The sequence below is a fragment of the Hemitrygon akajei genome, chromosome 18, assembly GCF_048418815.1.
Source record: "Hemitrygon akajei chromosome 18, sHemAka1.3, whole genome shotgun sequence".
Lineage (NCBI taxonomy): Eukaryota > Metazoa > Chordata > Chondrichthyes > Myliobatiformes > Dasyatidae > Hemitrygon > Hemitrygon akajei.
The window spans coordinates 2703369-2991726 of NC_133141.1; the positions used below are offsets into that span (position 1 = coordinate 2703369).

General features: G+C 40.9%; 1 protein-coding gene across 11 annotated transcripts; it reads left to right on the top strand.

The window, feature by feature from the left end:
- The first annotated feature begins 59913 nt into the window (after window positions 1-59913).
- Window positions 59914-185590, top strand: gpatch8 (G patch domain containing 8). 11 transcript variants are annotated; one of them, XM_073070656.1, is made up of 10 exons: window positions 60006-60040; window positions 77653-77727; window positions 82569-82586; window positions 85356-85428; window positions 94671-100043; window positions 101826-101893; window positions 109574-109660; window positions 169208-169351; window positions 176942-177072; window positions 179260-185590. In XM_073070656.1, the coding sequence occupies exons 6-10, from the start codon at window positions 101867-101869 to the stop codon at window positions 183116-183118; spliced, it is 4248 nt and encodes a 1415-aa protein (XP_072926757.1). In that variant the 5' UTR covers window positions 60006-60040; window positions 77653-77727; window positions 82569-82586; window positions 85356-85428; window positions 94671-100043; window positions 101826-101866; the 3' UTR covers window positions 183119-185590. The 11 variants fall into 11 exon arrangements, with proteins under 11 accessions (XP_072926749.1, XP_072926752.1, XP_072926753.1 ...); XM_073070658.1 differs by having other exon boundaries at window positions 99999-100043; XM_073070659.1 differs by lacking the exon at window positions 94671-100043.
- The last annotated feature ends 102768 nt before the right edge of the window (window positions 185591-288358 follow it).

The following is a 288358-nucleotide window of genomic DNA, read 5'->3' on the forward strand; positions in this document are numbered from 1 at the left end:
TGATGGTAGAGGCAAATACATTAGAGACATTGAAGAGTCCCTTAGGTATAAATACGGATGAAAGAAAAATGGAGGGCTATGTGAGATGGACGGATTAGATTGATCTTGGAGTAGGTTAAAAGGTCAACACAACATCGTGGGGTGAAGGGTCTGTACTGTGCTATAATGTTCTATATTCTATGAGTTGAATTGCAATATTGAAGAGGATCTACAATAGAATCCAAAAATAAAATACTGCAGATGCTGGATTTTTGAAATATAAACAGAAAATCCAGAGTTCCAAAATTATATGTCTGTTCCTCGCTCCAGGGAAGACCATAAGATATAATAACAGAAGTAGGCCATTCGGCCCATCAAGTCTGCTCCACCATTCAATCACGGGCTGATCCAATTCTTCCAGTCATCCCCACTCCCCTGCCTTCTCCCCATACCCTTTGATGCCCTGGCTAATCAAGAACCTATCTATCTCTGCCTTAAATGCACCCAATGACTTGGCCTCCACAGCTATTCATGGCAACAAATCCTAGAAGCTGTGTGACTTGCAAAGAATTTCAAGCATTTCCTGTTTGTACAGTATATCAGAACTTCAACGTGGAAACTTCTATTTGTGGATAAATTCATGGGGTTGGACTTCACCCTATACAAGTTAGTGACAAGTACATCAGGAGGGGGGAAGGTAAAGGCATGTACTTTAAAACTGTTAACTGCTGCCTGATAGATCTATACATAGACATAAGATCAATGCCAGCAAGATCATGTATCCGTCCAAAGTATTTCTAAAACCGAGGAAGCATAATATTCTTTTGTAAATATTTATTCCATGGTAACCAATGTAAAATCCAAACCCTGCTCTGTAATGTGAGAGGGGAATACTGTTGGCACATTAACCAAGGTGTATTTGTTCGTCTTGTGCATCTTTTAATTTATGCTCACAAGTCACTGCCGGCTACTAAGAATAAATAGTGCAGGACATTCTTATTGTGATCGCAAGACCCTCTTGAACATTGGTAATGTCTGGTTCACTGGTTCCTTGGTGAGACCAGCAATGGGGGGATTATGTTACCTCGGTTGTGGCAAGGACTAGCTTCTTGGATCACAGCTGCCCAGGGAAGAAGATGCCAGAGAACTAAAACCATTGTGCCTCAAGGCCTGAGATTGATAAACCACTTCCAGCCTCCTCGTTACATCGAAATAACCAATTGATTTCCTGGGAATGGGTTGATTCGCAGCTTGGATCCCATTTCCTTTAAATCCAAACTCTTGGAGACAGCTTAGGTTAAGGGTGAGAGTTTTATTTCATTTGTATCTCACCCAACCCATTTCTGAGTTCAAAATTAGCCTTTGAATGTCAAACATGTCATCCAAATTCAGTGTCAAGAGAGGGAATCATTGCTACTCTGGAGAAATGGATTACATCGGATGAAGCTTTCATTCGCACAAAGAATAGATTGACTTTGGTGGGCTGAGAGGCATAGTTATGTTCCATTTAAGAAAATGCACCCTTCCCTTGAAATCTGTAAAGGAAGGAAGGAAGGATGCTGCCCTACAATATTGATGGATTTCTAGCACTTCTTGTAGCCAAGTGTAGATAAGTATTTGGTTGTATTTCATTGTGGGAAATGAGTTCTGAAATGAAAGATGTATCTGTGATTCTGTAAATTAAAAATATGTGCTAACTTCTTCTCCAAAGAATATATCAGTGGTGCAAAGTGAAGTTTTCGGGAAGATAAGATGATAGCACTTTCCAATAGGTCACATTATTCCCATTCCAGATCTCACAACGCACAAACAATATTCTCTTCTGGTATCTATTTTATGAGGAAAGATATGTTTCTCAGGTGCAAAAGCATGGCATAGTACAAAAGAAGCGATTTAGGGTTGCTAATTCGATTAATAATTGAGCACAACAGAATTGCACTGTTACTCAGATGTTCAGTCTACAGGATGAAGTCTTCAATGGAGAAAATATTAACAGCTTATGGGTTTACCACATGGTCAAAAACCAGACAGGATAAGGTCCACGTTTCCACTATTTGTCTTTGGATTATTAGGATATTTAATCACTTTGCTCTGTTTTCAAATCTTATCGAACCCCTATCATTTACAGTGTATTTATTGTGCAGATACTTTCGATTGCCTCCTTAAAATTCACAAGTGAATTTTGTTAATATTTGGATATAAATGACCGAACTATTTTTTTGTTATCTAGAGGAGACACAAGTGAAAAATACTTACAACATTTTTTCTTCTCTAGACTGTTTCCTTGTCACATTTAAACTTTCCTGAGCAGGGTCTCCCCATGTAATGAACGGCCTGGCTTAAGAAAATTAGACTCTAAGTAAATTCTCCCAGACAATTTTAAAGTACTTTTCCAGACAGTAATAATAATATGCACATTCAAATGTACACTCGAACATACACTACCTAGGACGGAAGGAGGAGGAGGAATAACAGACATAAAAGAATTACACAACAGTCGGATAAAATTTCTAAAGATATATTTTCATCAACGACAACAGGATTCAGCACTCCAGGCGAGCATATGCAATTCTGATAAGAAGTACACACCACTAAACTTAAACGAAAGCAAAACCCAGAAAAATGAAGAAACTATCACTATTGAAGAAAAAGTTAACCAGTGGAAGATCATGACCCTCCATGGAAGACATCCCCACAAACTGAGCAGACTGAATATCAACAAAGAAGCGTGAACACCTGGCTCAAGATTGAAGATCTCTTCACAGAAACAGAGGAATCAGAATCAGTCAGAATTAGGTTTATCATCAGCGGCATGTGACATGAAATTTGTTAACACAGCAGCAGCAGTTCAATGCAATACATAATATAGAAAAGAGAAAAAATAATAATAAATAAAATAAAAATAATAATAGTAAATAAACAAGTAAATCAATTACAGTATTCGTATATTGAATAGATTTTAAAAACGTGAAAAAAACAGAAACACTGCATATCAAAAAAAGTGAGGTAGTGTCCAAAGCTTCAAAGTCCATTAGGAATCAGATGGCAGAGGGGAAGAAGCTGGTCCTGAATCACTGAGTGTGTGCCTTCAGGCTTCTGTACCTCCTCCCTGATGGTAACAGTGAGAAAAGGATATGCCCTGGGTGCTGGAGGTCCTTAATAATGGATGCTGCCTTTCTGAGACACCGCTCCCTGAAGATGTCCTGGGTACTTTGTAGGCTAGTACCCAAGATGGAGCTGACTAGATTTACAACCTTCTGCAGCTTCTTTTGGTCCTGTGCAGTAGCCCCTTCATACCAGACAGTGATGCAGCCTGTCAGAATGCTCTCCACGGTACAACTACAGAAGTTTTTGAGTGTATTTGTTGACATGCCAAATCTCTTCAAACTCCTAATAAAGTATAGCCACTGTCTTGCCTTCTTTATAACTGCATCGATATATTGGGATCAGGTTAGATCCTCAGAGATCTTGACACCCAAGAACTTGAAGCTGCTCACTCTCTCTACTTCTGATCACTGTGTGAGGATTGGTATGTGTTCCTTCATCTTACCCTTCCTGAAGTCCACAATCAATTCTATCATCTTACTAACGAGTGCTAGGTTGTTGCTGTGGCACCATTCCACTAGTAAGCATATCTCACTCCTGTATGCCCTCTCATCACCACCTGAGATTCTGCCAGCAATGATTGTATCATCAGCATATTTATAGATGGTATTTGAGCTATGCCTAGCCACACAGTCGTGTGTATACAGAGAGTAGAGCAGTGGGCTAAGCATACACCCCTGAGGTGCACCAGTGTTGATCGTCAGCGAGGAGGATATGTTATCATCAATCCACACAGATTGTGGTCTTCTGGTTAGGAAGTCGAGGATCCAATTGCAGAGGGAGGTACAGAGGCCCAGGTTCTGCAACTTCCTAATCAGGATTGTAGGAATGATGGTATTAAATGCTGAGCTATAGTCAATGAACAGCATCCTGACGTAGGTGTTTGTGTTGTCCAGGTGGTCTAAAGCCGTGTGAAGAGCTATCGAGGATGCATCTCCCATTGACCAATTGTGGTGATAGGCAAATTGCAATGGGTCCAGGTCCTTGCTGAGGCAGGAGTTCAATCTAGTCATGACCAACCTCTCAATGTCAAGCAGCATCTATGGAGGCAAGCAGATGGTCACTGTTTTGGGTTAAGACCCTATATCAAGAGTTGGCCTCTATTCATTTCCATTAGAATGGTAATGGGAGATAGGGAAATTATCTGCTTTAATGGAAAGATCTGTTCCAAGGAACCTCATTGCAAAATTACCCCGGCAACACTTGGATAAAAATCAGGAAACATTTTGTCATGCCGAAATGAATGTAAATAAAAACTTTCCGCAAGAGACAAAAGAATATTCAAAACTGAGAAGGATGTTTTGTAAGAAAATGGCTTGATGGACAAATGGAGTGAAGACATGTAAATGAACTGCAGATCAACTATTACATAGTTGAATGGTAATGCTTGATGGCCAGAATATTCTGCTCCTTTTCAGAGCTCCTTCCTGATCATATCATTGCTAGAGTATGTACTTTGGTAACTTGCTTTGGAATAGCTGACAGTGTGTGGAGTTTGTGGGTTTGAGTGATTTGAACATCTGCAAAAGTCTAATTCTGTGACACTTTGGGCAAAGAGAATAGCAGAGACAAACAAAATATTTAAGTTCTTTCTTTCTAACTGTAGGAGTCTGTATTCAAAGATCTCCAGGGAAGCCATTCACAGTGGAGATCATGAACTTTGTTATGTCTCTATAAAGTTACTCAGTGTACATCAGCTATGCAAATTGTGGAAAAACACAGCTGCTCCTTCCATCTGAGATATCGCAGGGAAGACAGTGGGGACTGGGAAAACAAATGACCTGGGGTAATGTAAGGATGCCATTCCTGAGAACTGTCTGTCAGCTGATTTCTCCTGAAGTCATAAATGTATATTTTTTATAGCTACCTGTATTGTTTGATCTACATTCAGTTGCTATAATTCTTCCATTCATTCTAATATTACCTATAATTCAACTAATGGAATTTGATTATGCAGTCATTAATACTGCAAAATATTTATTAGTATTATTATTATTTTTCTCAGCTCAAGCTGGTAAAACCCAAGATAAGGGCATAGCTAAGCACGCTCATTTCTCAATTGCTGGGAACTTTCAGACTATTCTGGTGGTGTTTAGTATTGTGGCTTTCTGAAGATTTACATAGATATTGCTGAGTAGCCTAAATTGTTTGACACTACGGTGTAATGCCTTGGATGATACCAGTTGTAGATATTACTGTTGGGACAATGGTCATGTTCCATAGTCTTTCAATTTCCTCTTTTAATTCAGCATATTTCTGGTGTTTTTCACTTACTGATTTCTGTAAGTAATGTTGTTTGCAATAACTATATCAATGAAGTAAGTTGTTTTTGCTCATTTATTCTGTAATATTATATCTTGACGGCTATTATAACCATATAACCATATAACAATCACAGCACGGAAACAGGCCATTCCGGCCCTCCTAGTCCGTGCCGAACTCTTAATCTCACCTAGTCCCACCTACCCGCACTCAGCCCATAACCCTCCACTCCTTTCCTGTCCATATACCTATCCAATTTTACCTTAAATGACACAACTGAACTGGCCTCTACTACTTCTACAGGAAGCTCATTCCACACAGCTATCACTCTCTGAGTAAAGAAATACCCCCTCGTGTTTCCCTTAAACTTTTGCCCCCTAACTCTCAAATCATGTCCTCTCGTTTGAATCTCCCCTACTCTCAATGGAAACAGCCTATTCACGTCAACTCTATCTATCCCTCTCAACATTTTAAATACCTCGATCAAATCCCCCCTCAACCTTCTACGCTCCAATGAATAGAGACCTAACTTGTTCAACCTTTCTCTGTAACTTAAGTGCTGAAACCCAGGTAACATCCTAGTAAATCGTCTCTGCACTCTCTCTAATTTATTGATATCTTTCCTATAATTCGGTGACCAGAACTGTACACAATATTCCAAATTTGGCCTTACCAATGCCTTGTACAATTTTAACATTACATCCCAACTTCTGTACTCAATGCTCTGATTTATAAAGGCCAGCGTTCCAAAAGCCTTCTTCACCACCCTATCTACATGAGACTCCACCTTCAGGGAACTATGCACTGTTATTCCTAGATCTCTCTGTTCCACTGCATTCCTCAATGCCCTACCATTTACCCTGTATGTTCTATTTGGATTATTCCTGCCAAAATGTAGAACCTCACACTTCTCAGCATTAAACTCCATCTGCCAACGTTCAGCCCATTCTTCTAACCGGCATAAATCTCCCTGCAAGCTTTGAAAACCCACCTCATTATCCACAACACCTCCTACCTTAGTATCATCAGCATACTTACTAATCCAATTTACCACCCCATCATCCAGATCATTTATGTATATTACAAACAACATTGGGCCCAAAACAGATCCCTGAGGCACCCCGCTAGTCACCGGCCTCCATCCCGATAAACAATTATCCACCACTACTCTCTGGCATCTCCCATCTAGCCACTGTTGAATCCATTTTATTACTCCAGCATTAATACCTAACGACTGAACCTTCTTAACTAACCTTCCATGTGGAACTTTGTCAAAGGCCTTGCTGAAGTCCATATAGACTACATCCACTGCCTTACCCTCGTCAACATTCCTCGTAACTACTTCAAAAAATTCAATAAGGTTTGTCAAACATGACCTTCCACGCACAAATCCATGCTGGCTACTCCTAATCAGATCCTGTCTATTCAGATAATTATAAATACTATCTCTAAGAATACTTTCCATTAATTTACCCACCACTGATGTCAAACTGACAGGTCTATAATTGCCAGGCTTACTTCTAGAACCCTTTTTAAACAATGGAACCACATGAGCAATACGCCAATCCTCCGGCACAATCCCCGTTTCTAATGACATCTGAAAGATCTCCGTCAGAGCTCCTGCTATCTCTACACAAACTTCCCTCAAGGTCCTGGGGAATATCCGGTCAGGATCCGGAGATTTATCCACTTTTAAATTTCTTAAAAGCGCCAGTACTTCCACCTCTTTAATTGTCATAGGTTCCATAACTTCCTTACTTGTTTCCCACACCTTACACCATTCAATATCCTTCTCCTTAGTGAATTCCGAAGAGAAGAAATCGTTCAAAATCTCTCCCATCTCCCTCGGCTCCACACATAGCTGACCACCCTGATTCTCTAAGGGACCAATTTTATCCCTCACTATCCTCTTGCTTTTAATATAACTGTAGAAGCCTTTCGGATTTACTTCCACCTTATTTGCCAAACCAAACTCGTAACTTCTTTTAGCTTTTCTAATCTCTTTCTTAAGTTTCCTTTTACATTCTTTATATTCCTCGAGCAATTCCTTTACTCCATGCTGCCTATATCTATTGTAGACATCCCTCTTTTTTCGAACCAAGTTTCTAATATCCCTTGAAAACCATGGCGCTTTCAAACCTTTAACCTTTCCTTTCAACCGAACAGGAACATAAAGATTCTGTACCCTCATAATTTCACCCTTAAATGACCTCCATTTCTCTATTACATCCTTCCCATAAAACAACTTGACCCAATCCACTCTCTCTAAATCCCTGCGCATCTCCTCAAAGTTAGCCTTTCTCCAATCAAAAATCTCAACTCTAGGTCCAGTCCTGTCCTTCTCCATAATTATATTGAAGCTAATGCTATTGTGATCACTGGACCCGAAGTGCTCCCCAACACATACATCTGTCAGCTGACCTATCGCATTCCCTAACAGGAGATCCAACACTGCCCCTTCTCTAGTCGGTACTCCTATGTATTGTTGCAAAAAGCTATCCTGCACACATTTCACAAACTCTAAACCATCCAGCCCTTTTACAGAATGAGCTTCCCAATCTATGTGTGGAAAACTAAAATCTCCCACAATCACCACCTTGTGTTTACTACAAATATCTGCTATCTCCTTACACATTTGCTCTTCCAACTCACGCTCCCCATTAGGTGGCCTATAATACACTCCTATCAGTGTTACTACACCTTTCCCATTCCTCAATTCCACCCAAATAGCCTCCCTAGAGGAGCTCTGTAATCTATCCTTCCAAAGCACCGCCATAAGATTTTCTCGGACAAGCAATGCAACACCTCCTCCTCTGGCCCCTCCTACTCTATCACACCTGAAGCAACTAAATCCAGGAATATTTAGTTGCCAATCACACCCTTCCTGCAACCATGTTTCACTAATAGCTACAACATCATAATTCCAGGTATCAATCCACGCTTTAAGCTCATCCACCTTTCTTACAATGCTCCTAGCATTAAAATAGATACATTTAAGATACTCTCCACCTCCTCCTCTCTTTTCATCCCTAGCAATGCATTCAAATTTATTATCCTTTTCTTTCTTCTCCCCTACAACTTCGGGCTGAGCGCATCCCTTCTCCATCACCTGCCTTTCCTCCCTCACACACTGTCTACTTACTTGCTCTACTGGTGAACTAACCTCCTCTCCCATAGTTTCCTCAAATTGATTTCCACCCCCCCATCTTACTAGTTTAAAGTCTGCCCCGTAGCCCTAGCAAACCTCCCCGCTAGGATATTGGTCCCCCCAGGATTCAAGTGTAACCCGTCCTTCTTGAACAGGTCACGCCTGCCCCAGAAGAGGTCCCAATGATCCAGAAACTTGAATCCCTGCCCCCTGCTCCAATCCCTCAACCACGCATTCATCCTCCACCTAATTCCATTCCTACTCTCACTGTTGCGTGGCACAGGCAATAATCCCGAGATTACTGCCTTTGCGGTCCTTCTTCTTAACTGCCTTCCTAACTCCCTATACTCTCGTTTCAGGACCTCTTCCCCTTTCCTACCTATGTCATTGGTACCTACATGTACCACGACCTCTGGCTCCTCACCCTCCCACTTCAGGATATCTTGGACGCGATCAGAAACGTCCCGGACCCTGGCACCAGGGAGGCAAACTACCATCCGGGACTCCCGATCACCTCCACAGAACCTCCTGTCTGAACCCCTGACTATCGAGTCCCCTATTACTATGGTCCTCTTTCTTCTATCCCTACCCTTCTGAGCTACAGGGCCGTCCTCTGTGCCGGAGGCCCGGCCACTGTCACTTCCTCCAGGTAGGCTGTCCCCCCCAACAGTACTCAAACATGAGTACTTATTGTCAAGGGGTACAGCCACTGGGGTACTCTCTAGTACCTGCCCCTTCCCCTTCCTGACCGTGACCCACCTATCTGCCTCCCGTGGCCCCGGAGTGACCACCTGCCTGTAACTCCTCTCTATCACCTCCTCACTCTCCCTGACCAGGCGAAGGTCATCGAGCTGCAGCTCCAGTTCCCTAACTCGATCCCTCAGGAGCTGTAGTTCGACACACCTGGCGCAGATGTGGACGTCCGGGAGGCTCGGAGACTCCAGGACCTCCCACATCCGACACCGAGAACAACAAGCTGCCCTCACACTCATACTTCCCGAATAACTGAAAATAACAAGAACTAAAAGATAAGCCTACTGTGCCCTCTTCCGCCTAAGCCCTCTGAGCCCAAGCCCTACACTCTGCTCCCGGCTCACTCCGCTGCCCGCAAACGAAGCTGCCCGCTGCTTAAGGTTATCACATGATTATGCATTGTCCTATCTGCAATAATGGATCAGTTGTAGTATAATTTGTAGTGGTAATCTAAAACTGGATCAGGCTTGTATTGATATTAAGGTGTGATTTCATTTATGAGTTTGTATTTTAAAGTAAGATATTTGTGAATGATGGTTGCCATTTGATGTGCCTGTGTCAGTAATCAGATTGAGTTAAATTGCTGCAGGATCCTGTAATGTGGTTTCTCTTGGCATATTCTGCATTTATCATCTTGAATTTGTTGGACTTTTATTACAGTATGTATTTTTGATATTCTTTGTGTTAACCACCTGGTTCTGTATTGCCACTTGACCAGGGCGCCTAGGCATGACTCAAGTAGCAGCAGTACACTTAATGGATACGATTAAATATTCCCGTTTCAGCCTGATACAGCCAAAAAGCACAACTGCTTCCAAGGTCAGTACAGTCAACAAAGATGTCTTAATGCATTTAAACAAACTAGCGCTGCTTAAAACCGATGGAAACAACACCGATTGTGGTTGGAAGCACCCACGTAGGACACCTCGGAGGAAGCGTGGGTGTAGAGCAGGGAAGGGGAAAAGAAGGGATGGAAAATCCAGAAAACATTGGGATCAGATATGAAATTAATGCAGAGAATGGTGTTGAAATCCATTCAGTCCACAGTGTCAGGGTGAAGGAATAATGGAATAGAGAAATGGAATCTCCAGGCACCACTATACAGTGACAGAATTCTCCCCCGTTGGGGTAGAGAAACATGAGCAGATGAGTTAATAAATTAAAATAAACCAACTGAGTAAAAACAATTTGGAATTCTATTATTTTAATCAAAGTTAGAAGCAAACAAACAAAAGGACCAGTTTCTCATATATTTTATCATTTACTGAGGCTTATTCTTAAATATTATGTATTTAACAGCAGTGAAGCATTACATCTAGCAATCTCAATAATTATTTCATTATACTGTAGTGTTCATATCATAGCAGAAGATCAGAATCAGATTTCATATCACCAGCATGTCATGAAACTTGTTAACTTTGCAGCAGCAGTACAATACAATACATAATAATATTGTATAAATAAATAAGTAAATCATATGTATTTTAAGTAGTTAAATTAAAAATAGAGTCATGCAAAGGAGGAAATAAAAATATTCGAAAAGCTAATCATAATACCATAAAACCATAAGACATAGGAGCAGAATTAGGCCTTTCAGCCCATCTAGCCTGCTCCGTTATTCCATCATGGCTGAATTAATGTCCATCTCAAACCCATTCTCCTGCCTTCTCCCAATAACATTTGACACCCTGACTAATCAAGAAACTATCAATCTCTACTTTAAATGTACTCAATGATTTGGCCTCCACAACTTTAACAATGAATTCCACAGATTCACCAATCTCTGGCTAAAGAAATTCTTCCTTGCCTCTGTTCTAAATGGACGTCCCTCCATTTTAAGGCATTCCCTCTGGTCCTAGAGTCACCCACAATAGGAAACATCCTCTCCACATCCAATCTATCTATGGCTTTGAATATTCAATAGGATTCAATGAGATTTCCCCCCCCCCCCCCAATTTTTCTAAACACCAGCGAATACAGGCCCAAAGCCATCACATGCCCCTCGTATGTTCACCCTTTCATTTCCAGAATCATTCTTATGAATCTCCTCTGGACCCTCTCCAATGCTAGCACATTTTTTCTTCAATAAAGAGCCCAGTACTGCTCACAATACTCCAAGTGACATCTAACCAATGTCCTTTAAAGCCTCAGCATCACATCCTTGCTCTTATGTTATAGTCCTCCTGAAATGAATGCTAGCATTCCATTTGCCTTCATCACCACCAACTCAACCTGCAAGTTAACCTTTAGGGAATCCTGCACAAGGACTTCCAAGTCCCTTTACATCTCAGATTTTTTGAATTTTGCCCTCCCTATTTAGAAAATAATCCTTGCCTTTATTCTTTCTACCAAAGTGCATGACCAAACACTTCCTGACACTGTATTCTATCTGCCACTTCTTTGCCCATTCTCCTAATTTGTCCAGGTCCTTCTGCAGACTCCTTGCTTCCTGAACACTACCTACCTCTCCATCTATCTTCATATCATCTGCAAACAAGGCCACAAAGCCATTAATTCCTTCAACCAAATCATTGATATATAACGTAAAAAGAATCAGTCCCAACACAGACCCCTGTGGAACACCACTAGTCACCAGCAGCCTACACAAAAAAGTCCCTTTATTCCCTCTCTTTGCCTCCTGCTAGTCAACCAATGTTCTATGCATACTAGTTGGTGTTATTATTATTGTTCCTTTCCACGCCTTGTGGCACACTTGGTGGCAACCTTGCCATTTCTTTAGCATTTTGTATGTTTTTTTACAATGCCAAGTTGCTAGGCCGACACTCAGCCCAGCACAGATGGAAAGCGTACAAGGCACCAGCAGGACTCAAACCCGGGACCACACGCCTCAAAGTCCAGTGCAAATGACAAAGTCATGCTACTATCTTTCCTGCAATACCATAAACTCTTACCTTCTAAGCAGCATCATGTGTGGCATCTTCTTAAAGGCATTCTGAAAATCCAAGTACACATCAATTGATTCTCCTTTGTTATTTCTTCAAAGAATTCCAACAAGTTTATCAGGCAAGATTTCCCCTTAAGAAAACCATCTGACTCTGACCTATTTTATCATGTGCCTCCAAGTACCCCAAACCCTAAGCCTTAATAATGGACTCCAACATGTTCCCAACCATTGAAATCAGACTAACTCGCCTATAACTTCTTTTCTTCTGCCTACTTCCCTTCTTGAAGAGCGGAATGACATTTACAATTTTCCAGTCTTTCGGAACCTTTTCAAAATAGAGTGTTTCTTGAAAGATCATTACTAATACCTCCACAACCTCTTCAGTTACCTCTTTCAGAACCCTGGGATGTAGTTCATCTGGTCCAGATGACTTATCCACCTTCAGACCTTTCAGTTTCCCAAGCACCTTCTCCTTAGTAATAGCAACTACACTCACTTTTACTCCCTGACACTCTTGCATTTCTGGCATTGTGATGATGTCCTCCACAGCAAAAACCAACACAGAATAATTTCTAGGTTTGTCCACGATTTCTTTGTCCCACATTACCACCTCTCCAGTGTCATTTTTCAACAGTCCACCTCTTTGTTACTCTTTATACATCTGAAAAAAACTATTGGCATCCTCTTTAATATTACTGGCTTGCCCACCTTCATATTTCATCTTCCTCCACCCCCCCCCCCCCCATGGCTTTTTATTTAGTTGCTATCTGTTGGTTTTAAAAGCTTCCCAATCCTCTACCTTCCCACTAAATTTCGCTATAGTATATGCCCTCTCTTTTCCTTTAGTACTGTCTTTGACTTCCCTTGTCAGCCACGGCTGCCTCATCCTCCCTTTAGAGTAATTCTTCGTCTTTGGGATGCATATTTCCTGCGCTTTCTGAACGTCCCCCAGAAACTCCAGCCATTGCTGTTCTGTCGTCATCCCTGTTAGTGTCCCCTTCCAATCAACATTGGCCTGTTCCTGTCTCATGCTCCTGTAATTCCCCTTACTCCACTGTAATAGAGATACATCTGACTTTAGCTTCTCTCTCTCTCTCCCCAATTGCAGGGTGAGTTCTTTCATATTATGATCACTGGCTCCTAAGGGTTCCTTTACTTTCATAAACAAGTCTGATTTATCACACAACACCCAATCCAGAATTTCCTTTCCCTGAGTGAGCTCAACCAGAAGCTGCTCTAAAAATCGATCTCATAGGTATTCTACAAATTTCATCTCTTGGGATTTAGCACCAACCAGATTTTCCCAATCTACCTGCGTATTGATTATCATAATATCATCCTTTATACATGCCTTTTCTATCTGCCATTGTAGCTTGTATCCCACATCCTGGCTACTGTTCAGAGGCCTGTATACAACTCCCATCAGGGTATTTTTACCCTTACAGTTTCTTAACTCTACCCACAAGGATTCTGCATCTTCCAGTGCTATGTCGCCTTTTCTAAGGATTAGATTTCATTTTTTTTAATCAACAGAGCCATGCCAACCCCTCTATCTACCTGCCTGTCCTTTCAATACAATCTGTATCCTTGGATGTAAAGCTTCCAACCATAATCTTCTTTCAACCATGACTCGGAGATGCCCATAACATCATGACTGTCAATCTGTAACTGCGCTACAAGATCACCTACAATGTCTGATTCCGTATACTGCGTGCATTCAAATATAACACCTTCAGTACTGTATTCATCACCCTTTTTGAATTTGCCCCCATGTTGCACTTCAACCCATCCCACTGACTGCAATTTTGCCCGATCTTCTGCCTGTCCTTCCGCAGTCTCACTACACAGTGCATCTACTTGTATACCAGCTGCCCCATCCTCAGCCCCAGCACTTCAGTTCCCATCCCCCAGTCAAATTAGTTTAAAGACTCCCCAACAGCTCTAGCAAAGCTACCCTCAAAGATATTGGTTTCCCCCCAATCAGGTGTAATCTATCCCTTTTGTACATGTCATACCTTCCCCAGAAAAGATCCCAATGACCTAGCGATCTGAAACCCTGCCCCCTGCCCCCATTGCTCAGGAAAGTGAGCTTGGAGCGCAGAGTAAACTTCCGCAAAGTGCTTCTGAAGCAAACCGAAGCTGAAATAGAGTAAATACTGTCTTGGTGAAGAGAGGGGGTAGGGGATATGCTGTGTATCCCCTCAGCAGGTGGCTAGGACTTTCCACTGGTGAATTGGTTTCTTGATTTAGATAGACTGACCCTATCATAGAGTACAGCACAGGAACAGGCCCTTCAACCCATCTAGTCCATGCTGAACCATTTCAACTGCCTAGTCCCATCGACCTGCATCTAAACCATACTGCGCCCCCCCACATACCTTCCCCAGAAGAGATCCCAGTGATCCAGAAATCTTAACCCCTGCCCCCTGCACCAGTTCCTCAGCCACATATTCACCTGCCAAATCATCCTATTCCTACCCTCGTTGTCACGTGGCACAGGCAGCAATCCAGAGATTTCTACCCTGGGGGTCCTGCTTTTCAGCTTTCTGCCCAACTCCCTAAAATCTCTCTTCAGGACCTTCTCCACTATGTCTTTGTTACCAGTGTGTACCATGACCTCTAGCTGATCAACCACCCCCTCAAGAATGCTGTGGACCCAACCTGAGACATCCCTGATCTCAGCACTAGGGAGGGAACGTATCATCCGGGTGTCTCCTTCATGCCCACAGAATCTTCTGCCTGCTTCTCTAACTGTCGAATCCTCTGTCACTACTGCAGTCCTCTTCTCTACCTTCCCTTCTGAACCACGGAGCCAGATTTGGTGCCAGAGAACCTGTCCTTGCGGCTTCCTCTGGTAGGTCATTTCCCCACCCCCTACCAACAGTACCCAATGTGCTATGCTTATTATTGAGGGGAATGGCCACAGGGGTACTCTACACTGGCTGCCTATTCCCTTTCCCTCTCCTGACAGTCACTCAGGTACCTGCCTCCTGCATCTTAGGCATGACTACCTCCCTGTCTCCTGATGGGCTACATGACCTAATTCCGCTCCTATATCTTCTTCAGGAGATTGAAGGGATACAGCGAGAAAGCAGGAGATTGGGGCTGAGGGGGAAGTGGATCAGCCATGATGAAATGGTGGAGCAGACTCGATGGGCCAAATGGTTTCCTTCTGCTCCTCTATCTTATGGTCTTATGGTCTATAGCTCCTGTCTGTCACCTCCTCATTCTCCCAAATGAGCCGAAGATCATCAAGCTGCAGCTCCAGTTCCTTAACATGGTCTCCGAGGAGCTGCAACTGTATGCACTTAGTGCAGATGTAGTACACAAAGAACAAAGAACTCTGGACCCTCTCTCAGCACATATTTTAGTGTGAACAAAATCATAGTTAATAAATAAAGATAAACCAGCCAATGAAAGTGTGGTAAATAAGTGAAAACAATTTGGAATTCTATTATTTTAATCAAAGTTAGAAGCAAACAAACAAAAGTCCAGTTTTCCCATAGATTTTATCCTCATTTACTGATGCTTATTTTTCTAAACAGTAGTGAAGCATTACATCCAGCAAACTCAATAATTCTTTCATTATAGTGTTCATATCATAACAGAAGATTCATGCAGAGAAAAAAATAAAAACATTGGAAAAGTTAATCAAGAGGAGAGATCCCTAAATGTGTGAATTACATTATTCAGAAAATGATACAATAGGGAATAGAGGAGGATTATGCTGTCCTTAATACAAGGAATACTTTGTCTCACCACTATGTAACTGCATCACACCACTGCAACAGGCTAGTTCTGATTCCAACATCCCTGCCCATCTGTGGTCCATTAGGTAATAAAGTGCTTCAGTCATGTTTAAATTGCAATTGCCGGCCGAGCAATTTGATGACAAGCAAACTGATTACTGAACCCAGTTCCTGGGTTTTAAATGGCTAATTATTGCATGATTTAGAGTGTGCCAGTCATGGGCAAAGGATAATAATATTCATACTTGCCATGACCTTGAAACTGACAATAGAGCCTTACATTAACTTAAATAACAGAAATTATCAGTAAAGCAGCAACAGAAAGTTGCTTTTTAAATATAGCAATCAAAAAATACTTTGTACTAATAAACACGAATTGACAAAGACACAAAAGGAGATATGAAGGCAGATTGGAAGATTAATCAAAGAGCTTGGTTTTACTAAAAAGCTGCCTTAAGGGAGGAAAGAGAAACAAAGGCTTATAGGTTTGGTGACAAGATTCTAGAGCTAAAAACCTCAACAGTCAAGGAAAGACTGCAAATCTATTTATTTTTTATTTCAAGAAACAGTGCAGAACAGGCCCTTCGAGCCACACCACCAACAACCCCAATTTAATCCTAGCCTAATCAGGGGACTATTTACGTTGGTCAATTAACCTACTAAACGGTACATCTTTGGACTGTGAAAAGAAACTGGAGCACCCAGAGGAAACCCACACATTTATGGGAAGAATGTACAAACTTGCTTACAGACGGCACCAAAGTTGAAAGTCAAACTCCAACAACCCAAGCTATAATAGCATCGCACTAGCCGCCATGCTATCGTGGTGCTCAAAAATGATTTAGAATTGTCAGATATGTTCAAGAGCATATAAGTATGAATCAGCTTTCAACGAAGTGAAACAGTGAGATCAATAGCAGAGTTAACTAATACCACTTAACCATCTATTTATTGGCACACACTGTGTTCCTATTTTGTGATTTCATTTATCTGGGCTACATCATAGAGACAATTCAGAATCAGATTATCTTGGACCTTTTCTAATATACTGTGACAATATTAATTAGTCATCTATTGGAAAGGATCTTTTCAGAAAAGATTTATTAGGATATTACCAGGACTTGAGGACCTGGGTTATAGGGAGAAGTTGGCCAGGGTTTGGGGGGTTCAATGTGCTTGATCCATTTTGTTTGTTTTTTTGTGCGGGGAGGGAGATTTGGCTGTTGATGTGCCTGACACATTTTGTTCATTTTTTTGTGCAGGAGGATCGATTTGAGAGCTGATGTGTTTGCTCCTTTTTGTTCATATTTTGTGCTGGAGAAGGGAATTGGGGGGTTCGATGTGCCTGATCTGTTTAGTTTGTAGTTTTGTGTGGGGAGGGGGGATTTGGGGGTTGATGTGTCTGATCCATTTTGAAAATCATAGAAACGTAGAAAACCTAGAGCACAATACAGGCCCTTCGGCCCACAATGCTGTGCTGAACATGTACTTACTTAGAAATTACCTAAGGTTACCCATAGCCCTCTATTATTCTATGCTCCATGTACCCATCCAGGAGTCTCTAAAAAGACCCTATCGTATCCACCTCCACCACTGTCACCAGCAACCCATTCCACGCACTCACCACTCTGTGTGTAAAAACTTACCCCTGACATTTCCTCTGTACCTACTTCCAAGCACCTTAAAACTGCTCCCTCTCTTGATAGCCATTTCAGCCCTGGGAAAAAGCCTCTGACTATCCACACGATCAATGTCTCTCATTATCTTGTACACCTCTATCAGGTCGCCTCTCATCCTCCGTCACTCCAAGGAGAAAAGGCCGAGTTCACTCAAGCTATTCTCATAAGGTCAAGTCAAGTCAAGCCAAGTCGCTTTTTATTGTCATTCAACCATAACTGCTGGTACTACAACTACTATGTCAACTCAGGCCTAGGGGGCTGGTGTCAAACCAGCAGTCGGGCAAGACTGCTGGTACAGTACATAGTAAAAACAAAACAACGTTCCTCCAGGACCATGGTGCCACATGAAACAACACAAAACTACACTAGACTACGTGAAATAACACAAAACGGCATTAGACTTCAGACCTACACGGGACTACATAAGGTGCACAAAACAGCGCAAGACAGTAAAATAATTAATAAACAAGACAACAGACACAGTAAAGAGCAAATTACAATATAATAATAAATTCTGTAAATGTAAACAATGTAAACAATGTTTTAGCAGGAACTGAGAAAGAAATGAGCAAAAATTGCAAAGGGAGTGGAGTGGTGTGTCTGTGTGTAGGCATGCTCCCCAATCCAGGCAACATCCTTGTAAGTCTCTTCGGTACACTTTCTATAGTTTCCACATCCTTCCTGCAATGAGGTGACCAGAACTGAGCACAGTACTCCAAGTGGGGTCTGACCAAGGACCCATATAGCTGTAACATTACCTCTCGGCTCTTGAACTCAATCCCATAGTTGATGAAGGCCAATGGACAGTATGTCTTCTTAACCACAGAGACAAACTGAGCAGTAGCATTGAGTGTCCTATGGACTTGGACCCCAAGATCCCTCTGATCCTACACACTACCAAGAGTCTTACCATTAATACTATATTCTGCCATCATATTTGATCTCCCAGAATGAATCACCTCACATTTATCTGGGTTGAACTCCATCTGCCCCTTCTCAGCCCACTTTTGCATCCTATCAATGTTCCACTGTAATCTCTGACAGCCCTCCACAATTTCCACAACACCCCCAACCTTTGTGTCATCAGCAAATTTACAAATCCATCCCTCCACTTCCTCATCTAGGTCATTTATAAAAATCAGGAAGAAAAGGGGTCCCAGAACAGATCCCTGCGGCACACCACTTGTCACCGACCTCCATGACCTGTCTACAATCACTATTTGCCTTCTGTGAGCAAGCCAATTCTAGATCCACAAAGCAAGGTCCCCTCGGATCCCATGCCTCCTTACTTTCTCAATAAACATTTGCATGGAGTATCTTATCAAATGCCTTGCTGAAATCCATGTACACTACATCTACTGCTCTTCCTTCATCAATGTGTTTAGTCACATCCTCAAAAAATTCAAACAGGCTCGTAAGGCACAACCTGCCTTTGACAAAGCCATGCTGACTACTCCTCATCATATTATGCCTCGCTAAATGTTCATAAATCCTGCCTCTCAGGATCTTTTTCATCAGCTTACCAACCACTGAAGTAAGACTCACTGGTCTATAATTTCGTGGGCTATCTCCACTCCCTTTCTTGAATAAAGGAACAATATCTGCAACCCTCCAATCCTTGGGAACCTCTCCCGTCCCCATTGATGATGCAAAGATCATCGCCAGAGGCTCAGCAATCTCATCCCTTGCCTCCCACAGTAGCTTGGGGTACATCTCATCCAGTCCTGGTGACTTATCCAACTTGATGCTTTCCAAAAGTTCCAACACATCCTCTTTCTTAATATCTACATGCTCAAGCTTTTCAATCCCCTGAAAGTCATCTCTACAATCACCAAGGTCCTTTTCTGTAGTGAATACTGAAGCAAAGTATTCATTAAGTACATCTGATATCTCCTCCGGTTCCATACACACTTTTCCACTGCCACACTTGATTGGTCCTATACTCTCATGTCTTATCCTCTTGCTCTTCACATACCTGTAGAATGCCTTGGGGTTTTCCTTAATCCTGCCTGCCAAGGCCTTCTCATGGCCCCTTCTGGCTCTCCTAATTTCATTCTTAAGCTCCTTCCTGCTATCCTTATAATCTTCTCAATCTCTATCATTACCTTGTTTTTTGAACCTTTCTGTAAGCTTTTCTTTACTTCTTGACTAGATTTTCAACAGCCTTTGTACACCACGGTTCCTGTACCCTACCATTTTTTCCCTGTCTCATTGGAATGTACCTATGCAGAACTCCATGCAAATATCCCCTGAACATTTGCCACATTTCTGCCGTATATTTCCCTGAGAACATCTGTTCCCAACTTATGTTTCCAAGTTCCTGCCTGATAGCCTCATATTTCCCCTTACTCCAATTAAACGCTTTCCTGACTTGTCTGTTCCTATCCCTCTCCAATGCTATGGTAAAGGAGATAGAATTGTGATCACAATCTCTAAAATGTTCTCCCACAGAGAGATCTGACACCTGACCAGGTTCATTTCCCAATACCAGATCAAGTACAGCCTCTCCTCTTGTAGGCTTATCAACATATTGTATCAAGAAACCTTCCTGAACACACCTAACAAACTCCACCCCATCTAAACCCCTTGGTCTAGGGAGATGCCAATCAATATTTGTGAAATTAAAATCTCCCACCACAACAACCCTGTTATTATTACATCTTTCCAGGATCTGTCTCCCTATCTGCTCCTCGATGGCCATGTTACTATTGGGTGGTCTATAAAAATACACCCAGTTGTTATTGACCCCGTCCTGTTTCTAACTTCCACCCACAGAGACTCCATAGACAATCCCTCCATGTCTTCCTCCTTTTCTCCAGCCGTGACACTATCTCTGATCAGCAATGCCACAACCCCACCTCATCTGCCTTCCTCCCTGTCCTTTCTGAAACATCTAAAGCCTGGCACACTAAGTAACCATTCCTGCTCCTGAGCCATCCAAGTCTCTGTAATGGCCACACCATCATAGCTCCAAGTACTGATCCACACTGTAAGCTCATCCGCTTTGTTCGTAATACCCTTTGCATTAAAATGAACACATCTCAAACCATCGGTCTGAGTGCATCCATTCTCTATCAGCTGCCTATCCTCCCTCTCGCACTGTCTACAAGCTTTCTCTATTTGTGAGCCAACCACCCCTTCTGCCGTCTCTTCAGTTCAGTTCCCAACCCCCAGCAATTCTAGTTTAAACTATCCCCAACAGCCTTAGCAAACCTCCCTGCCAGGATATTGGTCCCCCCTCGGATTCAAGTACAACCCATCCTTTTTGTACTGATCACGCCTGCCCCAAAAGAGGTCCCAATGATCCAGAAATCTGAATCCCTGCCCCCTGCTCCAATCCCTCAGCCACGCATTTATCCTCCACTTCATTCTATTCCTATTCTCACTGTCATGTGGCACAGGCAGTAATCCCAAGATTACTACCTTTGAGGTCCTGCTTTTCAACTTCCTTCCTTACTCCCTGTAGTCTGTTTTCAGGACCTCCTCCCTTTTCCTACCTATGTCATTGGTGCCAATATGTACCACGACCTCTGGCTGTTCACCTTCCCACTTCAGGATATCGTGGATGCGATCAGAAACATCCTGGACCCTGGCACCTGGGAGGCAAACTACCATCCGTGTTTCTTTCCTGTGTCCACAGAATTGCCTGTCTGACCCCTTAATTATAGAGTCCCCTATTACTGCTGCCATCCTCTTCCTTTCCCTACCCTTCTGAGCCACAGGGCCAGACTCTGTGCCAGAGGCATGGCCACTGTTGCTTCCCCCAGGTTAACCGTACCCCCCAACAGTACTCAAACAGGAGTACTTATTGGTAAGGGGGACAGCCACAGGGGTACTCTCCTGTATCTTCCTTTTGCCCTCCCCTCTTCTGACTGTTACCCACCTCTCTAACCCCCGAGGCCCCGGTGTGACTACCCACCTATAGCTCCTCTCTATCACCTCCTCGGTCTCCCTGACCAGATGAAGGTCATCAAGCTGCATCTCCAGTTCCCTAACATGGTCCCTAAGGAGCTGCTTCTCGACGCACCTGGCACAGATGTGGCCGTCTAGGAGGCTGGAAGTCTCCAGGACCTCCCAGATCTGACACCCAGTACAGAACACCGGCCTCACAGACATATTTCCTGTTTCTATTCTTCACAGGCAACCTACCTTGCCTCGACCCGTTATCGCCGAAGCCCTGTTGAGCCAAAGCCCTCCTACTCTGTCTACCTCTACCCTGTCACCTGCTCTATAAAACTGTCTCCTTTTAAACTCTTTGTGTTGATCTAACTCACTGACATTCACAGTTGTCTCTCGATTAAAGATGTCTATTTGTTCATTTGTGGTGGGAATGTGGGATTTGGGGCTGGATGATCGTGCTGCCTTTCTTTTCTTTCTTGGTTTCATGGCTACCTGGAGGATTGAAGAATTTCCAAGTTGGATACTTTGATAATAAATAAGTGACCTTTGAAACTTTGAGGCTTGGAGGGATATGGACCAAATGCAGAAAATTGGGGCCAACAGTGGACCACATGATCGGCATGGATTGATTTGGCTGAAGGATGTGTTTCCACGCTGTATGATCTATGACTCTATGATCCTCGGAGGGTGGGGTCAGGTGAGGTGTGGTGGTTGTAGAATGATTACAATATGATCGGTTTAGATATGGCAAACAAGGAAACTCTGTTCCCATTAACAGACCAGACAACAGCTAGGGCCAGGGGACACAGATGTAAGGTTTTAGGTAAGATATTCAGCAGATTGTAAAGTAGTATTTTTTTTAATTAAGGATGTGGTTTGACCAGAAATTTACTGGAACCAAAAACACTCAAAGCATTTCAGAGAATTAAGGTGTAGGGTAATGGGAAAAGAACTGAGTGGATTGCTCTCCAGATTGGTCAAGTGACCTCCTTGTGTGCTGTAATATCTACATTTACTCTATATAGTAGAATTTTCTATGTAGTTTCAGTTGGAAATGGGGTTTTAATTTTAAATAAATCCAATTAATAGGTATGGTAGTTTGATTCTTGTGAGAATGGAAGATTCCAAAGTAAATAAACAGGGGAGTTCATTTAACCTAATATGTTGAAAATCCCAACTAATGTACATTCTATTAAAAATTATAAACTCTATGAGAAAAGTGATCTATTCACTGTTATCTATCAAGGTGCAGAATGCTATTGGATTAGAAGAGGCTTCTAATTTTACCAAGTAGTGAGTCCATAGAATGTTAGCAGCATGAGCAAATGGCCAAATCACTGGTAAAGAAAATGCAGGGGAAATTAGGAAGAAGTTTAACAATATTGATCGGAAGAGCTTTTACAATCTTAGAAATGTGAGTTCCATGGAAATAATACCAGGAGAAATGATATGATTTCCTCCTAAGCACATTGTTTCTGTGCTGTATGGCTCTCTGTCTTCCTAACTCTAATTAAAACCAAACAAATCCCCTCCATCTGATAGTTTGCATTGCTAAATTTTGAAAGGGTTGTCAGCAGAGCTAAAGATATCCCACAGATTCTGGATTACTTCAAACTGACAAAAATATAGATAACTTAGCTTCTGTTAAAAGATTAAGGAAGAAGCAAGTTAGAGAAATTGGGAAACATCATCCAATCAAACCAATATGTTTTCAGCAAAAATGCATTAACCTGTCATTATGGATGTAGCAACAGGGCTTTTAGCAAATTGTGATTAAACAGAGTCAACATAGCATAATAAATGCAAACCAGTATAGATAATGTGGAACTAATGGATAGAGTATATCTGTAGCAACACTTAAAAAGAAATTACCCAAAGTAAGAAGTGCAGATGTCAGTGTAAGCATAAATGAAAGATTAGTTACAGGAGAATGAGAGATGCAGAAGTAAACAGTTCGTTATTAGATCAGCAGGTTCTCATTGCTGAGATGTCACATGAACCACTCCTGAGCTCTCAGGTCTTTTACAGGCTGTAAAGAATCTAGGTTTGATAATGACACAAAATTTGCTGGTTAAAAATGAACTGTGATGAGGATGTGGTGTCTTCTTATATTTTCATATTTTTAAGCTTAAAGTTGTTCTCAAAATAAATTTGCAGGAACCTAGCTTCTCTTCTATCTATTTTCCTCATTAGCAAACGCCAATCAGTTTGGATTGACAACATCTCTTCCACAATCCCCAAAGCACAGGTGCACCACAGGGCTCTGTGCTTAGCCCCCTGCTCTACTCGCTTTACATATATAACTGTGAGGCTAAGCACAGCTCCAATGCCCATATTCAGGTTCGCTGATGACACCACTGTTGTGGGTCGTATCAAAGGGGGTTATAAATCAACAAATAGGAGGGAGAATGAAAATCTGGCATAGTGATGCCACAACAACAACCTCTTACTCAATGTCAGCAAGACCAAGGAGCTGATTATTGACTTCAGGAGGAGGAAACTAGAGGCCCAAGAGCCAGTCCTCATCAGAGGATCAGAGGTGGAGGGGGTCAGCAACTTTAAATTCCTCGGTGTTATCATTTTGGAGGACCTATCCTGGGTCCAGCATGTACCTGAGTGCAATTACAAATAAACCATGGTAGCACCTCTACTTCCTTAGGAGTTTGCAAAGATACGGATTTAAATCTTTGAGAGACGTCTATAGATGTGTGGTGGAGAGTACATTAACTGGTTGTATCACAGCCTGGTATGGAAACACCAATGCCCTTGAATGGAAATTCCTACAAAAAAAGTAGTGGATATATCCCAGTCCATCACAGGTAAAGCCCTCCCTTCTACTGAGCACATCTACACGGAGCGCTGTCACAGAAAAGCACCATCCATCATTGGGGATCCCCACCACACAGGCCATGCTCTCTTCTCACTGCTGCTATCGGAAAGAAGGTACAGGAGCCTCAGGACTCACACCACCAGGTTCAGGAACAGTTATTACCCCTCAACTATCAGGCTCTTGAACCAGAGGGGATAACTTCACCCAACTTCTCTCACCCCATCACTGAACTGTTCCCATAACCTATGGACTCACTTTCAAGGACTCTTTCATCTCATGTTTTCAATATTTATTGCTTATTTATTTATTATTATCATTTCTTTCCTTTGTGTTTGCACAGTTTGTTGTCTTTTGCACAATGATTGAACACCCAAGTTGGTGCAGTCTTACAATGATTCTATTATGGTTATGATTCTATTATGGATTTATTGAGTATGCTCGCAAGAAAATGAATCTCAGGGTTGTACATGGGGAGCAGCTGAGGTGGTGCCAAAAGGCAACTTATTCAAGCTCTTCTGCAAAGCAGCTTATGTTCTTCTCTTTAATGCCACTTTTTCTCCTTTCAAGGTGCCTGACGTCCTGTCGGAATCCATGATCTACAGCTGCACTCAAACTCTGGTTCCACGTAGTGATGGGTTTCCGCTTCCAGGGTTTGCTGAGCAGCCTAACATTTTGATTATCTCCAGGAGTGGCCTAGAAGAAGTGTGCCTTTGGAGTTGCAGTCTTGGGGGGCCCCTGTGGATGAACTGATTCCTCGCTGGTGTCGTCAAAAACAACTGGAACTTCGTGGAGATCAGAAAATCAAAACAGCAAATTGTCGGTCTCCCTCTGGCTATGGAAAGCGTGACACCTCTCTGTCCTTGTTAGTGAGAGAGACAGCCTGTGCCATGTTGAAGTGCTGGGTTATAGACTGTCGTTTATTGTTGGACTGCAGATTATGGGCTCTTTAGGGGTTTGCTATTGCTTGCTGGTAGGTGGTGGGTGCTGATGCTTCCTGCCAAAACAAGTGGGGGCAGGCTTGATGCTTTGCTGCTTGTGCTTAGGAGGGCTACTATAAGGCTAATAGGAAGGAGCTTAAGAAGGAAATTAGGAGAGCCAGAAGGGGCCATGAGAAGGCCTTGGCGGGCAGGATTAAGGAAAACCTCAAGGCATTCTACAAGTATGTGAAGAGCAAGAGGATAAGACGTTAAAGAATAGGACCTATCAAGTGTGACAGTGGAAAAGTGTATGGAACTGGAGGAGATGGCAGAGGTATTAAATGAATACATTGTTTCAGTATTCACTACGGAAGAGGATCTTGGCGATTGTAGGGCTGACTTGCAGCAGACTGAAAAGCTTGAGCATGTAGATATTAAGAAAGAGGATGTGCTGGAGCTTTGGGAAAGCATCAAGTTGGATAAGTCTCTGGGACCGGATGAGGTGTACCCCAGGCTACTGTGGGAGGCGAGGGAGGAGATTGCTGAGCCTCTGATGATGATGCTTGCATCATCAATGGGGACAGGAGAGGTTCCGGAGGATTAGAGGGTTGCAGATGTTGTTCACGAAAGGGAGTAGAGAGAGCCCAGGAAATCATACACCAGTGAGTCTTACCTCAGCGGTTGGTAAGTTGATGGAAAAGATCCTGAAAGGCAGTATTTATGAACATTTGGAGAGGCATAATAAAATTAGGAATAGTCAGCATGGCTTTGTCAAAGGCAGGTCATGCCTTACGAGTATGATTGAATTTTTTGAGGATGAAACTATTCACATTGGTGAAGATAGAGCAGTAGATGTAGTGTACATGGATGTCAGCAAGTCATTTGATAAGGTACCCCATGCAAGGCTTATTGAGAAAGTAAGGAGGCATGGGATACAAGGGGACCTTGCTTTGTGGATCTAGAACTGGCTTGCCCACAGAAGGCAAAGAGTGGTTGTAGACAGGTCATATACTGCATGGAGGTCGGTGACCAGTGGTGTGCTTCAGGGATCTGTTCTGGGACCTCTTCTCTTCGTGATTTTTATAAATGACCTGGATGAGGAAGTGGAGGGATGGGTTAGTAAATTTGCTAATGACACAAAGGTTGGGGGTGTTGTGGATAGCGTGGAGGGCTGTCAGAGGTTACAGCGGGACATTAATAGGATGCAAAAGTGGGCTGAGAAGGGGTAGATGGAGTTCAACCCAGCTAAATGTGAGGTGATTCATTTTGGGAGATCAAATATGATGGCAGAATGGTAAGACTCTTGGCAGAGTGGAGGATCAGAGGGATCTTGGGATTCAAGTCCATAGGACACTCAATGCTGCTGTGCAGTTTGACTCTGTGGTTAAGAAGGAATACGGTTCATTGGCCTTCATCAACCATGGGATTGAGTTAAAAGAGCCGAGAGGTAATGTTACAGCTATATAGGACCCTGGTCAGACCTCACTTGGAGTACTGTGCTCAGTTCTGGTCACCTCATTGCAGGAAGGATGTGGAAACCATAGAAAGGGTACAGAGGAGATTTACAAGGATGTTGCCTGGATTAGGGAGCATACCTTATGAGAATAGGTTGAGTGAACTCGGTCTTTTCTCCTTGGAGTGGCAGAGGATGAGAGGTGACCTGATAGAGGTGTATAAGATGATGAGAGGCATTGATTGTGTGGATAGTCAGAGGCTTTTTTCAGGGCTGAAATGGTTGTCACAAGAGGACACAGGTTTAAGGTGCTTGGGGAGTAGGTACAGAGGAGATGTCGGGGGTAAGTTTTTTACTCAGAGAGTGGTGAGTGCATGGAATGGGCTGCCGGCAACGGTGGTGGAGGTGGATACGATAGGGTCTTTTAAAAGACTCTTGGATAGGTACATGGAGCTTAGTAAAGTAGAGGGCTATGAGTAAGCCTAGTAATTTCTAAGGTAGAGACATGTTCGGCACAACTTTGTGGGCCAAAGGGCCTGTATTGTGTTGTAAGTTTTCTATGTTTCTATGTGGGGGTGGGGAGTTTTGGGGGCTCTAACATTTTTCTGTCATTCATTCTTTGGGGTTTTCTTCTGTTTCGTGGATGTCCATGAAGAGTTAGAATTTCAGGTTGTATACTATGTACGTTCTCTCTTATTAAATGGAACCATTGAAAAATTGGACTTGACCTTTAAAATTTAGAGCTAAGACCCTCCATGAAGCACGCTTTTTGTAATAGGCTTGTGTAATGAGTTGGTAATGGTAAGGTGGTGGGACTTGCTAAGTTCAAGTTTTGAGGTATTGGATATCACCAATAATTTGGCTTTGTCAAGCCACATGAATGCTATGGCCAAGAAAGCACAGCGATGCATCTACTTCCTCAGACTGCTAAGGTAGTTAAGCATGTTCCTGGTGACATTTTAGTGATTGTTACAGCTGCACCAGAGAGAGCATCCTGTCCGAATACATTACAGCTTGGTATGGCAACTGCTCTGCCTGAGACCACAAGGAACCACAGAGAGTTGCAAATGCAGCCCAGTCTTTCACACAATGACCCTATTTATACTTCCTGCTGCCTCAGGAAAGCAGCCAACATAATTAAGGACACATGCCTCTCCAGTCATTCTCTCTTCTACCCACTTCCTGTCAGGCAGAAGATACAAATGCTTGGGCACATGTACCATGCTCGAGGAGACCTTCTGTCCCACATTATCAGACTTTTGAACTAACCCTTCATGCACTAAAAGTAAACTCTTAATTTCTGAATCTACTTCAATGTTGCCCTTGTTTAACTGCATTGAACATTCTCTGTCACTGTAACGCCATATTCTGCATTCTGTTTCACATTTTACAACCTCAACATAATAACATCTGCAAACAACAATAATGAAACAATTCCAATTCCAACTTGTGCATGTAAGATAAAGTAGGAAAGAAAATGGAAAATGCTGGAAAAAGTAAGCTGCTCAAGCAAAGATTCACCATATCACTGACTCTCCCTTCATTCTACACATTTGTTCCCTACCTTTCCCACAAATGAAAACCTACACACACACACCTCAATCTTTCCCAATAATGACAGAAGATTGCAGATCTGAAATATTGACCATCTCTCTCTCTCCACGGATGCTAGCTGACTTAATGAATCTACCAGGATTTTTTGTTGATGGAAATTATTCCCTGCTGATAATGATCTGTGTAAAATGGGTGTGGCTTTGCATTTTGCTTATATAGACATGTGGTATAGCTATAAACTCTCTCTGTCTGCAAATGTTTCTTAATAGGAAGCATGCAAGTTTCAGCCTGATTTAAAATTGTTTCCCAATACATTTCTGTACTTTTCTTTGTTTATCAATACTTGTAGGAGTTCTTCATCATCCAGTTTGGACTGGAGGAGGAACTGAATCTAAATTACTTCTTCAAATCTTGATTTCCACCTATTCTCTAAAATGTCCAAATGCACCTACAATGGAAGGTAGAATTATCTGCTAATGTCTGCAGAGCATTTTATACAGAAGCTATAAATGTCTGAGACAAACAAAAAACAGAAAATGCTTAGAATAATCAGCAGTCAAGCAGCTTTTGTGGAAAAAAGAAACAATGTTCTAAAAAAGGGTAATTGCCCAGAAATATTAGCTCTATTTCTCCCTTCATAATGGCTAGATAATTTGCAAAGTATTTCCACCATTTTCTGTTTTTATTCTAAGCAGTTGGGGTACCTGCAGTATTTTTGTTTGATATACAGTACTGTGCACTTGGGCACCATCTTGGGCACCCTAGATTTTTTAATATAATTTTGTTTTGAAAGTTCAATCTTAAATAAATTTTATTGTTGCCTTATTTAGTGAAACACTGCTAATTTGTAAATTTTATAGAAATAACAAATGTTTTATTGAAGAAAGATTTTAAAACAAGAACCCTAGAATTCCCCGAGCACTCCAAGGGTGTACAAGTGGATGTTGTAATGCGTCTTCACTTTGTTCAATGCCCACTTTCCCCACCTTTGGCCCCACCCACACTTGCTCTACAAACTTCAGTCGGCACAGAGGAACAGGAATTTCATAAAGGTACCATTCCTATCATTGGTCCCATAGCCAGATGCAGGGCTCGGGATGGCAAGCAGTTGTACTCCCAGTGGGGTTTACCTTGTAGCCAGTGGCCTGAGGAGTTTTCAAATAAAATTTAAATATTTTGCTGTTGCTAGATATATTTTCTATCTTCTATCTATCTTCATTATAGTTTTATACAGCAACAACATATCATTCAAATGATCAATGCATTGCTTTGGGAGGACAGTGCACATTGTTCCCAAGTCAAGTTGACATATCACTGGTTTCTTTTTATCTAACCACAGAATTGACGTCATTTGTTATGGAATGCATTATATTCAGCTGGTTCTTTGAATCTGATTCTGCATTTGTCTCTGTCTTAGTCTGACTTATTTTATCAACTCCATAGATCTTTGATGTTCTCTTTATTGCACAACACTTGTGTGAGTGATTTGCGAATCCACATTACGCACACGGTTTCCTGTATTCAGGGAATTTCTGTTCAGTCCCATATGTTGCCATCCGCAATACTTCCAGCATCTGTGTCACTTTCCCTGTTCTGTCTTCTGTCTCATGAACTTTCTGCTGGAGCCATTGCAATACTTTCATCCCCTTCATATCATAGATAGCATTCAGATAAACATGTTTAACCTCAGAAATGAATGGATAATGCATCAATAAGGGACAAAATGGGCATATTGTGAAAATCATGCATCAAACTTTAGGAAATCAACTTCAGTGGTGAAGACACGTCCAAAAACAATATGTACCAAATTCTACAATCCTCAGTTTTGGTTAGATAATAGCATATTTATTTTGCATTGAAACTGTTAGAACATAAGAACTAGAAGCTTGCATAAGCCATGGACCTATAGTGCACACTTCAATTCTTATGTTCAATAAAATCATGACAATCATTTACCTGAACCATGTCCTGCAGTATGCCTTCATTGCCTTGACATTCAAAAGTCCAAAAATGCCTCATGCTCCAAATGAATAAAGTATAAAAAGTAAAATTGTAGTTCCTCCAGCGACATTGCATTTGCTCTGACGATGAGATGTTCTGTACTGGTGCTACATAATAGTTCACCATTATAGATCAGTAAGATACTGAATCATAGATGAATCTCCTGATTTTTTTAGTCTTGACCAGCGTACTGCAGAGATGCGTGCCTGGCAGACACTGATATCAGCCATATATGGTTGATTGAGACCATTTGGAAATGAAAAGAAGGTTAAAATCTAACAAACAACAAATGGAAATTTTTTAAATGTTATAAAATTACATGAGCTAAATGCTTCATTAATAGCAATGTTTTATATGATAAAAAATGTACAATGCGGCAACCAAGCTGCATTTATACAACAGCTACTCTGATATTGATAATTACAGAGAAAAAAGCATAGCTGAAAATTCAGATGCAAACTGTCGGCTGGATTGAACTCAAACTCCTAGAAAGAAGATGTACTTCTTATAACATCAAAAATAAGGTACTAATTCTATAAGGCATCCAGGAGATGCAATTAATAGCTTCACTAAACACTAGTCTTCTCACATGTTGTCACATATATGCTAATATTCTTGGTAGTTTACACCACTTGTTTTTTAATTCATTCTGAAATTAAATTGAGGCCAAAATTGGTTATCCATGCTATTGCACTGACACAACCACCTCATATCAGTGAAAATTTAGACAATAATTTAGTATTTTAAGAATATTTTGAAGGTGACAGTTCAGATTTATTCAACTCAATTTTTTCATATTTTCTTCTGCAAGTTTTGTAAGTCTTTTCTCTACATATTCCCAAATATTAGTATAAGTTTAATTTAGGCAATTATATTTCAAGGTGTATTTTGTGGTCAAGACCAGTTTACGTACATACATACTGTACATTAAGTATCTGTGCTAGTTCAAATGACTGTTACATATGCCTCGTTCTCCTAGCAGACTTGCAGTTTAGAATTCCCATTTTATTAATGGGAAGGATTCAGCCAAAATAAATCATAATCAAACAACATATCATGGGAGCATCAACACGTACAAACAAGCTGGAGGAACTCAGCAGATCAGGCAGCATCCGTGGAAACGAACAGTCAACGTTTCGGGCCGAGACCCTTCATTAGGACTGAAGAAGGAGGAGGCAGGGGCCCCATAAAGAAGGTGGGGGGAGGGTGGGAAGGAGAAGGCTGGTAGGTGCCAGGTGAAAAACCAGGAAGAGGAAAGATCAAGGGGTGGGGGAGGGGATAGGCAGGAAAGGCGAAGAAGGAATGTAAGGGGAAGGCACTATGGGTAGTAGAAGAAGACAGAATCATGAGAGAGGTGATAGGCAGCTAGAAGAGGAGGCAGAGTGAAAGTGGGATGGGGGAAGGGAGGGGGAGGGAATTACTGGAAGTTGGAGAATTCGATGTTCATACCAAGGGGCTGGAAACTACCCAGACGGTATGAGGTGTTGCTCTTCCAACCTGAGTTTGGCTTCATCACGGCAGTAGAGGAGGCCATGTATGGACATATCCGAATGGGAATGTGAAGGAGAGTTGAAGTGGGTGGCAACCGGGAGATCCTGTCTGTTGTGTCGGACCGAGTGGAGGTGCTCAACGAAGCAGTCCCCCAATCTGTGTCAGGTCTCGCCGATGTAGAGGAGGCCGCACCGGGAGCACCGGATGCAATAGATTATCCCAACAGACTCACAGGTGAAGTGTTCCCTCACCTGGAAGGACTGTTTGGGGCCCTGAATGAGCACATTGATATTCTTAATTTTTTAATTATCTTAAGAATTTTTAGGTGAGAAATAGTGTTGCTTATTATCTGAGGTTAGTATATTACTTTTGAAAAGATCTGTTGAAAAATTCTACAAAGGTTGTTCAGTTAACTTATTTTATACCTTTCTAAAGAGCTGTTCTACCATAATTGAGGTTTAAAGTCAGGTGGGTGGGGGAGGGAGGATGACTTAAGAAGTTGGGAAGTGACAGGTGGAAAAGGTAAAGGACTGGAGGAAAAGGAATCTCAGAGGAGAGGAGAGTGGACTATATGAGAAAGGGAAGGAGGAAGGGCACCAGAGGGAAGTGATAGGCGGGTGAGGTGCTGCTCCTCCAATCTGAGAGTTACCTCATCATGGCAGAAGAGGGGCCATGGAATGGGATTGGGGATTGGAATTAAAATGGTTGGTCACTAGGAAATCATGCCTTTTGCAGATGGAGCAAAGGTGTTCGACGACGCGGTCTCCCCCACCCCGTCTTCGTTGGGTTTCATCAATGTAGAGGAAGCCACATCAGGAGCACTGGATATAGTAGATGACCCCGGTGGACTTGCAGGTGAAGTGTTGCCTCACCTGGAAGGACTGTTTGGGGCCCTGAATAGACGTGAGGGAGCAGGTGAATGGGCAGGTGCAGAAAATTAGTATGGAGGGACGACTGGACAAGGGAATCACGAGGGAGCACTCCCTGTGGAAAGCGGAGAGCTGGGGGAGGTAAAGATGTCTTTGGTGGTGGGATCCTGTTGATGGCAGAAGTTTCAGAAAATGATGTGTTGGATGTGGAGGCTCATGGGGTGGTAGTTGAGGATGAGTGGAACTCTATCCCTGCTAAGGCGCAGGAAGATGGAGTGAAGATGGATGTTCGGAAAATGGAGGTGATGCAGATGAGGGCAGCATCAATGATAGAGAAAGGGAAACCCCCTCTTTGAAGGAGGACACCTCTGATGTGCTGGAAAGGAAAGCCTCTTGCTGGGTACAGATGCAGCAGAGACTAAGGAGCAGTCCTGTTGGGGTCGTCTATTGTATCCAGTGCTCCTGATGCAGCCTCCTCTACACTGGTGAGACCCATGATCAATGTAAGAAAACCCTCACCTGGTTCAGAAATGGTAATCTATTGCCCAGCGCCCCTTCCACTATATTCTATGAGGATCTATTATTTAATTATTAACTGTCTTCTGAAATAGCCTGGAGAGATAAATTAAAAGTGTGAATTCAATAAATGCCAATCCTGCAGGCAATGGTTGCAGCAATGAATATGTATTTAAACAAAGGCAAATGCAACAACTTCAATGTGCAACATACAAAATGCTGGAGGAATTCAGCAAATCAATGGAGAGAAATAAACAGTCGATGTTTCAGGCTGAGATCCTTCCTCAAGACTCAATGTGCATTATTTTGTAGGGCACTTTCTTCCTTTTTATTAAGAACTTGCATATTGACATACAGTGTCATCTACTATAAAACTGTTTTAAAGGATCTGTATTTCATGATGGTTTTAATAAATTACATTAAGTAGAGTTGATCTGTCAGCTCTTCTGAATTTACTTTTTATGTCTCCAGAGAAGAGTATTTTACCCTATTTATTATGTTTCTATGACAGGGCTATCAAAGTCACTAAAAATTTACTTTAAGTGTGACAGAAACCTTGTGCATGTATGTGAAACTGTGAAATATGTACAAATAGTTTTGAGCATAAATCTAAAATATTGCATGTTTCAGTAAAATTCTTCTGTTTGTCAGGGGTTGGGGGTCTCTATGAGCTCAATGGTCATGCAAAAATAAATATTCTTTTTCGATTCACCTCATTTGTCTTCTCTGATGCCAGCAGTCAGCTACAGCTATAAAAATTGCCTGGAAAAACCCAAATATTGATGTATGTGCTTAATTGTTGTTGCAACCAGTTACTGGTGATCAGTTCAACTGTGATCCCTTGTTATTAATCCACTGAACAGGGGTTGCAGGAATAAATCCACATTTAGGTGGCAAGGGAAGGAGAGAGGACTGGAAGGCCATCTGGATACTCCAGTATATGGGGTAGGGATTGCCTGGACAAATCAGGATCTGGGTTCAAATGTAGAAGGTGTGGGGGGCGGATCTATGGTCACTGAATGGATTCTATTGTCAGACAGAGTCTCCACCTTTTGGGGAGGTGATGATGGGAATTGGACAGGCCTGACAGGTTTGGAAGATCTAGAGGGATTGAGGAGTGGAGGCTTTGGGGACTGAGGATTAGCGAATCAGAGGGTTAACAGAGTAGGTGTTCAGGACTCTAGGTCTTGGGAGCAAGATTGGTATGGTGGAGGATGAAGGTGGGATATTGGGATAGTGAAGCTGAGGTTAGATGAATTCCTGAGTCCCAATCCAATTGTGCACAACAAAAGCATATTTGAGCCAGAAGTGCCCAACAATTCTAACTCCTAAACAACATAGTTCTGATTAAATGAAAGCAATCTGAAACATCTGCTCAGTTTCTCTCTCCACAGATGCTGCCTGGACTACTGAGTATCTCCAGCATTTTCAGTTTGTATTTTAAATTACCAACATCTGCAGTACTTTGCTTTCAACTTAGTCTGTTCCTGCAACAGTCAATGCAATGCTCCACAATATGTTCAGTTCATGTGTAACCAACACAGATCTAACCTTACAGCACAAAGATGACTCATGGCCAGAAGTGCTTGATCAAATATCTGGATTGATGCAAAATAACCTGGAAGTGTCATTATCACCTTTCTTTCCGAAAATAATCTATTTTCAACTGCATAACATTGGATAAAACAACACTACATGATTGAATTTCTAAAGAAATTGTATTCTTGCAGTAGTAAACACAAATAAAACCAGTACAGATACACTGTAATGAAAAATTCATATATTTTCTGTGTCATGGGCTAATCGATTTTCTGCACAGTTCTTTGTCAGTGGATTAGTAAGAAAAATCATCAATTTCGCCACCAAAGAAGTAACTCTCAAATAAAGTTCAAAGTCCTTCAAAACTAAGATAAGTTTAAAGAACCAGAGATAACTTTGAGTTCTTTAAACAGTCTGGAATTCAATTCAAGATAATAGAGAGCATTTTTTTTTGCTGTAGTTGGCAAAATAGTAACACGAATTTCTGGCCACTTTCTGTAAGCTACAACAATGTCAATCAGGTCATATCATTGGCCCAACATCAGACTCCTGAAACTAACACCTAATTCCGTGGTCTATTATGGAAAGTCATTACCAGGTAACAGAGGCAATGAGTCAAAGATTTGATCAAAGTTTCCTTGTAGAAATACAATATCCACACGGACACCTAAGAATCTCCGACACATGGATTCTCATAGTGGAGAATTAAAATCTGAAGTGGCATTGGGAATATCAAAAGCATACAAAGGCTCTGCATAGGTGGTTGGAAGGATAGACCACATCAGAAGTTTTGGGCTCCATATCTAAGAAAGGATGTGCTGGCATTCGAGAGGGTCCAGAAGAGGTTTACAAGAATGATCCTGGGAATAAAAGGATTATCGTATGAGGAGCATTTGATGGGTCTGGGACTGTACTCAAAGGAGTTTAAAGGATTGAGAGGGGATCTCATTGAAACCTATTGAATATTTTAGGACCTAGATAGAGTCATAGAAAAGTACAGCACAGTAACAGGCTCTTTGGCCCATTTAGTGTGTGCTGAACCATTTAAACTACCTATTCCCATTGACCTGCACCGGGACCATAGCCCTCTATGCCCTTACCATCCATGTGCCTATCCAAACTTCTGTTAAGTGTTGGAATTAAGCTCACATGCATCACTTGCATCATGGGGAGGATGTTTTCAATATTCACAGAGTCTAGGACCAGAAGGCACAGCATCAGAATAGGACATCCATTTAGAACAGAGGAGGAACTTATTTAGGCAGAAAGTGGTGAAACTGTGGAATTCATTGCCACAGATGGCCGTGGAGGCCAAGTCATTACGCATATTTAAAGCAGAGACTGATAAGTTCTTAATTAGCAAGAAGTCAAAGGTTACAGGGAGAAGGCTGGAGAATGGGGTTGAGAGGGATAATTAATCAGCCATGATCAGATAGTGAAACAAACTTGATGGGCTGAATGGTCTAATTCTGTTCACCTGTCTTATGGTTATTCTTTCACCCACACTGTTGGCCATTATCTGCCCAGCTATGCAGGAGATTCCCACATTGACCTTGTTAGACATCAAAACCCAAATGGAACAAAGTTATCCTTGGTCTCAAGGGACTACCCAATTAGGGAAAGAAGATAAACAAATAAATAACATCAATAATGAATCTATGTAAGTTGCTAGGTGTTCTTTCTCTCCCCTATCTGAACATCATGGTTACAATGAGTATCATTTAAAACAAGCACTACAATACGTAATTCACTTCTCAAACCCACAATCTCTACCAATAGAGGGACAAATGCTTCGGGTGCATGGAAACACTGTAACCTGCAAGGTCCCTCCAAGGCACACACCAACTTGACTTGAAAATATATTACCATTCCTTCATCAGCTTTAAGTCTAGATCCCGGCAGTCCATCCCCAACAGAATTCTGTGAGCATCTTCTCCAGAAGGATTGCAAAAATTTATGAAACTGGATCACTGCCACATTTTCAAGGGCACTTAGCAGTGATAACTACATCCTGAATAATGAATACATTTTTTAAAGTCTCTGTCTTTATTGATCGGAATTAGTACAGTGGAAAGCTGATGGGCATAATTACCGAGGGTGAGCATGGGTGGAGAATCTTTTTGAGAGCCAGTTCCCCTCCACCACCGTACTCCTCTGTCTGGTAAACTGGTCCTTACCCTCAAAAATTTCTCTTTCGGCTTCTCCCACTTTCTCCAAACTTACGGTGTAGCCATGGGCACCAACATGAGTCCCAGCCATACCTGCCTTTTTGATGGCTATGTGGAGCAGTCTATGCTCCAAGTCTTCCCTAGTAATGTTGCCAACTCTTCCTGCATTACATTGACGATTGCATTGGTGCTGCTGCACGTACCCATGCTGAGCTCGTCAATTTCATCAACTCTGCCTCTAACTTCCACCCTGCCTTTAAATTCACTTGGTCCATTTCTGACACCTCTCTCCACTTCCTCAATTTCTCTGTCTCCATCTTTGGAGACAAACTGTCTACCAATATCTTTGAAAACCTACCAATTTCCACATCTATCTTGACTACCTCCTCCCATTGTCTCCTATAACAGTGCTAGTCCTTTTTCTCAGTTCCTTTGTCCTTGTTCTATCAGTTCCCAAGATGAGGCTTTTCTTTTCAGAACACCAGAGATATCTTCCTTCTTCAAAGAACGGGGTATCGCTTCCTCCACCATTGATGTTACTCTCACCCACATCTCTTCCATTTCACAGACATATGAGGTCATCCCAGTGCCTTAACAGGGATAGAGTTCCTCTTGTTCTCACCTACAATCCCAAAAACCTCTGTATCAAAAATATCATTCTCCGCAACTTCCACTATCTTCAACAGGAGCCAACCACCAAACACATCCTTACCACCCGCACTCTCCACTTCTGTAGGGATTGGTCCATCAAGATCTCCTTGTCCATTCATCCCTCATCCCTCCATACTAATCTCCCTCCAGGCACTTATCCCTGAAAGCGGCAGGAGTGTGATACCTGCCCATTCACCTCTTCCCCCATGTCCATTCAAGACCCCAAACAGTCCTTCCAGGAGAATTTCCTAAAAAAATTTCTTACATTCCATGGTAATTTTGAGCAGAGATCATCACTGATTGATGAATTAATAACAATGATTAGGGACATTTTTAAGGGGAAAGGATGAGTCTTGTTGCTTACTTGCATCAATCCATTATTTTACTATTAAAAGTATAACAGAGACAGATTGAAATAAATTAACTATTTTAGAAAACCTGTTCAAAAGTTAATCTTTTAAAAATAACTTCATTTCTAAAGAGTATTGATATTGTAACTGTTTACTATCTAAACTGGGCACCAGTTCTGTAAGGATTCTAAATGTATCATCCAACGTCACTCACAGTCTTACTCACATGCCTTATGTTCCTTTCTAGTTCACCTGTCCATTCTTAAGCTCGTTCCTGAGTACCTTGTAATTCTCTAGTGCCCTTTCTGATCTTTGCTCCCTAAACCTTAAATATGCTTTCTTCTTCCTCTTGACTAGATGTTCCATTTCTCTTGCTAACCACAGTTTCTTCACCCTACCATCCTTTCCCTGCCTCAATGGGACAAACCTATCCAGCATCCTATGCAAGTGCTGCCTAAACAACCTCTACATTTCCACTGTGCATTTCCCCACATACATCTGTTCATAATTTATGCTACCAAGTTGCTGCCTAATAGCATCAGAATTCCCATTCCCCCAATTAAATACTTTCCCATACGTTCTGCTCTTATTCCTGTCCAAAGCTGTGGTAAAGGTCAGGGAGTTGTGGTCACTGTCTTCAAAATGTGAGGTCTGCAACTTGACCAGGTTCATTACCAGATGTGTGCACATCTTTCGAATATATTCTAGATGGAAATGGGCCAGAGCCTGATGAATTGTGTGGTGTGGGGTCACAATTAAAACACTTTTACTTTGGCATCTGTGGTTTGCTGTATTTTGCAAAATTAGTGCATTTAAATAAATTCCCAAATGTGCAGCTTTAACAGTTACAAATCTGATTAAGTGTGTGGGGGGGGAGAGAGGTGGGGCAATAGGTTGGAACCTATTGGGTAATGCCTACAGTTTAATAGCAAACTTCCTGCATATATCCTAGAAAACGTAATCCAGTTTGGAACTCTCACACAAATGTAGGAGAGCTGATCTACAGGACATTTCTCAGCTATATTCTAATGTTGAATTCTTCACGGAGTTTAAGTGAGGAACAATAGTCAGCTGCATGCTTAGGAATGGAAGCTCATTCTATCGGCTGCACTAAGCATGTGATATAGTAAGGTACCTCTTCTGAACTCCATTCTGAAATTCTGTTACTCAGTGTGATAACATTTCAGAAGCCGAACTCAACACACATATTATACAAAAATTCGAAGAACTGCAGATTCTGGAAATGTGAGATAAACTCAGAAGATACTTGAAATGAGCATCAGACCAGGCAGGAAAGAGAAACAGAGTTACCAAAGCAGGGCTGGGATTCTTCATTAGAAATGGTAAAGAAAGAAATATATTAGCATATGAAGCCCCTCAGACCCCATCTCCTCCCCACTTTACCTGTTTTTAATTTAATTTAATCTTTAAATGTAATGTGTAAACAAGTGACACGTTATGCATTTATGTTAACTCCTGACTTGGAATCCTATGATGTCTATTGGTATTTTCACAACAAAATTAATTATGCTCACAACTGTTTGAGCTGCTTTCTACACTGTGACACATGATATCATCAGACCAATTATTCAGCATCCAGTGTCCTCAAAGAGATAATCCATAACCATGAGTCTGATTTACTCAATACTGTTGTGGGAAAACAACATTCAGAAAGAGGCAGGCACTGCTAGTGCACTGATAACCATTAGAGTAGGTCATCAAAACAAATGGAAGGCATTCTGCCCTCAAGACAGAAGATGCTCGCACAGACACTGATTAAGAAGTAGGGCCATATTAAGTGGACTTGAGACTGAGTGAGGACACATTAAGTGGAATTGGAATTATGCTAGCAGAGACTGAGGAAAGGATTCCTGTAGAGATCTGCACTCTTATTGGCACTTACCTCAATAAAGGACATTCAATAGACCGCCGAAAAAAACAATGATAATTAAAAAGAAATCAATGAAACACTGAAAGTGGTCGTCAAACAAAAGCTGTACAATCAGAACTCTTGCTTCCCAACTGATCTTTTTCAAGACCCAGGCTGCCTTCCACTCTATGACTGTTAATTGAATGCTTCAGACACTTGCCTGTTGATAGTCCTGACTTCAGTATTGTACGGATTTCATTAGCAGTGTGGGTGTCAAGAGCCACGGTGGAGTAGGCAATTTCCATATCAACAAAGGAACCAACTGTCAATTGTCTCCACTCTAACATAAGAAGAAGCTGAATGAGCCTCTTCATTTTACTAATGTGAATAATCCTTAAACACAGTTAATTTACAATCAGAATGATTTAATGCTGGTGGCAGATCTTTTGCTAGTTGGTATAGATAATTCACGGGTCACATCGAGGTTTCATTCTTGAGAACTGTCCATAACCTAATTTTTCCAGAAATGAACAACTTCAGCCAAAACCAAGATAAGACTCATTGCCTAAAATAATCAAACCTCCCCTTCCACCTTATTTTCTCTCAACAATACATCACACTGCTGTCTATCTATGATTATGAGAAGTATAGATATGGTAAATGTAAGCAGGCTTTTTCCACTGAGGTTGGGTAGGATTACATCCAGAGGTCATGGGTTAAGGGTGAAAGGTTTGAAGTTTAAGGGGAACATGAGAGAAAACTTCTTCACTCAGAGGGTCATGAGAGTGTGGAATGAGCTGCCAGCACATGTGGTAGGTACATGCAAGCTCAATGTCAATGTTTAAGAGAAGTTTGGATAGATACACAGATAGTTAGGATATGGAGGGCTATGGTCCTAATGCAGGTCATTGGGAGTCGACAGTTTAAATGGTTTTGGCATGGTCTAGATGAGCCAAAGGGCCTGTTTCCGTGCTGTACTTCACTATGACTGGATCTTCTTCTGCTACCCATATCATGTCACTCTGCATTCCTGTAATTAAATTTCCTCAAAAATTCTCCCTCACACTACCTGCAATTAAGTTATTGAAATATATATTGTATGTATCCACTTGTTAATGAATACCACCACTGTAAATATATTAGTTTTAAATGCTAGGCCAACAGAACCTTCATGATGAATTTTGGCCGAAATCATAAGCAATCATAATATAATTGTGTTCAATAAATGAGGTAGAGTAAATAAATGATGAAATAAAGGGAGAGCTGAGGAAGTGAAAGGCTGTGGAGATGTGGAAGGCGCATGCTGCTCAGTCTTTCTTACAATATACTAGTTTGCACTTCTGTAACTAACTTTCCTAAATTGACAAACTCTTTGAAAAAAATTATAGGAGAATTTATGCATATCTGTAAGTCAGGTTTTCTGAAACTAGGGGAATTGCTGTAGTTTTTTCAAACAGCTGTGTGTTCCACAAGTGTTTGAACAGTCATTTGAGTCAACCAGCATCATAACATTCTCCAGAAATGCCAATTGTACTGATTTTAATATCATCACCAATCAAATTAATGTATCCATGATATGAATAAGGTGGCAATAGACAGCAGACCAAATGATCTATGCTAATTCTCTTTGATTAGATGAAATATATCTACAGGTAAACAACATCTTTATCATAATTAAATAGTTATGATACTGATACTTGTAGTTCAATTTGTTGGCGGCCTTATTTGTAAGTCATATGCTCCATTGACATTGGTATGACATCAAGGGATTTTTATACACCATGAATTATCTGTTACCTGTGATAGTTGTTGACTTTTCTCCTTTGGTCAAAGATTTCACTAGTTCTCGTCCAGTATTACTGGCCTTTATCTTTGAATTTCTCCAGCAAACTGAAACTTGGTGTTATCTTTTTTTTGGTTTGTTTTGAGATCAATACAGCTAATTTGCTCATTACAGATTTTTTTTGCCTTGGTTTTTGCTAATTATTGTTAACACTTCTGATTGTCATAGTTTGAGTGTCATTTACAAGAGGTGAACTGGAAGACAAGCTTGAGTAAATTATTTTAATTTGCACTCCTTTCATCCGGGAGATGATCACTTCATTACTTCGAACAGGGAGAAGAATCAGGAGCCTGAAAACCCGTATTCAATGCTTGCCCTCAGCCATTAGATTTCTGAGTTATCCATGAGCAGTACCTCATTATCCATTTTCATTTGTATTATTTATTTATTTTGTGATTTATGTCTTTGTACTATATTGCTGCAGCAGAACAAGTTTCACATCATATAAGATAGAGATAATAAACTTGATTCAAAGTTCAAAGTAAATTTATTAACAAAGTACATATATGTCAGCATATACAACCTTGAGATTCATTTTCCTGTGGGCATTCACAGTAAATACAAGAAACACAATAGGTTTCAATAGGTACATTTAATGTCAGAGAAATGTATAAAATATACATCCTGAAATTCTTTTTCTTTGCAAACATCCACGAAAACAGAGGAGTGCCCCAAAGAATGAATGATAGTTAAACGTTAGAACCCCAGCTCCCCCCGCCACACATAAGCAGCAGCAAAGCAACACCCCCCACCCTCCAGCAAAAAAGCATTGGTGCCCCCCACCAAACACTCAAAGCGTACAGCAAAGCATCAATAAAGACACAGACTTGCAGTACCCCAAAGACTTCTCGTTCACCTGGTATTCGACATATCACAGGCTCTCTCCCTCCCTAATAAGGGAAAAAGGGGTGTCCCCATTTCACAGCGAGAGGAGAGCAATAACAAACAACTTGCTGCTTTATGGTATTAAAAGTCTGTTGGATCTGCTTTTGCCAAGCTCTGTGCCCAAAGAACTCAGGTCTCTGAGCACAGCCAGCAGGAAGCCCACTGTTTCCAATCCTCTCTGTTCTCCCACAACACCTCAGTCAGGGCACCGACTTTGAATCAGCCCGTCTCCAGAGCCACAAAAATCCGGCACCCTGAAGGCGCACTAGTCTTCTAGGCCGCATCCGTGGGATATCAAAAAGTGACCTGAGAGTGGGTCCCATTTCCACAAAGAACTAAATTTAGCGAGTAACTCCAGGTCAAGGTTTTCAAAAGAACCTTGAAAGGGAAAAAAGATATCAAAGATGGAAATAGAGCTGTTTCCGAAGATACAAGCGAAGGAGTTGCCGTTTAACGCCATCGTGACTATGCTCTGCCTCCCATTACAATAGCATCAATGAAAGACCACACCCAACAGGACGAACAAACAACCAATGTACAAATACAAACAGGGAGAAACAAACAAACAAACAAACAAACAAATAAATAAATAAATAAGCAATAAACATCGAAAAGATGAGATGAAGAGCCCTAGAAAATGGGTCCATAGGTTCTGGAAACAGTTCAGTAATGGGGCAAGTGGAAGTGAAGTTATTTTCTCTGCTTAAAGATGGTTGAGGGGTAGTAACTGTTCCTGAACTTGGTAGTGTGAGACCTGTGACTCCTGTACCTCCTTCCTGATAGCAGCAGTGAGAGGCAAGCATGGCCCAGTTGGTGGGGGTCCTTGATGATGGATGCTACTTTCCTGTTACAGTGCTCCATATAGATGTGCTCTGTCCTGGGGAGGGCATGATGGATGGGCTGTATCCACTACTTTTCCTAGGATTTTCTGTATAAGGGCATTAGTGTTTCCATACCAGGCTGTAATGCAACCAGTCAATATACCCTCAGCACTCATCTATAGAAGTTTGTCAAAGTTTTAGATGACATGCTGAATCTTCACAAACTTCCAAGAAAGTAGAGCCGCTGTAGTGCTTTCTTCATAATCGCATTTACATGTCGGGTCTAGGACAGATCCTCTGAAATGATAACACTGAGGAATTTAAAGTTGCTGACCCTCTCCTCCTCTGATTCCCCTGATGAGGACTGGCTCATGGACCTCTGGTTTCCTCCTCCTGAAGTCAATAGTCAGCTCCTTGGTCTTGCTGACATTGAGCGGGAGGTGATTTTTGTGGCACCACTCAGCCAGATTTTCAATCTCCCTCCTATATGCTGATTCAACACCATCTTTGATTTGGACAATGACAGTGGTGTCGTCAGCAACTTGAATATGGCATTGGAACTGTGTTTAGCTACACAGTCCTAAGTGTAAAGTGAGTAGTGCAGGTCGTAAGCACCCAGCCTTGTGGTGTATCTGTGCTGATGGAGATTGTGGAGAAGATGTTGTTGCCAATCCAAACTGATTCTGATTCTGATACAGCATCAAAGGTTTTTTTTTGCTTCCAATCAGATTTTATAATGTTCTAACAAAGCATAAGAGTAATAGTCACCACATTCATTAACATGCACCAATCTAGAATGGCCGTGTGAAAGTTTGAAAGAATGTACAAAAACCTGACACAGCCAGATTTTGTTCTACATTAGGATGTATGTTTTGCATCCAATACACCTTGTTGTTCCCCAGAAACTTTGGGACCTGACCTTAACATAATATTGAGGTAGGTTCAATGGGTTATAAGCTGAGTGAAACTTTGGCATTTTTCCAGCGAGTTAAACTGATGCCAGTTAAACACACAGCCTGGTAAGATTCAGCAGATGAAAAATGTTAACTGTGGGTAAAAAAGAACAAATGAAACTAGGACAAATTTTCAGTGAGATAAAATTACACTGTTCAATCTGACAGTATTTATATCTACAATCAAAACAGATTTCAAACTGATAGTACTAGAAAATTGAACAACAAATGAAATATTCTATTAGAAGATTCAAGATTCAAAATTAAAGATTATGTCATGTCATTTCCAGTACACAAGTGTAAGTAGAATGAAATAATTATTAATCCTGATCTGATGCAACACAAAAAACACAAAATAAGATAAGGAGCACAATAATAATAATAGAAACACAATTAATATAAATACATAAGATTGTGTATATACATAGATTGATTATATGTCCATAAAGTGAGACACAAGTAAACCAGTAGTTCTAGTAAAGAATTAAGTAAAGTTAGAAAACAACCATGTATGAAGATGCATAGAGGAGGGAGGGATGGAGAGAACAAGGAGATCATTATGGAGATTATTTAAAATCAACAAATTTTCATCAGCTCTCTTTGCTGGCACACCATTATTTCACATGGCTGCTACCATTTCACAGACATTCTAACTTTACCTAGTTCTTTACTAGAATTACTAGTTTACTTGTGCATCACTTTACGGACATACAATCAGTCTATGTATATAAGCTATCTTATGTATTTATATTTATTGTGTTTTTATATTATTATTGTGTTCCTTATCTTGTGTTTTTGCTTGTGCTGCATCTGCAGTTTCTTCCTTATTTAAATATAACTAAAACATACTGGAAGTGCACTCATGACCAGTTTATCATTAAAAAGAGGAAAAGACAAGTGAACGTTGCACCATTAGTACTGTAGTTTATATCTTTGATCAGACTAGACAATGCTTCCTCTGCCTTTATATTGTGTAGATCACATTAGAAAAAAGAGAAGCAAACAGAAATCGGGCCCAAGCAATTGCAGCCAATTCTTCTATCTAACAGGAGACATTGCACACCAAAATCATACAATGAAGTTATTGAAAGTTTTTGGGGCTGTTATGGTCGTTCCCCAGTTATGACAGATTCCTGTTTCTGAGAACTGCTCACAACCCAAAATATCTGCAAATTGGAAATGCAGTTGGCTGACAAAATGTTTAAATAAAAACATTGGCCAAAGGTCTAAATGGCCTATTTCTGCTCCTATATCTTATGTCTTAAGAGCAACATGTAGCTAAACCAGGGCATTTAACTTAACCATTCAGATTTCCCTACAAGATGCAATTCTATTGCCATGAACAGAGTTCCCACAGCAGCCAGCACAAACAATCCCAACAGTCTCCAAAACTCTCATTTGTACGTATAGGACAGTCCTTAAGTATGGACTACTGTAGTCCACTTCGCTGCATAGATGCTGCTCCATCATCTGCAGTCTCTTGTGTCTCCAGTTCATGTGGCTTGCTTTTTATTATTTTTCAGTTACTTGGGAAATGTTTTGCTGTCAGTATCACTTTCACCCACATTTTCCATTATGAGAAATTGCAAAAGATTAATAATTCAAGCTTCAAATATCTTAATTTTCTCTGCTGTACTCATCACTTCTGGCATTGCTCTTTATAACATTGCATTTCTTCTTCATTAGACTTGTATTATTTTTTTACAGGAGAAATCTGACTCATGAGAAAGTTTTTTTGTTTCCCACATACTTCCTCTTCTTTTGCATAAGTGCATTATTTCTGAAGTGTAGTCTTTTGTGCAAAATGAAAAGCAGAATAGGACATACTGAAATCAGGAAAGGAATTACCCAAGTAGCAAGCTTTTCTTTCATCTTTGTCATCCTTTTTGAAATATTCAGGCACCTTTTCTTTTGGGACCAACTGTACTAATATGTTGTACTCAAAACGAGTTCCACCCCTCTCTTTTTACTAATATAAAGTGGTATTGATGCTTTCTATTCTGCAATGTTCACGATGTCATAGGTTTAGAATAATTCATCAACTGCATTGTTTCAATATTGCTTTTATGTAAAGGAATCTATTATTTTTCAAGTTCTTGTCCAACTCTAATGATCCATTTCACTCCCTCTAACTCCTGTTATGTATTCCTGAAACAGCTATGGGAATTAACTCAAATGTAATGGTGTAAACCCAGGCAATAATAAATACAAAAAAAAATGTCCAATGCTCTCTCAGTATTTTTGATTGCAAATGTGGTGTGTGTTTGTGTCATTGAATGACATATTGCATGTAAACCCACAAAATAGTTGGCTGTTGGTCTTCAAAGGAGAGTTACTACATAGTATAAAGCTCTGGTTATCACCAGGAGCTTATTTAATGCAGTATTCACCAGCTCTACAATGGCAGGGCAGGCATCATTTCTGAATTCATTACAATGGTTAGATGGAGAGTTATGAAAAAACTGACATGAATTGAGTTCAGAAGGAAAAGTGGACGTGATTTGAAAAAGCTCTATGGAAAATCTGCCAATGATCAGTGATTTGTAGCACTGAACAGAGAAGCTGCAAACTCCACAATCAAAGAACATAAAAGAGTTATGTTGTCAAAGATCTTGTGGTGCTCTGTGGATGAGTGCATCTTGATTTAATGCTCAGGCAGTGACTACTAAAATATCAGTTGTAGTGAGAGATAGGAAGATGCTGATAACTAGAGAAAGCAGATGAGGATTAAACACAAGAGGACTGAGCGGAATGAAGAGTAGCCCTAATGACAGCTGCAGGAAATAGAACAGAACATTACCTCAGGTGAGACACTCTACATGGGAATGTGCAATCAAGCATGCGAGTCTTTCACAGCCAATGTGGAGAAAATGGAAATGTTTATTACAGTAAATCATAATAATAAAAGTGCACTGGTAAGGAGAGGCTATTCTGATGACAGTGACTGGTTCTGAGGCTTATCACATGCTTGTTGAACAGATAGCCACACAGAAACTAAGAATGTCACATTCTCTTAATTTAATGCAGAAGGTGGAGAATAATTTAAAAGGCAGCACATTGAACTAGTAGACAGTTCCATGTTTAGCAAGAGAAATCAAAGTATTTGTCCAGGCATTGCAACTTCGGTCAATTCTAAAGCCATGTGCTTTGGTGGAATTGTGTATGATTGAAACAAGCAATCAGTCCAATATTTTGAACACAGAGAAACTTAAATTTGAGAAGGCATACAAAACAGAAATCCTGAGTATAAACGTTACTGAAAATTGCCAACGTGTTTTGTTTATCTCGAGGCAAGAATGCAACAATGAAAGATCCATTTCTGGAACGAAGTCTGCATTACAGGGCTGTAGTTCTTGCTACAGATGGGAAGTCATCATTCTGTTCAAGATTCAAGATTCAAAATTCAAAAACTTTATTGTCATTCTAACCGTACATCAGCTCTGCAGGGCAGAATGAGACAGCATTTCCCAGGAGCAGTGCAAACATAACATAACAACGCAACACTAAATAATAAACATAACAATAAATAGTAAAACACAACAGCCACATGTCAGTTAAAAACAAGTTATAAGTGTCCAGTGCAAGTTAAAAGTGTCCAAAGCAGAGTCAGGTAGAGCAGCTATTTAGCAGTCTGACTGCCTGTGGGAGGAAGCTGTTTAGTAGCCTTGTGGTTTTAGTTTTGATGCTCCTGTAACGTTTACCTGATGGCAGAAGAACAAACAGTTCATGGAGAGGGTGTGAGGGGTCTTTAATGATGTACCGTGTCTTCTGGAGGGATCGCCTCGGAAAGAGGTCTTGGACAGAAGGTAGGGAGACCCCAATAACCATCTCTGCTCCCCTAGCCACCCTCTGCAAGGCTTTTTTGTCGGCAGCACTGCAGCTGGAGTACCAGGTTGTGATGCAAAAGGTCAGCACACTCTCAACCTGTAGAATGTAGTTAAGATGTTAGTGGGGAGTGATGCTTGTTTAAGCTTCCTCAAAAAGTGCAATCTCTGCTGGGCTCCTTTAAGATAGCAAAGTGTTATGTATAAAAACAGAAAATGCCAGAAAAATCTCACCATTTTCTGGTTTTATTTCATATTTCCAGCTTGTCTGACTTTTCAAAACCATTATATTTGTAATGTAATGTGATTACAAATCAGAGGAGGGCATATATAGCAGCTGCATGTTCAGGCTGTCCACAGGTTCTGTTTTTACAGATGCCCATGAGGTAATTTTGTCCATAAATCAAAAAATACATGAAAATCACTTGATATGATAACCATATATCTATTGTCTAAAGCTCAACTAGACAGAAAGAACAATTACCAAAAATAGAGAATGTGAAAACTAGATTGGTCACTTGTAGGAACAAACATATGCATGCACTCTAGGCCTTTGAATTTACTATTATTATTGGGGCATATTCATATGTAGGGATATCCATAAATTGGGTGGCCTTAATCTGGGGATGGCCTCTAAATCTACATCTGAAACAAAATAACCAGAGAATTGGCCCTTTCACTCTTCAGTAGGAAAATACAGAGAGGATATCCGTCTAACATTAAAGACAATGGCTTGTGAAGCATCAATGCCATGTGGAAGGTGGCAGGACGCAACTAAGGCAAAGATAAACAACCAGTCAACAGAGGTGAATGTAGATAGAGCAGCAGATTATACTATTATGGACAGAGATATCTAAAACAGGAAATTCAGCAATCTATCTTTAACATAAAGCATAGTATGTTGTAAATCTTAACCAGTGCTACAGTCACTCAAAATACAGATAGGAGAAGAATCAGGGAGACACAAAAAAAGCACATATTGTGGAAATCTGAAGCAATACACAAAAATGATAGAGGAACTCAGTGGGTCAAGCAGCATCTATGGAGGGAAATGGACAGTCAATGTTTCAGTTCGAGACCCTTTATCAGGATAGGAGTCATCCAAGTTTGAGAAGAATGGAATCGTTAGTGGAAACAACATTGTGTACAGACAGCCAAGGCTGTCGACAGCGTTAAACCATGTAATAGTATACGTAACCCTCAAGCAAGCAATCAGTAACATGCACTATCCATCACTGACATCTTAAGGTCTTTAGACAGATTTGGCAGGAGACAATTTCTTCCACAAAGTTAAAACTGCTACAAATGTCAATTAAACGTAGACAAAAAATGAATATAACCACCATAAATGCACACAAGGACCTTTACTCATATACAAAATTGTCCTTTGGAGCTAAACCATTACTGAAAACTTTCTGAACAACAATGGAGAAAATCCTGCAAAACAAAGACCAGTGTCTATATATAGTCTGGGCAACCTTTCCCATTGCTCTCATTTTTTAAATTTACTTATTCTGATACAAGGCAGAGTAGGTTCTTCCTCCCTTTCAAGCTGCCCAACAACCTGATTTAACCCTAGCCTAATTATGAGACAATTTACAATGACCAATTAACCTACCGCCTCTCAAAGTCCAACCCTACGTCCCCATCGTGAGAGGTGGAAACGGGTATTTTAAATTATGAGGGATATAGATAGAGTTGACGTGGATAGGCTTTTTCCATTGAGAGTAGGGGAGATTCAAACAAGAGGACATGAGTTGAGAGCTAGGGGGCAAAAGTTTAGTGGTAACACGAGGGGGAATTTCTTTACTCAGAGAGTGGTAGCTGTGTGGAACAAGCTTCCAGTAGAAGTGGTAGAGGCAGGTTCAATATTGTCATTTAAAGTAAAATTGGATAGGTATATGGACAGGAAAGGAATGGAGGGTTATGGGCTGAGTGCAGGTCGGTGGGACTAGGTGAGAGTAAGCGTTCGGCACGAACTAGAATGGCCGAGATGGCCTGTTTCCGTGCTGTAATTGTTATATGGTTATATGGGTAAGGCCGATCAACAGGGCTCCAGTGGAGTTGTACAGGCCAATCCCCTGTACAGTTGATGCAATGGATTACAAAAACACTGATGAACTCCAACCATACCATCGACTTTGGACGATGCTCCTCTAGGATTTAAGGACCCAAAAAGAAGCAGAAAAATGAACCTACTAACCGAATTGTCACTGGTCTGTGTGAGGAGCACCCAGAGAACACCCACACAGTCATGGGGAGATGATACAAACTCCTTACAGACAGTGGCAGGAACATCAAGGAAGAAAATCTTCATATTTTAGAGCTGGATTTCAAACCATTACATTATGATAATGTGAAACCTAGATGAAGGAAACATGCTTTTTTGAACCTGAAGTTTTCCATCTTGAATTAAAAGGGGATGCTGCTGGCTTAAGATCTGCCAAGTGTAAAGGCAAAAAGACCAGAAAACATACTGACATCAGAATTATTTTGGGTATGGTCCAGGATTATTCAGGATTTTTACCATTCCACCATATGCTCAAACATTTGAAAGCAGAGGATAGGCAGCAAATCCTTATTTTCTGTTATGGTGAGGACATCGAAATCCATGTGTGAAGTCACAAGCCACAGATTGGCGGTTATTATAAGTGGATGAAAGCCTAGACAAGTTGGTAGTGTTGACTGAAGTAAAAATTCATGGATTTATACTCAGCTGGGGATAAAAGTGTTGATTTTGGAATGAAGAAGTCACATCAGTAGGAAGACCTTTCACATATGCCTATTAGCCATCGGAGGTCCATCATTGATTCTAACCACGGCAGAATTTCATTGCAGAGATGGATGATTTTATTATCCTAATATAACTCAACAATTAAGCATTAGTCTTTGAAACAAAAGGCAATTGAGGCTGTCATATCCAGACTACCAAAGATATTGATGTAAATAACTTGAATACAATCCTTGCTTTACAACTAGAAAATGACTTTGCACGCATGCAGCCAAAGGAATGTTGAGACAACACAGACAGATGTTTCTCTTAAACAAGTCAATCAGTGCATTTGGAAAGCTTGGACCATTTCAGAAAAGGATGTGCATCCACTTTACTGAAGAAGGAGTAGACTATCCACTGATCAAGTGGGGAGATCACTCTGATGCCCTAAGATGAATCTTTGATGAATTTCATAACAAAGTCTACTGTGAGAAGTTTCATATACCAGCTAGGTTTTGACATAGGATAAAAAGGTTTATTGTCATAAAATAAAATCTTACAAAAACACAAAATGAGAGCTCCAAAGACACAATTTACAAAAGTGGACATGGCTGATCGTGACCATCTCAGAAATATCACATTGTTTTTTTAAAATCAGAATCAGAATCAGGTTTATTATCAGTGGCATGTGTTGTGAAATCTGTTAACTTAGCAGCAGCAATTCAATGTAATACATAATATAGAAGAAGAAAATAATAATAATAAATAAATCAATTACATTAAACATATATTAAATAGATTAAAAATTGTACAAAAAGCAGAAAATAATATATATTTTAAAAGTGAGGTAGTGATCAAGGGTTCAATGTCTATTTAGGAATTGGATGGCAGAAGGGAAGAAACTGTTCCTGAATCGCTGAGTGTGTGCCTTCAGGCTTCTGTACCTTCTACCTGATGGTAACAGTGAGAAAAGGGCATGTCCTGGGTGCTGGAAGTCCTTAATAATGGACACTGCCTTCTGAGATGCCACCCCTTGAAGATGTCCTGGGTACTTTGTAGGCTAGTACCCAAGATGCAGCCAAAAAGGCAACAATAACTTTCTGATCCTTATTATTGGTCATTCTAAATTGAGCAAAGTGTGACACATGGAGTTATGCCAAACATGTACAAATTAATCAAGTACAATCAATCAGCCAAATTCTAGTCCTGATAAAAGTTTTTACCCAAAATGTGAGTAATTTCTTTCCCTAATTCAGCTGTAACAGTAGAGTTGAATGCTCTAAACACATTCTTATGGAAGCTTTGAAGAGATGAATTTGTTGAGGTGACTCAAGTCCAACTATAAACTATAATCTTCTGTTCAAGTACTCAAAAACATTCTTTTTACAAGATTCACCACAGCAGAACTGATTGTATGTCACAGATGCTGAAGGAGATTGAGGTTACTATGCCTAGCTGGGATGAGACAGCAGAAAGACAACAGTTGAAAGAAAAACAAAATTGGAATTGGAACTTAATCCTGACATGTAAAAAGTTATACATTTTGGAAAGTCAAATAAGCATTGGACTTCCACAGTAAATGGTTGAGTCTGAGAGACCATTGGTGAACAGAGAGACCTTGGGTTACAAGTCCATAGAACCCTGAAAACGGCAGGGTAGGTAGATAGGGGATTGAAGAAGGATAAGAGATACTTCATCTGACAAAATCCTACCTTGGCGCCTCACTGTGGCATAGGAGTGACACTGGCTGAACATCAGCGAAGTACGGTGGAGATTCATCCTCTGGCAGGTCTAACCTAGCCGTGAAGGTGATGTTCCATCCATCGGTATACTACTAGACTAAATCTAGTAGTCAGATCGTGGCTAGCTAAGTCAAGGAGGTAAGCATGCTTTTGCTACTTTGTAGGTTATGCCTCTTCAGGCAAAGGCTGTACTCAGTGAGGACGCCGGCAGCAGGGCGTCTGATGGTGTCTGTGGCAGATGAATCCAAAAGGGTCAATGGTACAGCCACCTTGGTGGCATGCGGAGGAACCAGAGTGCTGATCAACAGATGTCATCACTAGACTAGTTAGTTGTCACTGCTTCCTTATTTGCTAAGTCTGTTACACTCCTGTGTACCACTTAGCATCAGATTTGGAAGCCCAGCGGGACTGTATGGTGGGGGCATGATACCGTCTGTCTTATTACTGTGCAAGATGTGTTGGAGTAGAGTTTCTGGATGGTGTGCCAATGCTTGTCTTGTGGCCCATAAACGTGCCTGCAGAGACTAAACTGTCAGCACAGTCAACATCGAAATCGATGGACAGCCGAAGAAGAAGAAGAGATACTTCATCAACTGTGGCATAGAATAAAAGAACAAGAATGTCATACTACAACTTTATAAAACATTGGTTAGACCGCACTGGAGTATTGTGTGCAGTCCTGGCTGTCCCACTATGGAAAGGATATGATTGCATTGAAGAAGGTGCAGAAGAGATTCACCGGGATGTAGCCTGGACTGGAGCATTTCAGTTATATGAAGAGATTGGGTATGCTTGATTTATTTTATCTGGAGCAGGGTAATTTTAGAAGTGACTGAACTGAGATATACAAAATTATGAGTGAGATAGGGTGAGTAGTCAGAATCTTTTACCCTTGGTGACTGAGATGAGAGTCAAGAACGTTAGAGGGGATTTGAGTGAAAAATTTTCACACAGAGTCATTGGAATCTGGAACCTACTGCCTGTGGAAGTGGTGGAGGCAGGCAATTATTCACAATAATTAAAAAGAATCTAGACAGACACTTGACTGACCAGGCATAGATGGCTACCAAATGCCAATAAACGGGAATGTACAAATAACTGTAACAGTCGGCATGGACGTGGTGGGCTGATAAGTCTGTTTCTGTGCTGTGGTGCTCATTGGGAAAGGTGAAGAGAAGCAATTCAAGCAGTGTGAGAAAGGGAGAGTACTAATACTGACAAAGAAGTGCAACATGCAGAAGCAGGGGATTTGACAAAAACAGTACAAGTCTGCACAAGGAAACGATATTTTATTTAAATTGGAGGAAAGTTCAGATGTTTCCATATTGACCAAATGATTGAAGTTAAGAGATATTCTGGAAAATATGGGTTGTAAAGTGCTGCAGCCTGAGGAAGTACTGCTTCATAGCTTTACTGACTAGTATTCAGTCCTGACCTCCAGTGATCCTTAGCCCTCTGTATGTTTTAATGCCTGTTAAATTACCAGAAAGATAGCACCAACACCGTCTTTACTAACATCTTCCAAATCCACTGGAAAGATAACAGAACAAGTATCAATGTGCTCTCTAAAGCCACCATCACCAGCAGTGATGCCCTAATTATATTCAATCAGCTCCTGGGCATTCTCTCTTCTCCGCTCTCCCAATTGGCAGAAGATACAAAAGCCTAAAACATGTATCACCAAGCTCAAGGACAGCTTCTACCCCCTGTTATCAGACTATTGAATAGTTCCTTGGTATGATAAAATGGACTCTTGACATCATAAACTACCTTGCACCTTATTGTTTACCTGCTCTACACTTTCAATGTAACTATTACATATTATTCTGCATTCTGTATTGCTTTCCTTTGTTCTACCTCCATGCACTCAATGAAGCTCTGGTAGTCTGGAGGATAATTAAAGATGTACATCAACCCCTGTTTTATTTGTCATATTCACAGCCTGAAAATATATGAAAAAAACTTTAATGTTGCCCCAGTTATAATTAGAGAACTTATTATTTTACATCACCCCATCTTGACTAATTGGTAACTTGCTGAACTATTTGTTTAGGTATATTATTGGGTTTTAAAGTTGTTAATCTTCTTTGATTTCAATTGCTTGGTTATCTCCTCATTTATAATTGCTTCTGTAACAGTGACATACTAGTTCATACATGCTGAATGTTCTTAACTTTGAAATTTACTGTGCCTGACACAGAAGTATTTACTTGATTTGGGAAGCTGTTGAAACAGATCACATTTGCACATTGCTGAATCTGTTACTGTCATGGCTGTTTAAACTGTTGTGTTCTTTATATTAATACGTACTGTGGATTTCTAATAATGAACCATATTCTGGAAGAAATAGAACTTTTATTTAACAACAACAATCACACGTGTTTTACAATGCCATGCTTCCAGATCTTTCTATCATTTCTGCGCATGCTCAGAACTCTCTCCAATCACGTTCTTACACGTGATATCACCACATCTTCCTTTCCTTAAAAAGAAAAACAATTAGCAACATTGACCAGAGCAAATGCATAATTTAGCACGTCTCTATCAGTCTTTTTGGGGGTTTATGAACACGAGTAGACCTTCTCAGTGGTTCACACAGTTCTTGTGTTTCGTTGTTATTTCCATGTTTTGTCTGGTCTGCATTAGTTAACTGAAACTTTGAAGTTGGCTCTTTCTAGAGGCCTTTGCGATTTCTTCTTAACCTTAAAGTTGTGCACCTTTAACACTCCTTTTACCAGATACTGTTTTCTTCGGCTTCCGTTTGGAATTGCATCAGCTCCTGAAGTGTACCATAAAACCATTCACATGCTATATGAACACACTGAGGGTGTGGATACATTCATGGATGATATTATTGTTTGGGGATCATCTAAACAAGAGCATGATGCCAGGCTCAGACAAGTCTTTGAGGCAACACGCAAAGCAAACCTGAAGTTGAATAAAGACAAATGTCAGCTAGGAGTGACTGAACTTACATTTGTGGGTGATGTCCTCAGCAAAGAGGCTGTGCGTCCTGATCCATTGAAGGTTTCTGCTATTGAGAACATGCCAAGACCGCAATGTAAAAAGGATGTTCAAAGGTTCATGGGAATGGTCAACTACATGGGAAAATTCATACCCAATCTTTTGGAACAGCTTGCTCCATTGAGGCAGTTAACAGAAAAGAAAAACAAATGGAGCTGGAATCATGAACAGGAGAAGGCATGGCAAAATCTCAAGAAAGTGCTCACTAAAGAATCTGTTTTGAAATTCTATGATGCTGAGACACCCATCAAAATCTCATGTGATGCATCTCAAGCAGGCTTAGGGGCAATATTACTCAAAAACATGATCAGGAGTGGCTACCAGTGGCATATGCATCTCGTTCTTTAGCTGATCCAGAAACAAGGTATGCCCAAATTGAAAAAGAATTGCTCAGTATTCTGTTTGCTTGTGAGAGATTTCATCAGTTTGTGTCAGGGCAATCTATTGATGTTGAAACTGATCATAAGCCTCTGATTGCATTGTTTAACAAACTTAAAGTGACTGTCCTTTGCAAATTCAGCGAATGATGATCAAATTGCAAAGATATGCGTTGAATGTGTTATACACACCTGGAAGATTCATGTACACGGTTGACACACTTTCCAGAGCTGTGGATCCAACAACAAAAGACAGTCACAGGGACGCTGTTGATGTTCAGGCATTTGTTGATGTGATCATAGAGACTGTACCTGTTGCTCCAGAAAAGTTGGAACTGCTGCGTCTTGAGACAGAGAAGGACAAATTCTCAGTCAGGTTATACAAGTGGTGATGGATGGATGGCCAGATAATAAGCATGACTGTACCTCAGAAGTACAAGAATATTGGAACCACAGATCAGAACTGTCTGTTGTGGATGGGATATTGTACAAAGGTAGCAGAATTGTGATTCCTAAAAGTCTCTGAAAAGAAATGCTTGGGAAAATTCATGAAGGCCACGTAGGTATTGAAAAATGTAAGAGAAGGGAGCGGGAAGTGATGTTTTGGCCCAGGATGAATCAAGAAATTGCAGAATTGGTGTCTTCTTGTCAAATATGCTTTAAATACCAACCTAGCAACCCTAAGGAGCCACTGCATCCACATCCTGGACCTCAGAGACCTTATTGGAAGGTAGGCGTTGATCTGTTTGTAACTGACAACAAAGATTATCTATTAATAACATATTACTACTCATTGTATCCTGAAGCGTGTGGTCTGAGCAGAACAACTGCAGAGAATGTAATTACATGCATGAAATCAGTTTTTTCCAGACATGGTGTTCCTGATGAAGTTTTCAGACAGTGGTCCACAATTCAATGGTGAATGCATGGGACAGTTTGCTCATGAATGGGGCTTTGTTCATACAGCATTAGTCCATTTTTCCCTCAGTCCAATGGATTGGTTGAGAAGTCAGTAGGAATTATCAAGAAGCTGATGCACAAAGCAAAAGATAGTGGAGGTGATTTTTATAAAGCTTTGTTAGCCTATGACAGTACTCCACTTGAATGTGGATTTTCGCCTGCTCAGCTCTTGATGGGATACTGTTTCAAATCCAATCTGTCAATAGATGAGAGCCTTCTGAGAACAGAGGGAGGTGAACAAGTGAAAAGATGGAAAGATGAACACAAAGCAAAGCAGAAAACATACTTTGACAGATGTTCTCATCCATTACCTGAACTGTACCAAGGAGATGAAGTGAGGATACAAGACAAAATGAACACATGGAAAAAGAAAGCTACAGTACTTGAGGAAGTACAACCCAGATCGTACATGGTCCAAACAGAAGAAGGAGCAATGTTAAGAAGAAATTGCAAAGACCTCAAGAAAGAGCCAACTTCAGAGTTTCAGTTAACTGATGCGGACCAGACAAAACATGGAAATAACAACGAAACACAAGAACTGTGTGAACCACTGAGAAGGTCTACTCGTGTTTGTAAACCCCCAGAAAGACTGATAGAGACGTGTTAAATTATGCATTTGCTCTGGTCAATGTTGCTAATTGTTTTTCTTTTTAAGGAAAGGAAGATGTGGTGATATCACGTGTAAGAACGTGATTGGAGAGAGAAATAGAACTTTTATTTAACTACAACCACACCTGTCTTGCAGCGCCATGCTTCCAGATCTTTCTATCATTTCTGCGCATGCTCAGAACTCTCTCCAATCACGTTCTTACACCTGATATCACCACATGAACAACTCGGGGTGCCAGTATCACATTTATGACTTGCATATGCCTTGAAGAACATTTCCATAGGATAAAGATTTGCAATCTTTACTTATAGAGCACAAAAATCCATTGAATATACTTTTTTTAATGACACAAAATGAGAAAAAGGAAGAGCAGGCAACTCTTTTAGAAACATAGAAAACATGCAGCACAACACAGGCCCTTCAGCCCACAAAGTTGTGCTGAACATGTCCCTACCTTAGAAATTAATAGGTTTACCCAGAGCCCTTTATTTTTCTAAGCTCCATGTACCTATCCAAAGGTCTCTAAAAAGACCCTATTGTTTCCGCCTCCACCACCATTGCTGGCAACCCATTTCCATGCACTCACACTCCCTGCGTAAAAACTTGCCCCTGACACCTCCTCTGTATCTACTCCCCAGCACCTTAAACCTGTGTCCTCTTGTGTGCTTTTTCACAAACAGATCTTACATGACAATATAACTTGAATTGAAGGACACTACAAGAACAGCTCGGCTCATTTCCAAATCAAAATGATGTGTGATCTATTAAACAGGCAACTCCAACCTTTGTTTAAAAACTTGTTGAAAATAAAAACCTTAATACAAAATTAAAATGTGTGCACGATAGAAATCTGAATAGTTTGTTTAAGTATGAACATATGAATTAGGAGCAGGAGAAAACCTCTCAGCCCCTCAATCCTGCTCAGGCATTCAATAAAATGGCTGATCTTATTGTAATTTCAAATCTGAATTCCTTACTACCCTTTCAATATTTTGTTCATGAAGTTCTACTCTATTTCTTTTTGAGAAAGAAGAAAAAAAAATCACCGATAGATTAATCAAAGCACTGAGTCCTTTTAAGAGTGAAGTTAAGAAAGATTCAACATCATGGAAAATTAGTACATGATGTGTAATGGCAATTGACAATGGAACATTTTTAAAATTTAATTTGCACTTGAAAGATAAAAGGTTTTGGAGCCAGTAATAGCAGAAATGCTTAAAGAGCCTACTCTTACTCCTACATTTCATCATGCCTGAAGGGAGTGGAGAGATGGTGCTCAAATTCATTCAAAAAGATTATTGTTAATCACATGGCTAATGTACTTCAGGTACAATAGGAAGCAAAATATAGTGGACTTGAATAGGAAATGATGGATGAGAAGACCACAAGGCTTGAGGCCAGTGCTCCATTTAAAACTTTAGAACAACGAGTCACAATAACAAAAAAGGTTGGGCTATGTTTGGGATTTCTAGGCCCCAACGACCCATTTATAGAGATGTATATTAAGCTTGCATATTGCAAAATGTTATATCTTACTCTAAACGTTGCCAGTTTCTCTATTTTAAGACAAATGCTATACATGCAATCTCATGTGCATTATACTGCATGCACAATAAAAACACAGGGGACTGCAGATGCAGGAATCTGGAGCAATAAATTGCTGGAAAACCCCAGCAGGTTGGGAAGAAAGAATGTTGAGGCAAGGCCTATAGAAACAAAAAGTGATTAGGCAGATGAAACCATATAGGAAAAAGGGTTAGGTGAATGGAGGGAAGAGAAATCCAGGTGGATATGTGTGTGGGTAACAAGTCTGGGAAGGGCAGACAAGGTAGATTGGGGGAGGGGAGAAAGAGAATGGGGAGGATGATGGCTGAAAGAAACTCGGGGGATCTGGATTACAGTATCTGAAATTCGATATTCATATAATTGGCTTGCGGGCTATTCAAGTAATAAAGAAAACGTTCTGATACTGAATTAACTATATTAAGCTTAGATCAGTTCAATTCTGAAATTAATGATACTATAGTTGGGCTGCAAATCGCACTCACAGCTTGCCTACATCACAAATAGTGAAATGACACAATTCTATAAATAGACGTAACATCAAAAGACACAGGACTCAATTATAGACCCTTCATTTCGAATAACTATCACTATCCATAATGCTCAAAGATGCCCGCCGTGAACCTGAGACTGAGTAAACACTACAATGCATACTAATGACTTGCAACATTGTAAACTACGTACTACATTTTATAGCTCAGCATACTGCCGATTAGTGGACTACATGCTCCAGAATGCAGCACGTAGGGCGTACCCCTACACTGTCACAGCCTACATCAATTTGTACCTTGAATGGCTAGTCGACCTATCAGTCATACTGCCACATGATCGCCTCCCTATCGCCGATCGATTCCTCGGTACCGGAAGCGTGCGTTAATCAGGTGAAGTTGGTGGATCACGTGTGTGTGACGGAAGGGGTGGGGTCTGGAGCGAGGGTGAGCAGTGAACGAGCGAAAAAAATTGATCGCCAGGAAAAACAAGTGTCGGCAAAATGGCTGACAAATTCGCTCGGTTCAACGAGGACCGGGATTTCCAGGTAAAGGGAACACAGAGTGGCCGCAGTCCGGGCAGGCGCGGCGCACTCACGGTTGAAGGCTGAATGGCTCGGCGATGAGCTCAGGAGCTGTCGGCTGGTATTCGGCGCTGATGGCTTTGGGCCGGGCTGCGCGCTGCTCAGTGCTTCCCCCGCCCCCCACAGGCACCCTGTCTGCAGTGCAGAGGCCTCGGCCGCCTGCGGCTCTTCCTCTCCCCTGCGGCTCCGAGCCCTCCTTCCACCTCCGCCCCTCTCCCCTTTCCCGCCGTTCTTTTCTACCTCTCCCCTCATTTTCCCTTCTGTTGACACCATGTACCCCGCTACTTCCCCTTTTTTCCCACACCTCTGTTCGTCAACTTTCATTATTGTATAAATTTTGTATGATTGTATAAATTAGTATGATTCCAGTGATTTTTGTTGCTTGTTTCTTATTACTATTCATAGTGCAATATTGAGAAGGGAACCGTTTCCATCAACGGATCTGGGGTGACTTTTACTGGTAGATTTAATTTGGCGATTTTATTTTATAAATAGGATTGTGTGAAAGGGAGCAACACATAAAATGCTGGAGGAGCTCAGTAAATCAGACAGCATATATGGAAATGAATAAACATTGATGTTTTGGGCCGAGGCCAAAAGTCGACTGTTTATTCCTCTCCGTAGATGCTGCCTAACTTGCTGAGTTTCTCGCGCATTTTATGTGTGTTGCTCAAGATATCCAGCATTGGTAGAATCTCTTGTGGTTTTGTAAAAATGAGCTAGGTGTATATTGCAATATTAATTTTGTAGGATGGCACATCTTATTTAATTATAAAGTCAGCCACTCCCAGCCTTTTTGGTTCTGCTGATGTAATTCTGTGACGAGTAGGGATATTCCCTATGGATCTCCTTTAGTCTGCCTGCTCTGTTTATAGGAAGATGGGTGAAGGTTAGAACTCCTTAAAATCGAACAGATTTGGGTTCTGCGTAAACAAAAACTGAGTTGCTTTTTTAAAAACTCTAATCGAAGAGGTGTGGACATATAAGCTGTTTGTGAGCACTTTTATGATTGTTATGTGTTTGATATGTGGCTGCAGCAGGCTTGGAGTGGTTGGGGAGGGCAGAGAAACCAAAATAATCTGAATATTCCAAGTTGATTTCCAATATTTCTGACTAGCTTCTGTTATTTTGAGATTTTAAAATATAAATCCAAATACTAACTTTTTTTGGTCCTTTGTATAAACAATCTCAAAGATATTTTACATGTTAAGTATTATTGTAATTTTGTTCAAACCCTTTTGGATTTGTTTTATTACCATGGTTCAATACCAAAGTGTATTGGAAATAAATGTTTTACATTTGAATGAAACTACTTGACTCACTGTAATGTACACTATGGTACTCTCAATGTAGTTTTCAAATAAACTTAGTGCTTTGGGAAGGGTGTAAAATGTTTAAAATTGTAAAAGCATTTATTTGTACTTAGCACAAATAACTTGAAAAAAATGAACTTGTGGATTTATTTCAGATGATACTGAAATTTCGAGAACATTAAAATAACATGTAATTTGCCTATCTTTGCATGTTCACTAAGGATGAATAATGTTTGGAAAAACATCTATTGTTTGCCCTTGATCCAAGGCGTTTGCTGTGCTTAATTCAGGCCAATTTATTTTATGCCATTTAACATCACTTTTTGTAACAGAGAAAATAAGGGTCTTTTTGTGTAAAGAGCATCAATTGTTTCAGTTGATATAACAATAGAAGTATTTAAAAGTAATTGCTGGGGGAAAATGTGATGTATTGTTTAGGGATTCAAGGCAGTATTGTATTTGTGCTCAGTTGTACAATACAATGATGTTATCAAATATTCCAATCTATGGAGAAGGCTTCCAACAGTTGCTTTCCCATTGGTTAGTATTCATACACAGCTGAGTGGGATGGTTCTCCAAATCCTGTGGCCATGTAGGCGAAACATTGTCATGACCTTCCTCAGGCCAATATCTGCATTCAGATTGTATTCCATGCAATCACTGCGCACAGCCACAGCACGATTTTTCCTGGAGGACAGAGAAGATGCTTCAAGGGCATTCTCAAAATCTCACTTTTTTGGGGGGATGGATGGGCAACGGTGCATTACTCTCACCATCTCAATCAGAATATGTATTTAATTCTTGACTGCTCTAAATTGGAGAAAAAGCATGTGAGAAGGCATTGAGCTCCTTGGGACACCGAAAGGTATACTCTGCAGATTATGCACTCCCATTAAAGTAAACATCATCCCAGCATTTAGCCTCTTTTGTTTCTTATGTATCACATCTTGATAAGCCCCTTGAATTCTTCTAAACTCTAGTGAATTGGAGTCCCAATCCATTTAATCTTCCCTGCTAAGGCAATTACTCTGTACCTGGGATCATCTGAGTGAATGTTCCCTGAATTATTAACAATAAAATAATCTTAAATCTATAGCTATATATAGTCTCACTAGTGCCTTTTGTATTTGAAGTTTCATACTCTAATCCCTTTGAAATAAAGGCTAATTTTGTGTTAGTCTTCCTTATTACCTTCAGAACTCATGCCAACTTCCTTTGTTTAGTCTGCAGGGACCCCCAAATCTTCTGGTACTGTAGCCTTCTGTAGTTCCCTCTCTCCTCCCCCAAATTTGGATCCTTGTTCCAAAATGAACAGTGTAATTTTTCAAACTATGCTTTGTTTCAAAGTTATTAATGTATGTTGTAATAGTAAAGCAATGTCAGTTGTGCTTGATTACCTAATGATTTTTCAATATTATTATTTTTCTAACACTTTCTCCTACATTAAATGTTGTGCTTAAAATCTTATTATTGCCTTTTTACTTCACTTTTTTTGAACATGGATGCCAAATAGACAGTTTTCTAATCTTCTGCTAAATCCCGTGATCAACATTGAGGTCACTATAGATATGATACCCAGTTGCACAGTTCATGTAACCACCTAAAAATTTAAGGCATCCAGCAGCCTTCGAGTCACCACCTAACAGCAAAACCTTTCTACCATTAACAAGGCAAGTCAGGAACAGAACATGATGGAGGAAACTCAAATTCTCTGTACAAATAGCTCGAGCTCAACCCATCCAGGAAAAAGCAGTCATGTTGGCTGGCATCCCATCAGCCACTCTGAATGTTTATTCCTACCATTACAAGCCCACAGTGGCTGTAGTGTGTACCGTGAACAAAATGCAATTCAGTTACTTGCTCAAGTTACTCCTGAGAGCACCTCCCAGACTTGTCTTCTAGTGCTTGCAGGGCAAGGTCAATAGGTGCACTGCCAACTGGCAAGTTGCTAATTAAGTCACAGCATCTTGAGTTGGAAATATATTGCCAACCCCTCATTATCCCTGAGTAATGGCCATGCTAACATGTTGCAGAAGTACCTTCACTAGAAGGATTGCAGCTGGTCAAGAAGGCGGGCTCACCACCATCTTAAGTCCAATTAGATGGGAAGTAAATAACTTGCCTGTGATATCTAGGACTCAAAGTGAATATTTAAAAAAGCACCCAAATTTTTCTCCTTGCCATCTCTTGAGCCTACTACTACGGTTGTATTTATATGTTCTAGTGCTGTCTGGTCCATCTCTTTCATGTGCCAAGGCTTTCAAAGCATTTCTGCCCTTCTAACCTTTACAAAGTCATGTACACTATAAGTTTTGGATTTAATCAGACACCATCTAAATGTTAATTATTTATGTCATTTCCTTTTGTTTACAATTCTGTTGTTGACTTGCCCCCCTTCTACATTTATAACCTCCTATAGTCCTTTGAGAATGTTGCATTGAATTCAACTAGTTTGAATTGTTTTTGTTAGAATAGTGAAGTTAACATGCTTTCGAGCTCTCATGATCTTTTTGAGTATTATATGGTATAATAAACACTAAATTGTTAATACAAAATAATAGAGAATGAGTTAGTTTTTGATTCAGTTGTCAAATGTGCTTCACTGCTCATAGTGTTATTGGGCTCTTTGATTATACCATCATTCTGTACCTTGTTCCAAGATATAATTTGCCTTTCCCTACTATTACATGGAGTCAATTACGTTGCACTATGTTTAGTGGATAACTTTGATGTACTTGGTGTATTGTGTTCTATGTTTGACTTAGTGTATCTTATGTTCTATTTCTTTGGATTATTATTAAACACATGAATGATGTCTCTCAGCCTGGAACTGAGGTCGTTTCAGCTTGACTTTAACAGCCCAATTGGGTCACTTTCTCACCAGGTTTTCTGCCACTAGTTCGATTTGCTGACCTCATTTTTGCTGTTTGTGTCTGGATTAAATTGAACAATTGTCTCAAGGTATTGTAAGACAGTAGACTTGAAGGAACCTTGCACTGCTTTTCTCAATTCAATTTGGATGTGAAGAAGAAATGTCTTAACATTTTGCTCAATTCATTTGGGGTTCTTCATAGTATATACTTTGACTCAGAGTGAACTTCTGAATGAGGTTTGATATATGAAGATGGGTGAAGCAGGTTGGGCCTATATTCATGGAAGTTCAGAAAAATAAGTGATTTTATTGTGACAAGATTCTGTTGAGATTGTGAGTGTGGATGCTGAGAGGATGTTTACCCCGGATTATGTAGAACTAGGGGACAAGGGGTCATCCATTTAAGACAGAGCTGAAGAGGATTTCTTCTCTTGTAAGGTAGTCATAAATCTTTGGAAATCTGCTTGTTTCGCTCTAGATACAGTCAGATTGTTTCCACTGGGGTGGGGGTGGGGTAGAAGAGAAAACGTATTCAATAAATCAAAGCAGTGTTAAATGTGATGGACTTCATTGAAGTTCAGTTGGTTTCCTGGCAACCTGGTTAAAGAATGGGAAAATATAAATGGATTTTCATACCCTAATCTCTGATTTGGCAAATGTTACTCAGCTTTGCAGCTAGTTGCATTGAATGGCATGGCAATCATATTTTAAGCTGCTTTGCTGACTCCCAGAATTAGTATATTAATGTAGTATAAGAGGTAAAGTAATTGGCAGCAGTTGCATATTTGAAATATTTAAAGAAATTTATCAAAATTAGAAAATTGATCTGCACTAAAGATGCTGCATCTACAAAGCACAAATTACAGCATGCGATGGTTGTATTATTAGAGTAGGGCTCATATGCCTGAAATTCTTAATATTCCTAATTACCAACTACGCTACAATTGTAAATAGATACGATTTTGAATAAAATTGTAAATAGATACTATTCTGAATAAAAAGCATTGATGATAGTTCAAGGATATAGTCTTAAGTGGCTTGGGTTATTGAACAAAGGAGTAGTAGTTACAATAGTGATTCTTTTTTAAATGAGTTCTTAAAATCTAGAACAAGGTAGGTAAACATCTGCAAATTTTGAAGGATAGCAACAAAAAATATAAGAAGTATCCTTCATATATGAGAAATGATACCAACTATGGGAAAGGAACGGAACGGAACTGAAGAGGGTGGCAGCAGTAATAGGGGATTGTATAGTAAGGGGATAGATAAGCGATTCTGTGGATGCAAAAAGGAAACATGGATGGTAGTTTGCCTCTGAGGTGCCAAGATCCACGATGTTTCTGGATGCATCCACAATATCCTGAAAAGAGATGAGCAGCCAGAAGTCATGATACATATTGATAACATTGGTTATAGGTAGAAAAAGGGAGAAGGTCTTGAAAGAATAACAGGAATTAGGAAGGAAGCTGAGGAGCAGGACCTCAAGGGTAGTAATGTTGGGATTGCTTCCTGTGCCATGAGACAGTGAGGATAGCAATAAATGCATGGCTGAAGAATTGGAGCGGGGGAAGGGATTCAAATTTCTGGATAATTGGGACCTTTTCTGGGGCAGGTGGGAACTGTACAATAGGTCGGGTTGCGCTTGCATCCGAGTGAGACCAATATTCTTGTGGGAAGATTTACTAGAGCTGTTGGGAGTAGTTTAAATTAATATGGTGGGGTGGGGGGGGGAGGGAACCGGTATGATCAAGCTGAGGTTGAGCCAGCAGGTTTACAAGTAGATGATGGATGTAACATGAATGTAAGGAAGGACAAGCTGATGATTGGGTAGAAATGCAGACAAAGCAACAAGTTAAATTGTACCATAGAGGCAAAATTCAAAAGGGCGAAGAATGCAGGATTGAAGGTGCTCTATTTAAATGTAAGTAGCATTCAGAATAAGGTGGATGAACACATGGCTCAATTAGAGATTGGTTGGTATGACATTGTGGGCATCACTGAGTCGTGGGTGAAAGAAGATCATAGTTCTGAGTTTAACGTCAAAGGATATACTTTATATCACAAGGACAGGCGGGAAGGCATAGGCGGTGGTGTGACTGTTGGTAAGAGATGGAATTACATCTTTAGAAAGAGGTGACATAGAATGTTGAATTATTGCATTTGGAGTTAAGAAACTGCAAGGGTGAAAAAGACCATTATGGGAATCGTATATAGGCCACCAAATAGTAGCCAAGATGTGGGGTTGAGATTCCAAAGGGGGCTGGAAAAGGCATCTAACAAAATAATGCAAACACGAGGAAATCTGTAGATGCTGGAAATTAAAAACAACACACACAAAATAATGACACAATTGTAATGGGGAACTTCATTATGGGATTGGGAAAATCAGGTTGGTGTTGGATCACATGAGAGGGAATTTGCTGAATGCCTACGAGGTGGCTTTTTAGTGCAGCTTGTGCTTCAACCAACTTGGGGAAAGGGTGTTGTGTAATAACCCAGATCTTATTAGGGAGCTTAATGTAGAGGAACCCTTAGGCAGTGATCATAATATGATTGAATTCATACTGCAGTTTGAGAGGGAAAAACATAAATCACATTTATGAATATTGCAATGGAATAAAGGGAATTACAGAGACATGAGAGAGGAGCTTGCCTAAGTCGATTGGGAGAGGATACTGGTGGAGATGATGGCACCGGAGGTGGCTGAAGTCTCTGAGAATAGCTCACAAAGCACAGGATAGATATGTTCCACAGAAGAAGTTGTTTTCAAAGGGCAGGGGTAAGCAATCGTGGCTGACAAAGGACAATAAGGACTGCATAAAAGCCAAGGAAAGGGCATATAAAGTAGTAAAAGTGAGTGGGAAGTTATGATTGGGAAGCTTTTAAAATCCAACAATAGGCAACTAAGAACAGCTATAAGAAGGGAAAGGATGCAGTATGAGGGCAAACTAGCCAAAAATATAAAGCAGGATACCAGAAGTTTTTTCAGTTATATAAACTGTAAAAGAGAGGTGAGAGTTGATATTGGACCACTGGAAAATGATTCTGGTGGAGGACGTAACAGGGGACAAAGAAATGGCAAATGAACTTAATGAGTACTTTTCTTCAGTCTTCACTGTGGAAGGAAGACATTAGCGGAGTGCCCAAGGTCTGTAAGTGTCAGGGAACATTGTTATTAAAAGTGAAAAGTGCGGGGCAAACTCAAAGGTCTTGAGGTGGACAAGTCACCTGGACCAGATGGATTACATTGCAGAGTCCTGAAGGAGGTTGCTGAAGAGATAGTGGATGCATTGGTTATGATCTTTCAAGAATCACTTGATTCTGGCATGGTCCCAGAGGACTGGAAGATTTGAAATGTCATTCCACTCTTTAAGAAGGGAGAAAGGTAAAATAAAGGAAATTATAGGCCAGTTAGCCTAACCTCAGTGGTTGGGAAATTGTTGGAGTCTATTATTAAGGATGAGGTTTCGGGTTAGTTGGAGACTAATGATAAATTAAGTCAAAGTCTGCATGGGTTCTGTAAAAGGAAATCTTGTCTGACAAATCTGTTAGAGTTCTTCGAGGAAGAAATGAGCAGGGTGGACAATTGGATGTCATTTACTTGGATTTTCAGAAGGCATTTGATAAGGTGCCACACGAGGCTGCTTACTCGAGGAATGACTGACAGGCAGGAGGCACTGAATGGGAATAAAAGGGGCCTTTTCTGGTTGGTTGTTTGCCAGTGACTAGTGGTTTTCCTCGGGGGTCAGTATTGGGACCATTACTTTTCACATTGTTTGTCAATGGATATGGAATCGATGGCTTTGTGGCAACGTTTTCAGATGATATGAAGAAAGGTGGAGGGGTAGGTAGTGCTGAGGAAGCAATGCAATTGCAGCAGGACTTAGACAAATTGGAAGAATGGGCAAAAAAGTGGCAGATGGAATACAGTGCTGAGAAATGTGTGATAATGCATTTTGGTAAAAGGAACAATAGTGCTGAATATTATCTAAATTTGCAGAAGGTTCAAACTTCAGAGGTGCAGAGGGACTTAGGAGTCCTCGTGCAAGACTCCCAGAAGGATATTTTAAAGGTTGACTCAGTGGTAAAGAAGACAATTGCAATGTTTGCACTTATTTCAAGGGGAATAGAATATAAAAGCAAGGAGATAATGCTGAGACTTTATAAGACACTACTCAGGCTACACTTGGGAATATTGTCGACAGTTTTGGGCCCCATATCTCAGAAAGTATGTGTTGTCATTGAAGAGAGTCCAGAGAAAGTTCCGAGAATGAAGGGGTTAACATATGAGGAACGTTTGGCAGCTTTGGGCCTGTACTCACTGGAATTTAGAAGAATGCAGGGGATCTCATTGAAACCTAATGAATGTTGAAAGGACTACATAAGGTGGATGTGGAGAGGATATTTCCTATGGTGGGGTATCCAGAACTACAGGGCACAGCCTCAAAATTGAGGGGCAACCTCTTAGAATGGAGGTAAGGAGGAATTTTTCTCCAGAGTAGTGAATCTGTGGAATGCTCCGTCACAGTCTCCGGTGGAGCCCAAGTCAGTGGGTGTATTTAAGACGTAAGTTGATTGCTTCCTGATAGGTCAGGGCATCAAAGGATACACGGTGAAAAGGCAGGTATATGGAGTTGAGTGGGATCCGGGATCAGCCATGATGAAATGGCGGAACAGACTTGATGGGCTAAATTCTGCTCCTATGTCTTATGGTCCGAGACCTGACAAAGGACAGTAAAAACTGCTGAGAAGATCTCCTGGGTCTCCCACCCCTTATTTCTGACATCTACTGGGAATGCTGCAGACAAAGGGCCCAAATCATTGTTGAGGATCCTTACCCGCCTCTCCCACAATCCCTGACCTACTTTTGGGGGCAAAAGTTTAAGGGTAACAGGAGGGGGAATTTCTTTACTCAGTGGTAGCTGTGTGGAACGAGCTTCCAGTAGAAGTGGTAGAGGCAGGTTCGGTATTGTCATTTAAAGTAAAATTGGATAGGTATATGGACAGGAAAGGAATGGAGGGTTATGGGCTGAGTGCGGGCCAGTGGGACTAGGTGAAAGTAAGCGTTCGGCACGGACTAGAAGGGCCAAGATGGCCTGTTTCTGTGCTGTAATTGTTATATGGTTATATATCATTAGGAGGAGGTATAAGGGACATCAGGACTAGGACTGCCTTGGGTGTGAGAATATTGAATGATACCCTGCCTCCACTGAGGTCTCGTCACTAGTTTAGTGAGCTGTTTATTATTTATTTGTGCTTCACACTATGTGCATTTTGAATTGTATTTTATTAACATATGGTAATGTGATATGTTTTGTGGCTGCATTGTGGTCCAGAGGAGCTTTGTTTTGTTTGGGTTGTATATATGTATAGTCAAATGACAATGGACTTGAACGGCAAAATGTCAGAAGAATCAACTAGTAATCAGGAAGGTAATGGAAGAGGGACTGAAAGATAATTTTGTAGCCAAAGAAAATTTATGGAAAAAGACTGAGGCAACATTAAAGTGATATCTACATATTAGCTACAGGTTAGACATCATACTTGGGGGAAAAATGGCCTGTTTTCTTGAGTAATATTGAATTTTTACGCAGAGGGAGGATGTAGTTAAATTATTAAATGTGTACTTTTCATTTGTATATGCTGTTCCACTAAAGAGGGAGCACACATAAAGTAGGTAAGTTACCTGGACTTGTAATTTGAAATGTGTTTCGGGTTACTGAAATGAGCAGCAATAGATATTGTAGTGAGATTGGCCGTCTAACTTTATTTGGAAAATAAAGAGTTGGGAAAAGGGATAAATCAGCAGAGTCAGTTGAACATTAATGGTTAAGAAGTTACTGTACAGTCGGCCCTCCTTATCCGCATATTCCGCATGCATTAATTCAACCAACCGCGAATCGAGAAAACCCGAAAGTGCTCTTCCATCACTTGTTGTTCGAGCATGTGCAGACTTTTTTTTCTTGTCATTATTTCCTAAACAATGCAGTATAACAACTATTTTACATAGCATTTACATTGTATTAGGTATTATAAGTAACCTAGAGATGATTTAAAGTATACGGCAGGACGTGCGTGGGTTATTGTGGATTGGGATCGAAAAAAATCGAAAGTTGTCTTACTAAGTAAGTCGGAACAGTAACATCTGGTATTACTTAGCGTCAGTTAGTCAAACGTTGGTCTTAGTATGTAGTATATATTTTACCTTTCTGTGCATATAAAACACTTAAAGAATGTATGTTTCAGCACCGGGCTCGGGAAGTTCCAGAGTTCGATCCAGTGACAGTCCGCTCCTGAGTGCGCTCTCCATTCATGCCAGGTTGATGTGGAGGATCAAAAACTCAAAACCCCAAAACCCAATAATTAAATCACTGCATTGCTTGGTAATAATTGTAGCTTTCATCAGGGCAGGGCCTTTCTCACTTTATCCTTTAAAATTGTTCTGATCGTTGACTGACGTAGCCTAACGCTTTTACAATGACCGATGTCGTTTCACCTCTTTCCGATCGCTGCTTTATTTCCATTTTATTTTCAATCGTGATCATGATTATTTTTGTGAACAGAAACACTGCGGATTCAGAGCTCCACCGCCGAGTCTTAATGTCCACTGCAGTGAGACGTGTTAAATAAGGTCTGGGGTTCCGCTGAGTCCTAAGATCCATCGTATTGAGACAGGCTGAATAAGGGACTTGAGCATCCGTGTTTTTTGGTATCCACGAGCGGTCTCGGAACCAATCCCTCGCGGATAAGGAGGGCAGACTATTGTATTCTGTTTAGAGTGATTAAGACAGAGATGGTTAGACAGTGGGCATTTATTAAAGATGGAGTATCTAAAGTTAATTGAGGTCATGGAGTACACCTACCTAGTGGCCACGTTAATGCAAATATCTAATCAGCCAGTTACGGGGCAGCAGCTCAGTGCATAAAAGCATGCAGACATGGTCATGAAGTTCAGTTGTTGTCCAGACCAAACAACAGAACGGAGGAAATATGCAGCAGCAGAAGACCACACCAGGTTCCACTCCTGTACCAAATAAAGTGGTCGCTGAGTGTTTCTGGATGTTAAATGAAGTCTCATTAAAGGTTTAAGGTGGAGCAAATTTGGATGAAACAAGTCCATGCATATCAAACGTTTGGTGACAAAAAGAGTGCTGTCATCGAAGAATGTTCTTCAGTCAGGAAATGAGTTGACGGTTTTTCCACATGTTCCATTACTCTTTTTAAGATCTTACAGTTTCATAGTTTTCAGATGGTATGTGTGTATGTTACTGTGCAAAAGTATTAGGCACCTTAGTTTTTTATATAAATTCTTATAGATACTTTTTGTCTTCTGCATTAGTTTGGCAGTAGACAAAGCAAATTATAGATTTCCAAATGTTCATTTTCCAAAAAATTAAGTCTTACAGGAATTCCTGTATTTTGTTCAAATAACTTATTAAGTAATAGGCCACTTTTCAAATAAAAACTTGATTACTTTGTAGGTATATAGCCCAGTACATGATTAGACAAAAATAACAAACAGGATGCGAATGATCAAGGACATGAGTTGAATGAACTAAACTGATTAACTGAAACAAGTGGGTGTAGAAGGAATCAAACTGGTGAAGTATAACCAAACTAAAAGGTGAGGGTGTGGCAGATCTGACAGTTTAATGGCAAGAGTGAGCAGAACAACAGGACACAAGGTGGTCACCCTGCAAGCAGAAATTTTGCAGCAGACAGGAGCTTCAAGATGTGCTGTCCAAGCTCTTCTGAAGAAGCATAAAGAAATGGGTACGGTTGAGGACCAGAAACACAGTGGTCAGCTATGGAATCTGAGTGCAGCAGATGAGATTTGGCTGAGTGGTGTAATAACAATTTCTCATTCAATGTCAACAAGATCAAGGAACTGATTGTAGACTTCAGGTGAGGGAAACCGGAGGTCATGAGCCAGTAATCATTGGAGGATCAGAGGTGGAGAGGGTCAGTAACTTTAAATTCTTGGGTGTCATTACTTCAGAGGACCTGTCCTGGACACACATAATTGTGAAGAAAGCACGACAGCACCTGTTCCACAAGAGTCTGCAGAGATGCAGCATGTCATCAGAAACCCTGGCAAACTTTTATAGATGCGTGGTGGAAAGTGTACTGACTGGCTGCATTATGGCATGGTATGGGAACTCCAATGCATTTGTGAAGAAAATCCTATAAAAGGTAATAGATTCGGCCCAGTACAGCATGGGTAAAACCCTAAAACCATTCTACGTAAATGAAATGTTGCCATAGAAAAGCAGCATCCATCATCAGATTCCCACCAACCAGGCCATGCTCTTTTCTCACTGCTGCCATCAGGTAGAAGGTACAGGTGTCTCAGGACTCGCACCACCAGGTTTAAGAACAGTTACTACCCCTCAACTGTTAGGATCTTGAACAAAAGGGAATAGCTGCACTTGTTCTATTTCTGGCGTTCCCACAACCGATGATCTCACTTTAAGGACTCTAACTTGTTATTTCATGTTCTCATTATTTATTGCTATTTATTTATATTTGCATTTGCACAGTGTTGTTCACTGATTCTGTTTACAGTTATAGTTCTATATATTTGCTAAGTACAGTTATAGTTCTATATATTTGCTAAGTATGCCTGCAGGAAAAAGAATCTCAGCGTTGTATGTGGTGACATATATGTACTCTGATAATAAATTTTACTTTGAACTTTGAGATACATCAAATTGACATCCCTTTTAAATTGGAAGAAGTTCAGCACTGCTATCAGCTCTGAATTCACAGAAACCACTGGAACCCAAGTACAGCCCTCTACAGTATGGAGAAGTCTTGTCAGAAGTGGTATTCATTGGAAGAATTGCTGCCAAAAAGCCATTCCTTCAAAGTGGAAACAAAGCCAAGAGATGTACCAATGCACAAAAACACAAGGACTGGGCGCTGAATAACGGCAGCAAGTACTCTGGACTGAAAAGTCAAAGTTTGAAATTTTTGCCTCGACCAGGAGGCAGTTTGTAGAAGAGCTGAAGAGCACTACATGGATGAGTGTCTGCAGTCAACAGTGAAGCACGGCAGTGGTTCCCTGCAGGTTTGGGGCTGCTTTTCTGAAAACAGAGTTGGTGATATAGTCAGAATTAATGGAATCCTCAATGCTAAGAAGTACAAGCAGATTCTCATCCATCACATAATGCCATCACAGAAGCATCCCGACTTCATTCTGCAGCAGGATAATGACCCCAGACACACCCCAAGGTCATAAAGAACTATCTTCAGCAAAAAGAACAAGGAGTTCTTCAACAGATGGTATGGTCACCACAGAAATCTGATCTCAACATCATTGAGGCTGTCTGGGATTACCTGTAAAGACAGAAGGAAGCAAGACAGCCAAAGTCTGCACAAGAACTGTAGCAAGTTCTCCAAAATGCTTGGAATAACCGATCAGCTGATTTTTAAATAAAACTGCACAATGATGTATCTAAGAGAATTGATGCAATTTTAAGGGCAAAGGATGATCACAGCAAACATTGATATGATTTGGCTTTTTACTGCTCTTAGTAATTTTTCTGATATTTAGAAACTTTTTTATTTTTGAAAGCATCTTTGCTTCACAGAATTTTTATGTTCCTAAGACTTTTGCACAGTACTGTAGTTCAAATTTATTATCAAAGTATACATACATACCATATACAACCTTGAGATTCATCTTCTTGCAGACAATGACATAACAAAAACACAATAGAATCCATGAAAAAAACAACACACAACAAAGACTGACAAACATCCAATGTGCAAATGGTAAAAAAAAAAGTGAACAATTACTTGAGCTGCATTTTCTCCGAAAGTGAATCCATGGACTGCGGAGTCCATTCGGTACTGAGACGGTCCAGGAGCCTGATGGCTGCAGGGGCAACAACTGCTCTTGAATCTAGTGTTGTGGGACCCAAGACTCCTGCACCTCCTGCCTGATGGTAGTAACAAAAGGGAGGCAGGTCAAACACAGGCAGATGTTGCCGAACACTAGTACATTTTCTGCTCTCGAGGCCTCAACACTTCAATCTGGCTTGTTGCTTTATTCTGTATAGCGTAATGAAGCTGAACATGGGTTTGATTTCCTCTTTTGGGATTTGACACAGTATCTGGCCCAAACATTGACTGTTCCTGCATTCTCAAGAGTCAAGTTCGTCAAATTCTTCAGAGATTGTACAATCGTTATTTGTTTAGACCATTCAAAAGTATATTTCTTAAAGGGAAATTACAAGCTGCAGAGTGCAGTGATCATAATTCAGAAATGGTTGCAAGAAAAATTTTGTAAATCCTTTTCAGTTACGTGGTTTTTTGCATTTTTGGGTCATAAAATGCGTTCTGATCTTAATCTAAGTCAGAATAATAGACAAACATAGTCTGCCTAAACTAACACCACTCAAACAATTGTACTTTTCATGTCTTTATTGAACACATTGTTGCATTCATTGTCCAGGCTAGAAAAAGTATGTGAACCCTTGTATTTAATAACTAATCTGGTATATAACTTGGTGATTAACATATCCCTACTCTTCAGTTACCATCATTCTGTGGTCCAATAAGGAGTTTCACAAAATGGGTAAACTGGTGAAGACAAAGCATGGGTCTATGTAGATGCTGAAGAGTGAAGTCAGCATGTTTGTAGGCAGTTAACAATTCTACAACCAGTGAATCAGGTCTAAGCATGTTCACATCAGGGTGATGGATGGTTAAACAAAGGGACTCCAAGAACATTTAATGACAACCAACATCAGGCAAAGGAGCTAAGTATATTCATTTCAACAGTTTTAATAGTTCCATTTAATGTCAGAGAATGTATACAATATACAACCTGAAATTCCTGTTCTTCGCAGACATCCACGAAGTGTCCCAAAGGATGAGTGACGGTTAAAACGTTAGAACCGCAAAGCCCCCCCTCCCTCCACACAGAAGCAGCAGCAAAGCAATGACCCTCTCCCCCACCCCACCCATTTCCACAAAAAGCATCAGCACCCTCCACTCACCAAGCAATAGCATAGACCCCAAGAAAGACCATGATCTGCAGTACAACAACAACTAATCGCTCACCCGGCAATTCAACATACCACAGGCTCTCTCTCACTTTAAAAAAAAGGGAAGTGGAGGTGTCTCCCTTTCACAGTGAGAAGGGAGACATAACAAAACAACTTGCTAGTTTGCACTGATAGTGTCTTTGCCTCCCCCCCCCCCCCCCCCAAAAAGTTCTCTGACTTGAGAATCGGCAACAAACTCTTCCCCCACCACAGAGCGAGAGATTCGCCAAGTATAGAGCCTCCAACAGCTGATCCGCTGCGCCCAATGTTCTGTTTCCTTCCACGGCACTTCAGTCAGAGGCACTGGCATAGAAACCTTGCCCACAGGGCTGCGAAACCTCGGAATCCCAAAGATGCACTGGTTTTCTATGCCGTGTCCTTGGGATTTCAAAAAGCAGCTGGTCGTGAGATCCTGATAGCCAGTCCCACCACCGCAAAAAAACAGTTTGAGTGTAACTCCAGGTCAGAGTCTTCAAAAGAACCTCTTCAGCCTGAAAAGGAAAAAGAGAGTCATCGGAGGTGGAAACTAAGCTGTTACCGCAAATGAGCTTGAATGAGTTGCTGTTAAGTGCCATCTTAGCTCCTCTCTCCCCCCCCCCCCCCCAAAAGCTCCTTCAGACTGTTTTTGTTAGAGCCAGCATTCAATCAGTTCAGTTTATTCTAAATGATCAGAAGTCTAAAACATGGCAAAGGCTTTGGGACTTGCTTAAGTGACCTACTTTTAACTCTTCAAATGAAACATCTAGTTTTCTTGCAGGTACAATTTGTTTTGCTGATTACATAAAGTCCAGCAACATTTGTAATCTGCTTAAAGTGTGTGATACACTTTACAAAGGTAGAGCATTCCTATGAAACCTTTCTTAAGCCGAAATGGCGTAAAGCGAAGAACCATTAATTTATATGGGAAAAATTTTCGTAAAAGCAAAAATCCTCTTTGTAATGCGAAAACAGGTTACTAATGTAGGTCTTTTGTAAAAGCGAAATGGCGTAAAGCGAACATTCATAAATGAAGAACAGGGATAAATTGCAGCAGCTGTACGTTGATCTGAGTGCCCATAGAGATGAAACAGAAGCATAGAACTAGCGCTGTTGTTTTTACATCATGAAGGGATATTGTTAGTCCCTATAGACCACTTGCAAGTTTCTTTGTATGCTGTACCTTTCTATTCTAACAGATTTAGATACAGAAAAAACATTTGATCTACTTGGTACAGTAATAAAAAGCAGTTCTTCAACATGTTGATCAGTGATTCTGTTCAGTTTTGTAACAATTGCAACATATCACATGACAAGTATCTGAAATAGTCTGCTTGATTTTTATGACTGTTTCTGTTCAATCTTGGTCACGTACAACATAAAATCCTATTCTACCCACAACACCGACGTAATATATTAGAGGATCGTGGAACTTGTCTGTCCCTAAAAATGATTGGTAGTCAATAGTTATGGAGTTATTTTCATACTTTCCAGGTAATCACTTCTGTTATAGTTGCTTCAAAAATCGTTCCATGGCAGAACTATATTGGTTGGAACCAAAGTAACAGCAGATGTTTTTATTAATTAGTAATCTGTATTTACATAGCTATGAACTAGCCATGGATTAAATGGATAAAGGATTATTGATGAATTGTGAATGTATTGTGATAGATTGTGCCGTCCATCTGGCTTGTCATAAAGCTAATAATTCATATTTGCCTACTTCTTTCATTATCTGTGTAATTAATCAATACTCCCTTTTCTCCCCACAAAATGTTGAGATTTGTTGTCATTTCATAGCTGCTTTTATTCTCATATTTAAGTGTCGTATTATTGTACTTTCTCTTGAGAGAAAATTTAGAAGGAATTTAAAATATGCCAGTGAATTAGGATTATCAAATCCTTTGGCATAGGTGAAACTAAAATGAAATATTTAAGTTTTTCTGAAATAAACATTTATATATCACCTTTTTTAAAACAATAAAATATTGAGTAATTAAAATTTGAGATGCAAATGAAGTTTTGTCAGAGTTGAGCACTTTTGGGTAGTGTAGGTGATGTTCATCCTTGTGAATTCAGCTCTGCTTTATTGAATATTCAATGTTCAAATCAGATTTCAGATGGAACTGTAAATATGTAGAGTTTAAATGTTCACTTGTTCAGTAAGTGTGCTTTTTAATATTTGAACTCTGAGGAATGAAAATTAGGCACAGTGCACAGTATTCAGCACCTCTGATTTCAGTATTGATTGCACTTTTCTTCATGAATTGTTTCAAAGCAATCTTACATAGAGAGATCAGATAGTGATAATTTTTTTCACAGTATCTCCTTACTATATTCTATTGACTTTTTTCCCCCCAGGGGAATCACTTCGATCAATATGAAGAAGGACACCTGGAGATTGAACAGGCATCCTTGGACAAGCCCATAGAATCGGTAAGGACTTTAATTTTGATTTGAGAGCTAATTTGGTATAAACGAGAATGATGATTGGGTGCCCTAAAGGTGGTGTGACAATATCAGTTTTGAATAAGTAGTCCATACAGTGTCTAACAGTGAAAATTGCATAATTGGCCCGAACTACTAAATTGTGTTTAGTGTACACCTTTTTATTTTAATTTTAAGCTTTTCAGGATTTTGTAATATATTTATTAATGCTCTGCTGCTACTATATATACAGGACATGAAAAATGCATCTTAAGGTAAATCAACATTTTGTACTTCATGGATAAATAGTACACATGCTTCATTGCTACTTTAAAACGCTTAGTAAATAATCCCACCATATAGAAGTCTCCTTTTTAATTGTTAAACTTTTATGTAGTTCTAATTCAGTTTTACATTACATGAGTTAATCCAGTGCTTTGGTATTTCAGCATTTTGCTTTTGTGTGTAGTAATTGTCATTGCACTCACATGGTAAAGGTTGGAACTTCATATGCAATGTAAGATGAGTGGCATGATTAAATTTATAAAAGGACTGGAAATATGTGATGATCTCCTTTACCTACTGGATATTTTGTACACATTTTATTGGTTACATTGACCTGTTATGCAGGAAGTTTGTTTTACTGCAGTGCAATTGCCATCTGGTATTAGCATTGTTTGAAATTGACCTACCACTAAGGGCAAGCTAACAATGGAAATGCATTTCCTTTTCCAATGGAAGCAAACTATAAGCAAGCTAAGGAATCATGAAGCAAGCTGGATTATGCACTGCCATATTTCTTTTTTCTTTAATCTGCAATTTTCTATGATGATCGGAACTCTACTAGGTACAACTATTTTTGAGGTAATTGAGGCCAGTGTGATTTTTTTTTTGAGAGACTGTCCAGTCACAAGATTGATTTCTTTTTAATGTTGTTAATGCTGCAGCTTCAACATTAAACTGGTACTTAGTGGAAGTTCATCTCATAACAAACAGGTTAGATCAAAAGTTTACATTCTGGAGCCTTATCCATTCTTGAATGACTGGATTAATGAAAGGTGGTTCCATAAATGTCCTTTTCCTCATGGAGGAGCCCAGCATATGAGTGGCAAAATTGAGGTGCTGAACTATCTTCAGTTATAAAGTGCTGAGTTGGTGATCCATCTTGGCTTCCTCTTGAAATTCCTACCATTGCAGAAGTTTTCTTCAATCGGTTTGATTTGTTGACAGGAAGTGGTTAAAGAGTAAATATGTAGAGGTAATTTCCCACTATTTGAAGATACAAGGTAGGAGTGATAGTGTCTAATCTCCATTTACTTCGATGTATTCAGTTACAACAAACTTGAGAATCTCAATGCTGTGTAGGATAAAGCAACTTGATTGATCCGTTTTTTGCATTGTGGCTGTGGTATCTTGACATCCACAAAATATACAGCAGTAATCGGGGTTTTTTCAATAACTCGTCCCAAATCTGGAACTACTCTAACAAAGGCAATAGCAATGGGAAGCCACTTCCAATTTCACCTTCAGTTGCACCTCATCAGTACATCCTGATGAAGGGTCTCAGCCTGAAATGTCGATTGTTTATTCCTCTCCATAGATGCTGCCTGACATGAGTTTCTCCAGCATTTTGTGTGTTTTACTCAATGCAATTCACTGCCTATATGAGTCTCTTCATCATACTGATTGTAGCAGTTCAGGTTAGTTTGACACTACACTCTTCAATTGGAGATGAACAAAAAATGCTGAGCTTGCTGGCAATGACATATTTCAGGAATAAATTACAGGTGTTGTTAATCAGAAGTTACCAGCATGAGTAAATGGTTAAGGGTCAAGGGTTACGTGCCAAATGGGTTACCAGTTAACAATTATCAAGTTAACTTGTTTCCTTACGAAGACAAAGTATGGAAAGTGGGAAAAAGTGTTTGAGCTGGTTTGCTATGTTTAAAATGTGTGCAAATTCCCATCCATTATATGATTAAAGTGTAAGAAATTTAGGAGATCATTATGTATTTCTGTTCTCATTCAAGATGTACCCAGGTTTCCGTGTAACAAATTTTGCACACAACTTCGGGTGTCCACCATTTCTCTTCTGCAGCAGTTGGGCCATAATTGCTAAGCAACCATGAACTGGTTTGTATTGCACGCTCTGTTATTTTTTTTTAGGGGTTTCTTGGTTCCTTTTCCTGTCCTTCCAATACAGCGAATAGCTACTGTGAGACTTTGCTGGCATGATGTTTGTTTATGGAATGGCAGTAGCTGATGATGCATGTTGATAATACTGCAGGATGAGTTTTCAATAAGTGATCTAATAACATTTAATTCCATCATACTTAACTTTAAATTTGTTTTTCTCCTTAAAAATGAAATAACTGAAAACTTTGCCACCTTCAAACTTTATTTTTAGTTTTTGCATGTAATTTTTTTTGTTTGTGTAAATTTGAATCACTTACATTTTGTTGGTCAGAGTAATAGCTGGCCAAAACCACCTTCAAATTAAACAATACACCAAAGCAAATTTCCTTCAAAAAATTTAGTTTGGTATCAAATGAATTGGCATTTCAGTGTCTTGAGTTGCACAAAATTAAATGAGAATGTGTATAAAATGCAAGCATTTACTTCCAAATTCTAATTCCTGTAGACCTGTTTAATGTTATTGGAGCATATATTTTGTCAGTTTAATGAATTGATCACTAATTGATGACTTAACTTTTCAAAAACTATTTTAAAAAAATTAAATTAAAATTAAAAATAAGGAAAAGGAAGGTAGCTTCATTAATTTAAACCGCTGATTATAAAGCTCCAACTAAATTTTTTTTTCTCTTGACTACCAGTTAGTTTTTGGCCCCATTTTAGCTGCTTTGCCTTCTCTTGCTTCCCTTAGTGGAAGAGTGGAAATTCACTATTGTTCCAAACGCTCAATTCCATGCCATTGGTTTGGCATGGAACTACCTGCATTTATCAATAAGGTTTGGTCCATTAATAAACAGGTAACTAAATTGCCCCTATTAATAATATTCCTATGAATTTAAAACCAATACTTTTGGTTGCACATTTTTCTGTAGCACATCAAATTCTCTGTTAGCTTTTTAAAAGCTGCATAGAATTTTAACTTGGTGGTGAACAGCGAATTGGTAATTGTGTACAGATAGAGGTATCTTTCCATCTAAAATTTCAAAACAAAGAAGCAGAGAATTATTTTTAATAGTTAGAAAATGGCTTCCATAGATTCTAAATTAAGTGTCCTGCAGCATTGTCTCTTGAGATGTGCTAAATGCTATGCTACAGTGTTCAGTCAGTGCAAACAGCAAGCTTGGCTACGATGTAGAGTCCACCGATTTTGAGATGATTCACTGCAGTTAATTATTACTCAACAGCTGTGATGCATCAAGGATAACTCAAGTACAATGAGATTGGGTCATTGTCCACCTGCAACAAATGGACACGGTGTAAGAAATGATGTGGAAATTTGTTTCCTCATCAGTCTGTTTGCATTTCCCAATATTAGCACTTATTAAATTTGCTCAATCCAGACTTCCCTAGGTAAAGATGATTTATTAACTTCAATAAATATAATGAACGTTTAAAACTGAATATTAAACCGTTACAATGTAGAAGCTATTAAACATTGAAGGAAACTGGAAAATTTAATAATGCTTAGCAGATCAGGTGGCAACTGTGAAGTGGGAAGTAGTTAATTTTTTTTGTCAGTGATCTTCCATGAGAACTGATTTTCATTAATTTTCTATTCATATTTCAGATTGCAAGTATACAGTTTTTATTTTAAAAGTTATTTGTTTTTAAATTGTTTTGGGTTTATTCAAATCTTAATATATTCTCGCTCTAAGTGGACATCTCATTTTGTGTATAGCAGTATTTTTTGGTGGTGGTATCATTAGGATTGTATACATGTAACTTAGGAAATCCAACTTGGAAAGCTGAAGATTGTACTTCAGCTCTAAATTTTAATTAAACTCAAACCTTCAATTCTGCAGAAACAATGCACATGGATTACTTAAAATAAAATTTGTTTAATTGAAAGCAATTAGTTTTCTTAACTAGAAACAACTAGCATTTAAAATGTTCCCACTATTTCAAATTTTCTTTTTCCATTTTGATATGTTCTGGACATGCTGAATGTGTAAACCTTAAGGATTTTAGAGATTTATGCAGGTTTCATTGTTAATCTTTTAATTTGTCAATTATCCAATATTAAGATAAATGGTCAGTTTCAAGGGTTGTTTAATTGGCTTGAATTTATTTACTTGTTTAATTTGATACAGCAGTATGCATATTTACAATAATCAAATCATACTGTCATTTTTCACATGCACAAGATCTGTGGACTCTTAAACAAAGGTTATGTTAATATGGCTGCTGATTTGACATTTAACAGTAGCCGCATGTTCCCTGCACTATAAATATTTCATATCTTGTAGCTGTATGGTGTAGCATTACCATTTGGCTGTCCTATCCATCATCATGTGTCATCTATAGTTAAGCATAATGTTTGTTTTGGGATCATTTTAAAATGTTCTTGCATGTAACAGTGAAGTAGTATCCACCTTTCTATCACGCTTTCCTTGTGTGTGTGTGTGTATATACATATATATATCTTCACACATAATATATATTTATATACATAGAAATATATATTTGTTTTTCTCCATTGTGTCATCATGGCACGCTGCACTGACTTACGGCTAGCTGGTCTTGAATCGTGGATTTACATTGTGCTTCACTATTACCTAATGTAGACATTACTTGCAAGCAGTGAATTGAACAGAAGCAGACCATTAGTGTTTGGACAGTTTCTTACTTTGTGTTACATTTAACTGTTCTTTTGACAGCCCAGTTTTTAAAGTCAGGTTCGTATGGAAATGCTTTCACTCCACTTGCACTGCTTTGAAATAGCCTACTGCTTCATCTGTCTGTTTATTATTTTAATGCATTAATTAATATTGCAGTCAGGGTAATGTCTCACTTCCTTCATTTAAAATCTAAAGTAGCATTAGTATTTAATTGAAAGTTTCGAGATTAGACTTGAGGTTATATTTTATTTTCATTTTAGAAAGCGAATTAATTTGTCACTAAAAGATGTGGGTGAATGAGAATAAACCCTGTTTCAAGATATTTATAGAGAAAAAGGTTAACTGTTTAAATTGCTCATTATCACTCGAGCAAATTTCTTTGTTTTACATTGACCCCTGCCTCGCATTGACTTTTTTGAATTTTATGTTTGAATTAACAAATGCTCATTCTATGACCATTATGCATTATTACAATATTTTTGTGGCATTTATGTCTTTACTGGATTCATTTTTGTAGCACTGGACTCTGATTTTAAATTTACACATTTAAATATTTTTTTCTTGGGGGAGAAATAATTTTTTTAAGGAAGTCTCTTGATGAACAATAAGTTTAATGCTATACAATTTGTGTGAATTAAAAATTCCCGACTGTTTGAAATTTCACATGATAACAAGGAGCTCTTTGGATCTCCAGAATTAATATTGCCATAGGTCACAAATCATAGTCAAGTATGTTGAAAATTTAAATCCATGTAATATGGGTTTTGAAACTAGTTACTTCCATGTGCTCCCATTCTTTGTGGTAATACAGACTGAAGATGTTTTTTAACTCTGACCTGACACTGCAATAAAGCACACTGAACTATGTGTATTTCTTCCTTTGATAAATTAGCTTCCAAATATATTCCTAGCACTACAAAACAGCAAGGTATATGGAGTGTTATAGTTTGGGATTTTAATAGAATTTTTTTATTTGATTTGCAGTTAACTGTAAAGTATGTACAGCTTGTGTGTTTAGCCCTCAAGTCCTGAAAAGGATGAAATGTTGCAATGTAAATATCAAAACAATGTGTTGTGCTTACAATCATATCCCTGCTGTCCGTGTGTGGAGTTTAAACCTGCTCTCAAGTTACAGGAAATATATTTTTGTGGGCTTGGCAGATAGCTTTTTCCTTCATTTGATGCCAGTAACACACATTCTTACAATTGATGGATTTACATATGTTAACTACACATACTGTATTAGAAGAGTTAAATCTAAGCTACAAAGGCAGATTTAATTAAAGAAAAACAAACTTTAAACATAGTCTAATCTATTGTTTTCCTCTCCCAACACTTCCCACATCGTCATTTTTAATTTAAGCTTTACATTTTTCCCATTTTAGTTTTTTTTACAAGAAACAGTTGCCTTTGAAACATTCCATATATTACTTTTCTTTTGTAAAAAGCTTGATCCTGCCTTTACCTGATATCCACATTTTTTTTTCAATAGAATTGGTCAGGTAATAGAGCCCCCAGTTTTAAAATAACGTTTTCCCTAAGAAGCACTTAAAACAATGTATAGTGCTCATTGCAGCCTTCACTTGAAGTGCAAATTCTGGACAAACTTCTTGTGGTTTGCTACCACTTAGCGCTTAGACTATCATACACTGTCTGCAATATAAGCCCTGAATGCTATACTAAACATGGCCCCCAAAATATCTCCAAAGGTCAGTTTGCAGTGAAGTAACTTCTGTTAAAAAGCCATTTTTTTGCATTACTGTATGGAAACTTCCTCATGTTGCTCAAACAGGATAGCACAGTAAGTAACTATAGGCAGACCTTTGCTAAATTTGGCTTTTTGTAAAAACTTTGCAACCTACTTATTTGTAGGATGTTACTAAAAATTTGTTTCAAATGAGACTTCAGTAATATTTTTCCTATATTTAACCTGAGGTTAAAGTTGAGAACGAATGTTGGCTTGCAGCGTAAAGAAATGCTGACACTGGCAAAGATTATTTGAATTAGCAAAGCTACAACTAGCACTTGGGGTTAAAATTTCCTATTGATTGACAAATGTAGTAAGATTTCTTTCAAAATTTGGAATAAAGTTCTCAAAATTCTGCAGTTTGTCATTGTGAGTGAAGCAATCATTGATTAGGAAGATGAGACATTACACTGCTGCTCCCCCAACCCCCACATGCACTAATGGTTCTTGCTATAATTAAACCTGTTGCGAGCCCTGTTTCATTCTAATTTTCAGCGTTTTTGTTACCCTAAATATGAAGTGCATCACAATCTGTGCTTGTGCTCATTTTTGTAAATTACTAACTTCACTGTTTCATTTGATGTTAATAATGGCTGCATGCTGGTTATAAACCCAATCAAGTCTAGGCTGGATTTTGCTCTGATCGTGTTTGGTTTCTAGTGGTGGGGCAGATTTTGCACTTACAGTAATTTGCAGACATGAAGTCTGGCACGCAACATAACCAAATTAAAAGAAAAAAAAGTTTAGTTGTCTGTTGCAAATTGATGCTGTTAAGGTGACGGATATGGTTTTAAAAAAAAGCATTGTTTTGTCAGTTTTCTGTTTTCATTTTGTTTTACATTCCTTTTATCTTGCTTTTTTATTATTTAATTATTATGCACTGAAGATGCACACCATCAAAGTAATTCCAAATTGTGTGAGCAATTTATGATATTGTGTTCCTTAGGGTTTCCATCTACCCCATTCCCATTAGCAACTTCTTGCATGTTTATCCATCGTACACCCAATATAAAATGTTGTTTGAAAGGGAGTTTATATTATTGGAGTATTTTTGGTCTATTCTCTGTTCTGTTCATCAGGACAACATTGGGCATCGTTTGCTTCAGAAGCATGGGTGGAAGCTTGGACAAGGTCTGGGAAAGTCTCTTCAGGGTAAGTTTAAGAATATCACACAATCAAATGCCTTTCAGTTTATCAAATGTTTAAAAAAAGTGCCCATGTGTATTAAAAGTACTGACTTTTATGATTGGCTTCCCTTTAAAATTTAGTATAGAAAATCTGAATATTTGGTATATTGCTTAAAGGTAGAAACCTTTCAATATTAATACTTGTATTTCTATTCTCCCCCCCCCCCCCCCCCCCCGGCCTGTCTTTAGGTAATGGTGCAATGAATTTGGCTCTAAAACTGCAATTGGGGAATTGGAGACCCATGAATTTCTTTTACTTTATTCTTGAGTATACACTCATTCATGATTTGTACTTTTGCATATAGTGTATTGAATGTTTTAAGAGAAATAGCATTTCCCAAAGGGAAACATTTAACTTTCTGACTGCGATCTCTTGACTTTCTCCCCCTTTTTCTATTGCCTCTATATCCACAACCTGGTTGTATATATTATAGGCTGATACTGACCTTGAAAGATTGGGGCTATCATCTTGATGTTAGGGCGATATACTCAGTGCTTAACATAATGTGGCTTGCAGCTCTTTCCTATTTTGATTGAGTTCAGTTTTTGGTCACTAATTTGAGTTATTGTTTTTCTCAGAGAAAATTCCTGGAGTTGCTCCACAATGTCATTTGCTTATTTGCCCTATTGCCCTTTGTATTTAAGATTTATGGCATTTAGCTGATCCCGAATCTTTGAAATGATTATTAATAGTTTGCAACAAATTGCTGAGGACTCAAAATACACAGCCTGTGAAGTGTGATAGAAGAATAAACAAGGGCAAAGGTGGAAGCATGGACTAGAAATGAAGTGCACAAGTTAGTTTTTGTGGTGATTCTCCAGAATTTGGTTATGCTTGTCCAACTGTTCTGTCCAAAACTTGAAACTTGGTTGCATTTTGTCTGCTGGGTTCACTGCTCCGATACTGTATATCTTGCTCAAACAAAACCAGAAGAGCTAGTGCCATATCAGATACAGATAAATTGAATCTTGGGTAACAGTTCTATTATAAAGTAATATCCTTTATTAATCACGCTAGATAGTGGAACTGTGCTCCGGGGGTGGATCATTATTCATTAAGAGTCTACTCAAAATGATCCAAGCAATCCTGTTTTATTAAATAACAATTATATTTTGACAAGTGAATACTAATGCTTGGGAGTGGAATAAATGGATGTTTTCACCTTGTATTTGGCAGAAAGTACACTTTCTTTCCCATGAGTTAGAATTCACTATGAAGTCTACTATGGACGTCCAATGAGCCAACCAGATCATTGAACTTTAATTGCTTTATTCTGGTCTCTTGACCAAAATAAGTATGACACTAGAAATTGGAATTTGACCCTGACCAATTTTTGAACCCAATAGTTTGTGTAGTGTTTGTCTTCCATACCAAGAGCACTAACCCATTCTGCTTCTAACCTTTTGCAGATTTAAAGACAAAATTTGCATTTATAGTAAACCATTTATGACTTGGACATCCTAAGTCAGGCTCTTGTGATCGCAAGATCACTTTGATTTTTCTTTATTCTTGGATATATTATATTCCATTTTGTTAATTAAAATGGATGTGACATTTGATTAAGTAGCTTGGAGAATAAATTTTATAAACAGTTTTCTCATAAAAATATTTTCAAAAGAAAAGCTGCATGTCTGGAAGGTGCAATTAGAACTCTGGGAGTAGAGTTTGAAGTCAGATTAAATGTAAATTGGACGCTTCTATTCTGTTTTGAAAATTATATGAAATGTTTCCACGAGTGCTAGTTTTCCTTGTGAGAGCAGTCCCACAGCTCTACTTGTCAGGAACTAGCAATACACTGGGGAAGCAGAAATGTGAAATGAGTTTCTTTTAAACTTACTAATGTTTGCTGCCTTCATTGGACAGCTGAAATGGAAAAATATTTCAGTGTTGGCAAAGGCATTGCGCACTTCTACATGTTTACTATATAAGAAGAAGTGATCTAAGATTTTCTTTTTGTGAAATATCCCTATGTGTTAGTGAAATGAAAGCTCTTAAAAGTGAGGTACTAAAAACTTGTTTATTTGTGTAGTCAGGACGAGTACTCTGGATACAAATTTTTTTCCGTGTACCCTCTATGATATACAAATGTTTATGTGAGATTGAACACCATGTGGCATTCTGTCTATTCATGCCAGTCTCATTCACTGGCTGCGTGCTCTAAATGTTGCCAATGTTCTTGCTATAGTTTTCCTCATCTGATTTTTATCCTGATATTTGTTATCTTTGTGCTGTGAGATTTTGGGTTCTGTAATTCGTTTTTTCTAGCATGTATTATATAAATGCATGCAGGAATAGCTGATACCACAACACTTTCTGAGCCTAACATCCAAAGTGCCAATGTTGTAATCACATCTTGTCTCAGCATCCAATTCAATGTTTCAGGCTTGGGGTTAGTGGACTAAATGATTGATGCACATATAAGATTACATATAAAATTTCTTCCATCTTTTATCTTTCTGTGGACAGCAATGAATTACGCTTTTTAAAATTTTGTTTAATCTGATATCTTTGTTCAAGTAGCCATGTATCATGTGAGAGAACCTACAGCATAATGCAGCTCAGCGCTGGACCTGATCCAGTTCTCTGTCCATATATATGCTTACTTTTGGTTCTATGAAGTCACTACAAGGTTAAGCCATTTGACAATGCCTAATTGCTGTCTTGTCTAATCATTTGTTAAAAGTAAGACCATTTAGAGTAAATTGAATTGAAAATTAAAGTGAAAATCACTTCACTGTTGCAGCCAGAGGAATCCCTGTAATCAAAGCACTGCACCAAAGGTAGATGCAACTTTGTCTTTGGAATGTTTTGGTTTCTTTCTAGTGAGAATTTAGTCCCTCTCTTCCCCCCAGGCCTCCTCCCTGATTGTTCTAATTTGTTGGACCAGATTAGTTAATTTTGTGGATATGGTGTATGCAACCAAATGTGATAAGTTGGGATTTGGTTTCAGGTATATCCTTTACCTAACTGACCTTACTGCAAAAAGCAAGGACCTGGCGATCTTAACTGCAGGAGCTACTATAGCACTGGTAAAAGTTGTGATGTTGGTATTAATAGAGGGAATAAAAGATGTGGGTGGCTGAAGGGACTAAATGATAAATGGATAATGGCAAAAGGTATAGTGTAAAGATGAATTTAGAGGGGCTGAAAATGGCAACAGCAAAACTGTTAACAAATGTTTACAGGCTGGAAGTCTAAAGATAACAAAATAGAATGTCTGTATCCTGCACATAGCTCAGTAGCAAGGCAAAATTTTTGCAAGTAAATTATGTTTAAGATTAAGGCAGCACAGTAGGGTAGTGGTTACCATAATGCTATTACAGTGCCAGTGACCCAGGTTCAGTTCCCACCGCTGACTGTAAGGAGTATCTGTTCTCCCCGTGACTCAGTGGGTTTTCTCCAAGTCCAGTTTCCTTCCACATTCCAAAGAGGTACAGGTGAGAAGGTTAATTGGTCCATTGGGTGTAATTGGACGGTGCGGCTCAAAGGGCCGGAAGAACCTGTCACTGTGCCATATCTCGAAATTAATAAAAATAAAATAAAGTGTTCGTTGCACTTAGTTTTTCTAAAACCTCACACCAGGCCCTTCATAGACCAAGGAAGTCCTCCTAATATTCCCTTTTGAAAATCAAAATTTTTATTTGCAAAAAAAACTGGGTAGAGTGCTTGTAATCTGAAATGGTTCAACCTACTATTAAAGCAATGCATTATTAATAGATGAGGTGTCCTTTGAACTTTGTAGGACTTCAAAAGGAATTAGGGTTTTAGGGATGAAAGAAGGGATAAAAATGGCAGATGACCAAAAGCTTGGCAGTAATCTTACCGGTTGGTAAAAGGTATTCACCAAAGTATTCACCAATCTCCATTTGACTCCCCAGTTTAGAAGCGATAGCCTTGATGAATACAGTCTATGTAGTTGAAAGATCTGTGTAAGGTACTATAAAGTCTCATCTGCTTGGAATATTAGCCCTGTTTCTCTTCCATAAATGATCCTGGCATGAATATTTGTAGAATTATTTTTCTTCATATTTCTAGCCTTCAAATGATTTTGCTTTTGAACAGACTCACATGGAATATTTGGTCCTTTGTATCTTAATGTGCAATTGAATAAAAGTTTCTATCAGTATATTTTTTTTAAACTGAGTGGCTAAGGTTAGTGAGTGTCATCTAAAAATGAGGTTGGGAAATTGATGTTAGGAAACAAGGACATAGTGTTATTATTCATCTTTGATTTTGTATGCACTGGTCTTCACTTTGAAGGACACTGCAAATATCCCAATGGTAATAGATGTGTTAGTTTCAAATAGCATGGAAGATCTTGTCTCTCATATTGCCTACAATAGAATTTAAACTAGCGGAGATATAGTTTCATAACCTCTGTCTTCCTTCTTCAACATGGGAGTCTCATTTGCTATTTGTCTATTGGTATCAATACCTGATGACTTGTTTCAAATGAATTTGGTGCAGGGATAGTGACCACATTTAAAACTTAATGAATTCCAGGATGATACCAATATAAGGAGGTGAAACTTAGAAAAGAGGAGGTTTTGCTGCAATTGTATGAGGTGTTTGCCACCGCGCTTAAGTTAGGATCATTGGAGGCAGTCCAAAAGTGATTCACCTGGCTAATTGCCTGGGATAGGAGGATTGTCTCATGAAGAGAGGCTAAGCAGGTTGGCTCTTTATTCTTTAGAGATTAGAAGACTGAGGGGTGATCTTATTGAAATACAAGATCATAAGAGGGAATGCCAGTGTAGATTGAAACCTTTTCATCAATGGGAGAGTTTTGAATGAGTTGGAATAGTTTCAGGATAACGGGACAATCCTTGAAAACTTATAGAGGCTAGTGGATCTCTACAATTGTCTCCACAAATCTGTAGCATAGTTTATTAGAGTAATTTAAAATGGAGGTATATAAATTTTGAAAAGATTGGGGATGTTGGGATCAGGCACAAAGGAGTTGAAGCCTAGGGTAGATCTATTGTGATTATAATTGAGTGACATGGCAATATTGAGCAGCCAAGTAGCACACTCCTGCATCTATCTTCAAGTGTTTTTGTACATTAAAGTTATAGGAACTTAGGATGAGAAGAAAGGAGCACAAAGATCTTGTAAACTTTGGATTCAAGCTTGGTATATTCCTGTATATTGTTTCTTTGAGGTTTGGCCACATATTTTGTTTAATACTACTTTTTGGTGTTTAACAAAAAATCTAAAATCTGGGCAATTGAGTTGTCAATTAACAATGATTTGCTGCTTGTTTTTATCAAAACTGATGTACATTGAAGCAAATTATAAACGATCCTTAAATCAATTTTGGAAGCTCTCAGCAGATCAGGCTGCATATATGAAGAGAGAAGCTGAGTTAATATTTAATATGGTTCACTTTTTATCTATCCAAATTCCTTCTCCTGACAAAGGGTCTCGGCCCGAAACGTCGCCAGTACTTCTTCCTATAGATGCTGCCTGGCCTGCTGCGATCCACCAGCATTTTGTGTGTGTTCCTTCTTTTTCTCTCATGTACTGATCTGCTTACTGTAACTGTCACTTCGAAAGCAAATTCCAGAATATGTAGCTGGCATCTTGATGTTCTGTTGTTGAGATCTAACAAGTTAATGGTTGAATAGGGGAGTTTAAGCTCTTGGATCATTTGGTTGGTGATATGGAAGCATCTCTATAACACTTTAATTTCAGTTTCTGGAACATGGGGGATAAACTGCCTTGTGGCACCCATTGTTTTCAGACATAAAGAAGGATTTGTCTCAATGAGTAGATTTGGAAGATTTAGCATTACATATATAGTACTTTGGTCGCAATGTTTCATTGTTGAAGGTTTGTAAATGCTAGTTTGCCCAACACAACTTCAGATCTCTGGACAGCATGAACTTTTAACTGGAAGCTTAAAGGGATTTTTGCTTTGATTGAAAAGCCGAGTGCTTTGACCCCATTAATTTACTTGAATAAACCAGAAGAAATGACTGAAAGAATGCACATTGATATTGGTGCAAAACAAGCCAGAAATTGAGCTCACCTAGGATTTCGTAAATGCACAGTGGGTTCATTAATCAAATTATCAGGTGGATAATACCTAGAAAAATTGAACTAGTGCATTGAATATTTAGTATTTTCCACATCTCACCTTCACCAACATTGCATGTCGGCCATTGATAGAGCTTCAGGTATATTTCCTCTGATGAAGCCAAGTCTTGAGACTGCACTCAATAGTTAGACATGAGCTCATCAGTTTAAACTTGTGTTTTGGACATTACATTAGTACCAATAAGTCTAACCATGTATTCTGCACAGATGCCATTCTCCTTTTTCTGCCCACCCCCTCCACCCTTCCTTTCCACGGTAACTGTTTCTTTCTGCTATTCTCGTTCAGCAGAACTTTAGTACTGCTGCATGTCTTGGAGATGGCAAGAGGCAGTGATGAATAGGAGCGTTTTAACCCTTGCCATGTTCCACAGTTTGAGAAACACTTTGTGTTACATTGGTATGAACTTCTGCTTTTCCAACACCTACCTTAATATATCAGAAATTTACACTAGAGCTGGGTCATTCTCTAAGGCCAATATTAAAATTCATATAGATGTTTCAAATGTAAAATCTTCATGAAATACAATTTATAATTCAAGTTTCATCTTGAGCATTATTTAAAAATGTATATACCGGTTTTATTGTGTTGAAACAGACTACTTACTGAAGTTGTATTTTGGCTGTAAAGAATGACCTGATGAAAATGGCCTTTTTTTTTTGAAAGATTTAGAACATAATACCAATGCTCTTATCCCATTCTATTTTAGCCAAAAGGGAAAGAGTCAAACCGCAAACCCAGAGATTAATGATTTTTGCTTTTTTATCTTTTTGAATCTTGAAAGAGAATTGCACCAATTGTACCTATACTGGTAAGTGCTTTGCGGTGATTAAGATGCAACTTTGTTGTGCACCTTGTTGTTTAAGAATCAGGTAAGTGCCTATTTTTATTGATTTAATCAGTTTTTGTTTGTAATCAGGACATTCAAAAACTGCTTAAGCAATGAGACCCTACACTTTAACATTGGCTTGTGTGCATGTAGCTGTGGGTGCACTGTAGTTTTGAGCAAAACAATCACGATTAACATATACGTAAGAATTTCACAACTTCTGCTTCAGGGTCATTTTTATTTGTGCATTGAGCAGAACCTAAAGTTCTGTTAAATAATAGCAAAAATGCTCAGGTAAGGTATGAAGGTATTTTCATTATTAATTTTTGCATTGCATCTCACGAGTAACCTTCGTAAATTGCATGCTGTTATGCTCCTGCTGATTCGGTTAAAATTCTTATGTATAAATTATTTAGCGTCCTTTCCTGTTGCTTGTGGTGTTTGCTCTTCCACTTGATTCAATCATTTTTTTCCTGTCAGATTAACTCTATTTTGTGTGGAGGTGGGAGAGTGGGATCCATTGTGCATTAAAGGGCCTGAACCTGACTTGGGCAACCTTGAATTTCCCGATATGAATGTTATATTGAATTTCATTATATTACATTGGATGAGTTTGAATTCTGATTGTGTCATTCGTTTAGTCGATATTTAGCATCAACGAAATGGAATTAATTTTATACATGCTTATCTCCAAAAATTGCTTCTGGCTAAGTTAAAACCATTTTCTAATAAAATTAAACATATGCCAGATATAATATGAATAAAGGTGATGCTCATCTTGTGGGGTGAGAGTATTTATAGATGTTCTTGAATTTTTTGTAATATTCAGTGGATTTGACAATTTAGTGCCACGTTTTGTAGAGGTCCATGCCAAAATGATTGAATAAATCATTCTCTCGACTACCTAATTTCTGCAAAACAAAGTCTGGCAGGGTAGATCTGAATTATGTAACAAATGATGTTCCCCTCTTTCTGGTCCCCACTTTACAGTGCTGCTTCTCCTCATGTCCCACTACCTTTCTCTTGCCCTCTTCATTTGCTGCCACATTTTCTTTAGCCACTCTTCGGCTATCCCTCTGCCCTCTTACCTTACTCATCCATTTTTCCAGACCCTTGCTGATCTTACAGTTTATATGTTTAACTATTGACAGTTCTGTGTAGTGGACTTGAGCAATCAATTTATAATGAGCTTTTAGTATTTATTTAGAGTTACAGTGCGGAATAAACCCTTCCGGCCCTTTGAGCTGCACCGCCTGGCAACCCCCAACAACTCTGATTTAACCCTAACCTAATCACAATGACCAATTAACCTCCCTGGTACGTCTTTTGACTGGAAACTGGAGGACCTGGAAAAAACTCACACATTCCACGGGAAGGACGTGCAGAGACTCCTTACAAAGGACATCGGAATTGAACTCCAAACTCCGACGCCACGAGCTGTAATAGATAGCATCACATAACTGCTACACTACTGTGGTGCCCAAGAAAGTTGGCTGACTTCATCTTGGATGTATTTGCATGAAATCAAATGATGGTATAAGTAATTAGCTTAATGTAGCTTAGCAACACAACCTGTTGCAGAGTTCCTGAAGTCGTGTAACTGATCATAGCAATATGCTTCAAATGATGTGGTTATGGATTTGTGTCCACTGGTGAATTTGGGGTTTCTGTTAGACAATAGATCAAATTAATTAGTGGTGAGGTACCTTCCATAGTCAGAAACATTTCAGACTTGGGCAAGGAAAGACACATGCACATGTGCCAATATTGGTATCCATTTATTGTCATGATTGTGTAGGATAGCTGGAGGGAAGGTTAAGTGGAATTGCGTTGCATCTGCAGTCTTTCTTGTGTCTCCGTAGTTGACTTGTCTGTTTGGCATATCTTGTCTCATGTATGCACAAGTTGATTGAATGGCACTTGGTTTGTGCCATTACCAATTGGAGTGATTCTAACTCAGCTTGTAAAGATGACTTAACAAGCAATTCAGTAAAACTAATAGATTATTTAAATTAATGGAGTGCCTAAAAGCCTCTAAGTTGTTTCACAATTTAATTAAAACATAGGAATTTCACTTTCAAAGCCTATATTTGATTACAAAAGTATTTTTATAAATAATTTATGACTCAAATACGAATATTTTAGTGGAAAGGTGAATTTTGACCCTTGGTTTCGTTTTACTTGAAGGCAAAAATCTTTCCTATGTGCTCAAATATAATATGTTATTTGGTTCATTTAAAAATATACTAATTTTTCATATTATTTCTCATCGTTTATTAGGCATGCCATTCCGCATTTAATTGGAACTGCACACTGGATGGTACATTCTCATCATCCTGCTGTTGAACTAAATAATCTGGATGAGAAATAATCTATCCAATGAAAATAATAGACTCCATTTTAACTCTGCAATTGATGGTATTATTGTAAAAATTAATTAAATTCTATACTTAATGAGGACTCTCTCACCAACAGCTAGGCAAGGGTTTGTTTCCAGTGAATTTTCTTTTACAGCTACAGGTTGATAGCAATTCTGCTATCTGTACAAAAGCAGTCAACTTTCATGAAGATTGAATTATACTCCTGTGTGATCCTGATTATAACAGGGTACAGTTCTGTAGTTAGTGATAATTCTTGATTAATGCTCAAAAATCGAGGATTAGCAGAGAATTTGTTCAGGATCAGTAGCCACATCCAAGGTTTGTAAATCCTAATTTTTTCTATTTCTTCTGAATGACAAGCAAAAATTGGTAGTCCCATACTTAACACCTCATTAACAATTGGTAATGTAATTATTGGGCATGCCTTCACTAAATATGATTCTAGTGTGTAGGGGTATTGCATTTTTTCTGGAATACCCACCAATGCTGGTTATACATCCTTGCTCAAGCCAGCTGGATTAGATCAGGACATAGAAAACCCACAGCACAATACAGGCCCTTCGGCCCACTAAGTTGTGCTGAATATGTCCCTACTTTAGAAATTACTAGGTTTATCCATAGCCCTCTATTTTTCTAAGCTCCATGTACCAAGCAATAAAGAAGTTTAGTATTGTATTGCATTTGCCATCTTAGCTGTTCGGAGTTGAAGGTACTAGAAATTTTTTAGTTGAACTTAGTTGGATTTATTTTTTAGTTTATCTGGTGGGAATTAAGCCACATCAGTCTAATATCCTGTAATATTGACACTATCACATTCAGGAGAATTGGCATCAATAACCTATTTACAGCTGAAGTTGTTCTGTTTATTTGCCAAATGTTTTATGATGTGAGTCATCTGTTCTAGAGTAAGGGTAGAAACTTTATATTTATAATGGCAGTTATTTATGATTTATGTTCATGTATTGATGCTAATTGATTATATTAAATATTTTTCTGTGTTATCTAGGCCATGTCTGGGCATTTTCATATGCATAGCATTTTCTTACAGTGGATCACTGTTCAAAACTAATGTCGATGCACATGCCTTTTTATGGTCTAAAATTAATACTTGCATACTGCTTTTGCTTGATTCATTCATGTGTACCTACATGTGTATGTATTCTCATGGTCTGTGCTACTCAAAAAAAACATTGAGGCACAAGAATTTACAAGATCTTGCCATGTACTAGAAGAACTGTTTCAAGCACAAGAGTGAAGATGCTTATTATTTCTTGTAACTTGCAAACATGATCAAAAATAAATTAGGAAATTTACCTAAGTGATTGTTGTTACATTGCTCAAGTCGGATGTTTCAAGTGCACCTGTTGATCTTCAGTTCCACTAAGTACCTTTTCACTCTTGAGTATTGGCCAGTTAAGAGAACAAAATAATTGTGAACCATGCATTTTTTCCATTCCCCATATCCTTCACCCCAAATCTTGCTTGCAGAAGTAGTTATATTTCTAAAACCCATACTATTTTTGTGGGTAACATTTTAATACTTCTAATGCACATACAAATTATATACTTAATATGCATTTGATGATAAGTGAAATCTGGATGCAAGTGTTCTGATTTTTCACTAAATCACTTAATGCTTCCAAGCCTAAAGCGGTATTTTAAAATAAACTTTCCTTAAAAGCATCAAATGATGCTCAATCTGAAATCTTAACTGGGCTTGTTATGCATTTGAATTCCCATGCTGCTGTTAATGTGATTCTTCCAGAGAGAATGGTGGTAATACAGCCTTGTACCCAACAAGTATGATTGTTTTTGGAGAATGTAGCAATTTTGACACACTGGCCATGAAGTCTAAAGGCACTATTGATTCATATGAAGCAAGACAATGCAAGATGTATTAATATGACATTCCAAAGTGGTTAAGTGCATCTTAAGTGAGAGTAGTTTGGCAATTTTTGCAGAAAGATTTAACAGGTACGTGAAGTGTATTTTCACAAATTGATTTGCCTTTTACTGGATGCAGTTTTTCAATACAAGATTAAAACATTGCGTATTTTATCTTTGATCTGAATAATAACTTCACTTGAATGCTATGTACCATGTGATTTGATACAATGTAAAACTGAAGACTAAGGCGGAATTTTGGGTTGATGTGGCACTGCCACTTAGCAAATGCAAGAGTAATTCTTGCATTAGCACTAAAAGTTCAAAAGTGGCATGTGTGTTGCATCGTCCGTAGTCAAACCGGTAGGCTTGTGTTTAACTGAGTTATGTATTGTAACCTTCACTAATAAAATTAACCCTTGTTACCTGAATCAGACATTTCTCCTTTCTAATTTATTGCCAGTCTTTTGATGTTAAGAATTCCTGTTTTTTGCACACAATAAAAGATAATTGATTTGAGTTGACTGCATAGTTGTTCCACATGATAAAAATATTTTTTCTATTCAATTAATAAAGTGAAAACTTGAGATGTTTTTTTTAAAAACACTTAAAGTGAAAGGTTTAGCTTTCTTGAATCACAGTAAATAACTTTTAAGCAACGCATAAATGTAGCATGATAATTCAGATATCTTTCATTTCCTGAAAGAGGCAAAGAAAGCATTGAATTACAAATCAAATGTTTTGTCCATCTTAACTATTCCCATCAATATTATGATGCTTAAATTGGAAGATTCAAATTAGACTCATTTTCTGTCCATCCAAGTGATTCTTTCAGAAATACAAAGTTTCTTAAGGTTGATAATATACTTGTGATGGGTTCTATCAAATGATTCCATCACCATCCGTTCAAAATTGTTTTAACCCATTTTATTCTTTAATGTCTGCTAGCAAAAATGCAAATAGTAATTTAAAAATGTACATTTGCAGTGAATAAATAATGTTTGATATTTCTATAATCCACATCTTTTGATATTGAATGACTATTGCCTTTCCTTCCTGTCAGATGTGTTGCTGCAGGGCTTGTTTTTCTATCGTGCTGCATTCAGGATCCTTCCTTAGGACTTCGTTTTTGTAATTGTGTGTGTTTTGTGAACTTCTAGATCTTTGTAATGCTAACAAGCTAAAATTTTGATTGTATTTGTACAACACCTATAATTTGGCTGTTTAAGTATATGATGTAAGTGAAATAATTTTTTTAATGCATCTGCATTGTAAAATAACAGCCCATGTTAATGAAGCTACTCAGACTAAGATGCAAACATTTTTTTCCAAGCTTCTGTGAGGATATACCATTGTGATTCTGCTACTTATGTTCATGAAGGTGCTTCCAACTTCTGCATAGGAGCCAACATTTGTGCTGTTTCAAAGCTGTTGTTTCCTTCCAGAGGTTTGAGCTGTACATGTTATTTGGTATTCTTGTTGATTAAATTCAATCCTCATCCTGAAAGAATAGTAAATTGCCATTAAGTTTGCTTTCCTTAGACAAGAGTTTGAACAATGCCAAACCTTTTCAGTGTGCAATTAATATAATAGGTTGCAAGTGGAGGAACTCAGTAGGTCCTGGGGAGATGTTAGAGAGAATTTGTGTGAAATTTGCACATTAACTTGGAGGTCAGCATTAAACTTGGGGTGCGGGTTTACTAGTTGTACCAATGTGTCACCAGAAGTTGGCCAGTATTAAATTCACAGCAGTTCTAGGGACTTTTTTGTTTAAGGCTGTAAGCAAAATGGGCTTTAGAGGAATGTGTGTGTTGCTTGAATTCCCAGCATCTGCAGATTTCCTCGTGTTTGCTTTAGAGGAATGCGATTATCCACGGCAATATTAGAATATAAACATCTGCCTTCACTAACAGGCAAATCCTGAAGCCACTACCCATTTTATGGAAAGAATAGTACAGCTATCATAGTTAATTCCAGGCTATAGGTGCAGAGTTAGCTGGATATCTAACTGTTCGCAGGCTATTCTCATCACCTTTAAATTGAAAAATAAAGTTGTGCAAATGATGGAACTGCAAGATCAAGTGGAGGTCTGGGGATATGGTAAATGTCAGCACTAGCTATAGTCCAGCAGCTTGCCAAAAGTAAAGTCTTAACAGCACAGAACGAGGTCCTTTGGCCTACTACATCTATGCTGAGCATCAAAAATTAATTTTACTCATTCCAACATTCCAAACAACCTCCCCCTGATCTTCTACAACTTTACTGTCCAATTAACACCAACCCAGAATGTGGGGAGGAAGCCAGAGCACTCTGGAAAATGCAATATATGTATGTACAAAGTGCACATAAGTAACACTGGCAAATCTGCTAGATGTGCCAGATGAAATCAGTCAGGAAGGGAATGGAATAGATTTATGGAAACAAAAACATTATGTGGCACTTCGCACAGTTAGATAATTAGATAATGTGATTCAAGCTAAGCTTCCGTCTTCTTCCATTTTGCATTTTTTTAAAAAAGCTCACCCAGACTTCTGCCCATATGCTAACTTTCACCAAATCCCCTTTTCTGCCATCATGACTTAAACTAGCTCCTGGTGACCAACACTTAAATTTTAAAATTCTCAACCTTGTTTTCAAGTTGTTCAATGCCTCATCTCCCTAACTGTGTCCAATCCCAGAATCTTACACATCCTATTTTAATGAATGCCCTCCAGCCAGTTCTGTCTTTGTTTCTGAAGACCTCAAACTCAGGAATTTCATCGCTAAACTCTGCCTTTCTTTCAAGATGCAGCATAAAACTTAACCTCTTTCATCAGCCTTAATCTCTTTATGTGGCACAATGTCAAATTCTGTTTGAAAACATTTTTCAATATTAAAATTGTTATTTAAATTCGAGTTGTTAGACCATACTGGGGTAATATAAAAACAATCCTTGTTTCTTAAGTGAGCACCCGTCAGATTGGGAGTCTTACTTCAGCGGTCACAAATAGATTCAAATACTATTTCATCAAAGCATATGAAGTAATTGTTGAAGAAGAGCATGGTGACACATTTCTGTCTAGATTTAGAGTGCAGGCTTAAGAGTATATTTTGTGCTGAGAATTGTTCAAAAAGCCAATATGGAGTGAAAGTGTACTTAGGTGAAAAGAAGCCACATTACCTACCTAAATATTGGCAAAATTAAACCATGTGGCCAGGAAATGATTGCTCAAAATGAACCATGACCCTGCTCTCAGCAAAGCACAACTGTTCCTGTTCTCAGTAGTATCTTATGCTGTCCTCATTTGCTAAACACTTGTTTCTTCACTGTTCCCACCTAACAAGTGGTATTTCTTTTTTACAGCATTTTGATCGTGGAGATGTTGTGGTGATGGTAAACTTAGCAGTGGTAATTTTATTTCAGACTGAATTACTTTCCCTCTGTCATCAGTGCACCAATATGAAAGGCTTATTTTCCTTCTCTGTTTAGCGTTCATTCTGCTGCTTGATATTCATTACCTTTTTTTCTTATAAAATTATTTAAATACATCTGTCCTAAGTGTTAATTGTTGTCCATTAGGGATTAAGTGGTGCAAAGTGATTTTGTAATATGTGCTACTTAAATAATCAAATCTCCTCTATCAATGTGTAGTATTGTGCAAAAGTTGATTTTACCCATTTGCCGGGCACTTGTGCAAGCTACTGCAAATCAATATTTAAATTAAATTAAAAAACACTAGTATTACTAATAATTGTAAAATTTTCTTAATCTGTACAGCAACCTGATCAGAGTCCCTTCACAATGCACCCAAATAAGTTATAAAAGTTGATGACTTCTATAACACCGTTTTTGGTATTTCTCTTGTACAGATTAAGTCAGAGCCCAAAGGCTAATAAATATGCTATTTTATGAATTGGCTTGCTCCCAAAAAAAATAAGTGAGTGGTTATTTTTAATTTAAAATACACTACTTTTCTGTGGAGAAACCAATTTGTATTTCACCAAATTTGTTGAACATTAAAGGTAAGTAGATTGTTCCATTCCCCTCAGCAGGCAGCTGCTGATGTCCTGATTTAGATTATGTGGTAGTAAAGTGCTAGGCTGTCCCATTTGCTTTGTTTGGCTGGTTGAGTGGATTAAAAAAATTCTGATTCTTAAACATAGTTCAATTAGTACAGTTGAAAGTTTAATTTTCTTTGCATAAGTCCTTTTCACAGCTTAGACTCCTGCATCAGCATGTTTGCTGTAAACCTCATAGTAATGGATAAATGCCTCAATTGCAAAGTTCATGAATTGTCTGTTATGGCTTATATACAATTATAAATGTGTAGCTTGAAATTTAATTTTAATGTAACAAAGACCAAGGTTGGAAGCAGTGTACTTAAAAGGCATATTTGATCTTAAGTCTTAATGCAGGAAGAGTAATTACTTTCCAAACCAAATTAAGAAGTAGTTCAGTGCAGCTGGTGTTGAATTGCTAAGAGCAAAGTACATTGAATCACTTGCACTCAAATTGTTTTCAAGGTTCTTAATCAGGCAGTCAACACCTTTTGATTTTATATATGAAAACATACTTTTCAGCTTATTGCAAATAGTCTTGGTTGAATTGTTCCTTGTTTTCCCAATCTCTGTTTATATGAAATCTTGTAATATGTTCAATTTCACTTTTAATTTTTTTGTCTTCCTTTTCCTGTCCCCTTCCACTGCCAACTCAAAAAATAATTAAAAATGTTGTAAGTTAGAAACAAGTATCTCTCTGGTTCAATAAAAGAAACTAAATAAAGCCTTGGCCAAATGTCACCTAAATCTGTAGAATTTTTAAATAAGTTCAAATCTTTTATTCCTTCTTTGTAGGAAGTCAGGCTCTATAAATACCTCCCTCAGAATTTCATAAGAATTAAATTTGCAACTTTGATTTAAAGCATGATAAATGCTATGAGCATTAAATTCTTCAAATTCTTTAATTGATGATTAGTGTGCAGACTTTCACGAGTGTGTTATCTAATCTTCACTGTTCTAGAAAACCTACAATGAGTGCTGTTAAAACTAAGCTGTGAGAATGGCTTCTGTTTGGATCACTGTAGCTTTCTGGCCTCTGCACTCTAAGGCAAGATCTTTACCCACCAGTCCCAAGCACGTAATTATAGCTGAATGTGGCTACCCTTGCTACAAATGTATTCTTCTATTTTAGGAAGGACAGATCCTATTCCGATTATCGTCAAATATGATGTCATGGGTATGGGCCGGATGGAAATGGAGGTAAGGCTGCTGAGTTGGATAATGTGATTGTGACAGCAAATTTAACTCTATAAACTGTTTGATATACCCTGCAGCAAATTGTCTCTGAAGTTTATACAAATTGTAAAGCTCCTGAGGAATTAATAAAAGAATAGACCCTTCATGGCTTCTCCAAAGAGCGCTGGCCTTAATAGAAAACAAAATTGCTGGAATCATTCCTCATATAAATTTGCATTTACGGAAATAATGTACAAGTTAATGGTTGTCTGACTCCTTTGCTGTATTCCTTTCAATGGAACATCACAAATGTATGCTGATCTTGGAGCTTCTATCCATTACCATTTTTATCAGATTTCCTTCATCTGCAGTTTTCGACGTTCTTACTGTGAAGTTTCTGTAGCTCTTGGATGTGTAAATGAATAGCAGTGGGAAATGTGCCATTTAATCAATTACGATTTTAGATGAGAGTTGCAGGGGGCTGGGAACCGGAGTGCTAGTACAGATAGTATTGAGCTTCTAGAGACAGATGTTAACCTTAGACAACATCAGGAATCTAAAAAAGGTTGAGCATGGTGTGACTAGTGTCCTGATCTGTGTGTATTTCAATGCAAGAAGTATCATAGGAAAGGCAGATGAGCACTGGACATGGATCAACACCTGGAATTCTATCTTAGCTATTAATGAGACTTGATTGCAGGAGGGGCAGGACTGGCAGCTCAATATTCCAGTGTTCTGTTGTTTTAGAGCGGGAGGGATTATTGAAGAGGGAGGGGTGGCATTACTATTCAAGGAAAATGTCATAGCAGTGCTCAGTCAGGACAGACTGAAATTACATAGGTGTTATGGGTGGAGTTGTGTAACAAGAAAGGTATGACCATGCTACTGGGACTATATTTTACAGACCACAGTCTGAGGGATTTAGAGGAACAAATTTGTAGAGAGATCGCAGACTGTTGCAAGAAACATGGTTGTTACAGTTGGTGATTTTAACTTGCCAAATATTGACTGGGATTCTTATACTGTAAAAGGACTAGATGGGATGGAGTTTGTCAAATGTGTTCAGGAAAGTCAAGAGGATGTTTCCTATGGTGGGACAGTCTTAAGACCAGAGGAAACAGCCTCAGAATAGAGGGGCGTCCTTTTAGAGCAGAGATGAGGAAATTTTTTTAGCCAGAATGGTGAATCTGGAATTCATTGCCACAGGCAGCTGTGGAGGAGAAGTCTGCATGTATATTTAAGGCAAAGGTTGATAGATCCTTGATTGGTCAGGGCATGAAGGGATATGGGGTGAAGGCAAGAGATTGGAGCTGAGAGGGAGATGGTTCAGCCATTATGAAATTTCAGAGCAGTCCCAATGGGCCAGGTGGCCTAATTCTGTTCCTATATCTTATGGTCTCTTGTGGTCTTAATCAGTACATAGAAGTCCCAACGAGAGAGTGTGCAGTACTTGATCTGCAATGAGACAGGGCAGGTGACAGAAGCTTGTGTAGGGGGGCATTTTGCATCTAGTGATCACAATGCCATTAGTTTCAAAGTAAATATGCAAAGAGATGGGTCTGGTCTGCGGGTTGCGATTATAGTTGAAGAAAAGCCAATCTTGATGGTATCAGAAATTATCAGGCTGTTTTCTGGCAAAGGTGTACTTGGTAAGTGGGAGGAAGGCCTTCAGAAGTAACATTTTGAGAACACAAAGCTTGTATGTGCCTGCTAGGATTGAAGGTAAAAATAACAGGTGTAGGGAACCTTGCTTTTTCATGAGATATTGAGAAATATCTCAAGGTTCTGGTTAAGCAAAAGAGGTGCACTGAGGTATAGGCAGGTATGAACAAAAGAGCTGCTATGGAGTACTGGTTTCCCCCGCTATCCGAAAGTAGAGCATTCCTATGAAACCTTTTGTAAGCCGAAATGGCGTAAAGCGAAGAAGCACTTACCATATGGGAAAAATTTTGGGCATTCCCAGAATCAAAAAATTAACCTACCAAATCATACCAAATAACACACAAAACCTAAAATAACACTAACATATAGTAAAAGCAGGAATGATCTGATAAATACACAGCCTATATAATAGAAATAATGTATGTACAGTGTAGTTTTACTTACCAGAATCGGGAAGACAGCGAGCACACTGGAAGGTTCACACATTTTTCTATCATATAGTTCTTTGTAAGCACTCAAAGCACCCTGCATACGTGCCCTTTCAAAATTAACGTCATACTTTTCTGCAATCATTGCAGCACTGTCAGTCGTAGCGAAAATCTCACGCAGTTCAAAGCTATGGTGGCTTGATGCTGAGTGTTATTTTGCTGAGAGCAAAACAAACACTGAACATTGTTTTTGCTTTTCACCACTCTCACTGCTCGCAAACGGCTCGCTGCAAAACAAACACTGAACACTATTTTCCCTTTTCACCACTCTCGCTGCTCGGGGTGCGCGCTACCTATATAATGGCTCGCTGCAAAACAAATGGTGTACACTATTTTCCCTTTTCGCCACTCTCGCTGTTTGGGGTGCACGTTGCCTCTGTGACAGCTCGCTGCAAAAGAAGCGCTGAACGCTATTTTTGCTTTTTGCCACTCTTGCTGCTCGGGGTGCGCGCTGCCTATATAATGGCTCGCTGCAAAACAAGCGCTGAACGCTATTTTCGCTTTTCGCCTTTATTTGTAAAAGCGAAAATTCTCTTCTGATTACTTTCAGTTAGCGAAAACGGATACTAATGTAAGTCTTTCGTAAAAGTGGAAGTGGCATAAAGCGAACTTTCGTAAAGTGGGAGATACCTGTATAAGCAATCCAAAAGAACAGTTACGGTCACATTAGCAGACAAGGTGAAGAATAATCCTACGAGACTCTACAGATACGTTGAGAGCAAAACAATTGCAAAGAACTAAATTGGTCCTCTGGAAGATCAGATTGTAATCCATGCATGGAGACAAAAGAGATGAGGAGATCTTAAATGGGATTTTTTGTATCTGTATTTAGGCAGGAATTGGACAGTCTATAGAAGGTAAAATGACATCAACTTAATGGACTCTATACAGGTTATAGAGGAGTAGGTTTTTGCTGTTGTGAGACAAATTAGGGTGGATGAAGTGTTCCCTCGGACCCTGCTGGAGTTAAGTGTAGAAATTGCAGGGATACTTAAATCATCTTTAGTGACAGATGAGGTGCCGGAGAATTGGAGGATAGCTAATGTTGTTTAAGAAAAAAAAAACCAGGAAATTATAGGCCAATGAGCCTGACATCAGTGGGGAAAATTATTGTAAGGTATTCTAAGGGACTGGATTAATGATTATTTGGATAGACATGGACTGATTAAGGATAGTCAGCATGGGTTTCTGGATGGTAGGTTATGTCTAATTAATCTTGAAGTTCTTGGAGGAAGTTACAAAGAAAGTGGATGAAGGCAAAGTGGTAGATGTTGTCTATGTGGACTTCAGCAAGGCATTTGACAAGTTCTGCATGGGAGGTTGGTCAAGAAGGTTCTGTCACTCGGCTTTCAAAATGAGGTGGTAAATTAGAGTAGACGTTAGCTTTATGGGTAAAGTAGATGGTTCCCTCTCTGACTGGAGGCCTGCAACTAATGGAGTGCCACAGGGAATGGTGCTGAGTTGTTTATCATCTATATCAATGATCTGGATGAGAATGTGATTAATTGGAACGGCAGATTTGCGGATGATACTGATATCGGGAGTGTAGTGGACAGCGAGGAAGACTATCATGGCTTGCAGCGGGTTTTAACCAACTGGAATAATGGGCTGAAAAATGGTAACTGGAATTTAATGCAGATAAGCCCGAGGTGTTGTCCTAGGTGTAGGAAAAACCAGGATAATTCTTGCCTAGTGAATGGTAGGGCATTAAGGAGTGCGGTAGAACAAAGGATCTAGGAATACAGGTCCATAATTCAATGGCGTGGCATCACAGATAGGGTCATTAAAAAGCTTTTGGCACATTGACCTTCATAAATCAATGTATTGAGTACAGGAGATGTGATGTTGTGTTGAAGTTGTAAAAGACATTGGTAAGATCTAATTTGGAGTATTGTGTACAATTATGTTGCCTACCTGCAGAAAAGATGTAAATAAGGTTGAAAGAGTACAGAGAAAACTTATAAGGATGTTGCCTGGTCTGGAGGACCTGAGTTATAAGGAATGATTGAATAGCTTAGGACTTCATTCCTTGGAATGTAGAAGATAGAGAGGAGATTTGATAGAGGTATACAAAATTGAGGGGTACGGATAGGGTAAATGCAAGCAGACTTTTTCCAGTGAGGTTGGGTGAGACTACAACTAGAGGTCATGGGTTAAGGGTGAAAGGTGAAAAGTTTAAGGAGAACATGAGGGGAAACTACTCCACTCAGAGGGATGAGTGTGGGACGAGTTGCCAGCGCAAGTGGTGCATGTGAGCTTGATTTCAATGTTTAAGAGAAGTTTGGATAGGTACTGTGTGGAACGAGCTTCCAGTAGAAGTGGTAGAGGCAGGTTTCAGTATTGTCATTTAAAGTAAAATTGTATAGGTATATGGACAGGAAAGGAATGGAGGGTTATGGGCTGAGTGCAGATCCGTGGGACTAGGTGCGAGTAAGCGTTCGGCACGGACTAGAAGGGCCGAAATGGCCTGTTTCCATGCTGTAATTGTTATATGGTTATACATAGATGGTAGGGGTGTGGGGGGCTATGGTCCTGCTGCAGCTCAATGGGAGTAGGCAGTTTAAATGGTTCAGCACAGACTCGATGGGTCAAAGGGCCTGTTTCTGTGCTGTACTTTTCTATGACTATTTGGATCTGAGTTTATTGTGTGTAATCCAGACTATACAACAAAACGGGCTTTGTACTATATGAAATGTATCCCTTCATTAGTTACCTTCAAGCTTCTGAGCTTTATTTCCTGAATCACTGATGGCAGCAATGATATTTGAAAGTAACTCTCCATAGATCATGCTGAAACTTTGGGCTGATACAAGCAGAAGTTTCAGGAAGATTACTGTTTTCATTTACATTTTCTTTGCAATATATGTATTCAGATGTAAGCTGTTTACAAGAATGGTTTTAGTCTACACTTAGTCATTTAAAAATTATTCTAAAATCTCAGAACAGCAAGGCCATCTGTGTTCATATTTGTAATTCCTTGTTAACCCTAACAAAACATCAAATCACAAAGGAGATGGGGTACATACGGCTTCTGAGATCTGATCAAAATAGGTTTAAGCAAAAATTGAGATAGATTTTAGTCATTAAGCAGCCTTCTAAGCACAGTTTTAGCCTTTGTCTCCTTATTTATGAGTCAACTTTGGAGAATATTCAGCTATTGAGTGAAAGGTGACAAAGTAACATCTGTGCCTTAGAGCTAGGCAAAGATCATAATCAAAACTCCTCCACTGTAGAGTGTGAATTTAACTAGACCAGCTACATAAATACAATGAGCAAATTCAAAGGCTGAGTATTCTACTCTCCTGACCCCCCCCCCGCCAAAATATTTCTTCCATGTGCAAAGCACAAATTGAAATTGGAATGGAATAGTTTTAACTTGTTTGAATGATGCTACTCTAGTGATTATTTTTTTTAAAAGCTTGAACCCCATCCAAGGTAAAGCAGCCTGCTTGAATAGCACCCCATCAACCATCTTAAATGTTCATTCCCACCACCACTGGTGCACAGTGTTTGCATTGTATATCATTTATCAAATGGAGTTTAGTTATTCACCTCTGCTGCTCTGATGGCACCTCCCAAGCCCACAGCTTTCAAGACCATGGACAAGGCAGTAGGTACATGTAACACCACTAATCTCCAGGTTCCCCTCTCTCTCACCATCCTATCTCAAAATTTATTAGTCCTTCATTGTTGCTGAGTTTATATCCTTGAACTCCCTCCCCAATAGCCGAGGAAATGATTACCTTGGTTAAAAGCACAGCAGAGGTTGAAGAAGATGGCTTATCACCACTTAAAGGCAGCCAGGGAAAAGCAGTAAATATTGATCCCATCGCTGACTGCAGATTCTGAAAATCAAGTTAATAAAAATGGCAAATTTGAAACATTGTTTCAATCTTACTAAATTACTTAAGCAATTGACAGTATTTGGTGATTACTTTTGTAAAACGTGTTTTCAGACTGATTTATTGGTTATTGCATTAATAACATGTTCAGGCTTTAAGAAATTGATGGTTTTATCATCATTTCTACTTGATGATCAAGATTTGAAATGACTACTAAAATTATAAATATTTCATTTCCTGAGAATTAAAAAAAAATTAATGTTATATGGGGCATTTAATGTCATTGATACAGAATAAAACATCAGTTTGTCTCAATATTATGTTTGCTATTGCAGTAGTTTTATATCACTCCATTGGTTGCCATTTAAGAATTTTTCAGGCTTCTCACAGCATGCTACTCCATCTAGTGGTTTGACTAGAAATTGAACACTTCTGGCAAAGAGGCATCATTGCCCTTGCATTCAGGAAGTGTTGGGGCTGGTTATGAACACTACTGCACATTTGAACCCACGATAAAACTAAATTTGAATTTGTTTATTGCAGATTTCTGTCATGCTAGAAAGCCAAGTCATAGTTCTTCCAGAAAAATATAAATCAGAATATGGCTAGGGCTGTGCTTCCAATTTAAAGGACAAGTAAAAATCCATTTAGTTATTTGGCTAAGAATGTTAAACAATTTGCATCCTTGGCTTTCAGATGCCTATTTTCTTGCACCTTGAAGATCTCACGAATTTTTTTAAACCAACTTTTTTTCTTTGAAATGTATCCCCTAAATTTTAGTTTCCTTTTAATTATCTATGCCTCTGTAAAATGATAATGCTTCCTTTTGAAGTAAGGCTTTTTTTTTGACATTATTATATGCATCTGGAGCAAAATCAATAATAGAATTGTCTTAGAATCCTTATACTGCTGCATCACTTGAAGAAATTTAGCCCATTAAATTTACAATATTTGCAAGCAAGCTTTGAGAAATCAACCTACATGAGCTATTATCTCTGGTATGATCTGTATCTTTTTTTAAACACATGAGATTGAGATGAGTTGTCGCTTAAAAAAAAATACAGGTTTTCACTTCTTTAGACAGTTTGTTGCATGATGAATGGATAACAACCTCAAGTTCCAGATTAGACATTTTTTGAATTTGTCTTTGACTTTCTATATTGCTTTCCTTGATTTCTTCACCCATCTTGCTCTGAGAATTGGATAGTAAAGTTCTCATGTTTTCCCTCTATGAGAAATGCCTGCAAAATACTTAAAGCTGCAGTGGGGAAAGAACAGGATGATTTGTACTTGTGTAAAATTGGTTCTAATTGAAAACTCAAATAAAATTACTTCTACAGTAAAATAATTATCTCCATCTTCTGAACAGCATGACTAAATAGGTATCATCTATAGATTATGCTAACACTTGCTCAGCTGACTTTGATATACCTTCCAGACTCTTGACCTGAAGGTCAAGACTGGTAGGCATAATTGTCACTGGAATTTGCTCCCTAGCAGCATGAATGGCTATCTACATCAGATTAGGATCAATGCAGAATGCTAGTTAACTTTTGTCAGTGATGACCCGATCCCACAAACAATAAGAGAACTTAACACAAAGGAACGTCTTCCATATTTAAAATGAGTCAAAGAAAGTGTTAATATTTGTTTATATATATCTGACCCACGAAGAATATCCATTTTGTGAAAACATTTTTTCTTCATTGTAGCTTGATTATGCAGATGATGCAACAGAACGACGTCGTGTTATGGAAGTGGAGAAACAGGATACTGAAGAACTTCGGCAAAAGTATAAGGTAATAACACAAAGTACACTGCAGATGCTGTGGTCAAATCAACACATACAAACAAGCTGGATGAACTCAGCAGGTCGGGCAGCATCCGTTGAAATGAACAGTCAATGTTTTGGGCCCAGACCCTTTGTCAGGACTGAAGGAGGAGGAGGCAGGGGCCCCATAAAGAAGGTGGGGGGAGAGAGGGTGGAAAAGACAGACAGACATACTTTATTGATCCCGAGGGAAATTGGGTTTCGTTACAGTCGCACCAACCAAGAATAGTGTAGAAATATAGTAATATAAAACCATAAATAATTAAATAATAATAGGTAAATTATGCCAAGTGGAAATAAGTCCAGGACCAGCCTATTGGCTCAGGGTGTCTGACATTCCGAGGGAGGAGTTGTAAAGTTTGATGGCCACAGGCAGGAATGACTTCCTATGACGCTCAGTGTTACATCTCGGTGGAATGAGTCTCTGGCTGAATGTACTCCTGTGCCTAACCAGTACATTATGGAGTGGATGGGAGTCATTGTCCAAGATGGCATGCAACTTGGACAGCATCCTCTTTTCAGACACCCAGACAGAGAGTCCAGTTCCACCCCCACAGCATCACTGGCCTTACGAATTAGTTTGTTGGTTCTGTTGGTGTCTGCTACCCTCAGCCTGCTGCCCCAGCACACAACAGCAAACAATCAGACCAACCATAGCGGTAGAGGAGGCCAAACTCAGGTTGGAGGAACAACACCTCATCTACCGTCTGGGTAATCTCCAGCCCCTTGGTATGAACATCGAATTCTCCAACTTCCAGTAATTCCCTCCCTCTCCCTTCCCCCATCCCACTTTCACTCTGTCTCCTCTTCTAGCTGCCTATCACCTCTCTCATGATTCTGCCTCTTTTTCTACCCATAGTGCTTTCCCCTAAGATTTCTTCTTCACCGCTCCTGCCTTTCCCCTCCCCCACCCCTTGATCTTTCCTCTGATTGGTTTTCCACCCTCCACCCACCTTCTTTATGGGGCCCCTGCCCCCTCCTCCTCCAGACCTGACGAAGGATCTGGGCCTGAAGCGACTGCTTCTTTCAGTGGATGCTGCCCGACCTGTTGAGTTCATCCAGCTTGTTTGTACATGTTGATAAGGTAATAACAAATCTTTAAGGATACTCTGATGTGTGAATGCTGTATCTTACCATTAATCTTAGTTTAAAATCAATTGTTGTAACAATTGGTATAACTCGGTATATCAAACAGATGTTTGATGCAGTAAGTCCCAAATTGTATGACTGAGAGTTTGTCCTTTCCACGTGTTCTCAATGTTATAACTAACTTACCATGAATGTTGCTCTCATCTTGTATTCTGGATTTAATTTAATATATCATTATCAACTGGAAATGCTACAAATTAATTTTCCAAGATTAGACATATTAGACTAGCTGGAATCAGCTAATATCATTGTTATTGTCTTGGGTTTATACTCATAAAGAATTTTAAGCCTGTGACAAACAAAATTATAAAAGTTGAAAAGTAGCACTATACATTCTGTTTTTTGGACTGAGCAACTGGGGACAATAGGAATTCATAATGTTGAACTTAATGCCTTTCAATAACCAATTTAGAAGTTTTTGGAAAAGTATTTTATAGTCCAGAGGCATTGTTTGTAATTCATTGTTGGGCCGTGGGTTTCAATGGCAAAACTAGCGTTTAATTCTTATTCCTGCTTGTCATGAACAATTGCTGCAAGGTTTAGAAATCTAGGAGTATCTCATGTTGATGGAGGAATGTCAATGATCTGCCTGTAGGGTTGGTGTACAACCTGAGTGGGTGTCATGAGGTGGCAGTAGAACTTCATGCCTACTCCTATTGTCTTAATTATTGCAAATTGTGGATTTTGGAATCATTTCTTTCTTCCTGTAGAGCAAACTTCAAGCTTTCTGAACTCATTTGAGGTATTATAGGATTGCTTTAATTGGTTTCCATGCCTCTGGATTTTGGAGAGAAAAATAAACCAAGGATTCTAATCTTGATTTTGTCCAGCCGGAATTGATCATGCAAATTGTTTAATGACGAATGACTCCTGGACCTCTGGTTTCTTCTTCCTGTAGTCAATAATCCTGTAGTCAGCTCTTTGGTTATGCTGACATTGAGTGAGATGTGGTTGTTCTGGCACAATTCAGCAAGAATTTCAGTCTCCCTTCTATGCGCTGATTCGTCACTACCTTTGAGTTGGCCAACAACAGTGGTGTCATCAGCAAACTTAAACATGGTTTTGGAACAGTACTTAGGATCTCAATCTTCAGTGTAAAGCAAGTAGAGCAAGGGCCAAGCAACAGCCTTGTGGTGCACCTGTGCTGATAGAGATTGTGGAGGAGGTGTTGCCAATTTGAACTGACTAGGGTCTGCATCTGAGTAAATCATGGATCCAATTGCGCAAGGAGGTATTGCGGCCTTGATCTTGGGACTTACTGATTAGTTTTGAGGGGATGGTGGTATTGAATGCAGAGCTATAGTCAATGAAGAACATTCTGATTTGTGCATCTTCATTGTCTGGATGTTCCAAGGTTGAGTGAAGAGCCAATGAAATGGCATCTACTTTGACCTGTTGTGACTCTTGGCAAATTGAAGTGGATCCAAGTCGCTCTTCAGGCAGGAGTTAATGTGTTTCTTCACTAACCTCTCAAAGTCCTTCATAGTGGATGTAAGTGGTGCTAGATGATAGTCATTGAGGCAGATTACCATGTTCTTCTTGGGCGCCCATATAATTGAGCCTTCCAAAAGCGGGTGAGTATCTCAGGCTGCCAAAGCTAGAGGTTAAAGATATCAGTGAATATTCCAGCCAGTTGATTAGCACAGGTCTTTAGTGCTTGGCCAGGTACCCATTCTGGACCAGCTGCTTTCTGTGGGCTTAATTTTCTTAAGAATGCTCTCATGTCAGCCTCAAAGACTGAAAATACAGGAACATTGGGAGCTCTGGGAGTTGTGAATGTTCCTCCATGTTTTGACAGAGTGAGTATAAAAGGCGTTGAGCTTGTTTAGTAGTGAAGCCTTGACAGAAATGTCACTTGATTCTACTTTGTAGGAAGTGATAGTTTTCAAGCCCTGCCACAGCTGTCGCATATCCTTCAGTGGTTTGTCTGTTCTGTAATTGCCACTTTGCATGTGAGATGACTTTCCAGAGGTCGTACCTGGACCTCTTCAATTTAATAGGTCACCAGACCTGAAAACCACTGTTCTAGTTCTCAGCAGGTTATAGATCTCGGTTCATCCAGGGCTTAAGGTTGGGGAAGACTGGATGATATTGTGGGGACACCCTCGCCCATGAATGTCTTGACACCCATGGCTTATTCATTCAGATCCAGGCTTCTTGAACACTGCCCAGTTTGCTGACTCAAAGCAATCCTGTAGCTGCTCCTCTGTCTCCTGTGACCACCTGGACTTGCTCTTCACCTCTGCCTGTATGCAGGCAGGAGCAAGGCAACCAGATGATTTAGATTTTCTGAAATGAAGTCTGACAAGACTGGAGTGTTTGATTGCTCAAGAGCATAGCAGGGATAGGATCTATGCAGGGCATGGCAGGGCCCTGATTATTTTTCAATGGTGGGACATGGGAGTATAGATGCATGGTTTGCTGAAAGCACCCACACTGCCAGACCTTCGGCACTAGGGAGGATGCTGTGTTCAGCATGGACCAGTTGGGTTGAATGACCTATTCAAATGCTGCTGGAGAGATTCACGAAAATGGTGCCTGTATTGTAGGACTTTAGTAATGGGAAGAGATTGGATATAACAGAATATTACAGCACATACTGGCCCTTTGGCTCATGTTGTCCCAATTTTTAACCTACTCCAAGAACAATCTAACCCCCTTCCCTCCCACATAATCCTTTCTTTCATTCATGTGCTATCTAAGAGTATTCTGAATGTCACTAATGGATTTGCCTCTGCCATCAACTCTGGCAAGGTGTTCCATGCACTTACCACTCCTGTGTTTTTTTAAAAAACTACGTTTGACATCCCCCTCTACTTTCCTCCAGTCACCTTATAAGTATGTCCTTGTTTAGCCATTACCATCCTGGGAAAAGGGTGCTGGCTGTCAGCTCTCTCCATGCCTAGAGGTCTTGTAAACCCCTGTCAAGTTTCCTCCCTTGCTCAAAAGGGAAAAGCCCTAATTCGCTCTTTCTTCATACAGCATTCTCTTCTCCACTCTTGAAAGCTTCCATATCTTTCCTATAATGAGGTGACCAGAATTGAACGCAGTACTCTATGATCTAACATGAGTTTTGTAGAGCTACAATATTACCTTGCGACTCTTGAACTCAATCCCTTAACTAATGAAGGCCAAAAATCTGTACACTTTATCCACCCTATCACCTTGCACACCAATTTAGAGGTATCTGTGTTCTTTGTACTCTGCCATCAAGACTATCCAAAGTGTATCAAGGATGTGTACCTTAATGAGTACATTATATTAAAGAATAAATAGAATCAATAAATGCATCAATTGAGTGATGCCTGCATGTGGAATACCCAGTGATCCTCATATTGATCACTAGATGCTCCACAATGTGTTTCCATTTCCATTCTTGCTATTCATCAGTGTGTCTCTCTTAACTATTGTCATTTAGCTGTTCACTAGTCCATGGTACTGCAACCCATTGAGTCCCATTGTAAAAGTAATATCTTGTACTCTTGTACTGTTTGCTGTCCTGTTCTTTGCATAAAAAGCTAGAATGGAGATTAATAGAAGGATGCTCTTTTTTAAACACAAGCCTGTCTTGGGTATATTTTAATTTTACCATTAGGTGGTGCTGCATATTCTCTGTACTCAAATGTACAACGGTTAAGTTTCTTTTCAAAAATAAGTTATAGTATCTTTTTTTTTTAACCAAACTAGTAAGATGTTACTACCTCTCAGACTTGAATAACTGCTTGATTAATGGAAGTCGTATGCATCATTAGATTTATTCTAATATTTTTAAATGAAAACAAATTGCATCGAGTGATTGTTTATACTAGTTGTTACACTTCGCTCAAGATCCTGATAGGCTCATTCTTTCTTCTTGTTCTTGCCCCACTGAACTTTGCCTCTGTCCTTTTCCATTCCCTTCCCCTTATGGTAGGCTCATTAAGAAAGCTTGCAGAGACGAGACTGAGGGAAACTTGGCTGTGTGGATTTAGAATTGGCTTGCCTACAGAGGGCACAATAAATGGAGCGTATTGTGCTTGAAGGTCTGTGACCAGTGGTGTATCACAAGGATCTATTTTGGGACCTCTGCTCTTTGTGATTTTTATAAATGACTTAGATGAGGAAGTGTAAGGGTGGGCTAGTAAGTTTACAGATGACACAAAGGTTGGTGGTTTTTCTGGAAAGTATAGAAGGTTGTAGCTTCCAATGGGAAGTTGACAGGGTTGAGAATTGGCAGATGGAGTTCGATTCAGAAAAGTAGCAAATGATACACTTTGGGAGGTCGAACTTCAAGGTAGAGTGCAAAGTTAAAGGCAGGATTCTTGGTAGTGTGGACCATGGATCCTTCAAAGTTGCTGTGCAAATTAATTTTGTGGTTAAGAAGGCATATGGTGTGTAGGCCATTGTTAGTTAGGGGATTAAGTTCAAGAGTCGCGAGGTAATGTTATAACTATATAAAACTGGTCAGACCACACTTGAAGTATTGTGTTCAGCTGTGGTCACCCCATCATAGGTAAAATGTAGAAACTGTAGAGAGGATGCATAGAACCATAGAAGACTACAGCACAGTACAGGCCCTTCAGCCCTCCATGTTGTGACGACCCATATAATCCTTTTTTAAAAAGTACTAAACCCACACTACCCCATAACCCTCTATTTTTCTTTCATCCATGTGCCTGTCCAAGAGGCTCTTAAATACCCCTAATGTTTTAGCCTCTACCACCATCCCTGGCAAGTCATTCCAGGCACTCACCACCCTCTGTGTTTTAAAAAAAAACTTACCCCTGATGTCTCCCCTAAACTTCCCTCCCTTAATTTTGTACGTATGCCCTCTGGTGTTTGCTATTGGTGCCCTGGAAAACAGGTACTGACTATCCACCCTATCTATGCCTCTCATAATCTTGTAGACCTCTATCAAGTCCCCTCTCATTCTTCTACACTCCAAAGAGAAATGTCCCAGCTCTGCTAACCTTGCTTCATATGACTTGCTCTCCAAACCAGGCAATATCCTGGTAAATCTCCTCTGCACCCTCTCCATAGCTTCAACATCCTTCCTATAATGAGGTGACCAGAATTGAACACAATACTCTAAGTGCGGTCTCACCAGAGATTTGTAGAGTTGCAACATGACCTCTCTACTCTTGAACTCAATTCCCCTGTTAATGAAGCCTAGCATCCAATAGGCCGCCTTAACTATCCTATCAACCTGTGCAGCGACCTTGAGGGATGTATGGATTTGAACCCCAAGGTCCCTTTGTTCAACCACACTCTTAAGTAACTAACCATTAATCCTGTGCTCAGTCTTCTGGTTTGTCCTTCCAAAATGCATCACCTCACACTTGTCCGGATTGAACTCCATCTGCCATTTTTCTGCCCAAGTCTGCAGCCTGTCTATATCCACTTGTAACCTTCGACAACCTGCAACTCCATCCATAACTCCTCCAATCTTTGTGTCATCTGCAAACTTACTCACCCATCCTTCTGCCTTTAAATCCAGGTCATTTATAAAAGTCACAAATAGCAGGGGTCCCAGGACAGATCCTTGCAGCACTCCACTAGTCATCGACCGCCAGGCAGAATACTTTCCTTCCACAATTACCCTCTGCTTTCGTCCTTTAAGCCAATTTTTTATCCAAGCAGCCAAGGTTCCACTTATCCCATGCCTCATGACTTTCTGCATGAGTCTCTCATGAGGGACCTTGTCAAATGCTTTGCTAAAGTTCATGTAGACCACATCCACTGTCCTACCCTCATCAATTTCTTTTGTTACCTCTTCAAAAAACTCAATCAGGCTTGTGAGGCACAATCTTCCCTTCACAAAGCCATGTTGACTATCCATGAGTAGACTGTACTACTCCAAATGCTTGTAGATCCTATCCTTAAAAATCCTTTCCAGTAGTTTGCAGGTCACCGATGTAAGACTCACCGGTCTATAGTTCCCAGGTTTCTCCCTATTACCTTTTTTAAACAAGGGAACTATATTTGCGATTTTCCAGTCCTCCAGCACTTCCCCTGCAGCCAAAGAGGATTCAAAGGTCATAGCTAATGCTCCTGCGATCTCTTCTCTCAATTCCCACAACAACCTGGGGTGTATCATATCCGGCACTGGGGATTTATCAATCTTGATGTTTTTAAGAAGATCCAGCACTACTACTTCCATAATTTCCACATTGCATCTAACATATGCTTCCTTTTTCCTCTTGATGAGTTGCCTCACGTGTTTCGTCAGCCACGGTTCCCTTTTCCTACCATTCTGAACCCAGCTTAAGTGGTCCCTAAACTTCTCCCACATTACTTCTGTGCTTTCTGCCTCATCCCTTCAAAGTTAGCCCTTCCCCAGTTAAGCACTTTACCATTTCATCTGATTTTATCCCTTTCCATAGCTATGCTGAAGCTAAGGGAGTTGTGGTCACTCTCACCAAAATGCTCCCCCACTAAGAGGTCTGTCACCTGACCAGGTTCATTACCCAGAACTAGATCCAGTATAGCCTCTCCTGTCATTGGCCGGTCCACATACTGTCAGGAATCCTTTTTGATCACACCTGACAAATTCAGCCCCATCTATCCCCCTTGCACTCAGGAGGTGGCAGTCAATATGAGGGAAGTTGAAATCACCCATAACTACTACCCTGTATTTCCTGCACCATTCTAAAATCTGCCTACTTATCTGCTCCTCGGTGTCCCGAGGGCTATTTGGGGGCCTATAGACTACTCCCAGCACAGTGATTGATCCCTTCCTATTTCTGACTTCCACCCACACCTACTCAGTGGACACTCCCTCTGCAGCGTCCTCCCTTTCTATAGCCGTGGTACTATCCCTGACCAGCAATGCCACTCTCCTCCCCCCCACCCCACCTCTACCTCCCATCCTATTCCTTTTAGAACACCTGAACCCCAGGACCTGCATCATCCAATCTGCCCTTCCTCCAACCAAGTTTCAGTAACGGCCACAACATCGTAGTTCCACGTACTAATCCATGCTCTAAGTTCATCCTCTTTGTTCCTAATACTCCTAACATTGAAATAGACACATTTCAACCCCTTTAATTGGCTACAATTATGTTTTGTCCCCTGCCTGTCCTTCTTCATCAACTCAGAACTCTTAGCATCATGCCCTTGTCGTTCTATCTTAATCCCCGCACTCACATTCTGATTCTCACCCCCCCTGCCAAACTAGTTTAAACGGTCCCTAAGCTCTACCAAACCTGCCCGCCAGGATATTGGTCTCCCTAGGATTCAAGTGCAACCTGTCCTTTTTGTACAGGTCACACCTGCCCCAAAAGAGGTCCCAATGATCCAGAAATCTGAATCTCTGCCCCCTGCTCCAATCCCTCAGCCACGCATTTATCCTCCACCTCATTCTATTCCTATTCTCACTGTTGCGTGGCACAGGCAGTAATCCTGAGATTACTACCTTTGAGGTCCTGCTTTTCAACTTCCTTCCTAACTCCCTGTAGTCTTCTTTCAGGACCTCTTCCCTTTTCCTGCCTATGTCATTGGTACCGATATGTACCACGACCTCTGGCTGTTCTCCCTCCCACCGCAGGATATCTTGGACGCGATCAGAAACATCCTGGACCCTGGCACCTGGGAGGCAAACTACCATCTGAGTTTCTTTCCTGCGTCCACAGAATCGCCTGTCTGACCCCCTGACTATAGAGTCCCCTATCACTGCTGCCTTCCTCTTCCTTTCCCTACCCTTCTGAGCCACAGGGCCAGACTCTGTGCCGGAGGCATGGCCACTGTCGCTTCCCCCAGGTAGGCTGTTCTCTCACACCCACCCCCCCCCCCCCCCCCCCCCAACAGTACTCAAACAGGAGTACTTATTGTCAAGGAGTACAGCCACAGGGGTATTCTCTAGTACCTGACTCTTCCCCTTCCCTCTCCTGACTGTGACCCACTTGTCTGTCCCCCATGGCCCCGGAGTGACCACCTGTCTGTACTCCTCTCTCTCACCTCCTCACTCTCCCTGACCAGACGAAGGTGATCGAGCTGCAGCTCCAGTTCCCTAACATGGTCCCTTAGGAGTTGTATCTTGATGCACCGGGTGCAGATGTGGCCTTCCGGGATGCTGGGAGACTCCAGGACCTCCCACATCTGACACCACCCACAGAAAACTGGCCTTACACACATACTACCTCCTTTTGCAATCAACAACTGCCTCACCTCGTCCTGTTACCGCCAAAGCCCTTTCACTGTGCTGCCTCTCACTCTGCTGCCCGCTCCCAATGCTGCCTGCTGAATGTGGCTGCCTTTTTAAACTGTTCACGCTCAACTGGCTGACGTTACGCGCCTACGCAGTCTGGCCTCTCTCTTCCCCCGTGAACTCAAAATGTCTTCCTGCTGGAAATCCTTAGGTGCTGTCCTGCTGCCTTCTTGTTCCGAATCAAAAACTTCTGCAGTTTCCTTGCCCTTTTTAAACTGTTCACGCTCAACTGGCTGACGTCACGTGCCTGCGCAGTCTGGCCTCTCTCTTCCCCCGAGAACTCAAAATGTCTTCCTGCTGGAAATCCTTAGGTGCTGTCCTGCTGCCTTCTTGTTCCGAATCAAAAACTTCTGCAGTTTCCTTGCCCTTTTTAAACTGTTCACGCTCAACTGGCTGACGTCACGTGCCTGCGCAGTCTGGCCTCTCTCTTCCCCCGAGAACTCAAAATGTCTTCCTGCTGGAAATCCTTAGGTGCTGTCCCGCTGCCTTCTTGTTCTGAATCAAAAAGAAAAGATTTACTAGGATGATGCCTCGATTGGAGAACATGTCTTTTGAGAAAAGGTTGAATGAGCTACAGCTTTTCTCTTTGGAATGAAGGAGAATTAGAAGAGACTTGATAGAAGTGTATAAGATAAGAGGCATAGAGTGGACAGCCAACACCCTTTTCTCAGGATGGCATTGTGGGCGCCATGGTAATGTAGTGGTTAGTACGATGCTGTTACAGCTTGGGGCATTGGAGTTTAGATAGATAGATAGATACTTTATTCATCCCCATGGGGAAATTCAACTTTTTTTCCAATGTCCCATACATTTGTTGTAGCAAAACTAATTACATACAATACTTAACTCAGTAAAAAAATATGATATGCATCTAAATCACCATCTCAAAAAGCATTAATAATAGCTTTTAAAAAGTTCTTAAGTCCTGGCGGTAGAATTGTAAAGCCTAATGGCATTGGGGAGTATTGACCTCTTCATCCTGTCTGAGGAGCATTGCATCGATAGTAACCTGTCACTGAAACTGCTTCTCTGTCTCTGGATGGTGCTATGTAGAGGATGTTCAGAGTTATCCATAATTGACCGTAGCCTACTCAGCGCCCTTCGCTCAGCTACCGATGTTAAACTCTCCAGTACTTTGCCCACGACAGAGCCCGCCTTCCTTACCAGCTTATTAAGACGTGAGGCGTCCCTCTTCTTAATGCTTCCTCCCCAACACGCCACCACAAAGAAGAGGGCGCTCTCCACAACTGACCTATAGAACATCTTCAGCATCTCACTACAGACATTGAATGACGCCAACCTTCTTAGGAAGTACATTCGACTCTGTGCCTTCCTGCACAAGGCATCTGTGTTGGCAGTCCAGTCAAGCTTCTCGTCTAACTGTACTCCCAGATACTTGTAGGTCTTAACCTGCTCCACACATTCTCCATTAATGATCACTGGCTCCATATGAGGCCTAGATCTCCTAAAGTCCACCACCATCTCCTTGGTCTTGGTGATATTGAGACGCAGGTAGTTTGAGTTGCACCATATCACAAAGTCCTGTATCAGTTTCCTATACTCCTCCTCCTGTCCATTCCTGACACACCCCACTATGGCCGTGTCATCAGCGAACTTCTGCACATGGCAGGACTCTGAGTTATATTGGAAGTCTGATGTGTACAGGGTGAACAGGACCGGAGAGAGTACGGTTCCCTGCGGCGCCCCTGTGCTGCTGACCACCGTGTCAGACCTACAGTCTCCCAACCGCACATACTGAGGTCTATCTGTCAAGTAGTCCACTATCCAATCCACCATGTGAGAGTCTACTCCCATCTCCGTTAGTTTGTGCCTTAAGATCTTGGGCTGGATGGTGTTAAAGGCACTAGAGAAGTTTGGAGTTCAATTTCGATATGGACAAGAAGGATGCTTATGTGAGAATGCTGTTCTTGGACTACAATTCAGCATTCAACACCATAGTTCCATCCAGACTCAACAAGAAGCTCAGAGACCTTGTCCTTGACCCTGCCTTGTGCGGCTGGATCCTGGACTTCCTGTCAGGTAACCAGCAGTTTGTAAGAGTGGGCTCTACCCCTCTTACTTTCAATACAGGAGCCCCTCAGGGCTGCATACTGAGTCCCCTCCTTTACTCCCTGTATACCCATTACTGTGTCACCACCCACATCTCTAATTTGCTAATTACATTTGCCGATGGCCTTACCTCAAACAGTAATGAGGTGGCCTACAGGGAGGAAGTCATCTCTGACACAGTGGTGTCAAGAAAACAACCTCTCCCTCAATGTCACAAAAACAAAGGAGCTGGTTGTGGATTATAGGAGGAATGGAGCCGGGCTAACCCCTATTGACATCAATGGATCTGGGGTTGAGAGGGTGAACAGCTTTAAGTTCCTCAGCATCCACATCACTGAGAACATCACATGGTCTGTACACACTAGCTGTTTGGTGAAAAACGCACAACAGCGCTGCTTTCACCTCAAACAGTTGAGTACTTTCTACAGGGGCACAATTGAGAGCATCCTGACTGGCTGCATCACTGCCTGGAATGGGAACTGTACCTCCCTTAATCGCAGGATTCTGTAGAGAGTGGTGCAGACAGCCCAGCACATCTGTAGATGTGAACTTCCCATGATTCAGGACATTTACAGAAACAGTTGTGTAAAAAGGGCCCGAAGGATAATTAGGGACCCGAGTCACCCCATCCACAATCTATTCCAGCTGCTACGATCGGGAAACCGTACAGCAGCATAAAAGCCAGGACCAAGTCCGGGACAGCTTCTTCCACCAGGTCATCAGACTGATGAACTCACGCTGACACAACTGTATTTCTATGTTATATTGACTGTTCTATTTATTATAAATTACTATGATTGCATATTTAGACAGAGATGTAACGTAAAGATTTTTGCTTCTCATGTATGTGAAGGATGTAAGAAGTAGTCAATTCAATTCAATGTCATCTACAAGGAGTCTGTGTGCCCTCCCCGTGGTATACATGGGGTTTCCTCCCACAATACAGGTAGGCTAATTGATCATTATAAATTGACCTGTGATTAGGTTAGGGTTAAAATCGGGATTGCCGGCTAATTGTGGCTGGAAGGGCCGTAAGGGCATTCTCCGTGCTGTATTGCTAAATAAATAAAATAAAATAAAAGGACATTTTTAAGGGGATTAGAGGAAAGTATGGTGGGGAGGAGGTATCAGAAGCAGGTTTTTTTCCCCACAAAGTGGTAAGTGCATTGCTGGGGTGGTGGTAGAGGTAAATACATAGGGACATTTAAGAGACTCCTCGATCGGCACATGGAAGGGTTTGTGGGAGGGAAGGGTTAAACTGATCTTGGTCGGTTAAAAGGTTGGTACAGCATCATGGGCCAAAGGTCCTATATGGTGCTGCACTGTTCTATGTTCCCTCCTTGCATTCCATTTTGACGATTTCTGATTCCTTAGACCTCACCACCTCATCATTATGGATGTCCAGTCTTTATACATTTACATTCCTCTATCAAGGTCTCAAAGCCCTTAACTTGTTTTTACCCTGAAGAACTTCACTTTTTAATTCCTCTCACTTCCAACAATTCTAAGGCTATGTCCACATTAGACCGGATAAATCCGTAACCGAAGCTTTTTCTCTTCGTTTTGACCCTCTGTCCACACTGAAACGGTGTTTTCCTCCCCCGAAAACTGAGCTTTTCTAAAACGCCCTCCAGAGTGTATAAATCTGATTGGGCAGAGCAGTGTGGACGGGGTAACCGGAGATTTTTTTAAAAACGCTGTCATGATGTGCTGGAACAGATGTTGGCGGCAGCGCGGCATTTCATTGTTTTCTTGAACGCAACCTCACACACAACCTAACCATTTCAGAACAGACGGCAACGAGACTGAAGCCAGAAGAGTTAGAAATGTACTCACCAAATACTTTAACCCATAACTTACTGAATAAATAAGTATACTCACTTTTCTCTGTTTTCTGTCCTTGCTCATATGATAGATAGATAGATACTTTATTCATCCCCATGGGGAAATTCAACATTTTTTCCAATGTCCCATACACTTGTTTTAGCAAAACTAATTACATAAAATTACTCAGTAAAAATATGATATGCATCTAAATCACTCTCTCAAAAAGCATTAATAATAGCTTTTAAAAAGTTCTTAAGTAGTTTACTTAGATACATTAAATACAATCAACCCCGGCACTTTAACATATCTTACTCCTGGCGGTTGAATTGTAAAGCCTAATGGCATTGGGGAGTATTGACCTCTTCATCCTGTCTGAGGAGCATTGCATCGATAGCAACCTGTCGCTGAAACTGCTTCTCTGTCTCTGGATGGTGCTATGTAGAGGATGTTCAGGGTTTTCCATAATTGACCGTAGCCTACTCAGCGCCCTTCGCTCAGCTGCCGGTGTTATACTCTCCAGTACTTTGCCCACGACAGAGCCCGCCTTCCTTACCAGCTTATTAAGACGTGAGGCGTCCCTCTTCTTAATGCTTCCTCCCCAACACGCCACCACGAAGAAGAGGGCGCTCTCCACAACTGACCTATAGAACATCTTCAGCATCTCACTACAGACATTGAATGACGCCAACCTTCTAAGGAAGTACAGTCGACTCTGTGCCTTCCTGCACAAGGCATCTGTGTTGGCAGTCCAGTCTAGCTTCTCGTCTAACTGTACTCCCAGATACTTGTAGGTCTTAACCTGCTCCACACATTCTCCATTAATGATCACAGGCTCCATATGAGGCCTAGGTCTCCTAAAGTCCACCACCATCTCCTTGGTCTTGGTGATATTGAGACGCAGGTAGTTTGAGTTGCACCATATCACAAAGTCCTGTATCAGTTTCCTATACTCCTCCTCCTGTCCATTCCTGACACACCCCACTATGGCCGTGTCGTCAGCGAACTTCTGCACATGGCAGGACTCTGAGTTATATTGGAAGTCTGATGTGTACAGGGTGAACAGGACCGGAGAGAGCACGGTCCCCTGCGGCGCTCCTGTGCTGCTGACCACCGTGTCAGACCTACAGTCTCCCAACCGCACATACTGAGGTCTCTCAGTCAAGTAGTCCACTATCCAATCCACCATGTGAGAGTCTACTCCCATCTCCATTAGTTTGTGCCTTAAGATCTTGGGCTGGATGGTGTTAAAGGCACTAGAGAAGTCCAGGAATGTAATCCTCACAGCACCACTGACCCCATCTAGGTGAGAGAGGGATTTGTGCAGCAAATACGTGATAGCATCCTCCACTCCCACCTTCTCCTTATACGCAAACTGAAGAGGATCCCGGGCGTGCCTGGTTTGTGGCCTCAGATTCTGTATTATCAGCCGCTCCATGGTCTTCATCACGTGCGACGTCAAGGCAACAGGTCTGAAGTCATTCAACTCCTTTGGTTGTGGTTTCTTCGGTACCGGGACAATACAGGATGTTTTCCACTGTCTGGGTGCTCTTCTCTGCTCCAGGCTCATGTTGAAGATGCGCTGTAGTGGTTCTCCCAGCTCAGTCGCACAGGCCCTCAGTAATCGTGGGGAAACTCCATCCGGTCCCGCCGCCTTGCTGGTACAGATCTTCCTCAGTTGACCTTCCACCTGTGCAGCCGTAATCCTGGGCGTGGGCAAGGTCTCCTGTGAGTGGCTATTTTCCTGTGAGGGAAGTAAGCCTGGTGTGGAGTTCTGCGGTGAGGATGAGATTGTGCTGTCGAACCTATTGAAGAAGTTGTTCAGCTGGTTCGCTTTCTCCACATCTCCACTTATGTTTGCCCCCCGCTTTGCACCGCATCCGGTGATGATCTTCATCCCATCCCACACCTCCTTCATGCTTTTTTTCTGCAGCTTTTGTTCTAGCTTCCTCCTATACTGCTCCTTTGCCCCCCTTATCTGTACTCTGAGTTCCTTCTGAACTCTTTTAAGCTCCAACCGATCACCATCTTTAAAGGCCCTCTTCTTCTGGTTTAGGAGGCCTTTGATGTGACTAGTGATCCAGGGCTTATTATTGGGATAGCAGCGAACAGTTCTAACAGGAACAACGGTTTACCTATTTATGCAACTACTTCTCTGACAATAGATGTGTAACAGCCCACTGTAACATTGTATGGGGAAAAAAACACTGATGCAGACATGTTTTATACCTTTAATGCAACAGAGTTAGTCAGTTTTTCAATGTCTGTTGTCAGCCGGGTCATACTGTCTGCGAACTCCCTGTCGGTTGCCTCCATATGATCCAGTATTTGTGTTTTTTTTTGTTTTAAGTCCTCCTGCGCGAGAGCCAACAGCTGTCTGTCGTTTGGCAATTTCCTTTTAAGTTTTTCTAGTCTGTAACTGCACAAACGTGCACTTACACAGCGAGATTCGACACCAAACATGTCGCTTGTTTTCTGTAGGTGTGTCCTGCGTATGCCCAGTAGGAGAAGATTAGCCCAAATACCAGTTTTAATGTGGAAGGAGGTATTTTCAAAAATGCTTGGTGTGGACACCTATCATTTTTACGTGAAACCAGCATTTTCAAAGTTATCTGGTCTAGTGTGGACGTAGCCTAAGTAGCTATGAACACTGGTTTGGGACATAGCTATGTCTTTTTGTTGGCTCTGCAGGGTAGCTATTGTAAATTTGTTCCGGGTGCTACTCCCCATCTCTTTCTCTGTTCCACAGACAACTGCAATGGTGCTATTTTCTATTCTCATGCAGTGTTCATTTTCTGCTAATTTGCATCTTATTTTCAAATTCACTTGGGACATTTCTGACACTCCCCCCTCCCCCCCCCCTTTTCTCAATCTGTTTCCATCTCTGGAGACAAGCTATTCACTGACATTTACTGTATGACAAAACCCACTGATTTCCACAGCTACCTTGACTACATATCTTCCTATTCTGTGTCCTGTAAAATTATGGCCATCTTTCCTCCATTTTCTTCACTCAGACATGTGCTCTCAAGATGATGTCTTCTGTTCCAGATCATTTGAAATGTTCCTTTTTTCCAGGAAGCATGCCATTTCTGTGCTTGATGTAGCCCTTGTGCATTTTCATCATTTGCCAGGTTTCTGCTCTCACTCCACCTCCCTCCAAACAGAACAGCTATAGCAACACGTACAAACAAGCTGGAGGAACTCAGCAGGTCGGGCAGCATCCGTGGAAACGAGCAGTCAACGTTGTGGGCCCAGAACCTTCGTCAGGACTGAAGAAGGAGGGGGCAGGGGCCCTATAAAGAAAGTGGGGGGAGGGTGGGAAGGAGAAGGCTGGTAGGTGCCAGGTGAAAAACCAGTAAGAGGAAAGATCAAGGGGTGGGGGAGAGGATAGGTAGGAAAGGTGAAGAAGGAATGTACGAGGAAAGCACTATGGTTAGTAGAAGGAGGCAGAACCATGAGGGGAGGAGGAGGCAGAGTGAAACTGGGATGGGGGAAGGGAGAGGGAGGGAATTACCAGAAGTTGGAGAATTAATTGTTCAGCCCTGTCTACTCTTAGTCTGATGCAGGGTCTCAATCCAAAACGTTAGTGGAGTCCTTTCCTTCCCCAGATGTTTCTCAACCTGGGTTCCTCCAGTAGTTTGTTTCTTGATCCGGAATACAGCGTCTGCAGCTTTTTGCATTTCTCTTGTATTCTAGTTACTTTAGACTGGATTTCAGGATATCTTAAATTAACAAATTCATAGAAAAAATACAATACAGGCCCTTCGGCCCACAAAACTGTGCCAAACATGTCCCTACCTTAGAACAACCTAGGCTTTACCCCTTAGCCCCCTATTTTTCTAACCTCCATGTAGTCATCCAGGAGTCTCTTAAGAAAGACCCTATCGTTTCCGCCTCCACCACCGGCAGCCCATTCCATGCACTCACCACTCTGTTTAAAAAAACTTACCCCTCACATCTCTTCTGTACCTAATTCCAAGCACCTTAAAACTGTGCCCTCTCATGCTAGCTATTTCAGCCCTGGGAAAAAGCCTCTGACTATCCACACAACCAATGCCTCTCATCATCTTGTACACCTCTATCAGGTCACCTCTCATCCTCCGTCACTCCAAGGAGAAAAGGCCAAGTTCACTCAACCTATTCTCATAAAGCATGCTCCCCAATCCAAGCAACATCCTTGTAAATCTCCTCTGCACCCTTTCTATGGTTTCCACGTCCTTCCTGTAGTGAGGCGACCAGAACTGAGCACAGTACTCCAAGTGGGGTCTGACCAGGGTCCTATATAACTGCAACATTACCTCTCGGCTCCTAAATTTAATTCCACGATTGATGAAGGCCAATACACCATACGTCTTCTTAACCACAGAGTCAACCTGCTTAGCAGCTTTGAGTGTCCTATGGACTCGGACCCCAAGATCCCTCTGATCCTCCACACTGCCAAGAGTCTTGCCATTAATGCTATATTCTGCCATCATATTTGACCAACCAAAATGAACCACCTCGCACTTATCTGGATTGAATTCCTTCTGCCACTTCATGGTGTTTAAAAACCAAAGATGCAAAACTTAGATTTACTGACCCTAGAGATCAATTCAAGCTTCATTATACATTCTGAAAGATGAGCTTAGTGGTGTTGGTCTAAATATTTAAGTAACGTCTTGCATATAGCAAGTAACTACAGTTGTGCAGTGATTAATGGGAATTTCCACATCAGATGGCACACACTGAGCAATTTACTATTCCTGAAATTGCTGTAGCGGGGTGTTTTGTGCCAAATGACATTATTAAGCTTTTATTCTCACAATCAACATTGCTTAATATTTGTGCTGCAAATTGCTGTAACTATGATCAAATTATCCATGAATATTAATGCTACACATGGGATCTGGTAAACATTGGTCAGCTGACCCATCTTGTCACGAAGTAGATAGACAAATAGTGTCAATGGTAGAGAAGGAAACAAGATAAAATATTGTTAAATGTAGAATTAGAATGAAACTAAATCAAATGAGAATAAACTGAAATAGTAAAGAACTTTTGAACTTCAAAGAAAATATCAGAAGAGGAGGATATTGAAATCCATTTGGGTCATTAAGATGGCGCCGGTATCTGGCGACTCTGCGCGTGCTGTCCCGAACTGCCCTCTACACTTTCCTGTACCCGAGAAACCCTTCTAAACCTCCAATTTGCTACATCTAGCAAGATCAACAACACCCTAGCGAAGTTACTGACCCAGCTGGAGATCATCGATGCGCCAGAATTGCTTCAACTCCAGGCCGCACCTGGACCCGATCATCGAGGCCTTGTCAGGTCCACCACGTTCCCAGAGATCCGCGGCCTGCTACCGTGTCAGAGCGCCTGGAGACGCGGCCCATTCCGACCAGCACCTCTCTGAAGCGGACGACCACACAAAAGTGACGTCAGAGACCTCAAGGTGCCCCAGGTGCTTCCCCGGAGCGACCACCGTAGAACCCCGTTGGTGGCCGTCCACAGCTGCCGGAAGTGAGGCCTCCGCCACCGACCTCGAAAATCGAGCCCGGGGCTCAGCTGGAGTGGAGGCCTCCGCAACCGTGACACAGTTCACGGACTTGTTTCAGCCGGCAGCCCGGGCCCCCGACAGTTGAAAGTGGCAGCGGAGCCTCCCCTGTCACTGTCACCGAGGAAGACGTTAGAAGAGCCTCCCTGAAGATAAACCCAAGGAAGGCGACGGGCCCAGATGGCATCCTGGGTTCTCCGGGCCTGTGCAAGTGAGCTAGCTGGAGTGTTTGCTGACATCTTCAACTGCTCCCTGCTTCAGTCTAAGATCCCCTTGTGTTTTAAGAAGGCAACAATAATCCAGGTGCTGAAGAAAGGCAAGGTGGCATGCCTGAATGACTATCGACCTGTGGCTCTGACATCAATTGCTATGAAGTGCTTCCAGCGATTGGTTATGGCACACATCAACCATAACCTACCGGTCAACCTCGACGTTTTGCAATTCGCCAACCGGAGCAACAGGTCAATGGCAGATGCCATCTCTCTGGCACTATATTCCTCCTTAGACCACCTGGAGCATAAAGACGCATATGTAAGGCTCCTTTTTATTGACTACAGCTCTGCCTTTAATACCATCATTCCAAATAAACTGATTCCTAAGCTCCGGAACCTGGGTCTTAGCACTCAGATCTGCAGCTGGATCTTCAACTTCATCACAGACAGGACCCAGGCTGTAAAAATAGGGGACAAGCTCTCCTCTACAATCACTGAGCACCGGTGCCCCACAAGGCTGTGTACTCAGCCCCCGCTGTACTCACTGTATACCCATAATTGGGTAGCCAAGTTTCCATCGAACTCAATATATAAGTTTGCTGATGACACCACAATTGTAGGCCATATCTTGGGTAATGATGAGTGAGTACAGAGAGGAAATTAAGAACCTGGTGGCATGGTACGAAGACAATAACTTATCCCTCAATGTCAGCAAGACAAAGGAATTGGTTGTTGACTTCAGAAGGAGTAGCAGACCACACAACCCCATCTACATCGGTGGTGCGCAGGTGGAACAGGTCAAAAGCTTTAAGTTCCTCTGGGTGAATATCACAAATGACCTGACTTGGTCTAACCAAGCAGAGTCCACTGCCAAGAAGGCCCACCAGCACCTTTACTTCCTGAGAAAGCTGAAGAAATTTGGCCTGTCCCCTAAAACCCTCACTAATTTTTATAGGTGTGCTGTAGAAAGCATTCTTCTAGGGTGCATCACAACCTGGTATGGAAGTTGTCCTGTCCAAGACCGAAGAAGCTGCAGAAGATCGTGAACATAGCCCAGGACATCACACAAACCAATCTTCCATCTTTGGACTCACTTTACACCGCACGCTGTCGGAGCAGTGCTGCCAGGATAATCAAGGACACGACCCACCCAGCCAACACACTTTTTGTCCCTCTTCCCTCCGGGAGAAGGTCCAGGAGCATGAAGATTTGTACGGCCAGATTTGGGAACAGCTTCTTTCCAACTGTGATAAGACTGCTAAACAGATCCTGACCCGGATCTGGGCCGTACCTTCCAAATATCCGGACCTGACTTGCACTACCTTACTTTCCCTTTTCTATTTTCTAATTATGATTTATAATTAAAATCTTTATATTTACTTCAATTTGTACTGCAGGGAGCGCGAAGCGCAGAATCAAATATCGCTGTGATGATTGTACGCTCAAGTATCAATTGTTTGGTGACAAAGTAAAGTTTCAGAATGGTGACTTGGTGATCAGTCATTTTTAGAAGTTAATGGACAAGTAGCAGTACGGATGCATCAATTATACAAAATAATTCTTGACCCATGTGGAATTGAAAAATGTATTGCAGTGATTGAAAACATTGAAACCAGTTGAAAGACTGTTTACAGAGGGAATGCATCCACTGCAAGATGAATTTTGTATAAGAAGTTGCCTTCAGATTCTATTTTCTCTTTTATTAGACTGCTTGTTTTTGCCTTTAAATTATTTAAGAAAAATAAATTCTGAAATTTATTGAATATCCTTTTAATTTTTTGGCATTTTTTCAGTCCTTTGTTCCTTTCTTTTTAAACTAGTTCCATTCCACCCTCATTTCCTTATCATTTGAAGTTGATTACTGTATAACTTTTGTCAGTCTTGTGTTACCTGAACCATAACTAGTTTACCAATGCCACTACAGTTCTGCTCTTTTTGTCCAAATGACTCTGGCACAACATCCTTTCTAAGAACCAGCAATATTTGTTTTTCATATGCATGGTGAAAAAGGAATCTGAAGGCAAATAACTAGAGATACTGAAATCTGAAAGAAAAACAAAGTGCTGAAGTACTCAGGTGAAAAAGGATTCTTTTTTTGTATCACTAATTTTTATTGCAACACCAACAAATTGCATTGAATGCAACCAGTTGCAGATTACATTTTGACTGTTCAACCCAGCCACCCCCCAACCCTCATTGCCGTCCCCCTTCCACCCCTCTCTCCCCCCCACCCCTCTCCCCTCCACCATCCAAATAGTAGTGCATACACAGACAGAGCATTCCTATTTTAACAGAAGATCTTTTAAGTTAGATATCAAATTTGTCCACATTAAGATTGTGTTTGGTCGTGCATCATTTACTCTTGCTGATGATAATTCCAGGTAAGAAATGTCCAAAAAGCTCTGAAGCCAGTGAGTACTTGAAATATCATGAGGAGGTTTCCAACGCTGGACTACAATCTCCTTAGCTGCAGTCAGGCCTGCCAGCCAGATTTTGCGTGTTTTTTCCATAAGGGAAAGGTGGGAGTCATCATTTAGAAGATGTACAGTGGGGTCCATTGGTAATTGTACCCCCGTTAGTTCTATAAGAGTACTGATAATCTTCCCCCACAAACCAAAAACCCCTGGACATTCCCATACAACATGTATAAAAGAGCCAGTGGTTCTGTGGGGGCAAAATGAGCAATATGGGTCAGGAACCAGTCCCATTTGATGTCTAATTCTTGGTGTTAGATATGCTCTTATTGACAAAATTTCAAGTGTATATAACAATGATTCAGGCTTCTTGTCCCAATTCAGATATGTCCCTATCCCAGGCTTTGATTCCTGATGTGGGCATATATTTCTGGGAGTTAAATTTATCATAGATATATGACAGTATCTGTCTTGGAGCACTCTGTATCCAACTTAAAATGGGATGGTCCTTTAAATCTAACTCCCGGGAACCCCGTAGACTTTACAAGCTGATCTTACTCTAAAGTAGAAGAAAAGAAAGTGTTTATCAATATTATATCGAGATACCAGTTCTAAGCCAAAGCTAAGGATAGTACTTGCCCCATTAATATCTTGAAGAGTAGTAATACCTTTATCCTCCCAAGTTCTGTTAGTGAATGGTTCCCCCCCCCCCCCCCCAGATAGAGGATGATTATTGTTCCTTAATGAAGATGATTTACACCATACACTTTTAAATTTTAGGTATTTTTCTGCTGCTCTAAACACTTGTAGCATATGGGTTAAAATTGGACTGTAATACAAATCACATTTTCTGGTAGACATACCTATAAGGAGAAAGTACTTCAACCTTATTGGTGCTTGTTCTATATTTTTCCTTGACGAAATTTTATCCTCCTCCATCCAGTAGCTAATACTTTTATCTTTTTCAATATTTTTATTGATTACTAACAAAAAAGAATACAGAGTACAGGAGGATGTATATCATATCAATTACAATATATGTGAATCACACTTATAGATTTATTACCCTGTATTCATGTAAATTAAATTGAATCATAATATTGAAAAGTAATAATTTTATTATTATATTTAAAAATCTGAACCCACTACCAAGAAAAGCCTTTTGGTAAAGAAAGAAAATAGAAAAAAAAAGCACCACAAATACATTTAGTACAAATGCCCAGTGAAATAGTTTAAAATTTGGACATGCCAATCCCCCATCTGACTTTTTGAATTGTAGAGCTGACCACTTTATATTGGGTCGTTTACTGTTCCAAGCATAGTATCATAGTAAGGAGTCCAGTTTTTGCCAAAATCCTGCTGGAGGCACAAGTGAGATCATTGAGCTGATAAAATTAATGCAGGGTAAGATGTTCATTTTAATGACTGATATACGGGCTGGGACTGGTGCTGGCAGGCGTCTCCATCTATATTAATATCTTCTAATTTTTTTTTCAAAATTAAAGAGTAATTTGTTTTAGCCACAGATGATAGGGAAGTATTAACTTTAATACCCAAGTAGAGGACCTCATTTGTAACATTAATCCGGGGAGGGAGAGACGCCTTACTTTTAGGTGAAAAAGGATTCTTGTATTGAGCAGAAAGTGCTATTAATTCTCAGCAGGTCAGGCAGCATCTGTGGAGAGGTAGAGAGTTAACATTTCAGATCAGTAATTTTTCATGTTGTGAACTCTGTATTCTACCGGGAAAGACTTGGGGGGGAGTGGGGTAGTGGAGACATAGCCACTATGTTTTATAGGTTCCAATGAGTGAAAATAGCATTGCTTAGCCAGCTGTGAATTACCAGCATATTTTGCTTTTTGTGTAATTTTTTTGAATATTTAAAGTACTTGGTTAAATTTTCAGCACATGAAGTGTTTACTTTGGGAGTGCTGAACACATTGATTGACCAGTCTACTTCATTTCCTCCTTTTGGTTTCTTTTGTCTCTTAGCTTATTTGGATGTAGTTGAAAGCTCCCATTATCATTTTCTGCCTGCTACTAGTGTAAATTTTCTTATGTATTTTTCCAGTCTCTTTACATTATTTGGTCTACATTTTACCACTTAAGGTAATAACTTAATTTTAATGTAATACATATGAGCTCTGTCTAGCTTGCTGGTAACTACATATTTTTTCTGCTGCCATTGTTATCTTTGGACTACTGGAAAATGACACTGGAGAGGTAGTACTAGAGGATAAGGAAATGATGGGCGAACTGAATAAGCATTTTGCATCAGTCTTCACTGTAGAACACACTAGCAGAATGCCGGAAGTTTGAGAGTGTCAGGGCAGAAGTGAGTGAAGTTGCCAGAACTAGGGAAAAGGTGCTTGGCAAACTGAAAGGTCTGCAGGTAGACAAGTCACCTAGACCAGATCGTGTACACCCTAGCATTCTGAAAGAGATAGCTGAAGAGATTGTGGAGGCATTAGTAATGATCTTTTATTAGATTCTGGAATGGTTCCAGAGGACTGGAAATTTGCAGCTGTAACTCTACTCTTCAGGAAGGGAGAGGGGCAGATAAAAGGACATAATAGGCTAGTTAGTCTGACCTCTGTAGTTGGGAAGATGTTGGAGTTGACTATTAAGGATATAGTTTCAGGGTACTTAGAGGCCATAGTCAACATGGTTTCCTTAAGGGAAAATCTTGCCTGACAAATCTGTTAGAATTCCTTGAGGAAATAACAAGCAGGATAGACAAAGTAGAATCAGTGGATGTTGTGTACTTGGATTTTCAGAAGGCCTTTGACAAGGTGCCACACATGAGGCTGCTTAACAAGTTAAGAGTCCATGGTATTACAGGAGAGATAATAGCATGCATAGAGCATTGGCTGATCAGCATGGGGCAAGGAGTGGGAATAAAGGGAACCTTTTCCGTTTGATTACCAATGACTAGTGGTGTTCCACAGGGGCCTGTTGGGACTGATTCTTTTTACATTATATGTCAATGATTTGGCCGATGGAATCGATGGCTTTGTGGCCAAATTTGCAGAGGATACAAAAGGATGTGGAGGAGCAGGTTGTGTTGAGGAAGCAGAGAGGCTACTGAAAGACTTGGACAGAATAGGAGAATGGACAAAGAAGTGGCAGATGGAATACAGTGTCAGGAAGTGTATGGCCATGCACTTTGGTTGAAGAAAATAGTCTACATTTTTATTTTTAAATGGAGAGAAAATTGAAAAATCCAAGGTGCAAAGAGACTTGGGAGTCCTTGTGCAGGATTCCCTAAAGGTTAATTAGCAAGTTGAGATGGGAGTGAGGAAGACAAATGCAATGTTAGCATTCATTTTGAGAGGACTAGAATATAAAAACAAGGATATAATGTTGAGGCTTTATAATGCACTGTTGAGGCCTCACTCGAGTGTTGTGAGCAGTTGAGGGCCCCTTATCTAAGAAAGGATGTGTTGACGTTGGAGAGGGTTTAAAGGAGATTCACAAAAATGATTCCAGGATTGAAAGGCTTATCGATTGTTTGTTGACTCTGGGCCTGTACTCACTTGAATTCAGAAAAATGAGAGGGGATCTCATTGAAACTTATCGAATGTTGAAAGGCCTTGATAAGAGTGGATGTGGAGTGGTTGTTTCCTATTGTGGGGGAGTCTAAGACCAGAGGGGACAGCCTCAGAATAGAGGGACAACCATTTAGAATAGAGATGAGGTGGAATTTCCCAGATGGTGGTGAATCTGTGGAATTCATACCCACAGGCAGCTGTGGAAGCCAAGTCTTTATGAATATTTGAGGCAGAGGTTGATAGGTTCTTGATTGTTCAGGGCATGAAGGGATATTAGGGGAGGGGGTTGGAAAAGGCAGGAGATTGGGGCTGAGAGGGAAAATGGATCAGAGCAGACTTTGATGGGCCAAAAGGCCTAATTATGCTCCTATATCGTTTTGTCTTGTGGTCTTTAGCTAATTTACATAGCTTCTCAATGCCTAATGTGTGTGCACGATCTTAAAAGAAAAGGTCAGATCTATACTACGGTAATAGGAATGATAACAGAGAAAATGCTGTGGATTAGAGCATTGATTTTCTCATGTGCAAGTAGGATGTAGACTTTCTGACTTTGGAAGTTGGAGCCTTTAATGAATAAGTTTGTTAGAGACCTGCCAATGGATTGTAGACCACAGAAATAATGTATTTGGATTTGTTTTAAAGTTAGAAGATGTGGCTTCATTCAGTCATATGTTTTGGACATGCCCAAGTCTTGAAAAAACATTGGAAGGAAGTATTCCAAACTTTTTCTGTACTTTTTAAAGTAAATTTTAAGCCTAATCCTTTGACAGCCTTATTTGGTATTGTTGGAGGGAAAGATATCATTTTGAAGATATCTAACTTGCACATTCTGGCTTTTATCTCGCTTATGGCTAGGAGGGCGCTCTTGCTTAAATGGAAGGATGCTACTCTGCCTAATCACGCTCAGTGGTTATGAGACGTTATGGCATGCTTAAATTTAGAAAAGATTCGTTCAATTTCTGAATCTAACCAAGATTTTCAAAATTTGTCGGGACCATTTTTGAATTATTTTCAAATCCTTTGATTTCCCGTTAAAGTACAGATGCTGTCATATTTCACTATCTGATAAAGTTTTTTTCCCCAATATATATAAAAAATTATTCATATCTCAACATACGAATTAATCTAATCTACATGAATATAGGGTAAGGAGTTCTTCAATGTGATTCAAATATAATGTATTTGGTATTATATCTTTTGTTTTATATGTATTTTCTTGAACTCTGTATTCTATGTAGAAATTAATAAAAATATTGAAAAAGAAAAAGTTAGAAGATAGTTCTGAATGTCAGTGTACTTTTGAAAGTCTTGATTCTCGGGATCAATCATAGGAGCTTCGTCAATTGTAGCTGAAGGAAAAGTGTTGGAAAAAGTGCCATTGTCGCTACATGACCTAATTATGATTGAATAATTTAAGGGAATCTGTTGTCTTTGGCCAGTAACACGGTCTGCTAAAATCAGCTTATGAATTTCAGCTTGAGCATAGTATTGTGCTATTTGCATTCATTGTGTAATATTGTACTATGCTGTTAGGACCTACATTAAGGCTAAAAGGAACCTTATGAAGAGGATTTATCAGTGGGTGCAGTTCAACATTAATGCACAATGAACACTTGAAGTAATTAGCTATTTCTTGAAATAGTCATTAGCTTTTTTCTGTATCCTCAGTCTGTGGCAATAGTTACAGCTGCCCTTCAACTAATGTGCTAAGAATATGCTTCCACAGAGATGTACATTAAAGCACAACATATTAATTTTAAAATGACAGTTCCCACAGTCATTTGGTTCATTAAGTCAAAAGCTAAATGCAGCTCTGATGATTCATAGCCATGGCTTTATCTCTAAGTTGCCAAAAAGCATTTCCTTCGCGTTTGCAGAAAGTTCAAGTAATTGCGGTACTGTATAAATTGAGCATAGAGGCTTCAGTGAATATTTGTGATACCTGCTAGTGTAACCAATTTACAGTGGCTCATTTCTGGTAGGAAGTGCACACCATTAGATTTATCCAAGCATTTTGGTAAATTGTGGGGTAATAACTCAAGTATAGTGCAAGCAGTATAGCAGTTTTATGTAAGGGGATCATTGGAAGTATGTTTTTGCCTTGACTATCAAAACCTTGACTACTTTCCCCCTTTTCTCCCCTGATGTTTTCACTCCTTGTATCTGATGTGCCTTGGTGTCTGCAGTATTGATCTCACTTTTGCTCTCAGCAATATTTGCCTCTTCCTTGATATCTGTGCCAATTTGCAGAATTATGTCAGTTATTTTTGCAGTAGCATTGAGAACCTGAGCATTGACTCAAATGAGTGTATGTAATATCTTCAGTTACTTTCTACATTTGGGTGTTTCATTGATAGAGCATTGACCATCTCTCTGCAAGCTTTAGAAACATTGATTCTACATTTTTCATGTATTTCATGGAGAATTAATAATAACATTTCCAGTATTCAAAACTAGCTATGTAACTTTCCTCTGGTTTGCTGATTTAAAAACCTGTTGTGCTTTGAGTTTTTAAAAAAAAATATTGTAATGAGTCAGGGTACGGATTGCTATTAATTTTGTTGGATTTTAATGTCAGAGTTCCGTTACCTTGTCAGTTAATGAGCTCTATGTATCAGTGAGAAAAAAAATCTTATTTCATATGGCTTAGATTCAATTTTGTTTGGAAAATTATCAGATGACATTTTATTATGTTAAAGCTGATTTATAAGTGAAGTTTGTTTCTACTGCAAATCAAGAATTAACCGATCCAAGCAACTGACTTGTGTCAATAAACCTCATTCTGTTTCTGTTTAATCAGTATCATCGTGAAAGAAAGAATGAAATGTGTTTTTTAGAGTTGGCACAGTATATAAAAAGTATATAAAACAATATAGAAAACAAATTGGTTCTTGAAATGTTAGTTCTAACACTGAGTGTGCTTAGAATTGATGGGAAGTTTTTAAATGGTCAAGATGGAAGAGAACTTTCAATAACGTCAATAAAGTGCACCTGCTAGACATTTGTGTGTTCCTTACTCATAACCTACATCATTGTGGGATGGGATGCTGTATAATGCCAGGGAGCAACCAGGCAAATTTAATGCCCGAGTAAGAAAATGCAGTTTAGAATTGTGAATTCAGTGCCCAGTCTTTTTTAGAGAGAAAGTTTGAACTTGGTGACAGAGAATTTTAAAAACTCAAAAATTTTTGTGAGCAATATGATCCAATGACTTTTATGTAAAATGTTGGTTGAGTGGCTTACCAGAAACAGTAAATTCTTAGTTTCTGTGATTGCACAATTTGCCAAATGTTAACATGGACAATTTCACATATATAACAGCAAATACCATTAGCCATGCCATTATTTTGACAGGAGCTTTTGGGCAGTCATTTTTTCCCTTCACTTTAGAGAGTTTGATTGCTTTGTCTTGCCATAATAAAAGTACTGTGCAATTTGTTACATAAATTGCATCTTCACTTGGGAATTCATGACAAGAAGTGAGGTTTATTTATTGGGTAAGTCAATTTTTGTCACTCACATTGAAAGTTAAGGATTTATAGCAGTTTTTAAAATTAAAATTGGAATCACTTTGTTAGTAACTAGTTTTGTAAAAAAAAAGCTTTGCTAATGTGATAAAAAACATCAGTAAGCAAGTTCGAACAGTTTTTTTGAATAACTTGCTTCATGGTTATTTGTTTGACCATTGTTTTGACAAATTCTCTTACCATTTTGTCTGTCTTTACATTAAATTATTCAATGTAAAATTGAACACATTTCCAGTTAGGTTTTTTAAAAGTCTAATTATGCTAATTTTTCACTTGTGTCAAAGCCTGCAGTTTTCCTTAATATTGAAATTACCGAATATCAAAAGCTACGAGTGCGCCAGAACAATTTTCCCCTGTCTAGTTATTTCTGTATTCAGTATTATATTTTTAAAAGTAAACTGTTCCTTTTAACACTCATTCCAGACAATGCTGGAGGCAGTAAGTAGTAAATCAGAGTGTTATCAGCCATTTCTGGTCCAGAGGTTGTGGTTCATTCCCCTGTGAGGTGTGTTTGTGAGATGCCTCGTCTGTTACTTGCACTGAGATGTATTTTGCGAACTACTGTCTGCAGATTAGCATTTTCTCTACACTGCTAGCAAAATTGTGGGCAAGTGTAATTCAAATTTGTAAATTCATGACATAAAAATAGATGAATTTCTGTATGTGCATTCTGTTTTTGATTTTCTTCACTGAAGATGCATGCAGCATTTGTTTTGTTGCAAAGGATTTACTGTATATTCTCAGTTTGCTGAGCAGTCGTGCTGCTGCTGATCTGACTGTTGAACCAGTTGTATGTACCGGTATGTGCTATGTGCACAACAGTTTTGCAACCATATGGCATGCTGTTATTTAGTCATCAGTTCAACTCATCTCATCAATGGGCATCTCAGGAATATCAAAGGTGTTTTCAGAGGACCGATCCTCAAGGAGCTGGTATTTAATATATTTTAGTTTTGTCATGAACATTTGGAATTATAAGTGAAATTTAAAGTATGAAATAAGATGTGCTGCCGTTTCCAGAGACTTCTGGTCTTTCAGTAGCTATACTTTGCATTTTGAAATTCATACCTGATATAATTAGCTGTTACCTATATTTCAGACTGAATGTGGATAGGTTTTTATTCTATGGTAAAATATACTGTTGTGAAAATTTTACTTCTCTCATGGCTTGCGTTTATTTCATTGTCAAAGGAGTAAGTGACACTATTTTTGAATTTAAAATATCATTAAACCCTCTCATAACTTTGTGAAATAAACTCAATGCCTAAAACCTGCTTGTATGTTGTTGTGTAGTAAGTATATCATGCAAATCTGTTTAAAATCAACTGATAATATTTCTAATTCATGTTTTTAATATTCTCTACATTCTAATTCGGTCTTGCCCTGTCTAATTCTTATGATGAAACTTATGGTAGAAGTTTACAAGATGAGTGCTGTCTATTTCATATAACAGCTATCACTAAGATTTGATAATTTATAAGATCTTATCTAGTTAATACATTACACTGGATTGATAGAATAATTCGCTAGTATGATAAAAACTTGAATTTTTATCTTATTTCATTCATTTAAGGTGAATTGGTAATTTCTGCTCAGGATATACCTTGGAGTATTTCTGCAATTATTAATCCAATATCACTAAGTTAGTTTTAATTAAATTGAATTTGGCATTTATGCAGAAAATGAAAAGCAATATAAATGCACAGGATACTAGGTTCTTTATTTCAGTATTGGCTTTGTCTTGAGGAAATTTCTGGGTATAAAGTATTTTGACGATCTATAAATCTTTCAAAGTGAATTTATTTGAAGTCAAAATTTGAAATCCTACCTTATTTAGTTTAGAGAAAAGTTGTTTCTTTAATTTGCCATTGACAGAAAGCAATATTTTCCAGGCAAGCTGGAGTGGTCAGATGGGGTTAATTTAATCTTGTCTTTTGTAAATATTTCACTATTCTCGGTCAAAGAAACAAAGCAACTCAAGTACACAGCCACTACAGTATTGGAGTATGTTTTAACAAGAAATTACCTTTTCTGATTAAAACAAATCACCAATTATGACATGACTGCTAGTTTAAGTTTTGCATTTAAAAGAGTAACAGTTGATTGGAAAACTTTTCTTTTAATCCATGATGTTTTTTCACTTCATAGAACTAATTTGGGCAGGACCATGGCATAGCTGTTCATACTGTTAATCCACAGCTCCCACTACCTAGGTTCAGTGCTGACTTTGTGTGCTGTCTGTGTAAAATGTGAATTTCCTCTGGTTTTCTCACACATCCCAAAGACAAGCTGTCAAGGTTAACTAGCTATTCTAAGTTGTCTCTAGTGTTCAAAGTTCAAAGTAAATTTTATTATCAAACTACATGTATGTCACCATATACAACCCCGAGAATCATTTTCTTGTGGGCATACACAGTAAATCTATAGAGTAATAGTCATAACAAAATCAATGTAAGACTGCCCATATAGGGCGTTCAACCAGAGTGCTGAAGACAGAAAACTGTGCAAATACAAAAAGAATAAATCATAGTAGGTAAGTAATAAATATTCAGAACATGAGATGAGTCCTTGAAAGTGGGTCCATAAGTTGCGAGAACATTTCAGTGATGGGGCAAGTGAAGTTGTCCCCTTTGGTTCAAGAGCCTGATGATTGAGGTGTGGTACCTGCTGCTGAGCTTGGTGATGTGAGTCCTGAGGCTCCTGTACCTTCTACCTCATGGCTGCAACAGAAAGAGAGCATGGCCTGGGTGGTGGGGGTCCTTGATGATGGATACTGCTTTCCTGCAACAGTATAGATGTGTTCAATGGTGGGGAGGGCTTTACCCGTGATGGACTGGGCCCTTATCCATTACTTGCAGAATTTGCTGATCAAGGGCATGGTGTTTCCATACAAGGCTGTGATGTAGCCAGTCAGTATACGCTCCACAAATAGTGTCAGTGGTGGTAGGCGATTAAGTGGAGACACGAGAGAACAGATGCTGGAATCTGGCGCAACACAAAAAGTACTAGAGAAATTCAACAGATAAGGCAGCATTCATTGAGGAAAATGGGCAGTAAATGTTTAGGGTGGGTCCTTTCATTTGGGCTGCCTAAACCCGAAGCATCGACTAGCCTTTTCCATCCATAGATTCTGTCTGTTCTGAAAGGATTGAATTTGTATCCTATTGCTATGGGTCAAAGGGCGTGATCCTATGCTGTACTGTTCATTGTTCTATTGTTTGTGCAACCAGTCTAAACCTGCAAAACTTGGAGAAGTGGGCAACTGAGCTGGAATAGAACATAGAACAGTACAGCACAGTTCAGGCCCTTCGGCCCACAATGTTGTACTGATCCTTAAACCCAGCCTCCCATATAACCCACCTTAAATTCCTCCATATATCTGTCTAGTAGTCTCTTAAATTTCACTAGTGTATCTGCCTCCACCACTGACTCAGGCAGTGCATTCCACACCCAACCATTCTCTGAGAAAAAAACCTTCCTCTAATATCCCCCTTGAACTTCCCACCCCTCACCTTAAAGCTGTGTCCTCTTGTATTGAGCAGTGGTGCCCTGGGGAAGAAGTGCTGGCTGTCCATTCTATCTATTCCTTTTAATATCTTGTATACCTCTATCATATCTCCTCTCATTCTCCTCCTCTCCAAAGTGTAGAGCCCTAGCTCCCGTAATCTCTGATCATAATGCATACTCGAAACCAGGCAGCATCCTGGTAAATCTCCTCTGTACCCTTTCCAATACTTCCACATCCTTCCTGTAGTGATGCAACGAGAACTGGACACAGTACTCTTAAGTGTGGCCTAACCAGAGTTTTATAGAGCTGCATCATTACCTCATGTCTCTTAAACTCTATCCCTCGACTTATGAAAGCTAACACCCCATAAGCTTTCTTAACTACCCTATCTACCTGTGAGGCAACTTTCAGGGATCTGTGGACAAGTACCCCCAGATCCCTCTGCTCCTCCACACTACCAAATATCCTGCCATTTACTTTGTACTCTGCATTGGAGTTTATCCTTCCTTCCAAAGTGTATCACCTCACACTTCTCTGGGTTGAACTCCATCTGCCGCTTCTCAGCCCACTTCTGCATCCTATCACTGTCTCTCTGCAATCTTTGACAATTCTCCACAACACCACCAACCTTTGTGTTGTCTGCAAACTTGCCAACCCACCCTTCTACCCCCACATCCAGGTCATTAATAAAAATCATGAAAAGTAGAGGTCCCAGAACCGATCCTTGTCGGACAGCACTAGTCACAACCCTCCAACCTGAATGTACTCCCTCCACCACGACCCTCTGCTTTCTGCAGGCAAGCTAATTCTGAATTCACCTGGCCACACTTAGAACCATATAACAATTACAGCACGGAAACAAGCCATCTCGGCTCTTCTAGTCCATGCCGAATGCTTAGTCTCACCTAGTCTCACCGACCTGCGCTCAGCCCATAACCCTCCATTCCTTTCCTGTCCATATACCTATCCAATTTTACTTTAAATGACAACACCGAACCTGCCTCTACCACTTCTACTGGAAGCTCGTTCCACACAGCTACCACTCTCTGAGTAAAGAAATTCCCCCTCGTGTTACCGCTAAACTTTTGCCCCTTAATTCATGTCCTCTTGTTTGAATCTCCCCTACTATCAATGGAAAGAGCCTATCCATGTTAACTCTGTCTATCCCCCTCATAATTTTAAATACTTCTATCAAGTCCCCCCTCAACCTTCTATGCTCCAAAGAATAAAGACCTAACTTGTTCAACCTTTCTCTGTAACTTGGGTGCTGAAACCCAGGTAACATTCTAGTAAATCTCCTCTATACTCTCTATTTTGTTGACATCTTTCCTATAATTCGGTGACCAGAACAGTACACAATACTCCAAATTTGGCCTCACCAATGCCTTGTACAATTTTAACATTACATCCCAACTCCTATACTCAATGCTCTGATTTATAAAGGCCAGCATACCAAAAGCTTCCTTCACCACCCTATCCACATGAGATTCCACCTTCAGGGAACTATGCACCATTATTCCTAGATCGCTGTGTTCTACTGCATTCCTCAATGCCCTACCATTTACCATGTACGTCCTATTTGGATTATTCCTGCCAAAATGTATCACCTCACACTTATCAGCATTAAACTCCATCTGCCATCTTTCAGCCCACTCTTCTAACTGGCCTAAATCTCTCTGCAGGCTTTGAAAACTTACTTCATTATCCGCAACGCCACCTATCTTAGCATCATCTGCACAGTTACTAATCCAATTTACCACCCCATCCCTGGATCCCATGCCTTCTGACTTTCTGAATAAGCGGACCGTGTGGTACCTTGTCAAATGCCTTACTAAAATCCATGTAGATCACAGCCACTGCACTACCCTCACCTATATGCCTGGCCACCACCTCAAAGAGCATTATCAGGCTTGTTAGACACGATCTGCCCTTCACAAGGCCATGCTGACTGTCCCTGATCAGACCATGATTCTCTAAATGCCCATAGATTCTATCTCTAAGAATCTGATTCTATCATTTTCCATGATAATGCTAAAGGCCAGGGAGCGGTGGTCATGTCCCCCAGATGCTCAGCCACTGACAGATCTGTGACCTGACCCGGTTCGTTACCTAATACTAGATCTAGTATGGCATTCCCCCTAGTCGGCCTGTCAACATACTGTGACAGGAATCCATCCTGAACACACTTAACAAACTCTGCCCCATCTAAACCATTGGAACTAATCAGGTGCCAATCAATATTAGGGAAGTTAAAGTCACCCATGATAACTGCCCTGTTATTTTTGCAACTTTCCAAATCTGCCTCCCAATCTGCTCCTCGGTATCTCTGCTGCTACCAGGGGACCTATAGAATACCCCCAGTAGAGTAACTGCTCCCTTCCTGTTCCTGACTTCCACCCATACTGACTCCAAAAGAGAATCCTGCTACATTACCCACCCTTTCTGTAGCTGTAATAGTATCCCTGACCAGTAATGCCACCCCTCCTCCCCTCCCCCCCCCCCCCATCCCTTTTAAAACACGGAAATCCAGGAATATTGAGAATCCATTCCAGCCCTGGTGCCAGCCAAGTCTCTGTAATGGCCACTACATCATAATTCCATGTATGTATCCAAGCTCTCAGTTCATCACCTTTGTTCGTGATGTTTCTTGCATTGAAGTACACACACTTTAGCCCTTCTACTTTACTACCTTTACACCCCTTATTCTGCTTCTCTTTCCTCAAAGCCTCTCTATATGTTAGATCTGGCTTTACTCCATGCACTATACTTGCAGTTCTCACATGACCTTTATCCTCCTCCACCTCACTATCTGCTCTAACACTCTGGATCCCCTCCCCCTGCAAATCTAGTTTAAACCCCCCGGAGCAGCACTAGCAAATCTTCCCACAAGGATGTTAGTCCCCCTCCAGTTCAGGTACAACCCGTCCCGTCGGAACAGGTCCCACCTTCCCTGGAACAAGGCCCAATTGTCCAGAAACATGAAGCCCTCCCTCCTGCACCAACTCCTTAGCCACGTATTTAGCTGCATTATCTTCCTATTTCTAGCCTCACTAGCATGTGGCACAGGTAGCAATCCTGAGATTGCAACCCTGGAGGTCTGTCCTTCAACTTTGCACCTAATTCCCTAAACACTCTTTGCAGGACCTCCTCCTCCTTCCTATCCACGTCACTGGTCCCTACATGGACCACGACATCTGGCTGCTCACCCTCCCTCTTGACAATACTGAGAACTCGACCCGAGATATCGCGGATCCTGGCATCAGGGAGGCAACAGACCATCCTTGATTCTTGATCTCTCCCACAGAACCTCTTATCTGTCCCCCTAACTATCGAATCCCCTATCACTACTGCTCTCCTCTTTTACCTCCTTCCCTTCTGAGCTGAGAGTCCAGTCTCGGTGCCAGAGATGCGACCACTGGTACTTTTCCCTGGTAAGTCGTCCCCACCACAGTATCCAAAATAGTATACTTATTGTTATGGGAATGACCACGGGTTGCTCTGCTCTTTCTGGCTATTCCCATTCCCTCTCCTGACAGTCACCCGGCTACCTGCCTCCTGACTTTTAGGGGTGACTATCTCCCTGAAACTCCTGTCTATTTCTGCCTCTGCTTTACAAATGATCCAAAGTTTATCCAGCTCCAGTTCCTTAACTCGGTTTGTCAGGAGCTGCAGCTGGATGCACCTTTTACAGGTGGTGTCATGAGGGGCAGTTGTGCTCGACCTGACTTCCCACATACTGCAAACGGAGCACTCAACTGCCCTAACTGCTGCCTCTATTACCTACTTCTAAGTTAATTAGATTAATTAAAGGAGCTTACTCGGCCTTACCTCACTGGGAGCAAGCTCGTCCTCAGCCTCTGCTCGCTGAAGCCTCTCGAGCCAAAGCATTCCTACTCTGTCTCCCACTACTCCGTCACCCACTCCGTTAATCTGCTCGCTTTTTAAACTCTCCCGCTGTTCTCATAGGCCAACCTACGCACTTGCGCAGTCATGCCCCATTCAAAATGTAATGTAGATAACCCGAGAACACATATATAGGAATCTAAATGCAGAAGATCAACGTTAGGAGAATAGGAGATAGCCACAGATTGGAAAACTGATGGTTTAAGTTTATTTGCTTGGCATGAATCAGTGATGCACAGTGGAACAATCTCAAGCACTATTTTAACAATTAACTATATTCCTTAAGGTGAACAACTGCTTTTTTTTTGGAAATTATAATTGTCAACTTGGATCCATAAACATGTGAATGTGGTCCATCACGGTCAGAGAAACAAAATATAGCTGGAAAATGTTTATAGAAACAGAAGCATTCTGAAACTGGGAAAGGATGAGCAGTGGGAGGTGAAGTTGCTACTTTCATCTTAAACATTGCCTCCTTTGTTACTGCAGTCTACTTTATCTTAAAATTATGTTTGATAACGCATTCTACTTTAGTTCATGTCTGTAAATTCATAACATCAAAAGTCTTTTTCTCCATGAACAGGTTTTTTGCTAAAGGATATTGTCCCAGCAGTATAAATACAGTAACATTGGTTCTTTAGTGATTTCCATGTCAGGATAACTGACTTGCAGCATAGTATTACAATAATCCAGGGAAGAATGTGCTTTCACCACTTCAAAAAGCTATAATTTATAAATGGCTATTGAATTTACGAATGATATCTCTAACAAAATCAAATCTGCTTGGGAATTGGAAATTGAAGAGTCATTTTCAGATAATCAATGGAGTAAAAATTTTCATTTGGTTAATAACTCATCTATTTGTGCCCACCATTCCTTGATACAGTTCAAAGTAGTGCATCGGGCACATGTCAAAAGATAAACTAGCATGTATTTTTTCCAACATCAATCCTATTTGTGACAGATGTAATATTGAGGTGGCCACTTTAACTCATGTTTTGGTCTTGTTATAAAGCTAGATAATTTTTGGAGAGATGTTTTTAAAACATTATCAGAAGTCTTAGATCTGGACCTACAACCTAATTTACTTACAGCAATGTTTGGGATTATCCCATTGGAACCAGGAAATATTCCTGTTTCCGCTCAACGTCTGATAGCCTTTTTAACTTTATTGACTAGGAGAGCCACTTTACTGAAGTGGAAGAATTCTAATTTACCTACTGTCTTTTATTGGCTTTCCTCCATTATGTCCTGTCTAAGTTTAGAGAAAATAAGAAGTCGGGCACACATCCTTTAAATTTGAGCAAATCTGGCGACCTTTTATTCAATATTTGATTTATTATTCTTCCAATTTTGTTTTGAAGTTTTAGATTTGATCAGGAAGTCTTATGTTTTGGTCATATCCTCAGAATGGACTGCCCAGTCCCTTTTTTTTCTTTTTTTTTGTATAGTGTAGTGGGTTTTTTTCTTCATTTAAATATTTAAAGGTTTTTTCTTTCCATGAATTGATAAAAGGAGAATTAGCTGTCTTTTTTATTATATACTACATTCTAGCTTAACACTATGATTTTGATAATGTCTATTTCACTTTCTGTTGTTATTGATACATATATTTGAGATAATTTTCCTCTTGTTTGTATTTACACTCCTTTTAAATCAATAAAAAGATTAATAAAGAAAGAAGAATGTGCTTTTGGCCAAGGTACTCAGGATAATGGTTTCAGCTATTCTGTAATCAAAATAAATGTTTCAGCTGATTTGGGTGAAAACCATCTTGCTAGCAATACTAGATCGGCAGATGCAAAAAGAGTGCAGAGTATCAGCATAACAAGGAAACTAGACCATTCAGACCATCGTGTCTGACAGGCTACAGAAAATGGTGGGTACAGCCTAGTCTATAATAGGCAAAGCCCTCGCCATCATTGAGTACGTTTACATGGGGCACTGCATTAAGAAAGTAGCACCAAATTTCAAAAACCCCCACAATTCAGGCCATGTCCTCTTCTCACTACTACCATCAGGTATGAGATACCGAAGACTTGGCTCCCAAGCCACCAGGTTAGGGAACAGTTATTACCCTAAAACCATCAAGTGCCTGAACTAACTTCACTCTCCTCAACTCTAAACTAAATTTACAACCTACAGACTCACTTCCAACAATCCTTTACAACTTATTTTCTCAGTATTTTATTTGTACAGTTTGTCTTCTGCACATTGGTTGTTTGTCAGTCTTTGTCTGCTTTTGTATAGTTTATAAAATTCTGTTGTACTTTTTTCCTGTGCATGCAAGAAAATGAATCTTAAATTAGTATATGCTAACATGTGCTTTTATAATTTTACTTTGAACTTGGTTGTTCAAAAAAATTATGCCTGATGTTATACTTGAGCACCATATTCCAGCACTAAACACGTAAATGTCATTGAGTTACTCAGCATAGAAACAAGCCCTTCACCCAACTTGTTTAGGCAACTAAATGTCTACCTGAGTTACCCTCTTTTGCCTGTGTATCCCTCTAAACCTGTCCTATCCATGTGCCCCTCTAAATTTTAAACATTGTAATTGCACCTGCACTTACCACTTCACCTGGTGGTTCATTGCATATACCTAGCAGCCAATGTGGAAAAACTTGCTCTTTGGGTCACATTTTTTTCAATCTTTCCCCTTTCACCTGAAACCTATCACTTCTATTTTTAGTGATTTCTACCCTGTGAGAAAAGCCTCACCATCCACCTTGCCTTTTATTAGGCTCAGTAAGGTCGCCCGTCAGCATCCTTTGGAGCAATGTACTGGAGGAGCTCAGCAGGATGGGAATAAACAGTCAATGTTTCGGGCTGAGGACCCTTCATGAGTACAGTCTAGTCTCTCCTTGGAACTTAACCCTCCCCCCAGTTCCATTTCCCTCAGTTTTCTTTGCTCATAAAATCTCTTGATTTTTTTTTATTGCCTCTATACATACTCTGACTGAGCATTGACAGCTCACTTGGGCAGAGTATTCCAGTGGTTCACTACTCTGGGTAATAAAATGTCATTTCTGTCCTGAATGGGTGACCTCTAATTTTGAGACTGACACCTGGTTCTAGACACACTGCTTAGTGAAACTATCATTCTGCCTTTTGTCCATAGTGCATACTCTTTCCTTGTACAACACATCCCAAGAATCAGTTTGAGTGAACCCTTGCAAAACTCTATCACAAATATTCTCTTTTAGATAAGAAAATCAGGCATGCAGATAATATTCTAAATGTTGTCTTACCGGAACCCTATAAGTTTAGAGTGATATTTGCATTCAAATTCTTTTGCATTAAGACCTACGTGCTGTTATCTTCTCTAATATCTCGCTATACCTGCATGTTCACTTTAATTTGTGTGCCTCTGAACACCAATGCTTTTCATTCTCTCTCCATTTAGTAAAAAATCTATTTTTCTATTGCATTGAAGCATTTTGCAACTACTCCATCCTAGCCCATTCACTCAGCCTGTCTACACCTCCCTGAAGTTCCTTCACCTCTCCTCAGTCCGCCAGCTTAGTTTTGTAACAGGAGAGAATGCAAATATGTCTTCATTCCTTCATCTGATATGAATTGTGAATGGCTAGCACCCAAGGGCGTTCTTTGTGATACTTCAGAAATCCATGCCCAGTATGTTATATTTAATTTTAATTCGATTAGTAATCTTGTACAGCACCTTTTCAAGTGCCTTCTAAAAGTCCAGACACATTACATCCGTGTTTGACCTAATATGTTCTAGTTACAATTTCAAACTATTCCAAGGGATTAATCAAACATGATTTCCCTTTCAGAATTCCTTGTTGACACTGCCCAATCCAATTACTATTTTCTAAGTGTCCTTTTACAGGTTCTTCAAAAGACTCCAGGATTTTTCCTACTAGTGATCTCAGGATAGTTGTCTTTAGTTCTGTGTTCTCTGTCTTTAAGTAGTGAAGGTACTTCTGTTATCTTCCAATCTGTGGGAACAGTTCAAGAAGCCATGAAATTTTGGAAGATGACGGCTGATAAATTACTGTTTTTGGCCTCTAAAACCTAGGACCAGGTCGCCATATGCTGGATGTTATCATCTTTTGGTCCCTCTATTTTGTCTCTTACTTTCACTCCAAAGGTAACCTTGAACTTTCATTCAAACTACTCTATTGGCTCTCCAACTTTCTCCTCCAGTATGGTTTCAAAGTTGCAGCAGTTTTTATATCTATTGGCTTTCACAGAATTAATAGGTACTTTGGTTTTAATTAATACACATGGGACATCTCTACAATTAATGTCAATCTGCAGGTAATTTTCACTGAATAAGTGGCTATGTATTATTGGCCATGAAGGAATTAAAATATGGAAGAAAACATCTAATAAGTCAAGAGCAGTGAAAATAGACAAACTAAATTTCTTTATTCTTGCCATGTGGTTGAAGGAATGGTGATCGCCATTTTGTGACACTGCTCTACAATCTTCATTTTATAAATTGTCTTGTGAATTGGTTTTGCTCAGGAATAGCTGTATCAAGGCACTTTAAAGTGAACACAAATTGAGGCTCTTAATCTGCTAACCTATAGATCATCCATCATTAAGGAGGATATTGAATTGTGTAAGGTAAGGGAAACAAGTAGGGAAGTTAAGGAAACTATGACGATTAAAGAGGAGGAGGTACTGGCGCTTTTAAGGAATATAAAGGTGGATAAATTTCCGGGTCCTGACAGGATATTCCCTAGGACCTTGAGGGAGGTTAGTGTAGAAATAGCAGGGGCTCTGACAGAAATATTTCAAACGTCATTAGAAACAGGGATGGTGCCGGAGGATTGGTGTATTGCTCATGTGGTTCCATTGTTGAAAAAGGGTTCTAAGAGTAAACCTAGCAATTATAGGCCTAACAGTTTGACGTCAGTGGTGGGTAAATTAATGGAAAGTATTCTTAGAGATGGTATATATAATTATCTGGATAGACAGGATCTAAATAGGAACAGTGAACATGGATTTGTGTGTGGAAGGTCATGTTTGACAAATCTTATTGAATTTTTTGAAGAGGTTATGAGGAAAGTTGAGGAGGGTAAAGCAGTGGATGTTGTCTATATGGACTTGAGTAAGGCCTTTGACAAGGTTCCGCATGGAAGGTTAGTTAGGAAGGTTCAATTGTTAGGTATTAATATTGAAGTAGTAAAGTGGATTCAACAGTGGCTGGATGGGAGATGCCAGAGAGTAGTGGTGGATAACTGTTTGTCAGGTTGGAGGCTGGTGACTAGTGGTGTGCCTCAGGGATCTGTACTGGGTCCAATGTTGTTTGTCACATACATTAATGATCTGGATGATGGGGTGGTAAATTGGATTAGTAAGTATGCAGATGATACTAAGGTAGGTGGTGTTGTGGATAATGAAGTAGGTTTTCAAAGTTTGAAGAGAGATTTAGGCCAGTTAGAAGAGTGGGCTGAGCGATGGCAGATGGAGTTTAATGCTGATAAGTGTGAGGTGCTACATTTTGGTAGGAATAATCCAAATAGGACGTACATGGTAAATAGTAGGGCATTGAAGAATGCAGTAGAACAGAGTGATCTAGGAATAATGGTGCATACTTCCCTGAAGGTGGAATCTCATATGGATAGGGTGGTGAAGAAAGCTTTTGGTATGTTGGCCTTTATAAATCAGAGCATTGAGTATAGGAGTTGGGATGTAATGTTAAAATTGTATAAGGCATTGGTAAGGCTGAATTTGGAGTATTGTGTACAGTTCTGGTCACCGAATTATAGGGAAAATGTCAACAAAATAGAGAGAGTACAAAGAAGATTTACTAGAATGTTACCTGGGTTTCAGCATCTAAGTTACAGGTAAAGATTGAACAAGTTAGGTCTTTACTCTTCGGAGCATAGAAAGTTGAGGGGGGACTTGATAGAAGTATTTAAAATTATGAGGGGGATAGATAGAGTTGACGTGGATAGGCTTTTTCCATTGAGAGTTGAGACTTAGGGGGCAAAAGTTTAAGGGTAACACGAGGGGGAATTTCTTTACTCAGAGTGGTAGCTGTGTGGAATGAGCTTCCAGTAGAAGTGGTAGAGGCAAGTTCGGTATTGTCATTTAAAGTAAAATTGGATAGGTATATGGACAGGAAAGGAATGGAGGGTTATGGGCTGAGTGCGGGTCAGTGGGATTAGGTGAGAGCAAGCGTTCAGCACAGACTAGAAAGGCCGAGATGGCCTGTTTCCGTGCTGTAATTGTTATATGGTTATTAAGGACTGCCCAGGACATGCCCTCTTCTCTTTGCAATCATCAGTAAGGAGGTACAAAAGCCTAATGACACACTCTTTCAAGAACAGCTTCTTTCCCTCTGCCATTAGATTTCTGAATGAATAATGAACTTGTGTACACTAACTCACTATTGTTTTCCTTTTTTGCTCTCTTGCACTACTTTGAATTTTACTTTGAGCTTTTTTTACTTATTTAACTTTTCGTATTTGTTAATCTGTGGAATGCTCTGCCACAGACTGCGGTGGAGGCCAAGTTTGTGCGCATATTTAAGGTGGAAGTTGATTATTTCCTAATCAATCAAGACATCAAAGGACATGGCGAGAAGGAAGGTATATGGATTTGAGTGAGATCTGGGATCAGCCATGATGAAATGGCAGAACAGACTCAATGGGCTGAATGGCCTAATTCTGCTCCTATGTCTTATGGCTTAATTATTTAATTAAATACACTCAATGACCTGACCTCCACAGATGCCTGAGGTCAAAAATTTACCACCTCTGGTTAAAGAAATTTCTCCATGTTTTTTTTTAAATGGACACTGCTCTATCCTGAGACTGTGCCCTTGTGTCCTAGACTTCACTACTGTGGGAAACATCCTTTCCACCACTACTTAGTCTAGGTCTTTCAACATTCAAAAGGTTTCGATAAGATCTACCCCCCCCCCCCCCCCCAAAATTCCAGTGAGTACAGACCCAGTGTTATCAAATGTTCCTCGTATGATAACCCTTTCATTCTCGGAATCATCCTTGTGAGCCTCCTCTGACCCCTTTCCAATGCCAACACATCTTTGATAAGGATCCCAAAACTGTTAACAGTACTCAAGGTGAGGCCTCACCAGTGCCTTATAAAGCCTCAGCTTCACTTCCCTGCTCCTGTATTTTAGACCTTGAAATAAATGCCAACGTTGCATTTGCTTCCTCACCACTGACGCAACCTGCAAGTTAACTTTTAGGGTGTTCTGCACCAGGACTCCCAAGTCCCTTTACATCTCAGTTTTTTGGATTTTCTCCCTGTTTAGAAAATAGCCTGCACATTTATTTCTACTACCAAACTGCATGACCATGCATTTTTCAACATTGTATTTCATTTGCCACTTTCTTGTCCATTCTCCTAATCTGTCACAAGTCCTTCTGCAGCCTACCCGTTTCCTCAACACTACCTGTCCCTCCACCAATCTTGGTGTCATCTGTAAACTTGGCAACAAAGCCATCTGTTCCATCATCTAAATCACTGACGTACAGCATAAAAAGAAGTAGCCCCAACACCAATCCCTGCGGAACACCACTAATCACTGGTGGCTAACCAGAAAAGGATCCTTTTATTCCCACTCACTGCCTCCTACCAATCAGCCAGTGCTCCAACCATGCCAATAATACCATTATAATTATAATTCCTATAATACCATGGATTCTTGTTAAGCAGCCTTATGTCTGGCACCTTGTCAAAGGCCTTCTGAAAGTCCAAATATACAACCACCACTGCATCCTCTTTATGCTACTTGTAATCCCTTCAAAGAGTTCCAGCAGGTTCATCGGGGAAGATTTTTCTCTTTAGGAAACCATACTGACTTGTCCTATCTTGTCCTGTGTCACCAAGTACTCCATAACCTCATCCTTAACAATTAACACCAACATCTTCCGAACCATTGAGGTCAGACTAACTGGTCTATAATTTCCTTTCTCCTGCTTTTCTCATTTCTTACAGAGTGGAGTGACTTTTGCAATTTTCTAGTCCTCTGGCACCATGCCTGAGTCCAATGTCTCCACAATCTCTAACGCTACCTGTTTCAGAATCCTAAGTTGCCGTTCACTTATGTGCCCTTGGGTCTTTCATCTTTTTGAGCACCTCGCTTGTAATAGTGACTGCACTCATTTTTCTTCCCTCACACCCTTCAACATCTGGCACACTGCTGGTGTCGTCCACAGTGAAGACTGATGCAAAATACTCTTTTAGTTCAGCTGCCATCTCCTTGTCCCCCATTAATATTTCTCCGGCCTCATTTTCTAGCGGTCCTATATCCACTCTCATCTCCCTTTTATTTTTTATATACTTGAAAAAGCTTTATCTATCGACTTTGATAGCTTGCTAGCTTGCTTTCATATGTTGCTCTCTAGGTTTTTAAAAGCTTCTCAGTCCTCTATCTCCATGCTAAGTTTTGCTTTTACATTAGCTTTGACTTGTCAGCAACAGTTTTGTACTGTGTAATGCATTGTACTGCTGCTGCAAAACAACAAATTTCACAATATATGCCAGTGACGTGAAACCTGGTTTTGAATAAGATGCACATTTATGAATAGAGTAACCTGAGCCTAGCAATTGACTGATCAGCTCTGATTACGAACAAAGGCATTAATTACAAGGTGTTACTTGTGAGAAGGGCAACACATGATGTAGAACCAAAGGAAAGCCGAAGCATGTTAGCTAGATAGGTCAGAGCTTGAGTGGGGCAGATTCTTTCAGGATTCAGGATCTCATTATTTGTCTGAATCGCTGAAGACCATTTCAGTGTTTTCCAGTTAAAATTGCTATTCCTCTTCACATATGGCTATAGTGTCACCATTATGACCATTCACAGTAACTTTGATAGAAAATAACTTCCAATATATTCAATATAGATAAATGCATGAAGTGTCTCTGCCTGAAGCATTGACTGTTTACTCTTTTTCATAGATGCTGCCTGGCTTGCTGAGTTCCTCCAGCATTTTGTGTGAAATTATAGGAAGTTATTAATTTGGGGCATGATTAAAATCCTGCTAATTCAAGAGGAAATCTAAATCTATGCTATAGTTGAAGCACGGTTAACCTTTGTTTCAGACAAGTGCATGTTATTTGCTCAATTATATTTGGTGTATGGTTTAAATTGTATTTTTATGAGTTGTTTCAGGATTGAATGAGCTCTGAGGTGAAATTAAATTTCTAAATGCACTGTACTGACAATTTATAACTGCCCAATATGTGCATTGAATCTGGATTGGCTCCAAGACAGAGTTCAATCATCACAAGAATTTAAAAAGCAGTTTTTACAAGCACATAAATGATTGTTACAAAAAAAAATTTCCCATAGAAGGTTACCAAAGGAAACTTAGTCAATCCAAATTTGTTCATCTGTTAAATCAAACTTGCATTTATACAGAACTCTTAACTAAAAATAACTGTTGTGATGCACTTTTAAATTAATATTTGTACTGAAAACACAGATTTTAATGAGATTCCAAAAGGAGGGAGAGGTGGAAGGGTTTGATGAATGAATTTTCGAGCTTGACAAGGTACTGTAATGATTAAAATTAGGGATCTGTATGAAATCAGAATTGGAGAGGATCTGGAAATGATTACAAAAATAGAGTGGAACATAGAAATCACTGAAAACAAATATGAGAACCTAAAATTCAAAAGCTATGAATTCTGAGTATACACTTATGTAGGGAGCATTGAAGCATAGTCCAAGTCAAATTTGCACTCATTAAAATAATTTTTTTAGTTACTGCAATATAACATTTCTAATCTAAGCAACAAACAACCTCCAATAGATATACTGTGTCATGGGTAACAGTGACAAGGTGCTGTTTTTAATAGTATCATGTTGCCACAGTCAGATCAATACTATACCTGGTCTACTTTTCTCACAGAAAATCCACTGAAAATGTTAAGGGATCAAGCAAATTGAAATGATGAAACAGGAAATTGAGTTTATTTTTAACCTTGTTTATATTGGAACTGGTCGAGAACTATAATTTGAGGATTGAGGATGTGTTGTTTTTGGTTGTAAAAAAAAAATGCATCAACCCAATTGAAGTCTTTACAGTTTAATATGTTACACTATTTTGTTGAATCCCTTCAACATGAGGAATGAACTAATGAATGTTACAACTTTGATCCAGTAGGGGAAATTATTTACTGTGTTAAAGAGTGCATAACAAGGGATCCAGATTAAAACATTGAGATTGTGTATCTTCAATTGCTGATGACTAATTTGAGATTCAGTTCTGTGATCTAGCACTAAATACATAATATTTTTCAATATTTGACAGTATCTATTAATACATGAACTGGCGCTGTTATCTTTTGCTTTACACTGATGCATAGGAGTTCATGATTTACATAATTGTATCAGCCAGGATTACTACCAAACCTTTCATCATAAATTATGTAGATTGTACATTATGGAATTTTAAAATTGTGGAATTATATTTCTGGCTCAGTGCATTCTTGGGATTAAACTTGCAGCACTAATGATCTGTGACTCATTTTCATTTGTATGTCTTTTACCTCTAAATGTCATGCTAATAGTATACCTATTTATTTTATTTGAACACTGTGGGTGAGAAAATGGTGACATAAATAAATTCATACAAAGGCAGAAATTATGAAAATGGCAAAACTACAATTTATAAATTGAGTTGTCTAAGTTTACCAAAGCTAAATGCTGAATAGTTTTCTAATTACATTTCCAATCTGATCCTTTATGATCCCTTAGTCCCTACCCTACTGAGATGTGTACAGTTACAGTATTAGCTTATAATGTTCAGTGAAAAACAGATTTGATATTGTTGCAGTATGAGTCTGACCACAAGAGCACAAATAATGTACTGCAGAAAACCAGTGTAGTTTGATAGAGGGAAGTGCCTCACTGTATTCTATCACTTGCATGGTGAGACAAGGGATGATAAACCTAGTGATGATTGGATGAATCGTGACACCACAAAATTTTCTAATTCCCACTGGAAAATGTTAACTTAACTGAAAATTCTGATGTAAAAAAGATAGGTTACGGGCAAATTCAGAGCAAATGTAACCTGGCCAGTCTTAATTAAATAAGAGCAAAATGGATGCAGTTGTTGCAACTGTGACTTTCTGTATTATTCTCCCCTTTGCTCAAACAGGTCATTTTATTTATCTTTGGTCTTAAGAATATTTGCCAAGTGTAGCTTTAAGAATCATTGCATAATGATTCCCTCAAGTTAATTGATGTCTTACATCTCATTTAAACCTGCAATTTTTTCACTTAAACATCCATGCATATTCCGGCAACTGTTGTTCATTTGCCTGAACTGCAAGACATGCTTAGCTGATTTGTTCATGTTGAGACTGAGGCCATTATATATATACCATAATAGATCCTTCACTCAAGGCCACACACCAGTGTACAGATATTTATGTTCAACAGTAATTTTTGCATTACATACTGACCACTTATGTGCTTCCTTTTCAAGTGCTGCCCTTCTGATTTAAATCTTCTTTCTTCACCACCAACTTTGCATCTGTGGTGGTGTATTGTGGTTGTTATCACCAGAACACTGCAGATTGATAGTGTGTTCCTAATAAACTTTATTAATATAATCTTGGTATGATATTTTATCTCAGAATTGAAGTCTGACTTATAGTTCAGATACACGTACTATGTTAGTTTTCCATTGACAGGGTTAACTTGTGATGTCAGAGTCCAAAGACTGTATTACTCTGAATGAAAATGACTGAAAAGTGATCTAATTGGTGTAGTTAAGATGTTGAAAGAATTTTATAAAGTAGATGAAAAGGACATTTTTTCCTGATGGAACAAGCTAAGACCAAACAGGTATTAAAATTAGAAAAACTTCACCATAATGGTATCACGTTACCTACAAATAGGTATGTGAAAATTTGGCACTTATGTTCTGAAAGCTGCCAAGATTTCATTACTTAATTATGTCAAAAGTGAGATTGAAAGACTTATTCAGCTTGATTTTGGAACCAAAGCAGTTAGAGCAAGGCAACTAAACCATGATCTAATTGAATAATGAAACAAGCTTGAGGGGCTGACTTATTCACCCTTCTTTTATCCTCTATTCTAATCATTGTGGCCCAAGAGAATTCAGTTTTGTTAGGCCAGTCTAATTGGTTGCAGTTGTAGCATTGTAGCTTGCTGGAGTTTGTGCATTTGTTTGGAAAACTTTGTTTTTCACCTTGCACAATGTGGAGTGCTTAGGACAGCACAAATAATGTTCATTATATATTTCTGATAGTATATCCTACAGGAGTTAGTGTTTTGACCCTGTGAATCAGAGTTACCATATTTTGACACACAACCAAATTCAAGAGTTTTGAAATAGAGGTGCCAGTGTTAAGTTTTGGGGTTTTTATGTGTCTCAACTTTTCTTTTGGTTTTGAAAACAGTTTTTTTTTGTTTTAAGACTTTTCTAGCTAGTGGAGGCTCCTATCTGCTTTTGTCATTTGCCTGCAGTTGAGAAAGATGTAGATTTAAATTCCATTTTTCTTAAATATTGGCTATATCATTTGATTATTGAGCCATGTATTGGCCAATGTATGCCATTGTGGTCTACACTAAATACAAAAGTTGGTTAAAACAAAATGGCAGCAGAGTTTATTCCTCACCTTTTTGATTCTTGATCAACTTTTTGTTTGTCTCATCCTTTTTGCATTTCCTTCCCTAGAAATAACAATCAGATTTATATCACCAGCTTATGTCGTGAAATTTGTTAACTTTACGGCAGCAGTACAATGAAATACATGATAGAGGGGAAAAAAACCTGAGTGACATTCATGTATGTATGTCTATTAAATAGTTAAGTGAAAATAAGTGCAAAATAATAGAAATGAAAAAGGAGTGAGGTAGTGTTCATAGGTTCACTGTCCATTTAGAAGTTGAATGGCAGAGGGGAAGAAGCTGTTCCTGAATCGCTGAGTGTGTGCCTTTCAGGCTTCTGTACCTCCTTCGTGACGGTAATAGTGTGATGTCCGAGGTGATGGTGGTCCTTAATGATGGACACCGCCTTCCTAAGGCACCACTCCTTGAAGATGTCTTGGTTACTACGGAGACTGTTACCCATGATAAAGCTGTCTAATTTTACAAGTTTCTGCAACTGATCTTGATCTTGTGCAGTGCTATAGTAGACAATATTTATAAGTCACTTTTAAATTTTGAGATTTCATTTCAGGAGGCATGTTTTTAAAGAAAATGGGCACTAGGGTTATAAGCCCAGAGTACAATGAAGTACTTTGAATATTTAAAAACAAATAAATTATTATTAGTCTGGGATTGAGATGCGTATCTTTGTTGTTAACAGTTAACAGAAGATGATGTGTCCTATGATTAACGGAATTGATTGATTGTTTGATGTCATGCTTGTGTTTATTTTAGTCAAATAGTAATTACTGCTTTGTTTTTAAACTGCAGTTACTAAAATATTTTCAATTGGAAGTCAGCATTCCACAGCTGATGACTCACTGTCTCTTTGGGGGTGCAAGGGAAAGGATGAATTAATGCTTTATGTACTTGCTGCTTTTTAAGTGGTTTGCATGTGAGAGAGGTTGTAGAACCTCGTACATTCTATGATAGTTATTGGCTACTAATTATGTCAATGGCTGGAATGTACGGTCATACCAGCAGTTTAACCATCGATGTAGCCTTTCAGTTAAAAATGCAGAATAATATGCTGTCAGTATTAATACATGGAATTTGCATAGAAATGGCTTGGGTTCAGAATCAGGTTTATTATCACCAGCATGTGACATGAGATTTGTTAACTTAGCAGCAGTTCAGTGCAATACATAATCTAGCAGAGAGAAAAAAGTAATAAATAAAATAAAAATAATAAGTAAGTCAATTACGTATATTAAATAGATTTTTTTTAAATGTGCAAAAACAGAAATACTGTATATTTCAAAAAAAAGAGGTGCTGTCCAAAGATTCAGTGTGTATTTAGGAATTGGATGGCAGAGGGGAAGAAGCTGTTCCTGAATCACTGAGTGTGTGCCTTCAGGCTTCTGTATCTCCTACCTGATGGTAACAGTGAGAAAAGGGTGCTGGGGGTCCTTAATAATAGATGCTGCCATTCTGAGATGCTGCTCCCTGAAGATGCCCTGGGTACTTTGTACCATTCTGCGCCAATGCCTTTCTGTTATGCTGCAGTGGGAACATTAATGGGATTGCTTATCTTAACTAGTAAGAGGCAGAACCTTAGCTGGCATTCATCACTTGAATTATTTGAATTTCAGTTTTAATCAGATTTTTTTTCCCAGGGTGAATCAACAGAAGGCAAGTTGGTAATTAAAATTACAGAGACATGGGCACCTACATTATTGTGTAATTGGAACTTCAGAAAGGAATCTTTAGTCTTTATGAAACATAGAACCTACAGCACTATACAGGCCCTTCAGTCCACAATACTGTGCCAAACATGTACTTCAGAAATTACCTAGGCTAACCCATAGCCTTCTATTTTTCTATGCTCCATGTACTATCCAGGAATCTCTTAAAAGCCCCTATCATAACCGCCTCCACCAACGTGGCCAGCAGCCCATTCCACGCACTCACCACTCTCTGCATTTTTTTAAAAACTTACCCCTGACATCTCCTCTGTACCTACTTTCAAGCACTGTGCCCTCTCGTGTTAGCCTTTTCAGCCCTGGGGAAAAAGCGTCTGACTATCCACATGATCAATGCCTCTCATCATCTTGTACACCTCTATCAGGTCACCTCTCATCCTCTGCCGCTCCAGGGAGAAAAGGCCGAGTTCACTCAACCTTTTCTCTTAAAGGTATGCTCCCCAATCCAGGCAACATCCTTGTAAATCTCCTCTGCACCCTTTCTATGGTTTCCATATCCTTCCTGCAATGAGGTGACCAGAAATAAGCACAGTACTCCAAGTTGGGGTCTGACCAGGGTCCTATATAGCTGCAACATTACCTCTTGGTTCTTAAAATCAATCCCATGATTGATGAAGGCCAATACACTGTACACCTTCTTAACCACAGAGTCAACCTGCGCAGCAGCTTTCAGTGTCCTTTGGACTCGGACCCCAAGATCTCTCTGATCGTCCACACTGCCAAGAGTCTTACCATTAATACAATATTCTGCCATCATATTTGACCTACCAAAATGAACTCCATCTGCCACTTTTCAGCCCAGTTTTGCATCCTGTCGATGTCCCACTGTAACCTCTGACAGCCCTCCACACTATCCCCAACCTTTGTGCCATCAGCAAATTTACTAACCCATCCCTCCACTTCCTCATCCAGGTCATTTATAAAAATCATGAAGAGAAGGGGTCCCAGAACCGACCCCTGAAACACCAACCACCATGCAGAATGTTACCTGCCTACAACCACACTTTGCCTTATGTGGGCAAGCCAATTCTGGAATTGCAAACCAATGACCTCTTGAATCCCATGCCTCCTTACTTCCTCAATAAGCCTTGCAATGGGGTACCTTATCAAATGCCTTGCTAAAATCTATATACAGGAAATCTATTGCTCTACCTTCATCAATGTGTTTAATCACATCCTCAAAATATTCAATCAGGCTCATAAGGCATGACTTGCCTTTGACAAAGCCATGCTGACTATTCCTAATCATTATGTATTTCCAAACGTTCATAAGTCCTGCCTCTCAGGATCTTTTCCATCAACTTCCCAACCACTGAACTAAGACTTACTGGTCTATAATTTCTTGGGCTATCTCTACTCCCTTTCTCGAATAATGGAACAACATCTGCAACCCTCCAATCCTCCGGAACCTCTCCCGTCTGCATTGATGATGCAAAGATCAGTGCCAGAGGCTCAGCAATCTCATCCCTCGCCTCCCACAGTAGCCTGGGGTGCATCTTGTCTGGTCCCAGTGACTTATCTAATTTGATGCTTTCCAAAAGCTCCAGCACATCCTCTTTCTTATGCCTATATGCTCAAGCTTTTCAGTCCGCTGAAAATCATCCCTACAATCGCCAAGACCCTTTTCCATAGTGAATACTGCAGCAGAGTATCCATTAAGTACCTCTGCTATCTCCTCTGGTTCCATACATACTTTTCCACTGTAACACTTGATTGGTCATATTCTCTCACATCTTATCCTCTTGCTCTTCAAATACTTGCAGAATGCCTTAGATGTTTTCTTTAATCCTGCTCACCAACGCCTTCTCATGGCCCCTTCTGGCTCTCCTAATTTCATTCTTAAACTCCTTCCTGCTAGCCTTATCATCTTCTAGATTTCTATTATTACCTAGTTTTTTGAACCTCTTGTAAGCTTTTCTTCTTGACTAGATTTTCAACAGCCTTTGTACGCCACGGTTCCTGTATCCTACCATCATTTCCCCGTCTTATTAAAACGTACCTATCCAGAACTCCATGGTAAATATCTCCTGAACATTTGCCACATTTCAGATTCAGTTTATTGTCATTTAAAAACCACAAATGCAATGCAGTTAAAAAATGAGACAACGTTCCTCCAGAATGATATCAACAAAGCACATGACAAAATAGACTACACCAGAAAATCCGCATAACATTTGGCAATCCCCAATCCAGAGTCCAGAGAGGCTGCTGTAAATTTCCCTGAGGACATCTGTTCCCAATTTATGCTTCCAAATTCCTGCCTGATAAATTCATATTTCCCCTTACTCCAATTAAACGCTTTCCTAACTTGTCTGTTCCTATCCCTCTCCAAAGCTATGGTAAATGAGATAGAATTGTGATCACTATCTCCAAAATGCTCTCCCACTAAGAGATCTGGCACCTGACCAGGTTCATTTCCCAATACCAGATCAGATACAGCTTCGCCTCTTGTAGGCTTATCTACATATTGTGTCAAGAAACCTTTCTGAACACCTAACAAAACTCCACCCCATCCAAACCCCTCACTCTAGGGAGATGCCAATCAATATTTGGGAAGTTAGTATCTCCCACCATAACAACCCTATTATTATTACTCCTTTCCAGAATCTGTCTCCCTATCTGCTCCTCGTTGTCCCTGTTACTTTTGGGTGGTCTATAAAAAAACACCCTGTAGAGTTATTGACCCCTTCCTGTTTCTAACTTCTGCCCACAGAGACTCCGTAGACAACCCCTCCATGACTTCTGTAGCTGTGACACTTTCTCTGATTGGCAGTGCCATGCCCCCCACCTCTTTTGCCTCCCTCCCTGTACTTTCTGAAACATCTAAAGCCTGGCACTCTAAGTAGCCGTTCCTGTCCCTGAGTCATCCAAGTCTCTGTAATGGCCACAACATCATAGCTCCAAGTACTGATCCATGCTCTTAAGCTCATCTGCTTTGTTCATGATGCTTCTTGTGTTAAAATAGACACATTTCAAACTATCGGTCTGAACGCGACCTTTCTCTATCACGACTTCTCCCTCTCGCACTGTCTCCAAGTTTTCTCTATTTGTGAGCCAACTGCCCCTTCCTCTGTCTCTTCAGTTCAGTTCCCACCTCCCTCCCCACCCCAGCGATTCTAGTTTAAACTCTCCCCAACAACCTTAGAAAAGCTTCCTGCCAGGATATTGGTCCCCCTCAGATTCAAGTGCAACCTATCTTTTTTGTAGAGGTCATGCCTGCCCCAAAAGAGGTCCCAATAATCCAAAAATCTGAATCCCTGCCCCCTGCTCAAATCCCTCAGTCACGTATTTATCCTCCACCTCACTCTATTCCTATATTCGCCATCGTATTGCACAAGCAGTAATCCCAAGATTACTACCTTTTGAGGTCCTGTTTCTCAACTTCCTTCCTAACTCCCAGTAGTCTGTTTTCAGGACCTCCTCCCTTTTCCTACCTATGTCGTTGGTACCAATATGTACCACAACCTCTGGTTGTTCACCTTCCCACTTCAGGCACCTGGGAGGCAAGCTACCATCCGTGTTTCTTCCCCGCATCCACAGAATTGCCTGTCTGACCCCCTAACTTTAGAGTTCCCTATTTCTGCTGCCATCCTCTTCCTTTCCCTACCCTTCTGAGCCACAGGGCCAGACTCTGTCAGAGGTGCGGCCACTGTTGCTTCCCCCAGGTAGGCATCTCCCCACCCCCCCCACCCCCGCAACAGTACTCGAACAGGAGTACTTATTGTTAAGGGGGACAGCCATAGGGGTATTCTCTAGTATCTGACTCTTGCCCTTCCCTCTCCTGACTTACCCACTTATGTCTCTCAAGTCCCAGGTGTGACTATTTGCCTATAGCTCCTCTCTATCACCTCACTTTCCCTGACCAGACGAAGGTCACTGAGCTGCATCTCCAGTTCCCTAACATGGTCCCTAAGGAGCTGCAGCTCAATGCACTTTGTGCAGATATGGCCGTCCAGGAGGCTGGGAGTCTCCCAAACATTTGACATTTGACACCCAGCACAGAACGCCAGCCTCACAGGCATACTTCCTGTTTCTATTCCTCTCTGGTAACATACCTCGCCTCAACCCGTTATCGCCGAAACCCCAATGAGCCAAAGCCCTACCACTCTGCCTCAGATCACTCCGTTGATGACCACCCTGCTAGGCAGTGTCTCCCTTTTATGCCTGAACCTTCCCTGCTATCTAACTCACATTTAGTGCTCCGGTTATAGCTGCTGATAGGCCACGTAGAATGGACAAACGCTCTCGAAGCTCCCTTTTCAAATAACCACCGCTGACCTGTGAGAAACCACTCTTGGTAAAGCTCTGTTGACGCCGCTGATAGGCCACATACTATCCGTTATTTCTATTTTTTACTTTATACTTTGAACAGTTTTTTTGCAAAGCTTTGGGTTAGAAGCATTTCTTATATAAAACTAAACTCATGAATAGATTGTAGAATTGCCACTTGTAAGCAAATTTTGAAATAATAGTTTTCTAGTTAACTGCTCAAATTATCTAGCTTCTCATTCAGGCCACTCAGTTTCAAAGAAGTACAAGATTTGTAATTTTGAAAATATTTGGGAATCTAGAATATTTTACATGGGACATTTTTATAACCCATATGTTCTCAAAGCTAAAGTATTGAACTCAAATGCTCAGGATTTCACAAGGTTTTGTAAAAAAAAATCTTAGTTGAAGTAGGTTACAAATGACTATGAGAGCAGAACAGGAGAATTAAGATATGTCAGCAAATATGAAGCATTAATGATTGAAACATTGTGGAAGTTCAGCTCCACCAATACCTGGGTGATGGATTGTTTTTTCTAGCTTTGTACCCCCAACTGTACAGAATGAAAGCAGATGTGATAAACCAAATACAGGGGCAGCAAAGATTAGTCATTCTTCACATAGGAGAAGGCAAATTACTTGGGCAACACAAATGTGACTGTCCTGGTCTACCTATTCCGATATTTGCAGGTACTTGTTATCTACTTTGTCTGCCCTTTGTGCGAGTCTGTGCCCTCTGCTTGTCTGCGCTTGTTTTTGGCATTCCATAACTAGGAGTCAACCACAATTCCTTATTCATTAGTTCTACATGGAATGAAGGATATGAAGATGTACATTGCTCAGAACAAAATGTGTATTTTCAAGATTCAAAGCATGTTTATTATCAAAGAATATATAAATTATACACCTTGAGATTTGTCTGTTTACATGCAGCCACAGAACAAGAAACCGGAATAACCCAGTTTTTTAAAAAAAGGACAAAGACCATTGTGCATAGAAAGAAAAAAACCACACAAATCATGCAAACAATGGAAGCAGACCAACAGCATTCTGAGCCAAACAGAATCCCTATATCCATTCCCAGAGCAGCTGAGGTAGGCCCAACTCTTGGCCCCAGGTCATCACACCAGTGGGGCCAAAGCACACAGTACCCAGATCAATTCACAGACTCGGTGCTGTGGAGAAAGGCAAGAGCATTCGTGGGAGAATGAACAAAATCAGTCCGACCCTTGCCTCAGTGCCCGACACTCAGGCTTTCAGTCTATCTGGACTAGCGTTTAAATTGTGCAAGCACTGGGTGGTGCCTCGCTTTAGGACCCTGACCCCGATGCCACGATATGCTTGGGCCAGCCAGCCCAAAGCCATTCTTGATCTCACCAAGTTGGTTGGGCACTTGGAGTGATCCATCCTCACACCCAGGTTACATGGACAGACATCAAAACCGTTCCCCATTGACTCCTCTCCAAATCACTCACTCCATCTCTGGCAGCAATACCTGCTCTGTCTGTGGTGATAGTTTGCCAGTTTGCTTCAGAAAATATGTCATAAGTAGTGTTTTTAGTTCACTCTCTTGCCTTTCAACTACCAGTAAACTTTTGCACGCCTTCAGTAGCAACATCTCAAACTGGAGGAATTTCCCAATATACACTAGTGAGTTGCTTATGCTAGCTTTGTTCCTATAATGTACAATGACAGTGCTCTCTATATGAAACCACCAGATGTGATAAAACAAATAAAGGAAGCAGAATGTAGTCAGTCTTCACATCGGAGAAGGCAGATTTGCTAAGTTTTACAATGACGCAAACATTTCTGATGTAGGTATTAACTGAGTCTTCAGACTGCCATGCGTTGGCACCCAGCCTATGTAAATCTTTAACTCTCACTGTTGAACTTGAATGCGCCTTCATTGGGATCAGACAGAAAACTATGCAGTTACTTTCACGGTGGTATACACTTCAAACCAATAAGTATTAATTAATATGGTAAATTCTGTAATTTTCAGTTCATTTAATGTACAAATTCCATGCCATTTAGAGGTCCATGTGGAATAATGGCATATCTAGGGCATGAAATCTGAAATTAAAGCCAATTTGTTTTCCCCTGTTTACTCACACCACAGATGCTGTTAAAATGCTCCACTGGATTGATCAAACATTGTTTCTTTATCACTGACCCATTTGAGCTGATATTTTTATATTTCATGTTTAACAGCTGAAGAAGCCTTCAATTTTGAAATGTTTTCTGCATTCAATATGTTCTACAGATGCTGATACTTTACTATCAGTGGAAGAAATTAATTGGTTTTTTTTTTAATCTTCTACTATTGTGGGATATCTCTAGTGTTATATGACCCATCCTGCTATGAAAGTTTGGAACATACTCAGCCCTATAATTGATGTGAAATACCAATGCTAGAGCTAGCAAGTTCTACAGTATCCCAGTAATAATTGAGCAGCTTATTAATAGGAACACAAAATGCTGGCAGGACTCAGCAGGCCAGACAGCATCTATGGGAGGAGGTAGTGATGACGTTTCGGGCCGAAACCCTTCGTAGGGTTTGGACTAGGATCCTGAGACAATTTACTTCCAGTATTGTGATAGATAAGGTGGTTCTTTCTGGAAAAGCAGAAGTTCAGTTTCTTGAATGTGTCCACTTGAAAGCTCAAGTCCACATGACTCTATTACTTAATGTAGTAGGAATATATACCAATGTGCTAAATGTATCAAATGATTGCAAAGTGTTTTATTTAAATACAATACTTTTGAATTTCTTCTGAGTTTGGGATGGATTTGTCTTGAGTGTGAATAATTCTAAGCTAAGACAAGAAAATATATAATGAACTTAAATTGTATTGCTTTTAAATATTAAGTTATTTAGCTTCTATCATTGTTCTTTTCATTTTTAGGAAGTTGGAAACTCCAGCAAAGGTTTACATGCTTAATATTTTATAGTTTGGCAAAAAGATTATTCTTTTGAAATAATTGACGGCTATCTGATCTTCTGGTTTGAGAACTAGTCAAAGAAAAGCCATTTGACAAGCTACTGTGCCTTGCTTCTTGGCGATTTTGTTTATAACCTGGCTTTTGCAATCTGTTAAACCGTTTTTAACATGCAATAAGGAAATTAAAATTCAACGCCCTACATTGAGATATTGCAATGATGACTATATAGCATGTGTGATGATGAAAATGTACTGATTAAATATTTATCATTTGCACAACAATGTAATAGTTACTGTTTTTTGTAACATGAAAATAATATTATAGTTAATAAGAATAAGCAAATTCTAGTCAAATACTTGTTCTCTTTTGTCTCTGTATAACATACTAAAGTCAATTTCAAAGGAATAGCTGTCCATGAAGCTTGGTATTTGTCAGTCCCTGTAGTAGTTACATGAAGGTATTTTTTCTGCTCAGGGTCAACCCATTGTAACTCTTACAGCCTTATGTAAAATAACTTGATTTTCTGCAGTAGCTCAGTTTATTAGTTAAAATTCTTTGCCTTAACTATTTATTGTTGCAACCGCTCCTGCCGTCTTCTGACCAGCCTCATATTCTTTGCTGTAAATACCAGATTACCAAATCTATTGAGTCCAAGCTCCTGTTACTTATTGTTTGTGTTCTTACTGCATTCAGTACATAAATGCAAATATTATTTTAAAACTTAAATCTACTTGATCTCCCTGCATCCTCTGTAAAAGCAGTAATAACAGATAGCACACCCACTTCTATCTCAACAGTATTGTAATCTTGATTTCTTATCCTTTATCCTTGATCTCAGAATTTTTTTTAACTTTCTGCCACTACCCAACTCCATCCTTCTAGACTGCTAGCCACTGACTTGTGTGTACTATCTCCCATGCCTCTATCATTCATGCCTATGGTGTTCCCTTGTCAAACCTCTCCTCTTCCTTCTCTTACAATCCCTGAGTGACTATATCTTTTACCAGGCCTTTCAGTCACTGCTATTATTTTGACAATGCACCATTATCTTACGTGTCAGAGGTAAGATGAGTGGAATGTGTCCCTTTTGCTTGCTCTAGCAAAGGTTGATTTGATGCTTGTGGAACTGTGACAACTGTATCGGAATGGCTTTTTCTCTGTAGGACGATGTAGTATAAATTGGAATATGGAACTACAGTGAGTATGGAATTAAAGCTATAGGGACTCATTTGTAGGCCTAGAACAAGAAATAGTCCAGCCATTGCCTTAAATCAATAAAAAGGCAATGCTTATATTTCTTGAATCTAATGTCCAGGAAAGCAAATCAGCCCTGGCAGAGTTTGCTTGAACACTTTATTCGTGCCTGATTTTATGATAGTATTAAAAAGCAGTAGAGAATGCAGCTTCTAAAGCAGAAGAGAGCAATGCTGAAAAATGTTGTGGTCAAGATGCTACATTTTTTGAAGCACAATTGTGATTATTTCTGTCAAATTAAAATGTATATGTATTGATCAGATTTGGTTTTGTATCAAATGCTTAAATCAAAAACAAAATGGATAAAATTGTTAATACATTTAATAACAAAATTTACAATTGTATCCAGAAATATGTCAGGGGTAGTAAGGGCATTTCCCAAGGTTGTTCTGTGCATTTTTGGTAGAGAATATTGAATTGCCAATTTTTATAGATTGCTGAAGCTTGAAACTGAAAAATGACATTCTTGTTTTTGAGGATTATGCTACTCTTCTACAGCTGAGTAGAGAAGCCTTGCGTTGCTTCTAGATATGTTTAAATTGACCATAGGAAACTTGATACTGACTCCAGGTTTAAAATATAAAAAAAAGATACAAAACACGCATAAGGGTTATCATTTCACAGACATATTGTGACTAAAGTCCAGTCCTGAATCATAAAAGCTTAACATTTTATACACCAAGTACCATCTTTGTGAGGTATTAAACATAATTAGATATACTACCAGGAACCAACATGTAATTATTGGCAAAGTACAATTACATTTATTTTGACTGCTCCTCAAACCAACACTTTAATGTTTTCCCATCTTTTTCTTATAGGACTATGCTGAAAAAGAAAAGGCAATTGCAAAAGCTTTAGAAGATCTAAGGGCGAATTTTTATTGTGAATTGTGTGATAAGCAGTACCAAAAACATCATGAGTTTGACAACCATATTAATTCTTATGACCATGCTCATAAGCAGGTGAGTTGGTAATATTCAAAGAAGCCTATCAATCACAATTAATAGAAAAGGCTTGTATAGTTAGTTGCTATTGGCTTCAAATTTTCTGATGTTATGCAAGTTAAGCTATGGGGAAATTGTTAGAAAAAATCTAAATTTTTTTTTCCTAAACTAATCATGGTTCATATTTTGTCTGGTTTATAGTGTGACACAGCAAATTTAGACCATAGAGTTTGTCTTTTCCAAAGAAAACAATCTATCCAGTCCCATTCCACTCCCCTTTATTTCCTAAATGTGCATTCTCTATCCGAATAGATGGCATGTGACTGTAGGATCAAAGCTTAATACCTAAAGCTGTGATACTTTAGCACTAATTTCTGCTCCATTTTGACTTGGGACAATCAAATGGCGAAGTTAGTTTCACGATATGAGAAGTAACTTTCACAATTTTAAACCCCTGCTATAGATGCGTTTTCTCTGATAGGGGAGAAAAAACAACGTATTACTATGATCTGGATGATGGGGTGGTAAATTGGATTAGTAAGTATGCAGATGATACTAAGATGGGTGGCGTTGTGGATAATGAAGTAAGTTTTCAAAGCTTGCAGAGAGACTTAGGCCAGTTAGAAGAGTGGGCTGAACGATGGCAGATGGAGTTTAATGCTGATAAGTGTGAGGTGCTACATTTTAGTAGGACTAATCAAAATAGGACATACATGGTAAATGGTAGGGCATTGAAGAATGCAGTAGAACAGAGTGATCTAGGAATAATGGTGCATAGTTCCCTGAAGGTGGAATCTCATGTGGATAGGGTGGTGAAGAAAGCTTTTGGTATGCTGGCCTTTATAAATCACAGCATTGAGTATAGGAGTTGGGATGTAATGTTAAAATTGTACAAAGCATTGGTGAGGCCAAATTTGGAGTATTGTGTACAGTTCTGGTCACCGAATTATAGGAAAGATGTCAACAAAATAGAGAGAGTACAGAGAAGATTTTACTAGAATGTTACCTGGGTTTCAGCATCTAAGTTACAGGGAAAGGTTGAACAAGTTAGATCTTTATTCTTTGGAGCGTAGAAGGTTGAGGGGAGACTTGATAGAGGTATTTAAAATTATGAGGGGGATAGATAGAGTTGACATGGATAGGCTTTTTCCATTGAGATTAGGGGAGATTCAAAGCAAGAGGACATGAGTTGAGAGTTAAGGGGCAAAAGTTTAGGGGTAACACGAGGGGGAATTTCTTTACTCAGAGAGTGGTAGCTGTGTGGAACGAGCTTCCAGTAGAAGTGGTAGAGGCAGGTTCGGTATTGTCATTTAAAGTAAAATTGGATAGGTATATGGACAGGAAAGGAATGGAGGGTTATGGGCTGAGTGCAGGTCGGTGGGACTAGGTGAGAGCGTTCGGCACGGACTAGAAGGGCCGAGATGGCCTGTTTCCGTGCTGTTATGGTTATATGGTTACTTGTTCCAGAATATGTTGTCAAAAATAAGGATTCAAAAATTTACAAATGGTCATTACAAAAGTAGGCATCAAGTTTGATGGTCAAAACCTACTATTTCCACTTTCATAAGTGTTCCATATCTACACCCTGCCTCAGCCTACTTGTGAGTTAAACATTGATAATAAACCTCCAACAATGTTTTCCCTCCATGTGCAACTATATTTTAATAGTGTTCACATCTATGCTGCAGTCAGTCACCTAAACTATAGATTGCCTAAAATTTCTATATGAAGTCTTTGCACCAAGATCAGGTTGTCCTCCATTCATTGTCTGTCCTGTGAGGCATGTCTTTTCTTTTAATCTAGCTTGTAGTTACAGAAGTCATTCTCAAATGGTTATTTTCCTTAATGATTTTTTCTAAGTAAGAAAATTGAACACAGAGAAAATCCATTAAAAATTTTAAACATTTTTCATAACTTGGTCAGTTGCCATCTTATATACAGGTATCTTTTTCTTTCTTATCATTGATCATGTAAGCTGTATAATAAAACTGTTTTCAGGTTTGAAGCCGATTGGATCTTCCAGCTAGGAATCTTTGCCTCCCTTACTCTTTCTTTACCATTTGAAAGTTATTGATGTTTTTATTGTCCATGTATTCTAACTGAACTCTTCATTTCATACTGTAATATGTTACCATTGAACATAGATGAGTAAGGATTTTTCAGTTTTCATAATTCATTCTGATATTTTTTATATTTTTGCATGATTTAATTGCTCTGGAAAGCATGAAGTCTCAATGAAATTGTACTTAAGTAATAATTAGTAAGCTTTTATTGTTCGGCTATGATCATATTAATTCAACCATTAAATTAATTAACTAATTTCAGACAGGTTAATGTAGGAGTGTTCAAATCTCTTATTGTCCATTATGCCTTTGGCATTTAGGGCAGCAATGAAGGTCCTCCATTTCTGGTGGTGTTCAGGGCTTCCTTCATCGTATTAGTAGCTTCCTCTCGGTTTTCACTAGTGTTAGCGATGCAAATCCCAGATGGAGACTCAAGAAAACCACCACACTCAGATGTTGAAGGATTCTTCATTGCTGTTCCTGTAACAGTTTTGTTTGACCAGTCAGCATTATTAGCCAAGCTGAGCCCCCGAACCTGGAGAACCAGTGGATCACTCTTAGTCTGGCCTATTTGCCATGGGTTGACCCTACCAAGACCCAAAGCATAACACCCTGACTCTAGCCAGCAGAGCTCTCCGAGTCATTGAGACACGCAAGCCTCCAAACCTTATGCCGAGGTTGTGGTATTCTTGGAGGGCTCAAGTCTCTGAGTTATAACTGAAGCTTTGTTTTTGTGTTGTCTCTTTCTGGCATGGTGGCTATCTATAGCATAAGTGATTATCTACAAGCTGCTGTTTGGATTTTGCAACAGAGCTTTTGGTCATCATTTCTAGCTTCTTAGCTGAAGGCATCAAAAATATGCCTAAAATAGTAGCTAGCTAAAGGGCTAAGAAACTTTAAACATTTTATATCATTAGAGAAATAGTACTAGGAGACTAAGATGATCTGCACTCTAGAAATCTGTAAGAACTCGCTACAAAGATAATGGATGCTTTGGTTGTGCAAAAATCATCAGAATCAGGTTTATTATCACCGGGATGTGATGTGAAATTTGTTAACTTAGCAGCAGCAGTTCAATGCAATACATAATCTAGCAGAGAAAAAATAAATAAATAAAATAATAGTAATAAATAAATAAGTAAGTAAATCAATTACAGTTAACCTTGGGGGAGAAAAAAAAACAGAGACATGGGTTAAGGGTGCAGGGGGAAAAGTTTAAAGGGAACATTGCGGGGGCTTCTCCACACAGAGTGGTGGGAGTGTGAAATGAGTTGCCAGATGAAGTGGTAAATGCGGGCTCACTTTTAACATTTAAGAAAAACTGGGACAGGTACATGGATGAGAGGTATATGGAGGGATATGGTCCAGGTGCAGGTCAGTGGGACTAGACGGAAAAATGGTTCAGCACAGCCAGGAAGGGCCAAAAGGCCTGTTTCTGTGCTGTAATGTTCTATGGTATATTGAATAGATTTTAAAACGTGCAAAAACAAATACTGTATTTTTTTTTTAAGTGAGGTGGTGTCCAAGGGTTCAATTTCTATTTAGGAATTGGATGGCAAAGGGGAAGAAGCTGTTCCTGAATCGCTGAGTGTGTGCCTTCAGGCTTCTGTTCCTCCTACCTGATGATAACAGTGAGAAAAGGGCATGCCCTGAGTGCTGGAGGTCCTTAACAATGGATGCTGCCTTTCTGAGACACCGCTCCTTGAAGATGTCCTGGGTACTTAGTAGGCTAGTACCCAAGATGGAGCCGACTAAATTTACAACCCTCTCCTGCTTCTTTCCAGCCTGTGCAGTAGCCCACCCCCCCCCCCCCCCCCCCCAACCAGGCAGTTGATGCAGCCTGTCAGAATGCTCTCCACGGTACATCTATAGAAGTTTTTGAGTGTATTTGTTGACATACCAAATCTCTTCAAACTCCTAATGAAGTATAGCCATTGTCTTGCCTTCTTTATAACTACATCGATATGTTGGGACCAGGTTAGATCCTCAGAGATCTTGACACCCAGAAACTTGAAACTGCTCACACTCTCCACTTCTGATCCCTCTCTGAAGATTGGTATGTGTTCCTTTGTCTTAACCTTCCTGAAGTCTGCAATCAACTCTTTCATCTTACTGACGTTGAATGCCAGGTTGTTGCTGCAGCACCACTCCACTCGTTGGCATATTTCACTCCTGTATGCCCCCTCGTCTCCATCTGAGATTCTACCGACAATGGTTGTATCGTCAGCAAATTTGTAAATGGTATTTGAGCTATGCCTAGCCATACAGTCATGTGTAGAGTAGAGCAGTGGGCTAAGCACACACCCCTGAGGTGCGCCAGTGTTGATCATCAGCCAGTAGGATATGTTATCACCAATCCACACAGGTTGTGGTCTTCCGGTTAGGAAGTCAAGGATCCAATTGCAGAAGGAGGTACAGAGGCTCAGATTCTGCAACTTCTGAATCAGGGTTATGGTAATGATGGTATTAAATGCTGAGCTATAGTAGATGAACAGCATCCTGACGTTGGTGTTTGTGATTACCCGTGGTAGGGTAAAAGGACCACACTTAACTGCTAGATATTCCAGGTCTGGTGAGCACAATTGGACCTGGAATACCTAGCAGTTAAGTGCTATCCTTTTTACCTACTACAGGAGTTCTCCGGGGTCATTTTGGTAGCAGTATACGTTCCACCTCAGGCCAATGTCAGTCTGGCTTTAGATGATCTGAGCAATGGGATCAACATGCATGAACCAGCATACCCTAATGCATTCACCATCATTTTGGGGGATTTTAACCAGGCCAGTCCGAGAAAATCGCTAAGCAATTACCATCAACAGATCACTCGCAATACCAGAGGAAACAACAAACACACTGGACCATTGCTGCACTATCATCAGGAATGCCTACCATGCTATTCCACGCCCTCACTTCAGGAAGTCTGATCACCTGGCTGTACTTCTACTCCCTGAGTATAAGCAGAGACTGAAGACTGCAGCACCAGTAATGAGGACCAAGAAGGTCTGGACAAGGGAAGCACAGGAGCGCCTACAGGACTGCTTTGAGTCGGTGGACTGGACTGTATTCAGGGATTCATCTTCGAACCTGTATGAGTATGCTGCAGTTGTTACCAAATTCATTAAAATCTTAGGCACCCTAAATTTTTTTTCCCATGGTTTCAGAAGGTATGACCTCTCAGAGCCCTGATCTCAACATCAAGGCTCTCTGCAATTACCTGTAGAGACCAAAGCAAGCGGGACAGCCGAAGTCTGCAGAAGAGCTGTGACAAATTCTCCAAGACGCTTGGAACAACCTACCAGCTGATTTTCTTGTAAAACTACACGACAGTGTACTTAAAAGAATTGATGCAGTTTTAAAGGCAAAGGGTGGTTACACCAAATATTGATTTTACTTAGTGTTTTTTTTCCACTGTTCACTGCTCTTTATTGTAATTTTTTTTGATATTTAGAAACTTCTAATTTCATTATTTTTGAAAGCATCTTCGCTTTACAGAATTTTTTTACAGGTGCCTAAGACTTTTGTACAGTATTGTAGGTATGAAGGTAAGTTCATGGTATATTTTACTGAAACTGTATTTGTAATTTAATCTGATCTTTAACATTATGAATCAAATTGGCACAGTTTTTCCATGTTACACAGATAAATGTGTTCTTAAAGTACACTATACAGATACAGACCTTAGAAATTCATGCACGTCTTCTCAAGGCTTTTGCTTGGTGTAAATGTTTATGCTTTAAGTCATGCCTTGGGTCCTTCCTCCATTATCTGCCAAAATAAATGAAGTAGAATAAATAGAGGTTGGAAAAGATTGTGAGAATGCAATCACTCCAGATGTGAAGTTGGACTCGCCTTGAGGAAGACTGATTCATCATTCTCCAGACCCTAATTTCTGTGTATGTAGTCAAGGCACCTGCCGTTTTGTCATTCATGAATTAATGGCATTCATCAACACAGTTTGTATCAGTGGATGATGCAGTGTATGCCCAGTGGCCTGTGTGTGATCATAACTTGGAGGGCATACTCCACTTTATGCAAGTGTATAGGAAGTATGATTGTGCTTGGAGTAAAATTCAGCTAAAATCAAATATTGCACAACAGAGTTGTAATTTCTAGTTTTCATTTAATTACAAAGGTGAAATAAAGCTTGCAGATTTTTTTTAATTAAAGCTAGACTAATGGTAGAAATGTAATGTTGCTTGTTAATCCTAAGTGTGTGAATTTCAGCTGTCAATTGTATTCACTTCCACACACACTTGATTTTATTCGTATCAATAGGACTAAATGTGCAAAAATATAGCATCCGTGTCTGTATGCATGTTCAACAATGGTGAAAGATTTCTCCCCTCTTCAAGGCCATGTCTGTACCTGTCTGTGCTTGTACTCTGTTTCCAGTGTGCACTGATCAGTAGCTGCTTGGGACAAGTTGTTTCTCCTTTTTGATTACGTTTATGAGCCATGATCAATAACCACTTTAACCTTCAACATCTGAGCTATAGTTGTTTAACAGACTTATGGCCTTTCACCATATTGCTTTGAGATTGAAAGCATTAAGATATTAAAAATTATATTAAATAGTTGTATAAAAACAAAGCTGTTTTCTGAATGTTGACCTTTGTATTTGTGATTAGTTTGATTTCTTCAGATTAAGAGCAAACATAAATTATCATAAGCAGTTGTCCTAATACTTAATGTCACATTAACAAATGTAGCTATAGAGAAATAATTCTCCTTGTGGATTTTTTTTTTGCTTCATAAGCTCCTGGTCACCATTTGATGTTGATGTTTTCCCATTGTTTTATTTCTCCATATTTGCTTATCCAGTCTGCTTTTTGAGTGTTTGACTTGCTGCTGATGTTTTTAATGTAGGTTATGTTCTATTTTAAGCATTCCTAGTGGGAAGTAGGGAGGTCTGCATACTCTAAGGCTAATAGCTGATAAGTGCTGCAGTTAAATACCAGAAGGAAATCTAAAACAACATTAATTATTTAGAGTAAAAATTAATAGTGTTCTGTGTTGATTCAGTCATCCCAACATTAATGGTACCTTGAAACAATTACCTGTATACTTAATTCATTTCATTAATATTTAATAAACAACCTAGCAAGCTTGCCCTGAAAATCTTTGTCACATTTATCTGCAGATTAAGTAAGCTAAAAATATAAGCAGGAGTGCTTTGAGCTTAATAAAATTCTTTAAAATTATCCCATTTTCTTCAAATTCCAGATTCTTCAAGAGAATTTTCAAGCAACAACTGCATGACCAAAAAAATCTAAAGTTCCATAACTAATCAACACTCAGTACTTGTAAACAGTTTTTAAATTCTTCTCCCTATGTGTTCCTTTGTAATAGCTTTTTTTAAAATCCCAAACGTCTGCACAATTTGCTTTGTTATAGCTATAACATTTTAAACTCCATTTGATCTTTCATTATACAGCATCTTTAAAATGAAAGCAAAAGTCTCTAATAATTTTCAACAGCATTGTTTTCATTTTGGGGAACATAATTGAAGTGTAATTTTTTTTTGCCCCCTCTTATGTGATTACAGAGATTAAAAGACCTAAAACAGAGAGAATTTGCTCGTAATGTTGCCTCAAGGTCTCGAAAAGATGAGAAAAAGCAGGAAAGAGCACTTCGGCGTCTCCATGAGCTTGCAGAGCAGCGTAAACAACAAGAATGGTATGTATTATGTTGGCCAGAGCAGCTTTCATATCATTTTCTGTAAGCTATGCCAAATGGTCACATCTTTTTAACCTTGAATATTTGTGTCTCACTGGAATGCTGTCTGTTATGCAAGAAATTTGATTTAGAGGTCAAAGTGCTCATATGCAACTAGTTTTGCTTAAATTTGTTTTTTTTTTCTGCCTACTCTTTCATTCCGTCAAAAGAAACTGTGGGAAGAGGGAGTTAGTGATCTGTTCTTGCATTGACCTATCATTAGACTTCTGAAATAGTCATAGAAGAAAAAGCACAGAAACAGACCCTTCAGCCCATCTCATCCATGTCAAACCATTTAGACAGCCTACTCCAATTGAACTTGCACGCACAACACATACTGGCAGCTTGTTCCACACTCTCATAACCCTCTGAGTGAAGAAGTTTCCTTTCATGTTCCCCTTAAACTTTTTGTCTCTCACCCTTAACCCATGGCCTCCAGTTATAGTTCCACCCAAATTCTGCAAAAAGGCTGCTTGCATTTACTCTATCTATACCCCTTATAATTTTGTATATCTCTATCAAATCTCCCCTCAATCTTGTAAATTCCAAGGAATAAAGTCCTAAGCTATTCAGTCTTTTCTTATAACTCAGGTCCTCCAGACCAGGAAATCTCCATATAAATTTTCTGTGTTTTCTTTCAATCTTATTTACATCGTTCCTGTTGGTAGGTGACCAACATTGCACACAATACTCCAATTTAGACATCACCAATGTCTTGTACAACTTCAGCATATCATCCCATCTCTTGTACTCAATACTTTGATTTACAAAGGCCAGTGTGCCAAAAGCTTTCTTAATGACCCTGTCTACCTGTGACACCACTTTTAATGAATTATGGACATGTATTTCCAGATCCCTTTGTTCTACAGCACTCCTCAGTGCCCTACCATTCACTGCGTAAGACCTAACCTGGTTTGCATTAAATTCCATTTGCTATTTTTCAGCTGGTCCCGATCCCACTACAAGCCATGATGGTATTCCTCGCTGTCCATTACATCCCCAAGCTTAGTGTCATCAGTGAATTTGCTGATCCAGTTGACCACATTATCGTCCAGATGGTTGATATAGATAACAAACAACAACAGACCCTGCACTGATCCCTGTGGCACTTCTAGTCACGGGCCTCCAGTCAGAGAGGCAACCATCTATTAACACTGTCTGGCTTCTCCCACAAAGCCAATGACTAATCCAGTTTACTACCTCATCTTGAATGCTGTACCTAATAAATTGCCCACTGAGTGTATTTTTTATTTTTGTTACTCAATACAATGAAGCTTCTAGAAAGATACTAGGGAAAAATACATGATCTGAGCTTCTCATGACTGCCTGCATCTTCACACATTAACACATTCTGCAACTTTCAAAAAAATGTCTTAATGAAATGTGTGGTAAAGAAAAAGCAGAAGATATAAGTGACAGCTATCTTGCAGTATTTTTAAATATACTTTAAATCCATTTGGCTTTGAACTTATTGGGGTTTCCTTTTGTCATTCTGATTCAAATTGAGAAATGCAATGTGATATCAAGGAAGTGCCTTTTGAGTGTGATTTTTTCCTCCCCTTTGTTTTGAAACATACAGGATGCTCTCTTCAGTGTTCTTCAATACTTGTGCTTCTGCCAAGATGTTTTTATCCGTTATGACAGATCCTCATCTAGTGTTGTAGCTTTTTTTTAAATGTTTGGACTTCTGTGTTACGCTTTAAATTCTTGTTATTTTAAAAGTTGATCTTAATTGTCAAGGATTGCTCTCCCTGCTTTTCTTTAGGTGGCAATGCCTTACAAATATACCTCAAGTGTACTGTTGCTACTCATAATGTGAACAGAGAATGGAAGTACATAACAGGTCCGTTGATAACTGAAAAGGTGGTTTCAGGTGTGGACTCTTTTGTTAGAACAGTCCTGATGGTGGGGCTGTACCTGAAACAAGCTCTTGCTCTCCATGCTGATGGACCTGCCATGTACTCTCTGCATTTTCTATTTTCTACAATTGTTTTCCTTTTTACCTCTTTGCTAATTGGCTTCTTTCTAACTTTAGCACTTGATGCCTGTGATTTTTCATTGTCAAAAATAAATTGCCTGTTTTCTGTTGTAACTAAATATCAATCCATCACCTGCAGTATAAGTTGACTTGTGTTTTTGTTGGTACAGTGCTCCAGGAAGCGGTCCAATGTTTAAAACTACGACTGTGGCTGTTGATGAAGATGGTAACAGCAAAAAAGTTGTCAGCACAAGTGATAATACTGGAGGAAAGATGAGTGGTCCCACGTCACCTTCTGTTAATAGGACCATATCTGAAAGCACACTGGAAGACAGCAGAGGAGATGTGGACAACCCAAACTATTGTGTTACCAGAAGCTCCACAGGGTTGCTTCAAAACAACCAGACAGTGCAACCTGTTAACATCAGTCAGCTTAAAAGCAATTCTGCTACTCCCTTACAGAAGCTAGGAGTATCATTTTCTTTTGCAAAAAAGGCACCAGTCAAGCTCGATGTTTCAGCTTCAGTATTCAGTGATGTTGCAGAAGATCTCAATGAATCTGAAGCAACAAACCCTGATGAAAAAATGTCCTCTGGTCAAGGGTCACCAAAATCAGTGGAGGCTGAAATGACAGCAACCTCAGATAAGATTGAAGGGGCCAGTCAATCAGAAAGTGATAATGACTCGATAAATAGTACATTATCAAAATTGAAAAAGATGATGAGGAAAGAGGATGATGTCAGTCAGTCAGAACCTGAGTACTATCATTACATTCCTCCTGCACACTGTAAAGTGAAACCTAATTTTCCATTTCTGTTGTTTATGAAAGCAACAGAAGAGTCACACAAGTGTGGTAACAAGAAGAATTTAGAGACCACTAAAAACAATCATGATTTACAAAATACTTTGAAGCTTCAGGAAAGCAAAGAAGAGGAATGCACGGAAAATGAGACTGCAGCTTTGCAAAAGAATAGTGACCCTCCAGATGATGCAACAGACCCAGACCTCAAAGAAGCGAAGTCTCCGGAGACTGTGAGGAACACTGCACCATCAAAGCTGAGTGCATGTGAAGAAGGGAAGCAAAGCAGTTTAGCAAATGAAGATGACCTCAATGGGCCTAAACATCCAACTGGGCCGTTTTTCCCAGTCTTGAGCAAAGATGAAAGTACTACTCTTCAATGGCCCTCAGAATTGTTGATGATTACAAAGAATGAGCCATGCATCTCTTATAGTTGCAATCCACTCTACTTTGAATTCAAACTGGCTAGGAATAAGGACACCAAAGAAAAAAACAAGGAGAAATATCCCGAGTCTTCACATGAACAAAATGCACAGAATACTGATACGGATTCACAGGAGAAACCTAACACAAGCACCAGCAAAGCTGCGTCAAAAACAGTAGCAAGTGAGGGTGATGTGAAACCTCAAGAGCAGTCTATCCCAACTGCAAGCAAATGTGAAGCCCAAACAGGTGAAAGTGACAGAAGCAACAGTAAAAAAGATAAGGGCATGAAGTCACACAAGCATAAAAAGAAAAAGAAGCACAAAAAGTCAGGAAAACATTTGAAAGAGAAAGCTACAGAGGAAAAGGAAAAGCAGAAGGATAGTGAAATGCATGATGAGATGTCAAAGAAAAGAAAAAAGCATAAACGCAAAAATAAAGGCTTAAATGAAAAAATCAAAGATACTAGTTCAGAACTTTCTGTTCCAATGTCTGCAATTAAGTCTACGGAGGAAAGCAGCCACACACAGAAGAAAAGACACAGATCACAAGATTGCCATTATTCATCTGGTACTGTCGATGATGGCAGTAGAAAAGATGATGTCTCTGAGGAATCCATTAGTAAAAAGCAAAAAACAGGTTCCTGTAGTGAGTTAAGGAAACGAGTATCTGCTCGGAAGGATAGCCCAAGCAGGCATAGGGACAGAGACAGCAGTCGAGATGAAGAATCTGATAGCTATGATGAATCTCATAGAAAACGATCCAGACAAAAGTCATCCTCCCGTTACAGTGATGATTATGATTCAAGAAGTGACAGAAGCTACTCTCGAAGGTCAAGAAGGCATCGTTCATCATCCCAGCGGTCATATTCTTCTAGATCTGATGTATCGTCAGACTGCAGTAGGTACAGTCGTAGAAGCTATTCTAACAGTTACAGTGATTACAGTGAAAGATCAAATCTCTCTAAACGATCTCATGATTCAGATTCTGACTATAGACGGTCAAGGCACCGTGGCAAAAAGCACAAATATTCTTCTTCGGATGATGAATATAGACGAAGCAGAAGCAGGTCCAGCAGGAGCAGCAGGGAAAGTACTCAAACCATCAGTAGAACACGCAGCCGAAGTCGAACTCGTAGCAGCAGCCATAGTAGAAGCCGAAGCAAACGGCGTAGTGAAAGTACAACACAACGAAGCAGGAAACGAAGTCAAAGCTACAGCCACCACCGCAGGGGCAGTACGAGGTGCCGTACCTCCCGAAGATCAGTTTCAAGGGACAAAGGATCACGTAGCCATGACAGCTCTGGTGATAGACGGTCCAGTCGAAGAAACTCCAGTCGTTCTTTTTCACGAGATAGGGTATATCGATCAAAATCTCCATGTTACAGCCGAAGCAAAATGTTGGGCAAGAAAGAAGACTACTCAAAAAAAGAAGAAAATAAAGGAGATGGAACAAAATCAGGTGGTTCTTTCCACAGAAATCTTAGTGGTATCTCCAATTGTTCTGGAAAAGTGCATGTGGAAGGTGAGCAAACACCAGAAGAAAGGAACTCCTTAACAGCCAAACAATTGTTGGAAAAAATTCAGTCTAAGAAGTTTGAAAAGAAGCCTGAAACAATTAATGAAACTGCATCAGCATCTAATAAAGTAGGAATTAAATTAAAGGATCCCCCACAGGGTTATTTTGGGCCTAAACTTCCCCCAGCTTTAGGGAATAAGGCATTACTTCCTTTAATAGGAAAATTACCGACAGTCAAAAAGCCTGCAACAAAGAAGTCAGAAGATCTTTCCTCAGAGAAGGGGGACAAAGATGATGAGCTGTATTTTGTAGAGCCTAAAGATGTGACAAAGGAGGAAGTCAGTCAACTATCAAATTGGATAATACAGGAAGAAATTCAAAGTAGAGAAGAAAAATCTGACAGTGAAGAAACATCAGGTGAAAAAGAGAAAATCCAAACCATTTCTTGTGAAACTCAGTTTGTTCATAAAAGTTTGGTACTTGGCACCCAAGCCATCTCAGATACCTATATTTCTGATGTAAGTACATCAACCGAAGTCATCACAAAACCTTCAGAGTTAGGAGCACCAGATGGTGATGAAACCATTATGGTGCATTTTGCACGAGATCGAGAGCGATTCCCCAATTATATTCCAAAAGCTGAAGTTCAAGAAATTGAAGAGGATTCCCAAGAGGGTACAGATTCATCAGTGGCTCCACTTGATAGGCAGCCTATTACATTCACTCCTGAAGAAATGGAAAAATACAGCAAACTACAACAGGCAGCTCAACAGCACATCCAGCAGCAACTTTTAGCTAAACAAGTGAAGACTTTCCCTACCTCAACTGCCATTGCTCCAGCGCCAACTCTCCAGCAATTTCATATTCAACAACCATCAGCAGCTGCGACAGCAACATCAATCACTACTGTCCACCATGCTATATTACAGCATCAGGCAGCTGCAGCTGCAGCCATGGGTATCCATCCACATGCACACCCACAAACTCTTGCTCAAATCCATCACATACCCCAGCCTCATCTAACCCCAATTTCTCTGTCCCATATTACACCATCTATTTACCCTACTCATCCTGCCACTTTTCTAACTAGCCACCCAATACATATTATACCTGCATCAGCCCTCCATGCCGGACCTCTGGCTCTTCACCCAGTGCCACATGCACTCTACCCAGCTTTGTTTGCCCCTCGACCTGCAGGAGCGGGTGCTTCTGCTCTTCATCTCCATCCTTTCCTCCATCCTATCTTTTCGAGTCAGGAGCTCCAGCATCCTCCTAGTCATGGCACTTGAAGCAAGCTGCAGGGAATGAAAATAATGACATCTCTTCCTTTCATATTTAATCTGGTGTGAAAATACTACATTGATGCATTTCAGACTGATTTTTTTTCCCCCCAACAGCCAAAGAGTTCAGGCTCAGGCCCTAGAATATGTTGCATTTTCTGTGCTTGCAATATCAGGGATTTCCATTTTCTTTGTAGAAGCAGATATCAGAACCAATAATGTGGATGTCCCAAAACTCTCAAAAAAATCTTACATAACTTAATTATTAATAACAATGTACTGATTTTATGTTTGTGGTTTGACCTCCTTGTCCCATTGCTAATGCCCACCATAACAAAGAGAAATGCCTATCTATGTCAATCTGCCGAATTCTATAGAATCCTTATAATGTGTACATTGATCTAATATGGTGGAGGAAACTGTTGCTTGATGCAAGTATTCTAATAAATGATGTTGAAACTGAGGATCCCATAACTTCTGATCAGTAGCTGCAAAGTGTAATCATAAAGAATTTTTTAAAGTCCGTAAATGAAATGAAATGCTGGATTTGTTAAAGTCCGTAAATGAAATGAAATGGCACCTGTGGAGGTCCTACCTCAATGTGGCATGCCAAAGAAATTTGGGCAAATAAAGCTGACGAGTCCAGATGTGATGGCTCTAACAGTTCAGCTCTGCTGCAACAAACATCTGAATTCCGAATGAGAGAATGCAGACATTGGGGCCCTGATGAGTTGAAACAAAAGTACGGAGAAGCCTTATTGTAACTTCTCAAATTTTAGTTAAGTGAGCTTTGGTGTAGCAATGGAATTTGGAGAGATGTCTAAAATCTTTGTGATAAAACGTCTATTCCCACCTCTGTTGTAAAAATACAACAGTCTTTGTATAAGTTATAGGTTATAATTTAAAAAATTGTGGAAAAAATTGCACTGAACTCTGTACAGGTGATGCTGCTTTTGTAGGTCCATCAATGATATACGTACATGCAGAGTGCTGCAATAATATTTTTAAAGGATGAATTCATTTGGTTTTGTGGTACTGTTCTAACATAGTGCTTTGTGTAAATATGTTTGTAGGTTAAGCAATCCCTTGTATAGGTAGGCATCATGTTTCTGTTTATGGCAGAAATTAAGCATGTATATTTTACCAAACGTATTTTTTTGAAGTTTTTATGTACTGTAAATGTAAAATTTTTTGAAGTTTTATTTTGATTTTGCAAAGTATTCGGTGTAAAGCAACTCTGCAAAACATGGTGCTTGGGAGAAAGTGATGAATCATTAAGCTAAAGCACACAGACACAGAACTGACAGCTGCGGAATTTATATTAACCAGATCACCATGCTCATCATAACAAAAATGAGTTTAAGTAACTTAGGCCATGAAAAACATTGGCAATGCAGTAATCTGCCTTTGTAAATTGTATACCTATACAGATTCAGATATGGTTATCAACCCTGCTTATTCTTTAAGGTTGAATATATTTTACAAATTGGTTTTTACTTAGTAGCCAAGTTTCACTTAGTTGCTCACCAAGGATAGGGAGCTTTTCTTCGAGGCATGCTTTTCCTACAGTTTAACATAAATAACACGTGCTTGGATTCCTGGAAAGCGTTCATCTCTTGGGAGTTAGTTATACTGATAACTGTATGCAGAAACTCTGTTTACGCTATGAAATTAACCCCAATTTTTTTAACAATATGATCAATTTTAATTTACTTAACCATTCTTATGGTTAGTATCTTGGATTCAGGTTGTTATACAATAGTGGTAGATAATAAACTGTATATGCTGTCTTCCTTTCAAAATGCTGAACAAAATGAATTGGATTTGTTAAATTCTGGTTTGAAATCCCAATTTATCAACAGATGGATGAAAATTTATTTGCTTTTGGATGAGACTGGCAGTTATAGGGTGATCAGCCATTTGAATTTTCATCCAATAAAACACCTTCGTTTTTACAATTTTTAAAGCTAATAAAAAATTGTAAATAATTGTATTAAATATAGTAATAAAAATGCAGTATTCAAGGTCCTGGTACCTACGAAAGTTCTATGGAATTTATAAAGCAAGATCTATACATAGACTTGCTTGGACTCATTGCCAGTCTGAGGACATTATGGAGTTTGCAAGCCATGATAAGAAAGAGCATGAAGGTTTAAACCTGGAAAAAGACCAACATTTTTTTTAAAATAAAGTGGGAATACTCTAACCTTAACTACATGTCTTTTGATGTTTTCTGATGTTGTCAGTTCTGTTTGACAGTTGACAGCTTTTTGATTCCATTTTGTATCCTAAAACACCCTGACACCTTACAAAGCAGCAGCTTCCATCTGTTTTAAAATGTTATATAACAAAACTAGAAAGAAATGTAACTAGCTTATTGCTTATTTTATTTAACTTTCTGTCACAAGAACATGCAAAATATTACTGTACAATAGGAGAAAACCTTTATAACAATAAAGTATGGATAATTTGTGAACTCTCCTTTTGTTTATTACCATTATTGAACATGTTGCTGTTATCCTTGCTAGATATAAATGTATGTAATAATGACCATGAAGATGGATTGGGCATTGGTAGAAATGTTTGAGTGCAAATTCCTTTGCATAGAGTGTCAATTTTCCTTTGGTTCATTCAAATTGAGTTTCATTGATGTATATAATTGCTTGATTAGTTTTATATTTACAAATCTTATTAGCAACTATTCAATAGCAACTATTTTAGTTGCTATTGAATCTCATAGCCATTTCCCATGGACTTCCAAAGCAAAATGAGGCATGATTTGGGAATTTATTTTAAATGAGAGAAGTGTGTAACTGTTACAATAATTGAATAACTGGTTGTCTGATGATAAATGAAATGCAACTCCAGGCAGGACTAGCATTGTATGATAAAAGTAGCACTTCGATACTTATGTTAAGGGATTATTGAGGGGTTATGGAATTATATTAATGTATCAGATATTAATTTAAATGAGAACCAGTCCTCAGTTCTCAATGTAAATTACAAGTAGTAAATGGAAGTTAAAAGCACATCTTTACAAATAAACAATACTGACTGGAGCCCAGGCTTGCTCACAGACTAAGAGATATGGTTTGCAAAATGGTGACCATGAGACGTTTGCATAAGCATCAGGCAAATGTTAAGACAATGGGGTCATGTTAATTGACCTGATCAGACTGACATTATCACTTAGCACATCAAATAGTTGGGAGGTTTGGGCACTTGGAGAGTCAGCTCTCAGCACTTATCTGGCTCTGGCTCTCTGTCCTCAGAAGTTATTAGAATATCTGTGTTAATTTGTTTGGCCCAGCAAAGGTATTTGAACATTCAGAGGTTGATATGCAATTCAAAGGAAGCAATGTCAACACAAAGTATTGAAGTTAACAATGTCATTGTAATCATTGAAATTGTATTGAATCACCTATTGTTACCTTTGATCTTAAAGGTATAAAAAGTGATGTACTTTTGAATTTGTGAGCCTTTACCAAAAGGATCTACAGAAGAATGCCTGCTTATCATGATGAATAAAGACTTTCATATCGACCAACTTCTCCAGTTTCTCCAGTGACTTAGATGCAGTCACAACATTTGGGGCTTGTCTGGGATATGTCCGTGATCCAATTACATGACCAGTGACCTCAGCAGCTTTAATGGGGGGAGGGGGAGTATTTTTAATCATGACATCCTATCCTTGGATCTGCTTGGACCAATGACAGAACTGCAGAGTATCAAAGAACATGGTGGAGAGCTGGAGAGGTAGATGTGAAAGTGCGTGTGTGTTTAAGGGACCAGCTATCAGAGAGCACTAGATAGCTTGAGATGGGGCCACCAGTTAGGAAAGGTGATAACTGAGTGTTCAGGGTGCCAGAGGGGTGTGTGTGTACACACTCATTCGGTATGCAATAATGAAAGTAGTGTGACTACTGAGAACACTTGAATAGTGTGGAAGATACAGTTTGCAATGCCACAGAGGTGTCTGTATAATTGTTCAGGAAACCACATAGCGCATAGTGCATTGTTGGTAAATGTGTTTGTTAGAAGTGTTGTTTCATGTGCAGGTGTTTTTCTGTTCACACTTCTAACATTTTTTTGTCAAGCCTCTTGATTCATGAAGTGTAGTCCAGGAGGGGCAGATGCAAGTCAGTCTTTTTGGGAGCCAGGGTTGGATCAGTTTTCATCTGGCATCTCGTCCACAGCCATTCCAACATGGGTGGCCCTGAGTTGGCATTGCCTGATGGAGTCCTTGAAGCGTGCAAGCCTCCACATGATATCAACGTGTTGATCCAGGTTGTGGAGGCTTGTTGGAATCAAAGCCCAGGAGGAGAGTAGTGCAGGCATATTTAACATTCTACCTAAAGAGGATAGAGCAATATCATAGGCTTAATTGTGAAAAGGGGAAAACTCACGAGGGTTGAACGGGGGGAATGGACAAAGCTGGGTGGGTTAATACCTGGTGCCCAGAGGAACATTGGCAGTGGTGGAAAAGCCAAATAAAGAGGAAGGGAGATAAAGCAGCAGTCATTCTACATGCTTATTTGTAAGGGAGAATGAAGCGCCTGGAAACACGTAGTGTACAAATAGCAGAGTTGCAGAAGGAAAGGGATGAACACAGAAGTGAGACAATGTGCAAGTAGAGCTGGATAGATTGAAAGAACTGTTAGAATACAGGTACTTGCAGAGAAACATGCACACAGGTAAATCACTTTATTACAAGAATGAAATAGTCAGGGCAGACTAAAATGTAAATAGGATAAAGCCCAGCAGGTGTGTCCTTACTGGGTAGTAGCCATGGGAATGGCAACTGCAAAGTGATGTGATAAATTAGGAAGTGCTGGACCAGAGGTTGAAAAGTGGAAAAGAGCCCACTAACAGGGAGAGGTTACACCCAGTCTTGCCTGTTATGATAATATCTATAGAGACCAGGTAACAGCAGGCTCAGAACCAGCCTGTCTCTCTCATTCATCACCATCATCCACAGGCTCTTCACCCCAGGGTAAAAGCAGAGCATTTTGTTTGAGCTGCCCTCACTTAGAATTGTATGTGGCAATGCAGGATTTAGGTGTAAAGAAATCAGAATCAGGTTTATTATCACCAGCATGTGATGTGAAATTTATTAACTTAGCAGCAGCAGTTCAATGCAATACATAATCTAGCAGAGAGAGAAAAATAAGTAAAATAAAACAAATCAATTATGTATATTGAATAGATTTTTAAAAGTGTGCAAAAACACAAATACTGTATATATTTTTTTAAAAGTGAGGTAGTGTCCAAAACTTAAATGTCCATTTAGGAATCAGATGGCAGAGGGGAAGAAGCTGTTCCTGAAATCCACCAGACTCCCCCCAAAGAGGTACACATATTGGTTAAAGCTAATGCCCAAGAAGTATGTCAGACAGTCTGACCCCAAGGCTGCAAGATGGTACAGGGGCAACTAAATGGAATGCCAGTAATGAGGAGACATCAGAAATTTAAGGAAGAAGTGAGGCAGCGACATGAGATTAACTGGAATGATAATGTCAGTTGTTCAGAAGGTGTTTATTAAACACCATGAACTATGCAGAGTGAAAATACTGAGCCTTTGAAAATACTCAGAGCTAAGGAGGGATGATCCAGTCTTCCTGAAAATGCTTATGGTAGGGCTGAGCTCAGCCCACCAGTAGATTTTGGACTTGGGGTTAACTGTGGCAGCTACCTACTCAACAATAGTTTCATCAGCTGAGGAAATAGAAAGAAAGGAAAGAGAAGTTGTAACATGCCGGTATTGGATTTGGCTACTACAAGGATACAGAGGACTTGCTTTGTGTGCTAGCATTTGAGCACCCAGCAAAAGACTGCCAGGACAGATATAAAAGGGTAAAGGACAAAATTGTTACAACTGGCCTCTCAGACCATGATCAGAGGCAAGGTCGCAAGATGGAAAGAAGATGTGACAGCCACCAAGACAGGCAGAACCTTTATCCACATTGACTGTTGACCAGATTATAGAACTAGTAAGATCAGTTCCAAGTCAGACAAACAACTATCAGTTGCCCCCATTGACACTACTGTTCACCCACAAATGTACACAAGAGTTTTAATACGGGTTCAGCAACTTAGATGAAAAGACATGGGAGCAGAATTGAGCCATTTGGCCCATCAAGTCTTCTCTACCATTCAATCATGGCTGATCCTTTTTTCCCACTCCCTGGCCTTCTCCCCAAACCCTTTGATGCCGTAGCCAATCAAGAACCTATCAAACTCTGCCTTAAATACGCCCAACGACCTGGCCTCCACAGCTGCCTATGGTAATAAATTCCACAAATTCACCACCCTCTCACTAAAGATATATCTCCACATTTGTTTTAAATGAACACTCCTCTATCCTGAGGCTGTGCCTTCTTGTCCTAGACACCCCCACCTTGGGAAACATCCTTTCCACACCTTCTCTGTCTAGGCCATCCAACATTTGAAAGGTTTCAATAAGATTTTCTGCCCCCATCCCATCCTTCTAAATTCCCAGAGCCATCAAATGTTCCTCACAGGATAACTCTTTCAATTCCCAAAATCATCCTTGTGAACCTCTGAACCCTTCCAATGCCAGCATATCTTTTCTCAGGTAAGGGGCCCAAAACTGTTCACAATGCTCAAGGTGAGACCCCACCAGTGTCCTGTGAAGCCTCAGCTTCACATCCCTACAGTTATATTCTAGAAGTCTTGAAATGACAGCTAACATTGCATTTTCCTTCTTCGCCACCAACTCAACCTGCAAGTTAACCTTTAGGGTGTTCTGCACAAGGACTCCTAAGTACCTTTGCATCTCAGATTTTTGGATTTTCTCCCTGTTCAGGAAATAGTCTGTACATTTATTTCTTCTACCAAAGTGCATAATCATGCACTTTCCTACATCGTATTTCATTTACCACTTTCTTACCCATTCTCCTAATCTGTCAAAGTCTTCTGCAGCCTTCCTGTTTCCTCAACACTACCTGCGCCTCCACCAACCTTCATACCATCTGCAAACCTGGCAACAAAGCCATCTACTCCATCTTCTAAGTCATTGATATACAGCATAAAAAGAATCAGTCCCAGCACCGACCCCTGTGGAAAACCACTAGTCACTGGCAGCCAACCAGAAAAGGATCATTTTATTCCTAATCACTGCCTCCTGCCAATCAGACAATGCTCTAGCCATGTTAGTTACTTTCCTGTAATTCCACAGACTCTTAACTTGGTAAGCAGACTTGTGTGTGGCACCTTTTCAAAGGGCCTTCTGAAAGTCCAAATATACAACATCCACTCCATCCCCTTTATCTATCCTACATTTAATCTTCTCAAAAGAATTCCAATAGGTTCGTCAGGCAAAATTTTCCCTTATGACTTTGTCCAATCTTGTCCTGTGTCACCAAGTACTCCATAACTTAATCTATAACAATGGAATTCAACATCTTCACAACCACTGAGGTTATGCTAACAGGTCTATAATTTCCTTTCTGCTGCCTTCCTCCTTTCTTAAAGAGTGGAGTGACATTTGCAATTTTCCAGTCCTCTGGCACCATACCAGAGTCCAGTGATTTTTGAAAGATCATTTCTAATGCCTCCACAATATCTACCGCTACCTCTTTCAGAACCCGAGGGTGCAGTTCATCTGGTCCGGGTGACTTATATGCCCTTAGGACTTTCAGCTTATTGATCACCTTCTCTCTTGTAATGGTAACTGCACTTACTTCTCTTCTCTCACACCCTTCAACATCTGGCACACTGCTAGTATCTTCCAGAGTGAAGACTGATGCAAAATACTCATTTAGTTCAGCTGCCATCTCCTTGACCCCATTATTATTTCTCTAGCTTCATTTTTTAGCTGTCCTATATCCACTCTCATCTCTCTTTTATTTTTTTATATATTTGAAAAAGCTTTCTCTATCCACCTTGATGTTTTCTGCTAGCTTACTTTCATATTTCATCTTTTCCTTCCTAATGATTGTTTCTGTACATTTTTAAATACTTGCAGTCATCTATCTTCATATTAATTTTGTCTTTGTTGTATGCCCTCTCTTTTGCTTTTACATTAGCTTTGACTTGTCAGCCACAGTTGTACTATTTTGCCATTTGAGTATTTCTTCATTTTTGGAATACATCTGACCTGCACCTTCCTCATTTTTCCCAGAAACTCTCACCATTGCTGCCCTGCTGTTATCCCAGACTGCATCTCCTTCCAATTTACTTTGGCCAATTCCTCTCTCACACCACTGTAATTTCCCTTACTCCACTGAAATACAGCAACATCAGACTTTACTTTCTCCCTGTCAAATTTCAAGTTGAACTCAAATCATATTGTGATCACTGGCTCAAAGGGTTCATTTATTTTAAGATCCCTAATCTCCTCCGTTTCATTAGATGACACCCAATCCAGTATAGCTGATCCCCTTGTAGGCTCAACAATAAGCTGTTCTAAAAAGCCATCTCCTAGGCATTCAACAAGATCACTCTCTTGAGATCCATTACCAACTTGATTTTCCCAATCAACCTGCATGTTGAAATCTCCCATGACTACCTTAACATTGCCCCTTGGGCATGCCATTTCTATTTCCCGTTGTAATCTGTAGTTCACTTCCCAGCTACTGTTGGGAGGGCTGTATGTAACTGTCATCAAGGTCCTTTTACCCTTATATTTACTTAACTCAAACCACAAGGATTCACAAACAAGAGAAAATCTGCAGTTGCTGAAAATCCAAGCAACACACAAAATTGTAGAGAAACTCAGGAGACCAGACAGCATCTATGGAAGAATACAGTTGATGTTTTCAGGCCGAGATCCTCCATCAGGACTGATGAAGGGTCTCGGCCCAAAACATCGACTGTACTCTTTTCCATAGCTGCTGTCTGGCCTGCTGAGTTCCTCCAGCATTTTGTGTATGTTGCTCTGGATTCAACATTTCTGATCCTGCATCCAACTTTCTAATGATTTGATTCTATTCTTTACCAGCAGAACCACTCTATCCCCTCTGCCTACCTTCCTATCCCTCCAATACAAAGTGTAACCTTGGGCATTTATCTCCCAACTAGAACCGCCCTTTAGCCATAATTCAGCATCTGTAAGAGTGCATTGAGATATAACACTGCAATTTTCTGCAGCTCCAGGAAGACTATTGTTCTTGGTTGCATTTTAAACTCAATCGACCATTGTGCTCATGTCTGAAGAATAGTAGTTGTTGAAATTCATATTTACTATGTAACTCCAGAATACGCCTTAACTGTGGGAATCTCAGATCAGAATCCATCACCTTAACCTGAATTCCACCTGGTCAGTGTGGCATCCAGGCCTCTCTCTCAAATATCAATTCCAAAGCAGGGAAATAGATAACAAGCTTTAAACACATCAATGGATCTGGTGTTGAGAGGGTGAACAGCTTTAAGTTCCTCAGCATCCACATCACTGAGCATCTTATAGAAACATAGAAAACCTACAGCACAATACAGGCCCTTTGGCCCACAAAGCTGTGTCGAACATGTCCTTACCTTAGAAATTACCTAGGGTTACCCATAGCCCTCTATTTTTCTAAGCTCCATGTACCTGTCCAGGAGTCTCTTAAAATACCCTATCATATCCGCCTCCAGCACCGTTGCCGGCAGCCCATTCCATGCACTCCCCACTCCCTACGTAAAAAACTTAACCCTGATATCTCCTTACTTCCAAGCACTTTAAAACTGTGCCCTTTCATGCTAGTCACTTCAGCCCTGGAAAAAAGCCTCTGACTATCTACACGATCAATGCCTCTCATCATCTTATACACCTCTATCAGGTGGCCCCTCGTCCTCCTCTGCTGCAAGGAGAAAAGGCCAAGTTCACTCAACCTATTCTCATAAGGTATGATCCCCAATCCAGGCAACATCCTTGTAAATCTCCTCTGCACCTTTTCTATGGTTTCCACATCCTTCCTGTAGTGAGGCGACCAGAACTGAGCACAGTACTCCAAATGTGGTCTGCCCAGGGTCCTATATAGCTGCAACATTACCTCTTGGCTCCTAAACTTAATCCCACGGTTGATGAAGGCCAATGCACCGTATGCCTTCTTAACCACAGAGTCAACCTGTACAGCAGCTTTGTGTGTCCTATGGACTCGGATCCTGAGATCCCTCTGATCCTCCACACTGACAAGAGTCTTGCCATTAATGCCATTGTATTTGACTTACCAAAATGAACCACCTCACACTTATCTGGATTGAACTCCATCTGCCCAGTTTTGCATCCTATCAATGTCCTACTGTAACCTCTGACAGCCTTCCATACTATCCACAACACCCCAACCTTTGTGTCATTAGCAAGTTTACTAACCCATCCTTCCACTTCCTCATCTAGGTCATTTATAAAAATCATGAAGAGTAGGGGTCCCAGAACAGATCCCTGAGGCACACCACTGGTCACTGACCTCCATGCGGAGTATGACCCGTCTACAACCACTCTTTGTCTTCTGTGGGCAATGCCATGTTCCCTTGGTTCCCATGCCTCCATACTTTCTCAATAAGCGTGAAGTGGTTCATTTTGGTAGGTCAAATATGATGTCAGAATATAGTATTAATGGTAAGACTACATCTACGGCTCTACCTTCATCAATGTGTTTAATCACATCCTCAAAAAATTCAATCAAGCTCGTAAGGCACAACCTGCCTTTGACAAAGCCATGCTGACTGTTCCTAATCATATTATACCTCTCCAAATGTTCATAAATCATCAATGCGGACAGGAGAGGTTCTAGAGGATTGGAGAGTTGCGGATGTTGTTCCATTATTCAAGAAAGTGAGTAGAGATAGCCCAAGAAATTATAGACCAGTGAGTCTTACTTCCATGGTTGGTAAATTGATGGAGAAGATCCTGAAAGGCAGGATTTATGATATTTAATTTATTTTTTATTTTTTTCATCCTTTTTTCTTTAATTGGGTTCTTTCTGGGGTTTTTTTCTGTGAACAAGCAAATATCCAGGTTGTATAATTTATAAATTCTTTGATAATCAATGTTCTTGAATCTTGAAATGCAAATGAGATTTCACCATTGCTGACCAAAGACAATCAAAAGGAGAGTGCAGACAAAGCGACTCAGCCCACTCACACTCTGCCTAATGGAAATTGAACTGTGAATGAGAAGGAACAAGAACATGAATGCTGAAGACCGAGAGAGTATACCAGCAAGCCATGAATAATGTGTTAGAGGATTATGATAGTGGAACTTTGTGATGTAGGCTGGTTCTGGAAGGTAGATGATTAGTAATATAGATCAGAGTAGAAAGATATTGGGAAAATAGATGGGAGGGATCTGAATTATGGCAGAGAGATCAAGTTCTACACCCTCAATGGCAAGGCAGACTGAGGAAGAGAAGTAATTTTACTGAGCATCTGAAGGCAGACACCCCAATCTGAATGAGAGTGAACACGAATGAGCTGGACTCAATTCAGTGGATGGGCCAGCAATCGAAAAAACAGCCTGGGAGTGAGTGCCACCTGTGTGAGGTCTTTGCAGCCATTCAAGTTCCCAAGTTTTGACAACTAGTTTGCTATCAACTGAGTGCAGTTGATTATATTTTTATAATCTTGCATTATATGTAAGATATGCATGATACATCCATACTTCCTCCTGACAACACATAGATGTCTCAATAAAAACCACCAAAACCAACCAATTTGATTCATTTCCATTGTCATGACTGAACAAAGAGAGGCACAGCTGCTAGGTAGAGAAGTCTTTATTTGGGGCCTTTGGAGTCACTCAAGAGAGAAAGAGAGACTGCCCACCCAAATTTATAGCACATTTTTATATGTTAAAGAACAAAAGTAACAGGATAATTTATATGGTTACAATGCCTTCTTAATGCTTCTTTTGAGTTGCATGTAATTTTACAAATGCCTGGATCTTCCCATCAACGCACCCAAAATGAGTGTTAATTACTGTTGTATTCATGCATTGGGGTATTGATAGCATTCACGCATATACAAACATCTCAAGTCAATTGGATGTTTCCTGTTCTGAGTTGCATTTTAAATTCAATTTACAATCCATATTCAGATCTGAAGACCGGCTGCTGTTGAAATTAATATTTGCTATATCGCATATCTCCAGAATATACTCTATCATCCATGTTATCAAGAAATAGCTTGGATACATTCATAGCTGTGGAACCAAGCAAGGTCAGGCTATGGTGCTGAAGATCTGCACTTCAGTACCAGTTGCATCTTTCACAGGAACTTTCAGTACAGTTACTGCACTGGCATCTACTTGACAATCATGCCCTGTTTTACATGTTCACGAAAGGTTTGACAAATTCAATCTATCCAGTTTGTCACCACTTTCACTCTACTCAATGGTAAACAAAGCAGTGAAAGGTATCTTTGGCAATACTATCTAAGTACCATTTGTTCATTTGTAACCTACTCAACAATATCTTTTAATTTGGATTTCTTCAGGAGCACTGAGCTTCATACCTTACAACCTTGGAGTAAACATGGACTGAAGAGAAGTTCCAGAAGTGAAGAGAGCATGACTACCTTTGGTCGAGTGTGACAGCCAAGAACAGGCATCGAGGAGGTCATACTGCAATAGCTAGAATTCTATCTCATGCAAAAACCATAAGACATAAGAGCAGAATTACACCATTCAGCCCATCAAGTCCACTCCGCCATTTCATCTTGGCTGATCTCAGATTCCATTCAACCCCGACACCTGCCCTCTCACCATATCCTTCAATGCCCCAACCAATCAGGAATCTATCAACGCAAACACGAGGAAATCTGCAGATGCTGGAAATTCAAGCAATACACACAAAATGCTGGTGGAACGCAGCAGGCCGGGCAGCATCTATAGGAAGAAGTACAGTCAACGTTTCAGTCCGAAACATCAACTGTATTTCTTCCTATAGATGCTGCTTGGCCTGCTGCATTCCACCAGGAATCTATCAAATTCCGTTTTGAATACACCCATGGACTTGGGCTCCACTGCAGTCTGTGATAGAACTTTCCACAGATTCACCACTCTTTGATGAAAAAACATTCCTCCTTACTTCTGATCTAAAAGGTCACCCCTCAATTTTGAGGCTGTGCACTCTAGTCTGGGTACCCCACCATAGGAAACATCCTTTGCACATCCACTTTATCTAATCCTTTCTAAATTCAGTAGGTTTCAAAGAGATCCCCATGTATTCTTCTAAATTCCAGCGAGTACAGGTCCAAAGCTGCCAAACCCTCCTCATATGTTAACCCCTTCATTCCCAGAATAATCCTTGTGCAAAGGAAGATCATTGTTTAATGTCTCGATTAAGATTTCTACATTACGCTGTAGAAATTTCATTTTGGCAAAAGCATTGTGTCCTGCTGATAAAATAAGACCATAAAACCATTAGACATAGGAGCAGAATTAGGCCATTTGGCCCATCATGTCTGCTGCACCATTCAATCATGGCTGATCCAATCTTCCCCTCCTCAACCCCACTCCCCAGTCTTCTCCCTGTAACCTTTGATACTGTGTCTAATCAAGAACTTATCAATCTCTGCCTGAAATACACCCAATGACTTGGCCCCCACCTCTGTCTGTGGTAACAAATTCCACAACTACACCATCCTCTGGCTAAAGAAATTTCTCTGCATCTCTGTTTTAAAGGACCCCCCTCTATCCTGAGGTTGTGCCCTCTTGTCCTAGACTCCCCCATCATGGGAAACATCCTTTCCACATCTACTCTGTCCAGTCTTTTCAAAATTCGAAAAATTTCAATAAGGTATCCTCTCACCCTTCTGAATTCCGGTGAGTACAGACCCAGAGCTATGAAGCGTTCCTCATAGGATAACCCTTTCATTCCCAGAATCATCCTTGTGAACTGCCTCTAAACCCTCTCCAATACCAGCACATCTTTTCTTAGATGATGAGCCCAATACTCAAGGTGAGGCCTCACTAGTGCCTCATAAAGTCTCAGCTTCACACCCCTGCTCTTGTATTTTAGATGTCTTGAAATGAATGCTAACATTGCATTTGCCTTCCTCACCACTGACTCAACCTGCAAGTTAACATTCAAGGTGTTCTGCACAAGGACTCCCAAGAGTCTCTTTGCATCTCACATTTTTGGATAGTCTGCACATTTATTTCTACTACCAAAGTGCATGACCATGCATTTTCCAACATTGTATTTCATTTGCCACTTTCTTGCCCATTCTCCTAATCTGTCTGAGCCCTTCTGCATCCTACCTGTTTCCTCAACACTACCTGCCCCTTCACCAATCTTCATATCATCTGCAAACTTGGCAACAAGACCATCTATTCCATCATCTAAATCATTTACATACAGCATAAAAAGAAGTGGTCCCAACACCGACTCCTGCGGAACACCACTAGTCACTGGCAGCCAACCAGAAAAGGAACCTTCTATTCCCACTCACTACTTCCTACCAATCAGCCAATGTTCTAACCATTCCAGTAACTTTCCTGTAATACCATGGGTTCTTAATTTGTTAAGCAGCCTCATGTGTGGCAACTTGTCAAAGGCCTTCTGAAAGTGCAAATATACAACAGCCACTGCATCTCCTTTATCTATCCTACTTGTAATCTCCTCAAATAATTCCAATAGGTTCGTCAGGCAAGATTTTCCCTGAAGGAAACCATGCTGACTTTTTCCAATCTTGTCCTGTATCACCAAGTACTCCGTACCCTCGTCCTTAACAATTGACTCCAACATCTTCCCAACCACTGAGGTCAGGCTAACTGCTCTATAATTCCCTTTCTGCTGTCTCCCTCCTTTCTTAAAGAGTGAGTGACATTTGCAATTTTCCAGTCCTCTGGCACCATGCCAGAGTCCAATGATTTTTGAAAGACCATTTCTAATGCTGTCACAATCTCCAACATTACCTCTTTCAGAAGCCTAGGGTGCAGTTCATCTGGTCCAGGTGACTTACGTACTTTTAGGTCTTTCAGCTTTTTGAGCACATTCTCCCTTGTAATAGTAACTGCACTCACTTCTCTTGCGTCACACACTACAACAACTGGCATACTGTTAGTGTCTCCCACAGTGAAGACAGATACAAAATACTCATTTAGTTCATCTGTCATCTCCTTGGCCCCCATTATTATTTCTCCAGCCTCATTTTCTAGCGGTCCTAAATCCATTCTCATCTCTCTTTAATTTTTTACATACTTGAAAAAGCTTTTACTATCCACTTTGATATTGTTTGATAGCTTGCTTTCATATTCCATTTTTTCCCTTCTAATGATTCTTTTAGTTGCCCTCTGTAGCTTTTTAAAGACTTCCCAATCCTCTGTCTTCCCACTAATTTTGCTTTGTTGTATGGTCTCTTTTGTGTTCTGGTTTTGGCTATACTGTTTGTGAGAGGTGGCCGCCTCACCGCTGAATCCTGTGGCTGTTAGCAGAGCTGGCTAGTGAGCCTGGTGAGGGGGTTACACTGCAGGGGATATTGTTCAGCGACTTGCTGACTGCTGTGTGACTGCTGTTTTAGGATTGATAAAGCGGTTTGTGTGTCTAAGCCTGTGTTTAAACTAGTATCGGGGAAAGTGACTAAGGTACTTTATTACAGACGCCGCAGGGATTAAGGTTTGGTGCGATTCAATGATATTATCCACAAATAATGCTAGTGTCACTCTGATTCTGTTACTGATTCTGATTGACCAATTGGCTGGTAAGGATGTCATGTTACTCCAGACTAGCAGTGAACGTGACTGAAGTTACGCTGCTTGATAGGTTAGGAGACCCCAGAGAGGCAGTGTCATGGGCAGTCCATATTTTTAGGAAAGTGGGGCATTTAGCTGATGGCGAAAACTTTAAAGACAAGTTGTTCTCGTTTCTGCAAAGTGAAGGAGAAGAGTCTGAGCCAACGTTATTGTGAGCTGGGAGTGTTCCCCAGAGTTAAGCCCACACCTGATGGGGAAGAGAAATGTGAGGCTTGGGCTGAGCAGAAATCTCAGTTACTGGATGAATGGGAGTGCTCAGACAATATGATTAAAAACAGAGACTAGTAGAGAGTTTAAAGGGTCTGATGGCTGATGTAATGAGGCCCCTAAAGGCAGAAAACCCATTAGTCACGTTAGCTAATTACTTGCGAGCTCTGGAAGATGCCTTTGGCATTGCTGAAACCGCAGATGATTTTAGGATGAAGATTAGGCACACATTCCAGGAGGAAGGAGAGAAGCTGTCTCCCCACCTTTGCAGGTTGGAGAAACTGCTGCATTGTTTGTGTCAACCGTCTGAGAGAAATTGCTTGAGGGTGGAACAAGTTATGAAGGCCGCGCTGTCACATGACACGATTCGAATGACCCACAGATGCTCCGTCCTCCATCTTTTACCAAGTTAGAAGTTAGAGAGGTGGAAAACGTGAAGGAGGAACAGAACATTTCCAAAAGTCAAGTAGTGTCTTCAGTGGTAGCCATTGCTGCTAAAGTGATCTCTGATACCACAGAGGTAGAACTTTCGAGCAATGAGGTGGAAAACCTTCAAGCTGAGCTGATTCGATGGATCTCTGCTAATGTTTCAGTTTAACAAGATACGTCCATTTAGAAACCCAACCCACCCATATGACTTACAATGCAGAGGAATGCGGCTGAGAAGGGTCACATGACTAGAGAGGCACCTGGTATTTTCAGTAACAAATGTGGAGAAGATGGACATTTCAAGCAAGACTATGAGGGGCAGGAAAATCTTTGAAGACTAAGTCAGTGTTTAATCAAACAGAGAAGAAAAGAAGAAAAACTATGGAGGGACCCAGTAAAGGAACAGGCTGTTGTCTCGGAGTGTGTCAAGGAAAATGCAAAAGCGCAGAACAATATTCCTGAAGGTTTAGTGGGACCAAGCTCTAACTTATTCATATGGATTGAAGATGTTTATGCTAGAGCCGTACTTGACACAGGCTCTCAAGGTACTTTACTCTGTAGATCCTTTTACAATTGGTATTTGACGCATTTTCCATTGATGCCACTCAGTGCCCTTGAGATTTGGGGCTCAGTACTGATGAGTTCCCGTGCGATGGTTACTTGTCATTGAAAATGGAGTTTTCAGAAGCAGATGTTGAATTAACTGAGACTATTGCTACACCAGTGTTGGTCTGCCCGGATCCAATTGGAAAGGCTGGAGTTTCCATTCTTGTGTGAACAAATACTTCCAATGTGAGAGGGTCTTGGGAGCAGGCAAGGAGAAAAATGGAGAGTACTTTTTGAAAACTTTGTCCATTCACCCTGTGTTAGAGCTGCTTTTGAGAAGGTGCAAGTTCTTCCTAAGCAGGATGATGAGCAGAAACGAGGAACTGTGTGGTACACCCAGTCTAAACCTGTCATGTTATGTCCTGGAGGGACAGGAACCCCAAATTTGCCGCAATGCTCAACGCCCCAGCCAGCCAGGGGGATGCTTCTGATGATTAGCAAGAAGAGTCACACTTACCAGCAGGAGTGCTGGTGAGACCTGAACTGCAGCTTTGAGTGTCCTGTGGACTCGGACCCCAAGATCCCTCAGGAAGCGATGGTACCTTCAAACGTGTGGTACCAATCGCCCCTCTTCTTCCTGTGATGTAGTGCCTAGTTTTTCAGGGGAAATGGAAGAGAAACAGTCTCCTGGATTCAGGAAGTCGACATCGAAGTCATGCAACCTGGGTGACTCACCAATGCCCGAGGAATGGAACAGGAGATTAACTGAGAAGGCATTGGAATGCAAAGATGCCTTTTCTACTGATGAGTCTGATGTTGGTTGCTCCAAAAGTACTTGCCACACTATTAGAGTGACTGAGGACACCCCTTTCCAGTTAGCACCAGCGGAGGTTGAAGATGTTGTTATATACCCTTGGGGTTAATTTTTTCTGTGGACTGTCACTTTAAAATGCCAAATGACTGACTTTTGGACACTGTTGGATTTCTATTGACTACAAAATTGCTTGGTTACTATGGTGAGAGAGGTGGAGTTATTGGATGGACAATGAATGTATACATATTTTCTGTGGCTTGTTTTGAATATACAAGGATACAGAGATGCACACAGTCAGAGTCAAGATGGATTCGGTCAATGGAAGGCACCAGTGAGTGGGGTCGCTGGTTTAAATTTTCAGTAGCCCAAAGGGTGAGTTGAGATCGATCCAGAGTATTGATAAATGACTCTCACAAGTGCTACAACTAGAAGAAGTTTGCAGAGAGGAGAGGAGAGGAGAGAAAGGTTTGAAACAGAAGAAACCTAGTGACAGAGAGATCACTGTTTGGACTCTCTCTCCAAGTAGCCCGTAAGGGTGAGTTTGTTTCCATTCAAATACGAAAGTGTGATAGTCACATAGTTAATCCATAGGAGTGGGTTCTCTGGTGAGGGGAAACCTTTGTGATTACCACTTGTGTGTTCCCCCTTGTCTGGGTGTGGTAGTTCACTGAAGAAAGGCACCCCTGTGGCAAATCACTGTTGGAGTTATTTTGTATGTTGTGGAACTGGATAAGTGGCTATCACGTTGTGAGATTGGGGTAACCTTGTGTGTCGACCCTTTCCTGGGCGATGGTTTTACCTGGAAGATGGTCCCCTTTGTGATAAGCTACTGCTGGTGACAATTCATACGTGGATTCTGTTTGAATATCCTGTGGCCACCACTTTGGGATGTCCCGTAGCTGAATTCACTTATGTTGAAAGGATATTTGTTGAAGATCACTGTCGGTGATACTTTGTGTGTGGAATGGAACAACTTCGGAGATAGGGAATTCTGTGGACGCGATCAGGAGACCCGGATGGTAGTTTGCCTCCCTGGTGCCAGGGTCCGGGATGTTTCTGACCACGTCCAAGATATCCTGAAGTGGGAGGGTGAGGAGCCAGAGGTCATGGTACAAATAGGTACCAATGACATAGGTAGAAAAAAGGAAGAGGTCCTGAAAGGAGAATATAGGGAGTTAGGAAGGAAGTTGAGAAGAAGGACCACAAAGGTAGTAATTTCGGGATTACTGCCTGTGCCATGCAATAGTGAGAGTAGGAATGGAATGAGGTGGAGGATAAATGCGTGGCTGAGGGATTGGAGCAGGGGGCAGGGATTCAAGTTTCTGGATTATTGGGACCTCTTTTGGGGCAGGTGTGACCTGTACAAAAAAGACGGGTTACACTTGAATCCTAGGGGGACCAATATCCTGGCGGGAAGGTTTAATAGAGCTGTTAGGGAGGGTTTAAGCTAATTTGGCAGGGGGATGGGAACCAGAATGATGGAGCGGAGGAGAGGGAAAACAGAAATAGATCTAAGGTAGTGAGCAGTAAGAATGTCAGGAAGGACAGGCAGGTGATGGAGCAAATTTGCTGCCATTGGGATGAGTTGCAGTGCAATCAAAGCAAAAAGTACCAAATACTGGACTTAAGGTGTTATACTTAAATGCACACAGCATAAGGGATAAGGTGGATGATCTTGTCGTACAGCTACAGATTGGCAGGTATGATATTGTGGCCATCACTGAGACGTGGCTAAAGGATGCATGCCTCTGGGAGCTGAACGTTCAAGGATACACGGTGTATCGGAAGGATAGGCAGGTAGGTAGAGGGGGTGGCGTGGCTTTAATGGTAAGAAATGATATTAAATCATTAGAAAGAGTTGACATAGGATCGGAAGGTTCAGAATCTTTATGGGTTGAGCTAAGAAATCGCAGGGGTAAAAGGACCCTGATGGCAGTTATATACAGGCCTCCAAACAACTGCAGTGATGTGGACTACAAATTACAACAGGAAATAGAAAAGGCTTTCCAGAAGGGGAGTGTTATGATAATTGTAGGGGATTTTAACATGCGAGTGGATTGGGAAAATCAGGTCAGCACTGGATCTCAAGAGAGAGGATTTGTCGAATGGCTACGAAATGGCTTTTCAGAAGAGCTTGTTGTTGAGCCCACTAGGGGATCAGCTGTACTGGATTGGGTATTGTGTAATGAACCAGAGATGATTAGAGAGATGGAAGTGAAGGAACCCTTAGGAGGCAGTGATCACAACATGATTGAGTTCACTGTGAAATTTGAGAAAAGAACCCGAAATCCGATGTGTCTGTATTTCAGTGGAGTAAAGTAAATTACAGAGGCAAGAGAGAGGAACTGGCCAAGGTAGACTGGAAAGGGACACTAGCAGGAAGGACGGCAGAGCAGCAGTGGCTGGAGTTTATGTGAGAAGTGAGGAAGGTGCAAGACAGATATATTCCAAGGAAGAAGAAACTTTCGAATGGAAAAAGGATGCAACCGTGGCTGACAAGAGAAGTCAAAGCCAAAGTAAAAGCAAAGCAGAGGGCATACAAGGAAGCAAAAATTAGTGGGAAGACAGAGGATTGGGAAGTTTTTAAAAGCTTACAAAAGGAAACTAGGAAGGTCATTAAGAGGGAAAAGATGAACTATGAAAGGAAGCTAACAAATAATATCAAAGAGGATACTACAAGCTTTTTCAAGTATATAAAGAGTAAAAGACAAGTGAGAGTAGATATAGGACCGATAGAAAATGATGCTGGAGAAATTGTAATGGGAGATAAGGAGATGCCGGAGGAAATGAACGAGTATTTTGCATCAGTCTTCACTGAGGAAGACATTTGCAATATACCGGACATTCAAGGGTGTCAGGAAAGAGAAATATGCGCAGTCACAATTACGACAGAAAAAGTACTCAGGAAGCTGAATAGTCTAAGGATAGATAAATCTCCTGGACCAGATGGAATGCACCCTCATGTTCTGAAGGAAGTAGCTGTGGAGATTGCAGAGGCTTTAGCAATGATCTTTCAAAAGTCGATAGATTCTGGCCTGGTTCCAGAGGACTGGAAGATTGCAAATGTCACTCCGCTATTTAAGAAGGGGGCAAGGAAGCAAAAAGGAAATTATAGACCTGTTAGCTTGACATCGGTGGTTGGGAAGTTGTTGGAGTTGATTGTCAAGGATGAGATTATGGAGTACCTGGAGGCATATGACAAGATAGGCAGAACTCAGCATGGTTTCCTTAAAGGAAAATCCTGCCTGACAAACCTAGTGCAATTTTTTGAGGAGATTACAAGTCGGCTTGACAAGGGAGATGCAGTGGATGTTGTGAATTTGGATTTTCAGAAGGCCTTTGACAAGGTGCTGCACATGAGGCTGCTAAACAAGATAAGAGCCCATAGAATTATGGGAAAGTTACATACATGGATAGAGCGTTGGTTGATTGGCAGGAAACAGAGAGAGTGGGAATAAAGGGATCCCATTCTGGTTGGCTGCCGGTTACCAGTGGTGTTCCACAGGGGTCTGTGTTGGGGCCACTTCTTTTTACGTTGTATATCAACGATTTGCATTATGGAATAGATGGCTTTGTGGCTAAGTTTGCTGATGATACAAAGATAGGTGGAGGGGCCGGTAGTGCTGAGGAAACAGAGAGTCTGCAGAGAGACTTGGATAGATTGAGGGAATGGGCAAAGAAGTGGCAAATGAATTACAATGTCGGAAAGTGTACGGTCATGCACTTTGGTAGAAGAAATAAACGGGCCGACTATTATTTAAATGGAGAGAAAATTCAAAGTTTTGAGATGCAACGGGACTTGGGAGTCCTCGTGCAGGATACCCCTAAGGTTAACCTCCAGGTTGAGTCGGTGGTGAAGAAGGCGAATGCAATGTTGGCATTCATTTCTAGAGGAATAGAGTATAGGAACAGGGATGTGATGTTGAGGCTCTATAAGGCACTGGTAAGACGTCACTTGGAATACTGTGTGCAGTTTTGGGCTCCTTATTTAAGAAAGGATGTGCTGACATTGGAGAGGGTTCAGAGAAGATTCACTAGAATGATTCCGGGAATGAGAGGGTTAACATATGAGGAACGTTTGACCGCTCTTGGACTGTACTCCTTGGAGTTTAGAAGAATGAGGGGGGACCTCATAGAAACATTTCGAATGTTGAAAGACATGGACAGAGTGGATGTGGCAAAGTTGTTTCCCATGGTGGGGGAGTCTAGTACAAGAGGACATGACTTAAGGATTGAAGGGCGCCCATTCAGGAACAGAGATGCAAAGAAATTTTTTTAGCCAGAGGGTGGTGAATCTGTGGAATTTGTTGCCACGGGCGGCAGTGGAGGTCAATCATTGGGTGTATTTAAGGCAGAGATTGATAGGTATCTGAGTAGCCAGGGCATCAAAGGTTATGGTGAGAAGGCAGGGGAATGGGACTAAAGAGGAGATTGGATCAGCTCATGATGAAATGGCGGAGCAGACTCGATGGGCCGAATGGCCGACTTCTGCTCCTTTGTCTTATGGTCTAAAACCCTTCATTGGGTCATTGCATTGTTCTATCAAAGTGCTCCAGTTACAACATCAGAATGGTTTAATGTCTTATCTGCTTTTAATGTCCATCTGGCCAGCAGATAATGATTATTTCTTAATGCCCTGTTCTTCACCTGGCAAATGCTTTAATTCCTTTACTGGCTTTAAAAGTCATCCCACCCCCACCCCGGTCTTCTCCTATCATTTCACATTTCCCCCTCCCCCCACTACTTTCAAATCTCTTACTATCTTTCCTTTCAGTTAGTCCTGATAAAGGGTCTTGGCCCGAAACGTCGACAGCGCTTCTCCCTATAGATGCTGCCTGGCCTGCTGTGTTCCACCAGCATTTTGTGTGTGTTGTTTGTAACTGTTGGTTTACTTGGTTTTAAGTTACTATATTATGTAGTTATTAATAAAATAGTGATTGTTAACAGCAAAACCAGACTCCCGGTGTGTTCCATTGCTGCTGGTACTTTTACAGGGTTGCGAGTACGTGACAATGTTCAGCAGCACCTGCTTAAGCTGAAGGAAGTTGCGTTCAGTCATAGAGCAGGGGGAGCTGAGCCGCCGGAAGACACGAGTGATAGACAGGGGGAGGCACCCTCTGGTAGACAGGGAAAGGCACAAGGAGTGGTTGAAGCTGGAGGAGCTGAAGATGAGTTATGGATGTCTCAGAGAGTCAGGAAACCTCTAGCTAAGGTGGCAGCGGATGCACCTGGGAAACAGTGTAACGTCCATTCCCATGGGGAGATATGCTACTTCCATGTACAAATGGTTTGAGGGTCCTGAAATCAGGACATTCCTTTGGATACTGTGTTATTAGTAATGGTTTAATATGTTCCAAAGTCATGAGGACATGACTATTTTTGGTGTGGGAGAATGTATTCCCCTCGTTATGACTTCTATGTTATGCTGTAGATAGTTCATTTTAGCAGTTTCTGCAAAAGCATTGTGTCCTGCTAGTAGAATGTTTAGTTTTGGTTAAAAAATAAGGGGTTATGCTGTTCCAATTAGGAATGTTGTGTCAGCCAATCAGGATGGCAGAATCAGGAGAAAGTTCGAGAGAGCAGGGTGGAGAGAGATTTGTGATGGACAGTGTGGTTTGTGGGTATTTTTTTGGGCAGGAGCTGTGGAGAGGTCAGGAGAGAGATGGCTGAGAATGCCGTGGGAAGGAGTGTCCCTGTTGTATGAAGTGATTTGTGGAGATGAATGGTTCCAAGGAAGAAGGGCCAATGCTCCTGACAGAGAACCCGTTGGTTTGATATGGATTTTTATCATCGTTCAGAATGTGGTGTGTGCTCTCATGCAGACTGTGGGCCCAGCATGAGTGAAAGGACAACTTTTAGATGAGCTCCAAATTTATCTGCATATTTGGAGAGGGTTAGCTGTGATGGGCCCTTTAACTTTTTTTGTACTTTTCCTACTAACTGTTCGAAAAAGCTGACATTTGTAAACATATTTTCTTTATAATTTTATGCAGTGTATGATTCGTTATTGTTGACCGACAATTGTGTACTGGCAGTACTTAAACAGCATTTGCTCAAATCAAGGTTTCTTTAATCAGAACATTACAACATTCCTGTTTGGCTGAACCCCAAAGCATACCAATCCCAAATGTAAGTTGTTTACGAAAGCTGGCTTTCTCACCACTGAGTTTCATGGCTGTTAGCAGTGCCGGCTAATGAGCCAAGTTTGCATACAGGCCCAGTGAGGGGGATACAATTGTTTGTTTGAAGTTGATTAGGATGCTGTAGAAGTTCCTGAGGATGATGATCTAGAGTGAAAAATGGGTTGGTTTGCTAGTAATGTTGCAAAATTCAATTTGCAGCAGCTCAGCAAATGAAACTATATAGCAGGTTTACATAACATTCATGATCTAATAAATGACAAACAACATGCTATAATGACCATAACCAGCAAGGGAGCCAAACCACTACTTCTAGTAGGTCCCACAACATCAATTGAACCAGACACTCAACCAGTTCAGCCACATATGTTTGGTTTCAAGAACAAGTGAGAGGCTGGGTATCCTGCGGAGACTGACTCACTTGCTTACACCCCAAAGACTTTCCACTAGTCAGGAGTGTGATGGAATGGTTTGCAGTTGATTCCAAACATACAGGCTCAATTTCAACCAAGTCAAAGCAACCTGCTTGATCTGTTAGACAGCATCATGGAAAGGTAGAGTTTACTGAAGTGTTTTAAATCTCTCGACTTACCTTCTGACAAAAAGGAACCCAATATGAATTCATTTGGAATGGTGTTTCACTACACATCATTATAGAGGTTGGATGGGGAGACGTGAACAGAGGATACTTCTGTTAACACTAGAAGTATAAAATTAGTAATAATGAATAATAAAGGCAAATAAGCACTGCAATATGCTTTGCATACATTAGTGTAATCATAGCTATTTTTACATATGTAATTAATATGCATTAATAAGCATATTTTAATTTGTCAATCATCTTTTGATGCTCTTTGCAAAACACCTTTGGGAATAACACCAAATAATCCAAGTGTAACTTGTCACATCAACAATGAGGGTTTCATTGAAATGTAATACAGAGCCTTGTATCAGGGGTTAATTTTCTCGGTTATTTTACTAGTAAGAAGGTCTCATACATCATCAATGCCTCAAGCATGGATGCATTATCAAGGTCTTTTTCATGACTAGAACATATCACCAATTGGGAGTCTGATAAGGATCATTAGCCTAGGCTTTTTAAATTATTCCACTGAAAATTAGGCAATGCATCAGGCTTATTTTTACATTTTTATTACTATAAAATACTGTCTATAGTCCAGTGCAATGCCAATAATTCCATAAAATGAACAATTCAACATCCTTCAGTTAAATCTCTATCTTTGCACTACTGTATTATTCACAGTATGAAGATTTATTACATGGATTTATACATAGGTGAAATGTTACACAAAAATGGTGCTATTATATTACTGTAAGTTAAACCCTATTTGTTAAAGTACTTTACATCAACTGTACTCTTACATCAACAACAGCTTTCATTTTTATAGAACTGATAACTTTATAAATGTTGCAAGTGCTTTGTTCCCCCCAATCGCCCATCTTCATCTCTCACTGCTGCTGCAGTCTGAGGTTCCATAGAAAGAAACATAGAAAAACTACAGCACAATACAGGCCCTTCGGCCCACAATGTTGTGCCGAACATGTACTTACTTTAGAAATTACCTAGGATTACCCATAGCCTTCTATTTTTCTAAAGTCCATGTACGGTAATTATCTAGGAGTCTCTTAAAAGACCCTATCGTATCCGCCGCCACCACTGTTGCCTGCAGCCTATTCCAGGCACTCACCACCCTCAGCATAAAAAACATCTCCTCTGTACCTACTTCCAAGCACCTTAAACACAGAACATAGAACATAGAATAGTACAGCACATTACAGGCCCTTCGGCCCACAATGTTGTGCCGACCCTCAAACCCTGCCTCCCATATAAACTCCCACCTTAAATTCCTCCATATACCTGTCTAGTAGTCTCTTAAACTTCACTAGTGTGTCTGCCTCCACCCTGACTCAGGCAGTGCATTCCACTCACCAACCACCCTCTGAGTGAAAAACCTTCCTCTAATATCCCCCTTGAACTACCCTCCCCTTACCTTAAAGCCATGTCCTCTTGTACTGAGCAGTGGTGCCCTGGGGAAGAGGTGCTGGCTGTCCACTCTGTCTATTCCTCTTAATATCTTGTATACCTCTATCATGTCTCCTCTCATCCTCCTTCTCTCCAGAGAGTAAAGCCCTAGCTCCCTTAATCTCTGATCATAATCCATACTCTCTAAACCAGGCAGCATCCTGGTAAATCTCCTCTGTACCCTTTCCAATGCTTCCACATCCTTCCTATACTGAGGTGACCAGAACTGGATACAGTACTCCAAGTGTGGCCTAAACAGAGCTTTATAGAGCTGCATTGTTACCTCGCGTCTCTTAAACTCTATCCCTCAATTTATGAAAGCTAACACCCCATAAGCTTTCTTAACTACCCTATCTACCTGTGAGGCAACTTTCAGGGATCTGTGGACATGTACCCCCAGATCCCTCTGCTCCTCCACACTACCAAGTACCCTGCCATCTGCTTCAAAAAGGCATCAACTATTCCGGTACCCAAGAAGACCAGGGTGAGCTGCCATGATGACTATTGTCTGCTAGCACTCACATCTGCTGTGATAAATTGCTTTGAGGCTGGTCATGGCCAGAATTAACTCCTGCCTGAGCAATAACCTTAACCCTCTGCCTCTCCTCTGGACTCTTTCCAATGACAATACATCCTTTCTGAGATAAGGGGCCCAAATCTGATGATAATACTCCGTGTGGCCTGACCACTGTCTAATAAAGCCTCAGCATTATCTCCTTGCTAAGCCTTTCTGCGAATGACAAGGTACAATTAGGAGGGTGATGGAAAGCTCTCCATATGCCTTGAAGAGTACAGAAACACTCAATATCACTCAGGACTAAGCAGCTGCTTAACCATCATCCCATTGAATATCCTGAACAGCACACAACAGCTGAATTGTGTATCATTTATAAAATACATTGTAGTTACTTGCCTGGGTTACTTTGGTCACCTGTTGAACCTGACACTTCTACAACCCGGAAGTAATGGGCAGCAGGAACATGGGAACATCACCTTGTGCAGGTTCGCTCAAAGTTACACTTGGAAACAGATTGCAGTTCTATTGACAGGTCTGAACTAACTGGTAGGAAACTGGAGAACCCAGAGGAAACCCTCGTATTCCATGGGGAGGATATACAAACTCCTCCAGGACATGCTGGGATTGAATTCCAAACTCTGATGCCCTGAGCTGTAATAGTGTCATGCTAGCTGCTACATTACCATGGTGCCCCACAATTCCATATTTTCAAGCCTAAATATTTGAAGTCATGGTCACCAATGGTGGGATTAAGGAATTGGAACATTACAGAATAAAATAACTGGGGAAGTGAAGTTTTTAGGTGCAGATTGTCACTGGGAAAAGGGTGAGACCACATCTTCTTTGATGCAGGAAGACAGAAGAGGGCAGCTGCTCAAATTTGAAGCAACTGCTTCAGTTGCTCAGGTAGCATCTATAGTGAGCATACACACATGTTCAATGGGGTGAGCACAAACAAAAGCAAGCCATAGTTCTGTTTGTGAATCTTGCTTAGGAGATAGAAATAGACACTATTGGGTTAGAAGCTGTGGACGAGAGATCTGCGATGATATGGGAGATGGAGGTCTGATAATCAGTGGTGAGATTGTTGAGGAGGTAAATTCAGTGAGGCTAGAGCAGACAGAAACAATGGGACCAGCAGGGTAGTCCAGCCCTCACCCTTTTGTCCCATCAACTCTTTCAGTCAAGATGAAGAGCCTCAACGCAAGATGTAGACAGTCCGCTTCCCTCTACAGATGCTGCCTGACTTGTTGTGCTCCTACATGAGTTTGAGCACTGAGTTAGCTGTTCATTTCATTAGGTTCTGGCTTCAACCTCCAATATGTATTTACTGATCTCAAATGGGAATAATACAACCAAGAAGGCAATGATTTCAGTTCCTGAAAGTAACTATTAATTCATTTGTGAACATGAGGGCTCGTGTTACAATAGGAAACAATAGAGTCTTTTAAGAGACTCTTACAGGGAGCTTAGCAAAATAGTGAAATTTGAGGCAGCTTCTAAAGTAGGTTACATGGTCAGCACAACATTGTGAGCCAAAGGGCCTGTAATGTGCTGTCGATTTTCTATGTTTCTATGAATAGGAGCAGAGATTGATTTGGCTCGGTTATTTTTTCATCTCCTCAACCTGCTAATGTTTTGTTTTTTTTTTGTCTTCTTTCTCAGGTCCCATTTTGTGTGTGTGTTTTGCTTATTACTTTTCATTTATAATGAATACTGACACACACTTGGCTTAGCTACAGCAAACCTGTGAAATCACCACTTTCAGTAATCAGGTTAACTTAATTGGAGAGATGAAGAAACCATTGTGTCTGCCTCACTTTTTTATGTTTAAGAGAAACGATGGTGTTGCAAATTAGGGAGAGCTACAGATGCAACATGTGAAGGAACTTATAAGTGTCAGACATACATGTTTCACTGGGATCATCAAAGCAGTCTGCTCTAGCCATTTGAACCCTCTGAAAGGCTCCTTAAATTGGTAAAAAGCTTCATATTAATTAGTAATAATTACTTTGTAGATGCTTATTGTACTCTTGTGGCTACAACTACTTATGGATCTGAATCTCTTGCAGAACCACAGGCATCTCTCTTGTAAGCTTTGGTATTACCATCCAGCAACAGAGCAGTATTAAAACAAATACTCAAATCCTTGAAAACCAGTAAACTGTAAATTGAGATGCTTCATATTGGATGCAACTGTTGTAGTTAAAATTAAATGTTTTAAAGATCAAATTCTTTTCAAATCTTTTTATTATTATTATTATTCAAAAATACACAGGTACATCGAAGTAACACTTACAATGCCTCCAAAAAAAATTATCTTAAAGATTGAAAATTTTTGTGAATAAAAAAACCCTACTAAACAAGAAAAGTGAGGAAAAAAAAGAACCCATTGGGGGTACAACCCCGGAGCCACGCGCCATACAGAGAGCTTCTAAAAATAAACATCAAACCGCCAACAAGAAAAAAAAATATCAAAACAAACTTTACACTTAGATCGTGGAGGAAATCTATCAGTTAACTGAAATGATGGTAATGAGCAAATGAGCCCCATCTCTTCTCAAAATCAAATAAAAGTTTCAAAGGTTCGACTTCTAATTTTCTCCAAACTGAGACACAGCATCACTTGAGAGAACCATTGTGACAAAGTAGGAGCTGATATATCCTTCCATTTCAACAAAATAGCTCTCCTAGCTATCAATGTAACAAACACAATAACATGTTGGTCAGACACAGAAATACTATGAATATTTTGAGGAATTATTCCAAAAAGCAGAGTCAATTTATTAGGTTGTAAGTTGATTCTAAGTGCTTTAGAGATTGTCGAAAAGACTGACTTCCAGAACAGCATGACCAGAACATATGTGTCAGTGTAGCTATCTCAGTTTTACATCTATCACAATACTTGTCAACATTGGGAAATACTTTAGGAAGTCTCTCTTTTGTCCAATGGTAACGATGTACAATTTTAAATTGAATCAGTGAATGACTAGCACAGACCGAGCAAGAGTTAACCAACTTCAGAATCCGCGTCCAATCCTCCCATATAAAAGTCAAATTGAGTTCTTTCTCCCAACCCTGTTTAATCTTAAGTAAAGGACGCTTATCCCATTGTAATAATAAATTATAAATTCTTCCAATAGAACCTTTCATCAAGGGGTTCATATTCATAATAGTATCTAATAAGTCAGTCTCCAATATATAAGGAAAATTACTTAAATATTTTTGTAAAAAATGTCTAACTTGAAGATATTGTAAAAAATGTAAATATGAAAGAGAATATTTATCGACTAACTGTTCAAAAGACATCAATCTGCCTTCTTTAAATAAGTCCAAAAAAGACTTAATACCTTAAATTTAAACTTTGTAGTATAATTTATTGTAATTACTTTTTTAAGCCTTCCTGGAGTGATCCAATTTTTTTACTTTGGAAAAATAAAGGTATTAAAGATCAAATTCAATTTCTTAAAAGATCTCACAAACGAGCTAAATTTCTATAAAAATCACCAGGACTTCTTATTACACTCATGAGGAAAGGTATTAATGCTTACTCAGCTTCACAACATTACTACCTGGAACCTAAGAGAAAAATATTCCTTTTTCAGATTGGAAACAATGTCCTAATGGAGGATTATTGATGATTACATCTCAGTGCATGACCAGACACTTCCTGACATTGTATTCCATCTGCCATTTCTTTCCCCATTCTTCTAATCAGTTTAAGTCCTTCTGCAGCCTCCCTGCTTCCTCAACAATACCTGCCCCAGCACCTTTCTTCATATCATCCGCAAATCCAGGTCCGAAGCAAATCATTGGGCAGGGTGTTTCAGCCCAGAGTGACTGGCCGCGGCAAGGCCCGGGCCCTCATGCAAGGTATGCCCACTGTTTGGACAATCTAAATGCCGGCCCACATAGACTGGAAAGGCAGGGTGTTGAGAGTTTGGTGAAGGTGAATTGCTCTAAGCACCAAGCCAATTTGGAGAGGTTGAGAACACTTCTCCAGTAGTGAAATCTAGACCTGGAGCAATTTGCCAGCAGGGGGGCCCAGGTTATAGGTGCGAGGTTCGGACAATTTAAATGCCAGGACAGATAGTCTGGGGGCTCCTCTCTCTGCAATGCTGAGGCTGTGAGACTGCCCCCAGCTGCTGTGCTTTGCGTCTGCCAACATTGCAGCAATTTGCCCGGCTAATATGATGAACTGAATACCGAGGCTTTGGGCCTACTCTGGGGATTTGGATATAATGACTCACTTTGGTTCAGAATGCTGCTGTTGTTGCTCACTTTGATAGATTGCATGATTTGTTTTGTGTTTTTTGTTTCTCTTTCTCTGTGGGCACTGACCATGTAGAACACCACTAATCACCGGCATCCATTCAGAAAAGGCTCCCTTTATTCCAACTCCTTGCATCCTGCAAATCAGCCAATGTTCTATCCATGCTAGTATCTTTTCTGTAATACCACGGGCTCTTACCTTGTTAACATGTGCAACACCTTGTCAAAAGGCATTCTGAAGATCCAAGTACACAACATCCAACAATTCTCCTTTGTCTATACTGCTTGTTATTTCCTCAAAGAATTCCAACAGATTTGTCAGGCAAGATTTTCTCCTGAGGAAACATTGCTGCTTATGGCCTATTTTGTCATGTGCCTCCAAGAACCTTGAAACCACATCCTTAACAATCAACTCCAACATCTCCCCAACTAACTGGCCAGAGATCAGACTAATTCACCTATAATTCCCTTTCTTCTGCCCCTCTCCATTGTTGAAGAGTGGAGTGACATTTGCAATTTTCCATTTCTCCAGATCATTACTAATGCCTCCACAATCTCTTCAGTTACTTCTTTCAGAACCCTGGGAGTAGTCCATCTGGTGCAGGTGATTTATCCATCTTCAGACCTTTCAGTTTCCCAAGAAATTTCTCCAGAGTAATAGCAACTATTCTCACTTCTGCCCCCTGACACTCTCGAACTTCTGGAATACTGCTTGTGTCTTTCACAGCGAAGGCTGATGTAAAATACTTATTCATTTCATCCTCTATACATCTTCAGCATCATTTTCCACTGGTCCAATATCTACTCACATCACTCTTTTACTTTTTATATCTAAAAAAATTGTTATCCTCTTTGATATTATTGGCTAGCTTATCTTCAGATTTCATCTTTTCCCTCTTTGTGGCTTTTCTCGTTGCCTTCTGTTGGTTTTTAAAAGCCTCTAAATTCCCATTAATTATTGATTGATTATATATACCCTCTCTATTGCTTATATGTTGGCTTTAACTTCTCTTGTCAGCCACGGTTGTGTACCTCGCTTTTAGAATACTTCTTCTTCTTTGGGATGTATCTATCCTGCACCTTCAAAACTGCTCCCAGAAACTCCAGACATGGCTGTCAACCTTGCTGGTGTCCCCTTCCACTCAATTTTGGCCAGCTCCTCTCTCATGCCTCTGTAATTCCCTTTACTCCACTGTAATATTGATACATCTGACTTTACCTTCTCCTTCTCAAATTCGAGGATGAGTTCTATCATACTATGATCACTGCCTCCTAAGGCTTCCTTTATATTAAGCACCCTAATCAAATCCAGTTCATTACCCAACACCCAATCAGAATAGTTGATTACTTCGTGGGCTCAACCACAAGCTGCTGTAAAAAGCCAACGTGTAGCCATTCAGCAAATCTTCTCCCTTGGGATCCAGCACCAACCTGATTTTCCCAAACTACCTGCATATAATAGTGTCCTTTTGACATTTTTTTCTATCTCCCATTGTAATTTGTAGCCCTCATCCTGGCTAATGTTTGGAGACCTGTACATAACTCCCATCAGAGTATTTTAACCTTGCAATTTCTTAACTTTACCCATAAGGTAGCAAAAACTGAATCGTGGCTGAAAGAAGGCCATCGTTGGGAGTTTAACATCAAAGGATACACCTTGTATCGAAAGGACAGGCAGGAAGGCATAGGCAGTGGTGTGACTCTGTTGGTAAGAGATGGAATTACATCTTTAGAAAGAGGTGACATAGGGTCAGAGAATGTTGAATCTTTGAGGGTGGAGTTAAGAAACTGCAAGGGTGAAAACAACATTATGGAATCATATAAAGGCCCCTAAATAGTCACCAAGATGTGGGGTTGAGATTGCAAAGGGAACTGGAAAAGGCATGTAACACAATAATGTCACAGTTGTAATGGTGGACTTTAATGTGCAAGGGGATCGGGAAAATCAGGTTGGTGTCGGATCACAAGAGAGGGAATTTGTTGAATGCCTATGAGATGGCTTTTAGAGCAGCCTGTGCTCGAGCCTACTCGGGAAAGGCTATCTTAGATTGGGTGTTGTGTAATAACCCAGATCTTATTAGGGAGCTTACAGTAAAGGAATGCTTGTGAGGCAGTGATCATAATATGATTGAGTTAATATGGCAATTTGAGAGGGAGAAGCATAAGTCACATGTATCAGTATCACAATGGAATAAAGGGAATTACAGAGGCGTGAGAGAGGAGCTTGCCCAGGTGGATTGGAGGAGGATACTGGTGGGGATGACAGCAGAGCAGAAAAAGCTGAAGTTTCTGGAAATAGTTCACAGGGTGCAGGATAGATATGTCCCACAGAGAGAGAAGTTCTTAAATGGCAGAGGTCGGCAACCGTGGCTGACAAAGGAGGTAAAGGACAGCATAAAAGCCAAGGAAAGGGCATATAAGGTAGCAAAAGTGAGTAGAAAGTTGGATGACTGAGGAGCTTTTAAAATCCAACAAAAGGCATCTGAAAAAGCTATAAGAAGGGAAAAGATAAGACATGAGGGAAAACTAGCCAATAATATAAAGCAGTTATATTGTATATAATATAATTATATAAAGAGTAAAAGGGAGGTGAGAGTTGATATTGGACCACTGGAAAATGATGCTGGTGAGGTAGTAATGGGGGACAGAGAAATGGCAGATGATTATGGGTACTTTGCATCTGTCTTCACTGTGGAAAAGACTAGCAGTGTGCCCAAGGTCTGTAAGTGTCAGGGAACATTGCTATTACATAGGGAAAAGTGCTGGGCAAACTCAAAGGTCTGAATGTGGACAAGTCACCTGGACCAGATGGACTACATCCCAGAGTCCTGAGAGAGGTTGCTGAAGAGATACCAGATGCATTGGTTATGATCTTTCAAGAATCACTTGATTCTGGCATGGTCCCAGAGGACTGGAAGATTTCAAATGTCATTCCACTCTTTAAGAAGGGAGAAAGGTAAAATAAAGGAAATTATAGGCCAGTTAGCCTAACCTCAGTGGTTGGGAAAGTGTTGGGGTCTATTATTAAGGATCAGGTTTCGAGGTACTCGGAGACTAATGATAAATAAGTCAAATTCAGCATGGTTTCTGTAAATGGAAATCATGCCTGACAAATCTGTTAGAGTTCTTTGAGGAAGTAACAAGCAGGGTGGACAAAGGAGAGGAAGTGAGGGGAACCAATATTCTCATGGGCAGGTTTGATCGAGCTGTTGGGGAGAGTTTGAACTAGTTTGGCAGAGGGGTGGAAACTGGAGTGAAGAGACTCAGGATAGGATGGATTGTTAAAAAGCAAAGATAGTGTGCAGCCAGACTGTGAGGAAGAGCAGGCAGATGATAGGACATAATTGCAGTCAGTCAGCAGGGAGGGTATCAGTGCATCATGGATGCAGAATCATAAAGGGTAGCAAATACAGTACTCAAAATGTTATATCTCAATGCACGGAATATAAGAAATTAGGTGGATGATCTTGTTGCAATATTACAGACTGTCAGGTATGATGTTGTGGCCATCATTGAAATGTGGCTGAAGGATGCTTGCAGTTGGGAGCTGAATGTCTAAAGAAGTAGAAAAGGTGTGTCAAAAGGGCAATGTTATGATAGTCTTAGAGATTTTAACATGCAGAAAAAGTGGGAAAATCAGGTTTTGTAATGGATCTCAAGAGAGTGAGTTTGTTGACTGCCCAAGAGATGGCTTTTTAAACCAGTTTGTCATTGAGCCTACAAGGGGATCAGCTATACTGGATTGGGTGTCATGTAATGAACCAGAGGTGATTGGGGAGCTTAAAGTAAAAGAACCGTTGGGAAGCAGTAATCACAATATAGAGCCATAGAACCATAGAACACTACGGCAGAGTACAGGCCCTTCAGCTCTCCATGTTGTGCCGACCCATATAATCCTTTAAAAAAAGTACTAAACCCACACTACCCCATAACCCTCCATTTTTCTTTCATCCATGTGCCTGTCCAAGAGGCTCTTAAATACCCCTAATGTTTTAGCCTCCACCACCATCCCTGGCAAGTCATTCCAGGCACTCACAACCCTCTGTGTAAAAAACTTACCCCTGATGTCTCCCCTAAACTTCCCTCCCTTAATTTTGTACATATGCCCTCTGGTGTTTGCTATTGGTGCCCTGGGAAACAGGTACTGACTATCCACCCTATCTATGCCTCTCATAATCTTGTAGACTTCTATCAAGTCCCCTCTCATTCTTCTACGCTCCAAAGAGAAAAGTCACAGCTCTGCTAACCTTGCTTAATATGACTTGTTCTCCAATCCAGGCAACATCCTGGTAAATCTCCTCTGCACCCTCTCCATAGCTTCCACATCCTTCCTATAATGAGGTGACCAGAATTGAAAACAATACTCTAAGTGCGGTCTCAACAGAGATTTGTAGAGTTGCAACATGACCTCTCTACTCTTGAACTCAATCCCCCTGTTAATGAAGCCTAGCAACCCATAGGCCTTCTTAACTACCCTATCAACCTGTGAGGCGACCTTGAGGGATGTATGGATTTGAACCCCAAGGTTCCTTTGTTCATCCACACTCTTAAGTATCTGATCATTAATCCTGTGCTCAGTCTTCTGGTTTGTCCTTCCAAAATGCATCACCTCACACTTGTCCGGATTGAGCTCCATCTGCCATTTTTCTGCCCAACTCTGCAGCCTGTCTACATCCTCTTGTAACCTTCGACAACCTACAGTTCCATCCACAACTCCTCCAATCTTCGTGTCATCTGCAAACTTACTCACACATCCTTCCGCCTCTACATCCAGTTCATTTATAAAAATCACAAATAGTAGGGGTCCCAGGACAGATCCCTGCGGCACTCCACTAGTCACCGACCTCCAGGCAGAATACTTTCCTTCCACAACTACCCTCTGCTTTCGTCCTTTAAGCCAATTTTTTATCCAAGCAGCCAAGGTTCCACTTATCCCATGCCTCATGACTTTCTAGATGAGTCTCTTGTGAGGGACCTTGTCAAATGCTTTGCTAAAGTCCATGTAGACCACATCCACTGCCCTACCCTCATCAATTTCTTTTGTTACCTCTTCAAAAAACTCAATCAGGCTCGTGAGGCACGATCTTCCCTTCACAAAGCCATGTTAACTATCCATGAGTAGACTGTACTTCTCCAAATGCTTGTAGATCCCATCCTTAAGAATCCTTTCCAGTAGTTTGCATACCACCGACATAATACTCACCAGTCTATAGTTCCCAGGTTTCTCCCTATTACCTTCCTTAAACAAGGGAACTACATTTGCCATTCTCCAGTCCTCCGGCACTTCCCCTGCAGCCAAAGAGGATTCAAACATCATAGCTAATGCTCCTGCGATCTCCTCTCAATTCCCACAACAACCTGGGGTGTATCATATCCGGCCCTGGGGATTTATCAATCTTAATGTTTTTAAGATCCAGCACTACTTCTTCTTTAATCTCCACATTGTCCAGCACACAGGCCCGCTCTACTTCGACCTCATCCTGATCAAGATCCTTTTCACTTGTGAATACTGAAGCAAAGTATTCATTTAGGACCTCCCCAACCCACTCTGCCTCCAGGCACGTTGCCCTCTTTATCCTTTAGCGGTCCCACCTTCGTTCTCGTCATCCTCCTATTCTTCACATATGCATAGAACTGCTTGGGGTTCTCCTTAATTCTACATGCCAAGGCCTTCTCATGCCCCCTTCGAGCTCTCCTAAGTCCTTTCTTTAGCTCCTTCCTGGCTACCCTATATTTCTCATAAGCCCCTCCTAATTCCTACTTCTTATATCTAACATATGCTTCCTTTTTGCTCTTGATGAGTTGCCTCACATGTTTCGTCAGCCACGGTTCCCTTTTCCTACCATTTTTTCCTTGCCTCAGTGGGACAAACCTATCCCGAACCCAGCTCGTGATCCCTAAACTTCTCCCACATTACTTCTGTGCTTTTCCCCTTTGAACATCTGTTTCCAATTTACTCTTGCTAGATCCTGCCTCATCCCTTCAGTTAGCCCTTCCCCAGTTAAGCACTTCACCATTTCGTCTGACTTTATCCCTTTCCATAGCTATGCTGAAGCTAAAGGAGTTGTGGTCAACTATATGATTGAGTCCAATTTGAAATCTGACAGGGAGAAAGTGTCGTGGTTACTTGAAATGACCAGGAGACGCAGACAATTCTTCGAGAAGTTTAAACCTTTATTTGCAAAACAAAGGCTGAGGCAATCAATGAACTTGTCACCGAAAGCCCGCCGACCTCCGGTGTACAGCATTCTTTATAGTAATTTCTTATCTCAGTTACATTTCGGTTGTATCAGCATACACAATCAATTTTTAGTTGCATATCATCTATACATTAACTAATCAATCGCTCTTGCCTAGCTCTCGGTGCGCCACCAGTATTTCTTTCCAGTTCACATCTTGGGCCTCATTCCTGGCCAAGGTTGTTTCTCAGTCAGCCTCCTTAACCTCCCTCAGATTACATCTTCTGCTCCTACCATCCTGTCCGCCACCGTTATCTCTTACTAAACAAAGGCTGAGTGTAATACATGGAGTACATTTCAGCTAATTAGTGCTGCTAGCTAAACGGGTGTTCTTTAACTGCCACAGTATGTAGCTAAGAGAATACAAGGTATCTAGTAAAACAATACATAGCAAAATGTGTCTAGTAAAATAATATAGTAATATTCAGTACATAGGAGTGATTACATAGTGTAGTAAATAGATAGATAGATAGATAGATAGATAGATAGATAGATAGATAGATACTTTATTCATCCCCATGGGGAAATTCAACATTTTTTCCAATGTCCCATACACTTGTTGTAGCAAAACTAATTACATACAATACTTAACTCAGTAAAAATATGATATGCATCTAAATCACTCTCTCAAAAAGCATTAATAATAGCTTTTAAAAAGTTCTTAAGTAGTTTACTTAAATACATTAAATACAATCAACCCCGGCACTTTAACATATCTTACTCCTGGCGGTTGAATTGTAGAGCCTAATGGCATTGGGGAGTATTGACCTCTTCATCCTGTCTGAGGAGCATTGCATCGATAGCAACCTGTCGCTGAAACTGCTTCTCTGTCTCTGGATGGTGCTATGTAGAGGATGTTCAGAGTTTTCCATAATTGACCGTAGCCTACTCAGCGCCCTTCGCTCAGCTACCGATGTTATACTCTCCAGTACTTTGCCCACGACAGAGCCCGCCTTCCTTACCAGCTTATTAAGACGTGAGGTGTCCCTCTTCTTAATGCTGCCTCCCCAACATGCCACCACAAAGAAGAGGGCGCTCTCCACAACTGACCTATAGAACATCTTCAGCATCTCACTACAGACATTGAATGACGCCAACCTTCTAAGGAAGTACAGTCGACTCTGTGCCTTCCTGCACAAGGCATCTGTGTTGGCAGTCCAGTCTAGCTTCTCATCTAACTGTACTCCCAGATACTTGTAGGTCTTAACCTGCTCCACACATTCTCCATTAATGATCACTGGCTCCATATGAGGTCTAGATCTCCTAAAGTCCACCACCATCTCCTTGGTCTTGGTGATATTGAGACCTAGCTAGTACATAGTGGTTATATTTCAGGTATATATAGTGATTATGTCAGGTATATTTCATAATAAAAGTAAAGTCTGAAGTAGCATTATTTCAGTGGAGTAAGGGAAATTCCACTGGTATGAGAGAGGAGTTGGCCAAAGTAAATTGGAAGGAGCTGCTGGCAGGGATGTCAGCAGAGCAGCAATGGCGTGTGTTTCTGGGGGAAATGAGGAAGGTGCAGGACATGAGTATTCCAAAAATGAAGAAATACTCAAATGGTAAAATAGTACAACTGTGGCTGAGAAGAGAAGACAAAGCTATTGTAAAAACAAAACAGAGGGCATATAACAAAGGAAAAATTAATGGGAAGTCAGAGGATTGGGAAGCTTCTAAAAACCTGTAGGGAGCAACTAAAATAAGGAGGGAAAAGGTGAAATATGAAAGCAAGCTGGCAAACAATATCAAATTAGATAGTAAAAGCAAGAATGTAAAAAAATAAAAGAGAGATGAGAGTGGATATAGGATCGCTAGAAAATGTCGTGGTTTCTCGTGCCCCACAAACGACCAGGAGACGCAGAAAATTCTTCAAGAAGTGTTAAACTTTAATTTGCAAATCAAAGCTGAGACAGTCATTGAGCTAGTCGCCGACTGCCCACCGATCCTTGTACATAGCATTTTTTATAGCAATCTCCTGGTTTAGTTGCATTAGCATATCCAATCGGGTATCACAAGTACATCAGCCACTATTGTTTCTACCCATTAACTTAATCATGTTCTAATCTACATCTCTTAGCTACCTCTCATTAACACACCATTATAATCTACATCTCTTAGCTAGCCTCTCATTAACACACCATTATCTTCTACATTCTTAAGATTTCATTCTCCTACTAAATTGAATACATACATAGCAAACAGCAAACACGAAGCTGACTACATAATCTACATCTCTTAGCTAGCCTCTCATTAACACACCATTATCTTCTTATTTGGCACTGATGTGTTCAATAGTACAGAGACAATTTCATTCTCCTACTAAATTGGATACATACATAGCAAATAGCAAACACAAAGCTGACTACATAGTTTTAGTTACACAGCAAACAATGCAACTTTTATACTCCTATAAAAACAAGGCCGGAGAAATAACAACGGGGACAAAGGGGTGACAGAAGAACTAAAAGAGTATTTTGCATCAGTCCTCACTGGGGAAGACACTAGCAGTGTGCCAAATGTTGAAGGATGTGAGGGAAGAGAAGTGGGTGCAGTTACTATTACAAGAGAGAAGGTGCTCAAAAAGCTAAATGACCTAAGGGTACATAAGTCACCCAGACCAGATGAACTGCATCTTAGAGTTCTGAAAGAGGTAGCGTTAGAGATTGTTGAGGTATTCATAATGATCTTTCAAAAATCATTGGACTCTGGTATGGTGCCAGAGAACTGGAAAATTGCAAAAGTTACTCCACTCCATTATAGAGCAGTTAGCCTGATCTCAGTGGTTGGGAAGATATTGGAGTAAATTGTTAAGAATGAGGGTATGGAGTACTTGGTGACATAGGACAAGATTGGAAAAAGTCAGTATGGTTTTCCTTAAGTCCTGCTTGACGAACCTGTTGAATTCTTTGAGGAGATTACAAGTTGGATAGATAAAAGGGATGCAGTGGCTGTTGTATATTTGGACTTTCAGAAGACCTTTGACAAGTTGCTACACATGAGGCTGCTTACTAAGTTAAGAGCCCATGGTATTATAGGAATGTTACTGACACGGTTAGAGCATTGGCTGATTGGTAGAAGGTAGCGAGTGGGAATAAAAGGATCCTTTTTTGGTTGGCTGCCATGAGTAGTGGTGTTCCGCAGGGGTCAGTATTGGGACCACTTCTTTTTATGCTGTATATCAATGATTTAGATGATGGAATAGATGGTCTTGTTGCCAAGTTTGCAGATGATATGAAGATTGGTGGAGGGGCAGGTAGTGTTGAGGAAACAGGTAGGATGCAGCAGGATTTAGACAAATTAGGGGAATGGGCAAGAAAGTGGCAAATGAAATACAATGTTTGGAAATGCATGGTCATGCACTTTGGTAGAAGAAATAAATGTGCGGACTATTTTCTAAATGGTGAGAAAATCAAAAAATCTGAGATGCAAAGAGTCTTGGGAGTCCTTGTGCAGAACACCTTGAGGATTAACTTGCAGGTTGAGTCAGTGGTGAGGAAGGGAAATGCATTCACTTCCAGAGGCCTAATATAAAAGAGTAGGGATGTGATGCTGAGGTACTGGTGAGGTCTCACCTTAAGTATTGTGAACCATTTTGGGCTCCTCATCTAAGAAAAGATGTGCCTTAGATTCTGGATTAGTTCCTGAGGATTGGAGGGTGGCTAATGTAACCCCACTTTTTAAAAAAGGAGGGAGAGAGAAACTGGGGAATTATAGACCGGTTAGTCTGACATTGGTGGTGGGGAAAATGCTAGAGTCAGTTATCAAAGATGTGATAACAGCACATTTGGAAAGAGGTGAAATCATCGGACAAAGTCAGCATGGATTTGTGAAAGGAAAATCATGTCTGACGAATCTTATAGAATTTTTTGAAGATGTAACTAGTAGAGTGGATAGGGGAGAGCCAGTGGATGTGGTATATTTAGATTTTCAAAAGGCTTTTGACAAGGTCCCACACAGGAGATTAGTGTGCAAACTTAAAGCACATGGTATTGGGGGTATGGTATTGATGTGGATAGAGAATTGGTTGGCAGACAGGAAGCAAAGAGTGGGAGTAAACGGGACCTTTTCAGAATGGCAGGCAGTGACTAGTGGGGTACCGCAAGGCTCAGTGCTGGGACCCCAGATGTTTACAATATATATTAATGATTTAGACGAGGGAATTAAATGCAGCATCTCCAAGTTTGCAGATGACATGAAATTGGGCGGCGGTGTTAGCTGTGAGCAGGATGCTAAGAGGATGCAGGGTGACTTGGATAGGTTAGGTGAGTGGGCAAATTCATGGCAGATGCAATTTAATGTGGATAAATGTGAGGTTATCCACTTTGGTTGCAAGAACAGGAAAACAGATTATTATCTGAATGGTGGCCGATTAGGAAAAGGGGAGGTGCAACGAGACCTGGGTGTCATTGTACACCAGTCATTAAAGGTGGGCATGCAGGTACAGCAGGCGGTGAAAAAGGCAAATGGTATGTTGGCATTCATAGCAAAAGGATTTGGGTACAGGAGCAGGGAGGTTCTACTGCAGTTGTAGAAGGCCTTGGTGAGACAGCACCTAGAATATTGTGTGCAGTTTTGGTCCCCTAATCTGAGGAAAGACATTCTTGCCATAGAGGGAGTACAGAGGTTCACCAGATTGATTCCTGGGATGGCAGGACTTTCATATGAAGAAAGATTGGATCGACTAAGCTTATACTCACTGGAATTTAGAAGATTGAGAGGGGATCTTATTGAAATGTATAAAATTCTAAAGGGATTGGACAGGCTAGATGTAGGAAGATTGTTTCCGATGTTGGGGAAGTCCAGAACGAGGGGTCACAGTTTAAGGATAAAGGGGAAGCCTTTTAGGACCGAGATGAGGAAAAACTTCTTCACACAGAGAGTGGTGAATCTGTGGAATTCTCTGCCACAGGAAACAGTTGAGGCCGGTTCATTGGCTATATTTAAGAGGAAGTTAGATATGGCCCTTGTGGCTAAAGGGATCGGGGGGTATGGAGAGAAAGCAGGTACAGGGTTCTGAGTTGGATGATCAGCCATGATCATACTGAATGTCGGTGCAGGCTCGAAGGGCCGAATGGCCTACTCCTGCACCTATTTTCTATGTTTCTATGTGCTGGCATTGGAGAGAGTCCAGAGGAGGTTCACAAGGATGATTCCAGGAATGAAAGGGTTATCATATGAGGAACATTTGATGGTCTGTACTTACTGAAATTTAGAAGGATGGGGGGGGGGGGGATGTCATTGAAACCTTTCAAATGTTGAAAGGCCTAGACAGAGTAGATGTGGAAAGTAAGTTTCCCTTGGTGGGGGAGTCTCGGACAAGTGGGTACAGTCTCAGGATAAAGGAGCGTTCATTTAACACAGAGAAGAGGAGAAATTTCTTTAGCCTGATGGTGGTGAATTTGTGGAATTTATTACCATAGGCAGCTGTACAGGCCAGGTCGCTGGGTGCATTTAAGGCAGAGCTTGATGGGTTCTTGATTGGAAACTGCATCAAATGTTATGGGGAGTGGGGTTGAAGAGGAGAAAAAGGGGTCAGCTAGAATTGAATGGTGGAGCAGACTCGATGGGTCAAATGGACTAGTTCTGCTCCTATGTCTTATGGTCTAAGTAACAAGCAGGATGGACAAAGCAGAGACAGTGGATGTCATTTACTTGGATTTTCAGAAGGCATTTGATAAGGTGCCACACCTGAGGCTGCTTAACAAGATAAAATTCTGTGGTGTTACTGGAAAGATCTGGGCATGGATAAAGGAATGGCTGAGGCAGTGAGTGGAATAAAAGGGGCCTTTTCTGGTTGGTTGCCTGTGACTAGTGGTGTTCCTCAGTGGTCAGTATTGGGACTGCAACTTTTCACATTGTTCATCAATGAGTTGGATAATTAAATTGATGACTTTATGGCAAGGTTTGTGGATGACATGAGGAGTGGATGGGTAGATGGTGCTGAGGAAGAAACGTGATTGCAGCAGGACTTAAACAAATTGGAAGAATGGGCAAAAAAATTGGCCAATGGAATACAGTTTTGGGAAATGTATGGTAATACACTTTGGTAAAAAGAACAAGAGTGTGGACTATTATCTAAATGGGGAGAAGGTTCAAACATCAGAGGTGCAGAGGGACTTGGGAGTCCTTGTGGCAAGGCTCCCAGAAGGTTAATTTACAAGTTGAGTCTGTAGTAAAGAAGGCAATTGCAAAGTTGGCATTTATTTCAAGAGTAATAGGATTTTAAAACAAGAAGATAATGCTGAGGCTTTATAAGACATAAGTCAGGCCGCACTTGGAGTATTGTCAACAGTCTGGGAGCCATATCTCAGAAAGGATGTGTTGTCATTGGAGAGAGTCCAGAGGAGGTTCATGAGGATGTTTCTGGGAATGAAGGGGTTAACATATGAGGAGCATTTGGCAGCTTTAGACCTGTACTCACTGGAATTTAGAAAAATGAGTGGGATCGACTGAAACCTACGGAATGTTGAAAGGCCTAGATAAAATGGATGTGGAGTATCCAGAGCTAGAGGGCACAGCCTCAAAATTGAGGGGTGACCTTTTAGAATAGACAATAGACAACAGGTGCAGAAGTAGACCATTCGGCCTTTCGAGCCTGCACTGCCATTTTGAGATCATGGCTGATCATCTACTATCAATACCCGGTTCCTGCCTTGTCCCCATATCCTTTGATTCCCCTATCCATAAGATACCTATCTAGCTCCTTCTTGAAAGCATCCAGAGAATTGCCCTCCACTGCCTTCAGAGGCAGTGCATTCCAGACCCCCACAACTCTCTGGGAGAAGAAGTTTTTCCTTAATTCTGTCCTAAATGACCTACCCCTTATTCTCAAACCATGCCTTCTGGTACTGGACTCTCCCAGCAGCTGGAACATATTTCCTGCCTCTATCTTGTCCAATCCCTTAATAATCTTATATGTTGCAATCAGATCCCCTCTCAATCTCCTTAATTCCAATGTGTATAAGCTCAGTCTCTCTAACCTCTCTGCGTAAGACAGTCCGGACATCCCAGGAATTAACCTTGTGAATCTACGCTGCACTTCCTCTACAGCCAGAATGTCCTTCCTTAACCCTGGAGACCAAAACTGTGCACAATACTCCAGGTGTGGTCTCACCAGGGCTCTGTACAAATGCAAGAGGATTTCCTTGCTCTTGTACTCAATTCCCTTTGTGATAAAGGCCAACATTTCATTAGCCTTCTTCACTGCCTGCTGCACTTGCTCATTCACCTTCAGTGACTGATGAACAAGGACTCCTAGATCTCTTTGTATTTCTCCCTTACCTAACTCTACACTGTTCAGATAATAATCTGCCTTCCTGTTCTTACTCCCAAAGTGGATAACCTCACACTTATTCACATTAAACGTCATTTGCCAAGTATCTGCCCACTCACCCAGCCTATCCAAGTCACCCTGAATTCTCCTAACATCCTCATCACATGTCACACTGCCACCCAGCTTAGTATCACCCAGCTTACTTAGTATCTTAGTAATAGAGGCAAGGAGGAATTTTTTTTAGCCAGAGGGTAGTGAATCTGTGAAATTCTCTGCCACAGATTGTGGTGGAGGCCAAGTCTGTGGGTATATTTAATGTGGAAGTTCATTGTTTCCTGATTAGTCAGGGTATCAAAGGATACAGTGAAAAGGCAGGTGTATGGTGTTGAGTGGGATCCGGGATCAACCATGATGGGCTGAATGGCCTAATTCTGCTCCTATGTTTTATAGTCTTGTGGTCTAAGATTCTGCATCTTCTGACCCTATGTCACCTCTTTCTAGGAATTTGATTTCATTTTTTACCAAGCTAGCCACCCCACCCCCTGTGCTTATCTGCCTGTCCTTTCGACACCATGTGTATCCTTGGACTTCCAACTGTAATTTTCCTTCAACCACAACTCAGTGATGTCCACAACGCCATACTTGCCAATCTCTGTCTGCACTAAAGATCATTTACCTTTTTCCATATGCTGTGTGCATTCAAATATAACACCTTCATTCCTGTATCCATCACCCTTTTCAATTTAGTCTCCTTGTTACACTACCACTCATCCTGCTGACTGCAATGTTGCCCTATCATCTGCCTGTCCTTCCTGACAGTCTCACTACACACTGCCTCTGGTTATAAACCAACTACCCTATCACTCCGGTTCCCATCCCCCGTCTAATTAGTTTAAAGCCTCCCCAACAGCTCCACCAAACCTGCCTGCAAGGATATTGATTCAGGTGTAACCCAACCCTTTTGTACATGTCATACCTTCGCCAGAAGAGAACCCAATGATCTAGAAATCTGAAACCTTGCCCCCTGCACCAGTTTCTCAACCACACATTCATCTGCCAAATCATCCTATTCTTACCCTCAGTTGGAGGTCCTGCTTTTCAGCATTCTAACTAGCTCCCTGAATTCTCTCTTCAGGACCTCCTCGCTTTTCCTACCTTTATCATTGGTCCCAACATGCACCGACTTCTGACCCTGGTACCTGAGAGGCGACATACCATTTGGGTGCCTCTATCACATTCATAGAATCTCGTGTCTACTCTAACTATGAAATCCCCTATCATTACTGCAGTTCTCTTCTTCCCCCTTCCCTTCTGAGCCACAGACCTAGACTCAGTGCCAGTGGTTGCTGCATTGTCCCCTGAACAGTATCCAAAAATGGTGTACTTTGGGATGCTTGTTATTGAGGGCTACAGGGTAAAGCAACAAAGAAAAGCCCAAGGCCCTGAGTGGCATGACTATAGATTAATGGTGCATTGTCCTGGTCCAGCTTGTATGAAATCTCTTCCTTAAAGCATGCTTAATTCATTGTAAATAGTGCATTATTCCTAGATCATTTCCTATTACTTATTCACCACTATATTTTAATCTAATTTCCCTGTCTCTCTTATAGAACATAGAACATAGAATAGTACAGCATAGTACAGGCCCTTCAGCCCAAAATGTTGTGCCGACCCTTAAACCGTGCCTCCTATAAAATGCTCATCTAGTCACACAAGTAATCTCTAGGTTTTGGAACAGTATAAAAAGCATAGTTGCATAGTTTGTTACATAGTTTGCTTTGTCCAGGTTTATGATCTTTAGTTTCTGAACTCAATATAAAACACTCTCATGATAATTACAATTTTCCAGATAATCCTTTGCCACATGGTCATTAACTAGACTGCCCAAGCTGACAATATTAATGTCAGGTAGAGTAAAGGTGACTGAGTATTTCCAGTCATTTAAGATTAATTGATTCACTGCTGGATGCGATTTAAATTAATGTTCTCTACATATTTTGTTTCATTCACCTATTTTTTTCAGGAGTAACCACTACTAATGAGAATTTGCTGTAATTTCTGTTACTTCTAATCTTCAAATAGACACTGTTTTTGAGTAAATGATTGTTGTATAATAAGAACAAAGGAAATAGGAGCTGGAGTAGGTCATCTGAACCTTTAGATTTGATAGAAGATCAATCATTCATTAGTATCATGGCTGATCTTTGATCACAGCACTTTAGCTTTCTTTACACCATCTCCAGCTTTCGGCTGATAAGGTCTTGTCAATAATGCTCCATATGTTAACCCTACACTACTACAGATCCAAAATAACTTGTTCCCCAATACAAATAGACAATGGTGAAAATTCTCAAGGAGCCAGGCAGGACCTGAAGACTTTGAGGTGCAATACTCCTACATGGTACTTAACGATTAAAAAGGGGGTGAATCTTTAACATGGAAGACCATGGAGGCCAAGTCAGGTAATTGAAGTGTTCAGAATTGTGGTCAATACAAAGGAGATCACCTTCTTATGCCGTTGAAATGAAGCTAGATACTTTTTGATAACAAAAGGCAGTAAGGGGTATGGGTAGACTGCAAAGAATATGATATTGAGGTAGAGGATAAGCCATCTTTTTGTTAGCAGGTTTGAAGGAAAACCATAGCAACTGCTGTTTTTCTGTTTGTATATCTGGAGATACTCCTGCAGTCAATGTTGCAGTCGTGAAAAGAGTTGTCCCTGAACATGCCAAAGTGTATGTGGAGGAGACTACTAATCCAGAACCTGAGGCAGTGCCGTGTTTGCACAAGTTATCCCCGGTATCATTGGACTGGTTATGAAACATTCATCTGGAATGAAACTCACAGCAAGTAATTCCATTGTTGTTTCTTGACTACTATAGTTTGTTTGCAAATTAAAAAGCAGGAAAGTACTCAGCTAGAGTGTAGAGACAAATCATTGACAGGAACATTGTGCAAACTTGGCTAACTTCTCAGGAAAAGCACAGTAAATGTGTGCAACAAGGAAAAACAGAGAAAACAAAGTGAACTCAAAGCTTGTAGAGTCTTGCTACAAGTGTAGAATCAGATTGTTAGAGTTCTAAAGTGTTTGTTTCACCAGTGTAAGAAGGTGCTGACCACAATTCTGAGGGACTTCTTTTGAATCATTAGTAATTTGTAATGCCCTCTACGTAGTCAGCAAAACAAAAAACTGATTATTAAGCAGCATGGGACATGTGTATACCTGGCTATGGGTCAGATTCCCCAACTACCTCTCACTCCCACACACAGCCTGTCACTGGAAAATATTCCACACAAACCTGAAATTAAAATAAAATCTGGAAGTTCATAAATATTGGTTGTCTGCAGTATTTGTAGGTTCCACACAACTGCTCTCTGCTAGCCATGGAAGTAGGCAATAGATTTTGTTTGAGGTGACATACAGCCTGCAGAATTACTGAAGATCCTTGCCAGCTGTAAAACAATATGAGGGACTAAGCTTCTCTGTTGAGAAAATGTACAAAAGTAAATATATTTTCATCAAAGAAGGATGATGCTTTTCTTTTCCACTGTGTCAATGGTGTTTCTAATGATCCAATAAAACCCAGCTCCTCATTGACAGTTATACCCACCAATCAACAAAGCACTTCAGAAAAGAGTTCTTTATGTAATTGCAATCAATTCTTTATTTGTTCTCTTGTCATTTAGTATTATCTATTACATTTCTGTACAACACAGACACTTGACAATAATCCTGAAGCAGGGAAGGAAGACCAGCTGAGATCAGAGCAATATGAGTTTCCATTCCCCCTTCACTACCTGCACTCCAACTCTTTCATTGTTTGCCTAACTCTTGGTACATTACAGGTTCTCCATGATCCCGTGGACCAGTTTCCCTTCTTGCCAGGAAAACATTTTTCAAAAAGCAGATGAAATCTTCAAATATGATTTTGGGAAAGATTTTCATTACTTGTATTAGAAATATTCTCTGGTTGGAACAAAAATAGATATTGTTGCATCAGCTCTCCATTTAAAGCCCTACCCATTCCACCACCTTAGGCAACTGAGTGAATGCAAATGGACAAACAGACTGACAGTGTGACACCAGTTGTTAATCAGTATTGCCCACAATAAATTTCTGCTTGTGAACCTGATGCACCATCACTGGGACCACCCTACCAGTTTGGCTGACGTCCCCAGGGCCAGTGCTGCTCCGGAAACATGTGAGGAGTAATAAATACTCCCCGCTGGTCGAGAGGGTTCACCTTCTACATGCGAACCCCCAGTATGCCTACGTGGTCTTACCTGATGGGTGGGAGGACACGGTCTCCGTCCGCGACCTGGCGCCCGCAGGAGCAGCAGACCACTACCCCGAACACTCCACGGTAACTAGATAGATAGATAGATAGATAGATAGATACTTTATTCATCCCCATGGGGAAATTCAACTTTTTTTCCAATGTCCCATACACTTGTTGTAGCAAAACTAATAACATACAATACTTAACTCAGTAAAAAATATGATATGCATCTAAATCACTATCTCAAAAAGCATTAATAATAGCTTTTAAAAAGTTCTTAAGTCCTGGCGGTTGAATTGTAAAGCCTAATGGCATTGGGGAGTATTGACCTCTTCATCCTGTCTGAGGAGCATTGCATCGATAGTAACCTGTCGCTGAAACTGCTTCTCTGTCTCTGGATGGTGCTATGTAGAGGATGTTCAGAGTTTTCCATAATTGACCGTAGCCTACTCAGCGCCCTTCGCTCAGCTACCGATGTTAAACTCTCCAGTACTTTGCCCACGACAGAGCCCGCCTTCCTTACCAGCTTATTAAGACGTGAGGCGTCCCTCTTCTTAATGCTTCCTCCCCAACACGCCACCACAAAGAAGAGGGCACTCTCCACAACTGACCTATAGAACATCTTCAGCATCTCACTACAGACATTGAATGACGCCAACCTTCTAAGGAAGTACAGTCGACTCTGTGCCTTCCTGCACAAGGCATCTGTGTTGGCAGTCCAGTCTAGCTTCTCGTCTAACTGTACTCCCAGATACTTGTAGGTCTTAACCTGCTCCACACATTCTCCATTAATGATCACTGGCTCCATATGAGGCCTAGATCTCCTAAAGTCCACCACCATCTCCTTGGTCTTGGTGATATTGAGACGCAGGTAGTTTGAGTTGCACCATATCACAAAGTCCTGAATCAGTTTCCTATACTCCTCCTCCTGTCCATTCCTGACACACCCCACTATGGCCGTGTCATCAGCGAACTTCTGCACATGGCAGGACTCCGAGTTATATTGGAAGTCTGATGTGTACAGGGTGAACAGGACCGGAGAGAGTACGGTTCCCTGCGGCGCTCCTGTGCTGCTGACCACCGTGTCAGACCTACAGTCTCCCAACCGCACATACTGAGGTCTATCTGTCAAGAACCCTGTACCCGAGGTGACACCGCGCACACCAAGCCCTACACTGACCCCTCACGACACTCATATACCAGGAGTCTCGTACTAGCAGCTCCGCATGCTGTTCAGCTGTGAGCGTTTTGCAGTCACAAGTTCGGACGAGCGTCTGTAGAGCTCAGAGAAACTGGGCGCACGACTCTGCAGGCCGCTGTCGGCGCGTAGCTAAACGATGTCTTGCGTAGACGGTGTTCACCGGCCGCAGGTACTGTCTTTTGAGGGCGTCCAGTGCCCCTTCGTAGGTCGGCAGGTCTCTGATAAATGAATAAACTTTTGGGGTGACTCTCGAGAGGAGAATTCTGTGCATAACAGCGGGGTCAGTTGCACTAACCTCCTCCAAGTATGATTGGAAGCATGCAAGCTAGAGTTCAAAGGCAAGAGCTGCTTCAGGGTCTTGGGGGTCCAAATCCAATCTTTCCTGACGTAAAACGGTTTCCATGTTTTAAAACTTCCAGTCAATAAAATTGATGCACCATCAATAACTCACTCTGCGACGTAAAGGCGAGATATCGGCTTTTATTGACTGGAAGAAGGAACAAGCACTGAGTAACCACCATACTACATCCTGGAGACTGAGAGGCTGGGCTCAGATCTCCATCACCTTTATACCGGGGTCTGTGGGAGGAGCCACAGGAGCAGTCATCAGGGGGCGTGTCCAGACAGGTATATGTACCCGGAAGTTCACCACAGAACCTTGGTAAATCAACAAGTTTTTAGTAATATGTATGCAGTGTGACATGGCCTAAAGGAACTTGTATCAATGTTTATATTTTGTCGTTTTGAAAGCTATGCAGTGTTACTTTCACAGATCAGTACCTCCGAAGCTTTGATGATAATTCCTAAATTCCTAAATTCTCTCCTTAGAACTGAGAGCAAACCTCTCTCAAAAAGTGACAGAGGGAAGGAAAGTACATCAATAGTTACACTAACTCAGATTACTGCCCATTTTATTTAAGTAGAACTGTTATTAAAAAGCATTTGGGGAGTATATCATGGAAAGGTATTGTAGGAAGTATTGTAAACACTTTATGTTTCACTGTCCATCTGTTTCCTTTAGCTGCATTAAGAGTCCACTTTTTCCATTTCCTTTGTCTTCCTCTATCAACGAGATGTAGTGTGCTTTGATTTTGCATCTCTCTTTTTAGTCTGCACTTCATTTACTAGACATGATTCTCACACACTTTGTGGCTCTTCAATAATTGTGCATATTTTGCTCTGCCCATTACAGAACATTTGAAATGTAATTGTACAGTACGTGACAATCAGAAAGAAGGCATGTATATTTACAAACGGTGAAATCTATGTACACAGGAAACCTTGAGAATAATCATTGAATCAGAGGCTGATTGAAAGCTGTGCACAACTATTACCCCAACAACACCAGTCAGGTGTTAAAACAAACTGCAGATGCTGGAAATCTGAGATCTGAAATAAAAACAGAAAACTTCTCCAGATCAGACAGTACCAGCTGAAAGAGAACAAGTTAGTATTTCAGGACTGGAAGATTTTGTCAGAAACCAGTACTGATGCAGGATTTCAACACAAAAGATTGACAATAATAACGAGGCAGCCTGCAGAGAGGAAGTCATCACCCTGACACAGTGGTGTCAAGAAAACAACCTCTCCCTCAATGTCACAAAAACAAAGGAGGTGGTTGTGGATTACAGGAGGAATGGAGATGGGCTAACCCCTATTGACATCAATGGATCTGGGGTTGAGAGGGTGAACAGCTTTAAGTTCCTCGGCATCCACATCACTGAGCATCTTATAGAAACATAGAAAACCTACAGCACAATACAGGCCCTTTGGCCCACAAAGCATGCTGAACATGCCCTTACTTTAGAAATTACCCAGTTTACCCATAGACCTCTATTTCTCTAAGCTCCATGTACCTATCCGGGAGTCTTTTAAAAGATCCGGTTGTATCCGCCTCCACCACAGTTGCTGGCAGCCCATTCAAAGGTTTCAAAAGGTCTCAAAGGTACATTTAATGTCAGAGAAATGTATACAATACACATCCTGAAATGCTTTTCCTTCACAACCATCCTCAAAAACAGCAGAGTGCCCCCTTAGAATGAATGACAGTTAAATGTTAGAAGCCCAAAGTTCCCCCCCCCACCACAGCTCACAGCTCCTGCCTCCTGCGCATAAGCAGCGGCAAGCAACCATCCCCCTCCCCCCAGCAGCAAAAAAAGCATCGTCACCCGCCACCGAGCACTCAAGCACGTAGTAAAGCAACAGCAAAGAGACCGACTTACAGTTACCCCAAAGACTACTCGTTCACCCGGTAATTTGGCATACCACAGGCTCTCTCTCTCCCTAATAAGGGAGAAAGAGGTGTCTGTTTCACGGCAAGAGGGGAGACATAACAAACAACTTGCTGGTTGCGATGTTAAAAGTCCGTTATGTCGCTTCTTAATGAACTCTGTGCCCAAAGATCTCAAGTTTCTGGCACAGGGCTGTAGATATTCTGACTCTCCTGATGACACACGGATCTCCTGCCGTGACACCAACCATTGATCCGCCCGTCTCCAGAGCCTGAGATCCTAGGCTTCCAAATCTGAGCTGGACTCTTAGGCTGAACCCTTGGTGTGCCGAACAGCAGCCAGTTATGGAACCCTGAGAGCAGGTCCCATTCCTGCAAAGAACCGTAGTCAGTGTGTAACTCCAGGTCAGGGTCTTCAAAAGAACCCTGAAAGGGAGAAATAGAGATATTAAAGATGGAAATACAGCTGTTTCCGAAGATGCAAACAAAAGAATCACCATTTAGCGCCATCATCACTTCACACTCACCACCCTCTGTGTAAAAAACATACCCCTGACATCTCCTCTGTACCTACTTCCAAGCATCTTAAAACTGTGTCCTCTCATGTCAACCATTTCAGCCCTGGGAAAAAGCCTCTGACTATCCACACAATCAATGCCTCCCATCATCTTGTACACCTCTATCAGGTCACCGCTCATCCTCTGTCACTCCAAGGAGAAAAGGCTGAGTTCACTCAACCTATTCTCATAAGGCATGCTCCCCAATCCAGGCAACATCCTTGTAAATCTCCTCTGCACCCTCTCTATGGCTTCCACATCCTTCCTGTAGTGAGGCAACCAGAACTGAGTACAGTACTCCGTGTGGTCTGACCAGGGTCCTATAGGACTGTAACATTACCTCTCAGCTCTTGAACTCATTGCCATGGTTGATGGAGGTCAATGCACCGTATGCCTTCTTAACCACAGAGTCAACCTGCACAGGAACTTTGAGTATCCAATGGACTTGGACCCCAAGATCCCTCTGATCCTCCACACTGCCAAGAGACTTACCATTAGTACTATATTCTGCCATCATATTCAATGTACCAAAATTAACCACCTCACACTTACCTGGGTTGAACTCCATCTGCCACTTCTCAGCCCAGTTTTGCATCCTATTGATGTCCAGCTCTAATCTCTGACAAATACAAACAAGCTGGATGAACTCAGCAGGTTTGGCAGCATCCGTTGAAACGAACGGTTTGTTTCAACGGATGCTTCCTGACCTGCTGAGTTCATCCAGCTTGTTTGTATGTGTTGATTTGACCACAGCATCTGCAGTATACTTTGTGTAACCTCTGACAGCCCTCCACACTATCCACAACAACCCCAACCTTTGTGTCATCAGCAAATTTACTAACCCATCCCTCCACTTCCTCATCCAGCTCATTTATAAAAATCATGAGGAGAAAGGGTCCTAGAACAGATCCTTGGGGCACACCACTGGTCACTGACCTCCATGCAGAATATGACCCATCTACAACCACTCTTTGCCTTCTGTGGGCAAGCCAGTTCTGGATCCACAAAGTAAGGTATCCTTGTATCCCATGCCTCCTTACTTTCTCAATAAGCCTTGCATGGGGTACCTTATCAAATGTCTTGCTGAAATCCATACACACTACATCTATTGCTCTTCCTTCATCAATGTGTTTAGTCACATCCTCAAAAAATTCAATCAGGCTCGTAAGGCACGACCTGCCTTAGACAAAGCCATGTTGACTACTCCTAATCATATTATGCCTCTCCAAATGTTCATAAATCCTGCCTCTCAGGATCTTCTCCATCAACTTACCAACTCACTGAAGTAAGAATCACTGGTCTATAATTTCCTGGGCTATCTCGACTCCCTTTTTTGAATAAGGGAACAACATCTGCAAACCTCCAATCCTCCGGAACCTCTCCCGTCCCCATTGATGATGTAAAGCTCATTGCCAGAGGCTCAGCAATCTCCTCCCTCACCTCCCACAGTAGCCTGGGGTACATCACACCTGGTGCTGGTGATCCAACTTGATGCTTTCCAAAACCTCCAGCACATCCTCCTTCTTTATGTCTATATGCTAAAGCTTTTCAGTCCGCTGCAAGTCATCCCTACAATCCCCAAGATCCTTTTCCACAGTGAATACTGAAGCAAAGTATTCATTAAGTACCTCTGCTATCTCCTCCGGTTCCATACACACTTTCCCATTGTCACACTCGATTGGTACTTTTCTCTCACATCTTATCCTCTTGCTCTTCACACACTTGTAGAATGCCTTAGGGTTTTCCTTAATCCTGTTCGCCAAGGCCTTCTCATGGCCCCTTCTGGCTCTTCTAATTTGTTTCGTAAGCTCCTTCCTGTTAGCACTGTAATCTTCTAGATCTCTCTCATTACCTAGTTTTTTGAACCTTTCGTAAGCTTTTTTTTTCTTCTTGACTAGATTTTCTACAGCCTTTGTATACCACAGTTCCTGTACCCTACCGTTCCTTCCCTGTTTCATTGGAACGTACCTATGCAGAACGCCACGCAGGTATCCCCGAACACATTTCTGCCATACATTTGCCTGAGAACGTCTGCTCCCAATTTATGTTTCCAAGTTCCTGCCTGATAGCTTCATATTTCCCCTTACTCCAATTAAACATTTTCCTGACTTGTCTGTTCCAATCCCTCTCCAATGCTATGGTAAAGGTGATAGAGTTGTGATCACTTTCTCCAAAATGCTCTCCCAGTGAGAGATCTGACACCTGAACAGGTTCATTTCCCAATACCAGATCAAGTACAGCCTCTCCTCTTGTAGGCTTATCTACATACTGTGTCAGGAAACCTTCCTGAACACACCTAACAAACTCCACTCCATCTAAACACCATGTTCTAGGGAGATGCCAATCAGCATTGGGGAATTAAAATCTCCCACCACAACAACCCTATTGTTATTACACCTTTCCAGAATCTGTCTACATATCTGCACCTCGATGTCCCTGTTACTATTGTGTGGTCTCTAAAAAATACCCAGTAAAGTTATTGACACCTTCCTGTTTCTAACTTCCACCCACAGAGACTCAGTAGACAATCCCTCCATGACTTCCTCCTTTTCTGCAGCTGTGACACTATCTCTGATCAGCAGTGCCACACCCCCCACCTCTTTTGCCTCCCTCCATGTCCTTTCTGAAACATCTAAAGCCTGGCACTCCAAGTAGCCATTCCTGCCACATCATAGCTCCAAGTGCTGATCCACGCTCTTGGCTCATCTGCTTTGTTCATGATGCTTCTTGCATTAAAATAGACACATCTCAAACCATCGGTCCGATCACATCCCTTCTCTATCACCTGCCTATCCTCCCTCTCACTCTGCCTACAAGCTTTCTCTATTTGTGAGCCAACCACCCCTTCCTCCATCTCTTCAGTTCGGTTCCCACCCCCCAGCAATCCTAGTTTAAACTCTCCCCAATAGCCTTAGCAAACCTCCCTGCCAGGATATTGGTCTCCCTGGGATTCAAGTGCAACCTGTCCTTTTCACACAGGTCACACCTGCCCCAAAAGAGGTCCCAATGATCCAGAAATCTGAATCCATGCCCCATGCTCCAATCCCTCAGCCACGAATATACCCTCCACTTCACTCTATTCCTATACTCACTGTCACGTGCACAGGCAGTAATCCCGAGATTACTAACTTTGTGGTCCTGCTTCTCAACTTCTTTCCTAACTCCCTGTAGTCTGTTTTCAGAACTTCTTCCCTTTTCCTACCTATGTCATTGGTACCAATATGCACCACAACCTCTGGCTGTTCACCTTCCCACTTCAGGATATTGTGGACACGATCAGAAATATTCCAGACCCTGGAGACAAACTACCATCCGTATTTCTTTCCTGCGTCCACAGAATCGCCAGTCTGACCCCCTGACTATAGAGTCCCCTATCACTGCTGCCTTCCTCTTCCTTTCCCTACCCTTCTGAGCCACAGGGCCAGACTCTGTGCCAGACTGTTGCTTCCCCCAGTAGGTCCTGCCCCCCCCAGCCCGACAGTAGTCAAACAGGAGTACTTATTGTTAAGGGGACAGCCACAGGGGTATTCTCTAGTATCTGACTCTTGCCCTTCCCTCTCCTGACTGTGACCCACTTATCTGTCTCCTGAGGCCCTGGTGTGACTACTTGCCTATAGCTCCTATCTATCACTTCCCCTGACCAAATGAAGGTCATCGAGCTGCATCTCCAGTTCCCTAACCTGGTCCCTAAGGAGCTGCAGCTCGACACACCTGGCACAGATGTGGGCCATCCTAAGAACTTTCTACAGGGGCACAATTGAGAGCATCCTGACTGGCTGCATCACTGCCTGGTATGGGAACTGTACCTCCCTTAATCACAGGACTCTGCAGAGAGTGGTGTGGGCAGCCCAGCGCATCTGTAGATTTGAACTTCCCACTATTCAGGACATTTACAAGGACTGGTGTGTAAAAAGGGATCATTGGGGACCCGAGTCACCCCAACCACAAACTGTTCCAGCTGCTAACATCTGGGAAACGGTACCACAGCGTAAAAGCCAGGACCAACAGGCTCCGGGACAGCTTCTTCCACCAGGCCATCAGACTGATTAACTCATACTGACACAACTGTATTTCTATGTTATATTGACTGTCCTGTTGTACGTACTATTTATTATAAATTACTATAAATTGCACATTGCACATTCAGATGGAGACATAACGTAAAGATTTTTACTCATCATGTATGTGAAGGATGTAAGTAATAAAGTTAATTCAATTCAATTTCTTTCCCCACACAGATGCTGCTCAACCATCTGAATTCCTCCAGAAGCAGATTGGTTGTTGCTCCAGATTCCAATATCTACAGTCATTTCTATCTCCAGGATTTAGGTGAGATTGGAAACTCATTACAAGCAAGATCTTGCAATTAAATAGCACCCTTATTCCAGGCCAATGCTCCTGGTTACTTTTGTAGTAAGCACGGTGCTTGAGTGTTTGGAGGCACCCTTGGTTCATTTTACAAACCTCCCTGAAAATGAAAGATGGTCCAGTATTGAATCTGTGGTTCTAGTCTGCTAGTCTCCTGCACCTTTTACCCCAGACCCAGCTCCATTCATTGTAATCAATAATGCTTACAGTTTGTTGCTGATTGCAGTATTTGACTTGCGCTGTGCCTGTTTGGGAAAGACATCGATCTGACATTTCTTGGTGCCTGTGTGTGCAAATGGCCGCATTCATTCAAATGATTAGTCCTGGAAAGTTGCAGAACATGACAAAATGGAATTTGAATGGCGTGGACATCATCAGCTTGAGGCACTTGCTGAATTTTACTACAAGAAAGAGTTAAGGAGTTTCTCAATAATTCCATTTACATTTGTTAATGCCCCTTCAATACTCAGTGATAGATGGTAAATACTGGTAAAATATAGTAATGAACTGTAATCAACATTTAGAAACATGTCAAGGGGATTTTAAATCACTTTGTGTGTGACAGTAGGCTTTAAGAATCTAAAATCTAGTTTGCATTTTGTCAAGCTATAGTGTTTAAATACATGTGAGGTTTGTGCTCGTTAATATGTTTTAAAAAGCTCTAGTTGTTGGATACATTTCCATATCACTAAATTAATGCTAGTTCATCTTCACAAGTATTGATACCTTGCAGGTCTTAGTATGAAACTTTCCTTTGATATTATCCTTTGGAATTGCAGGAAATTTAATCAGTATAAGGTAACAGAGATCAGGATATCCATTCATTTAATGACTCATTTTGCTGCTGAGGGCAAAATTATAGGCTGATGGGCTAGAGTCGATGTTCCTGTGGTTTCGTATCAGACTGAACTTATTGCCATGGTCAGGAAAGTTTTTAGTGTCTACTGTTTAGATCAAGGTGACACTTGAAGAATAGCCATTGGGATGAGCTGTTGTGTTTATGTGACCAGAATCCTGCCCTAAGTGTCAGTGCGGAGAAATATGAAAGAGAAAAGGTCAAATTATAAATTATTGAATATTACATGTTGCAACGTCGAATCTTGGCATACTGGTGTGGAGAAACAGACAGAGAACATTCAGAGCAAGACAGAGGAAATGAAATTCAATTAGAACTTTGCACAGATTATGATAAAACTTGGCTTATCTATTAAAAGAATTTTGTACCAATTTTTAAAAAATTACATAAATCCTTAGCTGCTGCAAATCATTCTAAAGTCTGAAAATCCCACTAAGGTGGCTTTAAAAAGCTGCTTTTTTAGTATTAATATCATGTCGATCCATCAAAATAAGAACATAACTGAAAAGCAAAAATCTGTGGATGCTGAATGTCTGAAATAAAGAAAATATAAAATGCTGGAGATACTCGGCAGATCAGGCAGCATCTGGAGAGAGAGACAGACAGACAGAGTTAATAGTTAGTGTTGATAACTTTGGTTCAGAACTAGAGAAAGAGAACACAAGTTAGCAAAAGCAAAGAAGGGCAACAGTATTTTAAGTGATGTAAACCAGGGGTTTGAGTGCAACTGTTATGAACCCAGCGGGCCTGTGCACCTGCATTTGATCATTGTTGTCTAATCTAGAATCTTAAAGCCTTTGCACTTGCTCTTTAATCTTGTCAACTTTATTTTGACTGGCAAGGATTTTCAGCATACTGCGATTATTTGAAGCAGACTCCCAATTAGCACTGATCGCGGGGTCCTTGTGTTTCAAGAACAGTTGGCTTTGCGGTGTCCCTGAGTCAAGCCATTGAGGTTCAGTTGAAATTTCAACAAATAAACTCTTGTTTCTGTCTCTACATGAATTCAGTTGCCTGTCAGCCACACTGTGATAGTAGCAGTCATGCAAGAAAATTAAACTCATAAGAAGTATTTGGATTACTGATTCAGAAACCTAGTTCTGGAAATGTCACTAAATATTAAAGATGATGAATGATTCATTAATATCTTTGTTCTTTCACCTGTGTCAATCCCTTTTGTCCCTAACTCGAAATCAAAACTTATCTTTTATTTTCTGCTGCTTGCTATGGTATGACAATGAGCTACTTTGAGCTGATAGACTGAGACTGAAAAAGCAGGGCTTGCTGCCTGTGGTAAATATGTGACCCACCGATATTCTGCACTTTGGCACAAGCAGCTTGCAAATTTCCTTTGAAATTACCTTTGGTGCTCATGTGACCTTATCATAATGAAGAAAAACCAGCGGACTTCCTCAGTAGTATTACAACATACTTGGATGTTTGCAATGAACAGTTTGGAGTTCTTCCACATGAATGAGTCTCACTGAGTCCATGGCCTCACACTGCCAAGAGCATGGTATTAAAAAAGCAGGTGACACTCTCTCCATTTGAACAGAGAACTCCTAAAACATTGCAAATGCTATGGTTCGCTCCAACTTGTGACAGGCTGTATCTAACAACCACAGTGTGGGAATGATCCCCAGTCTAATGTCAAGGCAGCAGTTTCCTTTACTTCCCTGGACACATGGACAAGAATCAAGCTACTAAGATGGAGTTAAGGTGGAGCCAAGTGGCTGCCTCTTCGAACTCATCTGTGGAAACAGCTTAAGTTCCTCTATTTAATGTCTCTTTATTCTTTCAAGGCGGTTGGGGTTCAATCGAGGTCCTGCTCTGCAAGTGGCACTCAAACTGTGTTTTTTTAATGGCAGATGACTCCTGTTCCTGCAACTTGTCGGCCAATCCTTTTCTGACATTCTACAAGCACGACCAGTTCCAGCCCAGTGATGCCAACGGAGACATCATGGGAAATGGAACACCAGGATTTTGCTGTGGCGGATATATAATAAAGTGACATAGCAGACTAATATTGTAACGGTGAGTATCAGTCTCCCCTTTCGCTGTGAATTGGGTGATGTCTCTGTCCCTCGTTAGTGAGAGAGAGAGAGAGTCAGTGGCACGTCGAACTGTCATGTAAACAACAGTTTTTGTTGACTACAGATCATGGTCTCTCTCTGGGTGCTTTGCTACTGGCTGGATGGGTGGTGAGCGCTGACACATTTTAGAAACATAGAAAACATACAGCACAATACAGGTCCTTCGGCCCACAAAGCTGTGCCAAACATATCCTTACCTTAGAGCTACCTAAGCTTACCCATAGCCCTCTATCTTCCTAAGCTCCATGTACCTATCCAAAAGTCTCTTATAAGACCCTATCGTTTCCGCCTCCACCACCGTCGCCGGCAGCCCATTCCACACACTCACCACTCTCTGCATAAAAAACTTACCCCTGACATCTCCTCTGTACCTGCTTCCAAGCACCTTAAAACTATGCCCTCTCATGCTAGCCATTTCAGCCCTAGGAAAAACCTCTGACTAACCACACAATCAATGCCTCTCATTATCTTGTACACCTCCATCAAGTCACCTCTCATCCTCCGTCGCTCCAAGGAGAAAAGGCCAAGTACACTCAACCTATTCTCATAAGGCACGCTCCCCAATCCAGGCAACATCCTTGTAAATCTCCTCTGCACCCTTTCTATGGTTTCCACATCCTTCCTGTAGTGAGGCGACCAGAACTGAGCACAATACTCCAAGTGGGGTCTGACCAGGGTCCTATATAGCTGCAACATTACCTCTCGGCTCTTAAACTCAATCCCACGGTTGATGGAGGTCAATGCACCGTATGCCTTCTTAACCACAGAGTCAACCAGCGCAGCAGCTTTGAATGTCCTATGGACACAGACCCCAAGATCCCTCTGATCCTCCACACTGCCGAGAGTCTTACCATTATTGCTATATTCTGCCATCAACTTAGACCTACCAAAATGAACCACCTTACACATATCTGGGTTGAAATCCATCTGCCACTTCTCAGAGCAAACACGAGGAAATCTGCAGATGCTGGAAATTCAAACAACAACACACACAACATGCTGGTGGAACACAGCAGGCCAGGCAGCATCTATAGGGAGAAGCGCTGTCGACGTTTCGGGCCGAGACCTTTCGTCAGGACTAACCGAAAGGAAAGGGTGTCCTCATCGTGGCACAGGAGGAGGCCATGGACTGACATGTCGAAACGGGAATGGGAATGGGAATTAAATTGTTTGGCCACCAGGAAGTTCTGCTTTTAGTGGATGGAGTGGAGGTGCTTGATTTACGATGGGTCTCACGAATGTAGAGGAGGCTGCATCAGGAGCACCAGACACAGTAGACAACCCCAGCAGATTTGCAAGTGAAGTGTTGAAGGAGTGTTTGGGGCCCTGAATAGGCATTTTCTGCTTCCAGGGTTAAGTGGCAGGAGGGAGATTAGTGGGGATGGTATTTGCTGTGTTTAGAATCTAATTGAAATGCGGAGCATATGTAATGGGGCAAATGGTCAGCTTCAGATTCTATTTCTTACACAAAATGCTGCAGATCAGGCAGCGTCTGTGGAGGGAAATAAGTAGTCGACCTTTTAGGCTGAGACACATCAACCGTTCATTCAATGTGTTATCAAATACCTCCGCCATTTTGTGTGTTGTTCAAGATTTCCAGCATGTGCAGAATCTCCTGTGCCTTGGTTATGTTCTTTCAGGAGAGCATTAATGATGAGAGGTCATTGACACTGCTTCTGGTAAGATGGTGGCATGCTTGGATACAGAGGCTTCTCCAAGTCCAAACAAACATGTTTTTGTCTTTTTTAAGCATCTTTTTTTTTACAATTGCAAGATAACGCTGGCCATTAAGAACTTCAGGTACTGCACGTTGTTCATTATCAGAGGAGCTGGACTTGGTTGTTGGTGTCGATGTTGGTGCGTGCAAATGGTGTACTGTTTAACAGCAAGTCATTATTTTAGATGTTTCTCTTGTGCTTGCAAGACCCTGATGTACATTGGTAACATAAAATACTGCAAGTCTGGTTCATGGTTTACTGGTGGGACTGACGGCAGGGGAGCCACGTGGCTTTGGACTAGGGCTCTTTCCGCGGCGGTGTTGCCTGGAGGGGAGGTGCTGGAGACAGGTTGTCAATGCTGGATTGGGCAGGTCGGTGCTGCCCTCCAATGTTCATTCATTGGAAACACTAGATAGATTGTGTGTGCGTGTGCATTCATCCGCAGACTCCTGAGGGCTTGTGCTTGTCGACAACCTCCATGCTCCATCAGTCTGTGGGACATGTCACTCTGGGATTTAGGCTATATGTGCTCTATGTGCCTTGTGCTGTGTGTGTGACTGTAGGTGCTGTGCTTTGCATCTTGCCTCCAGAGGAAGGCTGTTTCCTTTGGCTGTATTCATGGGTATTCATGTATGAGTGAATGACAATTAAACTTCAACTTCAGCTTGGCCTTGCTTGTCTCTCCAAGGATTAGTACCTGCTGAGTATTTCCTGTATTTTCCATTTGAACAGCAGACTTTCAATACAAGCAATATTCTGCTTTTGCACCATAAAAGGGGATAAATTCGGCCTTTCACCATCACTCATCATGTTTCACCCAATCTCACACATTCAATCCCCAAGCATTATACTTGCTACAGATCCTGTTAAATTTCATTGTCCCTGCATTTTCATGAACCACAGCTGGTCCTGAATGCAGATGAGGATATTAGTAGAACTGAGATAAAATTAATTCAGTGTTGTAAAAATTCTTCCAAATATAATCATACTCTTCAGTCAAGACCTTTTCAGCATCAGTCAGCAGAGCAAAATTGGCATTTTAATCAAAGTAGTGAATTCTTTTGAAAAATAGCATGAATGCATAGTAGCTATGTTTCTGAACTAGTCAGAATTAACACTGAAAAGATTAAAGCGTTCCCAATTTTAAATTGCTGCAAATTGAGTTGAAACGAGTAAGTTCAAACTTGCCTCATTACCATTTATTCTGCTATTTATACAACAATTTGATTTCAAGAACTTATTCTTAACATCTATTGTTAACTAAAGACAAAATACTTGGTTCAACCTATTTAAAAATAGTGCTTTCTGGCAGTTTTCACCCTGTGTGTAACCTTTTGAAGAATAATGAATACTAGCCGAATGCACCTTGACATTATTATGGGAGTAGAAGTCAGATCTTTCTCAGTTTCTCTCCATCATGAACAACGTTTAATTTAAAATCCCATTAATTTAAATTCAGTTCAGTATAAAAGATCTGTGATTATTTTTGTAAGCCGTAGATGGATGATGAATAGGCAAGACTGGTTGTTTATTTTCTTGTAGTTACTGAACTACAAAGGTTCAATAGCCTTCAGCTAATTCTAGGAACAGAAATAGATTGTTGTGCATTGACATTAAACATTCTCAAACAAGCTCCTGTGATTGAATTGAATATACCTCTCAGGACATGTTAATATACCTTGACTTACATTTTCACTGCTTTAAAACCCAACTCATTTAAAATATGGACCCACCAGAGTCATGGAGACTGAAGTAAATATCTCTTTTTCCACACAGTGATTATGTGTACTTCTTTGGTTTTATTCTCTTCATAGTGCTATTGACTGTAATTACTTTCAATAACTAATAAGCAAAATGCTACAAATCTTATTTGTGGGTTTACATATCCTTTTAGTCATCCCAAACACACACTTGAGCTTAAGTTCTGATTTGAGCATTTAGATAGTTCGCTCACATATCCGGTTTAACACTTGCAAAACCTGTGGAGATTAGTAATTGGGGCATGGAATTGTTCTAACAAATTGCATATCACTGAGATGGAAGTGTTCTGTGGTGAAGCTTCCAACACTTGCTAGAGATCAATATTATGTAGTAATCACTCTTAAATGACATTACTATTTGTTAATACCATTTACCACAGAGAAAGAAGACCACTGCTGTATTGAGTACCAATCTATTTTGTGTCTCACTTAAACAGCTAGTATTTCAATCAAGCATTTAAAAAAATTCAATTCAAACTTATTCAGAAAAGTACGCCACTCTCTCAGCCATCTATGAGAAATGGAATGAGCCACTTGCTTGAGACGTAATCAAAAAAATTACTGTACATCATTAACCAGCATTTTATGCATAAAACAATATATATAAATATATAAATAAATTGCTATATGTATCAGCCTTACACTTTTAAATGACAGTATATTACACTTCAATTTATAAACAAGAGAAAATCTATAGATGCTGGAAATCCAAGCAACACACACAAAATGCTGGAGGAACATAAAAGGCCAGGCAGCATCTATGGAAAGAAGTACAGTCAATTTTTCGGGCCGAGACCCTTAAGCAGGACTCATTGAAGGGTCTCAGCCCGAAACGTCGACTGTAAGTCCTGCTGAAGGGCCTCGGCCCAAAACGATGACTGTACTCTTTTCCATAGATGCCTCCTTGCCTGCTGAGTTTCTCCAGCATTTTATGTGTGACACTGCAATTTATATTTTATAGTTAAACAGTATTAGTGTAAAATACAACAAAAAATAGCTGCAACTCATATTCAATGTCTGAGCCTATGAAGGCAATTATTCAGAATATCTTCTTCACCACCCTGTCCACCAGGGTCACCATTTCAGGGACTTGCACCACCAGGGTCTCCACTGTATGTCAACACTGCTGAGGTTCCTGGAATTTACTGGATATACCCTGTTGGTATTTGACATCTTCTTACCTTGCTCTCTTCTGGATTAAATTCCAACTGATTAACATCCCTCTGTATCTTCTTCACTATTCACTTACCCCACTGATTTTTGTGCCATCACTGCTGTTGTTGTCCCTTCTTCATGATTGCATCAATGTCTTGGGCCTGGGATAGATCCCCTGAGATGGCGACATCTAGGAACTTGAAACTGTTCACCCTTTCCACTGCTGACCCCTCAAAGAGAACTGGTGTGTTTTCTCCTGACTTCCTGAAGTCTACAATCAATTCTATGTTCTTACTGATGTTGAGTGCAAGGTTGTTGTTGTGACACCACTCAAACACTCAATCAGCGTGGCATGGTAGTGTAGTAGTTTGCACAACGCTTTACAGTACCAATAACATGGGTTCAATTCTTCCTGCTGCCTTTCAGGAGTTTGTACTTTCTCCCTGTGACTGCATGCGTTTCCTCCAGGTGCTCCGATATCCTCCCACTGTCCAAAGACTAATTGGTTATTGTAAATTGTCCCATGGTTAGGCAAGGATTAAATCTGTGGATTGCTGGGTGGAAGAGCTTTTTCCATGCTATATCTCAATAAATAAATAAACAAGGTGACCTATGTCACTCCTGTACACTTCCTCATCACCATCTGCGATCCTGCCAACAATGATTATGTCATCGGCAAATTTATAGATGGAGTTTAAACTGTGCCTAGTCACACAGTCATGGTGCAGAGAGAATAGAGCAGTGGGCTAAGCACACACTTCTGAGGTGTTTGGATAGTACAACAACTCTCAATCCCCACATAAGGCAAAACCCTCAAACAAAAAATGCTTAATCAAACAATATATTGACAATATCACTCAAATATTATTGAAATATTAAATACATAACAGATGCAGCCCAGTCCATAACGAGTGAAGCCCTTCCACCATTGAGCAGTTGAGTACTGTCGCAGGAAAGCAGTATCCATCATCGAGGATGCCCACCACCCAGGCCATGCTCTCTTCTTGCTGCTGCCATCAGGAAGAAAGTACTGGAGCCTGGGTTCAGGAACAATTGTTACCCCTCAACCATCAGGCATTTGAACAGAGGGGATAACTTCAGTCAACTTCACTCACCCCATCACTGAACTGTTCCTGCAACCTATGGGCTTACTTTCAAGGTCTTTTCATCTCATGTTCTCAATATTTGTGTTTATTTATTATTATTAATATTTATTTTTTCTCAGCTCAAGCAGGTAAAAGCTAAAGTATGGGCATAGCCTAGCACACTCATTTGTCAATTACTAGGAGCTTTCAGATTATTCTGGTGGTGTTTGATATTGTGGCTTTCTGAAGATTTACATAGATATTACTGTCCAGGCCTAATTGTTTAATGCTATTGTGTAGTGACTTTGGAATGATACCAGTTGTAAGTATTATTATTAGGACAATGTATGCCCTGTTCATCTTCCATAGTCTTTCAATTTCCTCATTTTTGATTTATTTGTATTTATTGAGTATGCCTACAAGAAAATGAATCTCTGGGTTGTAAATGGTGACGTATATCTACTTTGATATTAAAGTTACTTTGGATTTTGAACATAGTAACCCATCCAGTGACAAATTTTGCACCATCTTTGTAAGTTGTTTCACTGGTGATAAAAAATGAAGGGATGGCGCTTTCTTGCTTCTTTGCACAATCATCCAAGTTCCATTGCCAGTTGTTTTTTGCCCTTTACTTCCACTAATTTCCACATTTATTGAGGAAAATCCAAGTCAAGTGCTTTTGTTGAGGTGCTGATAGTGAAGTTCGGCTGCAGTTACTTGCCACCAGCATTAGGTTTAAAACAAAACCATACTAACTGGTTCCAATCCTTACCTATAAAAGATGCGTTGAAAGCTAAAAGAGATTTTAAATTGGTGTGCCATTATGATTTTTATCTTTGTTCTACTCCTGTAAAATCAAACTTTTAAAGCATCATTTTCATCTATCGCTTCCATAGCACATGGTTACTGCATGTGCCTTATTATTTCAAAGTACAACAAACCTGTTTTATTTCCCTGGAATCTGATGACCAGGCTGCAATATTTATGGCATGTCCCTGCTGAACAACAAGAGGGATATTATCTTAATGCTAATTGAACCTGGTAGATTTAAATGTGACACTAGTTTGCAACTGTGGATTTATCTACTGCTTGTTGAATTTCCATTTATTAAATTCCATAGGTATGAAGAGCAAGGTACTTTCTCATGGAAAATCAGCATTGACTGGCTCCCTCTGTAACAAAATACCCCTGAAGATGGAAATTCAGCTCCAGTTGTTTTATCGCTGTATGATTTTGCTTTCTCTTCCTTTGTGACATAATATTTAGAATTCAGGGACGTTGAAGTACATTGCTTCAGTTAGTGGTAACTATGGACAAAGATTCTTACATCTGATTGAGAACAGAAGCATCAGCTATATTTGGTATCCTTCCCTCTTTGGGGATTTCAGCTGCCACGACGTGCAAAGGGTGTGCACCCAAAAATTCCTTTCTCAGTAAAGTGTGGAACAGAGGATATTTTGATGTTACTATTTTTTTGAATTTGTCAAGAACAACAGCACTTGGTAGCTGAAACCCGTGCTAGTACATGCCATTAAATCCAACCCGCCTTTCTTTCTTCACATTCCTGTGCTGTTGTGCTGTGCTGTGGCATTGCTTTACTAGATTCCCAGTGGGTCCCTCAACGCTCTGCTACTCTTTTGTAACTAATCATATTCATGCTGATTCACAATCCCACTTTTTTTTATATTCCTCTGTTGCTTCCCCACTTTTGCCCTTTTTTTGGGTCATTTTATCATTCCTGCCCTCCACCTTATCACAGATCTCCCCCACCCCCTCCCCTTTTGTTTCTTCTTTCTCCTTCTGGCTCTTGATAACAGATATTCTTTTCTGACATAGCAATGTAAAAACTGGAGAAAAAATGGCCCATTTCACCCTTTGTCTTACTACTTTATTCTCACTCTCTCTCTCCACAGCTTTTAGCCAAGCAATTCATTTAACTCCTAGAAAGATGCTCATGAACTGGACTATCACAGAGAATTTCACAGGTTCATTATTACCTGGGGGAAGAAATTTCTGTACAACTCAGTTCTAAATCTTTTCCCCTGTAATGTCAAAAGTCAAAGTTGAATTTATTGGCATAAGCACAAGTGCATACATGCACAGTTGCAATGAAAAATTTACAGCAGCATCGAAAGCAGAGCATCATTTAAGGAACATTCACAAGAGATTAAGACATAAACATAAATTACACACAAGTTTTACACAAAGGAATAAAATTAAAACAAAAATGATAAATGCCATTTTAGTGCAAAATGATTAAAGTGGTCAGAAGTATTGTTATTCTGTAGAGATTGGAGGTGTGTCAATTGAAAAACTGAAAAGAAACAGCTGTTCTTCAAGTTCAAGTTTAATTATCATTCACTATACATCAATATTGCCAAATGAAACAGCATTTCTCCAGGGCTATGGTGCAAAATACGTTACCAACAGCAGACTGCACATGGCACACAACACAAATGACACATATAGTTATGATTTCAGAAAAATATAAAATCATAAAGGAAAAAATATTTAAAAATATAGTCCAAGTCCTTGGGTTGTACTAGTCCAGCTTGTTCTTCCACCAATTAGACACTGAAGGACAGCATCGAGACTACCAGAGGGCTGCATCAACAGTAGGGTCCAGACCCTGACTCAGTACAAAATCTAATGACAGACAGCCAACTTCAGCACCTCCTTTGCTGGTGACTGCAACAGGCAGGTCCAAGGCGTGTGAAACAACGCAGCTCCCCGTTGCCAATGAACCAGCAAACTGGACTTGCAGTATTCTACACTACCAGTGTTCAACAGAGTCTTGCAATCACAATAAAAATGTCCAAGGCAATCACTCACACCTTTTTTAGACTCCTGTGGCGTGACCCTTTATTTTTGACCACCTCACCAACCAGGAGAAACACGTTCCTCACATTCAATCTGTCTATCCCTGCATAAGTTTAAAAACTTCAGTTTGGTCTCCTCTCATTCTTCTAAGCTCAACAGAATATAAATAATCGGACCTTTCTACCAAGCCTGGAATCATAAGACAAAGGAGCAGAATTTAGGCCATTTGGCCCATTTCATCATGTCTAATTTCTGATCTCTCTCAACCCCATTCTCCTGCCTTCTACCCATAACCGTTCATGCTCTGACTAACCAAAAACCTATCAACATCTGCTTTAAATATACTTAATGACCTGACCTCCACAGCTCCCTGTGGCAATGAATTCCACAGATTCACCACTTTCTGGCTGAATAAATTCCTTCTCATCTCTGTTCTAAATGGATGACCCTCTATTCTAAGGCTGTGCCCTCTGGTTCTTGAATCCCCACTGTAGGAAACATCCTCTTCACATCCACTCTGTCTAGGCCTTTCAGTATTCTGAGCCCAGTGAGTACAGGCCAAAGCCATTAAACACTCTTCATATGTTAACCCTTTCATTTCCAGAATCATTCTTGTCAACATCCCTTGGACCCTCTCCAATGCCAATTCATCTTTTCTGAGATAAAGGGCCCAAAACTACTCACGATACTCCAAATGCAGTCTGACCAATGCCTTATAAAGCCTCAATATCACATTCTTGCTCTTATATTCTAGTCCTCTCGAAATGAATGCTAACATTGCATTTGCCTTCCTCACCACTGACTCAACCTGCAAGTTAACCTTTAGGAATCCTGCACAAGGACTCCCAAGTCCCTTTGCAACTCAGATTTTTGAATTTTCTCCCTGTTTAGAAAATAGTCTACACCTTATTCCTTTTACCAAAGTGCATGATTATGCACTTTGCAACACTGTATTCTATCTGTCATTTCTTTGCCCATTCTCCTAATCTGTCCGATTCCTTCTGCAGACTCCCTGCTTCCTCAAAACTACCTGCCCCTCCACCTATCTTTGTATCATTTGTATACTTGGCCACAAAGCCATCAATTTCATCATCCAAATCATTGACATATAGCATGAAAAGAATTGGTCTCAATACAGACACCTGTAGAACACCACTTGTCACCAGCAGCCAACCAGAAAAGGCTCCATTTATTCCCACAATTTGCCTCCTACCAGTCTGCCCGTGCTTTATCCATGCTAGTATTTTCCTGTAATACCATGGGTTCTTATCTTGCTATGCAGACTCATATGTGGCACATTGTCAAAGGCCTTCGGAAAATCCAATATCTGCTGACTCTCCTTTGTCTATCCTGCCTGTTACTTCCTCAAAGAATTCCAACAGATTTGTCAGGCAAGATTTCCCCTTAAGGGAACCATGATAACTTTAGCCTACTTTATCATATGTTCCAAGTACCCCAAAACTTCGTCCTTGGTAATGAACTCCAACAGCTTCCCAGCCACTGAAGTCAGGCTAACTGGCTCCTAACTTCCTTTCTCAAAGGTTCAAAGGTTAATTTAATTGTCAAAGTATGTATCCGTGTACAACTCTGAGATTTATCTTCTCCAGAGAGCCATGAAACAAAGAAAACCATGGAAGTTGTTGAAAGAAAGATATCACCCCCTCCCCACACACAGACAAAGAAATATAAACAAAAACTCATAAACCCCAAACTCCCAACCCCTTCCCTCGCACAAAATTAACGGATCACGCAAATGAAAAAATGGAAGCTAGTACATCAAACCCTAAATCCTATTACCCTCCTTCGCAAAAAAAAAATCAAACCCCAAATCCAAACATGCCAGTCAGGAACAAGAAAGAAAACAGAAAAACTTAAGGAGACCAATATGAACTACAGTTAGTTTGAATTACAGTGCACACTAATAATAACATAAATCACTGAATTCCGAGAACATCCACTGACAGTATCGAGGAGAGTTTCTAAGGCCTTTTTACGCCTTTTTACTGGGCGTTTCTAGAGATGCGGCTCGTTAGCCTTGTGCTAACAGCCACCAGACTCAGCAGTGAAAAAAACACCTTTCCGAAATCCATATGTCTGGAGTCAATATGACTTGGGTCCCACCAAACCTGGGATGTCTCGCACACCCAGACCCCCATCTGTGTGAATTCAGTGTAAGCCTACTGCCCGTAGGTAAGAAATAACAGACCATACACTGCATACAATTATAAAGAAAGTATATTTATGAATGTTAATTTAACCAAATTGTTATTAAAGAGGAAAGAAAAAAAACAAAAGGGCCCATCGTAATTACAACAGTCAAATGTGCACAGGTTGGAGCTGAAATTTTCCAAAAGCTGATGTGTTCGATGTACTCACAGCATCAACTCATCTTCACCAACCACTGGTAGGATTTCTCCTCTCGGACTCCATCAAATCACACATTCCCATCGGATCAAATCTTACAGCCGGTTCACTCAACCTTCTTCTCTCTCCATCCCTCACCAAAAAGACCTTGACCCACCTCAGTGTTCGTCGCGGAACCCCTCTGCCCAACATTCTCTAGAACCTTCACCCAATTCCACCATCCTGACTGGATGACACTACATTCCTAGACATGAACATTACAACCCATATTTTAACGGTAACCCAAACACTACCAGCAGAATATACTGCTTCTGCAGAAAACCATTACATGAAATACCCAACGACACTAGCAGTAGAACCTTAACCAGGATGTTGCATGTTATTTACTTTATTTTGTAGTAGAAATGATTATTGTTCATGTTTATAGCTTATCAAAACTTACAAAGCCTTCCTTGAAATTCAAATTCAGAAGAAAGTTTCCAGACCCAGATTTGCAAGTTTATGAACATTGATTCTTTGGAAAATGATCCAACTCCTACCTTCAGTCTCAGTGCCCAGTGCTTGACCATTTTTCTTATGAATAATGGAAGTTTGAAAATGTTGAACTGGTTGCTGTTCAGAATACTTTATTCAGAGAGTGAAGAGAGACTACTATGCTTTTAGATAGATTTTCAGCAAAACAAAAAAAAGTAATTTTGCAAATGGTCAGTCATCTGCCATTTTGCACAAGAAATACTCAAAAACAGAAATAAAATGTATGCTCCTTTCTGCAGGCTTTGTATATCTGACAGTTCTGCACTTGTCTTACCTGACAAGCTGTCTCTGCTGGGAACCAATTATCATCAAATTCTGTGCCTTGCCATCTCACACACCAACAGTGTGACTCCTTCCTAAACAATGCCATCAGCCCCTCCCCCACCTCCTCATCAGGCAGCCAGCACTGGCGTAGCTCAGCTCTGCTTTTTGCTCATACCAAGAGTTCGTCTACAGTGACAGTTGGTCAAACATCGCTCTGTCCCCCAGACCCCAGTGGAGCCCATCTTCAACCATCCCGCTACAATGTTGTCAAGCTCCAGGAAGCCTGTCCAAGACTCAGAAAAAATGAAGATATTTCCCAATACCACAAACCCAACATCCTCCCTTGTCCACTCAGTGGAATGGCCTCGCTTCTGTTTCAAATGAGGTGTGTCAGACCCTGGACCTGTAGCAAGAATTTTCATCTCTTGTTGAACTCTAAAGAATGGATTTAGCCCCGAAGGTTATGTTTGCATCAGAGTCCACATGATGTCATCCCTGAATTTTCAATCCATATGATTGTGTCATTATTTTTAAATATTATCTGAAATAATCGTGTTTTGTTGGAACTGTAATATAACTTGAAGAGATATTGCAGATTGTTGAAGGTGAATAATGATTTAATTTGAACAAAATAATTCAGGTATGTTTATTCTTTTGCTTATAATTTTATGTCTCTTTGTAGTAAATTCTGAAGAAACTTTACATCCAGTGTAGAGTACTGTGCAAAAGTTTAGGTATATATATATATATATATATATATCACTCACATCTGTCATGAGATTTGTTTTTTGTTGCAGCTTGGATGCCTCAGACTTTTGCGCAGTACTGGAGTAATTTTATGTATCGCACTGTACTGCTGCCACAAAAAACAAATTTCATGACAGATGTGAGTGATGATAAACCTGATTCTGATATGGGTCTCGATTGTGGTCTGGGAGTGGAAAGGGAGCAGAGAGAGGGGCATCATGGTTGGGAAAAAGGGAAGGGAGTGCAGTTGGAGTGGGAAGCACCAGAAAGATATTCTGTGATGATCAATAAACCAATTGCTTTGAATCAAATGACCTTGCCTGGTATCTGAGGGCAGGATGAGTCTGCACCCATACCACCCACCACCCCGGCATTCCTTCCCTGCCACCTGTCCCACACCCCTCCCATGGCACACCACTCTTGCTGTTTCCAACATCCTTTGCTCCCGCCCGATTTACAAACTCATTCTCTGCTCCACGTTGACAAATACTGTACTGTGCAAAAGTCTTTGGCACCCTAGATACATACATATATATTTTTTCCTAAGACTTTTGGACTGTACTGTACAGCATACAATTTAAATCATACCTTAATCATTCTAATTTATTGTCTTCTTTAGAGGCAGTTATTCCATAGAGTTCTGTCATGGTCTGTTCATGAAGCATTTCCACCATTTCAAACAATTTACTACATATTTTTGTCTTTGTAGTGTAAATTATCACCGCTCTCCTTGTTCCATCACATTGTGTTGTATAAGTACCAAACACAACTTGTTTCACTGGGGCAGAAAGGCATGAAGTTTCAGATTAATATTGTCACTTAAACAATTGCACACTTCGTTATACAGAAATAAAATGAAATGGTCAGGGCTCGTTGGCTCATGCCATCATACACATCCCAAAGGACTCTTGAAGCAGCCACGCAGAAGAAAAATCTACAAGTTATGGCAGGTGACAGGGCTGGAAAATTTCATGGAATAGATATTTACACTGGAAATAATTCAGTGTTTTCAGATGGAAAGTGTATTTATCTAACTGACAGCTAGCTTTGCAAGACAGATGGGGGTTCTAAATGTTGAAAGAAGTAGTTAGTAAAACTGAATTATGGGAACAGAGATGTAATGGAATGAAATTCAGTGTAAATGTTATCTTCTGGACAACAGGCTTCTTATTGTGGCCTTTGCCATGAGGAATGAATTGTTTCCGAGTAAAAGTTATAGCTTAAGCAGGCAAAGAACATAAGTTTCTGAGGAGTGTGGGCCAGTAATATTGATTGTGACAGATCTGTGCATTAGGATTAGGGTTAGCTTTGGAATACAACATATAACCTTTGTTGGACAGTCACAGCTAAGAAAGCTCAAATGGCACAGCGTAATCCCTCACATTCTCATTTGCAAGATCGCCTACATTGAACAATGAATCAATCTTAGATTGAATTACTGACATGGCTCACTGCAGCCATTTTCAATAGTGGGCAGCTCATTCTGAAGTAACTCATGAGGAAAGGTATTGCTGCGTAGATCAGATGCAGAGGCACTCACACACATGCAAGTATTTACCTGTGGCAGGCCGAGAAAGTCTTCCATTGGGATTATACTCTAGCACATGCAAACTCTCTCCTAGAATTTATCTCAAAACCAGAATATTAAATCTCCTTCATAAAATGTAGCCACTCTCTCCACCTCCCCTGCAGACTTCCTGCCCTGCACGATGTCCCCTTAGACATGTGCTTGGCAAATTGTCAGAAGATGCAATAAATTAACCCCTTCTGGTTGGGAATTCTGCTTTAACGCATGAATAAACCTCCATGTATTCCTTTCAACCTGGAGGCAATTGTGAAAGTGATAGTGCTAAACACATCACGCATCCAGTTCATCAAAATAAGTCCCGATTTAATTTCTGAACCTATATTTTTACTATGACAAAACAAGAGGAACATTGGGAGGAATATTTCTGTGATATCTGTTTTCATTGATGATCGTCTTATTGCTGAATTCTAAGAAACAAGTGGTTGTTGCTTTAGCAGGAGGCCCATTAACAAGGGTATTTTGGTTTATTTTCTCACCTACTGCAATTCTTATTAGTCCCTTTATAATTAAATTAAACAATACTTAGTCTTATAATGAATCTTTTTGATGAAACCATTCATAGTCCCTGTAATGAGAGAAATCAAAAACGCAATTACAAAAAGTAATGCCATAAGATATAGGAGCAGAATTAGGCAATTCGGCCCATCAAGTCTGCTCTGCTATTTCACCATGGCTGATCCAATTTTCCTCTCTGTCCCAATCTCTTTCCTTCTCCTCGTATCCTTTCATACCCCGTCCAATCAAGAACGTATCAAATGCCTTAAATATATGCAATGACTTGGCCTCCACAGCTGCCTGCAGCAAAGAGTTCCACAGACTCAACACACTCTGGCTAAAAAATTTCTCCTCAGCTCCATTCTAAAAGGACGCCCCTCTATTCTGAGGCTGTGTCAACTGGTCTTAGACTCTCCTACCATAGGAATCATTCTCTCCATATCCACTCTATGAAGGCCTTTTACCATTCAATAGGTTTCAATGAAATCATTCCTCGTACGGGTGCAGAGCCATCAAATGCTCTTCATATGACAAGCCATTCAAACCTGGAATCATTTCATTGAATCTCCTTTGAACCATCTCCAGTTTCAGCACATCTTTTCTAAGATAGGGGGCCCAAACCTGCCCACAATACTCCAAGTGAGGCCTCACCAGTGATTTATAAAGTCTCAACATTACATCCTTACTTTAGTATTCTAGTCATCTTCAAATGAATGCTAACATTGCATTTGCCTTCCTCACCACAGACTCAACCTGCAAATTAACCCTTAGGGAATACTGCACACAGGCTCCCAAATCCCTTTGTGTCTCAGATTTTTTAAAATATTTTCTCGCCATTTAGAAAATAGTCAACCCTTTCATTTCTTCTACCAAAGTGCATGACCATACACTTCCAAACACTGTGTTCCATCTGCCATTTCTTTGCCCATTCTCCTAACCTGTCTAAGTCTTTCTGTAGCCTCACTAATTCCTCAAAACTACCTGCTCTTCCACCTATCTTCATATTGTCTGCAAACTTTGCAACAAAGCCATCAATTCCATCAACAAAATTATTAATATCTAACGTACAAAGAATTGTCCCAACACTGACCCCGGTGGAACACCGCTAGTCACTGGCAGCCAACCAGAAAGGGTTCCCTTTATTCCCACTCTTTGCCTTCTGCCAATCAGCCACTGCTTTATCCATGCTAGAATCTTTCCTGTAATTCCATGGGCTCATAGCTTGTTGAGCAGCCTCATGTGTTCCACCTTGACAAAAACCTTCTGAAAATCTAAATACACAACATTAGCCTATTCTCCATTCTATATCTTGCTTGTTATTTCTTCAAAAAATTCCAACAGATTTGTCAGGCAAGATTTTCCCTTGAGGAAACCATGCTGACTATGCCCTATTTTATCATGTGCCTCCAAGTACCCTGAGACCTCATCCTTAATAATCGACTCCAACATCTTCCCATCCACTGAGGTCAGACTAACTGGCCTATAGTTTCTTTTCTTCTGCCTCTCTTACTTCTCGAAGAATAGAATGATATTTGGTGTGTATTTTCCAGCCTTCTAGAACCATTCCAGAATCTAGTAATTGTTGAAAGATCATTACTAATGCCTCCACAATCCCTTCAACCACCTCTTTCAGAACTCTGGTGTGTATATCATCTGGTCCAGGCGACTTATCTACCTTCAGACCTTTCAGTTTCCCAAGAACCTTCTCCTCAGTAATGGTAAATTCACACACTTTATGACCCTGACAGCTGGAACTTCCACCATACTACTAGTGTCTTCCACAGTGGAGACTGATGCAAAATAGTTATTCAGTTCATCTGCCATTTCATTGACCCCTATCACTACCTCTCCCGCATCATTTTTCAATGGTCCGATATCCACTCTCGCCTCTCTTTTGCACTTTATGCATCTGAAGAAACTTGTGGTATTCTCTTTAATATTTTTGCCTACTTTACTTTCGTATTCTATCTTTACCTTCTTAATGACTTTTTTAGTTGTCTTTGTTGGTATTTGAAAGCTTCCCAATCCTCTAAGTTCCCACTAATTTTTGCTCTATTATATGCCCTCTCTTTGGTTTTGTGTTGGTGTTGACATCACTTGTTAGCCTTGGTTGTGTCATCTTGTCTTTAGAAAACTTTTTCCTCTTTGGGACGTATATATCCTGGGCCTTCTGAATTGCTTCAGCCATCGCTGCTCTGCTATCGACCCTGCAAGTGATTTTTTTTCCAATCAATTCTGGCCATCCCCTCTCTCAAAATAATTCAGTGATGCCTACAACATCATACCTGCCAACCTGCAACAGTACTGCAAGTCCATCTACCTTATTCCGTATACTGTGCACATTCAAGTATAACACCTTCAGTCCTGTATTCACCCTTTTCAATTTTGTCCGCCTTTTATGCTGCACTCATCCTGTTGACTGCAATTCTGACCTATCAACAGCCTCTCCTCACTGCACATGGCCTCTGTCTGTCCTTGCTTCAGCCACGGATTGGACAGAGCTTCTTCAGTTCACTGCAGCTGAACTAATTGCAAATTCTTTCTCCATACAATTAATTAATTCATCTTCTGCTTTTTCTTTTCCAACATGGCAGCGATCATACTTTACAATATTCCAGGAGATCAGTCTGCTTGGACTATTCCAGATTTCCAGTCATCTGTCACTAACTCTCACTTTGAGTTTACCTGTCTTCAGACAGTTGTTTGGGCAAAGCCCAGAAAGGCTTAAGGAATGCAACCATGAGGAAATCTGCAGATGCTGGAAATACAAGCAACACACGCAAAATGCTGGTGGAACACAGCAGGCCAGGCAGCATCTATAGGAAGAAGTACAGTCAGCGTTTCAGGCTGAGACCCTTCGTCAGGACTAACTGAAAGAAGAGATAGTAAGAGATTTGAAAGTGGGAGGGGGAGGGGGAAATCCGAAATGATAGGAGAAGACAGGAGGGGGAGGGATGAAGCTAAGAGCTGGGAAGTTGATTCCCATTCAGGACCATTCAGGGCCCCAGACAGTCCTTCCAGATGGGGCGACACTTCACCTGTGAGTCGGCTGGTGTGGTATACTGCGTCTGGTGCTCCCGGTGTGGCCTTTTATATATCGGTGAGACCCGACGCAGACTGGGAGACCGTTTCACTGAACACCTACACTCGGTCCGCCAGAGAAAGCAAGATCTCCCAGTGGCCACACATTTTAATTCCACGTCCTATTCCCATTCCCATTCTGATATGTCTATCCATGGCCTCCTCTACTGTCAAGATGAAGCCACACTCAGGTTGGAGGAACAACTCCTTATATTCCGTCTGGGTAGCCTCCAACCTGATGGCATGAACATTGATTTCTCTAACTTCTGTTAATGCCCCTCCTCCCCTTCTTACCCCATCCCTATTTATTTATTTGTTTGTTTGTTTATATATATATATATATTTCTTTTTCTCTCTCTTTCCCTCTCACAATGACTCCTTGCCTGTTCTCCATCTTCCTCTGGTGCTTCCCTCCTTCCCTCCCCCTTTCGTTCTTCCAAGGCCTTCCGTCCTATGATACTCCCCCTTCTCCAGCCTCGTATCCCTTTTTCCAATCAACTTCCCAGCTCTTAGCTTCATCACTACGCCCCCCCCCCCCCATCTTCTCCTTTCATTTCGGGTCTCCCCTTCCCCCTCCCACTTTCATATCTCTTACTATCTTTTCTTTCAGTTAGTCCTGACGAAGGGTCTCGGCCTGAAACATCCACAGTGCTTCTTCCTATAGATGCTGCCTGGCCTGCTGTGTTCCACCAGCATTTTGTGCGTGTTGCTAGGTTTAAGGAATGGTATCTCACCTTCCACATCACTGCTCTCAGGTTATCACTTTAACTGGATCAGATAAATCCCCTTTTTTCCACGTATGTAACTATATTTTTGCTTCAATTTATTTTAGTAGTATTTTGTTTTAAATACCAGGACTTAAAGTAATTGTTATCTTTGACAATTTTGGTCTGCACCCCATCACACATATTCCACCTCCCCCTTTCTGCAAATTACAACACAATTGTCTTCTTATTTTTTTTCCCAATTCTACTGAAAGATTTTAGAAGCCATTGAATCAGACAGCATCAAATCTGTGGACAATACATCAACTGCTTACACCAATCCCACTTTATCCACGCCCTCATTAATTCCCACCAGATACACTAGGGGCAATCCACAGCGGCTCGTTTATCTAACATCCTGTACGTCTTAGCGATGTGGGAGGAAATCAGAACGCCCAGAGGAAATCTACACAATCACAAGGAGAACATGCAAATTACATACAAACAGCACCAGAGCTCAGAGTTGAACCCAGGCCATTGGAGCTGGAAGGCGGTGACTCTACTCGCTGTCCTTGACCCAAAACTCTGACTCCAATTTTGTCCCTACACTTGCTACCTGACTTGTTGGGAATTCATCAAAGTTGTCCTTAAATGAATTGTACCACACTGAAATAATGCCTCAGAAAGGTTGAGCAGGCCTTTGCAGAGCTGTTATCTTGATCCATCCCCACACAATAACAGAATCAATTATCAGTTAAAGTTACCTGTATTTTCAACTCTACCTAGTAAATAGTTTAGATTAAGAAAAGGAGAATCCTGTCCAATTGATCTCATTCAGCATACATAAAATGCTGGAGGCACTCAGCAGGTCAGGCAACACACACAAAATGCTGGTGGAACGCAGCAGGCCAGGCAGCATCTATAGGGAGAATTACTGTCAACGTTTCGGGCCGAGACCCTTTGTCAGGACTAACTGAAGGGAAAGATACTAAGAGATTTGAAAGTAGGAGGGGGAGGGAGAAATCTGAAATGATAGGAGAAGACAGGAGGGGTTGGGGTGAAGCTAAGAGCTGGAAAGGTGATTGGCAAAAGGGATACAGAGCTGGAGAAGGGAAAGGATCATGGGATGAGAGGCCTAGGGAGAAAGAAAGGGGGAGGGGAGCACCAGAGGAAGATGGAGAACAGGCAGAGTGATGGGCAGAGAGAGAAAAAAAGGAAGGGGGAAAATAAATAAATCAGGGATGGGGTAAGAAGGGGTATTAACAGAAGTTAGAGAAATCAATGTTCGTGCCATCAGGTCAGGCAACACCTATGGAGGGAATTTAACAGTCAACATTTCAGGCTGAAGCCATTCAATAGAACTGCATCAGAAATAGCAAAAGGTCTTAGCTTGAAATATCAAACACGAGGAAATCTGCAGATGCTGAAAATTCAAACAGCACACACAAAATGCTGGTAGAACACAGCAGGCCAGGCAGCATCTATAGGGAGAAGCGCTGTCGACGTTTCGGTCCTGATGAAGGGTCTCGGCCCGAAACGTCGACAGCGCTTCTCCCTGTAGATGCTGCCTGGCCTGCTGTGTTCCACCAGCATTTTGTGTGTGTAGCTTGAAATATCGACTGTTTACCTCCCTCCATAGATAATGCCTGACCTGCTGTCCCTCCAGTACTTTGCGTGCGTCTCAAAGTTTCTGCAGAAACTCTTGTGTCTACAATTGACCTTATTGACCTCTTTAAAGTGAAATATAAAGGTAGACTGATAACACAAAGGGTGTTGAATGTGATTCCTGCCTGTCTCCAGAAGATCAGCTAACACTTGCTGATGCCACAATGTGATGGAGTATTGTGAGATATAGGCTGGTGTTAAATAGAGTAATGTGGCTTCATTAATGCCAGTCATTAATGTGGTGAGTCAGGTATACAGTGAAGAACATCGTTGGCACTGACAGCACATAACAAACATGGAAATGAGCAGACAGCAAAAAAGGTATGTTGTTTGCATTGTAATCAATGGGTATGTGTACACTGTGTATCATTTTACCCCTGTCTTTTATTAGAGATTCTCTAATCTGGCTTTTTTTAGAACCTATAATTCTGAAGCAATTGGGAAAGCATTTAGGAAAGTATGAATTAGTCAAGTGTAGCTCAAAAGGATTTGTTCAAAGCCAATAAAGCTTGACAAATTTGATGAAATGTTTTGAGTCAGTGCCTGATTTGGATGGGTAATGTAGATTCAGAATACGTAGATTTTCAGAAACCATTCAATTAGCCAGCTCACAAGAGATTGGCTCGAAAAAGACGTGTCCTGTATTGGAAGTGGAAATTTGGCAGCTAATATTTGGTTGATTTTTATTTACCTGACCCAAAATAAATCACCTCAAGGAGATATTTAAAATACTCCCAATAGTTTGCTTTTTATTATTTCTTCTCCCCAAGGCAATGCTTTCACTGCTTCCTTTGAGCACGCAAGTAGTAGGACTAAACTAGTGTAGGAATCTTTCTGATCCATACTGGCTCTCCCTAAATTCTACAGCAGCAAGAGGTTGTCCAAAGCCCAGGTAAAGATGGTGACCCCAGGTGTATGTTTAGAATCAGCACCCTATAGGTGAAGTCTGAGACAACACGCTTATGAACATTTTGGACAGAAAAGGATCATGTGCTCCCTTAAATCCAATTCTTTCACCTGGCACAGTTGCCCTCAGTTCAGTTCAGTTCAGTGTGCAGGCAGCTGGGCTGGCCATGATGTTAGACCATAGGACACAGGAGCAGAATTAGGCCATTTGGCCCATCAAGTCTTCCTATCATGGCTGACCTATTGTCCCTCCCAATCCCATTCTCTTGCCTTCTCCCCATAACTTTTGATGGCTTGATTAACAAAGAATCTAACAACCTCGACTTTAAATATATTCAATGACTTGGCCTCCACAGCCATTGATGGCAATGAATTCCACAGGTTCACTACTCTCTGGCTAAAGAAATTCCTTAGCTTCTCTAAGACAAGAAAAAACAATTTGAAAAGAAAAAAGAAATGCTGGAAATCCAAGCAGAAACCCTTCGTCCTGATAAAGGGTCTCAGACCGAAATGTTGACTGTTTACTCTTTTCCATAGATGCTGCCTGGCCTGCTGAGTTTCTCCAGCATTTTGAGTGTGCTCCTCAACTTCTCTGTACTAAACAGACATCTCTCTGGCCCTAGACTCACCCACTATAGGCCGTTAAATATTCGATAGGTTTCCCCCTTCCATTCTTCTAAATTCCAGCAAGTACAGGCCCAGAGCCATCAAACATTTCTCATACATTAACCCTTTCATTCTTGGGATCACTCTTGTGAACCCTGCTGGACCCTCTCCAATGCCAGCACATCTTTTCTTAGATATGGGGCCCAAAAGCACTCACAATACTCCAAATGCTGTCTGACCAATGCCTTATAAATAATTATAATCTCTTCCCATGCCTCACTAGTGAATCAAGTGGCAACCTTGCCAATTCTTTTTAGTGCTTGTCTGTTTTACAACGCCAAGTTGCTAGCTTGCTCAACCCAGCAAGGATGGAAAGCGTGCAAGGAGCTGGCTGGATTCGAACCCAGGACCACTCGCCCTGAAGTCCACTGCACCAGCGACCGGTTTATAATACCTGAGAAAACCTTAGCTTTATATTGTCACAAAAATGAAGGCAGAAACAGGCAACAGCAGATTTGCACTCACCTGTGATATCTTCCATGTTTGAAATTCAGGTTCTTGAGCTCTGAGAAAACATCAACTATTCTTTCTCCTGACTAATACTACTCAGCCAGCTGAGCTCCCCTAGTAGATTGTTACTCCATATTCCAGCATCTGCGGTCTCCTGTCTCTCCTGAGAAGTGGACGTGCATGTATAGACCAGGAAGGATCATGTCACTAATGAGCTAGGATAAGATAAATATAAAGATTAGCTTTACTTGTCACATCTACATCAAAACATACACAATGAAATGCATTGTCTGTGTCAATGGTCTACAGTCTGAATATGTGCTGGGGGCAGCCCACAAGTGGAGCCATGCCAACACGGCACGTGCACAACTCACTAACCTGTACATCTTTGAAATGTGAGAGGAAACCAGAGGACCCAGAGGAAGCCCACACATTTACAGGGAGATCATACAAAATCCTTACAGACACAGCGGTGGGAATTGAACCCTGATCATTGCTGCTGTAAAGTGTTATACTGGCTGTTTTGCTAAAGTGCCGCCCGCACTGAAGGGGAGAAGATGGAGGCTATTATATAAAGATAGTAAGTGAAACAGTGTTTTACTCATTCCAGAGCAATATGTTGAAAATTTATCATAATAAATATCAGAAGTTTCCTTGTTTCCTGAAGATAGTATCCCACAAGTACTTTGCACGTTGTTAGATACCACCAGACATAGAAATTTACAGCACGTTACAGGCCCCATGGTTGTGCCGACCATGTAACCCACTCTAGAGACTGCCTAGAATTTCCCCACCGCATAGCCCTCCATGTATCCAAGCTCTGTGCTCTTAAAAAACCCGATTGTATCTACTTCCACCACGGTCGCCGGCAGTGCATTCCACGCACCCACTACTCTCTGTGTGAAAAACTTACCCCTGACATCCCCACGGTACTTATTTCCAAGCACCTTAAAACTGTGCCCTCTTGTGTTAGCCATTTCAGCTCTGGGAAAAAGCCTCCGACTATCCACACGATCAATGCCTCTCATCATCTTATTCACCTCTATCAGGTCACTTTTCATTCTCCGTTGCTCCAAGGAGAAAAGGCCGAGTTCACTCAACCTATTCTCATAAGGCATGCTCCCCAATCCAGGCAACATCCTTGTAAATCTCCTCTGCATTCTCTCTATAGTATCCACGTCCTTCCTGGAGTGAAGTGACCAGAACTGAACACGGTACTCCAAGTGGGAGAAGTACTCCTTCTGGCACTCCTAATTCCATTCTTAACCTTCTTCCTAGCAACTTTGTAATTTTCTAGAGCTCTAACAAAAAAAAAGTCACACGTGGCAGTTTGTCTCCATGATTACACCAGATGTACAGGAGAACCTTGCAAAACTATGTAATTTTCACTGTAAATCTCCAACTTTCTTTCAATTTATTTTCCATAGATACTGAATACACTGCAACATCAGTAGTCTAATTTCTAATCTATATCTTCTTCTTGGATGGTCCCATGGGATTGAAGATGACTTGCTTCCACTGTGGTTTCATGTGTTCTGAGGTGGCTGCCGAGGTCAATGTGGGAACTGGAGGCTCTTCCACTGACGGAGCAGAAAGTAGCTGGTCAGGCAGGTGGTTGATGCTCTCCATGCTGCCCCGTATCTCCCCTTTACAGAAGGACAAAGAAGAAATTTATCTCCCTATACATCTCTGCTTTGCATTGTCATTGGAGCAGAGATGTAGTGTCCTTGAATCCTTTCCAGCATCCCTTGTTAATCTCTTCCAACGTGCAACATGAAATAGCATGCCTGCTTTGGGAATCTTGTTAAGCAGCAAATGAATGATGTACTTTCCACAACAAAACCAATTGAGTATAATTAGGGCTTTAGTGTTGGTCTAATGTTGGTCTGCTCATCTGTCAAATGAATTTAGAGCATTTTGTGGAGGCAGTATTGCTGGAATTTTTTCTGAACCCTGGGATGCCTGCAGTAAAATCCACAAAGTGATCCAGAAGTAGGTCACCAAATTTGTGGATGACACCATGATTGTGGGGATAGTGGACAGTGAGGAAGACTATCAAAGCTTACAGAGGGATCTGGACCAGCTGATGAAATGGGCTGAAAAGTGGCAGATGGAATTTAATGCAGACAAGTACAATGTGTTACACTGAGGATGATCAACCGGTGTAGGTCTAAAAACAGTGAGCGATCAGGCACTGAGGAGTGTGGTATAACAAAGGGATCTGGGAATACAAATCCATAATTCGTTGAAAGTGTCGTCACAGGTAAATAGGGTCGTAAAGAAAGCTATAGGCACATTGGCCTTTATAAATCAATGTATTGAGCGCAGGAGGTGGGATGTTATGTTGAAATTGTATTAGGCTTAGGTTTAGGAGTACTGTGTGCAGTTCTGGTCACCTAGCTACAGGAAGGATATAAATAAGATTGAAAGAGTGCAGAGAAAATCGACAAGGATATTCCAGGGACTTGAGGGCCTCAGTTATAGGGAAAGGTTGAATAGGTTAGGACTTTATTTCCTAGAACATATAAAATTGAGGGGAGATTTGATAGAGGTATACAAAATTATGAGGGTTATAAATGCAATCAGGCTTTTCCACTGAGGTTGGGTGAGAAGACAATCAGAGATCATGGGTTAAGGGTGAAAGGTGAAATATTTAAGGGGAGCATGAGGTGAAACATCTTCACTCAGAGGGTGGTGAGAGTGTGGAACAAGTTGCCAGCGCAAATGGTAGATGCGATTTCAATTTCAACGTTGGAGAGAAGTTTGGATGGGTACATGGATGGGGGTGGTAGGAGGGCTGTGGCCCGGGTGCAGGTCGATGGGAGTGGGCAGATTAATCATTTGACTGAAGGGCCTGTTTCTGTGCTGTGGTGTTCTATGACTCTAGGTAGACCACTTGCTGTTTCTGAGCTGCCAGCACTGGGTGAAGGTAGGCATCAGTAGTGAAAGCCACCATCCTCAGGTCATTGGGTGCATTTAAAGCAGAGACTGATAGGGGGTAAGGGTGACTGAGAGAAGGTGACAGAATGAGGTTGAAAAACATCAGCCATGGTTGAGTGGCAGAGCAGACTCAATGGGGTCTCAAAACAGATCCCTGAGGCACAACACTGGTCACCGACCTCCATGTAGAATATGACCCGTCTATAACCACTCTTTGTCTTCTGTGGGCAAGCCAGTTCTGGATCCATAAAGCAATGTCCCCTTGGATCCTATGTGTCCTTACTTTCTCAATAAGCCTTGCATGGGGTACCGTATCAAATGCCTTGCTGAAATCCATTTACACTACATCTATGGCTCTACCTTCATCAATGTGTTTAGCCACATCCTCAAAGAATTCATTCAGGCTTGTAAGGCGTGACCTGCCTTTGACAAAGCCATGCTGACTATTCCTAATCATATTATGCCTCTACAAATATTCATAAATCTTGCCTCGCAGGATCTTCTCCATCAACTTACCAACCACTGAAGTAAGACTCACTGGTCTATAATTTCCTGGGCTATCTCTACTCACTTCCTTGAATAAGTGAACAACATCCGCAGCCCTCCAATTCTCCAGATCCTCTCCTGTCCCCATTGATGATGCAAAGATCATTGCCAGAGGCTCAGCAATCTCCTCCCTCACCTCCCACAGTAGCCTGGGTTATGTCCCGTCCGGTCCTGGTGAAGATCAAGGAAGAAAACTGATGGCCTATTGGTCAGCAGTGATTCAGCCCCCTCCTACCCGATGTGTTTCTGAGACCTGGACTACCAATAGCAGGCACCACTACTGTCTAAATATATGTATTGTATATTGCTGGACAATGCATCAGCTATTTCTTTCAGGGTTGTCTTAATGGTCCTGTGTGTAGAAAGCATCAATTGAAAAGAGTCGCGTCTTTAACTAGTTTAACAATGGAAGGGATTGGCAAAGTGTTTAGCTTGCATTTCATCAGTGCAGAAAGACCACAATCTGTGCGGGTTAGTGATAACATCTCCTCCTCGCTGACAATCAACACTGGTGCACCTCAGGGGTGTGTGCTTAGCCCACTGCTCTACTCTCTCTATACACGTGACTGTGTGGTTAGGCATAGCTCAAATACCATCTGTAAATTTGCTGACGATACAACCATTGTTGGTAGAACCTCAGGTGGTGACGAGAGGGCGTACAGGAGTGAGATATGCCAACTAGTGGAGTGGTGCTGCAGCAACAACCTGGCACTCAATGTCAGTAAGATGAAAGAGCTGATTGTGGACTTCAGGAAGTATAGAGGGATCAGAAATGGAGAGATTGAGTAGCTTCAAGTTCCTGGGTGTCAAGATCTCTGAGAATCTAACCTGGTCCCAACATATCGATGTAGTTGTAAAAAAGGCAAGACAGTGCTAAAAGTTATTAGGAGTTGAAGAGATTTCGCATGTCAACAAATACACTCAAAAACTTCTATAGTTGTACTGTGGAGAGCATTCTGACAGGCTGCATCACTGTCTGGTATGGAGGGGCTACTGCACAGGACCGAAAGAAGCTGCAGAAGGTTGTAAATCTGGTCAGCTCCATCTTGGGTACTAGCCTACAAAGTACCCAGGACGTATTTAGGGAGCGGTGTCTCTGAAAGGCAGCGTCCATTATTAAGGATCTCCAGCACCCTTTTCTCACTGTTACCATCAGGTAGGAGGTACAGAAGCCTGAAGGCACACACTCAGCAATTCAGGAACAGCTTCTTCTTCTCTGCCATCCAATTTCTAAATGGACATTGAATCTTTGGACACTACCTCACTTTTTTTAATATACAGTATTCCTGTTTTTGCACTTTTTAAAAATCTATTCAATATACGTAATTGAGTTACTTGTTTATTTATTATTATTTTTATTTTATTTATTATTATTATTATTATTATTATTTTTGCTGGACTATTGCATTGAACTGCTGCTGCTAAGTTAACAAATTTCATGTCACATGCCGGTGATAATAAACCCAATTCTGATTCTGATTCCAATAAGCAATAACTCAAGCAATCTCAAGCGATTGCTTGAGTTATGCTTTTTGTAAAGAGCTCTTTAATATACATTTATAATTCTGGAATGAGAGCTTCATTTTGTTTGAATGAACCAGAAAATTCTCATCTTTAACACTTTTGTATCAGACTCAACCACTGAGCTATCTAACACAAGAAATTTTCTTAAACTTGTCAGCCAGATCAAGCTGTTTTAGAAAAAAGTAATTGTTTCTAGGCTTTTAATATATTTCTTGTTCTAGTTTCCTCCCACAGTCCAAAGACGTACTAGTTGATAGGTTAGTTGGTCATTGGACATAAATTGTCACGTGATTAGGCTATGGTTAAATCGGGGGTTGCTCGAAAGGCTGGCAGGGTCTATTCTACATTGTATCTTTAAATAAACTGAAAGAAAAGCGATAAAAATCATTTGTGGATTGAAGACAAATGAAAACACAGCACAAAATATTTCACAAAACTTGGGGATGGGGTGGTGACAACTGGAAATGAATTAAAGTCAGCCTCAGAGTGTTATTACTGCATTCCTCTGTCAGATCAATAGATCAAACCTTTTCCAGTGCAGGCATCAGTTGCCAAGTGTTTTTATTGTTTTTGTGTGCCTCAGATTATCCGGTTTCACAGAAACAGCATTACTCTGTGATTTACTGTGTGCTCTTAGAACACAGAATTGAAAACCAAGTGTTGTGTGGTGACTGGCTACAGTTATCCTTGTATGACTAACAACAAATGAAAGATTCATTGAACCAATTCTCCTTGAAAGAGTCTAGTGAGGCAAAGCTGCCCACTTTCATTCATCCTATCTGATGTCTTCATCAGTGATGTGTTGGAGGGAATGCTCCAGATATTTCTGAAGGAATTCTGCATTACTTTTTATAGATTATACTGTGTTATTGGCGATTCTCCTGGGGACCCAGTCTGTGCTGTGGTCCATCTTGAATACAGAAGAATCAATAGAAATTGATGTCAGAAACTCCCAACAGTGGCATTAGCCCAACAGGGTTTAGTAAAGTCTTGATTTAGAAGATACATGGACATCTATATCCTGTTGAATTGTGTATAATGTAGATTCTGTTTCTCAGGAAATAGCAAGGAGTGAGGATAAACAAAAATGAAAATAAAATTACAGATTCTAGAAATCTGAAAGCAGAGTTAGAGTTTAATATTGAAGGGTTTTCATCAGAATTGGGAAGGAGAGGCAAACGGTTAGTATTAATTTTCAGGGAGGATGGAGAAGGATGGATAGGACAAAGGGAATGGCTCAGATAGGGTGAGGCTAGGGTTACATGGAGATACATGCATCATCTACTCAAAGAGTTAATCGGGAATGTCAGGCAAAGCAAATATGGTCATTTATAAGCAATGAAATGAAGACTCTTGTAGAGTGAGAAGATAGACACAGGGATGTAGAAGTTGCAAACATTCCAGTAGTCACTTTTTTGTACTTAGTTTCTCCAGTACAGAGGGCACCACTGTGTAAATACTGAATGCAGTGCAGGAGACTGGAGGTTCTTCATTCTCTCCATCACTACGTCTCGCGCATTAGGGTTACAGGTTTCCCTGCCTTCAATGTAGCTGCAATTTACCTTGGATCTGGGCACCTCCTTCCTGTGCAACTTGTTCCTGTGCAACTCCCCCCCCATGCAGCTCCATGGAAATGTACCTCCTGCACTGTAGGAGGGAAATAAAGGGAATAACAGAGGTGCTGGCCAGAATTGATTGGAAAAGAGCACCGGCAGGGCTAACAGCAGAGCAGCAATGGCTGGAATTTCTAGAAGCAATTCAGAAGGCCCATGATTTATACAACCCAAAGAGGAGAAATATTCGAAAGGCAAGATGACACAACTGTGGCTAACAAAAGAGGTCAAAGCCAACATAAAATCCAAAGAGAGGGCAAATAATAGAGCAAAAATTGATGGGAAATTAGAGGATTGGGAAGGTTTCAAAAACCAACAGAAGGCAATTAAAAAGTCATTAAGAAGGTAAAGATTGAATATGAAAGTAAACTAGCCAATAATATTAAAGAAAGTACCAGAAATTCCTTCAGATACATAAAGTGTAAAAGAGACGATAGTGGATGTCAGACCACTGGAAGACGATGCTGGTAGGGGTCAACAAAATAGCGGATGAACTGAATTTTACATCAGTCTTCACTGTGGAAGACACTAGCAGTGTGGTGGAAGTTCCAAGTGTTAGGGGGCATGAAGTGTGTGAAGTTACCATAACTCGAGAGAAGTCTCTTAGGAAACTGAAAGGTCTGAAGTTAGATAAGTCACCTGGACCAGATGGCGTACACCTCAGAGTTCTGAAAGAGGTGGCTGAAGAGATTGTGGAGGCATTAGTAATGATCTTTCAAGAATCACTTGATTCTGGAAAGGTTCCGGAGGACTGGAAAATTGCAAATGTCACTCCAAGAAGGGAGAGAAGCAGAAGAAAGGGAACTACAGGCCAGTTAGTCTGACCTCAGTGGTTGGGAAGATGTTGGAGTCAGTTATTAAAGACAAGGTCTCAGGGTCTCAGGGTGATGAAATAGGCCGTAGTCAGCATGGTTTCCTCAAGGGGAAATCTTGCCTGAAAAATCTAATGGAATTCTTTGAAGAAATAACAAGTAGGTTAGATAAAGGAGAATTGGCTAATGTTGTGTATTTGGATTTTCAGAAGGCTTTTGGCAAGGTGCCACACATGAGGCTGCTGAACAAGCTATGAGTCCATGGTATTACAGGAAAGATTCTAGCATTGATAAAGCAGTGGCTGATTGGCAGGAGACAAAGAGTGGAAACAAATGGAGCCTTTTCTGGTTGGCTGCCGGAAACTAGTGGTGTTCCACAGGGGTCTATGTTGGGACCAATTCATTTTACATATATGTTAATGATTTGGATGATGGAATTGATGGCTTTGTTTGCAGGTGATATGAAGATAGGTGGAGGAGTAGGTAGTTGTGAGGAAGTAGAGAGGCTACAGAAGGACTTAGACAGATTAGGAGAACGGGCATAGAAGTAGCAGATGGAATACTGTGTTGGGAAGTGTATGGTCATGCAATTTGGTAGAACATAAAAACATAAGAAACAGGAGCAGGAGTAGGCCATCTGGCTCATTGAACCTGTTCCACCATTCAATAAGATCATGGCTGATCTGGACATAGACTCATCTCCACCTACCTGCCTTTTCCCCAGAACCCTTAATTCCCCTACTATGCAAACATTTATCCAATATATTTACTAAAGTAGCCTCCACTGCTTCACTGGGCAGAAATGCTCTCTGGGAAAGCAGTTCCTCTTCATCTCAAAGGTTTCAAAGGTTTTAAAGGTTTCGAAGGTACATTTAATGTCAGAGAAATGTATACAATATACATCCTGAAATGCTTTTTCTTTGCAGCCATCCATGAAAACAGAGGAATGCCCCCAAGAATGAATGACCCCAAAGTCTCCCCCAGCTCCCCTCCCTCCCACGCATAAGCGGCAGCAAGCAATGATTTCCCCCTCCCCCCACCGGCAAAAAAAAAGCACCAGCACCCACCACCGAGCACTCAAGTGTGAGCAAAGCAACAACAAAGACACAGACTGCAGTACCCCAAAGGCTACTCGTTCACCCGGTATTCGACGTACTGATGCACCATCAATAACTCTGAGACGTGGGTTAAGGTAGGCTTTTATTGGCTGGAAGAAAGCACAAGCAGCAAGTGACCATCACACAACATCTCGGAGACTGAGGGAGGAGCAGTGCCTCCAATCGCCTTTATACCGGGGTCTGTGGGAGGAGCCACAGGAGCAGTCAGCAGAGGGGCATGTCCAGACAGGTATATGTAGTTCACCACATTCACCCCCCCTTTGTTTTAAAAGAGAGTCCCCATGGGGCGAAGTTTCTTACAAGTATATTTACAGGTTAAGTCTATCAGGTGGTCGAATCTGTCGCTGCGATCTACGTAGCACCGGCTGTGATTGCACAGGTGCCGGTGGTGGTTGTGCTGGTTCCGGCCTGACTGGAGGTGTCAACCCACTAGGTGTCAGTGATCCCTCATGCATGTGCGAGGCACCCGGTATGGGAGTGTCGTGAGGAGTCTGTGTAGGGCTTGGTGTGCGCGGTGTCACCTCAGGTACAGGGTTCATAGTTACCGTGGGGTGTTTGGGGTAGTGGTCCGCTACTCCTGCGGGCGCCAGGTCGCGGACGGAGACCGTGTCCTCCCGCCCATCAGGTAAGACCACGTAGGCATACTGGGGGTTCGCATGTAGTAGGTGAACCCTCTCGACCAGCGGGGAGTATTTATTGCTCCTCGCATGTTTCCGGAGCAGCACTGGCCCTGGGGACATCAGCCAAGCCGGTAGGGTGGTCCCAGTGGCAGACTTCCTGGGAAAAGAAAAGAGGCGCTCATGAGGGGTGGCATTGGTGGATGTACATAACAGAGAGCGGATAGAGTGGAGTGCCTCAGGGAGGATCTCCTGCCATCGAGAGACCGGCAACTCCTTTGACTTAAGGGCTAAAAGTGTGGCCTTCCACACTGTGGCATTCTCCCTCTCCACCTGTCCATTTCCCCGGGGATTATAGCTTGTGGTCCTACTAGTAGCAATGACCCTAGCCAGCAGGTATTGGCGCAGCTCGTCACTCATAAAGGAGGACCCTCTATCACTGTGGATATAGCAGGGGTATCCAAACAGAGTGAAGAGCTGGCGCAGGGCTTTTATGACGGACGTGGCAGTGGTGTCAGGGCAGGGGATGGCAAAGGGGAACCGCAAGTACTCGTCGATAATGTTGAGAAAGTAGGCATTGCGGTCGGTGGAGGGAAGGGGGCCCCTAAAGTCAACACTCAGTCGCTCAAAGGGGCGGGTGGCCTTGATAAGTTGTGCCTTTTCAGGACGGTAGAAGTGCGGTTTGCACTCAGTGCAGACTTGGCAGTCCCTGGTCATCGTCCTGATGTCCTCAAGGGAGTAAGGCCGGTTCCGGGCTTTCACGAAATGGTAAACTCGGGTGACCCCCGGGTGGCAAAGATCTGCTTGGGGGGCGTATAGCTGGTCGAGCTGTGCGCTGGCACACGCTCCCCAGGATAGGGCATCAGGGGGCTCATTGAGCCTTCCAGGCCGGTACAGGATATCATAGTTGTAGGTGGAGAGTTCTATTCTCCACCGCAAAATTTTATCATTTTTGATTTTGCCCCGCTGTTGGTTGCAGAACATGAACGCAACCGAGCGCTGGTCGGTCAGCAAGGTGAACCTTTTGCTGGCGAGATAGTGCCTCCAGTGCCTAATAGCTTCCACTATGGCCTGGGCTTCTTTCTCCACCGTGGAGTGCCGAATTTCAGGGCCTTGAAGGGTACAAGAAAAGAATACTACTGGCCTGCCTGCCTGATTGAGGATAGCAGCCAGCGCAAAACTGGAGGAGTCACTCTCTACGTGGAAGGGAATGGTCTCGTCCACCGCATGCATCGTTGCTTTGGCAATGTCCCCTTTAATGTGGCTGAAGGCCGCGCGGGCCTCGGCAGAGAGGGGAAATGTGGTAGACTTGACCAGGGGGCGGGCCTTGTCTGCGTAATGAGGGACCCATTGGGCGTAATAAGAAAAGAAGCCCAGGCACCGTCTGAGGGCTTTGAGGGTGGTGGGAAGAGGGAGTTCTAACAGGGGGTACATACGGTCGGGATCAGGGCCAATGACCCCGTTCTCCACGACATACCCAAGGATAGCGAGTCGGGTGGTTCCGAACACACACTTGTCCCTATTATAAGTAAGGTTCAGAGCTTCGGCCACTTGGAAAAATCGTTGGAGTTTGGCGTTGTGATCCGGCCAGTCGCAACCACAGATGGTGATGTTATCCAGATAGGGAAATGTGGCCTTCAGTTGGCACTGGTCCACCATCCGGTCCATTTCCCTCTGGAAGACAGAGACACCATTTGTGACACCGAAGGGGACGCGCAGGAAGTGATAGAGCCTGCCGCCTGCCTCGAAGGCGGTGTAGGGGCGGTCCTCTGGGCAGATGGGGAGCTGGTGATAAGCGGATTTCAGATCTATTGTCGAATACACCTTGTACTGAGCTATCTGGTTGACCATATCCGCGATGCGGGGTAGGGGGTACGCGTCAAGCTGCGTGAACCTATTGATGGTTTGGCTATAGTCCACGACCATCCTATTTTTCTGCCCGGTCTGAACAACAACCACCTGGGCCCTCCAAGGACTTGTGCTTGGCTCAATGATCCCCTCCCTGAGCAGCCGCTGCACCTCTGACTGAATGAAGGCCCTGTCCCCCGCGCTGTACCTCCTGCTTTTAGTTGCCACAGGTTTACAGTCGGGGGTCAGGTTGGCGAACAGCGGTGGGGGAGGGATCTTGAGGGTGGTGTCAGTAGCGCAGCTGTCGGCATGGTGCTGGGTGGGATGTGTTGGTCGGTGTGTGTGCGTGGTCAGTAGCGGGGTATATGACGAAGTCCCACAAAGCTGAGGGTTCCTGACAGTGAGCGGTGGGAGGGGCCCGTCATATGCCATAGTCACACTTTTTAGGTGGCTCTGGAAGTCCAGCCCCAATAGCACAGGTACGCACAGTTGAGGCATGACCAGTAGCGCAAAGTCCCGATATTCTGTGCCCTGCACCACCAATGTCGCTACACAACCCACCCGGATGTCTGTGGAATGCGACCCAGAAGCCATGGTGACCCTCTGGCTTACTGGCCGTGTCATGAGTCCGCAGCGTTGCACCGTGTCCGGGTGAATAAAACTCTCAGTGCTGCCCGTGTCAAACAGGCAGCTAGTCCTGTGTCCCTCCACCAGGATGTCCATCATTGACCTTGCAAGCTGGTGTGGGGCACTTTGGTCGAGGGTTACGGTGGCCAGAGTTGAATCGCCATCCTGGTGCCCGGTAAGCACCTGTGGGTTGGAGGCAGGGTGAGGTGGCGGCGACCAAGATGGCCGCCCCCATGCCTCGCACGAGGCGCTGCTCGACCCCGCTCGTGGTTCAGACTTACAGACCTTGGCAAAATGGCCCTTCTTTCCGCAGCTGGAGCAGGTAACTTCTCGGGGGTGCTTTTCGAGTCCGCAGAAGTAACACTGCGCGGACTTGTGACTGGCAGCAGCTGTGGTTGGTTTTGGGGAGTTCGTGGACTCGCGAGTGGCAGCAGCGGTGGTTGATTCGCTCGCGGGTGGCGGGGTCTGAGGTGTCCACGGAACCGGCGGGGGATCGCGCGGCTGGACAGCGTCAGCATTGTGCAGAGCAGCCTCCAGCGTGTCGGCCAGCTCGATCGCTGAGCGTAAGGTAAGATCGGCATTTTCCAGCAGCCGCTGGCACACGTACACTGACCTGATCCCCGTAACGAAGGCGTCTCGTACCAGGAGCTCCGCATGCTGTTCCGCCGTCAGTCCCCTGCAGTCGCAGGCCCGCACGAGTGTCTGTAGGGCTCAGAGAAACTCCCCGCTCGACTCGCCGGTTCGCTGCCGCCGTGTCGCTAAGCGATGTCTTGCATAGATGGTGTTCACCGGCCGCAGGTACTGTCTTTTGAGGGCATCCAGTGCCCCTTGGTAGGTCGGCAGGTCCCTGATGAGGGAGTACACTTTCGGGCTGACCCTCAAAAGGAGGATTCTGTGCATAATAGCGGGCTCAGTCACAGGAATCTGTTCCAGGTATGATTGGAAGCATGCAAGCCAGAGTTCAAAGGCAAGAACTGCTTCTGAGTCTTGAGGATCAATGTCCAATTTTTCCGGACGTAAAATGCTTTCCATGTTTTAAAACTTTTAGCCAATAAAATTGATGCACCATCAATAACTCTGAGACGTGGGTTAAGGTAGGCTTTTATTGGCTGGAAGAAAGCACAAGCAGCAAGCGACCACCACACAACATCTCGGAGACTGAGGGAGGAGCAGTGCCTCCAATTGCCTTTATACAGGGGCCTGTGGGAGGAGCCACAGGAGCAGTCAGCAGAGGGGCGTGTCCAGACAGGTATATGTAGTTCACCACACGTACCACAGGCCCTCTCCCTCTCCCTAATAAGGGAGAAAGAGGTGTCTCCATTTCACAGTGTAGGGCTCTCAGTACCATTAACTAGGGTGTTAACTGTTCAGGCTAACAAAATGGCTTCTCTGTAATGTTATAATGAAATGGCTTCTCTGTAATGGGTTTCTGGAATGTTTGGGTCATAACTGTAGATAAGGGGGGAACTAACCAATGGAGAATTGTTATGCTATCTTGTATGTGTAAGCTGAGCAGGAGTTCATGGTCTTTTTCGGGAGGCGAGCGAGGAGGACGGACATGTGAGGAGTGGACAGCGGTTCCAGAGTGGCGGACTCTGGACATTGATGGTTCGGACGGCGGCTGAAGGCTCGGTAGGTCGTTGTGGATGGAACCGGAGGCGTGAGCTCCAATGTATTAAAATATTATGTGCACAAACTGATAAACTTACTGATTTGGTGCCTTTAGGTTATCTGTTTCTACTAACCCATCACTAAGAAATAACTTCTCGGCCCGAAACGTCGACAACGCTTCTCCCTATAGATGCTGCCTGGCCTGCTGTGTTCCACCAGCATTTTGTGTGTGTTGCAATTATTTCCTCGCCTTTGGTGTATTGTCTGGTATTTGTGTTGCGAGCGTGTACTGGGGGGGACATTACACCGTATTTACACTGAAGTATTGCACTGCTGGCGGGGAGATGGTGGTTCACCCTAGGCGAATGGGAGTAAATTGGGGGCACAGACGCTACAACAGCAAGACGGGAGAAAAAACAAACAACTGGCTGATTTACGATGTTAAAAGTCCGAGCTCTATGCCCAAAGGTCTCGGGTCTCTGGGCACACAACCTTAGATCTTCCACCTCCCACGACACACCAATCTGCCGTGACACTGACCTTCGATCTGCCCGTCTCCAGAGCCACGAAATCTCAGCCCTCCAAAGGCCGAGCCCTTGACGTGCCAAACAACGGCCAGCCCGAGTGCAGGTCCCATTCCCACAAAGAACTGTGATCAGCGTGTAACTCCAGGCCAGGGTCTTCAAAAGAACCCTGAAAGGGAAAAATAGAGATATTAAGGATGGAAATAGAGCTGTTTCTGAAGATGCAAGCATAGGAACTTAGACCCATGGGTCTCTCTGTTAACGAATATTTGCTACGACCCTACTATCCTACTCCTATTTCACTTCCCACAATGCATTATCTTGCATTTGTCAGGATTCAAGTCCATCTGCCAATACTCCAGCCAACTTTCCATCTGACATATATGCTGTTGTAGACTTAGACAACATCCCTCACTATCAAAAATCTCACTAATTTTTTTGTGACATCCACAAACTTGCCAATCATTTGCCACGGTAGTTAGTGTGACACTTTTACAGCCCAGGCATTGGAGTTCGGAGTTCAATCCCAGCATCCTTTCTAAGGAGTTTCTACATCCTCCCCGTGGAACGTATGGGTTTTCTTTGGGTGCTCTGGTTTCCTCCCACTGTCCCAAAGCGTACCAGGTAGTACCGGTAGGTGAATTGGTCATTGTAAATTGTCCTATGATTAGGCTAGGGTTAAGTCAGGGATTGCTAGCTGCACAGCTCAAAAGGCCAGAAGGGCCTGTTCCACACTGTTTTTCTAAATAAACTTCAAATATAAATTCCTCCTACATTAATATATATCACAAACAGCCAAGGTTTCAGCACTGAAGTGCAGTGCAAGCCCTAAAATGGAATAAAAAATACTGAACACTCCAAGTGATTATGTGGAACTATCATTACTTTTTTATTCCTTCAAATCTGTCTCGGCTTAATGTGTAAACAACAGAAGAAAAATAGATATGTGCACAGCTCCTCAGGAACTATCATAATATTCCTGTCAGAGTTTAAAATGAGTTCTGTGGTTTTCTGGATCACCTCCTTCCTGTAAAATATGTTCCTTGCAACTCTTGATTAATTCATGAGGTTCGTGTCCACACAGGCCAGTCGCATTGGCTTCGTGGAAAGAACTTCCTGTTTCACAGCTGAGAGGCTTCGTGGAAAGAAGCCATAGCTTCCTGTTTCACAGCTGAGAATTTTAGTAACTAAGCCAAGTGTTACAATATGAAATAAATGCAGTGGATCCTCTTTGGTGAAACAGGATATATTAGAAATATGTTTCTAGCTAATATTTATGTAACAAAAACATCTGTGTGATATAGGGCTGCCCCACAGATAGGGATTCTGTTTAATTTTATAACTTCTGTGACCTAACACTGTATTTTTATTTTGATGCGGAGTACAAACCATTGGAAGCTTGAAAACAATTCCAATGTACAATGGCTGATCTCAGGATCAAATGTATAACCAACAATCCCACTTTGGACTGGTATCACCCCAGTTATTACCCCAGATCAGAGACTTAATGCAAACCATAGATTAAGCGCTGCACCTACAGTACTGTACAGAAGTCTAAGCTAGAGTGCCTAAGACTTTTGCACAGTACTGTATTTGTCAATGTGGATTGGAGAGTGAGTTTGTAAATCTAGTGGGAGCAAAGGACCACACACAAGAGAAGATCTGCAGATGCTGGAAATCCGAGCAACACACACAAAATGCTGGAGGAACTCAGCAGGTCAAGCAGCGTCTACAGAAAAGAGTACAATCGACTTTTCGGGCTGAGACTCTTCAGCAGAACTCACAGTCGATGTTGTGGGTCGAGACCCTTCTGAAGAGTCTTGGCCCAAAATGTTGACTGTACTCTTTTCCATAGATGCTGCCTAGCCTGCTGAATTCCTCCAGCATTTTGTGGGAGCAAAAGATGTTGGAAATGGTGAGGGTGGAGTGCGGATCAGGTGACAGTGAAGGAATACCGGGGCATGGGGGTGGTGTGGGTGCAGACACACCCAGCCCTGAGACACCAGGCAAGGTCATTTGATCCCAAACAATTGGTTAATTGATCGTTACACAATGTCTCTCTGGGGTTTCCTGCTCCCTCCCCTCTCCCTTCCCCTTTTTCCAACCATGATTCCCTTCTCCCTGCCCCCTTCCCACTCTCAGTCCACAACAGAGACCCACATCAGAATCAGGTTTATCAGCACTCACACACGTCATGAAATGTGTTTTTTTGTGGCAGCAGTACAGTGCAATACATAAAATTACTACAGTACTGTGCTAAGACTTTTACCCAGTATTGTACGCCACACTTAAATCAAGGCTGTGTCCTTATTCCCTTCAACTGCTTTAATTTATCCACTCTAGCACATCCCATCGACTTCCCGTGCTTTATTCTCCCCACTTTCCCATCATCGCCTCCAGATAACACCACACTACAGTGACCAGTTATCCTACTGACCCAAGATCAGAGGAACCCGGAGCACATAGAGGAAGCCCAGGTGGCCACAAGGAGAACCACACAGATATCACTTGAGATCAGGAATGAACCCAGGTCTCTGGTGCCACCAGGAAGCAACTTTTCTGTGCCATTGAAATCAGCATCTATAGAACTGACTGCAGGATGCTGAAACTAACAGGGAGCAACTTTTCTACCATTTACCTGGAGACATGAAGCAGGAAAGATGCAAGCCTTTGGTAGTGACATTACTGTCAACAATCCATTGTTAGACACATTGTTACGAACATGACTGGTGGCTGTTTAAGAATCAAGGATCTTCAAACAGGAAACAAAAGTATCCCCATCGATGAAGAGCCTATCTGATAGAGGAGGGCAGTCATTACTGAGAAAGTTGGACCAATTTGTGGCCAGACCTTCAGTCATATTCTCCTGCCTGTACTGCTCTCTCCATTGAGGCCAAAGTCACATAGATGCTTAGATTGCCCATCACAGTGTCCCTCTTGTGGTGAACTACATATACCTGTCTGGACACACCCCTGCTGACTGCTCCTGTGGCTCCTCCCACAGACCCCAGTATAAAGGCGATTGAGGCCTGAGCCCGGCCCTCAGTCTCCAGGATGTAGTATGGTGCTCAACCACTGCTTGTTCTTTCTTCCAGTCAATAAAAGCTGATATCTCGACTTCACGTCTCAGAGAGATGTGCATTGATGGTGCATCACCTCTAAATCGCCACGTCTCCCCATTGCAACAGAGATTCTTCCAATAGTCTGATGTGGGTTGAGCTGGGGTGGGGTAGGGTGGGGTAGGGTGGGGTAGGAGGAATTGTTGATGTTTCAGACTGAAACTCCCATAAAGACTGAGAATGGAGAGTAGTGCTGGTAAGTATAAAGAGGAGAAGGTGAGTGGTGAGACAGGAGTCTAAGCTGATTGGTGGACTGAGTGAAAGGTGACAGCAGGTAGAGGAGGGGATGTGATGTTTTGTTGCTCCAGGTTCAATTCTAGCATTTGCTAATAGGTAATGATTCCACTGAGATATGCTGAATCCATCAACTTTGAATTCAGTGATCTTGCACTCTGAGACAGGCACACGTTGCTTTCCTCCCCTAAGTGAAGGTCACAGCTGACTCCCTCATGCAGCCATAAACACCATAAGACCATAAGAGATAGAAGCAGAATTAGACAATTCGACCCATCAAGTCTGCTTTGTCATTTCACCATGGCTGATCCATTTTCCCTCTCAACCCCATTCTCCAGCCTTCTCCCTGTTACCCTACATGAACTGACTAATCAAAAACCTGTCAACCTCCAGCTTAAATATACCCAGTAACCTCCACAGACTCCCGTGGCAATGAATTCCTCATATTTACCACACCCTGGCTAAAGAAATCCCTCCTCATCTCTTTTCTAAATGGATGCCCCTCTATTCGGAGGCAGTGCCCTCTACTCCTAGATGCCCCCTCTATAAGAAACATCCTCTCCACATCCCTCTATCAGGGCCTTTCAATATTCAATAGGTTTCACTGACATCTCCCCTCATTTTTCTAAACTCCAGTGAGTTCAGGCGCAGCACCATCAAATGCTCCTCTTACATAGAACATAGAACATAGAACATAGAATAGTACAGCAATTACAGGCCCTTTGGCCCACAATGTTGTGCTGACCCTCAAACCCTGCCTCCCATATAACCCCCCCACCTTAAATTCCTCCATATACCTGTCTAGTAGTCTCTTAAACTTCACTAGTGTATCTGCCTCCACCACTGACTCAGGCAGTGCATTCCACGCACCAACCACTCTCTGAGTGAAAAACCTTCCTCTAATATCCTCCTTGAACTTCCCTCCCCTTACCTTAAAGCCATGTCCTCTTGTACTGAGCAGTGATGCCCTGGGGAAGAGGTGATAACCCTTTCATTCCCAGAGTCATTCTCAGAACCTCCTCTGAACTCTCTCCAATGTCAGCACATCCTTTCTTAGATAATGGGCCCAAAACTGCTCACAATACTCCAAGTGAGACCTCACCAGTGCTTTATAAAGCCTCAGCATTACATCCTTGATTTTATATCCTAGTCTTCTTGAAATAAATGCTAACATTAATATGCCTTCCTGTGGTAAACTATGTATATCTGTCTGGACACACCCCTCTGCTGACTGCTCCTGTGGCTCCTCCCACAGACCCCGGTATAAAGGCGATTGGAGGCACTGCTCCTCCCTCAGTCTCCGAGATGCCGTGCTCCCTTTTGCTGCTAATAAAAGCCTATCATTCACCTCCCATCTCCGAGAGTTATTGATAGTGCATCACTTCCTCAACCCTGACTCAACCTGCAAGTTAACCTTTAGGGAATCCTGCATGAGGACTCCCAAGTCCCTTTGCACCTCAGATTTTTAAAAATGTCTTCCCATCTTGACTTTTACAGTACAGGATTCCCAGTCAATATGTGGAAATTTAAAATCACTTACTATAACAACCTCAAACAAGAGAAAATCTGCAGATGCTGGAAATCCAAGTTGACTGTACTTTTTTCCATAGATGCTGCCTGACCTGCTGAGTTTCTCCAGCATTTTTTGTGTGTTACTATAACAACCTTATGTTTCTTGCACCAGTCTGCCATCTCTTTACAAATTTGTTCCTCTAAATCTCTTGGACTGTTGGGTGATTTGTAATATAACCCCATTAACATGGTTATACCTTTCTTATTTCTCATTTCCACCCATAGCATCTCACTAGTCAAGTTCTCCAGTCTGTTCTGACAGAGCATTTTCTCTGACCAGTAATGCCACACCTCCTCCTTTAATCCCTCCTGTTCTGTCATGTTTAAAATAACTAAACCCCAGAATATTGAGCTGCCAGTCCTACCCCTCCTGCAACCAAGTCTCACTAATAGCTACAACATCATAATTCCAGGTGTTGATCCATGCCCTGAGTTTACATGCTTTTCCTACATTGAAACATTCACAGCTCAGGACACTAGTCACACCATACTCAACCTTTTGATTCCTGAACTTGTTTGAGATCTTACCAACATCTTTCTCCACAACCTCTCCACTAACTGCTCTGGCACTCTGGTCCCCATCCCCTGCGACTCTAGTATAAGATGATAAGTGAAGTCAAGTCAAGTCACTTTTATTGTCATTTCGACCATAACTGCTGGTACAGTGCATAGTAAAAATGAGACAACGTTTTTCAGGACCATGGTGTTACATGACACAGAACAAAAACTAGACTGAACTACGTAAAAAACAACACAGAGGAAAAAAAACACATGCAACTACACTAGACTACAGACCTACCCATGACAGCATAAAGTGCACAAAACAGTGCAGGCATTACAACAAATAATAAACAGGACAATAGGGTAAGGTGTCAGTCCAGGCTCTGTTGTCTATTGTCTATTGTCTGATAGCTTGGGAGAAGAAACTGTTACATAGTCTGGTTGTGAGAGCCCGAATGCTTCTGTGCCTTTTCCATGACGGCAGGAGGAAGAAGAGTTCGTATGAGGGGTGCGTGGGGTCATCTGGGTGAGAAAGGTAAAGGGATGGAGAAAAAGGAACGTGATTGCAGAGGAGAATGGGCCATGGGAGAAAGAGAAGAAGGAGGGGCAAGCCGAGTCACTGAAAGTTAGAGAGAGATTAATTTTAAAATCCTGCTCAGGTGTTACACTTAATCTGGAGTAGTGTTACCCTAGAAAGATGGAAGTGATTAGTACCATTGTTATTTTAAGCACCTGGCCTCAACCCAGTATCTGGACAATCACTTTGGATTATCTGATTAGCTCTTTTATGAAAACAGAATGTTGGAAACCATCATCAGGTAAGGCAGCTTCTGTAGAAAAAGAAAGAGATTTAACATTTCAAGTCAAAGGTTCTGGTCAGATGAAACATCTTCAAACTGTAACATTAACTCTCTTTCACTTTCCAGAGATGCTGCTTGACTTGCTGAGTGCTTAGAACATTTTCTGTTTTTACAGAATCTGCAGTTTTAGAAACTAGAAACATAGAAAACCAACAGCACAATACAGGCCCTTCGGCCCACAATGCTGAACCGAACATGTGTTTACTTCAGAAATTACCTAGGGTTACCCATAGCCCTCTATTTTTCTAAGCTCCATGTACCTACCCAGGAGTCTCTTAAAAGACCCCATCGTATCCACCTCCACCACCGTTGCCGGCAGCCCATTCCACACATTCACCACTCTCTGAGTAAAAAACTTACCCCAGACATCTCCTCTGAACCTACTCTCCAGCACCTTAAACCTGTGTCCTCTTATGGCAACCATTTCATCCCTGGGAAAAAGCTTCTGACTATCCACACGATCAATGCCTCTCATCATCTTGTACACCTCTATCAGGTCACCTCTCATCCTCTGCTACTCCAAGGAGAAAAGGCTGAGTTCACACAACCTATTCTCATAAGGCATGCTCCCCAATCCAGGCAACACCCTTGTAAATCTCCTCTGCACCCTTTCTATGGTTTCCACATCCTTCCTGTAGTGAGGTGACCAGAACTGAGCACAGTACTCCAAGTGGGGTCTGACCAGGGTCGTATATAGCTGAAACATTACCTCTCGGCTCTTAAACTCAATCCCATGGTTGATGAAGGCCAATGCATCATACACCTTCTTAACCACAGAGTCAACCTGCGCATCAGTTTTATTTTGAATTTTCAATAGTTCTTTCATGCTCCTATTCTTTCATAAGTTTCTATTATTATTTCCTAAAATACCTGAAAATTATTTGTAATTTCTTTGAATTGCATTTGTACTGCATTTAACTGGCTTTTTCCCATCAGATGTATTGATGATAAACTCAATGTTCTGTTGAAGCTGAGAATCAGTTGATAGTAGTGGTCATTGCAATGTCGCTCTGGTCCTCTTACACTTACACAGGAATAACTCAGAATGCCTAGTGGCAACATTAGTCAGTAAGCAGTGTATGATCAACGACATTCCTCTGACACATGCAGTCCTTGTTATCCACTAATTTTCCATTCACGTATTGGCATGAGTGTTGGTAAATATCACACAGTCCTGTGGTGCTAGAACGAGCTCTGCCTCCTGTGAACAGGACGATGCATCTCATCTCTCCCTAATTACATGGAGTGGGAGCAAGGCTGAGCTCTGAGCCACAAGTGCAATGCTTGGAAATCCTCCCAGTCTTGTTGGCTTCATACAAAAAGCAATAGCACAGCTCCAAAAGTGAAAAGAGCAGTGGTAATTTGTCATCGGTATGAGCCAGGCTTGCGGGAGTTCCAAAGCATCATGGCTGTTCTGCCCAAGACCACAAGAAATTGCACAGAATTACTGACTCCACATCCTTGGGAAAAAAGCCAGCATAATCAAGTACCCTACGCATCCTGGTCATTCTCTCTTCCCACTCCACCCAGACCCCACCCCCCACCCTAATAGGCTAGAAGGCTTGAGGCCACACTCTGTCAGGCTCAAACGAAGCTCTGATCCGGCTCTGAATGGTCCTCCTGTTCAATAAAGATGAACTCTTATTCTCTCAGTCTACCTTGTCATAGACTTTGCACTTTGTCAACCTGCACTGTACTTTCTCTAACTGATTCAGAATCAGGTTTAATGACACTGTTTGCAATACATAATAAAACAAATTTATACATTGCAATAAGATATATATATATATATTTTGAGAGAGAGAGACCCAATGCTACATGAATCTGCAGATTAGTGGCTGAAGTCAGCTGTTGAAGAGATTTGGTATATGTGCTAACCCCAAAACACTCTAATATATATAATATATGATTCAAAAAGAGAGAGGAAAAAAGAAAGTAGTGAGGTAATGTGGTATTGTACGTGAGTTCACTGTCTGTTCAGAAATATGATGGCAGGAGGCAAGAAGCTGTTCCTAAAACACTGAGTGCGTGTCTTCAAGCTTCTGTACCTCTTCCTTGATTGTAGCAAAGAGAAGAGGGCATGTCCTGAGTGATGGGGGTCCATAATGTTTGATGCCGCCTTTCTGAGCCATCACATTCTGAAGATGCCCTGGATGCTGCGGATATTAGTGCCCATCTGAGTTTGCTATTTTCTGCAGCTTTTTCTGATCCTGTGCAGTGCCCACGCCTGCCCCCGCCCCCCCATAACCAGACAGCGGTGCAGTCAGTTAGAATGCTCTCCACAGTACAGCTGTAACATGCCAGCACCACAGGACATCGTAACATAAAATAAAATAACTAAAATAACTGGGCCCAGAATACACACACACTTACAACTCAAACATATTTTTATTTTGCTTGTGCACAAGAAGAACAGCATGGCCCCTGTCATCACACTGTTCTGGTCTGAACAGAAAACTGTTATTTTTATTGAGAATTTGTTTATCAGTTACGGATATTTACCATTTGGTAAATTGTATATGTTTGAATTTCATATTTGCAAGAGCAATTGCCATTCACAGTAGAGATGCTAAAAGTCAGTCACAACTTTAAGCTGATAACTGATGATATTTTGAAGTTAGTAAATACAATTGTCCCGTAGTTGTTGGGTGTATTTCACATCCTTTTATTGTTCCCATCTCGTCTGTCTCTGGCATCTTCTATTGTGTAAAGAGGCACTATTTTCTAAACTGATTACACACTGCACAGCCATTCTCACCTCTCTGTCTGCAATGAGCATGATTGGCTCTAGTGGTCTCACTTCAAAGATCTCCCTTGTCTGGGTTTGACTACACACCATTGCAGTCATCCTTGCCTGGATGTTCTCTTTAATCCTTGTTTTACTACAACTTCCACAGATTGAGACATGATGCAGATGGCCACTGTGGACAAGTTTAGACAGAGTGCTGAGGCTGACTGCCTAGGCTCTCCCAGGAAAACTAATTGGGAGATGTGAACAAGAACTCAGCAATGAGTCAACACAGTCAGGGAGAGAGAGAACAGACAGAAGTTGCATTGTAAGCTGAGCAGGTGTTGTGTGCCATTCAGAGTCAGAATTTTCAGACATTTCAAAGGTACAGATCCAGTGAAATATATTTTTGTTCCATGACAACATGAAAATATCCAACATAATGACTCGACCTGTCTGTTCACTCAGCAGAGACTGACTGAATGGCAAATATTGTAACTTACCTTCCAAGCCCTCTAAATCTTTTCCCTTCTTAACCTATATCATCTTGCTTTAATTATCTCTGATAAGGGGAAATGTTTATTGCAGTCTACCTTGCTTATACCCCTCATAATATTATTCACCTCAGTCATGAGTGGCACAGTACTCATGAGTGGTCAGCACAACAGTACCAGCGACCCGGGTTCAGCT

Bases quoted from the DNA above. Each gene is read 5' to 3' on its own strand.
- gpatch8 (XM_073070648.1), top strand. From the start codon at position 59,996: ATGGCTGACAAATTCGCTCGGTTCAACGAGGACCGGGATTTCCAG. The intron at 77,728-85,355 runs GTAAGGACTTTA...TCTGTTCATCAG, and splicing joins TGGACAAGCCCATAGAATCG to GACAACATTGGGCATCGTTT. The intron at 169,352-176,941 runs GTGAGTTGGTAA...ATGTGATTACAG, and splicing joins ATGACCATGCTCATAAGCAG to AGATTAAAAGACCTAAAACA.